This window comes from Cibotium barometz, chromosome 54, assembly GCF_041138505.1.
Source record: "Cibotium barometz isolate CiBa-2024 chromosome 54, ASM4113850v1, whole genome shotgun sequence".
In the NCBI taxonomy this organism is placed as follows: Eukaryota; Viridiplantae; Streptophyta; class Polypodiopsida; order Cyatheales; family Cibotiaceae; genus Cibotium; species Cibotium barometz.
In genome coordinates, this window is record NC_141099.1 from 5,989,329 (window position 1) to 6,245,000 (window position 255,672).

Here is a 255,672-nt window from a genome sequence, read left to right on the forward strand (position 1 = left end):
TTTTTACAACCAGGATAAGGTGCACTCCTAATGCCATTTCATCATGCATCCTTCAACAATGTTAAAGATGATCAGGGTGTGTGAAAAAGTATAAAATTCAAGTTAAATGATTGGGTGACTATGAAACCATCATGAAAAGGTCCTCATAGGATAAAAAGGCAAAGAAGAGGCTTACTACAATACCATTAGAAAGGGTGTGTCTTGGAATTCAAGATAGCAAAAGATGGGTGGAAAACAAAGGTGCAACATGTGTACACGACAAGAGACATGCACATGTATCCTTCTACTCTAGCATCTACATTGCAAACTTATTGTAAGATGTTTTTTGTAATTTTGTTTATGTTCTTTATGATTCTATGGTTTATTCACATGTGTTGTATATGTGATAGATGTTTATCCATCAACAAGCATTGAGTTGCAACATGTGGCATCATTCACTAAGACTTTCGAAGCTATGCGTGCTGATCTTTAGAAAGTATTATTTTTCAATCAACCATCTTCTTTTTTCATTAACAAGTAAATATTTTTATACAATGCTTAGTATATTGTCCCTGTAAGACCATAAGCTTATAGAAGACTTGAGAGTTTGCTTATACTACCTAGCCCAAATTCATTCAATTGAGACTTTCCACACAAGAGTACTCTATTAGCATTTAAATCCAAGATTGTCTTGGATATTCAGAAGTCTATGAAAGTAGGAAGGATTTCTAAAAGGATTAAGCTATCATGGTTTATATCTCTCCATGTATTTGTGGCATGTTTTTGAGAAGCAAACATGAAGAGGACAAAAGCAATGTGGCTGTCTACACATATATCTAAGTGTGACTTGGATAATGTAGTTGGAGCAAAATGAAAAGTGATTGAAGTTATCCATAGGGATAATTTTATAAAATATAATTATTGCATTGATTATGTGGTGATGGCATATAACATATCTCGACAAACCTTGTCCAAATCAGCTTAGAGTACAGATGATGGAAAAAGAGTATATGGACTTAGATTCCATTAGATTCAGAGGAAAAATTTATGTAGTATGACCTAACGATCAACTTGAGTGATAACAATATAGTTATCCCTATGATGAATGTAAAATGGACATTGAGGGATGTACGCACATCTTTAGAATTTCTATTAGATGCTATACCATCAAACTTCAAATTTAAGGTAGATGATGTTATGGCGGGAAGAAGATCCAAAAATACTTATAGTTGTATGAAATGTCAGTTCCCTGTAATCTTGAAGTTTTCTTAATACATCATTAGGTGAATTTTGGACTCAACTTTGGGCCTTTTTTCTCTAGAGAGAGAAAGGCTTTCGACCAATAGGAAGAGAGCCACCGTAACGGAACTTTTGATAATTAGACGTTTTTCATATATTCTTTATATGAATATATTGTTATTAAAGAAATACGAAATGCATTTGACCACACTTTATAATGTCATTTCTTTAATATCTATGAAAAATAGAGTGTTGTCAGCTCATTTAATAAATCTCAGCTCATTTAATGAATGGTTTTCAATCTAAAAATTTCCCTCATTCAGCTCATTTAATAAAAGTGCTTTTTTCCTCCAAAATTTTGAAATGTTCTCTTCGAAGTTCCTACGTCATTTAATGAATGGATTTCCTCTAAAAATTTCGCACGTTTTGGAGGTTATCTCTTCTGCCATCTCATCTTCATCCATCTTCTTACATCTGCTTTTATTTTCTATTTGCTTCCATGGAAACCAGATGTCTTAGGCGTCCTTGCTCCTCTACTAGAGCTATTATAGTATACAACAGTTTTGATATGGATAATCAAAGGTGGATTCCTACCACATCTCTATTGGTAGTTGGATTATGTTGCAGACTAGGAAGCAAAAAAAAAAAAACAAAGAATGAGTTCATCAACACTTACAAAGGTAGAGTTCAACACTTCCAACTCTCTAACACAGGTAGGAGCATTAAGGAAGTCCTTATACAACATGCCTACATGCACTTAGAACTGCGTCTGCAACGTTTGCCTGATGGAATCCCACTCCATAGACCAAACTGTAAGTAAATGTTTTTACAATATGTTTATGTAATGTGTTTCATTTCTATACTTATGCTTCTCTTGTATTCGTCTGTATAGATATATATCCTTCAAACTTGGTTGACTGGCAGCCTATAGATAGTATTGTGGGAATCTTCGATGTTTTTCATGCATCTATTGGTGAGCAGCTATACAAAGAAACATCCAACAGGTCTTTGACAGAGAGAGGAGTTTTCTTTTATAATGAATTTTACACGGCACCTCATAGTGTTATGGGTTATGGATCTTTGAAAGCATTACCACTGCCTTCATTCAATAGTCCACAATTGCCCATACCAATAGCAGAAACAAGTGAGTGCTTTAGATTAAAGATATAGCAAGACATGCAAAGGTGTATAAGACCAAATGTAGCAAATCATCAGGTGAAAATCGTTGTCGTTATGCCATTGCATGTTTTTGTCGACTTCTTTTATGAGACGAGGAGGTCAAAAAAACATTGTCAATGTTTATCTGTAAATCAGAGAAATGTTTGGATTTCTTAGGTCAAAATTGGGATGTGAAAGAATTAAATGGGGTTACCTGTAAAATCCATAGGAAATCTATTGTCTGTAAATATATGAGATGGCATTATGTCAATGGAAAACTTGTAGCAATTGATCAAGACTTGGAGGATGACATTGAAAATCCATTAATGTTATTAGAGGTATGGTTTGAACATGAACTCTTGAGACAGTACTCAATATAAGGTCAAAAATCTCACTGCATCAACAACTGAGAATAGACTTGGCAAATGAGGATGACCTACAAGTGCCTGATGATTATGTGTTCAAGTGCAACGGCCATAAGGTATGTTATTCAATCTAACCTCGAAAAAGTATTCATTCCAAAACTACGCCATAATCATTATTAGGTACCAAGGAGAAAAGAAAGGACCATTCAGTGTAAAGACATTACAAGGAAGCAAGTTTTCGTGGTGCAAACGACCATCACATAGAGATAAATGGAGATAAATGTATTTTTGACAACATATAGTTACATTGATCATGACAACATATAGTTACATTAATCATGACAACATTTTGTATTTCTTAGAGCAATAGGAACTAAGACAAATATTCTATATTTTCTTATTCAATGTTTAAAACATTGATAGCATGTTCTCATTTTTTCCTACGAAGCGTGCTATTGTGTGTGGGATGATTCTTGTTGTTGGGGCGGTGAGGCTTGTCATTGAGGGGGTGCTTGCTCTTCGGGATGCTCTTGGGTTGGTTGCTCTTTGGGACGCTCTTGGGGTAGTTACTCTTCCGGATGCTCTTGGGGTGGTTGCTCTTCTGGAACTGAAGCTTGTTGTCGTTGTTGCGAGGTTGAAGCTTCCAAATTGGCATCTTTAGATTCATCATATTCTAAAAGCTCGACAACAAACCTGTCAACTTGTGTTCGGGGGTACTGCCGTGGCAGTGGTCCTGGTCGCGACCGTGGTGGAGGGGGCACAAACGCAATAGGGATATTAGGCGGCATGCTATGAATGTTGACAATAATATGCTCAATGGCCTCTTCCCTCAACAGCCCTAAATCCACATCGGCGGAGTATTCTAATAATCATGGATTCTACAAAAAGCCAAAAAAAAAATAGACATGTGCCATCAAAGAATCAGGAAGGAAAGTAACATATCATTAAAAAAAAGGAGCATGCCTACATTTTCTGCGGGTAACAAGAGAACTAAATGTAGCAGCAACTTTGGCGTTGTAGCACACCCTCCAACCGCAACTATGGCCATCCCATTGCTGCGGGACTCTGCATCTCACAGTCCTTGTGTGTTCTAGTAGTGTGTCCTGGATTATGGCCTCGAGAGCAGTTATTAGCTTTCTAACCGATCTGCACGAAACAATACTATTGTCAATACTGAAAGTTCTCTAACTACTTCTCTCTCTCTCTCTCTCTCTCTCTCTCTCTCTCTCTCTCTCTCTCTCTCTCTCCAACTCGTTATTACGATATATAAATACTGAATGTACGGACTTACTGTCTCACGGTGCCATGGAATTCCTCACCTAAATTGGCCAAGTAACAAGTCTTGGATTCCATATCGTAAAGGATCAAACTCTAGTGTGAACTACAACATGCAATTAGGAGTATCAAAGAAGTAACATCAAAAATATATAGTAACTATAGGTCACAATACTAAGACTATAACTGAGATTGCATGTCACTTACTCTTCATTGTATGCCATTAGGATTATTTGAGCTACATCGAAACTTATCGAACTAAACCACGGACATACATCAACCAATGAAGTATGTTGTGAAGTAAGAACCGAGGAAAGAAGAGAATCTATAATATATACACGATTTTGAACAACGAATGGGAGATTTGATACAACCAAGCTGCACAAGATTACATTATATTAGTTACTTTGGACAAGCAACCCACTTTACAATCACGATGATGAAAAGGACGTAGCAAACCTTAGAACTATTATGATAATTCTATCGTTGACCTCCCTCAAAACATTGGACAAAACATCAATCTCCTCCACATCGAAAGGGAAAAATTGTGCGATGCTTGCACCAGAAGTCTAACGTGAAACGAGGGGACAAAATAACTCAAATCTCTGACATTCGACTTTGTTGGAATTAGGGTTGCACGAAAGCACACAAAGCTTGGAGAAGAAGAAGCAAGAATGCACACAACACACAATGTATTAGATTGTGTCAATGTACAAAAGATAAGTTAGCCCTAGAAGGATGGGCGTATATACAAGCCGGGGAAAAAAACCTCCTAAAGAGGGAAAAAGTTCCCCGGCGGTCCTAAGTGTGTTCACACACATCACTGCCTATATATATGGCAACAAATCCCCCTGGGAGTGATGGTGTGAACGAGAGCTGGCACTCATGTATAGGGAATTGCCATGCCCGAAGTAGATCAGTCCACAAAGGGGAGCAAGCCCAAAGCTTTGTGGAAGCTTCGAACTTCTCACGAGGAAGCGCCTTTGTGAAAAGATCGGCAAGGTTGTCCTATGTTGGCACACAGGCCAAGATGATCTCTCCTGCTGAGAGTCTCTCCCCCTGACATAGTGATAATGCACCTCAATGTGCTTTGTGCGAGCATGAAAAACTGGGTTTCTCGCAACCACCAATGCGTTCTGACTGTCAGTGTAGATAGAGGTGGCAGACTCCTGTCCAACACCCAAGTCAGCCACCATAAGCCGTCTGAGCCACACACACTCAATGTAGCTGTGAAAGCTGCCTTGTACTCAGCTTCACAACTAGAACTGGCCACAGTAGGTTGCTTCTTGCTCAACCAAGATATGCATGAGCTATCGAGCATGAAACAAAAACCACTTGTGGACACTCTTGTGTCATAGCAACCAGCCCAATCTGAGTCCGAAAAAGCATGTAAATTTGGCGGCAACGAAATCTGGTGACAACGATCTCCCCTTGGGATAAAACAACCCAAGATGTATGGTGCCACTCAAGTAGCGAAAGATGCGTTTAACTACCTTCCAATGCTGAGACCCTGGGCTACGCATAAACCTGCTCACCTGTGAGACTGCAAACTGAATGTCCGGCCTCATAATGCATACATAAATGAGGCAACCAACAGCTATCTGATAGAGTGTGACATCAAAGTGATCTCCAGCATCATGAAGACTTAACTTCAAACCTGTCTCCATTGGAGTAGCAATAGGCTTGCAGTCTTCAAGGCCAAATCTTTGCAACAATGTCTCAATATACTTTGTCTGACACAAAGCAATACCTCCATCACACTGCTTAAATTGTATCCCCAAATAATGATGCAAATGCCCCAAATCTGACATCTCAAAAGAAGCATTCAAATCAGTCTTAAAATCAGCAATATGACTCTCATTTGGTCCTGTGAGCAGCATGTCATCGACATAGAGAGCAATGATTAGATGTACATCATCCACACATTTAACATACAAAGTGCTTTCTATTGGACTATTCTGAAAACCATGTGCACTCAAATATGCATGTATCTTTTCATACCAAGCTCATGGAGCTTGCTTTAAACCATATAAAGCCTTTTTCAACTTGCACACTTTGTTTTCCTGCCCTCTTTGAACAAAACCATGAGGCTGCGATACATACACCTCCTCATGCAGTCTTTATGTCCAACTGATGTACATTCCAACCATTATGAGCTGCCAATGCACAAATGCTACGAATGGTAGTCATACGACAAGTGGGAGCAAAGGTCTCATCAAAATCAATGCCCTTTTCTTGAGCATAACCCTTTGCAACAAGTCTAGCTTTATAGTGATCAACACTGCCATCTAGCTTTTGTTTCAACTTACCCACTTACATCCAATGGCCTTTTTACCAATAGGCAAATCACACAAAAACCATATACCATTCTTCATTATAGCATCATATTCACTTTGCATTGCAGCCAACCAATTTTTTTATTTTTGTGCCTCATCAAATGAAAGAGGTTCTTCCTCTTCACACATACTAGACATAGCCAAAGCATAACAATCTGATGCATAAGAGGCATGGTGAAAACCTGAACGAGTACGACTAGACATAGGTGCATTACTATCACGCAAGGTTTCCACCAGCCATTTAGGCATACCTCTAGCCTGCTCATTTTCAGCCCTATCTTCATAAATTACATCCTATAAATCTGCATCAGAAATAGGCTGATCTATGATGTCGTTTGAAATCTGCATAGGCTGAATATTTGTCTCATTAGGACTTACATTTGAATTCCCACCTGTAAACAGAGGCAACAACGTATCAAATACATCCTATGAGCTCACACCTGTTTCTTTGGTACATGATAACAAAGGCTGCACAGCATCTTCCATAAAAACAACATCTCGACTAATCAAGATATGCTTTGACTGCGGATGATACAATCTGTAAACCTTGCTCTCAGTACTATAACCAACAAAAATGCATTTGACAGCCTTATCATTCAATTGTATGCGTTGTTGCATAGGCACTAAAGCATAGGCCAAGCAACCAAAGACACGCAAGTGACCAATAGAAGGCTTCCTGCCATGCCAAGCTTCGTATGGAGTAATAGACTACAAGGCCTTAGTGGGACACCTGTTGAGTACATATGCTACACACATGACAGCCTCAAGCCAAAACGCATGTGGCAAAGCTTGTCTCTTGACCATACATCGTGCCATCTCCATAAGTGACCTGTTTTTCCTCTCAGAAACACCATTTTGCTAAGGGGTATACGGCACTGTACATTGGTGTTTTATCCCACGACTAGCCAGAAATGCATCAAACTCTTTAGACATGTACTCTCCCCCTCGATCAGAACGGAGGGTGCCCACATTACAATTGGATACATTTTCAACCATAAGCAAAAACTGTTTGAAGCACAAAAACACTTCGGACTTTGCCTTCAGTGGATATACCCATGCATGCCTTGAGTAATCATCAATGAAAGTCACGAAGTACAAGTGTTTACCAAATGACGGAGTTTGCATAGGCCCACATACATCACTATGTACAAGTTGCAATTTGCGAGTGGCCTGCACAGAACCATCCTTTGGAAACGCAGAACACTGCATTTTGCCCAAAATACAGCCTTCACAAACATGTTTCAATGGTGCCTCAAGAGGGGGCAATGAAGCAACCATATCAAATTTCTGCAAACGCAACAAACTAGCAAAGTTCACATGACCAAAATGAGCATGCCATAGTTTTGCATCTGAAATTGCCTTTTCATCAGAAACTGCATTTGCTGAATCTTCTACACACTTGTCATAATAATTGAGCCTATGCAGCCCACAAAATAAGGTGTCAGATACAATAATCGTATCACCAGAAGTCAAATCATGAACAATACATCTGTCATCCACAAATTTGACTACAAGTCGAAGTCTAGCAAGTGCAGAGACAGACAATAGATTCTTCTTTATCCCTGGCACATACAAAGCATCTGAAAGTGTGAAAGCGCTGCCATTTGCAGCAGTAAGCATAATTTTACCAATGCTCTTCACTGGGTAAGAAGCATTATTGGCACATGTGACAGTATTCCCATTAGGGACAGCCTCAAGAGAAGTGAACATATCACGATGCGAGGTAATGTACTTTGTAGCGCCACTGTCAAAATACCATACATGAGAGTCAACAGAAACTGCCAAACATACATCATGTACAGATGGGTCATACTAGCAAATACACGCTAAACGCCCATTCTGTATCCTGCACAACATTTGTAGAATCTGCATTTGTAGAAGCATCCGCTATTGTGGCTGCATTTGACTCTTTCTTCTTTGCCTCTTTAGCCTTTAGCTTAGGGTAATTCTTAATGACATGATCAGTTGCCTTACAATAGTTACACCTAGTCTTTTTCTTGCCTTTATCAAGAGCCTTCTCAGACTTATTGTTGCTACCTGTGGGCTACCTGTGGAAGGAGAAGAAGTTGCAGACCTATTAATAGGAGAAGAAACAGTGGAAGGGGCTGCCTTACCACTTCTTCTCTGCTAGGTAGCAATAAATGCCTGATCAACTGCATGCTGCCTAGCCCTGTTTTGCCTGGACTGCGCTTCTTGCAAGAGCTTGTTGACTAAATTATCATACTTGACAACATCAGGTCTGTCCTCAGTAACAAGTCTCCACGTGGAAGCAAAAGTCTGATATGACTCAGGTAAAGCATCAAGAACAGTCTGCACAAGAGAATGATCAGGAATAATCTCACCTGCAGAAATCAACTGTTCCTTGAGATCTTTAATCTCAGCAAGAAAGACATTCATGTCATCATCTTCCTGCATAATCTTAGATTCGAGCTCTTTGCGCAGGTAAGAGATTTTTGTCTCATTACGACCTGCATACAAACCAGCCAGAATATCCCAAGCCTATTTTGCTATTTTAGCTGAACGAATATGTGGGATGATGTTACGTTTGACAGAAAGTGCAATCAAGGCAGCATGAGCCTGTGCATCTTTACCATCCCAAAACGAGCTTGTTCAGCAGTGGATAAAATAGTAGCAATAGTAGAGCTGCTAGAGCCTGCAACATCCTCAACAGATCCTACATCCACAGAACCTGAACGTACATCCATACCCTACACAATGTTCCACACTCCTTTTGCAACCAAAACATGCTGCATCATGTATGCCCAAAGTGGGTAGTTGCTGTCTCCATCCAGTTTGTCATCAGCAGACAACATGCGAAATACATCATTGCTGTTATCAGCCATGGCCACTGACTGAAACTGATATAAAAGCTACCTGTAATGAAGCAAAGACTGAACAGAGAACAACTTGTGCTATGTAGCACGGTCCATAGAATACGTATGCCCGTTTTGCGAAAAACTGCACTGTCGAAATTTATGCAGAAAATGACGAAAACACCTGTGCAGAACTTGCAATGCAAAAACGGAGCTCGAAACGACCTCAGATGCAATTTTTGAGAACGCTAACGCTAAGCGCTCGTGAAAGCTCATGTCAATCGAGCTTATTTGCAGAGTATAGGGACCAGCAAGCGCTCGTGAAAGCTCACCTCAATCGGAGAACGTGAGTCGGAGGGTGCTGGCGGTGTAGCCCTGGGAGCCGATGCCTGCTCTGATACCAATTGTTGGAATTAGGGTTGCAAGAAAGCATACAAAGCTTGGAGAAGAAGAAGCAAGAATGCACACAACACACAATGTATTAGATTGTGTCAATGTACAAAAGATAAGTTAGCCCTAGAAGGACAGGCGTATATACAAGCCGGGGGAAAAAACCTCTTAAAGAGGGAAAAAGTGCCCCGGCGATCCTAAGTGTGTTCACACACATCACTGCCTATATATAATGGCAACAGACTTATGCATTTCCCGAATAGCTGATTTCTTTAACCGTAATTCTTGGAGCTCCTGCATCTTGGCTTGGTCGCCAATCTTTTGTGTGTTGAGCCTTGTGTCACGTGAATGACTAGCCTCTGTCACTTCTGTGATCTTAACTTTCTTCGTCAAAGGCGGGATTTTCAAAATTCCCTTCATTCTCTTGTCACTAAGTAGGGCGGGCTCCTGTCTAGGAAATATTTGAATGAGCAAGGCAAAGAGGACAAAACCCGACAACCTCCCCAGATATCCAACAAGAATAATGCTACACTCTCCCAACACCCCAATGAAGAAGGCACTAGTAGATAGGAATGTATGCTATGGATTTTTGTGACAAATGCGACGCTACAATGATGGAGTGGTGATGATGTATACGCACACAAATGTTAAATAAGCCTTGTACTAAATGACAAAAGAGCGGGATGACACCACGACAAAGCAAAATGTAGCGTGAAATGTGCTTTGTTTATTGAATTTCACGTGCATGGTGCTTGATTTACAAGACAAATTATGTAGCTCTTTATGATGAGAAAAAGAGAGAGAAGAAATCTTATCTAGCCACTTTTTGCTTGATGTTGATGAAGCTTTTGTGCGCTTGCCGATGATGCCCTCCTCCATGAGAAACAATGCCCTAAGGATTGAATTTTACAATGCTTTCAATTTTTGAATACAAACAACTTACGAGGCTTTCTAACACGTGACTATGTGAGTGGGTGAGTGCGAAGCTAGGTTATTGTTTGCCGTCGAGAATTGCACTTGCTTCTTTATTGCAAATATCTTCTCTTCTTCTGCTTCCCTCTCCACATGCAAGGAAAAGAGACAATGTGGTTATGCTTTTTCTTTTTATTTTTTTACCCCTTTTTCCCCTTGGCCAAATGAAAGTGGTGATAGCTTCTTTTCAATGATACTTTTTTTTTAATATAAAGAAAAGCTTTAAAAAAAACGTATGATACGAAGGTCCTTTCCCTGCAACGCAGATCGTTTCCCTGCGATGGATCCGGGATGAATCGTTTTCCTTCTTTCTCCTTCGCTCTGTGCTCTTCCGGACACCAGAATACGCACATCACTTTCTCTTTTTACGAACGCGCGTGTGAGGGAGTGTGCTGGTGACGCTCCTTCTTCACAACCTCTCGCGCGACTGCTGGCAACTGTGACTAGCGAAGCTTGTTTCCCTTTCACTTCTCTTGCTCGCAGCACAACGGCCGGCAATAGGAAATGGCCGCATCTCTCTCTCTTCAAGCGGACGCGTACGGTCCGTGCTGACGACGCTTCGCTTCAGGCTGCATGGCATTGTTTCATTTCCAACTGCATGGCGATGATTTCCAGCCCCACTAAGGTTTAGAGCTTTAAATTTTCCACTAAGGTTTAAAGCTTTTTAATTCCATTAAGGTTTAAAGATTTAACATTTTAAATGGGCCAAGCCCTTAGTCCCACACATGCTTAAGTGCGGCTCCTTGATGCTAGCTTTGCCTACAAAAAAAATTGCTTGTGTGCCAAAACCAAGTGAGGGTACGAAGTGAAGGCAGGGTGGAAAAAAAATGCAAGCCACGCATATGCTCATGCATCAAAACATAGTGGAAGGGCGAAAAAATGCAACAGTGGCATCCTGCGGGGAAAGCTAGCTGGCTAGTGTGAACCCAGAATCTCCGGTTAGACTAGTGCTGCCTTCTCCTTTGGGCTATAGGACCATGAGCAAATGGCTAGGATCTATAGTGAGAAAGGTAACATCTGACAAGTGAATCAATCGACCGGTCATGGATAGAATGAGAGAAGCAAAAGTGGAAGGATGGGATGACTTGAAAACCCTTAGAAGACTACCCAACTCCTCAACTCCCAAACACTTACGGTCTTGCACTTTTTCCCAAGGATCAATGTCAAAGGAATGGGTATCCACCGAGGCACGATCAAAATTTTGGGTAAAGGAACTAGAAAGGGCCATCAAAGCTAAGGAATCTGTAACACGATTTCCATGATGAGGCAAAAAGGTCAAGGAAGAAGAGGTGAAATGGGTGAAGAGGTCACGGGCTAAAAGACTATAGTAGTGCATCAAAGGGTGGAGGGTGCAGGCTTGGCCATGAAACTGGTGGACCACGAGTTGTGAATCTCCATAGATATGAACATGAGATGCTCCCAAAAGAAGTAGTGCTCTCAAACCAATCAAAAGTTCTTGGTAATGAAACTGGTGGACCACGAGTTGTGAATCTCCATAGATATGAACATGAGATGCACCCAAAAGAAGTAGTGCTCTCAAACCAATCAAAAATGCTTGGTAATGTTGTTGCTCAAATGATCTCCCCACAATGACGGATTCTTCGGATTTATTTCTTCTTCTTTTTTAATGTGTTGAATTTCTTCAAGAGCCAAAATCCAATATCAAATGGAAAGGGTCAAACAATTTAACCCAAATCACTATATTTATAATGCGAAGCGATCACCTTTCACTAGGTCATGGTCACTAGGTTACCATTCTATTTACTCAATTTCCCCATAAAGGTTCGAGTCCCGGATGGTCATTTCGATTGGGCAAAGTCAACAAGGAGTCAAGATTGCCTGCCGCAACTACCAAGTTTTTCCTTGCCCCTACATGCTCCATCAAAGTATAGACTCCAAAAAGACGTGGAAGATTCAACATCATCTGCAACTCATAACGGAAAAGTCAATGCAATCACATCCAATAGGGCTTAATTTTATCAAAATTGGTTTTGGTAGAGAACCATGTCCCATCCATTTCTGCAAGCTAGACTTTATTTTGCGAGGATAAACTTCAACAAAGCGATAAGGACCCAACCATAAATGGCTCAACTTCCCAGGGAAAAGCTCATGACGTGCATCATAGAGAAGAACCAATTGCCCTTTCTCAAAAGAATAGGTTTTAGCTTTCTTATCACGGTGCTTGGTTTGACATTTCTTAGCAACCTCTTGATGTAGATAGGCTCTCAATCTCCACTCATCTAGATTCTCCAAAGTGCCCAATCTCTCTTGCAAACTCTCCTCCAAAGGTAGTGTGCGCTCATGCAAAAACCTCAAACTCGCCAACTCATGCTCAATAGGTAACACACATTCTTGCCCATAAACTAAAGAGAAAGGAGTGAACCCTGTGGCTTCCTTGAAAGTAGTGTTATAAGCCCAAACAGCTGCTGGCAACTTCTCATCCCAATCCCTTTTATGAGTGTCCACAGTTTTTCTAAGGATAGTGACCAAAGTTTTGTTTGTGCTCTCAACTTGCCCATTACTAGAAGGTTCAGGGGGTGGTTTTATCATGACGGATATTGAAATAAGCAGTGAGTTCCTCAATGACATCATTAAGAAAATGGGTCCCCCTATCAAAAACTAACTCAGCAGGTGCCCCAAAACGACAAATGATATGCTCAGTCAAAAATGAAGCAGTAGTGCGTGCATCATCTTTCCTCACAGCTCTAACCTCACTCCACTTAGTTAAGTAATCCGTAGCAACAATGATATAAGATTTCCCATGCCTGGAAGTAGGTGTATAGGGCCCACATAGTCAATTCCCCACTTCTCACGAAAAGAAGGACAGCTAGAATAGGAGTATTAGGGCGCAAACGATTCTCAAGGCGGGTGGCTCTCTGGCAAACATCACATCTTTTACACCACTCAAATGAATCTTTAAAAACAGATGGCCACCAATACCCAGCCCTCAAAATTTTCAATACAGTGAGTTTCCCAGCGAAATGACCTCCACATGCACTATCATGACACTCTTTCAAAATGTGTGGAATTTCCTCTCATGCAACACATCGGCGATAAATACCCTCAAACCCCTTGTGATACAAAGACCCATCAATGATAGTGAATTTCTGAGCATGTGTAACTAATCTCTTCTTCGTGGCTTTGCTCATGTCAAAAGAGGAAACTCAAGTGTGGACAAATAATGAGCAATTTGGTCATACCACTCACATGCATACTCAATGCAAAACAACTCAGGTGCAGGTGCAATAGGCTCATCTTTGCATGGGATTACATCAGCTAAGCAATCCACTAACTTTTGCAATGCAGGAGGTTTAGATTTAAGCTCATAGTCAAAGGCCTACAACTCAACAATCCATCGTATAATACGCTCAGGGGGCTCTAACTTATTCAATAAAAGGCGCAATGAATCTTTAGAGACATCGATGATGGTGTGCTGGGTAGCCATATATGTGCGAAACTTCCTAGCACTCTCAGCAATAGCTAGACAAGCTCTCTCAACCCATGTGTAGCGCGTTTCATCATCTTTAAGCTTGTGGCGGCTGTAATATGCAATGGGGTGCATTTTTTTATCATAAAGTTGTGCAATGCAAGCGAATATTACCAAATGAGAACAAGAAGAAAATAAATGATAAGGCTTGGAAGCATCAGGTGGTTTGAGGATAGGGGTGGTAGTGAATGCACTTTTAAGAGAAGAGAAAGAATTTTGTTGAGGTTCCCCCCAAATGAACTTGTGCTCAAGTCGCAGAAGTGTATTCAGTGGTAAAATAAGATGTGCCATATCTTTAATGAAGCGGCTATAGTGTTTAGCGGCTCTCCAAGAAAACCCCTTACTTGACACACGGTAGTGGGTGGCAAAAATGCAAGAATAGCCTCAACTTTTTGGGGATCCATAGGAATGCCGTGCTTGCTAATGAGGTGACCCAACAAAATGCCACAAGTGACCCCAAACACACACTTTTTTGCATTCAAAGCTATTGATTTTTCACGGCACTTGTGAAAGACATACCTAAGGGCTGCAACAAGTTTATCATGCATGGTCCCAATCCCCAAATCATCCATGAAGATCTTTAAGAAATCGGTCAAATCATCACAAAAGGATTCATGCTTATAGCGCTGATATGAAGCACCCGCGTTGCAAAGCCCAAACGGCATGACATGATATGCATATGTGCCAAATATAGTGGTGAAAGTGGTTTTGAGCTTATCCTCATTAGCGATAGCCATTTGATTGTACCCAAAAAAGCAATCCAAGAAAGCATATATCTCCCTTCCCGCCAAAGAGTCAAGGATTTGGTCAATAAAAGGCAAAGGATAGTAGTCCTTAATGGTAGCTTTGTTAAGCTGCTTATAATCAACACATATGCGAAGCTGCTTATTCTTTTTAGGGACTACAACAATAGGAGACACCCATTCAGTGTTATCGACAGGAAAAATCAAACCAGCTTCTAAAAGCTTTTTAATTTTCGTGTAAACCCCCTCTCTATAATGCTCAAGCAATTTGCGCTGATGTTGGCGCACAGGTGTAGTGTCGGGTTTAAGAGGAATACGGTGCACAACAAGCTCGGGTGGAAAACCTCTCAACTCGGCGTAATCCCATGCAAAGATGTCCTGATACTCCCGACATAGAGCAATAATCTCCTCCCTCAACGATGGTGGATCTAAAGAAGTTCCCAAAAGCACAACTTTCTCATCTCCCTTTATAGGAACTCTCATAGTATCCTCCTCTCTGGCCAAAGGTGGAGTCTCCTCATCATCATAAAGGGTAATCTCAACAGAATCAGGGTAAATGCAATAGGAACTCGATGTACATGAAGAAGTAGAACTCTGGTCGTTATCTCCATCACTCTCAACATCAATAGTAACCCCAGGGCTCACAATAGAAGAAGGGTAAGCAGGAAGAACTGCCCGGGAAGATCCTCTACCAAGAAGCAACCGCCCTCTAGGAATGTCAATAACACAATCAGTCTTCCATATCTAAGGTCGCCCTAAAAGAAGCTGGTACTGGCCAGGTCCTGGACTAAGCCGCAAAACATAACAATCAATCTCCACCATACGCCAGTGACGACAGTGATTGGCAAACCCTTGGATGAAACCCTCAGCTCTCACTGGTGGATGATCACCCATACTATGCAAACTAGTAGTAATAGGAACTCCATTGGAAGATAACCCTAGCTTGGAAAAGGTAGAATAACTCAAAACATTGACACCTGATCCTCCATCAACAATAGCATGTGGAATCACTAGCTGGTGGATCATGCACTCCACTCGAGGACACTCATGCTCAGCAAGAAGGGAATCCACTTTCTGAACAACAGGAAGATTAGGACCCACTCCCTGGGAAGAACTCAAAGCTCTGCAGTACCTCCTCAAAAGGGCTCGGCTAGAAGGAGAAGTGAGAAGGTATTATGGAAGGGACATGGTGAGCTCTACTCGATTAAGAGCAGAAACAAGGTCAAAAGAAAGAATGGGGGAAAACAACTTACTTGGAGTAGGGCGTGGACGAGTGTGATGAGGTCGAGGTAAAGGGTCGGCAATAGGAATAGCGACATGGATGGGTGGGTGGGTAGCAACAACAGGTTCGGAATCTCCCTCCTCATCAACAACCTTCTCTTTCCCCTTCCGTGTGATGGATCGCACGGGTGATGAATCTAACTCAATCATATTAATCGAAGGGTTCTCAGTGGTGGTAGGTGGTGCACTAGACGAAGCAACTGCTGGAGAACTAGGAGACCCCCTTTGAAGAAGTGTCCAACTAGGGCCCGGGGGTTTCTCGGCACCAATACGATGATCAATGGGGCCGGGGCATGGTAAAGTGGTGCTCCTATTCATCAAATGGCACATCTTCATGTAACACATATCCTCTGTGTGCCCCCTACCCAAACATTTCTCATAAGTGCAAACAACAGTGGGGCAATCTTTGGAAAGATGGCCGGGTACATGACAAGCTCGACACACTATGTTGGTGGGATTAGGCTCAGTGCGACGTGGACAACAAGTTTTGTTGGCGCTTTAGAAAATTCACATCAAGAGTCACAGCCTTCACATTTTCATTAAGTTGGTTCATGTAATTTGTCATCATGTTTTTTAAATCCCCAATACTAGACGCGGTGCTTTCATGCCCATCCCCCCCTTGTGATGTGCTGGTGGTGGAGTGGTAGAAGTAGAATCAGGGTAAGTCACATACGGTGATGGAGCATGAGGGGAAGGAACATGATTTTGTGAAGAGGTTAGGTGAGCCACGACACTAGAAGAAGGTGGGGGTGCTAAAGGCAAAAGAGGTGGTGAGGTCACTTGAAGGTGAGGTGGTACAACGGGTGGGAATTGGAATGGTTGAGTTGGTTGAAGTTGAGGCACATATGTTGAGGTTGGCCAAGGTTGTTGCGAGGAGGGCAAAACAGCACATACGAGGGAGATGGAGTCGTGGCCTGTTGTGGCTCGTAAACACATCGGTAAGAGCTCTCCACATTAATGGCAAAAGTGATGGCCGTATTCAAGTCATTTGGGGCTTGAGCTCTAACCAAAATTTGGATGCTAGGGTGTATGCCTCGTAGAAATGAGTCCATGATGGTGAGCGGGTCGATGTTAAAAACAGGAGTGTAATGATCAACAAAGTTCCTAAACCTCATGGCCGCTTGTTCCACAGTCTCATGCGGGTGATTTTGCTTGAATGAGCGTAATTGCTCAAAAAATGCAAAGAAGTTTGGAGGTTTGCGAAATTCAGCCAAGAATTTTTGCTCAAAATAGGCAAAGTTTGGGATGGAGTTTGATTGTTGCTTGGCAAACCAATTACCCTTGAGTGTAGTGCTAAAATAATTCATCACATGCCCTTCCTCGACGATGTGTGAGGTCAAACAAGCAATTTTGAAATTGTTTAGATGAGCGATGGGATCCTCCAATGGTGTCCCATAGAATGTGGGGAATGGAATGAGGGGTGCATCGGGACGGGCCAAATTTGGTGGCAAAACCAAAGGTGATTGAATGGCGAATGGAGGAGGAAGTGGTGATTGAGCCATAATTGGAATTGGTATAGAAATTACGATTCCAGGTAAACTCCCCCCTGATGATGGCGAAGGAGGTGAACTTTGTAATATGGAAAAGGGCTAGTGGGGCTAGAGTGAAGTAGGTGTTGCTTGGCTTTCTCCCTTTTATGGTATCTCTTAGCTCGGTCACTCTCTCTCAAGCTATCTTGCCAATCTTTGGCACTTTGCATAAGTCCCCTTTCCAAGTAGGTTTGTGTCGTGGGACCAAGACCAAGTCAAGGTCCCACCTGGCGTGCCACTGTCTGGGAAATATCTGGATGAGCAAGGCAAAGAGGACAAAACCCGACAACCCCCCCAGATATCCAACAAGAACAATGCTACACTCTCCCAACACCCCAATGAAGAAGGCACTAGTAGATAGGAATGTATGCTATGGATTTTTCTGACAAATGCGGCACTACAATGATGGAGTGGTGATGATGTATATGCACACAAATGTTAAATAAGCCTTGTACTAAATGACAAAAGAGCGAGATGACACCTCGACAACCAAGTGAAGCAAAATGTAGCATGAAATGTGCTTTGTTTATTGAATTTCACGTGCACGGTGCTTGATTTACAAGACGAATTATGTAGCTCTTTATGATGAGAAAAAGAGAGAGAAGAAATCTTATCTAGCCACTTTTTGCTTGATGTTGATGAAGCTTTTGCGCGCTTGTCGATGATGCCCTCCACGAGAAACAATGCCCTCACGGCCCTCAAGGATTGAATTTTACAACGCCTTCAATTTTTGAATACAAACAACTTACGAGGCTTTCTAACACGTGACTATGTGAGTGGATGAGTGTGCGAAGCTAGGTTATTGTTTGCCGCCGAGAATTGCACTTTGCAAATATCTTCTCTTCTTCCACTTCCCTCTCCATATGCAAGGAAAAGAGACAATGTGGTTATGCTTTTTCTTTTTGTTGGAATTAGGGTTGTAGGAAAGCACACCAAGCTTGGAGAAGAAGAAGCGAGAATGCACACAACACACAATGTATTAGATTGTGTCAATGTACAAAAGATAAGTTAGCCCTAGAATGATGGGCGTATTTATAAGCTGAGGGAAAAAACCTCCTAAAGAGGGAAAAAGTGCCCCGGCGGTCCTAAGTGTGTTCACACACATCACTGCCTATATATATGGCAACAAATGAACGAGAGCTAGCACTCATGTATAGGGAACTGCCATGCCCAAAGTAGATCAGTCCACAAAGGGGAGCAAGCCCAAAGCTTTGCGGAAAGCTTCGAACTTCTCACGAGGAAGCGCCTTTGTGAAAAGATCGGCGAGGTTGTTCTCTGTTGGCACATAGGCCAAGCTGATCTCTCCTGTTGAGAGTCTCTCCCTCACATAGTGATAATGCACCTTAATGTGCTTTGTGCGAGCATGAAAAACTCGGTTTCTCGCAGCTGCCAATGCGCTCTGACTGTCAGTGTAGATACAGGTGGCAGACTCCTGTCCAACACCCAAGTCAGCCACCATAAGCCGTCTGAGCCACACACACTCAATCGTAGCTGTGAAAGCTGCCCTGTACTCAGCTTCACAACTAGAACTGGCCACAATAGGTTGCTTCTTGCCCAACCAAGATATGCATGAGCTACCGAGCATGAAACAAAAACCACTTGTGGACACTCTTGTGTCATAGCAACCAGCCCAATCTGAGTCCGAAAAAGCATGTAAATCTGGTGACAATGATCCCCCCTTGGGATAAAACAACCCAAGATGTATGGTGCCACTCAAGTAGCGAAAGATGCATTTAACTGCCTTCCAATGCTGAGACCCTAGGCTATGCATAAACTTGCTCACCTGTGAGACTGCAAACTGAATGTCCGGCCTCGTAATGCATACATAAATGAGGCAACCAACAGCTATCTGATAGAGTGTGACATCAAAGTGATCTCCAGCATCATGAAGACTTAACTTCAAACCTGTCTCCATTGGAGTAGCAATAGGCTTGCAGTCTTCAAGGCCAAATCTTTGCAACAATGTCTCAATATACTTTGTCTGACACAAAGCAATACCTCCATCACACTGCTTAAATTGTATCCCCAAATAATGATGCAAATGCCCCAAATCTGACATCTCAAAAGAAGCATTCAAATCAGTCTTAAAATCAGCAATATGACTCTCATTTGGTCCTGTGAGCAGCATGTCATCGACATAGAGAGCAATGATTAGATGTACATCATCCACACATTTAACATACAAAGTGCTTTCTATTGGACTATTCTGAAAACCATGTGCACTCAAATATGCATGTATCTTTTCATACCAAGCTCGTGGAGCTTGCTTTAAACCATATAAAGCCTTTTTCAACCTGCACACTTTGTTTTCCTGCCCTCTTTGAGCAAGACCACGAGGCTACGATACATACACCTCCTCATGCAAATCTCCATTCAAGAACGCAGTCTTTATGTCCAACTGATGTACATTCCAACCATTATGAGCTGCCAATGCACAAATGCTACGAATGGTAGTCATACGACAAGTGGGAGAAAAGGTCTCATCAAAATCAATGCCCTTTTCTTGAGCATAACCCTTTGCAACAAGTCTAGCCTTATAGCGATCAACACTTCCATCTGGCTTTCGTTTCAACTTAAAAACCCACTTACATCCAATGGCCTTCTTACCAATAGGCAAATCACACAAAGACCATGTACCATTCTTCATTATAGCATCATATTCACTTTGCATTACAGCCAACCAATTTTTTGATTTTTGTGCCTCATCAAATGAAAGAGGTTCTTCCTCTTCACACATACTAGACACAGGCAAAGCATAACAATCTGATGCATAAGAGGCATGCTGAAAACCTGAACGAGTACGACTAGACATAGGTGCATCTATTTTACTATCACACAAGGTTTGCACCAACCATTTAGGCATACCTCTAGCCTGCTCATTTTCAGCCCTATCCTCATGAATTACATCCTATAAATCTGCATCAGAAATAGGCTGATCTATGATGTCGTTTGAAATCTGCATAGGCTAAATATTTGCCTCATTAGGACTTACATTGGAATTCCCACCTGTAAATAGAGGCAACAACGTATCAAATACATCCCGTGAGCTCACACCTGTCTCTTTGGTACATGATAACAAAGGCTGCACAGCATCTTCCACAAAAACAACATCTCGAATAATCAAGATACGCTTTGACTGTGGATGATACAATCTGTAACCCTTACTCTCAGCACCGTAACCAACAAAAATGCATTTGACAGCCTTATCATCCAATTTTCTACGTTGTTGCACAAGCACTAAAGCATAGGCCAAGCAACCAAAGACACGTAAGTGACCAATAGAAGGCTTCCTGCCATGCCAAGCTTCGTATGGAGTAATAGACTGCAAGGCCTTAGTGGGACACCTGTTGAGTACATATGCAGCACACATGACAGCCTCAAGCCAAAACGCATGTGGCAAAGCTTGGCTCTTGACCATACATCGTGCCATCTCCATAAGTGACCTGTTTTTCCTCTCAGCAACACCATTTTGCTGAGGGGTATACGGCACTGTACATTGGTGTTTTATCCCACGACTAGCCAGAAATGCATCAAACTCTTTAGACGTACCCCCACCCTCGATCAGAACGGAGGGTACCCACAGTAAAATTGGATACATTTTCAACCATAAGCATAAACTATTTGAAGCACAAAAACACTTCGGACTTTGCCTTCAGTGGATATACCCATGCATGCCTTGAGTAATCATCAATGAAAGTCACGAAGTACAAGTGTTTACCAAATGACGCAGTTTGCATAGGCCCACATACATCACTATGTACAAGTTGCAATTTGCGAGTGGCCCGCAGAGAACCATCCTTTGGAAATGCAGAAGGCTGCATTTTGCCCAAAATATAGCCTTCACAAACATGTTTTGATGGTGCCTCAAGAGGGGACAATGAAGCGACCATATCAAATTTCTGCAAACGCAACAAACTAGCAAAGTTCAGATGACCAAAACGAGCATGCCATAGTTTTGCATCAGAAACTACCTTTTCATCAGAAACTGCATTTGCTGAATCTTCCACACACTTGTCATAAGAATTGAGCCTATACAGCCCACGAAACAAGGTGCCAAATGCAATAATCGTATCACCAGAAGTCAAATCATGAACAGTACATCTGTCATCCACAAATTTGACTACAAATCCAAGTCTAGCAAGCGCAGAGACAGACAATAGATTCTTCTTTATCCCTGGCACATACAAAGCATCTGAAAGTGTGAAAGCACTGCCATTTGCTGCAATAAGCATAATTTTACCAATGCGCGGGTAAGAAGCATTATTGGCACATGTGAAACAGCAAAACAACGAGCTTGTCCAGTAGTGGGTAAAACAGCAACAACAGTAGAGCTGCTAGAACCTGCAACATCCTCAACAGATCCTACATCCACAGAACCTAGACGTATATCCATACCCTGCACAATGTTACAAACTCCTTTTGCAACCAAAACATGCTGCATCATGTGTGCCCAAAGTGGGTAGTTACTGTCTCCATCCAATTTGTCATCAGCATACAACATGCGAAATACATCATTGTTGTTACCAGTCATGGTGGCCACTAACCGAAACTGATGCAAAAGCTACCTGTAATGAAGCAAAGACTGAATAGAGAACAACTCGTGCTATGTAGCACGGTCCACAATAGAATACGTATGCCTGTTTTGCAGAAAACTGCACTGTCAAAATTTATGCAAAAAATGACGAAAACACATGTGCAGAACTTGCAATGCAAAAACGGAGCCCGAAAAGACCTCAGATGCGATTTTTGAGAACGCCAAGGCCTTTAGGCTTATTTGCAGAGTATAGGGACCTGCAAGCGTGTTATCATATTATAGTAGTGATGTGTGTGAACACACTTAGGACCGCCGGGGCACTTTTTCCCTCACTAGGAGGTTTTTTCCCCCGTGCATTGTATATACGCCCATTATCTTCTAGGGCTTGTTATCTTTCATTTTTGGCACTCATAATACACTACTGTGTTGTGCTCAAGCTTCCTCATCTTCTTGAAGTTGTGTGTGCATTCCTGCAACCCTAATTCCAACAATTGGTATCAGAGCAGGCTTCCTCCTCCCGGGCAGCATCACCGGCACCTGCCGCTTCATCTCCTCCGATTGCGACGAGGTTTCACGAGCGTCTGCAGGTTAGTATATGCCGTGGGCGAGCCCGTAGGGCTCGGTCATTTCAGAATTTTGATCAGAGGTCATTTCGCCCTCCGTTTTTGCATTCCAAGTACTGCGCAGGCAAAATCGTCCTACTGTGCAGATTTTCTGTCAAGATTAAAATCTGCAGGACAGGTGCCCATTCGTCTGTTTTGGGCTGTGCTACATAGCACAGGTCGATTTTATACAGGTTTACCTCTTACAGACAGCATTTACATCTAGTAGTACAGTCATTGGCCATGGCTGACAACAATGATGTATTCCGCATGTTGGCTGCTGAGGATAAGTTGGATGGCACCAACTATCCATTGTGGGCATATATGATGCGACATGTATTGGTAGCAAAGGGGTTATGGAACATTGTGCAGGGTATTGATGCACGTCCTATTGTGGCTGGGAATGCTGCAAACACATCAGAAACAGGTACTGTTGATGATGGTGCAGGCACAAGTGCTGTAGCAGCTGTTCGAGAACCACCACTTTCAGCAGAGCAGATTCGTTGGGATGGTAGAGATGCGCAGGCTCATGCCTTGATTGCGCTGTCTGTCAAACGTACCATTATCCCACATATTCGCTCTTGCAGGACTTCTAAGGATGCTTGGGATGTACTTGCCACATTGTATCAGGCAAGAAATGAGGCTCGTGTTGCTTATCTCCGAAAACAGTTGGAGAGTGAGCATATGAATGAAGGTGATTCTATGGATAGCTTTTTGACAAAGATCAAGGATTTCAAAGAGCAGCTCATTTCTGCAGATGAAATCCTGTCAGACAGTTCACTTGTGCAGACTGTTTTGAATGGTCTACCAGATTCTTATCAGGGTTTTGCTTCCACTCTTCGCTTGATGATGAAAGGCAATCCCAATGCCTTATCATTTGAGGAGTTAGTTTCTGTTTTGCTGCAAGAAGACCAGTCAAGGCAAAACAGGAATATTATGCGTGTCGCAGATCAAGCTTTCGTTGCTGGTCAGAGAAGCGGGAAAGGTAAAGCTAGCTTTTCTTCTAGTAAGCAGAAATCTGCAAATGCTGCGCAACCAAAGAAGGAAGACAAAGATGAGAAGAAGGGTGACAAACAGAAAACATTTTGCAAGTACTGTAAGGGAAATGATCATGTCATCAAAGCGTGTCCTAAGCTGGCTGCGAAAGAGGCTAAGAAGAAAGAGGCTGGTATGGCTGTTGCAGATGCCTCTCCTTCTAACAATGAATCTGCTAATGTTGTGCTAGATACAGAATGGGCATTCAATGCGCAGTGCAGTTATGACCCATCTTTGCATGACACATGTATGTCTGCAGTAGATTCAGATGTATGGTACTTTGACAGTGGTGCCACTAAGCATATCACCTCGCAGCGCAGTTTATTCACTTTCCTTGAGTCTGCTCCCACAGGGAATACTGTCACTTGTGCCAATAACTCCTCTTATCCCGTTAAAGGAGTTGGACAGATTGTGCTGAATGTTGCAAATGGCAACACCTTTACACTTTTTGATGCATTGTATGTGCCAGGGATCAAAAAGAATCTGCTGTCAGTCTCCGCATTTGCCAAAACAGGTTTGGTTGTAAAATTTGTGGATGACAGATGTACTGTTCATGATCTCTCTTGTGGTGACATCATTGTAGCATCTGGTTCACTATGTCGAGGGCTGTATAAGCTCAATATGGATGGCAAATGTGTAGAGGATTCAGCATGTGCTATTATGGATACGCAGGCTATTTCAAATGCAAAACTGTGGCATGCACGTTTTGGTCATCTGAATTTTGCAAGTTTGCTGCGCCTGCAGAAATCTGAAATGGTGTCTTCTTTGCCTAAGCTTGAGGCACCTGTCAAGCATGTTTGTGAGGGCTGCATATTGGGTAAAATGCAGCGTGCTTCCTTTCCCAAAGATGGATCAGTGAGAGCTGAACGCAGATTGCAGCTTGTTCACAGTGATGTTTGTGGTCCCATGCAAACTCCATCATTTGGAAACTACCTTTACTTCGTGACTTTCATTGATGATTTTACCAGGCATGCATGGGTATATCCTTTGAAGGCAAAGTCCAAAGTGTTTTTGTGCTTCAAACAGTTTTTGGTTATGGCTGAAAATGTGTCAGAAAGTAAGATGGGCACCCTCCGTTCAGATCGAGGGGGGGAGTATATGTCTTCAGAATTTAATGCATTTCTGGCTGAGCGTGGGATAAAACACCAATGTACAGTGCCGTATACACCACAGCAAAATGGTGTGGCTGAGAGAAAAAACAGGTCTCTCATGGAAATGGCAAGATGTATGGTTAAGAGTCAAAGTCTACCACATGGTTTTTGGCTTGAGGCTGTCATGTGTGCCACTTATGTACTAAACAGGTGTCCCACCAAAGCATTACAGGTTGTCACTCCATATGAGGCTTGGCATGGCCGCAAGCCATCTGTTGGCCATTTACGTGTTTTTGGTTGCCTGGCATATGCATTAGTGCCTGTGCAACATCGCAGAAAATTGGATGACAAAGCTGTCAAATGTATTTTTGTTGGATATAGTGCTGAGAGCAAAGGCTATCGTTTGTATCATCCACAGACAAAGCGCATTTTGGTTAGCCGTGATGTTGTATTTGTGGAAGATGCAGTTCAGCCCTTGGTTTCATGTACTAAGGAGACAGATATCAGCTCACGTGATGTCTATGATACATTGTTGCCTCTTTTCAGTGGTGCACAGTCAAGTGCAATACCTCATGAGGCAGTTTTTCAGCCTATGCAGGTTTTAAATGATGGCACAGATCAGCCTATATCTGATGCAGATGTGCATGATGCACTTGAGGATGAGAGACAAGAGATTGAGGGCTCTAGGAACATGCCTAGATGGCTGGTGCAGACTTTGCGTGACAGCAAGTTGGATGCCCCTTTGTCTAGTCGCACTCGTTCTGGCTCTCATGGTGCCTCTTATGCGTCAGATTGTTATGCATTGGCTGTTTCTAGTATGTGCGATGAAAGTGAGCCTGTTTCATTTGATGAGGCACAAAGTTCAGAAAATTGGATGGCTGCTATGCAAGCAGAATACGATGCTATTATGAAGAATAGTACATGGTCTTTATGTGACTTGCCCCCTGGCAAGAAGGCCATTGGCACTAAGTGGGTATACAAATTGAAGCGTAAGCCTGATGGCACAGTGGATCGCCATAAGGCTAGGCTTGTTGCAAAAGGTTATGCTCAAGAAAAGGGCATTGATTTTGATGAGACTTTTGCTCCCACATGTCGTATGACCACTGTTCGTAGCATCTGTGCATTAGCAGCTCATAATGGTTGGAATGTACATCAGCTGGACATAAAGACTGCGTTCTTAAATGGAGATTTGCATGAGGAGGTGTATGTATCGCAGCCTCGTGGTTTTGTTCAAAGAGGGCAGGAAAACAAAGTGTGCAGGTTAAAAAAGGCTTTATATGGTTTAAAGCAAGCTCCACGAGCTTGGTATGAAAAAATACATGCATATTTGACTGCACATGGGTTTCAGAATAGTCCAACAGAAAGCACTTTGTATGCTAAACGTGTGGATGGTGTACATCTAATCATTGCTCTCTATGTCGATGACATGCTGCTCACAGGACCAAATGAGAGTCATATTGCTGATTTTAAGGCTGATTTGAATGCCTCTTTTGAGATGTCAGATTTGGGGCATTTGCATCATTATTTGGGGATACAATTTAAGCAGTGTGATGGAGGTATTGCTTTGTGTCAGACAAAGTATATTGAAACATTGTTGCGGAGATTTGGCCTTGAAGACTGCAAGCCTATTGCTACTCCAATGGAGACAGGTTTGAAGTTGAGTCTTCATGATGCTGGAGATCACTTTGATGTCACACTCTATCAGACAGCTGTTGGTTGCCTCATTTATGTATGCATTACGAGGCCAGACATTCAGTTTGCAGTCTCACAGGTGAGCAGATTTATGCATAGCCCAGGCATTAAGCATTGGCAGGCAGTGAAGCGTATCTTTCGCTATTTGAGTGGTACTCGGCATCTTGGGTTGTTTTATCCCAAGGGGGGATCATTGTCGCCAGATTTACATGCTTTTTCAGATTCTGACTGGGCTGGTTGTTATGACACACGCGTGTCCACGAGTGGTTTTTGCTTCATGCTTGGAAGCTCATGCATATCATGGTTGAGCAAGAAGCAGCCTACTGTGGCCACTTCTAGTTGTGAAGCTGAGTACAGGGCAGCTTTCACAGCTACGGTTGAGTGTGTGTGGCTCAGACGCCTTATGGCTGATTTGGGTGTTGGGCAGCCATCTGCCACCACCATCTTCACTGACAGTCAGAGCGCATTGGCAGTTGCGCGGAACCCAGTGTTCCATGCTCGTACGAAGCACATTGAAGTGCACTACCATTATGTCAGGGAGAGACTCTCTGCAGGAGAGATCAGTTTGGCTTATGTGCCAACACAGGATAACCTTGCAGACCTTTTCACAAAGGCTCTGCCTCGTGAGAAGTTCGAAGCTTTTCGCAAAGCTTTGGGCTTACTCCCTTTTGTGGATTCGTCCACATAGCTAGACACTTCCCTATACATGAGTGCTAGCTCTTGTTCACCGCATCACTCCAGGGGGGATTTGTTATCATATTATAGTAGTGATGTGTGTGAACACACTTAGGACCGCCGGGGCACTTTTTCCCTCACTAGGAGGTTTTTTCCCCCGTGCATTGTATATACGCCCATTATCTTCTAGGGCTTGTTATCTTTCATTTTTGGCACTCATAATACACTACTGTGTTGTGCTCAAGCTTCCTCATCTTCTTGAAGTTGTGTGTGCATTCCTGCAACCCTAATTCCAACAAAGCGCTCGTGAAAGCTCACCTCAATCAAAGAACGTGAGTCGGAGGGTGCTGGCGGCATAGCCCTAGGAGCCGATGCCTGCTCTGATACCAATTGTTGGATTTAGGGTTGCAGGAAAGCACACCAAGCTGGAGAAGAAGAAGCAAGAATGCACACAACACACAATGTATTAGATTGTGTCAATGTACAAAAGATAAGTTAGCCCTAGAATGATGGGCGTATTTACAAGCCGGGGGAAAAAACCTCCTAAAGAGGGAAAAAGTGCCCCGACGATCCTAAGTGATACGAAGGTCCTTTCCCTACAATGCAGATCGTTTCCCTGCGATGGAGCCGGGATGAATCGTTTTCCTTCTCTCTCCTTCGCTCTTCGCTTCCGGACACCAGAATATGCACATCACTTTCTCTTTTTGCAAACGCGCGTGTGAGGGAGTGTACTGGCGTTGCTCCTTCTTCTTCACAACCTCTCGCGACGACTGCTCGCAACTACGACTAGCAAAGCTTGTTTCCCTTTCACTTCTCTTGCTCGCAGCACAACGGCCGGCAACAGGAAATGGTCGCATCTCTCTCTCTCTTCAAGCGGACGCGTACGGTCCTCCGTGCTAGCGACGCTTCGCTTCAGGTTACATGGCGTTGTTTCGTTTCCAACTGCATGGCGACGATTTCCAGCCACTAAGGTTTAGAGCTTTAAATTTTCCACTAAGGTTTAAAGCTTTTTAATTCCATTAAGGTTTAAAGCTTTTTAATTCCATTAAGGTTTAAAGCTTTAAAATTTTAAATGGGCCAAGCCCTTAGTCCCACACATGCTTAAGTGCAGCTCCTTGATGCTAGCTCTGCCTGCAAAAAAAATTGCTTGTGTGCCAAAACCAAGTGAGGGTACGAGAAGTGAAGGTAGGGTGGAAAAAAAAATGCAAGCCACGCATATGCTCATGCATCAAAACATAGTGGAAGGGCGGCAAAAAATGCAACAGCTCTAGCGTACGGTCATATCTGAACCTCAGCAAACAAAGCGAGTTCATGTCTTTCGGCATCACAGTGACTCTGTGTGCATGCGCGACAAGGACATAGCTATGCTGAAAAAACTCGACAAGCCAGTCTTCTGCAGCCTCTTGCAAAAATCCTAGGGCAGAGGCCTGCCAATGCATATTAATGCCAAAATTCTCGCATATAGACCGGACTACATGCTAGAATGGCAACTTCAAAACCGCACAATGCATATGTTTCTCCACCTTCCTTAGTTCAAGAAGGACAGATCTATGTTGGTCGTATCTGCGTCTCCTCATTGAGCGCAGTGCATAAACTTCCTTTCTCGAACTAGCTTCTCTACCTAATTGAGGATCATCTGTAGATGAGAGCCTTGCAGTCTTCTTCGTATATGCGCCATCTGAAAATAGTCATAATGTTACATGATAAGCTTCTCAATAAATACATAGGACAATAATACAAAAACTATTGAAAAATGTAAGGCTCTCATCTGTAGATGAGAGCCTTGCAGTCTTCTTCGTATATGCGCCATCTGAAAATAGTCATAATGTTACATGATAAGCTTCTCAATAAATACATAGGACAATAATACAAAAACTATTGAAAAAGTTAACTTGGATAACGAATTAGCTTCAAATCACTACTACAATGCGATGATATGGGTACTTCAGACAAAATCTACATCAACTCCTCGCGTTGTATTGATTTCTCAAAGAGACCCTTCATTTGACAAAATAACACAAGAACAATACACTCAACAACACCTATGATGATAAAATAGGTCCAAATCACTACATCGCGATAGAGGCATATTAGACCTAATCGTCATACCCTTAACCCGCTGTAGTGATTTCTTGCACAGAGCGTTTCATTTCACAAAGTAGGTCATGGAAATAAGTAATAGATAACATACACAACATAGAACAATGTATAGGACAAGAAAGTATGTCCAAAACACTATAACGTGATATGGCTACATCAGAAAAAATCATAATTCATTCTTCGCATCATTGTGACTTGTCAGACATTGCCTTTCGTTTGACCCAATATCTAATGAACATAGGTAAAACATGATATATATAATTGAATATAACATTTAAGACATTGCCTTTCGTTTGACCCAATATAACCTAACAACACCTATGACGATAAAATAGGTCCAAATCACTATATCGCGATAGAGGCATATCAGACCTAATCATCATACCCTCAATGCGCTGTATTGATTTCTTGCACAGAGCGTTTCATTTCACAAAGTAGGTCATGGAAATAAGTAATAGATAACATACACGACATAGAACAATGTATAGGACAAGAAAGTATGTCCAAAACACTATAACGCGATATGGCTACATGAGAAAAAAATCGTAATTCATTCTTCGCGTCGTGGTGACTTATCACAGCAGACATTCCCTTTCGTTTGACCCAATATCTAATGAACGTAGGTAAAACATGATATATATGATTGAATATAACATTTAAGACCAGGGGTGATTGCTTGATAACTTACCAAAGAATTACGCAGGGAAAATGTTGAAGTGATGGACGCTTGCTTGATAAATCACAGAGATGGTGTAGATGAGGCACGGCGGAGGAATACACGCAGCTGAAGGAGGCAAAACGAAACAACGGCAAAAGACAAGGACACTTGACATTTACCGAGGATGAGTACCACATTTACCGAGGACAAGCACGACACAAATGTGCTAAAGAGCATGTCCACACGTGCCAAGGAGGACGTGGGGACATACTCATGATGATTACGATCAATCAAATTTTGACACGTGTCATCATATGTGCGCAAAGCACGTGGTGTGCCATCATGCATGTCTGCCATGTGTATAGACTGTTAGGGGATAAAGGTGACTAACATTCATTATTCATTGCTTCTTGCTCTCGTGCAATTTTTCTCGCAGTCATCTCGTGTAATTTTTCTCGTAGTCCACCTTCACCCTGCTTCTTGCTCTCCTACAGTCAACTTCGTTGGTTGCTTCTTGCTCTCCTAGTGAATTTTGCTATATGTTTTCGAATATTTTCGTGTTTCAATTTGGCCGAAGTTGTATAATTATTTTATAAATATTCCATCAAAGATTGCTGCTTTTAGATTTTTAAGAATTTAATTTATTTTCCCCAAATATGTCATCAAATCACTATAATGCGAAGAGGGATCTCGGTGAGAACTAACGTACCCATATCGCGTTGTAGTGATTTTGCCCACAATGGTTATTTGCTTGCATAAATTTCTTGAAAGGACTACAATGCAAGAAGAGGTCTTGGTGCGAACTCTCTCTCAAGCATATCGCGTGTTATAGTGATTTGTCCTACTGTCGTTCTTTTTTTACTTTTTCAAAGATTTCATCGTTTAGATTTTTAAGAAATTAATTTTTTCCTTACAAAGTTGAACAGGGATGTTTTAAAGGTGCCAAATGATAAGAAGAAGACACACAGTAAGTGCCCCATTCACAATCACAAGTGTCGTCTCGTTGCTTACCACTATTAATTTATCTGCTACCTGCATGTGCTGCTTGAGGATGAAGAAGTTGCAAATGAAAAAATTGAGGAGAAGCCAGAGGAACCTCCAAGAGCAGAAGATGAAGTTCAAGAGATTGCGGAGGAGATAAACTTGGTTGTACAGAGAGGAACTTGAGCAGTTGGATATTGATGCGCTCAGAAGAGAAGACACCTTAGTGGTTACAGCAGGTGACGAGCATCCCTCTATGATAGAGGAAGCAGGGGACATTCCAACCCCACTACTCCCCACATTTCCTATTGGTAACAAAGAATATTTATTAATTACAGATATTCAAGCTCTCTTTGACATAAGGGAAGACTACTGTCTGGCCATCATTGCACAGAATCTTGAGAAAGATGAAGATTTTGTGGATCTAGATTTGGATAAGTATCTCTAATTGGATTCAAATGTCAAGGACAGTGAGTTCCATTTTGCTGCGACACATTATCCATGATGTACAAGGATGCAAAAAGCTATGAATCCAACCTTCCCACTAAAGGGAAACTTTTAGGCTATTTAGCAAAGACTTAATATTTCACACATGGGCATGGAAGGGGCGTCCTCATCGACGGTCCAAGACACTAACTCAACAATCAATATATGGACAAATGATTTACTTGTTAATGATAAAAATCAGGTGTGTTTACTTGTTAATTACTTTTTATCGTGCTGAGTAGCTTATTCTATTTATTGTGTTGGCTCATCCACAATATTGTTTTGCAGCTGGTTGTGTTTGAGGATGAGTTTCTCGATCGTGGAGCAGGCAAATGCATGGGAGGACTCAGAATAGGGACTCAGCACTGGGAGAGTACATAAACCGATTGAAGTTTCCACAATTTATTATATTCCACAAGAAATTCTCGAAAGACAATGCAAAATTTCCTTTGTTTGCAATCAAGACATTATCTTGATACCTTGGGGCATATCCCGTCAGCTGGAATGCAGACAAAGTCATGCTTTTGGAGAAGCAATTAGCATTGCGAATCTTTGGGCAGGGCCCTGGAGTCTATGCACTAAGGAGTAAATATTACTTAGCCTATATTGCTTATGGATTGGCGTGTGGGATTAAGGATCCCAATATGCTAAGTGATTATGGCAAAAGGGAGCTTCTAAGATTCACAAAATCGAGGGTTCCTCCAGTTTGCCAGTTACACGATGTTGTAGAGCCATCTTCAAAAAGGGCAAGGCTTCATGCACCCGAGGATGTTAGTGAGCAGGTTAAGGAGTAGTAGTATATTCCTATCTCTTGTAATAATATTCTCTCTCGTGTAATGTCATGACAATTTCGCATATGATCATTTCTGAATTTGAAATGTTAATCATGGATCTATGGGTATCCAAATCTTCCCATTTCTTTGTTTTGTTACTCGGCATTCTACATGCTTAATACTTGCATTAGATCTCCTCCATATATCTTGTTTTCTTTCTTTATTCACAAGTTTTACTGCTTGATACTTTGAACTGCTACTTCTTTTTGCCTTTGTGTACAAGCTTCCTATATGTCCACTGATGTAATTCCTCTAAACTGTTAGCTTTTTCTGCTACTCCACCATGTCTTCTATGATTGAAATACCCGGAGCGTGCTTGATAATGTATTTTCTCCATTCCCTGGGTTGACCATATTGATAAACTACCATACTTCTTTGCAAACCAAGGGGTATGATGGTATATAATATCTTCAAAAGAATAAAAGAATACATTAATTAGTATATTTTTTAATATACAGTATAAAAACTAGTTCAATGCATAATCAATCTAATACCATATAGTGGGTGATGTGTTGATCCATCCATGCATCAATCATTGATCTCTTGAACTCATCTAGCACTGTTTGAAATATCTCATGGTCCTCCTTCGTCCGCACTTTCTTGATCCATCCATGCATCAATCATTGATCTCTTGAACTCATCTAGCACTGTTTGAAATATCTCATGGTCCTCCTTCGTCCAAACTTTCTTGTCACAGAACTTAAACATAGTAGTGTCTAAAGATTTTCACACCTTGGCTTTCCGTGTTCTTGCTTGACCATTGTCTGCATGGTCTACTACTGCATTGTGAACGCACTTCCATCTGTTGTATTTTACAATCTGCACTGATCGTCTTCTTCTACGACCTTCTGGTGTTGGTTCAAATAGAAACCTTCTTGCTTAACACTCCCAATGGAAGGTTTCTTAGGTACATTCTTCCCATCCTTAGACCTTTTTTCATCTTGTTCAATTTTTGCATGTCCACCATGCAAACCAATGTCTGATAGAACTTTCTCTAGTGCTTTGATGGATGTAACCTTTGCTGTATATTGGGCTATAGAGTCCATGCAAAACATATGTATAAAAACAAGAGTTTTTCAATGATTTTGCAAAGAGCATGCATTGTACAAATGTGGACACTTGACAATGGAATATCGAGAATTGGCTTGAAGTTTGGGTCTTTCAAGTGCCTATATGGTGCCTTCTTCCAATACCTCTTATCAAACACCTTTGTACTGCACATGAAATATAAGCAGGGACTTTTTGAATTGGCACCCTTTGACACATTGTGCATACATTTCAGAGTTTTAAGATCACCCGCCATATGCCACTCCACCTTATATTGTCCCATGCCTTCCACATCCAAGATTTTACCATTTCTCTGCTCCGCTGATGATCTCAGGTATCGATGTCTTATGAAAGACCCAATGCAGAACATCAAAATTCTCTTATTCTACCTGCAATAGATAAGAAACATAGGAATGCAACACCCATTAGTGTTTTTTATATGTAATTCTTTTTTCACAAACATATCCGAGTCTAATAAATTTTACCTCAAACGATCCCAACAACAATATATTGTTTTTAGATTGAACACTAAACCATCTACGATCATCTTTTAGAATAGATGTATCAAGTGCCATGTTCATCAGTGTGATGGTAACCCTTTCTAACTTTCTCTCCTTCACAATTTGACACTCATCAAGCTTTAGCACAAATTTGAGGACACCATCACATTCTTCAGAAGTAACTTCAAACAACTGAACGACATATGATTGTAAGGCCTCCAAGTCATAGAAAATATTATTGTATCTATTGTAGACCACATCTCCTGTTGGTGCAGCATAGGTGTCTTCAATATGAAATGGGGTTCCTAGTGCTTGCAGTACCTCTTCGTTTACTTGTTTACGCTTTTTTTTTTACCAAAGAAGGATTTTGCAATAATGATCCTTTCATACTAGAATCCTTCTTCTTTTCCTGCAAAGTCTTATAAATGGCTGAGCACCCTCTGTGTGATATACCAGCCTCATCAAGTATTGCCTGGATGTCTTGTGGATTGAATTGATTATCTTTGAAAAAGTCGTCTATTTACTTTTCTGAGACCTTCTTATATTTCTTCTCATTCATTCAGTGCTTCTATATATTGGCGATCTAAAAGAAGACTTAAATGTGTGCCAGAAGGTTCTGTCGTTGATTTTTTATCAGGGTGCAATAATGATCTCATATCATATTGAAATGCAGAAATTGATATACATGAAAATATGCAATAATGATTGCTATTCATAAAATATCACAATACAAACAATAAACCAGTTAATAGAAAGGAGCTTACTTGATTGCATGTATTCTCTTCTTGATGCCACCACCTCCTAGCTTCATTTGCTCAATATCCCTTAGTTCTTTTTGTCATTTACGGAGACCTAATGAGGTCTGCTTATGTCTTAATTCAGACATTTGTTTTTCAAGCCCTGAAATGGTTTCCTTATTGCTTAATAACTTCTACACACAATGCTGCATGGTTTTCTTTAAATGAATGTTCTCCTTCTCAAACAAATCTCTTTCTAATTTAAGAACATTTCTTGTTGCTTCCAAATGATGTGTATATCCTAGGAGCCCATTATAGCCATCTCCAATAAAGTTAAGCAGAGATGTCGTATTCCTAAATGGGGGGTGGAGTTTCTAAAAGGGTCTTTTGGATATAACCTCCCATCAATCCATAAATCTATGTTTTTCTTCCCTTGCATCCTCAACATTTCTTTAGAAGCAGTACACAAAGTATTAGGTTTATTTCTCTTACTTAGAGGTTCATATTCATGTTCAAGCTCGATGTGCAGGTTGTAAATGTCTCTTTTCTCTGTATTCCTCCTTGCTCTTGATCCCTTTGCCATCCTCTTGATTCTCTCTGTGTTCCTCCTTGCTCTTGATTAGTAGAAAAATCTGAATGGAAAGAGAAAGGTGCCAAAATAGTAAAAAGAAGTAAAGAGTCCAACTAATTTGCAAGAAAAACCTTGATTTTAAAGGTACCAATACCTGCAAACTTTGATATGTAATAACTTCGAAATTTGAGGTAAAGTTTCTTGTAGGGAGGGAAGTCGAAAACCTTCAAAATTGCAGGTGAAATTTCTTGTAGGGAGGGAACTCGAACTATTTTTGGATTATCCTTGGTTCAAATTTCAAGAAATATTCTATTTCGGCTTGTACGTAGAGATTTTGAGATATAAGCCATTAAACTTGGAGAATTGACCGATTCATTGTTCACTTAGTACATATAGTACATGAACAGATTGAAGACTTCGAGAACTGGCAATATTCTATCATTTTTATGTACATTTAAGAATAGAAATATATCTTCTGGAGGATTTTTGGGCCCGACTCTGGGCTAGTCGACAGGCCCGCAGGATCTCGACTTTCCAGTGGTGGTGGCTAGTCGCCCACAGGGGCTCAGCAGTTGGCACCTGGCTTGTTTTCAGCGGTCTTCCGGCGGCCTGCGTCTGATGCGGCCACCCTATGGAGACACAGAGACATTGCCTATGGGATTGCCCTCAGGCGCAACAGATTTGGTAGCGACGGATGCTGCGTATTCTGGCCCCCCTCTCTCCAGAGGGTATGTTTAAGTGGGGTGCCGCTGCTTGGTCGACTTCGTCAGGGCTTGCTATGGGCTATGAGATGGAGCAGGACAGTCAGGTCATCAGATTCATTAGGGGCCAGCCTCGCCTTGTTCCGTCACCGGATTTCTCGTCCGCCAGCTGGACACAGGAGAGGAATTTACAATGGGAGCTCCTTATCAGCAGCCTCACCATCTGGTTCACCTGGAGGGCCCGGTGTTTCAGGGCCTTTGAGGGGAGACTGGAGCCACCAGCAAAGACTGTACGGGGGATTTGGCAGGAGTTGATCCACACCCTGCGAGGACAGTATGATTGCATCCGAGGCGACTCGAATTAAGCGATTTTGTGGCGCCAGGCCTTCCACACCACCTGGCACAGCAGCCCCTTCTATACCCTACATGCGGGATCCCCCCGTTGGCATTACAGGCCACCTGTTTGGCTTTTCCCCCCTCCTATTGTATGATTTAGCCCCTCAATTCTTTGTACTGATGCTTGTATTTTGCAGCACCTAGGGAGAGTCTCTCGGGCTGCCTTGCTTTGTTCACTGCTCTGTTTTTCTTGTGTGAGTAGGAGAGGATCTTTTGTAGCCCTACGGGCGTTTTTATAGAACTAATGAAAGGATCTTTTCTCGAAAAAAAAAAGAAATATATCTTCTATATCTCAAGAATAGAAATATATCTTCTATATCATTTTTATGTACATTTAAGAATAGAAATATATCTTCTATATCTCAAGAAAATGCCAAGAGAAAATACGCCAAAATCAATTTCACCTTATTTTTTAGGCTTTTTGGATTATCTCTCTCTAAGATTAGTTGGCACTTCTTAGAGGGCCCAAAGTTGAGTCCAAAATTCTCCTAATGTGATAATTTTACACCCATTTATCTTGTCTTGTAGATTCATTTTGTAAAATAGTTATTCACCGTTATTAATAGTATTTAGGATATATAAGACAAGATAACCAATGTTGAATGAGAAATTGAACTCAATATTAATTTCATATATAGATTTATTTATTGCAATGGTATCTATACAAATTGGTTGGTAGAAAGAGTGAGAATAATAACACTTTCTACTCTTATGGCTCTTGCTTTGGCCGGTCGGTGTCCATAGACACTTTGGCCTTTTTTGATTCCTTGGTCAGATGGTACTTTGACTTCTTGGACTTAGTTTTCTTTGACAGCCTCTTTTCCCTTAGACTCTTTTTGTTTTCCAGAAGCCTCTCCCTTCTTCGTACCTGTCGTTTTCTTCTTTGAAGATGACATGAATTTCGATGGAGACACTATGGAGTGTCCTTTCTTTTTCAATGGCTTCTTTGTCGTCTTAGGTGGGATTGATAGTGGTGGTGAATCTGGATCTGTGGGAATATATACACGATTGTCTAGCATTAATCTAATTGCCTTTGCTCTCACCCACCATATGTATGTGTCTGTGTATCATGAAGTTGTAAATTGTAAAGAATTATGATATAATTCTTTGCAATTCTTAGTATATAATTATGACATAATTCTTAGTATATATTAGTATGATATGAAGGTTTAAAATATATATATATATATATATATATATATATATATATATAATATTTTTTACTAATCTCTTTGATGTGTCTGTTGAAAATATTGATTGCATGTATACTTATAGCTACTCTTTTAAATATGTCTATTGAAAATTTTAACTGCATGTATCTCCATGTATTTGCAACCACTCTCCAACCACACGAGCTTGCATCAGTTTATAATGGAACCTGTAGCAATGATCTTGTTAGAACTCTCAAAAAAATCTAGATCTATTACAAACTTTAAAGTTGTCATTGATACTTTGATAACATATAGGAAAAATGAAAAACTAATGTGGAGTTTTATTGTCGAAGAGTGGAGGATGAATAATTTCTAATGTGCTTATTATCTGCTTAGATGCCCTTAAAAATAATATACCACATAGATTATTCAACCTAATATGATTTGAATAATTAAACACAACCACCATATTAATTAAAACTTTACAATTTTGCTTCTCCATGCATACCAAGCATGGAATTCAAGAAATAGGTCTTTCCTTTCTTGAGATCAAGCTCCTACACAACAAAAAAATAAGCAAATGATCATTGATGGAGAAAAATAATAAGTTTTATTTAAAATAAAATAAAACATATTACACCTTTTCAAAGTTGCATCTCCTCAACCAATCTTCGAGCTTGTTAAAATTAGTGTTTGATTCTCTTACATAAATAGAGACTATAGAGTCTGACAAGAAAAGAGGATAGTAGACCTCTAGGGGTAGGGTGGCCAGGAGTAGCCTACAAAAAACAAATCATCGAATAAATTATCTTTTTATCTTCAAAAAAGACTACAATAATAAAATTTTCAAAAAGGTAGCTTGCATACTTGAGAGAGATCAGAATCACAACATCATTTATTTGTCGATTTCTCTCTGCTGCCAGCATATATGTATTTAATGGTGCTATATCAAGATCCTCTGAGCCACCAACAAAATCTTTCACTTGAATAATAAGTTACCTATGTACATTCTTTAAATCTTCAAGGTTCTTCTTCTCAAGATCCAAAAGCTCATCTTCCATTATTATTTCTTCCTCAATTCTCCTTTCTTCCTCAGAAGATATATTTTCTTTGCACTTCTCAGCATTTGCTTGATTTACAGTCCTAGTATTCCTCTCATGTGTAACATCTTCAATCTTAATACCTGCATCCTTTGGTTTTCTACTTGGTGACACATTCAAGATATTAAATGCCCTATAGTCACTCAAAGGTATATGATGTAATACCTTTTCAAATTTGTATCTTATAATCTTGCAAATTGTGCATGTCCTTATCCATAAGAGTGGCCCTATGCATGAGTAGAAAAAATGTAGCTGTCAATAAAAAAATCTATAATAAAATCTTCTGCGGCCTCTTGAATGATATATATGGCATTAGAGCCCCATCTCATTCCAAGCTTCCAGGTCGCAAATCTGTCTCACAATTCTCATGAATGTAAGCTTGGGTATGAGAAGATCAACATGTTTTTGAACCCTCCTTATCTCTTAGAGGGCATTCATATGTTGGTTGATCCTCTTCTTTAGCTTCTACCCTGATACTTTACTTTCATTTGCTCCATTTCTACCAAACCTAGACCTGGTGTCCAACCCTCCTTGCTATTTTTTTTGCTCTAGCTATCTATGACCTGTAAATAAGACACAAGAAAACAAATCAAACATAACAAAAGTTGATGCTAATGTATATTCTAAGCCATAGAAGAATCACGCGAATTGGGAAATTCAAAAAGATAAATTTACTTTATTCGAGCCATTCTTCCCAGTGTGCGTAATGTGCAAGCAAGAAAGAAATACAATGTTAAATATTGAACCAATATATTGAACAAAACATGAATTAGATACCCAACTAGAAAAATATGTGAGAAATATAAGAAATGTGCCTGAGATGGAAGAACGACGTGAATATGTCGTTCCCATATCCATAACTCAATGATATCGCACCATGTTTCTAGTGTCTGTATGAGATATCAAAATTAGTGATTGAAGTGTTTCTATCTTAGGATATTGAAAAGATGTAAAATAGTAAATAGTAAGATGTTAAAATTAGTAATTCAACTGTTTCTACTAAAAACTGAGAGGGACCTGCTGGCAATTGTGAGAAGCTGAAAGCCAAAATGATGCTTAGATTTGGAGAGTACGAAATATTTAGGATACCACATTCGCGTCGTGTTTCTATATCAAAAAAGTGAAAAATGCGTCCACGTATTTATAGATCACAAACAAAGAGCCACGTGGCAGTACGGGCCACACGTGTGGTCGTACTTGTATGTGTGGTTTCGTGCACCACACGTGTGGCGGTATGGCCATGTGGCACCCATATGGCTACCACGTGCATCCATACACTCTTCATGATTATATATAAATGTGTTGAGTCCTTTTTTTTCATTGGCGCGCTTATTTTTTCACTGCTTCTCTAGAGCCCCACAGATTATGAGGAGCCTCTACACCCTAGCCCTAGCACCCACACATTCTGCACTCATTTGGCTAGATTGTCCCAACGCCCCACACAGATTCTATAGTCATTCCATGCAGTTTTTATGTGATAGAAATACGATGCATATTAAGACGTCAAAGAAGATCCAAGGACCATATTTGCATTGTTCTTTCACAATAGATTCTAGAGATTTGGAGCATCGGAGCAAGTATGCGATTTTGTTGCCAATTAATTGTGTTGGAAAGACGATGTGAATTTAGGCAGTAGGTGCCCTCGGATTCACTTTATCGTGCCATCCTTCCCATATAGCTATTTTTGGTGTCTTTCATCCTAGTCTGTTTTGCAATGGGTTCAGGTGATAAAGGTATACCTGTGGTAGAGGAAACACCTATAGAGAAGCTCTTTGACTTTCTAAAAGACGCAAGTGCACAGGATATATTTGTGTCATATAGGTAGTGCTTCAATGTTAATCATTTTAAAGAGTACTACCAAGAAGGAATCGAAGCTTTCATTGCCTTGATATGTGATGGTGTTATAGATATTGAAGGTATAAGGTTTGATCATCTCAGTAGTTTGGCAAAGACTTCTTTAGAAAAGGCCAGGTTGCATAAGAAGTATGATGCACTTCCTAAGCATGTGAAATCACTATGGATCAATGCAAGTTACATAATAGAAAATGCAAGCTCCTTTAGCATCATGTAGCCTTGCTTTTCTATCTGCATGCATAAGCATGCATTGATGATGCTGGAAAGAGCAGTGCTAACAATTTTGATATGCAGTCTATAACATTTTTAGGGGATATTGAAAATCAAGAAGAAATAAACTTATGTAGAAATGGTCTTGGATAAGGACCAAGAAAAACTAATGAGCAAAGATTTTGATACTGTTGATTTTAAGACAAGATTAATTTTGTCAGAGAAAAAGGATGTTTTTATAGAGTTTTGTGAAAAGGAAATCATTCTTTCATGCCTACCATCCTTCTCACTCAAGGACAATAAGAATTTTATACTCATTATTTACAAATATTTAGAAGCTCTTGAATTTAAGAGAAGACTATTGCCTTGGATTAATAGTAGATGCATGTCAAGTCACTTCAGACTTTATAGATCCCAATAAGGTTGATGAATTTTCAGTACTTGTATAGAAGCAGGGAGCAATTTTATTGATGCATCTAGGTCTTTAAAAGTGTGCTTAAAAAGATTGAATAATAGAAAAGGAATCTCCCCACATAAGAAGAATTTATTGCTATTCAAGAAAGCATGGAAATGTCTAATATGAAAAGAGAGCACCATGCTAAGGAGAGATTCCTCCACAAGGTTCAATTGACTTGTGGGAGGATAGGCGACTTGTTGACGATGAGAACAAAAAAGTATTTATAAGAATAATTTCATAATCTATTTTTTAAGATTCTATTTTTGTGAAGTAAATTATATTTTCTATGTTTGTAGCTTGAGATAGTAGATGAAGATGGATTCCTCGGTCGAGGTGGAGGTACACGTACTTTTGTTGGCAGAGCCTTAGCCCTCAACCAATACCTCTAGACATATTGATTATTTACCATTCAAAATATTCATATGATCCACGCATTCCATTAAAGGCTTTGTCAGCATACTTAGGATATTCCAAGATACAGCATAACGCAAAAAAGATAATGTTGATGGAGAAGCAAAAAGCTATACGTATATTTGGATATGGACCGGGATTGTGAGAATCAAGGGTAAGGTATTTTCTATGTTATGCTTCTACTAAGACGATCCCTTATTTGAATACCCATTCTCTTAGAGGCTATCAACGCCAAAATTTATTAAGGTATAGAGAGAGGCAAACTACCTGAAGAAGATGAGGATTACCCTGAAAAGAGGATAAATAACTACCCAAAGAAAACCCCAAAAAGGAGGGCAATCTCTTCGTTGAGAAATAGAAATAGAGGAAGAAAAAAAAGAAGAAGACTTTTTTAAATAAGACTTTCTCTACTTGTATTGAAAACAATTTATGTTACATTGTATTTATCTTTATGCAAAGTAATTTTTAGTAAATATTGTGGGCTACTCAGTTAAAAGAGAACACTTTCTTCAAAATTTTGTAAGATTTACATCACCGTGAACTTTTCTCCATCTTAATCTCCATCCTGCAAGCATAAAGATACGCTTTTTTGAGCATGATGAGTGTTTATAATATATTGATGTTAATAATAGTGGCTATAAACTAGCTTTTAAGAATTACATTCTATCGTTATATTTATCTTCGGTAGAATGTGTTGAAAAGATGCCATAATGCATTTGTTTTGGTTTTCTACCACCGTGTCGAGTTGTACGAAAATAGTTGATACGTGCGACATAGTGCAATTTTTCCATGCCATGAGTACTCCATTCAATGTACGAATTACATGAAACAAAAACTCTTACTAGGTAGAAGGTTATGTCCTTGTTCCCTCAGGCATCTACAATTGTTTTCACAAGCGTCTTGATTGTGCTGTTTCAAAATGACTTGCGTACTTGCCTTCAGTTATTTGCTTACGTAAGAGTGCTATAAAATTATCAAGCTCTATCCAGACTCTCATACAAAGATTTCTCATCCTTGGATCACTAGCTTGGTTAGTTGTGTGCTCATATAGAGCTTTCCAACATTTCCATACTGCTGTAAGTTGTTTGTTCTCATAGTTTAACAAGAACCTCCTAGCTTTGCCTCCTTCCATTGACACATCTACCACAATATCACCAGTGGTACTACCTGATTGATTGACATCCTTTTTAAGTTGCACATGTCCACCATGAAAGCCTATGTTAGATAGTAAAATCTCACATTGCTCTAAACATGCATCCGATAGCTCTAATGGCAAAATGGAATGAGCATCGTCAAGATGAAGCTTTAGTAGCTTATCCAGTATTCTAAGTTTTGCATGTAAAGTACAAATGTGAACTCTCTCTAGCTTTATAAGAAGTATAAGATCCCAATTGGGATCCTCATGCATAATAGATGGTTCACCCTTGACTTCTACTGTTTTGGTTGACTTTTCCTTGCTCCCGGTCTTTGATTTTCCTTTAGCCTTGGTTTAGTCTTCATCACCATTACTTTCTTTGTCTTGTCTCTGGATAGAGACTTTGTACAATTCATTGTAGAGTTATACCATTTCAAACTGTTCAAGCTTGCCATGTTAATAGAGGCATGGGTTTGCTGAAATAGGACCACCACACACCCCATACATGCACTTCAACGCTTTTTCAAGTCGACACTATGTGCCACTCAGCTGTAAAGTTTCCTACCCCATCCACCACAAGATTCTCACATTTATTCTGAGCATCAATGATACTTGAAATTTATGTGTGCAAGAATAACCATTTGAGAGTATCATGACTCATCATGCATTGCATCTGTCCCTAGGTACCATAGTTCCATCTCTGACTGTGCACTATATAACGGCTCGGCTCCCTTACCTTGGGAATAATTTAAAGCTTTTACATTAGTCCTATACTAATTCTTTTTATTTTTTGAGGTTTGAGGATTTGTGCCTCATCAAGCTTAATAACAAAAATAAGATTATCCTCACAATCCTCTATTGTACACTGATAGAACTTCACCATGGCTAATTGGACCCTTGTAACGTCTGTAAATATGTTATTATAGATGTACTTGAACCATGGAATAGCTAAATTCTGTTGGTGTCGTGCCATTGCTACAATATGTAGTCAAGATAAGCCGACGAACACATGAAGATGACACGGCTTCATAGTTTGAATGAGTAGCTTTGATATGGCTTTGTATCCCTTCCTGCTTATTGAAACCTTGTCACAAGCCTTCATCACCTCATCAAGCTTGACCAAGTCACGAAAGTTATTACAAACTTCGTTGACTACCTTCCTTCAAAGCCTTGCACAATCTGAGAGCTTGGGCATTTCAATCAGGTCATTTTTTATATATAACAAACTTGATTACAACAATTCTATCTAGAGAATTATCCAAGTAGAAACCTCCCACGCTATTCATGTAGCTTCAAGATTCTTCTTAGCACCCCCATGTATTACTAGATATGTAATACACTTAAACTGTCTAGTTCTCGCTCTTAACCCAAAAGAAGTGCTTTTTAGTTGAGTTTTTTGGTATGCATGTTCATTCAATTTTTGATTAGTTTATCTAAGCTCTGTTATCTCTTTTTGAGATACTTAAAGTAGTCTTTCTAACTCATATACACACTAAGTTTGTGAGATTATTATCTTCTAGCTCTTTAATAGATTGCTTGTACACACCAAGCATAGTTTCAATCATGTGTGTGTTGATAATAAAAAATTATAGCTTGATTATTCAATCTTAAGCAGTATCCAAATAAGCCTTCTCTACCATCCCCAATGAATCAAACAAGATCATGCAAAGTGTTAAATGATGGAGACTTACCAATTGATGGATCAAGAGGGTATAAACCTCCTAATCTATATGCTTCTTCCCTTCTGCACATAGTCTTTGAGCTTTAACCTTGTCATGTCAAGGTGTGCAATAGTCTTTGTCAAGCACCAAGTTAATACGGTGTCTATTCTTTGAGTGTGGATTAATTTTTGGAATCACCATAACAATAAGAATGATTCAAAGAAAAAGCAAGAGATGACGGAGAAAAAAAAAAGATATTGAAAAGAAAAGAGAGGAAAAAACTTGTAGTGCCCTATGGAAAAGAGAAGTATGTTATGGATTCAAATATTTAAAATAAGTTTATTTTAAAAAACATGTACTAAAGTAGATAAGACGACCACCAAGGGTAGGTGAATTAAAGATACTATAGAGACTCATTCTACACACACCATAAACCCCTTCCATATCCAATGTATTTACTTAAACATGCAATACATAATATGCTCATCTTAAGATCTTAACATGAATTTACCGCATGCTAGGCCAACTTACGATCCATGGCCAAAGAAAAAATTCCTCTTCCTATTGCTGGAGACAAAACCATCTCCTTTTGACAATTGTCAACACACAAGTCGAGAGAGGTTTATAAGAATTCTCTACATTAGTACTTGGTAATGCTCGTTTGGAAAAATTCTCCTTTTTTCCAAATGTGCTGCTGTTTTTTTTATAGTGTTTACCTTAGTCTCATTCTAAAAATCCAAGCTTTTAAATGGATTAAATCTTTTCACACATCCACCAACCATAACAATGGAAACATGTAAATCTATTCATTTATTTTTTTTAACACAAAACTCATCGAGGCTTTAGTTAAGCCTTTTACAAGGTTATTATAGAGCCTTAAAATTCTTGCAGAAGAAAGTTGAACTAGAAGAGAGCAGTCAACGAATTGAGTTTAGTGGTTTGTAATCCCAATTTGGCAATCTGCAAGTGTTATTTTATTTCAGCAAATTGACTTCAAAGCTTTATAATGTGCGGATTCCACTTTTTCTAGTAAACAAACTGTTAACATATGACTGTAGACATATAAATATATACATTTATATATATGATATAACCACAATTTCATGTGGTGCACACAATGTTTAGCATAGATACAAGACACACGCAGGTAGTCTAATATGCAAAAGGAGTACAACAGGCGAGTGCACAATATGGTACATCAAGAAAGTGAACAAGGGTACACGTGAGGATGCAAGATCATGATATACGCATTGGTCGATAGACGATTAGCTAGTTATGCATCTAGAAGAAGTGCAAGCGTACTTTGGAAGTGTGCCAACCCACCTTGACACATTTAGCATGTGATCAGTTACCAAGCATAAATGAGACTTGCCCACAACATTTCCTAGACATCCCAAAGAGACATCATCCATAAAATCCTCAAACACGGGCTAATTTTGTTCATTTGGACCAGCCATGCACGTTAGTTGCTTTCTGGTTCTTCTCACTCTACATCCACCAGCTATGGCATTTACATTAAGCCAGCATCAAGGGTTCACAGGTTTAAGACCATTTCCATACATGAGGGAAAAGCCAAAGCGATGATACCATTGTAGTGCGCGCATTCCCCAAGAGACCTTAATTTCCACTTAATCATGCACTTAACCAATCATCCTAGAATTCACAAATGATAATGAAAACATTTGCAAGATGTACTGTGTGTGTTGTGCTCGTGCATGTGTACAAAGCATTGGGGGCTGAAGATTTTATTTGCCATTAAGGTGTTTACCCGTGGATTTTTCTACTCAGTATCGGATTGTTAAGAAGTATCATACAAGACCCAACCTCTACCAAGCAACCTGCCAAGTAGGTAGTTCTTCCGATGCTCTTGCTACCAGTAATCTGCCAGTAGGAAACACTGCCTTCAAGGGAGCTCTCTCTAATCAGTGTGGACAATTACCACACTGCATAAAAAGGGCTTCAAAGTTCTTGCAATGCCTTCAAAACCCTTCAAATGTCTTCACATCGCTATCCAAGAGCCCACAGGGAAGTTCATAAGCCCAATGTTGATTTGCATGCCTAAAACCAGTACCTCCTTATGGTGCATGTCCAGCTGGCGGCGACAAGTGCTGATGTAGGTCCGCATCCTCCCTAGTGGATGTTATCTTACACTATCCTAATTTTTGAAGGTTATCCTCACTAATAAAGCCAGCATAGCTATGCACATAACACAGAATAGAGATCAAAAAAGTGAAGAGAGCAAAATATACTATAAACTAAAGCACTACGCTGCTCAAGCGGTAAAAGTACTCCCAACCCTAACTACCAGACCTACAAATCCAATCTCCTCTACATACTCTAAAAGAAAAAATGAAACCCCATTCAATGAGGGACATAAGATTGTGACCAAATACTAGAGCTTCCCATGCTTTCTCGATATTAACAATGAGCCTCAAGCAATTCTCTATGCTAACGGCAAACTTGTTAAAGCACAAAAAAAAAAGAGAGAGCTTTTTAACCACCTAAATGAAAGCTTGGAGGTGTATATCACCTTCTATAACCACCGTATGAAGCATGAGTCTCTTTATGGAACCCCTGCTCGGTATGACTGTGGAGCAGCTCTAAGACAGCATTCACTACTCCCTTGCCTTGGTCATGGATGTTCAGCTGAGGCTGCTCTATTTTACGCAGCAGAAGGTTATCAAGCTCCCTCCGGAGGTCCTGAAAAAGCAAGAGGCTTTCTTCTCTTCATTCCAACTGAATACAGCAGAGTATTGAAAAGATAAGTGACTACTTACTTGCACTAACTGCGCAACTTTCTTCGTTGCTGAGAACTGCAAATAATCCCCTAGCATCTCCACACCATTTCCTGTCTTATTAGAAATCAGGCTGCCTCCAAACATGAGTACTGCATAGTCTGAGATATTGGTGGAGTCTCTTATGTAAATCCCTGTGGTCTTCACCTTCTCACTGTAGATAAGCCAGGGATAGGGAAAGGTGCTCACACGTGAATTCACAGAAGCTGGGTGAGGGTCTACTTTCCCATCCTCTTTGGTAAAACATGCTGTCCGTTTTCCCCTTTTACACTGCACAACACTAGGAAATAATCCGGCACAAAGGACTGCACGAACCATTTCCAAGTTTGCAGAGAAGTTATTGTATACCTGTGGTTATTCAATCACCCAAGAGAAGCAAATCAGAGCCAAGACCATAGTCTGAGCCGAGCACCACAAGTGTATTTCCCTTTTTCTTTTCTTTTCTTTTCCTTTATTTGTTTTTGGAGGGGCGGGATCTTTCTTACCTGTACACCCCTAGATCGATCATAAAAACCTATGTCAGATAAAAGGTCCAAGAACTGACGCCGCATGTCTTCCATCATGTTGAGGGTAGGTGAAGACAAGTAGTTTTGCCAGCAAAATTGACAGTCTCTTCCCTCACGTTTGGCCATCTGCCAACCTTCAAAAGCTCGCAAGAGTGCAATGTGGTCACTGCAAATCAAGTAGAAGATCAATTTAGATCAAACAGCTCATCTTCCAATCATTCCAGGAACAACTCTGATGACTCAGACCAGCAGGCAGACCTGTAGGACTCTCCTGCAAATCTTCTCCTTGCTTTGTCAGCTTCTTCTTTCCTGTCAATTGGAAGAACAAAAGGATCTCTATGACTGAGAGCTGCCGCAATGGTTAGTGCAGGTCCTAGGCACTGGAAGATAGCTCCCATTAGAAGCATTTTAGCAATCCTTGGGTCCATGGGAAGGGTTGCAAGATGACAACCTGAGATCTTTTAAATAATTAGAGATTGCATCCTGAAAAATATTCCCAGACAGGCAAACAATTTTACTGGAACAGACAAGAAGCTTACCCAATGGTGTGAGCTCTTCCACCTCATTCAAAGCACCAATTGTCACAAGTAGCTCAACTGCATTCTGCACAGCAAGAGGCTCTGGAGGTTGAAGAGCTTTTGAAAGAAACTCACCAATGCGACCCAATTGCAAACTCTTGATTTGCAGACATAGTTCCTGTAATGGAGTGCGAAGGATCTCGGGCAGCTGATACTGAGGCATAGCTTCAAAGATAATCTTAGGATAAAGATGGTAGCATACACCAGGCTGCACACGCCCTGCTCGACCCTTTCTCTGAATCATGCATCATGCATCAAGCAAGGCTTAACGGGTACATAGTACCCAAAAAGTAAGATTTGCACAAAAAACTGCCTGATCCAAGGCTGCAATAATAGATGTGATCCTCCTGCACCTGAAGAGCAGAGGCTTTTGATATCCAGGAAGGAAGTAAGCAAGCCAGCTTGTTCAATGCATCATAGCTTGTTTCCTTGGCTTTCCCGCAATCCAATACATACACAACATCATCAATGGTAATACTCGTTTCTGCAATATTTGTAGCCAGCACGATCTTCCTGGAACCACCAAGTAAAACAAACTCAATACTACAAATAACAAGGTGGTGTGTCATAAAGCACTCCAGAACAAGTGCTCTGAAACACCATGTTCTTCCTCTCACACTTAAGCTCTGTCAGGAGATCATCACAACAAAAGCAGTTTTTGTAGGGTAACTGAACATCTGCCACAGCTCACAGCTTTAATGAGCAATCCCCACCTCAGCAGTGGCTGAGCACAATCTTGGGAAAACAAGAAAAGCCTCAAGGCCTATACCTAGATGAATCCAAGAACATGCCCAAATTCACCGTATAAGTTCGTTCTTGGGAAAACAAGAAAAGCCTCAACGCATATACCTAGATGAATCCAAGAACATGCCCAAATTCACCATATAAGAAAGTGCAATTTATAACCTCATTGGTAGTCATCCACCAGACAACAAACAATCAACTCCATCATGCATAGTATGGACTAGATACTACAACATCCCCACTAATGTCATCACTGCCCAATAGTGGGTGTAGAACTTGGTATCAATATATGCTCCCACACACACACACATAAGAGCATACATTCATATACAAAGATTTGTGTACTGAGTTTCTGAATGGTGAGCATCACTCAAGGCCTCAAGGAAGCTTCATGAATGGTGAGCATCACTCAAACCTATAATAGAGATGAAGGCACAAGAACTAGATGAAAGGAAAAATCAAGAAGGTGTGTGTAAGGTCTCCATAGACCGATGTTGGGATAAATCGGAGCTTCTATGTGTGTAACAGTGTGTGAACAGCCCTTAAAAGGCTGGTACTGTGTATGTGAGTCTGTCTGTGAACCACCTCTTAGGAGGGTGGATAAGCATACATTAAATAAGGGTCAAATGGTTTGGTGTAAGAAAGGCCCATATAACAAGGGCTTGTACTTCATTTTATCAATCAATTCAATCACCACATTGAGTCATGCAATCTTTCTTTCATGACTTGAGCTTGTCTCACTTGTCTCACTATCTCTCTCTCTCTCTCATTGCCTGTCTGTCATCTCCACCATGGTGGTCTTCCACCTGCCATAGCCTAGGCCCTAGCCCTCGCCCTACACTCTTCAATTGGTATTAGAGCCGCTCATCTCTGCTTTGCCCACCATCCGCCCTGGATTCGCCTTCGCACCACCGTCTCAGCCGCCTTCAGTCCATTTCCGCCTCCAACCCGGTGGACCCCATGATAGGGTGGCGGGGCTGAGCTGAGCGCCGCCATTGCCACCACATCTGCCGGCTGGGCAACAAGCTCAGCTGAGCCACTCGTCTGCCAGGCGTAGCTAGCCATCTCAGGCCCCTACTGTGCCAACACTTGTTTTTGGCTCCCACCTCTGCATTTTTTCCCCGCTATCACCTGCGCTGCACCGTCCGCTTGCACCCCTTCCCGCCTCACGTCTCCTTACCGTTCTCCTCTGCCTCTGCCTCCCTGTCCACCTCCCTCGTCGGCGTCCTCTGTCGTCTGCTTCAAGGCAAACTGTCCTGACTTCTCTCGCAGCAGTCCCTTCCCAACATTAACTATGACACCAGAACCATCTTATTTGCTGCCCCTCAACTTCTCTGACCTACTATATAACCCTAGACAGTACGCTCTCCCCTTGGTGTACTCATTAACAACCTGCCTCTACTTCAACATCATGGCCCTGTCAATGCCAACAATAGACAGATTCTCTGGTGCCGGGTTCCCTACCTTGCAGACCAAAATGGAGCTTTTGCTTATGCGAGAGGGAGTCTAGGAGAGTCTCTGGCAACGACGAAGATCCAAGAGACATTACACCAGAAAAGCACAAGATATAGTGACAACGTAATGAGCGAGCCATCGCCTTAATCGGCCTAAACCTTTTAGATGCTTTGGTACATCAAATTGAGTTCAAATCAGCAACACAACAAATCTGGGCAAAGCTGGAAAGCATCTTCAGTAACAAAATCACTAACTCAAAAGCTTTTTTAAAGCTCAAATTCTATGATCTCAAAATGCATAAAAGTGAGGAGTTCAGTGATTATTTAGCCAAGTTTGGGTCATTAGTCTAGCAATTAGCCGGTCTTAAATGTGAGCCAGAAGATGAAGACAAAGTGGTTGTGCTCATCGAGAGCATGTGATGGTTTGAGCAGACCTTGGAGATCCTCCATGTAACAATGCTAAAGTTTGAAGATCTAGTTGCCTTGCTTCTTGAGAAGGATAGAAGAACAAAGAAGACCAACAAGCCAACAACAAAGCCTTTGCAGGAGTGCAGAATTGGAAGACCAATAAGAAAATACAGTGCAAGTACTACAAACGCATGGGTCACAAAGAGGCCAATTGCTTCTACAAGATGGCAAAAGAGCCTTGTTGCAAAGGACCAAGAGGAACCAGCTAAAATGGAGAAAGTAGAAGAAATCTATACAACAACAGCCCAGGTCTCCCTTGACGAGGTAGACCAAGAGTGGGCATTTTATTCCTTTACCCTGTGTGTTTGAGTCAATAAGGATTCTTTGCCCCCGGACAGTCCCTCGAAAACCTGATTGTATCTATGTTCTTTTGTGTGCCTATGCTATGGTGGGAGAAGCCTAACCACGCTCAAATACCATGTTGGATTTGTTGGTACCTGGAGAGCTAGCTGAGAGAGAGAGAGAGAAAGAGAGAGAGAGAGAGAGAGAGAAGAAGAAGAAGAAAATAGCGAGCTGGTGAGAGAGAAGTGTGCACAACTCAAAATGATTTCTTTTTTTTTTTGTTCACTCAAGTACAATGCTTTTTGTAGACCTTAAGCCTCATCTTTTGACCCATGATAGTAACACACACTAATAACCTGAAGACACATGGCACACTTATCCTATCCACACCTAAGGAGGTGTTCAATGTGCACAACTCAAAATGATTACATTTTTTTAATTCACTCAAGTACAATGTTTTTTGTAGACCTTAAGCCTTATTTTTTGACCCATGATAATCACACAAACTAATAAGCTGAAGACACATGGCACACTTTTATCCTATCCATATCTAAGGAGGTGTTCACATGCACAAAGCACCCATAAGTCACTTATATATTGACTATTATAGCTATAAATAACCATCCAATCATGAATAACCAATAACCATGGATTATCAATAATAATGAACCCTAGCTACCTATAACCTTCTTGCAATCTTCCCTTTAATCTTAGGGCTCTCCAACCCTACCCAGATTAGGACCTAATCCTAGGATTAGTGTTAGATAATAACATACTTCCCCTCCTAAGACCTTTCCTCTCTAGGAAACAAAGTCAAGGAATCTCTGCTCTATGTCTCCCAAGTCGAATCCTCCACCGCCATGTCTTTCCACTTGATCTTATACTCGAGGATCAAATTATTCCTAAGCTTCCTTTCCCTGAAATCCAATAGAAGCTCCGCCTCATGCGGAAGAAAGAACAAGTCCTCAACCTCTACTTGTTCCTGAGGTGTAACAACGTTATTCTCACCTCCCAATTTCTCCTTGAGTCTACCCACATGAAAAATCGAATGACCTTTTACATTAGGTATCATGTGAATCCGTTAATCCCGATGCTCATGGACATGATTGTCTTTTCTAGCAAGTATATGGACAGATTTAGACCTGATTTTAAGGCCCTACAAGCGCCCAGAACATGCGCCCATGGATGGGACACCTTTTGGACATAGTTTGGAGGCCAAATTTGACTTTTTGGACATTATTACGTAGGTCAAAAAGGTAAAACCGACCTGAACACGACTTTCTATCCTATCCCTATATAAAGGAGGTCAAAGGGCTTGGAAAGATAGCACTCAGATAAATCTCTCATGCATCTCACAGATGTTGGCAAGAACCCTCGCATAGAGGCAACGCGAGGCAGCTCTAGGCAAGAAGGCAAGCAACTAGAGAGCATGACCAAGTTGTGGAAGCAACAAGCCTTTTTATGCACGTAGATCAACATGCACAATTAATTGGATCTAGATCAATTATTCATGACTGGAATATACAATAGATTAGGTCTACCTTGTCTTCTATGTGTTTGTCAAACATAGAATTAGCATTACTGTCTTTTTCTTAGCGTTAATCATAGACACGCTTCCGCAATGCATGTCACATTGGTATCAAAGCTTAGGTCATCCTAGGGAAATCCTTAGCTTGTGTTTTCTCCATGCTAAATTAGGGTTTCTGAAATAAGGGTTTGCTTTTAGGCTTTGCATGCCAAAGTTAAGGTTTTTGTATTTTGCATGAGTTTAATCCTAGCAACAGTGTTTCCAATCCTAGATACACTATGGAAAGTGGAAGACCAAATTAGGGTTTCCTTTTTTAGGGTTTCAGCCATTTCTACATGCACGAGTCTTAGCCTAGGTCTAACCTAGGTAGGAAAGAACTTATTTCTAACACTCCCTCCATCAGAACCTCACCTCAATGGAGAGCAATGATGCTTGGAAAAAAGAGTTACGGCGTCAGTATGAGACTATGCAAAGGCGTTGGTGCAGTATGCGAAATCTTAAAGACAGGATTATACTTTGATAATGAATGTTCAGCACCTTGGTTCTTGATGATTGCACAATGTAGCAGAGATAAGAGTGCGAGAGAGAGAGAGAGAGAGAGAGAGAGAGAGAGAGAGAGAGAGGACGAACAACAAAGACAAGGTACAGCCGATTGGCTCCCAAATGCCCTCTGAAGGGCCCCCACCAAGGACAAGTGTATTTGCTTTATTGAATGATGAGAAAAGACTGACTTCTGTAGGTACACCTTGGCTGTAAATCTGCAACCTGTAGTGCCTGACTCTTGACATTCAAGTTCACCATTTGCTTAGGCTTCCTTTGGCTGTCCTCGCCCTTGAAATACTTCAGCACTTTCTGAATAAGAGATGGTTAAGAATCTAGAGTAGCCTATGCTTTTATAGTCCTCCATAATGCTGGTCAGTGGGCTTCGGGAGCCATCGGCCTATATATAGATGCTTCACGACCTGTTTTATTCAGCCTTTAAATAGGCACCTTTTCATAGGCTAATTGGCTGGCGGCCTTGCTACAGGGCTGCCTAGATGCTGGCCCTTTATGACCTAGCCGACTGGCTGCCCAGGCCTGGTAGGGCTGGCCAACTGGCAGCCCCAAGCCTTCAAGGCCTGGCTGAAAGCCTGCCCTTGTCCCTAAGGGCTGGCCGACTAGGCATACCCTATAAGAGCTGCCCCACATGGTCCAACTATAGGGCAGCATGGGTAAACCCATGGCCCTGTACTCAATGCAATTCTACATGCATCTACATGCTTCCTAGGTGTGCCTTGCATCTGGCTGCAAGCCTATCAATGCCCGGAACACCTATCACCATTCCATAGGTTGACTCACAATACAGACTAGCATTGCTTCATGTGCGGGACTTGCACACTTGACCAGGACCATGTACGGGACTCGTACACCTGACCTTGGACGCTTCGAGTGGAACCCTGACTGACTCGTCCCAGACTAGGCCTCATAAGGGACCACTTATCACTCCAGTCCTGCACCTAGAGTACAGATATGTCCACGTGGCATCATCCAAGGGCGGGATGCATGTGACATCCCCTTCAGCGTAACTTGACGAAAGTTGCAAGGCCTCCAAGTAGTCCGTCAATAATGCCGGATAATTTTCGAAGTTCTTTGTCAAGCCACACCACTTCACGTGTCCCTCGGTCTTGAAAGAAACTATCTTTCTTTTCGGCCAATGTCCATATATAGTGCTGCAAATGGTGTGGTAAACGCGTATACAACGCGGACGGTTACACAGTATAGACGCGGTCACCGCCCGTGTATCAAGAACACGGCCAACCATCCACCGCCCGTGTATCAAGAACACAGCCAACCATCCACCGCCCACTAATAATAAACTTAGCTATCCTAGAGAATATTCCAAGAATATTCTCCATTAACACTTGCACCCCTAAAAGCCAAGATTCCTACCAAAGATATGTGTACCAATGGCTTCTCCTCATAATGGAGGCCTTTACGAATGTGCACAAAACATAGATGTGAGATACATGCTGATGTTAACAGTCATCTCCTGTCTGTACATATTACTCAGTGAGGACCTTTGTTGTGGACCTGCCTAGGAGCTTTTTCCATTTTTCCCCATTTTTTCCATGTTTCTTCCTATTTTTCTAGTCGTGGGGATTGTCTTGTGCTGGCCGACTCTTCTATGCTGACCGACTGGTGATTTTGTCCTGGACGACTGAGTTTGTCCTGGCCGACTAGTTATTAGCTAGCCGACTAGCTATTTCCCCAGTCGTGGACACATGAGGCTACTGTCGGCTGTTTTAGGGCTGGCCGACCAGCACTGGAGGGTGGTATAAATACCACCCTTGCCCCCCACACTCTTTTTGTATCGAATCTTCAAGTATATAGCAGAGTTTATACAGCTTCTCTCTCTCTACACTTCTACATTTTGTTTCTCACAACAGTTGTTCTCATTTTCCGCTGTGCATTCCGACATGGTATCAGAGCCCCAGGTGGCTTGAAGCTTGGAGACAGTGGGAGCTTGAGGGTTTGCTGTTTTTTTGGTGCTGACTGGAGATTTCTTGGGCTGTTCGGGACTTGGAGATCCGGTAGAAGGGGGCCATCACCGTTGGACAGCCACCTTGCATAGTATTTGCAGCCTCTTCTTCATTTTTTTTCCCACCCACATTCCCTTCACAAGACCTTGTGAACCCTTGAGATGGCTGATTTGCTTGAGATGGCTCAAAAGCACGTGAAGATCCCCACAATCCCGGTGGATCGTCAATTGGACGGGACCAACTATGGCATCTGGAAGGTAATGATGGAGTCTATATTGGAGTCTTATGACTTGCCTGATTTCATTGTGATTGGTGTTCCACCGCCAGAGTTGGAGGACGGGGAGCTTTTACTCTCTACTAGGAAGGAACGGGAGGTTCAAGTATGGTTATGGGATCGTGTCAATGCCCATGTGAGTTCTTTCATCTTCCTTAACTGCACACCCCATGTGATTAATCATATCAAACATATGACGTTGGCCAGAGGGATTTGGTAGCACTTGGCTTCTCTGTGTGACAGGGCATCACCCATAAAGCAGATTTCCTTGGAAGTGCAGATGCGGGTGATGAATCCTACAAAGTCTTCGATGATGCGGGAGCACATCAACAAGCTGCAAGCTCTTCAGTAAGAGGTCCTTCAAGCTGGGAAGTAGATATCCTCAGAGAACATGGCCATCACTTTGTTGTCTCATCTGACCTCTCAGTATTCAGCTTTCTACTCTTCTTTGATCACCAGTGGGAAGCTCAGCACCATCACATGGGAGAAGCTTGTGCCTATGGTCTTGGACCAAGACGAGCGTTTTACGAACCCTCCACAAGGCGAAGATTCTGAGGCCTTGACTGGCCAATAATCGAAAAGCCGTAACAACAACAACAATAAGGACAAAGGGAAGTCTTCATCAAAGAAGTCTTCTGAGAAGAAGCCCAATTCAGAGCGTGATGCTTTGAAGGCCGAGTGGACCGGTAACCAAGGAGAAGTACCGAGAAGAGTGTTGATTCTTCAGCTACAGCTACCAAGACTCCAGCTTTTGTGCACTTGGAGATTATGGACACAGATGCTTCATCTTCTTAAAGCAGGGAGGCCATTGGTTTCACCACCAAGGATACTCGAGAGTGGATTCTCGATAGGATCTTCCAGGCACACGACTCCTTCCCAAGAGTTATTAAAGGATCTTCATCGGCAGTCAAGTTGCATTTCCACTATCCCAATTCACAGTGAGAACAAGATGGAGATTATTCCCGATGGCAAAGAGGGGAAGCATTCCTCTCATGTTCTTTATGTCCCAACACTTGGTTTTCATCTTTTGTCAGTGCATGAGATTTGCAAGACTGGCATCCGGGTGGAGTTTGATGAGCATTTTGTTGCTCTACGGGACAAAGCAACAAGCCAGGTTGTATGGGAAGGTGGAGTGGAGAATGGGATCTACAACTCTCAACACTCTCTTCTCTTATAGGCACTCAGATCGGCGATTTATGGCATTTCCATTTTGGCCACTTGAATGTGGATGCGTTGCGGCAAGCTTTCCGGGACCAGATGGTGGATGACTTGCCAGATGTTGGCAGCAGGCAGGGACACTCTAGTTCTTGCATTCGTGGTATGCAACACAAGGAATCTTTTCCGAAGCAAGCTACTAGGCAGGCTTCGAAACCTTTGGAGTTGGTACACACTGACTTGCGTGGACCTATGCAGACCCCATCCTTGGGAGGTTCTTTGTACTTTATGCTGTTGCTTGATGATTGTCGCAGATTTACCTAGGTTTATTTTCTTTCCCACAAGGACCATGCCTTTGCTCAGTTCAAGGAGTGGCATGTTATGGTGGAGAAGGAGTTTGGATTGCAAGTGAAGACTCTTCGGGCTGACAAAGGAGGGGAGTTCTCTTCTAATGCTTTTGTGCGATTTTGTGCAGAACATGGCATCAAGCGGGAGCTAGCCAATACAGGTTCACCTTCAGAGAATGGAGTAGTTGAGCGTAAGAACCGGACTGTGGTGGAGATGGTGAGGACAACGCTAGAGCATTGTGATCTTCCTCGTCAACTTTGGAGAGAGGCTGTGGCTATAGCTGTCCATATTCTCAACCGATCTCCGACGACTCTAGTACCAAAGATGACTCCATTTGAGGCTTATTTTGGCTCGAAACCAGATGTCTCCCATTTCCGTGTGTTTGGGAGTGATGCCTATGTTCACATTCCAAAGAAGCAAAGGGGGCTTGACTCGAAGTCCCATATTTGTGGGATATAACTCTCTTTCCAAAGGCTATAGGTTATATGACCCACAGTGGAACAAGGTTGTTGTCAACACGGATGTTGTCTTTGATGAGCATGTTCTAGCTTCCACTGCTGAGGAGCCACCACTGCTTGGAACACCAAATGAGTATGAGGATGATTCCCAATCTATTGTTCCAGCTAGACAGCCTCAGTCAGTTAGAGAGGTTGAGCCCGAGGCTGGAGATGAGCCCCAGCAGCATCAGGAGGCTCTGTGTTTTGTTCGAGTACCAAGGTGGTTGTTAGACACCATTCGGGAGTCGGGTGTTACAGAGCTTTCCTCCGAGTGGACCTCACAAGATGGACCTCGAAGATCGCACAGAGTTCGTGACAAAAGTCAAACAGAGGAGCTGGTACAAGCAAACTATGCTTTGATGTCTCGTATCATTCGAGACAAAGAGCCCACTTCCGTTAAGGAAGCTCTTTCCCATGAGACATGGAGGAAAGCCATGCAAGTGGAACTGGATGCCATAGAGAGGAATAACACTTGGGAGTTGGTTTTGAGGCCGCCAAAACGGTCAGTCATTGGTGTCAAGTGGGTCTTTAAGACCAAGTATACGTCTGATGGGTCGACAGAGGCACAAGGCCAAACTTGTGGCAAAGGGCTATGCTCAGCGGCCTGGCATCGACTATGAGGATACCTTTGCACCAACAACGAGGATGACCACGATTCGGACAGTTCTTGCCCTTGCCTCTTCTCAACGATGGCCCGTATATCAGATGGATGTCAAATATGTGTTCCTTAATGGTGACTTGCAGGAAGAGATGTATGTTGAGTAGCCTCCAGGCTTTGAGGTTCCGGGATCAAAGGAGATGGTTTACACATTGCGGAAGGCCTTGTATGGTCTTAAGCAGGCTCCCAGGGCTTGGAATCAGAAGATTGATTCCTTCTTTCTACGGACAGGTTTTCAGAGATCAGTTGCAACTTGCAAATCCTAACTTGTATCTCTTTCGGAAACGCGGTTGGTCACATTGATTATCCTTTATATGGATAATCTCATTCTCATTAGCGGTCATGTGGAGCACATAGCAGTGACGAAGCCTGCCTTGTCAAAGGAGTTTGAGATGACAGACTTAGGCTTACTCCATTTCTTCTTGGGATTGGAGATTTGGCAGACCCAAAGGGGGTTCTTTGTTTCTTAGCAGTGATATGTTCATGAGTTACTGAAGACCTTTGGGATGGAGAATTGCAAGCCTATTACTTCACCGATGGACCCGAACACCAAACTTACAGTGAATGATCCTTGTGAGTAGGTTGATGCCTCCTTGTATCGGAAGCTTGTTCGTTTATTGATTTGGTTATTGAACACCAAATTGGACTTGAGCTTTCCAGTGGGGCTGTTGAGCTCATTCATGTAGACACCTTTGAAGACTCGTTGGAACGGAGGATTGCGGATCTTGCGGTATCTGCACGGTACATAGGATCTTGGACTCTTCTATGACACTAGAGGGGGAACGACGGAACAAGTCAAACTTCAAGGTTGGAGAGACTCAGATTAGGGAGGAGATCCAAACACGAGGAGATCTACATCAGGCTACGGATTTACCCTTGGCTCAAGAGCTATTTCATGGAGCAGCAAGAGGCAACCAACTATTGCCCTATCTTCTACACATAGGCGGAGTATCAGGCTGCTTGTGGTGCTACTTGCAATGTTGTGTGGTTGCAGAGGTTACTTGGCGAGATTGGGTTTTTCCCTATTGTTCTAGTCTTTTTTGCTATCTTGTGCTGGCCGACTGGTGATTTTGTCCTGGCCGACTAGTTATTAGCTGGCCGATTGGCTATTTCCCCAATCGTGGACATATGAGGCTGTTGTCGGCTGTTTTAGGGCTGGCTGACCAGCACTGGAGGGTGGTATAAATACCACCCTTGCCCCCCACACTCTTTTTGTATTGGATCTTCGTGTATATAGCAGAGTTTATACAGCTTCTCTCTCTACACTTCTGCGTTTTGTTTCTCACAGCAGTTCTCATTTTTCGTTGTGCATTCCATCAGCTGAGAGGCTGGCATTGAATATATACTAACCACCCATGACTAGTTAGTAGTACACATGACCCACTTGCCATGCTTAACAATAAAAAGAAGGAACTATGATGGAGGATTCAAGAGTCCTTGCATGCCCTTCTCTGCCATGCACAAAGTCTGATATTTCCGAACTGCAATGAGATCTGGACTGTCAATCTCATCTCGATTCCTCATAAGAACCTTGGACAATGCCAAACTGCTCCACGAATCAAGACCTGAGAATTCCAAGCCTGAAAAACAAGCCAATAGGCTGCTTGGAACTTTGGGTGCCTGTCAAGGGTACCTATCAATTAATTTTTTTGCCCCAACACTGATTCATTTTTGTGCCGTGTATGGTCGCCAGGACAACACTAGATGTGCAAGACCATTCCCCAGTCGGAAATGGTGGCATCATGCATGCCATTCCCTGCTTCTTGAAAGACACGTAGCCACAGGTACTTATAAACCAGCAGTCACGTGAATATCACAAATGCACATCACTGCAATAATTAATGACTTTGAGATATATGTGGACGCACATGATAAGGGTTTGCGTGTGCGAATGACATGAGTTGGGATATGGGACAATCATCTGTGAAAGATATGGTGAATGCGTTTGGATGGGAAAGGTGGCTTCACATCGTAGCATCGACTCATGCCTGGGATGTTCTACAAATGGAATATGGACTATTGATTGGTGTATAGGAAGCTACTTATGAGTGATTAGTGTATGTGCATAACAAGGGCCTTCACAGATCATTCCCAATGCATGAGACAGGCGGGGAATTAAACAAGGAAGAGTGCGCGTACAGCTTCGACCTTTTGCTGGGATGGGCCTCACATGCAGTTAGGTATATGGCCATCGACATGAAGGAAAGAAAAAACAAAATGATGAGAGAGGATTGTTAACAACAAGATGACCTACATCTGCACGGATTTGTTTCAGCTTTTCTGCTCGCCATTCTGGATCCCACCATCTCTGCTGGCCACCACCTCCTCTCCCTCTTCCCCCACCACGGCCACCTCCACCACCGCCTCTGCCCCGTCCACGATGGCGATTTCGACCTCCTCCTCCTCGCATGTCTGTGGAGAATGCTTTTCACAGCTTACGGTTCTGTGACACCCCAACGATGGGACTGGAGGTGCAAAGAGACACCAGGTGTACTCAATCAAGCTCTCGCCTTGGACTCCAGCTTCCACTACTGCTTCCACTGTATAATGCAAACCATGATATTTTTGAATGCCAATTGTTTCAATGCCTTCTTGTTAGTTTCTAATACAAACCAAATTGGCTATATAGCCTATTGGGAAAATAAATTGTGCATGTATGCATATTCACAACTTTTTGTAGGTGTATTAATTAATACAACCTTAGTCCCCCACTCCTCCTCCTCCTCCAAGACTATGGTTTGGACTGCAACATGGCCTTCCATTTGTAATGAATGTAGTAAAAAAACAATACTAGTAAGTTGGGTCTGCACTTTCTTCACTGTCCACTGGTATATCCAGCGCACATGTGCTACCCTTGGGGAAGGTCCTAACAAAGATGGTTTGTAATGAAGATTTGAACTGTCTCTCAGCAAGATCACTGTAACTTTTACATGTACTTGAGTTTTGTTCACTATAGGGGTGATGCTTAATTGTGTTGGTTGTCTGACCTCTGACGGTGTAGCAGTAAAAAAAGAATATTCGTGGTCTTTCTCTCCCTCCCTCTACTCGTAGAATTAACCCTTTAAGGCTTTTTATAGAGAATTATGAGACTTTAAATAGAAAGGATATGGGTAAACGCATGCAAATAGAAAGGGCAAGGATGGGTCATCGTTTCATTAACTTTTTCAAGCATTAATCATTACATACTTAATAAATTGTGAGACTTTAAATGGAAAGGATGTGGGTGAATGCATGCAAATAGAAAGAACAAGGACGGTCATCATTTCATTGACTTTTTTAAGCATTAATCATTACATACTAAAATAATACCTTAGAAAAACACTCATATTCTTGAAAAACTCACATAATATATTTAATAGAAATGCAAAACAACATTTCCGTGCCCTATTGAGAATACATTGTGAGTATGCATTATCACCCCCCGTTATAATTAATGCTAAGATTAAACTTTGGGTTAACTAAGGTTGAGCCTCCCACCACCTTAAACTCATCTACACAGCTTCCTCCCCTAATAACCCCCTCCTCCCGATTTCCAGCGAACTGATCCGTAGAGACCACACGACAAAGGACAACAAAAGTTTGGTCCACCAATATCATGGCTTCCTTCCCCTCCTCCTCTACAGCATGGCTTCCTCCTCAGATCCCACCTCCTTAACTCCTCCTCGTCTCCTCGCCTCACCTCGCATTGGCCAGCAAAACAGAAGAGAGACCCCCCACCCGGCTACAATGGTTCTCCCCACCTCTTGGCTAGCTAAAGAAGAGGTACGTTTTTCCCTCAAATGGTGACACCAACGACATACACAAAGAGGAGTGGTGACACCACACACACACACACACATGTACACATGCATACACACACACACATAGGAAGCGTCTACTAAAGACCCATGAGACCAAAGTGATACAATAAAATAGAGCAAATTAAAAACTCTCGCAGTAGAGTGATACAAAACTATCAATGGAAATCTCATCATGGAATACCACGAACATGAAACATGAGAGGAGTATTCAGCCCCCAATAGATGACATACCACTCTCCCAAATATTAAGCATGGGGCTTATGAGTATGGCCAAGAGGTCTCCCTTAGCTATGTCACATGTGGGAAGGTAGCTTGATGGCGATGGAGCATGTCCAAGATCTGGAGCTAATGAGGGGACCGACATCCAGGGGGCCAGGGGCATTAGGCGTGCTGGAATGAGGAGGCCCAGGCCGAAGTAACTCTTCTCAGGCTAGACGGGTCCATGGGGTCCATTGGTGTAGAGGCTAAGAAGATCTAAACAAATAACACAGTTGGTGTCCTCATGACAGAGTTGGGAGTCCAAACTGTACTGAAGAGGTGGGAGGCAGGGTCCATGCAGGGCCCTATCTTGAGAACCAAGTGAAAACTCAAGCATACCATACTCCAGGGTGGCCCTCGAGTGCTAGTTACCTCGAGGATTTGACAGCAAACCTTGGATCTCAATGGGAATCCATGTGACTGATGCAATGGAGGTATGTGATTATCTAGAAAAGTGCATCCATGTGACTGATGCAATGGAGGTATCTGATTATCTAGGGGTTCTACCATACTATGAGTGACTTTTTTTAAGCGAATCAAAAAAATGAGAAATGGGATCCCAAAAAGAAAGCCAATTTAGAAATGGATCCTTGTTGTCCCCTTGAAGATTCCCTGCCTATCTCCTTTGTTTCGTGAACAAATTTCCAAAATTTTATCATCCATTCATGGATGCATACTATATGAAGAGGGTATGAAAAAATAGACATACACCTTAAGGTCTTTAAGTTATATTATCATGTAGTTTTCACTACACAAATTTGTGACAAATGGTCAAACCAAAGATAATGCCTCATTCTAGCATTAAGCATAGATTTGCAAGCAACATTGCCAATACTACCTCTCTCCGGAAGCCACCACACTCATAGTGACCATACGAAGAGTGATGCATGACAACAATCTGCCACCAGATCTCCAGATCTGATATACGGCAGTACCAATCTACCCAACCAATAGTCTTCCCTATGACCCAATACAAAAACAATCATTAATTTATTGCATAACAACCATTTACAAATTAAAAAATCCAAAGCAAGCTGGGAGAATGTTCAGGGAGTACTTCCCATGGATGCCATGATTAACAACCAGCCTAAATCAGAGAGTGTTGATACAGCCAAAGAAACTCCATATCGCACATGGTCCTCTGTGATAATGTCTCAAGGAGGTCTAGAGATGGCGTCATGTAGAGCACCTCCAAAGGGTAGGTCCAAAAACACAAAATATGATGCCTAAGACATGAACCTCCCCTTCCTGACCTTGCGCTTTACACCTCGAGGCATATGCTCATGAATGTTAGTGTATGCTGGATTTTTCACTCCTCCTGAAAAATCCCTCCCAATATTGATGTAGTCACCAACAACAACTAGACAGTTGGGATCGTCCCCCAAAAAATCCTCGCTAAGTATATATTCTGATAGGACCCTCTCTATATTAACACCACTCGCTTCTTCGACATAAAATATCACATGAATATTCCAAATAAGATATTTAAGCAAACAAATTAAACAAGATGTGGAAGAGCCATAGATGACACTTACCATGTCTAAATGTTGTATCATCACACACCCCAGCATCATCATCCCTATAGAATGTCTATGTCCACATCCGCATACCTGGCCACTACCACCTTAGGACAACAAAGAAAGAGATATTTCTTGCAAGCAATATCCATAAAGTATCAACATCATAAGAGGTAAGCAAGCTTTTCTTACCTTCCTTTTATGAAACATTTGCCTTCTTCACCACCCTTGGACTGCTCTTGTGAACCCTGTGTGCCCATATGGAGCTCCTTCTTCCTCTCTAACACCTAATCCTTCTCCAAGTCTATCCACCATTGACAATTTTCTCACTCCTACTTCAAGCATCCATGCATGGGTGGAGGATACATACTGGTGGTGGCCTCATTTGCAATCACGAACCACTGCTTTGCTCTTATCGGTATAGTGTGCAAATGACCCTTATCTTTCAAGTAAACAAAGTATCTATATGTATATACATACCTAAATATCGCATAAATTTTTCTTTTAGTAATAGCAATAAACTAAGAATTAGATAAGATCGCAAGTGCTGTACTCTTCAAAAAGTAAATATTCACACAGATGATACCTGTCACCATCTAGATCAAATCAAGCTTTATTGCCTTGGCATCACCCTTTTTCTCCTTTGACTCTCCATGAGTCTCCAAAGGAAATAAGTGATTCCTCTTCTCAACCTTCACCTCTTCATAGTAGTTGTACATTAAGGAATCTTTGGGGACCATAACTATACCAAGAAAATCTATAAAATCTCTATGTAGATCCTGAAATCTATACAATATTTTTTCTAAAATCACTTCTCTCTGAAGCTAGCTACAAAACAAAAACATAGTTGTGCAGCCCATAGTAGCCCACATGTCAAAACAAGAATGCATGGATAGCATATGCAAGAGACCAATACAATAAGGTGCCATGTGTGAAGCCAAATTGCCAATAGAAGGCTACAGCTTACTGTCTGTATATATGGTCTCCTCGAGCAAGGTCAAACATAGAGTTTTTCTGGTCTTTTTTGCCTCTAGCAAAGACAATCAATAGATTTTAGATTCGATGAGGACATCACATAGGGCAAGCAAGTTTAACTTCTCCAAAGTTGCATAGCTATCTGCTCCCTATTTCATAGACTAAAATTTGGACTGCCAGTCATCTCACCATGCTATATTGAGAATCTAACACTACAACAGAATGAGGGTGTAGCAATGAAAATAGGAGCGCTTTTATAACTAGAAGGGTAGGGAGATGTCAGGCTATTTCCACTGCAAAAAATGCAGCTATTTTTGTTGCAAAAGGGTTCACTAGGTTCGCCTTGCTCAGTAGCAAAATTTCGTTGTTTAGCATCGAAATAGCGCTGCTCAACAACGAAATTTCGCTGTTCAACAAAAACGAAATATAGTGCTATTGAGTAGTGATATTTCACTGCTATTTTTACTACTCAGTGACGAAAGTATTACGCAGTAAAAAAAAGTTGGGGCAGACTGGGGAGTCTGCACACAGGACTCCCTAGTCTACCCCATCTCTTTAAAAAAAAATAAAACAGAGTCAGTTTTATGACACAAATATAAACATGAAAAACACATAGATTGGGAAGAATGCAATTGACCTAAATTTTATTTTATTTTACAAAGTGTCGGGCCTTTGGCCATATATACAAAAAATATATCAATGAAGAGGTGGCTAATCGGAATCCTCATCGGATTCCGAGTGCTCATCATCATCATCTTCGTCCTCCTCTTCACTTCCTTGCACCGCTTCATGCTCGTAATTAGGATCCTCCTCTTCCTCTTCCCCTTCATCCTACATACATGCCATCAAGCACACAAGGTAAGCATAGGGAAATAAAATATAATTAGATGTAGATAAGAGAAGGGTTATTTCACTCCTTGAGTCCCCAAAACGGACTCGTCCAAGTGTATGCCTCGCATACGCATCCACGCTCACAATTACGGACGGGGAGGCTTTGTAGCCATAGTCGTACTCCTTATTTGTTGGGTCACTCCCAACAACCTCCCTCTATAAAAAACAATTAACAAAATATACAATTAGTTAAAGAAAACAATATAGTACAAAACAAAATGAAAGAGGAAAAGAAATGATGGGTAAAATAGGTACTAATGAAACGAGCAATAAAGGAGGACTTTCCTCTCGAGCTGAAGTGTGAAGCCCCTCGCTTCCATAGTCGGGAAGCACTTGCTGCTGCTGCTTGTTGTTGAAAAGCATGTGGGTGCTTTCTCATGAAGCTACGGCGTGCCTCCACTCCTCGTGCATGCAAATGCTTGGTTTCTCCAAATTATTCTTTATTGCTCTCTTGATATTTACTCTTCTATTAGAGAGCAAAAGCCTGATTCTTCTCTTCATCCACTTCTCTTAGAAGCAAAGACCTACATGTGGCACTGGGAACTCCGACTCAAGCACATTAATGATGTATTGCTTTGAAAGCTTATCTTGTGCTTTCCACTTTTTGAAGGAGTTCATGAACTCCAGGTTAGCAAGTACATGCATGCGATTCATGAATTGCTTTCCTCGTGCATCCATCACATGAGGTCACCATAGACATCCACGTTGTATGGTAGGGTGCGTGGATCGAATGGTGGAATAATGGGTCTCCTAGGGGCTGGCTCATAATGAGCAGATGAAGAGCCCCCCTGCTAGGGAGACACATCAAGAGACCTAGTACTACTTTTGCCAAAGCAAAAGTAGCCTACTCCCCCCATCCCCGCTAGCACATCTACTAGCTCCCCCAGACTCCCTACTACATCGTCGTTGTTGGTGAAGACGGACATGAGGGAGCGGGGGTGGGTCTAGTCGAGGTAGGTGGTGTAAGCTCATCACAGCCATACCGTGATGGGCCTGGACCACTCGGCCTTACGCCTATCAAAGGCGTGGTCTGTCCCAACTGGCCAAGTGGTGTAGATTTCCCCCATGGCATCGACTGGCCCGATGGTAATCCCGCCTGCATATAAGATTAAACAATAAGTCTATAAGATGTATAAAATATTTACCTTTGTGTATGTGAAAAGGTTTGATGGAACCATACCTGTGTCTGAGAGTAAATTGAGACCAAGCTTGCTGCTGCCCATATCGTTCGTTTATAATAGATAAGCAGATTTGCCACATCTGGGTCTTGCGATGGATCAATCGATATTACCTATACATACATGTAGAAGAGTCAATTGCTTGAAGCATAAAACATAAATGCCTTATGTATAGAGCTACGCATATAGCCTTATGCATAAAGCTCTACGCATAGAGCCTTATACATAGAGCCATATGCATAGAACTAAGTATATAGCCTTATGCATAGAGCTCTACTCATAGAGTCTTATGCAGAAAGCTCTACGCATAGAGCCTACACATAGAAGATTTATGCATAGAGCTTGCAAGAGCTATGTATAAGGCTTACCTAAGCACCTAAACCCAGCACCCAAGGGTGCAATAAAGGAAAAACATGCTATAAGCAATCAAAAGAAGAAGATAGCTTACCGCTCTTATATGAAGCCAAAAGAGAGGATTAGTACAAGAGTTGCAAAACAAAAGAGGCAACAACACAAGATTTCTCTAACTGAAGAATGCATAAGGGTTTATACAAAAAAGGCAACATGTGATATTAGAACATTGTTGAGACCTTCAAAAATACTGCTTAGACAAGCAGGGTGGACAGTGCCCCTTTTAAATGATAGCTTCTGAGGACTTTCCACATTCTCCCCACTATTAAAGCCAAAGGTAACTTATCTTTTACAAAATAAGGATAGTGAAAAGATCAAGGGCTTCCCCTCCACTATAACCAGCTACTCGTTGGATATTCACTCCTAACTTGACTTAAACAGCATTCTAGATGGCCTACAGTGCAACCTAAACCCTAAACCTGACATGAGGTTGGAATCAACATGAGCTGTAAAACAAAAGAGGTAACAACACAAGATTGCTCTAACATAAGAATGCATAAGGGCTTATACCAAAAATGCAATATGTGATATTAGAACATTGTTGAGACCTTCTACAATACTGCTTAGACAAGCAAGGTAAACAGTGCCCCTTTTGGGTGATAGCTTCTGAGGACTTTCCACATGCTCCCCACTATTAAATCCAAGTCTCTTTTACAAGAGGAGGTTAGTGAGAAGATTGAGGGATCCCCCTCCACTATAACCACCTACTCATGGATAACCACTCCTAACTTGATTTAACCAGTATTCTAAATGGCCTACAATAATGCCCCATATCTTTATGCTGCATGATGAGGTTGCAATAAATATGAGATTACATGAATAAGCAAGCTTACCTTGGCAATGTCAGCCAAAGGAGAGGACAACAATGCAAGACATACAAAACATAACATGAGAAAAAGTGATTAGTTACACATTTAAACTTCATGCATGCATAGTCTATGCATAAGCCTTGTGCATAAGGCTTATGTATAAAGTATATACATAAGGGCTTATGCATAAGGGATATTGCATAATCCCATGCATAAGGACTATTTCATAAGCCTATGTATAAGGCTTATGCATAAGCCTATGCATAAGGCTATTGCATAAGCCTATTGCGTAAGGCTTATGCATAAGCCTATTGCATAAGGCTTATTGCATAGGTCTATGCATAAGGGCCTGTGCATAAGTCTATATTATATAAACCCTTATGCAATATGCTTATGCATAAGCCTATTGCATAAGGTCTTATGCATAAGCCTGTTGACCTAACCCTAATCCCTGGCACCCAAGGGTGTAAAAACAGAAAAGAGAAGAAGCATAAACAAAGAATGAAAAAAGAGGGCTTATGCATAAGCCTATTGTATATAACCTATGTATAAGGGCCTATGCATAAGCCTTATGCATAGGCTTATACACAAGCCCTTATGCAATAGTCTTATGCATAAGCCTTATGCATATGCTCATGTATAAGACTATTGCATAAGGGCTTGTGCATAAGGCTTATACATAAGACTATTTCATAAGGGCTTATGCATAGAGCTATTGCATAAGGCTATTGACCTAACCCTAATCCACGGCACCTAAGGGTGCAAAAACACAAAGAGAAGAAGCATAAACAAAGAATGGAAAAAGATGGCTTACCTCTAATGTTGAGAAGCCGTATGAGAGGATTGGCCTAAACCCTTGTTAGTTGTTCACTTTAATAAACCTACAAAAAAGAAACATAATAACTCAAAAAGTTAGTTTATTTTAACATATTAGCAATCAAGGAGAAGAAGAGGAAAAAGAGGTGAGTAGCCTAAACCCTATTCCTAATGTATAAGTGATTGAAAGAAATTGGTTTATGTTGCCCTAACCCTAGCTCTATGCATAGAATGCTTAATAGATAGATTTGAATCAAAGATCTCTATTAGAGCTCTATGCATAGGGCTAGGATTAAAGCAAGGGAGAGGAAAGAGAGGGGGAGGGAGAAAGGGAAAGGAAAGAGAGGGAGAGGAAAGAGAGGGGGAGGGAGAAAGGGAAAGGAAAGAGAGGGAAAGGAAAAGAAAAGCTCACATAGAGCTATGTAGAAGCTTTCCATGAAAGCTTAGAAAGCATTGAAGCTTTTCATGAAAGCTTTGGAGAAAGCAAGAAAGGAAAGGGGCACTTACTTTGGAGAGGAAGAGAGGCTTGATGGAATAGGCTTGAGAGAAGAGGTGTGGTGGGAGGAATAGATGATGTGCAAGCGTCCTCTCCGCATGGGCAGCCTAGTAGGTGGAAAGATTGACTCCCATCGGCGGCGATTTAGGCGGGAGTCCCAGTTTCTAGGTCGCTACTACTCCAGCAAGTGAAATTTTGCTATGCTAACTTAGTTGTTGGGTAGCAACGATATTTCGTTTGCTGAGCAACAAAATAATGTTGTTGTAGTTGTTGCCTCTAGTAGCGAAATCCTTGGCAATTTTATGTCATAAGTTCTGGATAGCTCAAGTGTTATGTATTAACCCTAAATCAGTTTTGGCCAAGTTTCAGATGTCTGACAGTGATCATCAAAATCGAAAGTTAGTTCCGAGGTATGGTCGAGAGAAAAAATTCATTGTGTGTGCGATCGATGCAAGGACCAATATATACGACAACGTCGTATAACAATTGAGCATACCCAGACGTATGGTCTTTATGAGGCATTGGCATGACTAAGTGCAGATGATGACATGGAGGAGAAACATAAGAGAGTGCTAGGTAACATGCCATACTAGTCGGTGACATCAGGTAGAGTGTGGAAGGTGGCAAGGTTTCATATGGAAAGCATGGCTAAGACTCATCTTCGCCAACCAATGAATGAGATGCCTCCACCATTGCCACATGAGAAGGAAGAGAATCTCATCATGGCCGACATGGTGAATGAATTCTTTGGACGGGAAGTTATAGATGATAGTGAGAAAGCTCCAATGTCACAAGAGGAGGAAACCTTGCATAGAGAGGCGAGCCTTTGATTGAGGAGCTTGAGACACTATAGCAAGGTATCAAAGTGCATGGCCAATAAATAGGCGTAAGACAGAGGTGAAAGGAGTTTTTCTTTAGACGATATATGACTATCCCGGGTTCTCGGAGTACTCGGTACATACTTGAACTCGATAACTTTAAGCTTTAACCTTTAAACTTTAAGTTTATGTCTCTACCTCTCAATCATCTCATTTTTAAAATAGGTTTGGCAACCTCCGGACGTCATGCATGTCCAATTTGTGGACCATCACGTGTTTCAGAAAGACCATCTACACTTAAGAAGGTGGTGTATGATAAACATCATCAATTTCTCCTTCCATATCCCAAGTATGTGCCACATGATGTCTTACCACTTGTGATAAGAGGTAGAGATTGGTTTGAGGCATGGAGAAGCACCCCCAATCCACCCGATGGGATGTCTAGACACTCAATCTTCTTTTGACTTCCATATTGGTGTGACATGAAGATTAATCATCTCTGAGATTCCATGCATAACTTCAAGAATGTGGCAACAAATATTTGGGACCATTTAATTGGTAAAAGAGATACAAAGGGTACAAGGGATGACTTACAAAACATTGGAAGTCTTCAAAGTGCATGGCTAATTGAAAGTGAGAGTGGTAACATGGTCTTACCAAAGGCACCATGGGTATTAAACCAAGAAAGATCTTAATAAGGTGAAAAGTGTGATTGCCTCTTTTCTTCGTACACTAATGGGAGCAATGCATTCATTGAAGGGTGCCTTCATAAAGACCAAAAAGAAAGGAGAGGTACAATTATATGCCTCAAGACACATGATTGGCACAAGATATTACAGGTATATAAATATTTGCTTATTCATTTTCTCTTTACGGTACATAATTTGTAAGCTCATATACTAACTTCCATTTTTTTTTAAATGCATAGTTTATTCTTCCGATTGCTATAGTTGGTTGTGGAGACAAGAAGGTAAGAGAGGCTATTTACAAAATGGGAAGCTTGGTGAGGTATGAATCTTCTCTTCAATTCACTAGCTAAGTTATATTGTATATTTGGTATTCTCATGTGCTCACAAGTTATGTATTGGTAAATAGTATACATGATTGCTATGTATGTAGATACATATCCTTAAAGGAGATAGATCCTACATCCATTGAGATGGCTTATCTCAATATGCTATTGAGGCGGTGTGTATGATTGAGAACAACTTTCCTAACTAGCCAATTGCATCTTGTGGTACATTTGGTTGATGAAGTGGCACTTTGTGGTGTTGTTCATGTTCGATGGATGTTTTTCCTTGAAAGGTTCATGAAAACCTTAAAGGCATTTATGAGACAAAGAGCAAGGCAAGAAGCAAGCATGGCAAAGGGATGGTTGTTTGCAAAAGTCTCTTGTGTATATTTCAAAACATCTATCTCACATAGATCCTTTCATGCCACGATTGTGGAGCAATGAGGAGGATGATTGACTAATCACTAATGTGCCACAAGGTGAATACATTCTACATTCTACATTCTCCACAAGGTGAAAAGGAAGGCAGCGAAGACTGGATGAAGCATTATGCCACAAGGTGAATACATTCTACATTCTAAATAGTCCCATCATGGAGAAGTGGATTGGGAGATACAAGGATGCAATCAATAGACCAAAGGATGAGAGAAGAGCTTTTAGAAGAGCAAATAGACACTTGCCATTCCCACCTGGCTTGGAAAATCTACCAAATGTGATCAATATAGAATGGCTTCGTATGGCAATATTGATGGCATCCCAAAATAGAGAGATAATCACAAGAGAAGAGCATAAGTATGCAAGAGGATGTGACCCTCAAGTAAGTACATTCTTCATCTCTGTCTCATGTATATACCTTGTTTAATACACTATACTAAATGTCATGCTTTTGTTTAATGTTAGTACAAACTATATAATGCAATATGGTTAGAGGGAAGCACTTTTGCATAGAGCATGGTTAGTACAAACTATATAATGCAATATGGTTAGAGGGAAGGCACTTTTGCAATATGATTAGAGGGAAGGCACTTTTGCATAGAGCATGCTCGCGGGCGGCACTTCCGTCTCCAGTTGGCGCCCGTTCCTACAGGCCCGCCACAGCAGCCGCCGATCGACGACGACTCCCGTCGCTCGCCGTTCAGGCTGTCGCCCAACGTCGCTCGCCGTTCCGACCGCCCAGCGACTCGCTCGCTCGTCGTTCCGTTTCGGCCGACAGCGTCCGGCGTCTCCTCTCCGCCCCGTTGAGCCCGTCGTCGACGTTCCGTTCCGTTCGCTCCCGCCAGCGCCATGCCCGCTTCTGCTTCCGACCTGAGCGCTGCACCTTCCGACCTGAGCACCTGAGCGCTCGTTACCTGCAGCTCCTTGACACTCTACTGCCGCTGGGCCCTTGTGCAGCTAGCCTACAGCTGCCGCCACCGTCTATCCCATCAGCTTCGTAAGCTCGAGTCCCAGCTCCCCGTTGGCCCACAACCAACCGCCGCCCTGCAACACTCCCTCCAACGCTTTTTTTTAACTATAATCATTTTCTGTGTGTATGTGACATGTATAACTTTAATTCAGCATCCAACAACTCTCTGGAATTTTATGCACGACGAATTTTCACTGCTTAGCAGCAAAATTACAGTATAGCAGCAAAATTTTGTTATTATACGTGCTGTTGAGCAGCGATATTTTGCTTCGAGGCAGTGACTGAAATCCCCGACATCCCGACAAAATAAATGTTGCTATGCCCCCGACGTATTGCAGTGAAAACTAAACAAAAAACACGATAAAGATACAATGAATAAAATAACACCTATTTAGAACTTGACATATTTTGTTCAAGGCTTGGAAGTTGACATCTCCAACTACACATTAACCATGCGATGCTTTGAAACTTTCAAAAAAAGATAGAGACAACTTCTTTTTACCTTCCCAATTCTATCACTATATTAAGTGGCCAATTCCTTGATCTCCATCTCCTCCAATTTTCAGATCTCTTCAAGAGAATGGCTAAGTTGAAAGTACAAACAAGATGTTCTGCACTATTCTCAACAAAGACGGTAGAGGCATTAAGGAGTGACCGAGAGCATGAGTTATACTCTACTCTATTGGCCTACTTGTATGAAAAATCACTCTTGAGTTGCCAGGAATTATATTTCTTATTTTATATTGGGGACGTCCATGTGTGTCGTGCCAGTGGGTACGTGTGATTTGATATTATGGTTGCCTATTTCTCATGATACCATTGGGATTGATCGATGTGTCCAATTGATTGTTTAACTAACATGGATAATGTCTATGAGTATAGGTAGTAAGATATACAAGGATACCGATTGAGGTGTGGCACTATACGAGGGTACCGATTGAGATGTCGTATGGATGGTGGACCGAGCAGTGGTATGAAGACGAAGATCATATGCTAATCATGATATTTTTTTGATCATTTGTAGCCTATCATATGGCTAGAGTTTATATGTATATGTGCATAAGGTTATTTTATGTGTACAAGGTTATCTAATGTGCATATGTGTACAAGGCTATTTTATATGCGACTATACACAAAATTATAAATAATGTGTGTGTGTGTGCACAAATAGTTGTGTATATATAAGTCTACTAGATTTATTATTTGACAAAGGTTTTAGCATATGTAAACCTTTGAGATTTTGGACAAGGCTATTTATACATAAAGCAAAAGTCTAAAAGTGGAAAAGATACTAACTTTTGTTGGCTCCAAGGGCTAAAAATATAAATATGACATAAATATCGCATGTGGGCGAAGGAGCCACACACGTAAGGGTGGAGATTTTACCCAATGCTCTTGTTCATGTGTTGATAAGTGTTTTCTTCTTCTTATGCTATGTTATGGTGTGTTAGTTCCAATGTGTACACGCTTACTTATTTGAATTTCAAGCTAAATAAATACTTGTAGAAAGATCCATATAACAGTGGTATCAGAGCAACACCAAGTACAAGAGATTTTAATATTCTTTAGAAAAAGGAAATCAAAATTTTGTGGAATTACTTTACCAAGGCAAGGTAAGCCTCTTTTGGTAATAAGTTTTGTTAAGTTGAATTTATAAAAGCATATAAAATACTCTTCAAACTACAAAGAGTGCAATTCTTTTCAACCATGCATGCACAAATAGATTTGTCTCTTTCGTGTTCTATTGGACAAAGAAAAAGAAAGCTTAAAAAAGCCTGAGTAAAGGGGAAAGAATATTACACAAGATTTAAAGCTTATGGAGGCTCATACGCTTCTCCAAAATGGAACAACCCTTTAACAAAACAGCGCTTCTTTCCAAATAAAGAGAATTGTATCTCTTGATCTTTTCCTGATCTATCTTTACAAATGTATCTTGTATGAATTAAAGAATTTTTTTCTCCATTTATAGAATCAAGTTTGGTAGCAGGTTAAGCTTTTTATAATGAACGGTTATGGTTTTCTTTTGCTTTCCTTCTTCATGGTGGCAGTGGTGTTCAAAAGGTGTTTTCTTTTGCTTTCCTTCTTCATGGTGGCAGTGGTGTTCAAAAGGTGTTTGGACACCATGAATATTCGGACATGGTGGAAGTGGTGTTCAAAAGAGGTGTTTGGGTGGTATTCGGACACCATGAATATGACAATATAATAGCTCCAAGGGCTAAAGATATAAATATGACATAAATACCACATGTTCTGGAAAGATAGGTATACAAACACCACCGAGAGTGTAATAGCGCTTCAAACCTTCAGACCGAACACAAAGAGCATTGAAAATGCCACAATCTACCACCAGAGCCGAACGCACGGCTTGCTGGCATTTTTACTTTTATCTTGCGATGGTTTTTGCTTTTTATTATTGGCTTATCCTTTAACGTAAAAAAGCAAACTCCATAAAAATGGCAGCGGGCGCACGTGCAGTGTAGTAATATATATTGCCCGTTTCATAGACGCAAGCAAGAGTTGAAAGATCTCCACCGCCAAGAAAAAAGCCAATGACGTGAGCCTCTTAGAAGAAGAGGATCCGTTCCTAAGGTTTACAAATCTTTGCAAATCCGTAGGTGTAATAGCTTCAATCTAAGTAGACATTAAAGCTTATTATTAGGTAACATTTATAGCCTTGTCATAGGGAGTTCTCCTACACAAGATCAAGAATAAATCATCCTGAGTTAGACGGTTTCAAGATATCAAGTCATTGAGAAAGTTAATTACAAACTAATCAACATTTCTATCACTCTACGGGTTAGAGAAGTAGGATAGAACACAAATTTTAAGTAACAATACAAAAAATCAGAGAATTACAAGGATACCAAGACTAATAACAAAGATTAGGAAAATAATTTTATGCCAATTATAATTGTAAGATCAAGATCTACCATAAATCGTAATTAATAAGAAGCTAGAAATGTTAAGTTATTCTTCTATTTAAGAAAATTATTAGGTGACCTTTGATTCATCAAGTTTTTTTATAACAACCATTTGTAGCTTTGATTTGATTTTTGACTAAGAAGTTTAATTTATATTTGTTTATTTTGTTTAGAGATAAAGAAAAGTTGTGTTAGAATATAAGTTTCAAATGCAACTAGCCACTCCGTCTCAAACTTTCATTCTTAAAAGGAGTTAGTCTAGTGGTATGGGACACTGATTAATTTCATATGAATATACCACACATTTATGTCTTCTATCTTGTATCATATTACATCCGTATATGGAATGCGCTTCTGTGTTATGGAACACTTAGACTCATTTCACATATGTTCATTTGATTGGATTATTACATATCTGCATCATGTGTTGATTGAGTTTTCCACACCAATCATAAAGTCGTCCTCTCACCGATTTACGCAATTGAGGTTAGTTGCAATCCAAGCAAGAGGGAATGTTACAAAAAATCACTTTTGATTGTTGGGAATTATATTTCTTATTTTGTATCAAGGCCGCCCATGTGTGCCAATGCTAGTGTGTGATTTGATACTATAGTTGCCTATTTCTCATGATATCATTGTGGGACTGATTGATGTATTCAATTGATTGTTTAACTAATGTGGATTATGTCATGAGTATAAGTAGTGAGATGTGCAAGGGTATCGATTGAGGTGTCACATAGTACGAGGATACTGATTCACGTGTCATACAGATGGTGGATTGAGGAGTGGTATGAAGACGAAGAGCATGTGCTAATCATTATATTTTTGTATTAGCATTTAATTGATCATTTGTAGCCTATCATGTGGCTAGATTTTATGTGCGTGTGCACAAGGTTATTTTATGTGTATGTGCACAAGCTTATTTTATGTGCATATATGCACAAGGGTATCTTATGTGCAAATGTGCACAAGGTTATTTAATGTGCATGGGTGCGCAAATAGTTGTGTATTTATAAGTCTAATAGATTTATTATTGGACAAAGGTTTTAGCATGTGTAACCTTTGAAATTTTGGACAAGGTTGTTTATATGTAAAGAAAAAGCCCAAAAGTGTAAAAGGTGCTATTATTAGCGTCGAGGGATAAAAATATGAATATAACATAAATACATGTGGGAGAAGGAGCCACACGTCTTGTTCATGTGTTGATAAGTATTTTCTTCTTCTTATGCTATGCTATGGTGTGTTAATTCAATGTGTACACCCTTGTTTATTTGAATTGTAAGCTACGTAAATACTTGGAGAAAAGATCCTTGTAAATGGTGGTATCAGGCCAAGTACAAGAGATTCCTATAATGGTGATATCATAGCAAGGCCAAGTACAAGAGATTTTGATATTCTTTGGAGAAAGGAAATCAAAATTTTCGAATTACTTAACCAAGGCAAGGTAAGCCTCGTAGGGTAATAAGTTTTGTTATGTTAAATTTATAAAAGCATGTAAAATGCATGAATGTGCACCCATGCTTGCACATTGGGTCCCCACATGCACTCGTGCATAACACACACTCATGTATATGCGTGCAGGTGTACACTCTCTTTACACACACATATACATGTGCATATCCATAATCACCTACATCTTGTCTACACAGCACACCCCTATATGTACGTTCATGCACATATGTGTAAAATCATCGAACAGCATGCATGTGTGCACACTCCATGCACATGTATACACCTTGAAAATATCAAAACCCTTGCGTGCACATATCCCCCGCAAGTGCACATGCACCTGCGTGTGCCCTCGTAAGCACGCACATGCCTACACAAAAAATAAACCCTCCCCTCCACCCTTTAGACCCCCTCACATAACCCCCCCCCCTTTCTTTTTTATTTTTTAACCATAAAAATCCCCCTTTCTTTGTTTTCTTCTCTCTCTCTCTCTCTCTCTCTCTCTCTCTCTCTCTCTCTCTCTCTCTCTCTCTCTCTCTCTCTCTCTCTCTCACTTTTCAACTCTAAGAACCCCCCTCCATTTGTTTTCTTCTTTCCCTTACCCCTTTTCTTTTTTTTCTTTTTTCTTTTATTTTTTTACTTTTTTAGGTGTAATTTATTTTTTTATTAACATGTAAATATTTTTTTAAAGCCTACCTATTTTTAATTTTCATTAATTAAATAAAAATTGCTTGCATGGCCATGTGACCGCCTAAGGCCACATGACCAAGGCACCCCAGCCACGCACACGGCCAAGGGAGGGGGCACTTTGTGGCCCCTCCAAGGTCAACCTCCCTACACACTCTGCTTTACCCACTTGCTCAAGCTGCATGCTGCCACCTTATTTCATAGTGGACCAATTAAAGCACCACAAACATGGCTACGCTGCCAAGAACATCCGAGCACCCAAGACGCCAATACAAAGGCATTCAAACACAAACCTGGAACCAAGAAGGTAGTAACATCAACTTGCCAGCACAAAGCAATGCAACACTCGGAAACCAAACATGATGCCACCCAATAAACCCAGCAAAGAAAGCACACCCAAAAACCACTAGCATTCTAACAACTGCAACGCTCGATGTAACACCCATGTCCTTCCTTCTTCCCTGACAACCAAATAAGTGAGGTAAAACATTTTTCACCCCTCCCTTTACTACTTATTATGGATTCCCAACAAAGGGTAGAGCTGGTGTACAATTGATTTTACTTCAGGTATCCTCCTGGAAACTCCAATAGCACACCCAAAAAGTCCAAGAGCTTCCACCCAGCAAGTCCAAACCCTAATAGCTCATCCAATAGCACACCTAAAAAGTCCAAGAGCTTCCATGTGGTAAGTCCAAACCTTATTTTGAACCTAACCAACTTACCAACACCTTATTTTGAACCTAACCAACTTACCAACACCATTTCAAACACAAACTCAGCACTTCCCACATAATGACTATACACTTACTCAAACTAAGGATTTAATCCCTTGCACAAGGAACATTCATGCACACACCATGGTTGAAGCCACATCCACATCATCACCCTTGCAAGTTTCAGGAGCCTAGAAAGTGACATTTGGATCTCCTGGATCCATTGGTTGAAATGTCACTCACTATTAGGGACGATTCATGCTCCCTAGATCCCTATATGCTCCCTAGATCCCTATATGCTCCGCAAAGTCCGAGCAAAGTTCGAGGAACCTTTATTCATGCCCAAGTCAAAAACCCCCTCGTCATCTTTAGGGTCACCTATCCATTGGTAGAGTGCCATGCCGTTTTGAAGTAGTGATGGCGTCATCCAAGCGTCGGCGACCGCCGCCTAGCCTTGTTGCCAGCCTCGCCGCCCAATATATCCGTTGGGCAACAAACTCTCAAGACATGAATCTTCTTTCTTGTAACAACCTTGTAATCGAATCTTGCTAATGGGAAGTACCCAGGTAGATGTAAAGGGGAAAAGGGGAATTATCCATGGATGAGATACACATGATAGAGGAGAGAGGACAACTGAGAGTGTGATACGGCATTATACTTTGGGCTAAGCCTCTGATCTAGTGATATGGCATTGTACTTTGGGCTAAGCCTATGATCTAGTGTGATACAACATTCTACTTTGGGCTAAGCCTCTGATCTAGTGATACAAGTGATTTATCTGTTCAATTCTCTATTTTTTGTTCTGTGTAAGTCTATTTGATTCCTCATTTATGTTAAGTGCTTTCTTGTTTTATGATATGCCTTCTCACTGGGATTTGTACTTAGAGCCATTCCTATCTAGAAACAGGATCAGGAGCCACATCAAGAATACCGACAAGTAGGAACCAACCTCTATGTTCGCATGTCTGACTCTCTTAGCCTAGGCAGATCGGCGACACAATGCATTAACGTTAGCTTATCGCATTGGGCACAATTGTATTAGTCACATCTCCTCTCGACTAGGTGGTCTGGAACCATGCTAGTGCCGGGGGTCTAGACTAGACATCGACACTTTTGATGATCCTAATGGGAAATGGTATGCCAAGTAGGGGAGTAGAGAGATAGAGGCCAGTATAGGTTAAGTCCTACACAGTTAATAGAGTAAGCTAGTTTTAAAAGAAGCCCCGAAAGAAAGCACACACTAACTAGTGTCAGGAATGCTAAATAGAGAGTCACAAGAGCACACTAGAGCAGGCATGGAGAACAAAGGAAGCTCAAATAGGGCAATGCAGTACCGCCGCCATAGATAGGCTAAAGCTGAAGCACCACTGCACTGTCCACTACACCATCCAAGAAGAAAGTAGACGAGATTCCACAGCAGTTGGAAAGACTGATTCCGAAACAACTAAGAAATCAAGAAGAAGATCACCAGGAACCACCAAACAAGAGGCAAGAAGCTCAGTAAGGAGAACTGGCACTTGCGGGTAGGATGTCCCTCAAGTAGCCGAAATTCAAAGGCAAGAGTGAGGAGAATCCAGATGCCCACATCTTCGCCTTTTGAAACCACATTCTAGGCAAACAGAGCTCCATTGGTGCACAAGACGCAGCATTTTGCTACAATGTTGGGTGGCAAAGCCACCACGTAGTATGCCCATATGGTCTAGAGCACTTTCAGACATTCAAAGAATTGAAGAAGGCTTTCTTGAATAGATTTAGGAAAGACAAGACCATAACAGAGGTGCTAGAAAAGCTGCAAAGGATGATACTGAAAAAGAGGCGAACAGAAGACTACACAACTGAATTTAGAGCATGGGCTAGCCCAATCGTCCCACTCTAGCCACGCTGAGCCAGTGGTTTGTGAGAGGAATGAGGAAAAAGTTCCAGAGGGGACGGCAATAGCCTCATACGACTTGGAAGCCCTGACTTTCAAACAAGTGGTAGAGCAGGAGCTACCAGAGCTGAAGGAGTCCTAAAGCAAACAAACAAAGACTCCAAGAAGAAGAAGAAGGACACAAGAGGAAGAAACTTGAGAATCCAATTCCGAAGAAGATACCTCAGAGTGAAAATCCAGTCAAGAGTCCGATGCCGAAGAGCGGAAGCCTAAAAAAAAGAAAGGCAGAAAGCAGGTAGAGAAAGTTCAGGAAGAACTAAGGGCCACCCTAGCAAAGATTGCAAGAGGACATGCAGGATCCAAACTCAAACTAGATGTTTGGTGCATGAGGTGCAAAAATCAAGGACACACGAAAGAGGAGTGCTAGTTAAGAGGCACACAACAAGTATGCACTATTTGTGGAAGGGACAATCGCTCTACAGAGACGTATTACTATAACACTCGAAACATGAACCCAAGGGTGGTGAGCAGTAGCAGCAAGCCCCAGTCGTCAACCAGGCCGCCAAATAACTCAAATCAACAAACCACATGGAAGATGAGGTGGAAGATTTGGTCCAAGGGGAGCTTGCTTCTACTGTAATGGTCTAGGGCACAGACAGAATGATTGCCCCATATTTCAACACCAACTCTAGGAGGCAAGGCCACAAAGGGAGCCAAACCCAACAAGAAATTATGTAGCTTTGCTAATATGGTAAAAATGGACCATGAGGCAATTAAAGAACAAGAGGAACCATCAGAAGTTATGGAAAGGACTTGTCAAAATGCAGACAAGCAAGAATGCTGAGCGGGAACTGGAAAGGAAACCAGAACAGTGGACAGGGCAGCAAACGGTCTGAGAACATATCACTAAGTTAGTACTATTTAAAGTGGACATAGAAAGGATTGTGCAAAGGTATGATCCATAGGTTCTAGTAGCTCATCTAGAAGTGATATTGAATGAAGCAAGCACTCATGAAGAGGAAGGGGACACTCTGGATAACATGGAAGAATTACAGGCGGAACAGGAAAAAGTGATGGTAGTCCCAAAGTAGGAGGAAGCTATGCTCAAGAAAAGGAATTTCAGATTTCAAGAAGATAAGCTCAAAGAGGTGAATCTAGGGGATAATCAGCAGCCCAAGACAATCAAAATTAGTACCAAGCTGAATTAGGAATTCAGAGGGAGACTCTTGGAATTGCTTAATTCCTACAAGGATGTATTTGCTTGGAACTATTCTGACATGAGGGATGGTACAAACCAGCCTACTATGCAAGCATGAGGTTGTCCAGAAATCATGTCATGAAATCTTGACAGATGCACGAATCGACCTCTCTGCTGGCATGTCTAACTCTTTTAGCTTAGGCAGATTAGAGGCGCAACGCATTAGCATTAGCTTATCACATTGGGCACAGTTACATTAGTTGCATCTCCTCTGGAGCCAACTAGGTGGTTTGGAACCAAGCAAGTCTCGAGTCTTGATCGGACATCAACAAGTAGCCACTTATCTTGACAAGATCGACCTAATAGCCCTCTCACCCTACACTACATTAAGTCCTACCACAATACGTATAATTTAGAGGAGGTTGGGGCTTTAGTTCTCAATGAGGTGTTGCATCATAAGTTGGGAAAATAGATTGGGTGAGGCACAAGGGGTGGAAATATTTACCAATGGCATGACAAAGGATCTTTGTGTGCATATGGACATATACCTTACGTGTTGAGTTCTTGCATGAGCTTTGGAGTTGAGTGCTAAAGGTTTCAACCCAATTTGCCACTAGTGGCTGGAAAAAGCATCTTAGATAGCATGTTAAGGGACACCCTGTTGTATCGATCCTTGGCCTTTTGGTGGCTGAAGAAGGTGAGCACACGGGCTAGGGCACCCATTCAAGGACTATGATGTCCTTAAATTCAACCCCATTAGAATTGAGACAATCTTTGGTGATTGTTGGTAATGAACCTCGCGTATGGCTCCCTTCCCATCGCGAAATTTGGATATGGTGGTGGCCGGGAGAGGTGTTACAAGATCCTCGATGAGAGGGACGCGGTAGTGTGACCCATCCGACATCATGTGAAGAGGTACAAAAAAGAGACATCCCATAATCCATTCATTTCTTCCCCGTGGTGGCTAGGCATGGAGGAAGCTTTGACCACCCACATGTCGTAGCACCAACCCAATCGCAACCATAACCTCTTGCTAGCCACAATTCTGATCCCCCAATCCACTCAAGAGGAAGCTCCTCCCGGCTCTGCAAGTGATATGTTTGAGCCTCACGACTTCTTTGCACCAGTCCCACATCTGGATGAGGTGCGTGGAGCCCAACCCAAAGAGGCACCAAGTGACCCATGAGCAAGCTCCCCCCACACCCTTCCTAAATCTGTCATCCACTCCTACATCATTCCAACCTCTACCACATCTACTTCGATCAGCCTTCCACCCTTGGGAACATCCCATACTCACCTCCACAAAACACTCAAGGATGCCATAGATCGGCCTCTCACATATCACCTCATTCTACCACCTGACCCATGACTTTTCACCTTCCCTTTAAAAGTTGACACTCACTAGTGGGTTGAGCTTATCAGCCATTTGGCCAAGACTTCCAAGCACCGCATCCTTCAGCAAACAATGAGAGCTCAAGTGTCGAGATGAACTATCCAGGAAGGGCATTATGTGAAAGATTTTAATAACCAGTAGCGCTTGGCAAGGGAAACAAAGTTGGTAGAATGTTTATGTATTGGATGTAAGCATGCTTGAAGTGAAGGCATCAATATTTGCACATGGTACAAGTGTGATTGTAGACATTGATATTTAGGAGAATTTTTACATTGGATGTAAGCATGCCTGAAGTGAAGGCTGTAATATTTGCACATGGTACAAGTGTAATTTTAGACATTTATATCTCGCATTGTACATATCAATATTCAGCGCGGCTGAAGAATATATAAGCCCAGAGTTTTATTATAGGTTTGCCAAAATTTAAAGTGGATAGAATGCACAGAGATGTAAAGGATTGGACAAACAAGCTAAGCATTCATTTGTTTGTGATAAGCACGTAGGTTAAAGAGCTTTGGATGTGGTGTGTTTTGATGTTTGGGAACCAATAAAGATGACATCAATTATGTATCTTTCATTGATGACAAAACTAGGAAAGTGTGGGTGTATTTCATAAAGTAGAAAAGTGAAGTGTTTATTCACTTTCTGAGTTGAAAGCTGTAACATGATATTTTCTCTATGCATTTACATGTAAGTCTTCTCACTTAAGTAAAAACATGAAAACTAAATCAATATTATCACTTCACCAAAGTTAGAACAAAGAAGAGAAATAAACAACACCAAGGACAAAAGCATTGGGTGCAATCTCCCCTCATGATATGTATGGCGCTTCTCCCACATGCAATATTTAAATTATATTCATATTTTTTACCCATAGAGCCATAAATAGTACCGATTCCACTTTTGGGCTTTTGCTTTACAATAAATAACATTGTCTAAGGTTATAATATTTACACATGATAAAACCAAAACCATGGCCCAACAACATATACAAATGGACCAATGCTTACAAATTCACTTGTGCTTATATACACATTAAACTATCCTATGCACACTTAAACTCTAGCCACATAATAAGCTAAGTAATAATCAATATCATAATTAACACATGATCTTCGTCTTCACACCACCGCTCAATCTACCATCCGTACAATATCTAAATCGGTATATCCTCATATAATGCGACACCTCAATTGGTACCCTTGCACATCTCACTACCTAAACTCATAGACATAATCCATGATAGTTAAAAAATTAATTAAATTCGCATCAATTAATCCCAACACTATCAAGAGAAATAGACAACCATAGTATTAAACTACACGTACCACTGGCACTGTATACACGGGTGTCCCGATATAAAATAAGAAATAATTCCCAATAACACGAGTGATTCTCATAACATTCCCTCTCACTTGGGTTACAATTGTCCTCAGTGGCATAAATCTATGAGTGATTAAACTGCACGAGTGATTCTCATAACATTCCCTCTCACTTGGGTTACAATTGTCCTCAGTGGCATAAATCTATGAGTGATTAAACTGCATGAGTGATTCTCATAACATTCCCTCTTGCTTGGGTTACAATTATCCTCAATGGCATAAATCTATGAGAGAATGGCTTCATGATTAGGGTGGAAAACTCGATCAACACATAATAGTAACATGGAATAATCAACATATAATAGAAACATAAAATAATCTAATCAAATGAGCATATGTGAAACATGGAATAATCAACATATAATAGAAACATAAAATAATCTAATCAAATGAGCATATGTGAAACAGGTCTAAGTGTCTCATACCATTGAGGCACATTCCACACACACATAAGATTATATAAGATAAAAGACATAAATGTGTCTGGATTATATATATGAAATGAATTTGGTGCCCTACACCACCATATTAACTCTACATAGCACTCCTTAACTCTACATAACATTCCTTAAGAATAGAAGTTTGAGGCAAAAGGGCTAGTTCCCTAAAACTTTCATCTCGACATAAATTTTTATCATCTTAAGACTAATTAACATAATAGTAATAATACTTGAAACATCTTAAATAAATATTAATGCTGTAAAAAGATATAATTAATGTTATCGAGAATTTACAAAACATGTTAACTCGAAAGTCAATATCATGTCAGTGAAATATTCTAAACAATGAGTGATACACTCGTGGTGGTTACCGAGTTTATCATTGATTGTAAATCTTTTTTTTTTGGTAAATGTTGAGATGGTCTTGTCAGTTCTTGAATTCAAAAATTGTAATTTCTTTTTGATTTTTTATAATTCTTAAATTACTAATGCCTCGACATAGTCACAAGAATAAAAGTATAAATGTCATAATTTTACACTTAAGCTTAAATAATTTTTAATTACTTATAGTAATTATTTGATACCTTTAGCAAACATTAGACTATACTCTTAAATTAATTGATTTGTAATAATTCTAAGTAAATCTTTGATAATATGCAAATGGTCCTAAATTTATGGTAAGTTTTGTAAACTTAGAAGGTTGAATATTTTACTAGGGTCAATTAGTATTTATTAGAGCCTAATAATTTAATAATTTAATTATTATTTTTGGTCATACAATTTATTCTTGATTTTAGCTTAACTTGATAATTAACTAATTCTTTCCTATTGTAAATTAGCTCATGGTGTTAGATGATGTCATAGTCTTCCTATTATCTCAGGCCTACTAAAGTTATTATCAAAAACTATTGTCCACTATGGCTTTCTATCTCAATCTTATAGGAATTAGACGAGACTATATAATACAATACAAACAGTACAATAGCAAAAATAAAACTATTTGCAATTATGAATTTATACGAACCTCCACCTTTAAATAGTGTATTGGTTACATTACCCTCTTCCTTAAGATGTTTACCATAAATGAAAAGAAATAAGTTTCATTGAAATACAAATTTTATTTTTTTAACAAAATAGATTAATACTCTAAAAGCATATTTCACAAGCATGAATCTATGTACTATGTATAAAAATGATATAGAAGCTTTATGTTAGAATCAAATGTTTGTAAAGAAGAAGAATAACATCTACGTTTAAATTATTTTAATAATTTCAATTTCAATAGATTTAAATAGCAAATGTTCAAATAAAACTTAGCATCACAAAGTAGTGTTAAAAGTAGCTTTTGATACTGGAGTAAGAGAATCTCACCTTAAAATTGATGATTTGTTTACCACAAAATAAATTTGAAAATGGTTATAATAATAACTGATGCATTTTATAGTCCTCTAATAATATTATGATTTGATACAAATATCTTTTCATTTGGTAACTTAGGTTTAAGATAATCGAAAAGAATAAGAAAATCTTAATTGGTCACTATTGGGCCATCTTCAATTCTATATCCCCGAATGATTTCATGTCATTCCATGAGTTAGCAAAAACAAATGTTCGGAGTAAAAAACTTGAGTGTTGCCAATAGGATTCATGACAAAACACTCTTCGTGATCTCATGTCTAGATTTTTGACCATTTACCCTCTGGTTTGTTATTGAAGATTTGTAACAATGTTTGGAAGAAATTTAAATTTTGTTCTGATATTCAAGCTAGTCGGATACACTTTGCCATAAGTCTTCGTACTTCTAACGATTGATAAGGATCATGAGGCATTTTGATTTGAAAAAGATACACTGATAATAGAAACTTTCAAGTGTTTTAGGATTAAGAATCAATAAGTAATTCTCCTATTGGTGTGGCCTTTTGGAAAAGCTTTTGGTCTCGAATGAGAGCTTAATGAAGAGCTCACTTGGTTTAAGTTTGAATATACAATTTAAAAAAATAAATGTAATAACTTTTGTAGTCATCTTAGCTCTCATCTAGCTATCAAAATTCTGAATTCCTAAACATAGATTGGTCAGGTCCAAAGACATTTCTGGAAAAAAATTAGCTTGGTAGAATAAAATAAAAAACGATCATGGAAATGGTTTCTAACTTTGTTGGGCATCAGAATTTTCACAATAGCCTTTGAATAAAAGAGGTCTGGCAATAAATTTTAAAATACCAAAATTCTATGGGGATCTAGCCTTGTGAATATAAAGGGGGTCATGTGAAAGGTCTCTTACAACTATTGTTGGTCTCAATTGGGAAAATCAGAGTGATATCTTTTGATTAGCTCTTTTGTAAATAAAATATAATTGAGAATAAAATTTTAAAGAAACATTTCAAATAAATTTTTGGATTTATTTGGGATTTTCTGGCTATTTTTAGCCTTCTTATGCTTAAAATAAGCTAAAATTTGAGTTTTGGACCAAAAGATTTTCCAAAAAAATACAAAAAAAATCTTGAAATTTTTGAAATTGTCAGCTAAATCTCTAATTAGTCACCAAAAATTTACAACAATCCATTTGACTTAGAAAACTCCAAAATTTGAGCCTTTTAAAGCTTTTTTAGGCTTCTTAGATTATGTAGGCTTAATGGTAATTAAGCTTTTAGCTTCTTAATAGAAGGTGCTTTTTTTTTTAAAAAATGAAGGAGAAATAGAAGTAACCTAGAGCCCTTCGATTGATGGAGAGGATGAAATAGCATATTTTGATGAGATTGAAGCGGTTTGAAGCCTCCTTTGCTTACTAATCACATCCATGGCTTCTGATCAAGAAGAGGATTAGTGTAGAGAAAAACAGTTTTTGTGGCTAGAGGTGGTTTTGAGAATTGGAAAGTGGTTTTTCACCTCGTTTTGCCTTATGGTTTTTTACCCAATGGTTAAAAACAACCTTGGTCTTAAAATTTAAGACTAAGCTATGGTTTTATTCTTTTTTCTTTGCTTAAGAGTCCATAGTCCTTAAGATTTGAGTCATACTCTTTTACGGAAGAATTTGCAAGCCTTATGAAGGCTACCAAATCAACTTTTCAAGCTTGGAAAGCTTACCTTGTTTTTTGTGACTTATTCCAAAAAAACCTTTGAATTATACCCTTCTTATTGTACTTGGCCAAAGCTCTAATACCACTATAAGAGGATCTTTTCTCTGAGAATTTACGTAAGCTTTCTCGCTTAAATATAAACATTAAAACTACATAATCAATATTATCACTTCACCAAAGTTAGAACAAAGAAGAGAAATACTCAACAACGCCAACAAGAACAAAAGCATTGGGTGGAATCTCTCCCTTGATGCGTGTGGCTCTCCTCCCACACATGGCATTTAAATCATATTCATATTTTTAGCCCATAGAGCCATAAATAGCACCTATTCCACTTTTGGGATTTTTCTTTACAATAAATAACTTTATCTAAGGTTCTATTGTTTACATATCACAAAACCATAGCCCAACAACATATACAAATGGACCAATGCTTATAATTTCACTTATGCTTGTACACACATTAAACTATCATGTGCACGTGCGTACACATGAACTCTAGCCACATAATAGGCTATGAAATAATCAATATTATAATTAACACCACTGCTCAATCCACCATTTGCACGACACCTTAGTTGGTACCCTTCATACAGTGCGACACCTCAATCAGTATCCTCGTACAGTAAGTCACATCGATCAATCCCAACACTGTCTATAGATATAGATAACCATTCCCACTATCCCTAATTGGTCTATTGACACATGGATATGGGCAAGGAGTATATAGACATTTTGCTATCTTGTGGATCAGATTTTACCATGTGGCTCTATTGTAATGTGTGTGCTTTTCGGTCATTTGGAAAATGGAAATTTGTTAAGTCGAGGATATCTTTTCCATTCTTCATTGAGGTAAAGTTTTCAAGTTATATTTATCTTTTGCATTCTTCATCAAGACAAAGTTTTCAAGCTATATTTACTATACTTTTATCGTTTATCTAAGTATGCATTGGAGTATCATAACAAGGTTAGGGGGATTGGAAAGAAATGCACTGGATTATCATAATAAGGTTAGGGGGATTGGAAAGAAATATATAAAACATACTCCACCAGTACTTACAGGTGTAAAAATGTAAAATTTATATGTCTTCCACTCGTGTTACTATTGCAAGTGGATAATTGTGTCAAAGAATAAGATTATGTATCTCTTTGCATACCTTCTTTTAGTTGCACATGTTATTTTCTAAATGGTTCGACTTTGATTTCTAATGATTGCCCATACCCATGAGTATATTGATGCAGTGTTTAGCAGATTCTGAAAGAAATTACGAAACACAAACGGACTCTACACTTTGTCGCATTTGTTTCAAGAGTTTAATCTCTATGAATCACTAAAACCAATGCCATTCTTGATTGAAGAGGTGCCAAATTTAAAGAATTTGAGAAAGGATTCTTATGTGATGCAAAAGATAAGCTAGTGAGACATTCAAAGCCCTTGCAATTTTGTTTTTTTTCCATTCTCAAAAATTAATAAGCTCCTTGTTTCTCAACTAGAGAGTTGGAACATCCCAAAACTTTATAGGCAAAGAATGTTTCCTTCAATGCATCACATGACCTAATTACCTTTGGCAAAGTCTATATAATCGCTAGTAGGTATGTTGATTAGTTACATAAGGAATTCCCCTTGCTAACACTCAACTTTTGTTGAGAAATGTGATCTAGCATCCATTTATGGGAGTGTGTACACATTAGACCTTAGTGGTAGCTTAACACCTTTGTGGGGGTTCAAAGGCCTAAGGTTACTTGGGCATTGTTAAAGTAATTATAGGTGGAATCTCCTAAAGGTAGGAGAGGTGGAGAGATTGATGGAAAGTAGGCATGGTGTACTTGGGAGTTATTTGCCGACTATTGAGATGTACCATTGGTGGTTGGTTAGAGTAGACTGGTGGTATTTCTAACCCACTAGCTCACCTGTGGGTCAAAAATACCATCGATGGTGTTTGTGAGCTGGCAAGAGCCGAGCCAATAGCATTCGCTATTGCTTTTCTGGATAAATAGGCTTTGGCAACAATTAAAAGAAAGTGTGTGTAGAAACTGAATCATCACTTCTATTTCACCAGGTGTCCACCAATTGACCTCTCTGAGAGTGGCGAGATGAGAACAACACCTTGGGAGTCTATTTAGTTATATTATCTCATTCTTTGTGTCAAGCTCATTATGCGTGCTAACTTCTAAGGCCGTGTTAGAGCTTGGCTTGAAAAACAAAAGAAACCTAGCATTTTGAATTTCAAAAACATTGCGAGGGAAAACTCAAACTTATGAGAAAAGGCGTTCGATGGAAAGAGATCGGACGGCTCGCTGCTGATGAGCTGGCGATCTGTGCGCAACGACGCAATTGGCTGAAGGCAAGGGGCTTCTATATATGATACACGGCAGAGAACGAACTAAAGCCGCGTTTTTTTCATCGTCTCCTTCCTTACGCCCTTGTAGCGTCCTAATCTTCATCGTCTCCGATGGCGCCCAAGTCCAAGGAAGCACCTGCTGCAGCGGAGGCGGAGCAGAAGGCCCTCAAAACCACCAAGGCCGTCAAGAAGCCCGCTGGTAAGAAGCCTAAGGCCGAGAAGAAGCCTGCCGGTGCCGCCAAGGAGGGCGGCGAGAAGAAGAAGAAGAAGGCCAAGAAGAACGTCGAGACGTATAAGATCTACATTTTCAAGGTTCTCAAGCAGGTCCACCCTGAAACCGGCATCTCTTCCAAGGCTATGGGCATCATGAACTCCTTCATCAACGACATCTTCGAGAAGCTCGCTCAGGAGGCTGCCCGTCTCGCTCGCTACAACAAGAAGCCCACCATCACCAGCCGGGAGATTCAGACTGCTGTCCGCCTCATCCTTCCTGGCGAGCTTGCTAAGCATGCTGTGTCGGAGGGCACCAAGGCCGTTACCAAGTTCACCAGTGCTTGAAGTGGTGCAGGTCTCTCTGTCACCCCCACCTTTTTTAATATCTTACGGTGTTTTTGAACACCACCATCATGTTGATTTGACTGCTTGCTCCCTGTAAATAAATTCACAGTTTGCGTTTCAAAGGGGTATCTGAAATAGTTCTCTATTGTGCATCTGTTTGGAAAGATGTGCTACATCTTTCAACCAAGCCCTTGTTCTCATCACTCAACACAAAGCTTGCCTGACAGTGTATAGAAAATGGGGAGCTGTGGCATCAGAAATTCTATGCAACGACAGCTCAAATGAGCGACACTGACAGTCTTGGTAGCATTTTGTCCAAGTGTTGAAGATGGGTCTTAGATTACCTTTCTGTGTAGGTACTGGTAGGCTTGTTCGAAGAAAATATCTGTTTTAGGTAAAGATTGGTTTGAGATCGATTAAGAGTTGTCTATTTTATAATTTGTTAAAGATAACATCTACCACAATTCTTTGAAATGAAGTTGAGTGTTTAGTTATCTGTTAAGGATAACAAATAAAGTGCTTTGAAATATGTCAAGAATAACGAATACCTTGTTTTATGGTGCATAACTTTTCATTTTTTGTTTTCAATAATGTCTTAGGCTTAGAGTTTGATTAATATATATCTCAAGGACATCACCTTTGAGGGTGTTTATGGCTTTTTGGCTAAGCCCATAACCAAGGTGCTAAAAAAGCTAAATGGAACACATAATAAGGGATTGTCATTGATAAACACACAAAGGGAAAATAGCAAAAGCACTGTATGCATTCCATTCCATCCATTCTGTTCAAAAAGGGGCTTTAAATATTCATTTTACTTACACTTTGCATGTGGTTGATTTACTTGCTTGACATCCCATTTACATTGGTTTAGTTGACCATGGCTAAATTAGAATTAATAGATTGTTCATGTCAATTACTATTGACATGAGCTCTATTTTGTGCCCTAACTAGCTATGGTTGGTTATGAAGAAGGGATGATTTGGGACAAAGCTTTCATTATTGCTATTCGTGGCATTGGCTTTTCCACCCCTATAAGTATGGCAATTGGTAAGTGCTGTCACTCACTTAGCTTGTGTAATTTGTATGTGCACCATGTCCATAATGCTTGCTATAGTCGGGGTGCCTCCTCTTAGGTAAATCATAGCAAAACATTGTTCCTTATTATAAGCATACATGATGTGATTTTAATTTGCATACGAATATGGGTTAATGATGTGATAGGAGCCCATAGTATGCTTTCAATTTGATTTTTGTAGTGTAAATAGTGTAGATATTGAACATCTCTCAATTTATATAAGATTAATGATAGATGGTTCTATATGTTCTCTATTTAGTATTGCATGTTGTATTTGGCACATGAGTTTTGCTTTGGAAAACACATGCATTGTAGGATAATCTTGGCTTCGCATGGCTCATACCTCTTAAGGTAATGTATTGATGATTCACCTCTAGGTAATGAATATATGTTGAATGGTCGCTTTTACTTCAAACTCGTATGTGGTAAGTCTATTGTCAATATTGTAAAATCTCTTATTAATGTGATGGATTAGTTAGGCAATGTGATTGAGCTTAACTAAAAATAGAATGAGATACTTTGATTATGTTGAATTGCTATGACAAGATAGCTTGTTGTTTCTCTCGAGATAAAATGGTTCTCATTTGGGATTAATGGTAGATGTTTCAATATGTTTATTCATTATTACATGTGGCATTCTACACACGAGTTTATGCTTTGTACTTGAGGAAAAAGCATGCATGATATGTATGTTATTTTGGTTATATCAAGCTTTGCATATTAACTTAATGACTATATGTTGTATGGTCTCTTCTTAGTTGCATGTGGCAATCTTATGGTTAGCATTTTTTACTTTGATGGTTGCCCTAAAATCTCTCATATATATAGTTGATTAGTTAGGATGCGTGACTGCGCCTAATCGGAAATGGAATAAGATGATTTGGTTGGGTTGACTTGGTATGATAAGCTATCTTGCTATCTCTGTTGAGATAATCCATGTGGCCGAATTATTGATGGTTATCATGAGACCCCTGATAGGTCTGGTTGGGTTGACTTTGGTATGATATGCTATCTTGCTATTTATGTTGAGATAATCCATGTGGTCGAATTATTGATGGTTATCATAAGATCCTTGATGGGTGGAAATAGGAATCGAGTTTTAATATAAAAATGTTGATTTCTTAGATAAAGGATTACATGCACATTACCTCGGAAACCGATACATAAAGTCTAGGATTATTCCTCGAGGGTAATTGATGTTTCATTCTCATTCGGTTTTTTGTGAATAATTGCATAAATGTTGTTATGAAATGTTTTGAACTTGTATACATCTTTTGAAAGATGTACATGACTTCATTATGTTTTCTTTCTTATAATAAGATACTAATAAGACAATAGAAATTCATTGGTTTATGATTAGGGTAACTTTTTATACAAAAGTACGATACAAATACATGATTATTTTCTATGTGATAGAAGACAAATTGAATATATTAGGGTATTCTAATTGTCATGAGTATTTTATAGACAACTCTCTTCTATACATATAAACCAAGATAATGTATGATTCCTTGACTCTTGAAGGATACTAGGATAATAAACCTAAGTTATATCAAGGGTTAACTATCCCTCTACCGCATAAATCATAAGATAGTTTGGGTGACATCTATAACACATGGTAGATCTTATGACACCTGCCAGCCACACAGGCTAACTTTTTGGATGGATGCAGGTAATAGGATCTAATCTCTCAAAGTATTTTCGTGGTTTATGCTCAGAGGCTCAAAATTCTCTTTCACCTAATGGAGTCATTGGCTCCAAGTATTTGTAACATGGTTATTATTGTAAACAATTTGTTATATAATCATGTTTAATGTTTTCACACTAGTAAAGTTGGATAAGGTTCTTGGAGTCTCTATGACCATAGATATAAAAGATTGAAAACACACACAGAGCTTGAGGTCTTGCAAGCACATACACAATAATGCATAAGACAGACACACATAGATGGAGGCTGAACTCTTCTTCTACTTGTTGCTCTTAAAAGAGGTCTACAAAAGATAAGTGAAAACCAATATAAGCACTAGAGTACTATGTACAAGCGGTCCATACTGTGAACATGCTAAGTAGGTAAGCTAGCAAGATAAGCATTCCATAACTTGGTTAGACTAGGTAGGTGTAGTCTAGCTGTAGAATCATTGGCAAAGATTTGTCATGTCAGCTTACCAAATGCACCAATGGTGTAAAGGTGGAGGAATAGTCACCCAGACATGGCATGAGTGTCAGCTCGTGTTGAGCTAGATATCTCAACACTCCCCCTCAAGCTCAACTCCATCTCCAAGACGGTAAGCATAGTGCATAATCTACGAAGTAGCTTCTCTACTCCTAAGGCCTTTGTGAAAATGTCAACTATCTACTCCTCTGTGCTAACATACATGAGATCAACATCTCCAACCAAGACCTTCTATTTGATGAAGTGATAATGAACCTTTATGTGTTTGGTTTGCACATGAAACATTGGGTTCCTGGCCAACTATATGTTTCTAAGGTTGTCATAAAGAGATGAAAACTTGTGTCGACATGTAGCTCCAAATCTCCAAGTAGCTTATGTAACGAAGCTACCTCACATGCTACCATCGCCTCTCACAGCACCCATCTCTGTACTCGACAAGGTAACTGTGGAGTTGCTTCTTGTTGCTCCATGTAATAGCACCACTCCCAAAGGTAAATATAAACCTACTAGTAGATCTTATGTCCAAGATACTACTAGGCTAATTTGCATTAGTGTATCCATATACTTGCAAACTGTACATACCAGTCTCATAGAAGAGGCCATAATCCATTGTGGACCTCACATAGCGTAGTGTGCACCTCATACTATCCAATGCGGATTTTGAGGAACTGAATAAATTAGCTTTCAAACCCAACTCTGTAGTTCATGTCTGGCATGGCGTCATGTAGATTAAGCTACCCACTATCTTCCTATACATAGTGGCATTCTCTAAAATCTCACCTGCGTTTGCACTCAACTTGCCATTTTGATCCAATGGTACAGAAATGGGATTACATCCATCCATACCATACTTAGGCATGTCCAATGCATACTTTCTCTGTGAAAGCAACCAGGTGTCCTGGTGGTGACCTTAATGCCAAGAAAGTATCTTAGCTCATGTAAATCCTTCATGTCAAATTTCTTCTTGAGAGAAGACCCTTTACATTCTTAACTTCCTCTTCATTGTTGTCATCCCCAACAATCAAGTCATCCACATAGGCATTGATGACCACAATTGCTTTATCACTGTTTTATATATAGAGTGAATGATCAGCCATATGAAAGTCAACGATGATAAGATATTGTGAAATCTTATCATGTATGCTCTTGATGCCTTCTTTAAGCCATACAAGGCTTTACATAGCCTGCACACATAATTTGGGTGACTCAAATCTTCATAACCAGGTGGCTATTTCAAATATACTTCTTCTTGTAACTCACCATACAAGAACACATTCTTTACATCCATTTGATGTAAAAACCAACCTTTTGATGTAGCCACTACAATAATAGCTCTCACAGTTTGCCATCTTGGCAACAGTGCTGAATGTTTCCTCATTGTCTCCCTCAACATAATCTCAAGATCCTTTTTCCATGTTATTCTAAAATTTCATGCATGGAAGTTTTTCTTGTCAAGCTTCTCACCGACAATTTGGTTGATGTTGTCAGACATCTTACTTGCAATCTACATTTCTATATGTAACCTGAAACATAGTAGTAACTCCTCTAGTGGTACTTCTGCATAATCTGTATGTCTCACAGCATGTGACCAGAGTACACGTACATACACCCACAATCAACAATGCATGAAAAGATTGGGAGAGGAGAGAGAGCTTGAGCTCTTGCACACACACACATACACTCACACAACAATGGATAAGACACACACACACACACACACACACACACAAAGATGGAAGGTTGAAATCTTCTTCTACTTGTTGCTCTCAAAAGAGTTCTATAAAAGATAGTGAAAACCAAAATAAGTACTAGAGTACTATAATAGAGAATAAAATTTTAAAGAAACATTTCAAGTAAATTTTTGGATTCATTTGGGATTTTCTGGCTATTTTTAGCCTTCTTATGCTTAAAATAAGCTAAAATTTGAGTTTTGGACCAAAAGATTTTCCAAAAAAATACAAAAAAATATTAAAATTTTTGAAATTGTTAACTAAATCTCTAAGTAGTCACCAAAAATTTACAACAATCCATTTGACTTAGAAAACTCCAAAATTTGAGCGTTTTAAAGCTTTTCTTAGATTATGTAGGCTTAATGGTAATTCAGCTTTTAGCTTCTTGATAGAAGGTGCTTTTTTTAAAAAAATTTGAAGGAGAAATAGAAGTCACCTAGAGCCCTTCAATTGATGGAGAGGATGAAATAACATATTTTGATGGGATTGAAGCGGTTTTGAAGCCTCCTTTGTTTACTAATCACATCCATGGCTTCTTATCAAGAAGAGGATTAGTGTAGAGAAAAGTAGTTTTTGTGGCTAGAGGTGGTTTTGAGAATTGGAAAGTGGGTTTTCACCTCGTTTTGCCTTATGGTTTTTTACCCAATGGTAAAAAACAACCTTGGTCTTAAAATTTAAGACTAAGCTATGGTTTTATTCTTTTTCTTTGCGCTTAAGAGTCCATAGTCCTTAAGATTTGAGTCATATTTTTACGAAAGAATTTGCAGGCCTTTTGAAGGCTACCAAATCAACTTTTCAAGCTTGGAAAGCTGACCTTGTTTTTTGTGACTTATTCCAAAAAAACCTTTGAATTATACCCTTCTTATTGTACTTGGCCAAAGCTCTAATACCACTATAAGAGGATCTTTTCTCTGAGAATTTACGTAAGCTTTCTCGCTTAAATATAAACATTAAAACTACATAATCAATATTATCACTTCACCAAAGTTAGAACAAAGAAGATAAATACTCAACAACGCCAACAAGAACAAAAGCATTGGGTGGAATCTCTCCCTTGATGCGTGTGGCTCTCCTTCCACACATGGCATTTAAATCATATTCATATTTTTAGCCCATAGAGCCATAAATAGCACCTATTCCACTTTTGGGATTTTTCTTTACAATAAATAAGTTTATCTAAGGTTCTAATGTTTACATATCACAAAACCATAGCCCAACAACATATACAAATGGACCAATGCTTATAATTTCACTTATGCTCGTACACACATTAAACTATCAAGTGCACGTGCGTACACATAAACTCTTAATAGGCTATAAAATAATCAATATTATAATTAACACCACTGCTCAATCCACCATCTGCACGACACCTTAGTTGTTGGTACCCTTGTACAGTGTGCGACACCTCAATCAGTACCCTCGTACAGTGCGACACCTCAATCAATATCCTTGCACATCTCACAACTTGTACTCATAGATATAATCCATGTTATTTAAACAATCATTTGAAGTCACATCAATTAATCCCAACACACTGTCTATAGAAATAGATAACCATAGTATCAAACTACACATACCCCTGTTACCAAAATGTGATGGATTAGTTAGGCAATGTGATTGAGCTTAACTAAAAATGGCATGAGATACTTTGATTGTGTTGAATTGCTATGATAAGATAGCTTGTTGTTTCTCTCGAGATAATATGGTTCTCATTTGGGATTAATGGCAGATGTTTCAATATGTTTATTCATTATTGCATGTGGCATTCTACACACGAGTTTATGCTTTGTACTTGAGGAAAACGCATGCATGATATGTATGTTATTTTGGTTATATCAAGCTTTGCATATTAACTTAATGACTATATGTTGTATGGTCTCTTCTTAGTTGCATGTGGCAATCTTATGGTTAGCATTTTTTACTTTGATGGTTGCCCTAAAATCTCTCATATATATGGTTGATTAGTTAGGATGCGTGACTGCGCCTAACCAGGAATGGAATAAGATGATTTGGTTGGGTTGACTTGGTATGATAAGCTATCTTGCTATCTCTGTTGAGATAATCCATGTGGCCGAATTATTGACGGTTATCATGAGACCCCTGATGGGTCTGGTTGGGTTGACTTTGGTATGATAAGCTATCTTGCTATCTATGTTGAGATAATCCATGTGGCCGAATTATTGATGATTATCATAAGACCCCTGATGGGTGGAAATAGGAATCGAGTTTTAATATATAAATGTTGATTTCTTAGATAAAGGATTACATGCACATTACCTCGGAAACCGATACATGAAGTCTAGGATTATTGCTTGAGGGTAATTGATGTTTCATTCTCATTCGGTTTTTTGTGAATAATTGCATAAATGTTGTTATGAAATGTTTTGAAATTGTATACATCTTTTGAAAGATGTACATGACTCATTATGTTTCCTTTCTTATAATAAGATATAATAAGACAATAGAAATTCATTGGTTTATGATTAGGGTAACTTTTTATACAAAAGTATGATACAAATACATGATTATTTTCTATGTGATAGAAGACAAATTGAATATATTAGGGTATTCTAATTGTCATGAGTATTTTATAGACAATTCTCTTCTATACATATAAACCAAGATAATGTATGATTCCTTGACTCTTGAAGGATACTAGGATAATAAACCTAAGTTATATCAAGGGTTAACTATCCCTCTACCGCATAAATCATAAGATAGTTTGGGTGACATCTATAACACATGGTAGATCTTATGACACCTGCAAACCACACAGGCTAACTTTTTGGATGGATGCAGGTAATAGGATCTAATCTCTCAAAGTATTTTCGTGGTTTATGCTCAGAGGCTCAAAATTCTCTTTCACCTATTGGAGTCACTGGCTCCAAGTATTTGTAACATGGTTATTGTTGTAAACAATTTGTTATATAATCATGTTTAATGTTTTCACACTAGTAAAGTTGGATAAGGTTCTTGGAGTCTCTATGACCATAGATATAAAAGATTGAAAACACACACAAAGCTTGAGGTCTTGCAAGCACATACACAATAATGCATAAGACAGACACACATAGATGGAGGCTGAACTCTTCTTCTACTTGTTGCTCTTAAAAGAGGTCTACAAAAGATAAGTGAAAACCAATATAAGCACTAGAGTACTATGTACAAGCGGTCCATACTGTGAACATGCTAAGTAGGTAAGCTAGCAAGATAAGCATTCCATAACTTGGTTAGACTAGGTAGGTGTAGTCTAGCTGTAGAATCATTGGCAAAGATTTGTCATGTCAGCTTACCAAGTGCACCAATGGTGTAAAGGTGGAGGAATAGTCACCCAGACATGGCATGAGTGTCAGCTCGTGTTGACCTAGATATCTCAACACTCCCCCTCAAGCTCAACTCCATCTCCAAGACGGTAAGCATAGTGCATAATCTACGAAGTAGCTTCTCTACTCCTAAGGCCTTTGTGAAAATGTCAACTATCTACTCCTCTGTGCTAACATACATGAGATCAACATCTCCAACCAAGACCTTCTATCTGATGAAGTGATAATGAACCTTTATGTGTTTGGTTTGCACATGAAACATTGGGTTCCTGGCCAACTATATGTTTCTAAGGTTGTCATAAAGAGATGAAAACTTGTGTCAACATGTAGCTCCAAATCTCCAAGTAGCTTATGTAACGAAGCTACCTCACATGCTACCATCGCCTCTCACAGCACCCATCTCTGTACTCGACAAGGTAACTGTGGAGTTGCTTCTTGTTGCTCCATGTAATAGCACCACTCCCAAAGGTAAATATAAACCTACTAGTAGATCTTATGTCCAAGATACTACTAGGCTAATTTGCATTAGTGTATCCATATACCTGCAAACTGTACATACCAGTCTCATAGAAGAGGCCATAATCCATTGTGGACCTCACATAGCGTAGTGTGCACCTCATACTATCCAATGCGGATTTTGAGGAACTGAATAAATTAGCTTTCAAACCCAACTCTGTAGTTCATGTCTGGCATGGCGTCATGTAGATTAAGCTACCCACTATCTTCCTATACATAGTGGCATTCTCTAAAATCTCACCTGCGTTTGCACTCAACTTGCCATTTTGATCCAATGGTACAGAAATGGGATTACATCCATCCATACCATACTTAGGCATGTCCAATGCATACTTTCTCTGTGAAAGCAACCAGGTGTCCTGTGGTGACCTTAATATGCCAAGAAAGTATCTCAGCTCATGTAAATCCTTCATGTCAAATTTCTTCTTGAGAGAAGACCCTTTACATTCTTAACTTCCTCTTCATTGTTGTCATCCCCAACAATCAAGTCATCCACATAGGCATTGATGACCACAATTGCCTTATCACTGTTTTATAGATAGAGTGAATGATCAGCTATATGAAAGTCAACGATGATAAGATATTGTGAAATCTTATCATGTATGCTCTTGATGCCTTCTTTAAGCCATACAAGGGTTTACATAGCCTGCACACATAATTTGGGTGACTCAAATCTTCATAACCAGGTGGCTATTTCAAATATACTTCTTCTTGTAACTCACCATACAAGAACACATTCTTTACATCCATTTGATGTAAAAACCAACCTTTTGATGTAGCCACTACAATAATAGCTCTCACAGTTTGCCATCTTGGCAACAGTGCTGAATGTTTCCTCATTGTCTCCCTCAACATAATCTCAAGATCCTTTTTCCATGTCATTCTAAAATTTCATGCATGGAAGTTTTTCTTGTCAAGCTTCTCACCGACAATTTGGTTGATGTTGTCAGACATCTTACTTGCAATCTACATTTCTATATGTAACCTGAAACATAGTAGTAACTCCTCTAGTGGTACTTCTGCATAATCTGTATGTCTCACAGCATGTGACCAGAGTACACGTACATACACCCACAATCAACAATGCATGAAAAGATTGGGAGAGGAGAGAGAGCTTGAGCTCTTGCACACACACACATACACTCACACAACAATGGATAAGACACACACACACACACACACACACACACACAAAGATGGAAGGTTGAAATCTTCTTCTACTTGTTGCTCTCAAAAGAGTTCTATAAAAGATAGTGAAAACCAAAATAAGTACTAGAGTACTATGTACAAGCAGTCCATAATGTGAACACGATAAGTAGGTGAGCTGGCAAGATAAGTGTGTCATAACTCGGTTAGACAACGTAGGTATAGTCTAGCTATAGAATCACTGGTGAAGATCCATCCTGTCAATTATCAAATGCATCAGTGTGGTAATGGTAACCTAGGCACGTTCATGAGTGTCAGCAGCTTGTGTTGAGCTTGACATCTCAACAAATGGGAGCCTCCATAGCCAAAACATTTGACTATGACATGCTACATCCATATGGATAAGAGTATACATCATCATGTGGTTGCTCATCATTGGGAGCCTCCAAACCTACATCATCAGCCAAAACATCCAATTGTGGCATGTTATCATCCATATAGGCATCATATACCATAGCATCATCATAAAACAAGGTGGTATCATCAACTTTATCACTATGTATCGAAGTCATAATCAATGTCACATGAAGCATCCTCTTCATAAAAATAAGGAACCATGGCATTATATGCATCATCATAAATCATGTCACTACATGTGATCACATGAATACCACACATAACATCATCGAAAATCATATCACTTACATCCGTTTTGATTGGATCCTCAACTTGCAAAACTTGCCAGTTCATTACTGTTGACAAGTTTAAGGAGGGGGATCTCCTCCTTGCACTTTAATCATAGAATGAGTGAGTCTTGTTGCGATGGTTATCACTTGTATGTACTATATATATTGTGTCTTTTCTCATGCACAATGATGATGTTTGCTCTATAGATTGGCTCGTTCACATGTGGCTCCTATAATCTCGCACGAGATCTTTCTCTTCTAGAAGTTTGGATTAGCTAACAAGTGCTCAATAATTGATCAATTGAGTGACGATGTCAAGAAGTGGGTGGAAATGGAAATGGCACCTGAGAAGAGAATGATAAATGCTTGGTATACTGCACCAGCAACCGTGTTGTCCAACTTGTTTGGAAAGTAATGTTCTTTCAAATACTTGCATCGTTGATCTTCACATTTCTTACATTCATTCTATGAAACTAATTAATGTGTTTACTTTGTGCGTTGTCAATCTTCACATTGCTTACATTCATTCTATGATATTGTGTTTACTTTGTGGATGTAGGATGAATATTCTACGGCTACAAATAATGTTATAGAGTCATTGGAAAGGCAATCCATGACATTTCAGGAATATACTGAGAAGTATGAGAAGGCCGTGAGGGGAGTGGAGACAACCTTTAGGGATAGATCATGCAAAATGATTGTGATTGCAAATCTAGCAAATGGGGATGGTTTCTTTCATATGATCTACAATTATGATTGGTCAAAGAAGGGGCTTCTCAATTTTGACAAAGGATAAGCTGTATACTCTAGTAAGAACCCGTCTCAGTCCCAGAAAGGTAATTAGGACCCTTTTAGACTACATTTTAGAGTAAATATTTACATGTTTTTATATAAACCCTAAACTTGTGGATGTAGAAAAAAAGAGGTCCTCCACATGCTCATGACAACAAAAGTGAAGGATCCTGCAGCCTTCGACAAGTTTGGGGATGCTACGAAGCTCATCAACTATGTAAACAAGGAAGTATATTAGGAATACTTGCTCCAACGAGGTAAGATCATCATCAAGGAACTTCTTGCCCTTGGACAAGTTTGGGGATGCTACGAAGCTCATCAACTATGTAAACAAGGAAGTATATTAGGAATACTTGCTCCAACGAGGTAAGATCATCATCAAGGAACTTCTTGCCCCGTGAGGAAGTGCCTCAAGGGTTCGAGGCCTTCTAGAAATGGCAAAGGGCATCGCATCTTTTTTGTTCTTTCCCTAATCTTTGGAAATATATGAGTGGGAAAAAGGATTTGGAGAAGTAGCCCCCCAAATGGAAGAGAGCTCAAAGCGCTTGGTTTAGAGGTACGAAATGTAACTCTTAAACATGTCTATCTATTATATTTAGTTTGCCATTTGTTCTTGATGAGAACTTTGTTTAAACTTGATATCCAATTGTGCAAATGGATAAGGGCCATGTACAGGGGTGGTAATTTGGAGAACCTCCTAGACCCTCTACGCACATGGATAGATGTGAATAGTGTGGATTCCCTATACCTAGCATCATGGAAAGACAAGGAACTTAGCCAGTGGGAAATTTAGGAATATGCATGGTGGCTTGACTACCCACTAGGTTTAATCCATGAGTTCGAGTATGGTTTGTGGACAGGTTACTATTCCACTTGCTACTTCAAAACCACACAGATACATATATGCTATTGTAAAACGTAGTGCTAACGTCGTGTTTCTTACTATTCTCATGTTGTAGAATTTGAGCAATATAACGAATAGGAAGGGAATGCAGTAGGAAGAGATTCCCGTGTTGTTGAAGGAGAACAAGAACATGACATTGAACCTAATGTAGTACCTCCAACGGAGCAAGCCTAGGCATCAAAGCAACAAAGACCTCAAGGAGACACAATAGAGACCTCTCAAGAGATACATAACAAGAGAGGACTTGACTTTCACAGTCATGACCATTCTGGGGGAACAAAAAGAAAAAGTGTGTATGGAGTCTTTACATGTGTTAATGTCAATGTATGTGATAGCTATAAACAAAAAATGCATTTGCAATGTTTCTTATATTCTTCCCATCATATAGTGGTAGATTATTTCACTCGAGCAACGATTATACCAATTGATGTCGCCGCTATATTGGAGAACCAAAAATTATACATTCCTTTTTTCCTTCGCACTATCCATTTTCCTCCTACACATCTACATGTTAATGGGTTACATGCATACTTTGTTGAATGTTAGATGAGTTTCTGGAGAGAGTGAATGCACTAAACCTCTCATACGATGCCATGTGTCATAGTTGCAAAGCTAGTTTGGGCTGACTTTCCAAGTGGATTGAAAGTGGAGCGATGGATGCCCAGAGTGGAATCAGTACTCATGAAAGCTAGCTTGGGCGGTAGCATAATTTGCCGATATTTACGTGGTCAACAAGGGGTGGTTTGTGAGTTGTGGTGTGGCAAAACATTTCCCAACCATATATTAAAATGCAAAGAGATTAGGGTTGACTCTATATTGCATTCTTACACTCCTCTCTCTTGGATCTAACTAAATTAATAAGGTAGCCAAACTGGTCCAAATCCTGTCCATATTGAGTCAAACTTGGTTATGTACACGACAATGGAGAGTAGTTTCAACCACTATTTAGTCATACTAATCCCCCTACATTGATTAATTTTATTTAATCATAGTACTCTCATGTCAATTGATTTTGTTAATAGGTTAAGGCCTTGTGAATTGGGTTGTTTTGGCACGGAAAGTATGTACTCCCAAAGATAAACAGAGAAGCAGGGCAATGGATCTCACTTGCACTATTTAATGCCAAATCCAATTTGATAGGGAAATCCAATCAACGATGTTCATTTGAGAGAACAAAAGTGGTTGGTATATACATGTAGGGAGGTGTAGAGAAATTTATGCATCTTTGCAAGTAAGTATCTCAATCTTGTTCCAAATTTTAGGATTTTTGATGGTTAACATCTTAATGAAATGTTATTTATTGTAGGTGTTTGCTTAGCACTTTCACAGAGATGAGAGCAACACAGTCACACTGACATCTTTGCTAGATGTGGGGAGTTGGGATGTCAAAGCAAAGAGATGCATCGGTATTATGTTGGCATTGAGAAGGAAAATTACATTGTTGAAACCCTTCTCTTAGAAATTCCTTAACTTGATGGGTCATCTTCATAGTTTTACTTCTAGTGGTGTATGTCATGCTCTAAGGAAAACATGAACTTGATATTTTATTTTGTTATATATAGCATTGTGGAAGAGAGAGAATGCTTTAAATAATGTCTTTGTCCTTCGTTCAATTTGTAAAAAAAGCTGGCTTGTTGCTTTCACTTTGTCTTGTTTATGATTATATGCATGTGCTTTCACTTTCTTTTTGCTCATATGCATGTTTGGCGGGAAGAGTCTGGGCATCATAGGTATGCATGTTCTCTTGGAATGCATTAATTGCATGATATTACCAACAACTGTTTTGAATAGATGCAATGCCCGCGCCTCTATTTTGTTAGAGTGGGTGTCCTCACCAATAGTGGTGTCACTTAACATATTGGTGGATATGTATGCTAAGTGTGGCTTACTTACAGAAGCACATACCCTTTTTGTTAGCTCAAAAAATCCAAACAAAGATATAGGATGCCAAAGCATTCTAGATGTTCTTAATTCATATATTTGTAAAAAAGCTCACTATTTTATTCTATTTGTAAAAAACTCACCTAATGACGCTCGCCAAAAAATCACACCCTTAAGACAAGACCAAACAACACTTGATTCAACAAAGGCTAAGGTAAGCTCTTGAATTCAATAGAAGGCTTTTGAGTAAATGAAAACCCTAATCTCATTTTGGATAAATGTAAACCCTGATTTAAAGGGAAGGCAAGCTGAAAAGTTTATAATTGTTTCCTTTTCATTAAGGATAAAGCTAAACCCTATTTAAATGTTTTAGCAATGGTTTGGTAAGATTACATAAAAGTGTCATCGGACGCTTTTATGTCTAGTTAAGTGTCTACCTTTGGATAAATTTGGCACTTAAAAATGTTATGGGACACTTGTATATCATGTTAAGTGTCTACCTTTCTTTACAAGCCATCTATCAATTTTCACATGTTATCTTTTTAATTTTCTTTCTTATGACTTGAAAGTTATAAAAATACTGTATGGTTAGAACTGATTACTAATAAGATAAATCTTAGAAACTCCATCCATGTTTGTGGTAATAAAAATAAGACGCTAAAAATGAAAATTAGCTTTGGAGAAAGATGAAGAGGTGGGAATCTAACTCGTAAAAATTTTGAGACATTGTGTTGTGAAGAATTGCATGAACCCACCTTTTCCTCTCGTGTACTATTTGATTTAATAAATAATGCCCTACATTCCAATAAACTTCCTTACTACCAACACCCTAAATTTGAGCTTTATTTGTTTAAATAGAAAACATAACATGTTCAAGATAAATTATAAATATTAAAAAAACATAAGATATTCCACCTTAAAACTAAAGCATGTGAAAAGTAGAACACCACTTGCAAAGGAGATTTTGTAAATAATGTGCATGTAATTTGGATCTAGAAATGTTAGTGGATTCTCTCTCTATACATTAAAAATTTGATGGAGATTTTGTAGCCGCATAAGGACCACCGTTGGTTTTCCTATTTATTCACTTGATTTCAAAATAAGTAGCCTTAGAAACGAACTTGAAATGAAATTAATCTTATATAGTCCACAACTCAAGGAAATTAGTTCATGTAAGACCATGACTTCATTATTCACCAAACCCCAAAGAGCTAAAGATTAGAAAGCAAATTTCCTAAGCTAATTGTGGAGATGGTGGTCATTCCAAAATTTTGATATTGACCTTTGCGATCACTTTTTTTAGGATTTACCAATTTGAGATATTGAAAAGTGATCCATGCATGCTTACATCCCACACATTGGGTTGACAAGCGAGTTGGTGTTCATGGACTAGTAAGGACACCCTTAGATCTTTCCCATCATTTTCGCTAGCGTCTTTCTATATGTGTTCAAGGTCAGCCTCTCATGGAATGTTCTGATGATTGGGGGCTCATTGATCTAGTTATTAATGAAAGAAGGAAGCTTGAAAATAGGGGGTTCAAATGAGTATGAAGTTGGCAACCCCATGGATGATGATGCATGATGACTGTGGAAGGGTTTTTGGGTGGGGTATTAGTTTGGACAAGGTAGAGTGGTTGGTGGGGGCTAGCTTTGAGATCACTCAAAATGCCGGTGGGTTTGGGTTTTGTTCCTTGGGATCTACTTTGTCACCCAAATTGCTAAAAGAGAGTGTTGTGGATCTTCTCCTCTTGAAGGTTAGGCCCCACTTCCATTACTAAGGGGGTGAAGATAGAGCTAGATGGAAGTGAAAAGGAGATAGCCTTCATCGTGATTCTCTCTCATAAGAGGTGGTAGAGATCCTCCCCTTAGATATATAGAGAGAGAGGGGGAGGGGGAGAAGGAGGAGCAAGAAGAAGGCTCTTTTAATACTCCGAACTGCTATTTAGCATATCAAATGGTTAGTAGGTTTTGAATTTAGGCAGGTCCGCAACTAGAAAGAGGACTCATGCGCTAACCAAGCTTCCCAACATTGGGTGGCAAAGGTTGCTTGATGAGCCCTCTTTAAACTTACACACACCACTTGAGAATATAATATTTTAATCCCAACCACTATTTAATATATTAGGTTTCTAATTTAGGCGGGTACGCAACTAGGAAGAAGAGGACTAATCGATCTGTCCCATATTGGATGGAAGAAAGGTATCCGATGAGCCCTCTTTAAACTCACATATACCCTTTAAAAAAGGTTATCCTCTTTTAACCGATCTACCCCACATTGGGTGGTAGAAAGGTTGTTTGATGAGCTCTCTTTCATCTCACATCTTGTGGGCTGACATTGGCTCATGTCTCACGTCTCATGTCTAGTTGGGTTCACGCCTAGCTGGGCTCACTGATATTTTTTTGAAAAAGGCTCATGGATTTTGACTTTTATGAAATAGGCCTACCTTGACATGGATTCCAAGTAGTGTATGGGGCTTGGGGCCTATGCCACGGTTGGTGAGCAATTAATGCTCCAATAATTGTAAAGAACAAGTTTTTTTTTTGGAATTTATTGCTAGTACAAACAGTATAATAGGAAAATCATCATAGGACATGAGTAGGTATGTCCTTACAAGTCTTCAAGGCAGTTTTAATTGGATGGTAAGATGTTAGGTTCACCTATGTAAACTTATGGCTCACATTTCTAGGCTCATGACTCACATCTCCAAGCTCACGGTCCATGTCTACAACAGACTCTAACTTGTAACTCATGGCTCACATACGCTAGACTCACTTCTTTTTTACATGGGACTATGGGCTCACATCTCTGAATTTGAGAGATGGTTTGGTCTCGTTTTTAGAGTTTTTGTGGGTTTTTTTTTCAAACTTAAATGGGGTGGATCTTTTAATTTTCCACCCTTAGTATATTTAATAGGTTGTAGAATATACTAGCTTGGATCTCATACCATTGAGACGTCTCACAACACACACATCTATGCAAAGGAAAAGAGAAGGTAGACCACTAAATCAGCATGGGATTTGAGTAAGAAGCTTCCCCTTGCATAAGAAAGATGGGCTATGGATGATAAGGTCAAGCTTGGTGGCACAACCTCCAATGCTTATAGATTTCCTTAAAGAAGGGACATGAAACATGAGGAGCAACTTTCTCTTGCACATGAAATATGGGCTATGGATGATAAGGACAAGCTTGGCACTGCCTCCACAACGCTTATAGATTTTTTTTCGAGAAGGGACATCCAATAAGTGATATTGGTGCACATGTAGGCCATATTAGTGTTTAACCATGCATGACTTATTTGATTGACACATTATTTTTTTCATCTCCATAGGCATGGAGTCATAAGATCATTGCTTTGTTTGTTCCAAATTTTGGATAGTGACACCAAGTGCAATCTTTGGGGCAATGATCTATAGTTGGCTTGTTTAATCATCCATAGGCCTCATTTGATGGGCACATTTTTATGTATCTCCATAGGCATTGAATAATAGGATGAATTACAACGTCACTACTTTGGATAGTGACACCAAGTGATAGTGATTAAATTTATCTACGTTTGGCTTGTTTCTCAAATGGTAAGGCCTTCATTTGTGTTTAGGAGTATGCATTACATTAAATTAGAAGGCTCCTGCACTATCATCAATGTCAAGAACTAATCCCTCTACCATAGGAAAACCCCCAATGAGAGCACAACTTAAAGAGAGAATTAGCTTTATTTATTTACTTTAAGTAATTGGAAAGAAAGAATTAGCTTACATATTATTAATAGAATGAACTAAGCATAGTTCTTGAAGTATTTTGAAATAGCATATATCATAGTTGCTAATTTAGCTTTAGCAATAGTTTATGTTTTGTGCCATTGCAAACACATGCTATACTCTTTATAAATCCCATTCCTAATAAATTTAATGTGAACTCTCATTTCAAGATTCCAATTGTTGGCTTTCTCATGAATCTTCGATGCTTTCATGTTCATTTGTTCAAGAGAGGTGGTGGAGAAGAGCCAGTTTTGGTGGTCATTGTAGGGAGAGCTAGAATGCAGTAGTAGAATGCTCTCTAGCTTGATGTTCCTATAGGAAATGCCCCTCTTGTGAGGAGACACTATGGCGATGACAACCACCTTGAAAGTTAAGTGGAAACTTGTGCCACCTTCCTACTGTACCTTGTGTACGGTCTTTTTAAAAAAAATACACATGCACAAAAAAGTCTAATTACCTTAATTAAAAAGATTAACTTCGTCAACAATTGATGTTGACATGATGTCCATGGATTGTTTGAGGTACATCTTCTATATTCAACGATTGGAGCAAAAAAATTACACATTATCAAATAAAGATTGAAGATCTTCTTAGTGGCTATGTAATGGACTCTACCAAATCTCTTTAGTTTCTTGCTTGATTGTACATCATTGCCATATATGTTGCCATGCATCTACATGCATACAAATATTGCATATCATGTATGTATACCATGTATGTTTACTTGCACCACTATATGTAACGAGCATGTATCTTACTTGGTTTCTTTATCCAATCTAGCTCTTTGTAATCTCATTAGTCTCTTGTTCTACATATATATTGTGAGCTACATGTATAGTATGTATAACCATGCATGTTTACTTGTATGTTTATATTTCGTATAACAACCTCCATATATATTGTGGTTCTGGACTCAATTTGTATATCGTGTAAATCTAGCTTGTTTTGAGACATCTTTCTATAATATTGTATCTATCTTGCTTGATTTGATCTTTGCGTGTTTGCTATGTATTTACATGTTGACCCATCATTGTCCTATAAAATTTTCTTGTTATTTTGTACATTAACGTTATCCAAATGTACTGACTCATTAGAGTTTATATGTTGTTTAAAGGCGTACGTGTGATTTTTGTGATGCAAGGAGTTTACATGACAATAAAAATTGCAACCCAAAATAGAGAAGAACCTGAAACGTAGAGAATGAACACTCTATACATAGCATTTTAACTTTGAGAGTTGGTATTCTAAATTGCAAAAACAAGAATGCATACTAGGTGTCTAGCAATTGCAGTGAAAGGTTTCCACAAGACTATGCATTCCTTTCGTGCTATTGTTACATGGCAACCTACTATGTAAGTGTACTAGTCTTTTGCATTGTTTTCTGTGTGCACTATATTTCTAATTTGGTTAACTTAGCTTCAAATTGCCGTACAAAAAAACCGCTACCCAAGCAAGCACTATAGTTTATTATCCTTAATTGACACAAAGGATTGTTGTTTAATGCAAAAATAACTTACCATCTTAAGATAAAATCCCCCTAAGAGGTTCACACTTACACTTATGAATGGTGGCACATGAAAGGTTATACTTAGATCTTACGGATTTCTACGAAGTGACTGTCAAAACCATGTATTAGTTTGAGATTAGAACGAGCCATATAAAACCAGGCATTAACATAGGACCAACTCAAATCTTTTGGGGATTTGTCTTGTCCACATACACTTGCTGATTGAGTCAGAAGCAAACACACATGATGTGCTTCCATGAGTCATGAGCCACGAGCCAGAGTATGTTTACTACAACATCATACCATAGTGTATTATTATCAATGGAGAGGTGCTTTAGATCACATTGATTAAAAAGGGTAGTCCTAAATGCCCTCACGCTTGGTTCCTTTGACTTCACTTCACACTCCAGAGCACACACATTAGCGTTTTTGCCAGCTTGCCCTCGTCCACGTTAATAAGTGCATGTACCTGGGGGAAGTAATCCTTACAGAAAGCACTAACCTGATACATAGATTCCGTCGCACTCTCCTATCAGAACCTTGATATGAAGAAATTATTTACAAGCTCGTTCTACAATCTATGAATGTAACAGTACAAAAAACTCCACTCTCTGGTACCACATCAAACCTTTGATTTCCTTCAGATGCACAGACATCCTCCATATTGACCAAGCATACCACCCGTGTCTGGATTGACTTGGTTCAACTCTGTCTCTTCAAGGAGTAAAAGCTCCAAAACAGTAAAATCGACTTTTCCACTTTGAGAGCCTGCCTTTTCTGGATGGTATGCTGGAGTTCTGTCATGATGGGAGCCAGTTATAGATGTAAAAAAAAAAGCGGCCATGATGCTTTGGTCATTCATGCCCATCAGCTTATGAGGCCTTCCCATGTTCAGGAAAATTGTTTCGCAGCGACTCTCTTTAGACTTTCTTTCCTCAAGTCTGTATCTGAAAATACAGCCTTTATGAGTTTTTGCACCTGCAAGACAAAAAATGCTCAATCTTCTGTTTTGTAAGGTCTGACATAGGCTAGTAACATACAAAAAATGGATCACTGTTGCAAATCTCTCTCTCTCTCTCTCTCTCTCTCTCTCTCTCTCTCTCTCACACACACACACACACACACACACACACACACACACACACATAGAGGGAGCAGTTTATGCATCGGGCTTCTAATTGAGAGATCGCAGGTTCAAGTTGCATTCCCTTTGGTCTCACAGCAGGTGATGCATCACAAAGATAAGAGATGCTTGGTTATGCACTTACTAGAGCTACACTGTCACAGAGAGACCTTGATCTGTCTAAATTCAGGGAGCTGGATTCTACTTAGACTTCCATTACAGATTTCCTTTAGCTCTTACTAGACAGCCATAACAGACATGTGGTGGTGGCACCAGAGGGAGCTGACACAATGCATCAGATCCCACTAGGGCACTGGCTTTTCACCTAGTGATACCACCAGTCAGTAGAGGTATCACCAAAGAGAGGGCACAGTTCTCCTGAGAGCCAAGCGGCCTCACCCCCAGAAATCCAGACCCTCACCCATGTCAGCTCCATAGTCCAGTGACACAGAGATGCACCGATCGTGTCTTTTTCTCTTTGTTCCAAGTTTTAGCCTATTCATGGCACACGTGCACTACTGCTTGGTCTCAAAGACCCTTTGGTTCTTTTGTATATGTTAAATCTCTCTCTTTCTCTCACGCCACATTCCCACTGCTGGTGGTCTCTTCACACAACACTCTCCTGCCCGCTGCCTGCGCTTCTCTGTTCTCCCTCTTTTTCTGTCTTCATGTGACGCTCTCCCACCTGCTGCCTCCCACTGCCCACCTGCTAGATATACTGTGCTTCCCTAACCTGGACAAATGGTTGAACCATCAGCCAGAAGCCACTCCTACCCTTACTTCATCATGCATTGGGCCGGCTCATGTCTTCACCTGTGTCCTTGAGCCTAACTTGAGAAAGGCAAGAAGTAATTCCCAAGCCAAAATGACCTGATCGAGCAAGTGGGATGGATTGTAAGGGGAATTGAAAAAAGTGCTTGACAAGATTGATGCCCAAGTCAATGCAAGTACATAACCAGCTCGATGTGGTGTGCTTACTAGATACTGCCTATGGCTGTTGAACGACTATCCACGAATATCACCGCAAATGCTAGATGGCAAAAATACAAGAGGAGACGGCTAAGATGAAGGAAGTGATCACGTGTATCCTTTGAACCTGGTGGCGGGACATGGACAGATCTCGGACATGCCTGTGTCTCAGTGACCGATATCTATTCAAAGTTATATAGAGTCCCTAGATTTCTTGATTATGAATCTAGATAGGGTCGATGTTATACTAGGAAAAGAATGGTTTTATAGCCATGACGTCCATGTACATTGGAAGGGTCATATTTTGTCCTTTGTAATGGAAGATGCTCCAGTATGTTTGAAGGACATGCAAAGAGCAAGGCAACTCATTTGACTGAAGTAACAGGTAACTCAAATTTCTTTTGTGGATACTATTGTTTTAGGTCAGCCTGGTTGCATGGAATGTGTTTTCAGCACGACAGTCTTTGGTCCTAATGACTTGATACATATGTTGTCATGTGCACCCATGCACTGTTGTACACGGTGACAAATTGGCTGGGTTAAGAGGACTGACCTGACACTCTAAGGCTGGGAGACTGACCTACGTAGTTCGTGCCTGACATGTCCCGGACCGGGCTCACAAAGGGGTCATGGCATACGACAAATAAATCCTAAAAGGTACTACTTTTGTACATGATTCTTGCGTTGTTGATGACTGTGGAGAATTCAGCAAGTATTCATCATTCAGATGCATGTAGATGTCAGCCATAGCAGTAGATGCATTATAGGCATTTAGTTACATAGCATGTAGATGGGGCCAACTCTAAGGCCAGCCCCCAAAGCATGGGCTAGCCTTGCAAGGGCTAGACAACCCCTAGCCTTGCATATACGGACAGGTGACAGCCTGTTGGAGGTCATTGAGTAGTTGGCCAGGTCATGGTAGGCCTGGACAGCAGTTGGCCAGCTTGGGTGGCAGTCGGCTAGAAGATGCAGCAACCCGACCTCAGATCTCAGATGACTAAGCATTGTTTGCTAGTCGTGATTCGGTTGCTACAGCCAACTAACATTTAATGTCAGTCGTGAGCATTTTCTGCCAGTCGACCAGCATAAGAGGCAACCGACTGGCTTCATGTGGTCATATAAAAGGACAGGACCCCATAAATCAGAGATTATCATCAGAATTCAAGCATGTATGCTTAGGTTCTTGCCTGTGAATACTTACAGCCCTACTTGTGCTCTCAGCCCAAGGCAAAGAAGCTAGGTCTCTTTAGGAGTATTCAGCACACCTTCCCTCAGTCTCGGGCCGGTGTATTTCTCTCGAAAGCTATGCACAGTTCTGTCCAACGTTTGGTCGCTTTGTCCTTGCGTTTGGCGGTCAGTCAGCCAGCTTGTCCGCTTAGTCTTGTGGACACAATTCAGCTTGTATAAGGTTCTCTAGAAGAAGAAATAAAGCAAATATTCTTGCTTTGGGGGGGGAGAGCCTTCAGTGGGTAATTCATGACCCCATTTGGTGTCGTCTCTACTACATCTATTTCAGATTCATGTATGATGTTTTAAAGGATTGCTAAAGACTCACTAAACTCAGGTTTAAAGAAAGGCTTCATTGTTTCACATGGTCCTAGCTCGGCACATGCTACATAGGTATTAGAGCTTGGAACGTGATTCAACCAGGCAAACCTAGCGTGAGGGCATCCTGTGGATGGTAAAGCTGAGATCAAGAAAAACCACTCGCCCATCCACAATGGCATCAAGCTGCAAAGACATCACTAAAGAAGAACAACCATTCGAAAAAACGCTTCCGCAAAAAGAAGACGAAGACAACCAAAAGCTAAAGGAGCATATACGGCAACTCCAGATTCAACTCGAAAGAATGCAGATGGAAAAAAAACTGACAGAATTACAGGTAACCTTGGCCCAGCAAGAGACACCTAAAGAACAAAGTTCCTCAATGGAACAATGGTGTCGATGGATGATTGAAAAGAAAGAGTGAGACCGTGAAGCAAGACTGGCCGAACAACTGGCAGAGAAAGCCAAACGCAAGGCCAAAGAGAAGCGATTGAGGGTGGAGCTCAAAGCGAAGGCAAACCATGAGCGATAGGCCCAAGAAGACTGGCGGGGCCGGTTCCAACAGACACTCCGGACTATGGTAACTTCTTTCCACCATGTTCAATCCTCCATAGCCTCGACAACAGTTCTCCGTGCCTCACCGAACTTCACCAAGTACGACAATAAGTGCGACCATTCAGTTGTGCCTTAGTTTATTCACCAGTTTGTTGCCCACTTTCCTCTTTCAAAAATCAACCCACGACAAAGTCCATCTGGTGACTCCACACCTCACGGATGATGCAGTTACTTGGTGGCAACATTGCTCCCGTTTGCACACAGATTCCTACACGGACTTAGCAGACTATGATTGGGACACTTTTGTGTCAGATTTGAAGACCAGGTTTCTACCTCCACAGTGCATGACAAATCTTGAAGATGAGTTCTACAAACTCACCGAGAATGGTTTCCATGTGCTCACCTACTCCAACAAGGTGATCACATCACCCCAACAATTGGAAAAATCCAAGGAGGAGAAGCTCAAGCAGTTCATTCGGGAATTGGATTCAAATCTTCGATTCCTCATTTAAAATTTTGAACCTTAGACACATATAGGGCTTTGACTCTTGCACAGAATCATGAGATGATACTCAATGGAGGCAAGCCCAAGACCGCTCCAGTCACCCCCAAACCTCAGAAGCAGTAGACGCAAACCAATCAACAGAACCAGGCGTCTAGCTAGTAAGCATGTAAGGGAGCTCCCAATTGTTATGGCTCACCCTAACCCTCCTTGAAACACATCCAACAAGAGATTACCTGGTGAACCGCAATTGTCATGAGGATCTTTCCGATGGCCGAGCTCGTAACCCTCGAGGTCTTCAAGCTCTACAACTCCTTGAGAAGCAATTCCACTACGTCTCCCGCGAGCGTTGTCACACCGCCGCGTTGCACTGCAAGTACTCGTTCCTCCTCTCACCTCACTTCACTCACACACACTCACCAGTATGCATTAGGGAGAGAGATTAGCAAGAGGATTAGCAATAGTAAGACTCTATTGCACAATGGGAGAGTATCCTTGTATTATGAGAGATATTCACTTATATACATGGCCATAAGTGTTCATACTCGCTTAAACTATGGCCGACTAGGCACTTTAGGCTCATAAGAGGCCTAATGCTATTACAATGACTACTCTCATAATATATTCATGAAGTACCACTTGGAACTTCATCCTAACTTGCTACCACACGCTCTTGAAGCCGGAATCGCCATTGATATTCCGTCCAACCATTACCGGCGCTTATCCAAGTTGTAGATTTGGACACCATTTCTTCATATCTTGAATGCATGACCTTTTGGTGTATCTACCTTGACTCCTTCATGTAAGATAATGGCGGTAGCTCTTGTTAACCCTAAGAATGGGTTAACATTCTCTCCTTCCTGATGTTGATCACGTCCTTGTGATCGTGTTGAAGACCTTTGTGTGGGGAGAATTGACAAGCTTGTAGATGGCTTTGATGTTGAGTGACTTTCAATAGTCGTTGTTCCTTCAGAAGGAATAAGAAGGGCAAATGAAAAGGTTAGCAGTTTATTGGGAATTCCTAACAGGGTGGGAGGGTGGAGTTTTTTGCGAATGATTGTATTCTTATATTTTAATGAGCACATATATATATATATATATATTTTGGCTCACTTTGTTTTTGGCAATCATAAGCAAGGTTAAATGTGATTTGTGTTAGTGGGGAAGCTAAGATATGTTAATAATGAGAGAGAAGAGAAGGAAGGATCCGGAGAAACGTAGACATAAGCATCATAACGAGATTGTGTTTCTCAGTTCCTCATTTGATTCATTGAAGCGATATTTATCATTTGAATATGCCTTCGATGAAGTCCTTTTTCGAGGCAGGATTCTTGTTAAATATTGTTGAGGACGACTTGTTCCTGCATGCTTCTTCCCATGTGTTTTTTATGCTTCTATGTATATTTAAGTGCTCTAATCAAGCAGATATATATGAAGTACAAGAATTGAGTCAAATAGACTCTTATTAAGCTGCTTCTTTTTGTTAAAGTAACCACTCATTAGCGAAACTTCAAAGAATTACGTCAACTTGCAAGGCTAAGATTTCTTCACTAAGGATTTGAGACTTATGCGTTGTGAAGACTTGTGTTTAGAGAGATTTGCAATTTGAAGGAAAGTTTCAAGTGATGGATTATACCATTGACTAGGCTTTCGCCCACTATGGCCCCCCCATCCAGAGATATACCTGAAAAGTTATCGATGATAAGGCCTTGGTGTAAATATCCTCCAACGCATGAGTATGGATATGTACTTATGGAGCAGCTGCTACATTAACTTAGCTAAAAGAATAGTGAGCTATAAGCTTAACAAAGATGTAATGGCTATTGAAGATCATTGGGAGTGGGAGTTGCTTCTGATATTCTACCTTTTTTAGGTAGGCCATATGTGTGACTCCCTAGTGTGTGTCATTTTTTTTTTCCCTCCTCTTTTTTTTTTAAAAAAAAATGGTCCCACCTTGCAATCAACAGTTCTTGTGTCTATTCTCTATTTTAGAGAATAGGTGCTTATGTTTACCGCGTAGCTTCTACACTTATGCTTCACATCCAGAGGGGTGAAAAGAGCATTGTGAGTTTGTCTTTGATGCGCTCAGAAGTCTCCGTTGCATATCTATATTTGCTAACCTTGCTATATCCTATCCTTATGGGGATAGTTACCCTACGGTAGACAAAGTTTATGCAAGACTTGAAAAGAAAATTCACAAGGGTAATTTGGATAGGGTTGCTAGGATTGGGAGGGTGAATCTTTGACCCAATTTAGTGTTGACTTATATGATTCCTTGAGAGAGCTATGTCGGACCAATTCGGTATTGGCAGTAGGCCTAGGCCAAGAGCTCCATTGATTTAGACCAAGACTCATGGAGCATTCCACCTGTTAGGGTGGAAGGTAGTCAATACCTTTTATTCAAAACCCATTGTTGTTCTGTGATGATGCAGTTTGTGTGCCAGATTGTGCTGAGATTAGGAGAGAGATCTCATATGATTGTTGCATTTGATGGACTTATGTTTTTTTTATCATCCTCAATCGGATGGGCGGACAGAGACGGTGGAATGAGATTTTGGAGGTTATGCTTTGTGCATATGGCTCCAAGCAACCCATCATCTTCACTAGCTTCTTCTTGATACTACTGAGCATATAATAGTGCACTAAGCGGACAACCTTGCCGAACAAATTTCCCAAGATACCATGAGGCTAAAAGTTCTCCACCCAAAATAAATTTAGTTGATCCCTCTTGATAAAGCCAAAAGATAACATTTTTCATTCTAGGTCCAAAGCCCATCTTGGGCTATAAATTCCCAGTGTACCGTATCGAAGGCCTTAGCTATGTCCACTTGCATGATGAGAACATCTTGCTCTGTATACTTGGCATATTCAATGCCAATACATACATTTGCTATATTGTTAGTGATTTGTCTTCAAGGGACAATCCAGGATGCAGACCTGCATGTAGGACACCTTTTATTCTCTTGGCAAGCATCTTGGTGACCAATTTATATATAACTTATATATAACTGGCATTAAAGAGATAGGATGCCAATGGCTTCACATAGCCATTTTTTGGGCAGTAATTTCAGCAAGCCTTCTTTCCATGAGCATGGCAACTATCCAACATTCCAGCAGTGATTCACCATAAGCAAAATTGGCGATCTCAAAATATCCCAAAACATATGAAAGAACTCCATAGTCAATCCATCCCAACCTAGAGACTTCCATTTGTCTAGGCCTTTTAAAGCATCATCCAATTCTGCAACCGTGAAAGGCTCATCCATATTGTTAGCCTTTTGGTGTGTAATGACAGGCATAACCTGTTGCAAGAAGAGTTCTCGCACATCAAAAGCCTCCCTCAAAAGTGGAAGAGGAGCAGCAAACATGTGAGAAAAGTAATCATGGCAAGCATTTGCAAGCTGTGTTTTTGTGCAAGGCCAAGCACCATCTGTCCTTTTGACTCTTGCAATGCATTGTTTTTGTCTAGAGGCATGCAGGCCTTTAAAAAAAGATTTTGACGAGTAGCCTTTATCAAGTAATGGCTTCTACCTCGCCCTAGTTTGCTATTTATTAAGCTTATGTTCATCATTATGGCGAAGAGAATTTTGAGCTTGTGTTAACAGCTGATGTTCATCATTATTTAACTCTCTAGAAAGGCTGACTTTAGTGTATTCTTGTATTACAATTTTTTCTTGTTCGATTTGTCTTCTATTCTCTTCCATTACCACTTGCCATAGTCTTGTATCACAGCTTGCATTCGTTGTACAAAGCTGAACCAAGCGAAGTCTATATCCTCTTGCATGTGCATGAGAAGAGGATGCAGAGCTGTACATACCAAATCATCAAAAAGAGCATGTGACAAATAATTGTTATTAATCATCATAAGTAACCTTTTATGAGGTAAGGGAGAGTTATTGTCAACTATGCCAAAGTACAGACCAAGTCATACCGGCAACTGATCAAAGAGGCGCAATGTATGATCAATCCATATCTTACATGTGTATGCATCATATTGAGCAGCATTTAGAAGGTACCATCTATCTTAATGTGCCTAGTAATGCAAAACAACATTATGATGAAAAGTATAACCCTTTGAATGTGACATGATCTGTGTCCACAAATCACATGCATCCAAAGAAGTCATTGTCTGCATCCAATCTTGCCTTTCAAAGGACATCATATGAAAGCGGTGAGAGGTGTTATCATTAAAGTCAAGTGAGTTATTGAAATCCCCTATAATGAAAGCATTTGAAATCTATGGGTATGTGCGTAAGGAGTGCCACATCTCAGCTCTATGTGCTGAAGTCTACGATGCATAAACACTTGTGAATTCATATAGCTCTCTTGCAATCATACATTGTACCACAAGCCAACGGCCATTCAGATCATTGTAGGCTAATGTAGGCTGTAAAACATGCTTAACAATTATGAGGGCGCCAGAAAAACCATGATTTCCTGCATATAAGATTTGATATCCAGAGAAGACTCCTTGTCTTCCAGCAAAATTATGCTGATTATGCTCTCATGGGATGCATAGTATTTACATATGACCAAAACAACATCCATTTATTTACATCACAGAGGCCTTGTATATTGTAAGTGAAGCACCTGATTGGTATAGACATATTTACAAAGTAATGTAGAGGCTACACCTCAACTTGCATGGAAACCCGACTGGTTAAGTCACCATGCAAAGAAAGTTCTGCATTTTGAACATCAACCATTATATATATATATGTATATATATGTATATATGTATATATATGTATATATGTATATATATGTATATATGTATATATATGTATATATGTATATATATATATATATTTTTTCAACTGGCCTTTGGCCCAAGATCCTCCCATAGTTACCAATTTTCACCATCCGTAGGCGCTTATTTATCCACCTGTAGGCAATGCTGCTGCGGAAGCACCAAGGGGGGTTTTGAACCCAGGACCTCTTAGTCCTAGGCAAACACCTTCACCGCTTGAGCTATCACTCATTAGCTCATCAACCATATTTTTGTGCATTGAATTTTTTGCATCATGTGAGAACAAAGAATAACCTCTGACTACGGCCGCCCACATCCTTCCTACTCTTGTAATATTGCCTGAAGTCTCGACTTACACCGAGGTAGTTGAAGCAGATGTAGAAGCTCCCTCTGTCTAGGAGGTATTGTTTTTTTGGGAGCCTCCCATGCATCACAATCAGGTTTGTCTTTGTCTTTCACATTCATTGCATGAGAACTTGTCGAGGCAACTTTTGCTTTTCCTTTATTGAGACCTACATGCTATAAATGATTTACATTCTTCCCCTTTTGAGTTTGTAATGATGGCATAGGAGTAGCTTGAGGAGAGGTCCTCGCTGCAACAGGTGGCCGCAATGAAAGCGACGAACATTCTAATTGCATATGTCCAAACTTTTTACAAGTAAAGCACGAACTGGCAAAATTTTCCCATTTAAGCTTGAAGAAAACTTCTTGTGTCGGAATGCCTTGCATTTCAACATCCATTGCTACCCTATCAGGGATTTGTTTGTCTGTATCCAAAAGGATATAGAATCTGTTCACACTACCAAAAGATCTAGGACGGCATACAACCTTACCAAGCGATTCAGCCAAAAAAGCGCATATAAACCGAGAGATCTACCACCTCTACCCATACAGGGCACCTGTGTTTAATAAAATTCTGATAGTCCTTGGTGGGTGACCGAGGGTAAACATGCACCATTTGTTGTCCAAAGAACAAGGGTGACTTTTCTAGCAGCATTTGTTTATACTTGAATTCAGTGAGAATCACCTCATAAAAACCTCTTGTTGTAGAGTAAACCCCTTCCACAAAACATTCGCCAAGCATGGCTTTTATCCATTGACTAATATTTGCCGCAACAGGTATTTTACCAAGGAAAAAAAGAATTCCACCTTTTTGAGATAGTCTTGTTTCAGGGTCAAAGAGAACATGACTAGGAATTTTCAAACGAAAATCCGGTACAGGCACATCCCATGCTTGTCGGTTATCCACAACACCTTCCTTAAGAGTGTCGCAAAACTACTGCAGTTCACGATTGTCCCAACGGAAAGGCTACAAATAAGAATGCAATTGTCTGCGTTTGGGATCAACAGACAATTCCCTTCTATGGTAAGTAGCTACAGATTGGGCCATGAAGAGAGGGAAAAAACACACGCAAAACATACTTGAAACACAAAAGATAAGAAGACACAAACATAACAGAACTAAAAGAGAAGATGAGGGCAAAAGCAAAGAGGAAGAGGTAAGGGGTGAAGCAAAGAGAAAAAAAGAAGTAAAGGAGAGAGAAAACGATTGAATACAATGAAAGAAGCAGGCGCGCGCGCGCACACATGTGCACAATCACATCCGGAAGAAAGGAGATCACAACACAAGAGGGCCGACAAAAGGTGCTTGAACAATGAAGAGAAATGAGAGGCTGGATAGGTGAACAGCAAGGCAACAAGGGCAGGCGACAGGCAACCGACGCTGCAGAGGCAGCATCAGGTGGCAGGATGCGAGCAGCCAGCATTGCAAAGGCAACGAGGGGCAATAGACGGTTGGCACTGTAGATGCAGTGGCATGCAATGTTGCATAGGAGACACTCAGACGCGGGCCTCACACACACACCGTGGGTTCTCACACACACACACTTTTGTTTTAGTGAAACCACTGCTTCATTAATAAAAGTAATGTGCATTCATAGTTGTCCCAAAGTGGGACAGCTATAACTTAGATCAGAAACAGTGCGAAAACACCTCGAACTGCGGGAAAGATAGCTCTCCAAGATCAAAAGAATCTTTGAGAGACTGGTAAAGTGATCTATGGAAGAAGAAAAAAGGGTCGACATGAACAACAAAAAAAAGCAGCTAATTCCAAACATGGTAAATAGTCTAGAGTGCCCAAAATCTCGTCCAATCTAGAAAGACTGCATAAGCTAGCAATGGTGGAGAGAGTTGACAAAAAACCAAATTGCCTCCCAAAAAGTCTACCTGGAAATCGTGCCCGCAGGTGCCCTGACAATCTGTCTAGGAGGGCTCAAGAGTGGGAGCAGTACCACAGATGATGGGGCACTGTCTCACGTGGGTGAGAGCATTGCCTACATGAGACTGAAGCAATGTGTCTACATGCCAAAAGAATCCCCACCGGAAAAACACCCATAATAGATATCCATAGAAACAATCGTTGCTTCAAGGGCAATTTGCTCTTCCATATTTGTCCCAATGCCCAAGTCAAGGATTTAGACATCGTCCATCTCTTTCTCTCTCTCACACACACACAGAGAAGGCTCCGAATCCCAACAAACCCCCCTTCACAGCAAAGGTAGAGATGCTTGCGAAAACCTTCAATAGTCATAGTGAGTTGGCCTCCAGACTTTACCACATACGCCACTACAACAAGAAAAGGGCATGTTCTCCGCTCCAAATTTAGAGGCTCGGGTATGAGCATGGCTAAGGGACTTCACTAGAACATGGTCTTTGTGAAACTATCGGAGACCAAGGTTTGATTTCATGGAGACAATGGCACCAACATCCATACTCTCATGTTGGGCTTGATATAGGAACTTGACCAACAAATGGTAGCCTACATCAACTCACCAAGACAACCCCTGTAGACCGAAGTAGGGGTAAGACAAGAATGATGGAGCCTTTTATAACAATTAGACAAGAATGATGGAGCCTTTTATAACAATTAGGCATTACATAGAGAACACACACACACAAGGATCATTTGATCGAAGTGCTGACTGATGGATGGAGGGTGCAGAAGGAATAAGGTGATATGTATGAAGCTCTGATACCACTGTAGGGTTTAGTGGCAGCGATATGGTAGTGAGGGAAAGAAAGAGATAGTCATGGGGGGAGAAAGAAAGAAAGAAAGAAAGAAAGCTGTATTAACGTCTACTAGAGGCCGAAAGAGAGAGAGAGAGAGAGAGAGAGAGAGAGAGAGAGAGAAATGAAAGAAAGAAAGATATATTAAGTGTCTACTAAAGACCCAATGGGCCTCTGAGACCAAAGTGATACGAGAATGTCCATGGCATATCTCATCATGGAATGGAAAATAAAACAGAAAGAAAACATGAACATAGCTATCTCACTGGGGTGATACAAAACTGTCCATGGAAACTCATCATGGAATACTAAGAACATAGAAACATGAGAGCAACATCAGCTCCGAGAGAGAGTGAAGATTTGCATGACTCACAAAGCTTCAATATTACTGATGTGATGGTTACATTATATGGGGCAACAGGCCATCTACCTCTTTGACCTTACATTAAATGCACACTTATCCACTCTCCTAAGAGTGGGTTCACGACATAGGGGTACACCTACACATAAGACTCCAAATCCCAACAGGCATAACCCACGGAAGGTTTTACAACTTGAGGCAACACAATGTATAACTTAGGTAATACCTCCAAGGACGAAAAGCCACAGACAGCCAAGTTGCCACTCTCCCATGCCTGTGTAATAGATAGCAGAGACATGTCCAAAAGCTCTGCAAGAATGTGACAGAAACATTGTCAGCAGATTGGAAAGAGACCCAACATCCAAGGTCCTCACAACCAACAAAGCACCCAAGTAGTCTAGAAGATGTGAAAAAAGGTAGATGATGATTGCCTGCCAATCGCAGAAGCTTACACCAGGTTGGCACCAATCTTCCTATTTGGTTCAATGAACCAAGAGACCCTGCAAGTGCCGTGTTTTGATTCTCGAGCCCATCACCAACTAAGCTTTGCAACATCGGCAACAACCGATCCTCTAAAGAAAAAATCAATCTACGAAGCTGCAGAAGAAAACATCAAGCAGAGGCCAAAAATTTCAGTGGGAATTCCAGAGAATTGAACAGCATTAAAGCAGGCAACTCAACCTGTTCAGTCTCTCTCACATCCATGTCATCATGGTTGAGAATCTCAGATGTCAACCGTCCAAATGCTGATGTCATCAAAAACCCCATGGACTTCACGTAAATGCTGTGTATCATCACTGGTTGCCAAATCATGCGTACTTTCTCCAAGAGAAAAACTACCTAAATTCCAGCCATCAAGTCATTGTCATTACATATATTAGCCACTGGGTAGAATTCAATAAAAAACCCTGCCTAACATGTTCTATCTATGAAGTCCTGAAGATTTCACCCTGCTTACCACTGAATTAAAGATAACCTCATAAATGGCTGGTGTGTGAACCGCTCATTGCAACAAGGTCCCCCTTATTCAAAGCTCATCTGGTTTGTGATATCTAGAATAACAAGGCTGCTCACTAAGCGCAATGGTTTACTTCTTTAGGTATGTTGCTTTCCCTTGGCTGATTTGCAGGCACTAACACAGAGATGGTCTACAGCTCAGTGGGTTTGGAGATCAGCGCCTATTTTCACATATGGGCAGGAGACAGTGGAGTATGTTGACTCATACACGTATCTTGGAGTGGTGTTCACTGGGCCCACATTTTCCATGAGGGTGAGGGGGGCAGCAGAGGCCAGATTGACTAGAGGATATGCAGCACTAGGAGGTCTAGAGAGGATGTGCTCACAGGTATAGTTTCAGGAGCCACGCACTAAGCTGTGGCTTTTTGACACGCTGGTCACATCGGCTATGCTATATGGAGTACAGATCTGGGGGCCTAGCCTAGATCGTCCCAGTCGATCAGGACGCACATACGATGGATGGAGATCGATGGAGAGACCACTTGTGTCCATGATCTCCAAGATGATTCGGGCTAAGGCCTCGGTACCCCATGAGATTATTAGAGCCGAGATGGGAGCACCACCGATCGTAGTCGAGGCTCTTGCCAGATCAGTGTCCTTCATTCATAGCACCTGGGAGCTTCCCCGACACCGGTATGCATGACTTGCTTTAGAGTCCTCTCATCAGCTAGCCATGGAGGGAGACACTTCATGTTGGTATGCGCACATAGCATCCTAGTTTGACCTCCACGGGTTCAGTTTAGACAGACTTCCACCCTTCCAGTACTCTCTGGAGGCACCCTCTCTCACCTTGACACATTCTGAGATTAGTAGAGTCATCAGACAGGACCTCATTCAGTTGGACAATAGGAGGACATGGCTAGAGCCCTCATAGGAGTTGGGGACGAAGATGGCTTTCTATAGAGACCATCTTCTCCGCACCACTGAGGATGGCTTTATACTTAGACCGAGCTACATGGATACCCATCTGTCTCATGGATTGAGGTGCGCCATTGGGCAGATCCGCACCTCTTCACATCAGTTAGAGATAGAGATAGGCAGATTTAGAGGCATACCTCCAGGGGACAGGATTTGTCAGATTTGTTGGATAGAGCCAGAGACGGAGGAGCACTACATCTGCCGCTGCACAGCATATTATGAGATTCGAGGGCGCTACCATTGCCTTTTCAGAGAGGGATTTGGACCACTGGCTTGCGTTTTTATCTCTTGGAGATCCGCAGGCTCAGAGAGTCCATTATCAGGAGCAGACACCCGACTGGCAGGGAGTCCACACAGAGACAGATTACTGACTTCTTTAGAGGGACTACTCGGGAGGACACAGCCGATAGCCCAGCAGTGGGCACCCCGTGGGATTCTAGCTGAGAGAGCTATCCAGTTGGGCAGATCTAGACGCCCGAGGGTTCGCGGATCCTCACATCGGAGACGGTGCCTACACCGGAGGATTCAGAGCATCATTGCGAGGCATCGGGCTCGTCCGACCAGGCATCTCACTATGGCAGATATCCAGGCCATCCGGCAGAGACCCATGCTAGAGCTCCTAGGATGATTACGACTCCAGCCATATACTGTTGTACCCATTGTCACTTTTGTACTCCCCCATATTCATGTATTCAGGTATCCATGTACTCATGTACCCCATTTAGACTAGTAGCATTAGCTTCCCCCCTACTGATGTATTGTGGGGCTCTCTGTTTTCTTTTCCAGACAGTGTATCAGATGTCACATGGTTGTAACTTTGGTCTCATAGGTCACTTTGGCCTTTTTGAAGACGTTAATATAACATTTCATTTCATTTCATTTTCATTTCTCTCTCTCTACATACATACATACATACATATGTATGTATGTATGTATGTATATTCATAGATGTTGAGGACCCCAGAGCTAGATTATGAGCAACTGGAGCTCTCCCATTCCCCCCCCCCCCCCCCGGAGTTTTGTACTGCTTGTCCATGCCCCCTCGCCCCTGCCTTTCGGCGCTGCCCTCATTCACCTGGTTTGCAGCGCCACCGTCTGCCGCTCTCCCATCTCCCCTGTCCCTTGGATGCCTTCCACTTCTCCCCTCCCGTCGCCCTGTTGCTGCCCCCACCCTGTGCGCCAGCCACCCTTGCCTTCCCCCACCGCCTTTGCCCTCCTTGCTACCCCTCCTCTCGATCACCGCATCTCCTTTCCTTTGTGCCCCTCGCAGTTTCGAGCTTCCTCCTCTGCTTGCCCCCCCCTCAGCCCTAGCCCTCTCTTCCCAATCATCCTTGTCTTCTCAGCACACATGTTCGCCCAGGTTGTTCTCCTTTCGGCATGAGTTGGCTTCTCTGGTCCTTACAGTTTACTTTCCTAGCCTCAAGAAGGAGTATCTTCCCCTATGGTAGAGTTATCGGGAGAGTGATGGAATCCCCCCTTCCCTCCCCGCCTCCCCGTGGGGCGCGCGCGCTGCTTCAGTTCTAGCTTAGATGGTGGGGATTCCCTCCCTTCACATCTCATTGCCTCTCCGGAGTCTATTCCTCATGTTATTTCTCTTCATGCCTCCGGGAAAATCCTATCATGCAGAGAGTTGCCTACTCTCCCCTCCCTAGACAGTGCTTCGTTTGCCGTCAAACGGGGGACCTTGCTAGAGCGTGCCCCTGCTGTCAATCCAGGAGTGCCCCTGTCTTCTCAGCACACATGTTTGCCCGGGTTGTTCTCTTCTCGGCACGAGTTGGCTTCTCTGGTCCTTAGAGTTTGCTTTCCTAGCCTCAAGAAGGAGTATCTTCCCCTATGGTAGAGTTATCGGGAGAGAGATGGAATCCCCCCCCCCCCCTCCCTTTCCTGGGGCGCGCACGCTGCTTCAGTTCTAGCTTGGACGGTAGGGATTCCCTCCCTTCACATCTCATTACCTCTCCAGAGTCTATTCCTCATGTTATTTCTCTTCATGCCTCCGGGGAGATCCTATCATGCAGAGAGTTGCCTACTCTCCCCTCCCTGGACAGTGCTTTGTTTGCCGTCAAACGGGGCACCCTGCTAGAGCGTGCCCCTGCCGTCAATCCAGGCGCACCACTACCAATCCCTCCCCTCGGTCCCAACACATTTCCTCATTAGGCCGGGGGGGGGGGGGGGGGATCCAGCCCTTAGGATCCAAAGCACCAGGCCCCAGTGCCCTGAGGATCTTGGGGTAGGAGAATGGCAGGCCGCCAGTCCCAAGCGGAACCACCGCCATGTCTCTAGGGCGGAAGCACGATAGCCTGGCGGGTCCTAGGAGGATACGGTTATGTCATAGAACTGCTTTGAGCATTTATCTCAACAGCCCCCCAGACGATGATGGGACCCCCTGGGTCACGTCTCAGGACCCGGCGCCAGTCCCCCCTTTCTGGAGACAGTTACCTTGTTGTGATCCTCTCCCTGATGTCTAGATGCCTCTTGAGATCGATCTTCTAGCCCTTCTACACCCCTAGTGGACTGGGCCCCATAGTCGCCGCCCCCTCTTCTTCCAACCAGGTCCCCCCCAGGGGCTTCACTGATTCCACCCGCCTCTGCTTTGTTGGACCTCCCTCATACCCCCCTTATCTACTTCTCTTGAGCATGCTCGCCCTCCACCGGCCGCATCCGATCCAGAGAGGAGGCAGTAGACCAGTTCATGCGGCGATTGATTCGCCATTTTCTATAATGCACGGGAATGCTATGTTAACTCCTCAAGGGAGATAGCCGAAGCATGGATCTCGGAAGGGTTCTTAGTGATGACTGGCAAAGGAGAGAGGGGGGGAATGTGTGTCGAGGTTTCTTGAAGAGGTATCTGTTTTTGCAACCCCTTTATAGAAGCCATACATGCCTCCATCTATTCCCCTTGTCGTGCTATGATGCACATAAGTTCCCAGAACATGGTGTTCATGTCATCAGTGATAACCTAGCTTCTGGAAGCAGTCGCTGTCAAGGAACTGCGATCTGGTGTTCTCTCTCATCGTCAGAATTTGCCATAGTGGGCGTGGTCAGGATTTTTCTAGACCGCAACAATACCATCCACTATGCATGTGGGAGACGTTCCCGGTCGCTTCCGGAGGCTATAAACCAACCATCCTTCGAGGGATAGGAGTCACATCAGAATGGAAGTGCAACCCATGTCTGAAAACCAACCAGCTTACAGATAGGATTATACTTTGGATAACGAATATTCAGCCCCTTGTTTCCCGACGATTTGCACAATGTAGCAGAAGTAAGAGTGCAAGAGAGAGGGACACAGAGAGAGAGAGAGAAAGAGAGAGAGAGAGAGAGAGAGAGAGAGAGAGAGAGAATCACAATAAAGACAGTACACCTAATTGAATCCCAAACACCCTCTGTAGGGCCCCCACCAAGGATGGTGTATTTGCTTTATTGAACGATGAGAAAAGACTCAAATCTGTAGATGGCACCATGGCTGTAAAACTTCAGCCTGTGGTAGATCTGTTCTTGACCTTCAAGCTTCAACTTTGCTTTAGGCTCCCTTTGGCTGTCCTTGCCCTCGGAGTTCTTCAGCACTTTGTGAATCATGAGATGCCAAAAAGACTAACTAGGCAATGCTTATATAGTCTCTTAGATGCTGGTCAGTGGATGCTCTAGGAGGCTGTCGCCCTGTAGAAAATACCTACAGGACCTGGTTTATGTGCCTATTAAATAGACGCCTTTCACACCGATTATGCTGGCTGCCTTTTGCTGCCTACAGTCTGGCAGCCATTGTGCCCTGGCCACCTACTGGATTGGCTGCCCATGGGCTAGCTGACTGGCTGCCCAGGCCATTGGGCTGGCCGACAGGCTTCCCAGGCCATTGGGGCTGGCCGACCTGGCCCCTAGCCGTTCTAGGCCTGGCGCCCCAAGCCTTCCAGGCCTGGCCAACAGCATGCCCAGCCAAGTGTTGGCTGTTGGGCTTGGCCATGGGCCTCTTTGGGCCTTAGGATGGCCTACAAGGCCTAACCCCTTTGTGGGCAAGGGTTTTAACCCTTTTCTCGGGTGGCCCATAGGGCTGCCCCCTCTATCTATATGCAACTACATGCTCTACGCCTCAGATGCCTAGTATATCTGGCCACAAGCCGAACACGGTACACCCAAGACACCTGACATCATTCCATAGGGTGATCTACAGTACGGATTGGCATTGCTTCATGTGCACCTGACCAAGACCATGTACATGACTTATACACCTAACCTTGGACGATTAGAGTGGAACCCTGGTGGACTCATCCCGGACTGGGGCTTACAAGGGACCAGTTTCCACTCCAGGTCCTGCACCTTCTTGTACAAATATGTCCAGATGGCATTCAAGTGCGGGATGCACGTGACAAGTACCCTGCCAACTTGTCATGATCCATGGGGGTTCTTTTTTGGTGTTCTCCAATGCCCTGCTCATGCCCTAACTGGTTTGTTTATCTGCTACAAATCAGGGATTAGCCTTGGGATGAGCATGCCCATGTGCATGCACATGACAACAATAAAGGTATAAATAAGGTCTTGCTGTGCATTACACGATCTAGCTAACTGCATGTTACATTTGTGGTCCTATGAGGACACCATCGATTGGGGGATATCTCTACTTTGTGACTTTTATTGATGACTACTCCATGCACACTTGGGTGTATCGATTGAAAGCAAAGTCATAGGTTTTTACATGCTTCAAACACTTTGTTCGTATGGTTGAAATGTGTCTACATAAAAATTGGTATCCTTCGTACAGATCGAGGGAGGGAGTATATGTGAAAGGAGTTTCATGTATATCTGGCTGAATGAGACATGAAACATCAATGTGCAGTGCCTTAAGCACCTCAGCAAAATGGTATGCCAGAGAGGAGTAACAGATTTCTCATCAAGATGGCACGTTGCATAGTTAAAGGCTAGGATTTGCCTCGTGTTTTTTGGTTGGAGCCAGTTATGTGTGCCACTTATGTGCTAAACAAATGCCCCTCCAAGGCCTTGCAAACACTTACCCCTTATGAAGCTTGGAATAGCAAGAATCTCTCTGTGGCTCTCGTTTTTGGTTGTCTTGCTTATGCTCTTGTGCCTGAGCAACAACGCAATAAGCTGGATGATAAGCCGGTATATTGTATTTTTGTGGGATACAAGATCATTGCATTGGCAACACATCATATACCTAGATGAATCCAGGAACATGCCCAAATTCATCTTTTTATACTCATGGTAGGCAACCCACAAGACTATATAACTATCAACTCCATTATGCATAGTATGGACTAGATGTTGGGTAGAAGGGAAGCTAGCCTGCACACACACACACACACACACACACACAACCTCAAGCACAGAGAAACGTGAGAGTGCTAGAAAAGATGTACTCAATAATGATATGAAATGAAAGTACAAGTGATTACTAAAAGGCCTAGGGCAAAGTGCCCAACACACATAAGTGTGTTCACATAGGGAAAAAAACTGTCCAGTCACAGGGAAAAAGTGCCCGCCGTCAGTAAGCTGGGTTCACACCTGAACTAGCCGGGAGTGGACATGACCAACAAACCCCCCTCAAGTGAATGGTGTGAACGGGTAGCAACAGGGTGATAAAGTTGTGAATGCTGCCCTGCACTATGCTCCACAGTAAGAGTGAACTGCAGTGCCAATGGAAAAAGCAAGCACTATATGACGAGAAAAAGGAGAATCCCTAATGTCATAGTGCTAATGCTAGAGCACAATAGTACATAAATGCATCACCAAAAACGCATGGCAAAGATCATGTGGACATCAACTGCATCAAATCAAGAGGCATCGCATAATACACCCCTGAAGGCAAGTACCAAATGCCAAGCTAAACTGCATGTAATCCACATCAATGCTCTGTAACTGCACCAGTGATAAGCATAAGAAGAGGTAGCAGATATAAGCATGTGTAAAGGCAACACGATCCAGAAGTCATGCCTGTGAGACATACAGTGTAAGCTGTAGAAGTGATACTCATCAATGGAGGATCCGATGAGGAAAAAATCAGCAATGGGAGCAATCAATGCATGGGCTTGAGCATCCCTAGCATCCCAAGTACGCTGTTGCTGAGTAGGAGGAAGACGAGGAGGTGGACTTGTAGGAGGATGAGCGGGAATCACTTCACCTTCCGCTGGAGCAGGTGCAAGAGGACGCTCCTCAGTGCCATCCACATACAACCATACATTTTTGGCAACCAAAACATGACGCATCATATAAGCCCACATAGGGTAGTTGTTCCCATTGAGCTTGTCCTCTTGAGATAGCATTCCAAAGAGGTCATTATTACTGTTGGCCATGATAGTACAACAAATCTGTCACACGTCACCACGAGTATGCAATGCCCAGCAAAGCCGTAAGAATGCGCGAGATAAATAGCAAGATAACCAATGGACTGAAAGGTAACTCCTTCACCATGAGAAATACATATGCATGTCCCAAAACTACAAGTGTACTGCACGATGATGCAAATCTGTCAAAGTGTCCACAATGGCGTACATATACTGCAGCAAACCACAAATGTATACATGTGCCGTGAAAAACACAATCAGCTGACAACTGTAAGAGCTGCAAGTGCTCAAATCCTGGCAGATCAAATGTAAATTGGTCGAATGCTCCAAAAATGGGCTCAATGTAGAAAAGCCCTAATTTTTAGGCAAACAATTAGACCACATCTGAACCGGATCTGCACCTGTAAATCTGCTAATGCGTTTGTCACCTATACCAAGTGCTGCAATGCCCAAAAATTGGGAGAAATGTCCCAATGCCAACCAAATGTGCCTGTAATATCCAAAAACTAGGGGAAATGCCCCTATGCCAACCAAATCTGCCTATAATACCCAAAAATTTGGGGGAAATATTCCAATGCCAACCAAATGTGCCTGTAATACCCAAAAATTTGGGGGAAATGCTCCAATGCCAACCAAATGTGCCTGTAATACCCAAAAATTTGGGAAAAATGCTCCAATGCCAACCAAATGTGCCTGCAATACCCAAAATTTGGGGGAAATGCTCCAATGCCACCCAAATGTGCTTGCAATACCCAAAATTGCTTGCAAATAGTACCAATTTCTGCAAAATCCCCAAATTTCTAGTGTAATTATGCACCAAATCTGCTGAAATCAATGCAAATGTGTGCCAATGTTGCAATTCCAGGGTCAATGGTGAAAACCCCCAATTTTTTACAGACAAAATGTGCAATTTCAGGTCAAAAAATTGCAAATCTCTCAAACCTTGCCAATTTTGGGTAGATCTGAAGGCGAATCTGAAGTTGCTTTGAGCAATGTAGAGCAGGTACACATGTACAGTTGTACGGTACAGGTGCAGGGAGGCTGTACGGGGCACGGTACACGGCGGCAATGGTGGCACCTGCCCGTGAGGGCGACGGCAGAGGCGGCGGCGCTCAAGGCGGTAGGCGCAGGTGGCGGCGGTGGCAAGTACGGGCGTAGACGGCGGCGGCACTGGGCAGATGACGGGCGGCACAGATTTGAGGGCAGCAATGACAGATCTGGCGATCCCAGATTTGGCAGTTGTGAAGCCGGCGGCACACGGATCTGGCAACTACAATCGATGGCGGCACACGCAGGTACGATGGGCATAGGTGACAGCAGCGGTATAGGTCAACGCCGTAGATATGATAGGCGGCGAACGACGGCGGCGGCGGTGGTGGCGCACACAGATCTACCAGGCGACGACGACGGCTGTCGTACAGGGCAGTGCTGTGCACAAGTACGATCGGCGCACAGGGACGGCGGCGATGGCAGGGCGGTACAGTACGGCGTACGGACAGAGCAACAGCGGCATGCAGAGGCGGCTGAGGGCGGCGACAGGGTGGCTGCAGGGCTAAACCCTAACCCTAGCCCTAATGCAGCAAAACGCTAATGCCCTGATGTGTGCAATAGGCTCAAGCTCTGACGGGCAGCAGGGGGCAAACCCTAATGCTAACCCTAACCATGCTCTGATACCAATGTTGGGTAGGAGGGAAGCTAGCCTGCGCACACACACACACACACACAACCTCAAGCACAAAGAAACGTGAGAGTGCTGGAAAAGATGTACTCAATAATGATATGAAATGAAAGGGAAAAAGTGTCCGTCAATAAGCTAGGTTCACACTTGAACTAGCTGGGAGTGGACATGACCAACACTAGATATTACGACATCCCCACTAACGTCATCAGTGCCCAATAGTAGGTGTAGAACTTTATATCAAGATATGCTCTCACAAACGCACTCCACACACACACACATAAGAGCATATATTCACACAAAGCCCTTTGTACTGAGTTTCTGTCAAACCTCCGGAGATGCAGGGCAAACTCAGCCATAATGAAGCCTAGCACTAAGGGAAGTAGCAAATAGAAAGAATTCGTTCAGCAAATAAGTAGTTGATAGGGCAAATACACCGCTAAAGATAGAAAGAATAAGCACAATATCAACTGGCTGCAACTTGGATGAAAACTTCACAATGTGAAATCTGCATGTCTTCTAATAACGGCTGAATTATATACCTAGATGAATCTAGGAATATGCCCAAATTTACCTTTTAGGAACGCATCATGGTTGGAATGTACATTAGTTAGATATTAAGACTGCCTTCTTGAATGGTGATTTGCATGAGGAGATGTCTCAACCTCGTGGTTTTGTTGAGAAGGGATGGGAGTCCAAAGTATGTAGGTTAAGAAAAGCTTTATATGGCCTTCGCATGCTTCCAAAGCATGCTATGAGCATGGTTTGAGAAGATAAAGACATACTTGGTTGCAAGTCCAAAGTATGCACATTAAGAAAAGCTTTATATGGACTTAAGTAGACTTCTAGAGCATGGTATGAGAAGATAAACGCATACTTGGTCACAAGTCCAAAGTATGCAGGTTAAGAAAAGCTTTATATAGCTTTAAGCAGGCTCCCAAAGCATGGTATGAGAAGATAAACACATACTTGGTGGCAAATGGCTTTTGCAATTGCCCAACTGAGAGTATCCTCTATGTAAAGAGGAGTAAAGAGTGTTTTTTGGTCATCGTTTTATGACAGATTTGAACTCGTTGCATTATTATTTGAACATACAGTTTATGTAGATAATGATATTGTGATGTTATAGTCAAAGTACATACAAAGACTGCTTACACAGTTTGGTCTTGAAGATTATAAGTTTGTTGCTACACCAATAGAGATAGGTGTGTCATGTGCACAGTGTGTATCTACCGTGTGCTACACGCACACAAGACTAGCTTCGAGGTTTGGGGAAGCTTAGAGCTAGGCAGGCTGATTGGCGAGCTGAGTTAGGGATAGACTAACGGGCGGGCACCCAAGTATGGACGGGCGGGCGCCCAAGTGTGGACGCCCGATGACCGGCCAAGAGCCTATAAAAGGGTGGCCAAGGTTAGTCATTAGTCATATAGAGAGTCTCGAAAGTTTGTGAGAGCTCTATGGTCTTGGAGCCTGGATCTAGTGCAGACGTGCACCTGCTTTATGCAGCCGAGGCCGGCAGCAGTCTCGAGGCCCACGAGGGTAGCTTCGTGGCGGTACGGGACGTCGCGAGGTGGAGATTGGTCGGTACGTCAACCTAGTTAGCTCAGCTCGTGGCTCGGTGGGGACAGCCAAGACTGTGGGCTTGCCGACGGCTGTCATGGTTGGGAGGTGAGTCGGGCCTGCACCCCCTTGCTTGTTTGTTTGTTTGTTTGCAAGTTTCGAGTCTCGTACCAGGAACGATCACGAGGATATCCGATGGGGATTTGACAGTGGTATCAGAGCATGCCTCGTGAACGAGCAAGTCGGTAGGTAGAGAAGATGAGGTCGATGAAAGGTATGTGTTCAAAAAGCTTGCTGTTTTTCTGTGCATACTGCTGTTTTCAGATTTAGTATGCGTTTTTTTTCATCAAAGAAACCCATGATGATGGAGATTGTGGTCTAGAAGGGTCGATTTGTTTGCAAGAAGTAGGCTGAAGATTCGTTTGTGCAGTTGCATGAACCGTTGGGAGAAAACAGAAAAAAGAAAAAGCACGTAGCTTTTTGTTGAACGTAAGTGAGATTGAGAGAAGAGAGATGCATTTGTGTTGGAACTGCTGGTTGTGACGTGTTACTGGCGGGCAGACAAACGGGCGCCTAGGGCTGTGTAACCAGGCGGCCAGGCCTGCGTAACTAGGCGGCCAGGCCTGCCAAGCCAGGCGACAGGCGCCTAGGCCAAGCCAGCAGGCGCCCAAGCCTACGTGGCTTGTGGCCACGCCTACCCAGGCGGCCAGCAGGTTGGCGGGTGCCTAGGCCTTCGTAGCCAGGTCTACGCAGCCTAGCGCAGGCGCCTAGGCCAGGCGGGCAGGCGCCAAGGCCCACGCGGCCTTGTGGCCAGGCCTACGCGAGGGTGGCGCAGGCCAGTGCAGGCCACCTGTGCGAACACAGGCGCCGACAGGAAAGCAAGCACCGGCAGCATCAACCGACGGCACTAATCCGGGAGGGAAGTAGAAAAAAAAAAACAAAAAGCATTCAGCGCTTTTGTTTTTTTTAGATTAATTTAAAAAAAAAGTTTAAAAGCCCCTCCAACGTTCAAAGGTGTTTTCTTTTTTTTAAAGAAAACAGAATGTATATATCCATATATATATATATATATATATATATATAAAATAAAAAACACAAAAGCAAAAGCTCAAGAAGCTTTTGGGACAAGCTATATAAACCCCTTGAGTGGGCTTCTTGCCACACATCTCTCAAGTTTTCAAGCTCTCAAGCTCTCAAGTTCACTTGCACTTTTATTGTGCAAAGATCGAATTTTCTCTCCACTTGTCATCTTCACGATGTCGACCCAAGAATCGGAGTTGGAGCCCCTTGTGGAACGCGAAGGCTTGCCAGCTACGGAAGATATCGATGTCGATCTTTTTGACGATTATGTGTCAAAATCAGATTTCCAAGAGTTCAAAGTAGCTCTCGAAGCTTCTTCGTCGGAACGTCAGGCACAAATCGCAACTCAGATGCAAGATTTGCAAAACTCCATCGCTCTATTGACCACTACCCTCTCTACTCTTTCGGGTATGGATACCTTGGCCTCTGCTTTAGGCCCCAACATTATTCCGGAACCGTTCGGGGGCGAGTAAAAGCAGCGTACCAAGGAGATTGTGGACACTTGGCTACATAAGTGGCAGGTCCATTTTCAGTTTCATCCATATGATGATGGAAAAAAGATCCAGTTAGCAGCAGGTTTCCTCTCATCAAAGCTTTGCTTAGGTGGAAGGAACTCAACCCTAAGCCAACAACTTGGGCACAATTCGAAGACGTCTTCAAGAAGGAATTCCTCAAGAAAGAGCATGATTATGATGTCGTTGCCCGGTTTTTAGCTTTAACCATGACCTCGCCGCACCTCACTTATGAGGTCTACCTTCAGAAGTTTAGGAACTTGCAAATGAAAGCTACAAAGATGGATCCCACTACTCTTTTGGGGTTCTTCATAGCTGGTTTACCAGACTCATATCGTTTACAAGTTAAAAATAACAAATGCAAAACATTGGACGAAGCCATTCATTCAGCTCGTATCTATGATGATACAATGGTTTCTTCCAAGTCTAAACCCGCTACCGAGCAGGGGAACAAGCATAAAAGAAAGTTCTCCGCACCTATGGCTAACATGACTGAAGGAAAGTCTTCAGACCAACCTTCGAAGGATTCTAGTTCGACTCCAACGAAGAAGAAACGACTCCTTGGGGCTTTAAAGCTCAAGAAGGAAGGACGTTGTTTTATCTGCGAAGAAAAAGGACACATGCGTAACGAGTGCCCAAAGCAAAAGGGTGCAAAGACCAACGCAGGACCCAAGCCAAAGGCAGCTAATCAGCTGTCTTTGACAGGTACGTCAATTACTGTACTTTCTCGCCCTAGTACATGTTCAGATTGTCTGTTCAACTCTAAAGTATTTGGCTTGCATGATCTTCTCCGAGTTTATGGAGAAGTGAATGGCCATAAAATTCACATTCTTCTAGACCCTGGCAGCTCACACAACTTTGTTAACTATAAACTTGTGCAGAAATTGAGTCTTGATACGACACCCAGTGATCATACCTATGAGGTACGCCTACCTGCGGGAAGGCAAGTATGGGATCGAAAGGTGAAGATGCTTCCAATCCAGATTCAGGACTACAAAGATACTCTGGAATGCTATGTTATGCACCTAGAAAATGTAGACTTGTTATTAGGGATTGAGAGGTTTAAGACTCTTCAAGTTCAGATAGATTGGTCTAGTCATATTTTTTCTTTTCAGCATAAGGACATTCAGTATAGTATTTTAGGTGATTGTGTACATTCATCTCAGGGACCTCTTGTAAATACAGTTGATTTTGGAAATATAATGGATTCTTCTTTGTATACCGCTTTCCATTGTGTATTGATTCCACTTTCTTCATTTCTCATACCTTCCATGGATGTAAATGAATTAAGTGTGTTTGAAAGCAAAGAATTACAGAAGATACTTGATTCGTTTAGCTACTTTCCAGCAAATGATGATGAACGATCTTTTTCGTCAACATTTGGGAAAATTTGTGGTGGTGTTCCTGGATGATATTTTGATATATAGTCGTACTCTTGAGGATCATGTTAGTCACCTCACGATTGTCTTATCTATTTTAAGACAAAATCGACTATATGCAAAGTTAAGTAAATGTGAGTTTTTTATGACAGACATCATTTACTTGGGACACAAGATCACTAGAGATGGATTGAGCATTGACTATGACCGAGTTCAGAAGGTTCTGGACTGGCCTATACCGCAAACAGTGAAACAATTTCGTTCTTTTCTTGTTTTGTTGTTTTTCTTCGGAAATCTGTGCGAGAGTACTCTCAGCTCACACTACCGATGAGACCAACTTATTGAAAGGTCATGGACGTAAGTCAAATCAGCCTATCACTTGGAATAACGATTTGGATATGGCCTTCAGACTTTTGAAAGATAAAGTCAAGGAAGCACCTATCTTAGCATTACCCGATCCTAGTCGGCCTTATGTTCTTGAAACTGGTGCCAGTGACTATGCTATTGGGGCTGCTCTATTTCAAGATGATAGATCGGTTGCTTTTGAAAGTAAAAAGCTAGATGACACTCAATCTTGTTAGCCAACCCTTGAGAAGGAGCTTTATGCTGTGATTCATGCTCTCAAGGTTTGGAGACATTATTTATATGGCTCCAAGTTTCTGGTATTGACTGATCATCAGTCAATCAAGTATGTATGTGATGCGGATGATTTGAGAGGAAGGAAAGCTCGTTGGGCTGAGTTAATGCAAGATTTTGATTTTGAGATCCGTTATCAGAAAGGGTCCATGAATAGTGTTGCAGATGCGCTTAGTCGAATTCGAGAGGTGAATACTTTGTCGTTCACTGAGATTTCTACTGACTTATTTCAGTCATTGAGAGGGCTTTGCAGGATTGATAGTTATTTTGGTCCATTCTGGCAGAAGATCCAGGACGGGAGCTCATTGATTGACCAAGACTCGATGACTGAACAGCCTATCATTCAAGCTGCAGGAGGCCAGTGGATGATTCGAAATGGTTTACTATTCCGTAATGACAAAATTTGTGTACCACAGATTCCAGACCTTAGGTCCAAGATTCTTAAGGAGTGTCACGATGCTCCTTCTACTGGACACCCTGGGGTACACAGGACACTATCGTTAGTGAAACACACTTTTTATTGGCGAAAGATGAAAGGGTATGTAGAAGATTATGTTCTCAAGTGTCAAATTTGTCAGGCAAATAAAGCTGAACGCTTTCAACAGGCTGGGTTGTTACATCCTTTGCAAATCCCAAGTAATAAATGGGAAAGTATTTCCATGGATTTTATTACCGGATTGCCAAGAACACATCAAGGCCACGATTCTATTTGGGTTGTGGTAGATCACTTGACAAAAATGGCTAGATTTTTACTCACCCGGAAGACTATTACAGCTACGCAATTAGCACGGCAGTGTATCGAGCAATTGTTTAGACTGTACGGGTTACCGTAGGACATAGTCAGTGATAGGGACTCTAAGTTTACGAGTGATTTTTGGAAACTTGTTTTTGAGAAGTTGGAAACCACTTTGAATTTGAGTTCCTCAGATCATCCTCAATCTGATGGCCAGACTGAAAGAGTGAATTAGATTTTGGAGGATATGCTTCGAGCATATGTATCCAAAAGACAGAGTTCATGGGAGGATTATCTTTCTATGTTAGAATTTGCATATAACAGTACTAAGCATACGAGTACAGGGTTTAGTCCTTTCATGCTTATGTATGGTTTTCAACCTAAATCACCTGTTACAGTAGGATTCTCAGAACTTCAGCATGATGCAGCACGTAATTTTTTGCAAGATATGCAGGAAATGTTACAAGTTGCGAAGGAATCTATTAGAAGTGCTCAAGACCGAAACAGATTTTATTCTAATAGACATCGTTCACCCAGAGAGTTCTCTGAAGGAACGATGGTGTATTTGAGAGTTCCAAAAGATCCCGAGACTTTACGGACAAGTCGATCTTCGAAATTATCCCCTAGATACTGTGGACCATTTCGTATTACACGAAGGATTGGTTCAGTTGCATATGAATTGGATTTGCCTTCTCATGTGAAAGTTCATCCTGTATTTCATGTCAGTAGACTTAAGGAAGTACTGGATGGAACAGACCAGTTAGTTACTCCTCAAGAAATCATAGATGTCGAGGACATGACATTTGTTCCACACGAACCTGAAAAGATTCTTGGATTTCGTGAAAGAAGATTGCGTAATACGCTTATCACGGAATACAAGATCAAGTGGAAGGTACTCTTCAGAGAGATTACCCTGGCTTTTTAGTGAGCTCAGGAGTGAGCTCTTAGGGAAAGGGGAGTATGTCATGTGCACAGTGTGTATCTACCGTGTGCTACACGCACACAAGACTAGCTTCGAGGTTTGGGGAAGCTTGGAGCTAGGCACGCTGATTGGCGAGCTGAGTTAGGGATAGACTAACGGGCGGGCACCCAAGTATGGACGGGTGGGCGTCCAAGTGTGGACGCCCAATGACCAGCCAAGAGCCTATAAAAGGGTGGCCAAGGTTAGTCATTAGTCATATAGAGAGTCTCGCGAGTTTGTGAGAGCTCTATGGTCTTGGAGCTTGGATCTAGTGCAGACGTGCACCTGCTTTATGTAGCCGAGGCCGGCAGCAAACTCGAGGCCCGCGAGGGTAGCTTCGTGGCGGTATGCATAGAAACATGGGACGGGGACGGGGAACGGGACGGGGACGGGGCAAAAGGCCGTCCCGGGGACGGTGAAAAAAACGGCAATCTGAAAATAATTGTTTTTTTGCAATTTTTTTTAACACACTTGATTTACACTTAGAAACCAAGACATTAAGCACAAAATTGCACCAAAAAGAGGAGAAATGCATAGACTATAATGGGGCGCCGATGGCGTGATAAACAAAAGTGAGTGTACAATCTAAACAAAAATGCCAAATGGCATGATGAAAGGCCCAAGGAGGGTGTACACTCAAGGCAAAATGACTAAGTGCCAAGATACAAGATTGCTAGCAAAAAAGTGGGGCAAGAGTCGAGACTCGAGACTCTAGACTCAAGAGACTAGGCAAGAGGTTGAAAAGGGTGAAGATCAATCGTGACCTCCTCAGTGAAGTCCTCCATAGGCTGGTCCTCAAGTGGAGGGGGAGGGGGAGGTGGGGGGGACAATGCCTCGGGCACAACCTCAAGCTCCTCTAAAATCTCGGCCCTCTGCTGATCAGAGAGATGTGGGTCCTGCTGTGCCTACTCCCATTCGGTGAAAGGATCTGCCTTCTTTGTCAAGCCCTTGCAAAGCATTCGCAAGTTGGCACTGACAAATACCAAATCATTTGCACGCTGTACACCAAGGCGGTTCCTCTTCTTAGAGGCAATGTGGCTATAAACTGACCAGAGTTGCTCTAGGCAATTGCTACTGCAAGCCTGCGAGAGTACGCGCACAGCAAATTCCTGCAACTTTGGAGTTTCCGCACCATAATCCTCCCACCAAAGTGCAGACCCTATCTTGAAGCGGTTCGCCTGTGCATCTGCCAAACCAAAAGCCGCCCGCTTCTCTCTATAAATCTGCAATTGGTCCTTGATTGTGCGGCGATCCTCCTCACTAGTGTAAAGGTGATCCAAGGTTTGTCGAAGGTCTTTGCTCACCTCTTTGTCCTTGTGTTGCCCTTTGCCTTGAAACTCAGGATCAACAATGTAGGCAGCAGCATGGAGGGGAGAGTGGTAGGCTTGCCACCTTTTCAAACATAGGGATTTGACCTGTTTATAGTGAGGCTTGACTTTGAACATTGCTTTTAGCTTCTCTGTCATGCGATCCATTGCCTCGTACACTTTGCCAATGCATGGTTGAGTGAAATCCACTACCCTAAGGAGATCAATAATCGGTTGCACCATCTCCACAAGCGCCTTGGCCTCCTCCCACCATGCCGCATCGTCCGCCCTTTCCCTGCAAAATTTGCCGACCGTCGTGGAAGCCTCTGAAGTGCGTGCAAACTCATCACTGAGGAAGAGTCCCCTCAATGCCCCGCGACATGTACACAAGCGGCCTAGCATGAGAAAGTTGAATGCAAACCTCGTCTCGGAATACTTAAGAGGAGAGAGGCTTGACTTCTTGGAAAACTCGTGCTGCACCCTTTGATGGTTGAGGACAAAGGTCACTACTTTGTTGGCACCCTCAATGACAGGTGCAACCCAATCCAAGGCCCCTATGTCTTTGATAAGGTTGTTGAGGCAATGGGCCATGCAAAAGCACACGGTGATGCGAGGATAAGTTGCTTGGAGAATTGTCCCCGCCGCCCTATTTGCCGGTTCTCCGTCCGCACATCTGGCAATGACATTCTCCGCCCCCACCGTCTCTAGTGTTGTTGCCCACTCCGCAGCAAGTATCTCGGCACTCTTCCCCGTCCCGGAAGCATCATGGGAGTCGACAAAGTATGTCTCCCCTCGTGAGTAGGCAACAACTCCATGGATGGAGCGCTTTCTAGTGTCACTCCACCCATCAATGACGAGGGTAACACCATTTTCAGCCCATTGCTCTTTCATGTGGTTGGCCGCCACCTCCACGCTTGCCTTCTCCTTCTCAAGGAAAGAGGTGCGGATGGTCTCCGAAGAGGGGGGAACATAAGAGGGTCCATACTCCGCTATCAATTTGCACATGGCCCGAAAGTATGGAGATCTATCCAAAACACCATATGCAAAACACAAACAAAATTCAGATTTTTACCATCATTTAGTCTTTTAGTCTTTAGAGCATGATATTTGAATAGTACATGAGCATAGTGCCAAGGACTTACCGTGCCACTCGAAATGCTATGTGGTCATGAAAGAAGAATCGTGCCACCGCCATGTCCACCTCCTCTTTCAATTGAGGGTTCCAATTCTCATCAAGAGTACTTTGGCGTCCCCGGGAAGCGGATGCCTCTCTTGATGAACGAGGTACATGCGGCGTTGATGTCCTCACAAAGGATGTGGGGTCGACGGCCACTTGAGGATTCCGTTTTGCCAACTCGGCCGCCTCATAAACCACAAGCTTTTCAAGGAGCTCCTTCTTCTTCTCGGCCGAAACCTCCTTGCAAAATTGCACTTCGTTGCTGGGCTCATGCAAGAAGTGAGCACGCACTTTGTGGGCACCGCCGGTTCGCTTGTAGCCGCAAAGCTTACATACCCATGGTCTTGAACCACCCCCTTGACCGTATTGCGAGCACTCTACCTCATCCCACCAACTCCATCGATGTACGGCGGGCCTCCTCCTTCGTGATGGAGCGGGTGTTGAAGTGGTGGAGGCGGCGGCGGACCCGGGTTGAGGAGAGGAAGGGGTTTGAGAAGAGGATGCCATAGTGATAGAGTAGAGCTTGAGAAAGAGTCAAGACGGAGAATCGGGATGGAGATGTTGGAGAAGGAGAGCTTGGACAATGGAGAGGGTGAGCTTGGAGAGGGAGAGCTTGGATGTTGGAGAAGGAGAGCTTGGAGAGGGAGAGCTTGGATGTTGGAGAAGGAGAGCTTGGAGAGGGTGAGCTTGGAGAAGGAGAGCTTGGAGAGGGAGAGCTTGAGCCTTGGGTCTTGGAGAGGGAGAGCTTGGAGAGGAGAGGGCTTGAGGAGAGCATGGAGGTAGAGGTCTCTTATATAGAAGAAGAGGGGAGCCATGTGGGAGAGAGAGACTCAAGAGAGAAGCTTTGGAGCCTTGGAGGAGTGGCACAAGGGAAACGGTCATGACAGATAGCCGTTGGCGCCCCGCCAACGGTCAAAAACTGCTGCAACGGTCTGTTTGACCGTCCCCGTACGGACAGGGAACGACGTTCCCAGAACGTTCCCGGAACGCATTCCTGGCGTCCCCACATCGCCGTCAGGTATCCGTCCCGCTGTCCCGCCCCCGTCCCACGACTCCCCGTCCCTAGGGTCCGTTCCCCCTGTCCCATGTCACTATGGCGGTATGGGACGTCGCGAGGTGGAGATTGGTCGGTACGTCAACCTAGTTAGCTCAGCTCGTGGCTCGGTAGGGACAGCCAAGACTATGGGCTAGTTGGATCTAAAGTCGGATTTGAATTATAAATAAAGTGGTCTTTTCACCTAAGCATCATGGTTAATTTGGAAAAAAGAAACTTAACAAGAATTTTCGTATTGATAGGATGATGGATCGAGGTCGTCATGGTAGGAATGCTAACCCCCAACTCATTTAGGAAGAGCTCGATCCGGATGTTTGTAAAACTCTTCATAGATCGTAGCCTGGACCTTTCAAGGGTGAAGGGAAAAACTTGGGTGAGGCTATGGAGAAGTGGATCAAAGCAATGGAAGAATACTTCGATGTCACCGGATACAACGAGAAGAGTAAAATGGCTCTTGCAAGGCTGCAGATAGTAGATACAATCAGGGTAGCATGGAGAAACCACTGCGAGACAAACCGCATGGAATAATGATCTCAAGATTTATCTAAGGAAGAGATTCTGTCCTCCCGGCTTTTTGGAAACCAAGATGAGCGAATTCTTAGAGTTAACCCAGGGGAGCAGAACTATTGAAGTGTATCACCAAGCGTTCACTCTCCTCCTCAAGTACTCGCCACCGCTGGATGAAGAACAGCTGATGGCCAGCCATGGCTGTCATGGTTGGGAGGTGAGTAAGGCCTGCACCCCCTTGCTTGTTTGTTTGTTTGTTTGCAGGTTTCGAGTCTCGTACCAAGAACGATCACGAGGAGATCCGATGGGGATTTGACAAGATGCAAGGTTTAGTCTCCCGGATACACATGAATCATTTGATGCATCACTTTATCACCAGGTTGTTGGGTGCCTTATCTATCTATGTAATACGGGGCCAGACATTTAGTTTGGGGTCTCCCAGTTAAGCAGGTTTATGCACAATCCCGAAAATAAGCATTGGTAGCAGGCTGCCAAGCGAGTATTCAGATACTTACAAGGCACTCAATTCCTTGGCTTATTCTATGCTAAGAGGGATAATATTTAGTTGCATGCTTTCAATCAATGATTATGATTAGGTTGGATGCTATGGCACGCGAGTATCCACTTGTGGCTTTTGCTTTCATCTTGGTGATTCACGTATACCATGGCTCATCAAGACGAAGTCAACAGTGGCCACTTCTTTGAGCTGTGAAGTGTTAGAAATTGCGCATCTTAGTGTATTTGGGATATTGCCTATTTATGAGGTTTTATCTATTTATCTTCTTTTTAGTAGGTTGTGGACAGTTGGCCAGCTCTTAGGGGCAATTGGCCAGCTTCACTAGCATCACTATAAAAGGGGCCCTTCCATATTCACTTGTTCATCCATCTAGTCCCTTAGGTGACCGGCACTCTCTCTCCTTTGCTCTCCCTCTCTCCTATGTTTTGCTTCCGCATTGTGCAACTTTATCATGAAGTTGAGTACTTTATCATGAAGTTGAGTACAAGGCATCTTTTACAGCCACTAGAGTGTGTGTGGCTCACATGCCTTTTGGCATATCTTGGTGTTGGATAACAATCCTCCACTTCCTTCTTCACTGACAGCTAGAGTGCATTAGCCGTTGTGAGAAATCCAATGTTTCATGCTTGCATAAAGCACATTGAGATGCATTATCATTATATCAGGGAGAGGTTCATTGCACGAGAGATTAACCTGGTTTATGTCTCTACACACGACAATGTGGCAGATATGTTCACGAAGAAGGCTCTCTCATAAGAGAAGTTTGAAGCTTTTTGCAAAGCTTTGGGCTTATTGCTATTTGGATTGATTAGCCACATAATCCTTGTACATATTCACATCATCACTATAGGGGGAATTTGTAGCCATTTATATGGTAGTGATGTGTGGATGTAGACTAATAATGGGCTAGGATATTTCTTCTCTCTTTAGGAGGTTTTTTCTCTCCTTGGGATTGATTAGCCACATGATCCCTATACATGTTCACATCATCACTATAGGAGGGATTTGTAGCCATTTATATGGTACTAATGTATGGACGTAGGCTAATAATGGGATGGGACACTTTTTCCTCTTTTGGAGGTATTCCCCCAAGTGTACATACTCTTATGAGTGTGTGCAAGTGACCTTATCATGTCACTTCTCTTGTACTTCACTCATTCTCATCAATCTACTTTTGAGTGTTATGCTTCCATCTCTCTCTCTCCTTGCTTGCTGCATCTATGGTACTAATGTATGGACGTAGGCTAATAATGGGATGGGACACTTTTTCCTCTTTTGGAGGTATTTCCCCCAAGTGTACATACTCTTATGAGTGTGTGTAAGTGACCTTATCATGTCACTTCTCTTGTACTTCACTCATTCTCATCAATCTACTTTTGAGTGTTATACTTCCATCTCTCTCTCCTTGCTTGCTGCATCTATGTGTGTGTTGCTACTTTGATCTCCACTCCAACATCCACTTTGTACTCATTGTTGTAGCAATACAAGCAAGTGCTCTTTAGTGGGTAAATGGGACCCCATCTAGTGTACCGTGCAACAATCTACCTATCTCTATCTTCTTCTGTATTCTCTCCCGTTTCTTTTTTTTCCCCCCTGAAAAAAGATCCTTCCATTAGTTACTGAACAAAACAACCATGATGGCCAAGTACAAACTCAGCTCCATAGAGGAGGGCGAGAATCAAGAAAACTGAAAAATCCCCTAGCTAGTTGCTCTAGGAGGAGAAGGCTACCTCATACATAGGGGGGGGGGGGGGGGAAGGGAAGCGGGGAAAAACAAATAGGTGGTCTATAATGCCAAGTGGGCTCACCACCACTCTCAGTAAGAAAAGGACCGTGACGCCAAATCCTCAAGAAGGCTTCTTGGCGCTTCTGCATGTGGTCAGAGAGATCCTAAAGCTTCCCCCACTATCCACAGAGGGTATAATGATATCAAGGCAGATGCTCTAAATGGCTGGGTGAGGGTGCCCTCAATAGTCTCACTACAACGAGCTCTTCAAATAGGCCACGCCGCAATACTGTTGCAAATGTCCCATATGTGGCAGGAAATGGGAGTCCAATGACCACTAGATGGAGCTGAAACTCAAATTGCACAGATACGAAGATGAGAGACCTGTAAAGCGAGGCTCCCACCAACCTCCTCATATTCCATGGTGAAAGAAACACAGAAGAGCCGCCTAGGAGAACTGCCAGCAACGTGGAGAGGAAGGAGGCGTAGCTTGGCCAAAGATGGTCTCCCCACCCTCAATCCCATTGTCCACCATAAGTGGGAGATGAGGGAGATCCCATCTGTAAGGTGCATCCCCTAAAATTCTCCAAATGGGGCTCTGCTCCATCAAGCCTGGAAAGGTGAGTAAGGCGGAGCTCTCATCAGTACCATGGACGGCCAAGGGAATGCCATGTCTCCCGAACACTCCCAACCACTACGCGCAAGGAGGGGAGGGAGGGATCTAGGATCGAAACTACCATCCATCCACAAAGCGGATTTTGGTAGGTAGAGATGTTGTCTTTGTTGAGAACTCAATTCAGCCCATGCTTTTATGCAAAAAACAGCAAAATGTATACTCACAAGATATCTTTGATACACTCCTACCTTTGTACATTACTGGACAGCCATATGTTGAGCAAATGAATGCTCAACAAGGTACTGCAAATCAACCCATACTAGCTGAAAATCAGCTCGAATTTCAGTCTATTGATGAAGCAATTGTGGATGATGCAATGGATGAGGAAAGGACAGCCATACGGGTGTCCAAGAGTATGTCAAAATGACTAGTGTAGACCAATGCGAGATAGCAAATTGGCTACTCCTTCACCTAGTAGGACACATGTAGGTTCTCATCATGCATCTGTTCTTTTCTGGATCATGTTGTCATTGCCAGTATATGCAATAAAGAGAAATCTGTTTCCTTTGAGAAAGCACAAGAAAATGATCAATGGATGTAGGCCATGTACGACGAGTATAACTCAATCCTCAAAAATGACACTTGGTATTTGGTAGATTTACCTTATAGTAAAAAGACCATTGGTATGATTGGGTTTATTAGCTGATGGTAACGTTGATCATTACAAGGCAAGGCTTGTTGCAAAGGGTTATACTCAAGAGAAGGGTATAGATTATGATGAGACCTTTGCACCTACCTCTCATATAACTAAGACAATCTCCAAGTGACTAAGCTGGACCCATACTTAAAGCTCCCCCGACCGAGTGAGAAAGAGAAAATCTATTACCTCTAGCTCCCTGAATGAAAACCTGGCTGTATGATGCCGAATAAAGCCAAGAAATCTCTCCCATTTCTTGCAAGTTAACACACCTACTTGTCTATTGTATTCACAAGTCAAAAGTTCCCCGAAGCTTCCGCATGTTAAGCAAGTCCACTTACACCTTATTTTCAACAACACTTTTTCTCAACTAATAATTAAAGAGCCATAGGCTAGAAGTCTTGTATTTATGTTGTGCAAAACAAACTAGACCATATACTGATGAGCTCACCTGGTCAATGGCAAGGCTTGCCATCTCATAAGACTGGTTTTTGTTAGTATTCCGGAATCCATTCCCCTGATCAAGGGCCTGCATTCTCAGACAAAACCAAAAAAAAGAAGAACCAAGATTTCCCTTGGTAAAGAGCAGTTCAAAAAGTGCTATCTTTGGCAAAGAAGAGCACATGCACATAGCAAAAATACCTGATCAAGGCAACACCCAATCAACTGAAGCTGCTGACTAAGAACATCATCTGCCATCTCTTGGAAAAGAGGGAACAGATCAACAAACATGCATGTTTCCTTCAGTTCTAGGGGGAACGCCTCGCGATACTGCACATAACCATCACTAGAGAAACTTCCATTGCAGTCCAAACAAAAATAACAGAAGCTTTTTGGATGCAAAGTATTTTAATTTGAAAGATTATGCATGTTCATGTGCGTTAGAAGCCTTAAAGAAAGATTTCCTGCTGGTGGGAGGTGAGATCTCCCCTCTTCACCGGCAAGGGTTATGTCCGTAAAGAGAACAAGAGCAAACACACAACCAAAACAAGACACATTGGTATCATTGTAAATCACAATAAAAGGTCCCACTGCCATCTTGCAAACTGCTTGCTTTTGTACCAAGCCCTGGCTCACACATTACATCTTGCTCCACTCACCTGCTTACCCACACACCTGCACTTGCTGCCTTATGTCCTGCTCCCTCAGCTGAACAGCGATCCCCACCTTGCTGCAGGATCTCCTCCCCTTCCAAGGCTTTGCCTTGCAAGAAGGGATCACAGCAACTGATGCAGGAATTGACACCGTAGGTTGGCATAACTTCCCAGGGGCATAATGCCACCTATTATTACCATTGTCATTTGGGGTGGACAACACCCCACCTAAAAGTCTACATGATCTGCAGCACAAAGAGTTTGATACAGATACTACAGTTTCGTTTGACTTGCAAAATTCACAAGTTATTGGCAGTCTTTAAATTCTCATAATTCACACATGTTCCACTACTCAGAAGCTTTGCCTCTTACCAAAAAGAGCACTAGGATCCAGCATGTTACTAATGATTAGTGGAAGCTCTCTTGGGGCAGCCTTTGGAGGTTCTACAGGGGACGAAAGATCATGTTTTATATCTACTTAGCACAGAATGGAGAGATTTTGGTTGACCAGTGCTAACACTAAAGTAGATCAAATCAACAGACAGCAAAGTTTAAAGTTTGCACCCATCATAACCATGAAAGCTTAGCAACTGCATGCACAACACTGTCTTCACTAATAAGAAGAAGCACAATGAGCATGGTTCATAAGTTTGCAGGAGACAGAGAGAGTCCTGCACCTGATACAAGAGACCGAGACTCTCATGGGCAAGGTAAAGGCAGTCATTGTGGTGAATTATCGCTTCCAGACTTATGCTCTTCAACTCCTTAGCAAGCTGCAAATATGATAAAACTATTGACCAAGGGAAAAATTCTCCACAGTCACAGGCTTAGTCTGAAACGAGCTGAGCCCACGATAGACAAAAGGGCCAAATGGGCCTCATTGTGACCAAAAGAGTTATATCACTCAACATACATGTTGCTAACCTTTATAGGTACAATGGCAGAATAGAGCAGAAAAGCATCTCGGGCAGCATGATAGAGCTCCACTGACATTGTTGAGGCAGCTACACATGTATCCTTCATTACAAGGCATCTTCTGTTAGTAGGCTGTAATGACTACACAGAAGTCTGTTTACTTTCACTTCATCACTACCTCTAAAACTCCAAGCACAATCTCCATTAGTTGCTTGGCTGCATGAGAAATCACACAACTCTCCAATTGGAATAGCAATTGAATCCTGTTCTCCCCAGAGCTCTTCCGAGTATCTTCAGAAACACGTTCCAGGTTTTTCCTCTGGTTCAAACCCATTGATTAGACCACATTGTTCTCTCTCTCTCTCTCTCTCTCTCTCTCTCTCTCTCTCTCACACACACACACACACACACACACACACACACACGTGTGTGTGTGTGTGTGAGAGAGAGAGAGAGAATTAGAAACTTACAGAGAAAACATTAAAATCAGAGCGGACTAGCAGTCGTCGAGTTCTTGCCATAACTCGGCCTCTCTTTTTAGAAGCAAAGTGCAACTCAACATCAGATGCAAATTTTCCCAACTTATCACCACCAGAAATCAGCTTCGGAATGAAATTGAGTTTGCTAAGAGCTTTCTCAAAATCATTTGTCAGAGTGGCTGATTCCTGAAAACGAGCCACTTCTGATACCTCATTAGGTACAGCCTGAAACAAAGCATAAAGCATGTTGTTCAGTTCCAAGCAGGTGTTCCAGGCCTTGCCACATGGAACAACTTGAAAGAAAGAAAGGAAGAAAGTAATATTAACGTCTTCAAAAAACCCACAAATAGTACAATAAGTTCATGGAGTACTGAACCATGGAAAAGACTAAAAGACGAGAGAAAGAGTTATATTTATGTCTTCAAAAACCCAAACAATCATGAAGTGACCAACTCATGGGGGAAAAAAATTTATAATTAGACTAGATACCTATAAAGATGACCATGTGAATACTGAGTTACAAGTGTAGCTGGAACATGCGATGTGGTTATCCATCCTATGTGTCTCAGATACAAATGCCCATACAAAATATGAGAAGAGGATTCACTCATCCAGGCCCCGGGGCTACATCTAATATGACCTCACATAGGCTATCTACATGCACTGCCCAAAGGGGGGCCTCCCTCTCTCTCTCTCAAATCTCAGACCTGGAGCTGTCACATGGAGGGCCATCTAGATCTGATGTCACCATTTGGCCACCTAAATGGTTCACTCTTGCTTTCACACTATGTACATATTGGATTGGTGTCCATGGCTTATGGAATGTGCCTATGCATGTGATTGACACGTGTCATGCTGTATAGTTGGATATGATATTCCGCTGGGACTTGATGTTATCATGCCCGGAATATCTGGAGGACTTGGCTTTCCGTTGGGACTTGTGCCTTTGTGTACATGCCCGGAAACGCCTGGAGGACTTGGCTTTCCACTAGGACTTGTGCCTTTGTGTACATGCCCGGAAACGCCTAGAGGATTGGCTTTCCACTGGGTCTGGTATCGCATATACTTGCCTGGAAACGCCTGGTCTTATATGGTTTCATGAACGGAAATTGCTCATGCCAATGCTGCATTGTATAGCATCTTTATGTGCCTGCTTGCAATTGAAATTGCATGCTGTTTTCATGCTTGCTTGACCAATGTGTAGTTCCGGGTAAGGGGATGCCCGCCCGTGAACCGTGCGTGTGAAATTGTCTGCTGAAATGGTTGTGTGGCATGTGAACAGGTGGTAAGTATTACCCAATCTAGGCTCAAATAGCCCTTAGGACTTAGCCAATAATTATAAGTGAGTGCGTTCCCATTTCATTAAAGTTTGGACGCCCAAAAGTCACTTATAAATTATGACCGCTTCCAAGTTCACACTCACTGAAGTCCCGAGGCAGACAAGACTCATTGTCCAGGACCTGATCCTCCCTTTTTACTCATAAATGGGCATCTCCCCATGTCCCTTCACCTGATTGGACCCCAATTCACTTACTTATTAAGAGAAATTCGTGTTTTCTCTTCATGAGGATTTTTGGAGGCTGAAAACTCTGTTTTTCCACCATTTTTCTCCAATTCCAAGCTCTCCATAGCCATACCCAACTTGCTAGGGTGTTTTCCAAGCTTCCAAGAGTGTTTCCAAGTGCTAATCACTCTCCTACTCACTCCCAATGACTGAAATTCAGCAAAACAGCTCTCATTTTTGCTGTAATTTCTGGTCTTTTTGCTGAAAACCCTAATTTCAGCCTTCCTTTCTCAAGTTGAACCATAGGGGAAGCTTTCCCAGGGTTCCCTTCATCCTCTTGAAGACTTTTGTCGCGAAGGATTGCGGCAAATCGAAGATATCAACACTTCTAAAGCTTCCAACACGAAGGCTTCCGCTTGCAACAACTTCTATGAAGACTGGTAAGCTAATTGGACAATGTGTTGTCATTACTTACCAGTAGAAGGGCAGGACTCCTTGTTTAGCCGCCCTGTGTAGTATTTCTCTTATCCTATGTGCTCTTGAAGATGTTGCTACCTTGCTTGGTAGAACATAGAGCCAATGGTAGAGAATATGGGCACTGAAGTCGGGCCGGGCATCAAGGCAGCTCCTTGGTGATCTACATCGACATACCAGTATGGAGGATTTGGCAATGGATGCCCGTGAAGCTATGTATTGAATTTCTCCAATAGTAATACAATTTACTCAAGGGAGGGGTCGGCCGTTCCGGCTCATTGTGTGTCTCTTATCAATTCAGCAATTTACTTCTTGTATTTGAGCAAGTGTCCTTCAAATCTTAGTGTATTTAAGTGTATTGATTAGCATTGTGTTCAACCAAGTTACATTGGTATCAGAGCATACGGTTCTCTTTCACTTCTATCGTGAGAGACGATCACTGCCGTGAACACTAGCTATCTCTACACTTAGAACATTATGGACAGCTATACAATGAATGTTGGAGATGCTAATACAAGAGGCAGGGACAATGAAATGCATGCCTCCAATGCTTTACAGGATGAGCAAACTCATGTGGTGCACAATAGGGAACATGAATATGTGGGACAGGCGTCCCGTGGCAAAGAGAAGATGCAAGAAGAAGAGTCCATAGTCTTGAGGGCTGAACTTACTCGTATGCACGCTCTTCTCCATGCACAACAAGAAGAATTGAATCTCTATCGCCGCGAGGATCCATTGGTACATGACCGTTTGAAGGCCAAGAAAGCTGAATCTTATATGGATCATGCAATGGCAATGATTGCTCAAGAGTTGCACATGCAACCGAGGGATGCAGCACGTGCATACTTGGCTCGTACCGAGGATGCCTATGCAAAAAAGGCAACCATCCCACATGTCTTGGAATCCCCACAAGTACTCGAACAAGAACTTATGTCTAAGAGGATGAACCTCCATGCGATGGGAGAGGAACAATTAGTGACTTCACGCCATGCAGGAATACCTCATGTAGCCCGTGAAGGATACAATGTTTATGGCAGTGGTCAAAATGTATGTCAAATGCCATTGCCGGCTGAAAATGTGCATGCACAACACATGCAACATGGGTTTCAATTTTCTGTTGGTGCAGGTATTCCGCGTCTCTCTCATGTCACTCATGCCTTCGAGTGTGCTCGTGAGGGAGAAGTTATGGCTGAAAATGTATCAATGCATGTTGCGGGGCCAGCCATGCCTCATGCTTACAGGGCACATGTATCTATGCCTTATGCATCACCTTTTAGTCCAAAAATGATGCCAGTCACAAGGGCTGTCCCAATGGACAAACATGAGGGAAAACATGTTGAGATGCACACACATGCATCAAAGTCTCGTGACTTCAAAGCCGGAGACAAATCTGTGAAGTTTGACACATATCATGGGAAATATGATGCATCAAAGGCACTTGCTTTTATTGCCCAGTTTGATATTGCTTTCAGTGATGAGGATTTCACTCAGAAATCCATGATCCGGCATGTAAGCATGTTCATGAAAGGCACTGCTGCCCATTGGTGGCTCACGGAGAAGCTCTCACCGAATCCTGTTAGATCATGGGAAGAGTTCAAGGAGAGGTTCTATGCTCAATTCTTGCCTCCCAATGCATTGAATGAGATAACAATGAAGTGGGATTGGGTAAAGCAAAATGAGGGGGAATCGGTAAATGCATATGTACAAAAGTTTTGGAAAGTGCTCTTGGAGGTGTCTCCATTTATGCATGTCACCGAGGCGGAAAGGAAGAGAAGGTTTCAATCGGGATTGCAACCCGTGTACAAAGCGGGATTACAAATGTATCCTGGTCATACCTTTGCCGCCATCGCCACCGAGCAATTGAAACTCAAATTGAGTCAATCCAATAAGGCTAAACCCTCATTTCAAGGCAAAGAGAGGGCTATCCAAAACCTGCAAAATGATGGACAGCCACCTAAAAGGGACCAAAAACAAGTCAAATTAGGTCCAAAAGTTGAAAATAAGTTTGCTAAAAAGCGCCCTTATAAGCCGGCAAACTTTGGTCTTAGTGCTGAGAGGAATGAGCAATATATGCGTGAAGGCAAATGCTTTACTTGTGGCAGCACTGAGCACATGGCAAGAGCATGCCCAAATAAGAAGAACAAAGCTGAAAATGCTAATGTACCGAAGCCTAATGTGCATATGGTTCCGGATGTGCACGGCATCACTTCACATGATAGCAAAGATAGGGTTGTATGTAAAGCTTGGAGACAGGTTAAAAATCAGCCCGCTTTGTTCATGTTTGATGATTGTGCATCTGAAAATTTCATATCTACTCAGATGGCAGCTGCTTTGGGTATTGAAGTGGAGGACATGGGTCCTCAAATTGAAGCAGGGGCTGCCTTTGTTGGTAGAGAAGTGCAGGTCATGCCTATTTTTGGCAAGTTGTGCACACACATTCAAGGCTATGTGGATCATGAGGATTTTCTTGTGGCGCCTTTGAATGGCTGTGATGTATTGCTTGGAAAGCCTTGGCATACACGTATTGATCCGTGCAAGGCTTACAAGACTAACAGGATTACCTTCATGCATAAAGGCCGAGAACATGTAATTGATGCTGGTGAAGAGGGTGATACCATTCCCCTTGTATCTCATGTACAAATTAAGAAAGTAATGAAAAAGAGTATTTTTGCGTACTTGATTTTTGTACGAGATCCGGTTGAGAAAAATGATGCACATGTAAACACTCTTTGTAATGATAGGCTGAAATTTTTGCAAGAGCACAATGATTGTTTTGCTGATGAGTTACCAAATGAGTTACCACCTGTACGATCGGAAGATCATCGCATTGATCTTGTGCCGGGTAGCTCACCACCTAATAGGCCAGCCTATCGTGTAAGTGCATCCCAAAAAGAGGAGATCATGAAGCGTACAGGAAATTTACAGATGTCTTCTTTGATGACATCCTAGTCTTCTCGAAGACCGAAGAAGAGCATAAAGCTCGTTTGGCTATTGTTTTTGAAAAGCTCCATAAGCATAAACTCTTCATAAATGCAAAGAAGAGTGAGTTCTTCTTGTTAGCGATACATTATCTTGGGCATATTGTGTCCAAAGATGGAGTGCGGATGGATCCTGCAAAGATTGATGCAATTCGGAATTGGCCCGAATTGAGTTCGGTGCATGAGATCCGTAGTTTTCTTGGATTATGCTCTTACTACCGCAGGTTCATTCGGCACTTTGCATGGATTGCTTCTCCTTTGCATGATTTGACAAAGAAGAAGGCCGTGTTCAAATGGACTAATGTAGAGAGAGATGCATTCCTTAAATTGAAAGATGCAACTACTCATGGTCCAGTGTTGATCGTTCCGGATTTGCAAAAGCCTTTTTGTGTGGAATGTGATGCATCTGGAAATTGCATAGGGGCTGTCCTTAATCAAGAGGGACATGCCGTGGCTTATGAGAGTCGTAGATTGCATGATGCAGAGTTGTCTCTTGGCATTTATGAGAAAGAGCTCTTGGTTGTAATTCATGCACTTACTATATGGAAACATTACCTTCTTGGGGCTGATTTCACTGTGAAGACAGATCACCAGAGTTTGAGGTATTTTCTTACTCAAACTAAGTTATCAGAGAAGCATATGAGGATGGCCAATTTTCTCTCTATGTTTCATTTTCAGATCTTGCACACCCCGGGAAAGAAGAATGTAGTGGCCGATGCATTGTCACGAAAGCCGTATGTAGCAGCTATCTCGGTTGCCTCTCATGGGGACTTGTCTACCATGTGTGATTTGTATCATACGGATGCTGATTTTGCCACTATTTGGGCTGATTTGATGGCTGGTCATGCACATGCCTCATATGTGATCAAAGAGAGTTATCTCATGAAAGATAATTGCCTATGTGTGGTGTCTGACATAAGGCAAAAGGTTTTGGATGAGTGCCACGCTCTTCCATATGCTGGTCATAGAGGCATAATGCCTACTACGCACATGATTGAGCGGTATTTCTTTTGGCCAGGTATGCGGAAGGACATAGAGGCACATGTACGTGCATGTATCACTTGTCAAAAGGTCAAATTTGATAGGCAAAAGGCACCAGGTTTGCTTCAACCATTGCCTATTCCCACGCAGCCATGGGAAAGTATTGCAATGGATTTCATTATGGACTTGCCACGTACCCAACAGGGTAATGATGCAATTTGGACAATTGTGAACAGGTTTAGCAAGCAAGCTCATTTCTTGCCGGTCAAAAAGACCATCAAAGCTGAGCATATGGTTAAAATATATCTTGCACAAGTGTTCAAACATCATGGAATGCCGAAGTCCATTGTGGGGGATAGAGATCCTAGGACTACAAATCTCTTTTGGCGGGCCTTATTTGATAATATGGACACCAAATTGGACTTCTCATCAGCTTATCACTCTCAAACGGATGGGCAAAGTGAGGCTGCAAATTCAGCTCTGTTGAATCTCTTGAAATGTTATGTGGCGGATCAGAAGTCTTCTTGGGAGAAGTACTTAGCGCTTGTGGAATTTGCATACAACAACACAGTGCATGCATCTACGGGAAAGGCCCCGTTTGAGATTGTTTATGGTAAGGTGGTTTTGCCACCCATCCTTCGCACAAAGGATGAGATATTTGCAGCTGATGAGTATGTAAGAGACTTGCTCACGTGCGGACAGCCATTGCAAGGTCACAAGACAAGCATAAAAAGGCTGCCGACAAGCATAGAAGGCAATTGGATGTTAAAGAGAATGATTGGGTATTGCTGAAATTTGAGAAAGCAAACTTGCAAAGAGGCCTGGCAAAGAGGGTGCATATCCTAAGCTTGCAACCAGGTACTATGGGCCTTTTCGAGTGATCGAGAAGATCAATGAAGTGGCTTTCACATTGGCACATACACAATGCTTTTCATGTGAGTCTCCTTCGCAAGTATGTAGAGCCGGAGCCCAGTGAAATGGTCATTGAGGATCCACCAGAAGTGGATGAGCTTGAGGAGACCTTGCAGCCAGAGCAGATTGTGTATCACAAGGAACGCAAGCTTACTGCAGGCAAAGTTGTGAGACGTTACCTTGTGAAGTTTAAGAACTATCTTCCCATTGATGCTAAATGGGTAGATGAAGAGTTCTTTGGAGATTGCCCGCAGTTACTACAGTCATATTTGGATGCATTTCAGTTGCGGACAACTGTTTAGAAGCGGGCGGGGGGGGGGGGGAGGGGATGTCACCATTTGGCCACCCGAATGGTTCACTCTTGCTTTCACACTATGTACATATTGGATTAGTGTCCATGGCTTATGGAATGTGCCTATGCATGTGATTGACACGTGTCATGCTGTATAGTTGGATATGATATTCCGCTGGACTTGATGTTATCATGCCCGGAATATCTGGAGAACTTGGCTTTCCGCTGGGACTTGTGCCTTTGTGTACATGCCCGGAAACGCCTGGAGGACTTGGCTTTCCACTAGGACTTGTGCCTTTGTGTACATGCCCGGAAATGCCTGGAGGATTGGCTTTCCACTGGGTCTAGTATTGCATATACTTGCCTGGAAACGCCTGATCTTATATGGTTTCATGAACAGAAATTGCTCATGCCAATGCTGCATTGCATAGCATCTTTATGTGCCTGCTTGCAATTGAAATTGCATGCTGTTTTCATGCTTGCTTGACCAATGTGTAGTTCCGGGTAAGGGGACGCCCGCCCGTGAACCGTGCGTGTGAAATTGTCTGCTGACATGGTTGTGTGGCATGTGAACAGGTGGTAAGTATTACCCAATCTAGGCTCAAATAGCCCTTAGGACTTAGCCAATAATTATAAGTGAGTGCGTTCCCATTTCATTAAAGTTTGGGCGCCCAAAAGTCACTTATAAATTATGACTGCTTCCAAGTTCACACTCACTGAAGTCCCGAGGCAGACAAGACTCATTGTCCAGGACCTGATCCTCCCTTTTTACTCATAAATGGGCATCTCCCCATCTCCCTTCACCTGATTGGATCCCAATTCACTTACTTATTAAGAGAAATTCGTGTTTTCTCTTCATGAGGATTTTTGGAGGCTGAAAACTCTGTTTTTCCACCATTTTTCTCCAATTCCAAGCTCTCCATAGCCATACCCAACTTGCTAGGGTGTTTTCCAAGCTTCCAAGAGTGTTTCCAAGTGCTAATCACTCTCCTACTCACTCCCAATGACTGAAATTCAGCAAAACAGCTCTCATTTTTGCTGTAATTTCTGGTCTTTTTGCTGAAAACCCTAATTTCAGCCTTCCTTTCTCAAGTTGAACCATAGGGGAAGCTTTCCCAGGGTTCCCTTCATCCTCTTGAAGACTTTTGTCGCGGAGGATTGCGGCAAATCGAAGATATCAACACTTCTAAAGCTTCCAACGCGAAGGCTTCCGCTTGCAACAACTTCTATGAAGACTGATAAGCTAATTGGACAATGTGTTGTCATTACTTACCAGTAGAAGGGCAGGACTCCCTGTTTAGCCGCCTTGTATAGTATTTCTCTTGTCCTATGTGCTCTTGAAGATGTTGCTACCTTGCTTGGTAGAACATAGAGCCAATGGTAGAGAATATGGGCACTGAAGTCGGGCCGGGCATCAAGGCAGCTCCTTGGTGATCTACATCGACATACCATTGTTTTCTAAATGCTGAATTTCATATGCATTGGCATGGAGGATTTGGCAATGGATGCCCGTGAAGCTATGTATTGAATTTCTCCAATCGTAATACAATTTACTCAAGGGAGGGGTCGGCCGTTCCCGCTCATTGTGTGTCTCTTGTCAATTCAGCAATTTACTTCTTGTATTTGAGCAAGTGTCCTTCAAATCTTAGTGTATTTAAGTGTATTGATTAGCATTGTGTTCAACCAAGTTACATCTGATGGGCCTCGGACATCTGGCAAGCTGTAGTTGGAGTGCTCTAATCAATGTAACTCTTGGAGGTCGCAGTGGCTCTGGCCCCATCTGTATGCATTGTCTAGTAGGGTCCTTGGAGTCTAGTCTCTGCGTGGTCAGCACCTAATGTCTCCCTTGAAAGAAGCTAGTGATAGGCAGCTGTGAAGTATCTCGAACCTGAGCTCTGGCCTGTAGATCTATATGTTTGCGTAGTTTGATCGGGTAAAAACATAGGCAATGCTAGTCCAGAAAACGTCTCTAAAGAGGCAATGGAGTCTCCCCCGTATCTTGTAGAACACCGGACATCTAGAGATATAGTGCTCCTCAGTCTCGACCTCTACATCTAATGTCCTGTGCAATACCCTCTGTCCTCCCTATCTCCACTCTCAAGCTGTATGATGAGACTTGGATCTGCCCGACACAATCCGCTTATGAAAGTACCTGAAGGTACCCACGCTTCTCAGTAAAGCTATATTCTGTTAACCATAGAAAATGGTCCCGATAAAACTGCATCTTTGAGGAAAGCTGTGGTGGCAAGCATGCAGTATGAGAGCGTAGATGGAGAAGGCCGAATCCCAATACAGATGAGCTTGTTAATACCAAATGGGTGAGAAGTAATATGGGTACATCCAAGCTATAATAGTGTCACATGCATCGCTACCACAAGTGCCTCGTCGACATGGTCCCAACTATCAGCCAGATTAAGGGGGAGAAAATGCACCTTTTGGGCAGCCAAAAAGGGGGCCAAGGCAGATGCCTAAGTGTGGAGCCAGTTGGCCAAATGGCACAAACGACCCTACAAATGCATATGAATAGGCGGCTATGGGAAAGATGAAGAGATAGAAGAATCTTAATGCAAGATCTGCAAAGTTCAAGTCAAGGAGCAACAAGGCAATGTTGTGTATTTTGGAGCTTCGTGTGTATGTACCATCCTATGTGTGTCCATCCTGTTTGTGTACCCGCTTGTGTCTGTGCATGAACAGCCCCTAAAAGGGTTGTGTGTGTGAGTAATCTTATTCACGTGTATGTGTGTGAACACCTACTTAGGCGTGAACACCCCCTTAAATCTCAATATGATAAGTTGCCGCATGTCATTAGGTTAGTGTGTGTATGACATGTGTCCTATGTATGTGTCGAAACTGTTGGAAAGTCATGGCCATCATACATAAATAATAGAAGACTAGGGCCATTATCATCCCACCTCCACCAATTTTCGTGGCTTGGAAGGGATTAGAGTGGTGGAGGTTATACGCGCAGTGGCGAGAACACTACTGGGATGGGTGACCTCCTAGGAAGTGGTCCCCAATTTATCAGAGCCAAGGAGGGCATATGGGGATGATGTTAGCGGAAATAGTCGACTTGCCGATTCCTCTTGGTGGAGCTGAACGAAGGCCATATGCGTGTACGACTAAGAAGGCTACGTCATGCTGGTATGCCCGGAGTATTCACTAGCAGGCAGGCATATGTTGGAATAGCCAGATGACATCTCTGTGAGGGCAGGTAGACCTCTAAGCCAAATGTCATTAGAGCCTCCGGGTACCCTACGTTCTGGTCATCAATGGAGGGTGTTGGAAAGTCATGGCCTAGCCGTCTACATACCACATGCATAGTGACAAGAAGAGGGCCATTATCATCCCTCCTCCACCAAATTTCGTGGCTTGGAAGTGATTAGAGTGGAGGTTAAGCGTGCAGTGACGTGATCACTACTGGGATGGGTGACCTCCCGAGAAGTGGCCCCCAATTTCCAACAAAAAGATAAGGCTACTTTTTGGCCTACAAAAGCATGTACTTGGTGTAAGCTTTAACACAATTAATCAAGATTTACTGAGTCGGGCAATTAGTTATTTCTCTCTTGCCACTGTCAACTCTCTTGTTGTGGTCGAATCCAGGAGGCTTTAGCGAGATTCTCACAGGCAGGGATGTCATTTTTTATACCGAGACTCATCAGAGCCCTAAGAGGGGCTTACCATACATAGCCGGGTATGAGTGGGAGTTAGCTTTTCGAGGCCAGACCCGCACATCAAGAGGTGTACGTGGCTTTGGAGGGGTAGCTGTCCTTTTTAGATCCCATCTTCAACAGATTCTCAGCATCGTCCGAGAGGACGAGGATGCACAGTATCTTTGGGTGCAGCTACAGCTTAACAGTGACAGAGTCATCCACATTGCTGTGTGTTATTTTGCACCACCCCACTCCCCTTACGCTGCACAACATGGCCAATCACCATACTTACCATTATACGGAGATATTATGGAGTTCTCACAGCTGGGGGAAGTCCTCCTGCTCATGGATTTCAACGCCAGGATGGGAAGTCAGCAAGTCCCACTACTCGATCTGGATGACCCTATCAAATTACAGGAGCTGGATATCACTGACACAGGGCTACAGAGATCACCACAGGACTGTGAGGAGGTCACGGCGGATGGGAGATATTTCTTAGAGCTGGGAGCTGCACATGGTCTCGTTATCTATAACAGGATGTCTCGATGGCCCTCCTCCCACGCCCTCACCTCCATTCCTCACTTAGGAGGTACTACAGTGGACTACCTTATGGGATCTCCGGCTTTGGCACACCTTCTCTCCGACTTCTGTCAGAATATGCAGCAGAGATGAAGACAAGATCTGAAAACACAAGAGCAAGTGCACTGCAGAAAAACACAGCAATAGAGAGGGAGAGAGAGAGAGGCATGTAACTCTGCTATATACACAAGAAAACCCGAAATCCAGAATACAATGTGTGTGGGGGCAAGGGGCCATTTTATATGGCCCCTACAGCCAGTCGGCCTGTTGTAAAGACAACCGACAACACTCAAAAGGTCCACGACCTACTCCTCCATCAGTCGGCCAGCACCTGTCAGTCGGCCAACACACAGAGAGAGTCGGGGAGCAATAGAACTAGTCGGCTTTCATCTGGATGAGTCAACAGCCACAGGACAGCCTCCCACACCTAAAGAAAAATAGGGAAAAATATGGACAGGGGGGAAAAATGAGAAAATACCTAAATCGGGCAGGCACACCCACAACAGAGGCCCTGGTGCAAATATACAGACAAGAGATGACTACTAACACCCCCTCTCAGCTCCTGGATGTGGAACCAACCCCAATGAGCTGCAGTGCCGCCGCAGCATAGCCTAAGGTAGAGACTTCATGAAGAGGTCCACCGCATTGTCCTCTGTCAAACAATAAAGAAGCAAGATGTCACCAGCCAAGATCTTCTCACAAACAAAGTGATATTGTCTCTCTATGTGCTTGGTCCGAGCATGGAAGACCGGGTTCCGAGCAATACCTATACACCTCTGGTTATCACACTGGATAATTGTGGGCTCCTTCTCTGGAAACCCAATCTCGCCAAGCAACCTCCGCAGCCACAACCTCGCAAGCAGCACCACAAGCAGCTCGGTACTCTCGCCTCTGTCGATGACAAGGCAATAGTTAGTTGCCTCTTACTGCTCCATGAAACCGCTCCTGAGCCGAGGGAAAAACTGTAGCCTGATGTGGATCTCCTCCCCAATCTGAGTCACTCCATCCTTGGAGTCTGACTCCATCTGAAACCGATCCCGTCAAGTGGGAATAGACTCCGTTGGACACCCACACGCGTAATAGCACAACTTAATATCACAATTTGAAATAGACAACTTATTAACAACTGAAAATTGAAATGAAATGAAATGTTGATAGATGGACACCAGCACTGGGGCCGGAACGGGCCGACCCGCCCCTCAATATATGATATATTATTGGAAGTATTTAACAAATACAATGCTCCATGGGTTCAATGAACCAGATGATGTCCATGTACAAATGAATACAGTACCAAACAAGAGGCTTGAAGTAGATGTTCGAAGGAGAGCGACCACTTGAGTGGTCCAGTCTCTATGGTCCTGTGCCTTCACTGGACTCCGCGGAGAGCGCCCCACTGGTGTTCGAGGACCACGCACAAACAGGCGCTCCCGTACTAACGCCTGGCTCTCCCGATCTCGGCACCTTTGGAGCGTGGTTCTCCAAAAGCTTGGACTACCCGGCACCGAACGGGTGTTAGCCGTAGAGAGAATTCTTTATCAGATTTACAACAAAGTTCTTTACTTAAATCTGAATTCACTTACTTGTAGCTCGCAAATGGAAGACAAATACCCGAGGTGTCTGTGTGCAGCTACTAGAAGTGGACACCAAGGCGCAGCAGCATGTCGAGAAGGAGGAGGAGCTGCCGCCTGTGTAGGAGGTGTAGCCATCTATAACCGCCTATGGAGGGAAGGTGTAACCGCCTGCTGCAGAGGAGCACCGCCGCCTGCTGTGCAGGATATAGCCACCTGCTGTGGAGGAGGAAGAGGTGTAGCCGCCTATGGAGAGGATGAGGAGGAGCCGCGTGGCTGTAGAGCACAGCCGCCTGTAAAGGAGATGGAGCGCAACCTGCTGGAGATGACAGCTGCCTGCAAGAGGTGGAGCATGCGCAGCCTGCTGGAGATGACAGCCTGCTGGAGGTGGAGCATGCGCAGCCTGCTGGAGATGACGGCCTGCTGGAGGTGGAGCCGCCTGTATGCAGAGCACAGCCGCCGGTAAAGTCGCCTGGCGAAGAGAAGGCAGCCTGCTGGAGAACCAACGCAGCCGCCAACTGTAGTTACAGCAGCCGTCTGGCTGCAGTGCACAGTCGCCTGGCTGCAGCCTGAAGAGGAAGAGGCGTGGAGGAGCATGCGCCGATGGAAGGAAACAGCCACCAGCTAGAGAGCATGCGCAGCCGACTGTAGAAGGGGTGAAGGTGGCGTAGCCTGAAGTGGAGGAGGCGCACCAAAACGTCTGAGAGAGAGAAAAGGGTGGTCGCCTCTTTGTAGGTGTTGGAGGGGAAGTTACACGACCACAGCTGGCCGGCTCCCCAAGGTTGCATGGGGGCGGCCAGTCCCATGGTGTGGTGTGGGTAGGTGGCCATGCACCCAAGTACAAAACATCTGTCGACACAAAAATGGCACGACATAAAACATAAATCCTATGGAGTGATAGTCCCATAGGTAAAACACAGTTCCAGGCACGAGCCTCCCTATGAAGTGACAGTCCCATAGGCAAGACACAGCACAAATACTGGCCCTTCCATGGCGTGACAATCCTATGGATAGAACACAGTCCACGTTGTGTGAAGTTTTTTGGGAACCTCAAACTCAACTTGTACATGTGTACATGAGTGATGTTTCGTGTTGTGGTAGAGTCATGGAGCACCCATTGACTCAGTGTGGGCATCGTGGATGCGGCAATCAAGCACAGGGCCTTGATGGAAGTGTATACGCAGGAAAAAAATGATCAGATCTTGGAAGCACAGCTTGTCCGGAGCGTAGTCTGCTGGAGATGGTGTCAGCCATTCAATTGCTTTGTATGTGTGCGTGTCCTCAAAAGTAAATGGGCACCAGATTGTATTTGAAGGTAAGCATGGAGGAGATTAATTGTTGGGATGCCCAATAAAATGTGTGTATCAGCTAAATCTTTAAGGTCCATATATGGAAGGTGATGTACGTGTGCATGGTTGGAGAGGTGGCGCAGGGCAAATCCTTCCAGAAAAAGGTAGAAGGCAGCTGGCGGGTTCTAGGAAAAGGAGCGTGCAGGCGACAAAACGAGGTGGCTCAGGAGCAGCGGCTAGAGGAGCCGTCACAGAGGACAGGAGTGGGGGCAGGGTCCCTAGTATTTGATGGGCTAGCAGTGGCTAGCGACATGGAAGCAGCTGTGGCTGTAGGTGTTGACAGCGATTGGAGGGATGCTTCTCTGGTGAGGTGTGGTTAGCGACCAGAGAGAGGGAGGTTTAGAAGGTGACCGGGTCTTTGCTTTGGGAACTCGCGGTGACTCGGGAACGTCCATAGAGAGAGGGGCCGATGTGTGAAGGTGGCCGCCTTTGAATGCAGAGAGTCGGAGGTGATCGAAGCGAAGACAGAGAGAGGGGGGCGGCACTGCAAGGAGGCGGGTCGTGAAAGAGCAGGAGGGTAGAGAGTGGCTTTGTGTTTTGCTGGGGCTGTTTGCAGGTGGTGACGACGCCTGGGGGACGTCAACAGCAGGCCAAGGATACAGAGGGACCTAAGAGGTGCTGCGGCGTGGCTGGGTACGTCAGCAACAGAGGGCGTCAACGAAAAAGGAGAGGGAGGGGTGGCGACTGGCGCAGAGCACCCGACGACAAGAGGCTGGATAAATTAACACAAGGTGGTGGGAGACGAGGTGAGGGAGCTGTCTGCAGAGAAAGAGGTAAACGGGTTGTGAAGGGGGTGTCGCTGGGTATGCAGTAGTAGCTGCAGTAGATGAGGCCGGTGGCGGCTGGTAGCGAAGGAAGGGAGCAGTGAAAGAGTGAAGGAGGTGAACGTCCAGCGAAGTGGAGTGGGGGGATTGAGAACGCCAACAGTGGGAGGCGAGAGACTGCAGCGAAGCAGAAGAGAAAGTCCACTGTGCGAGGAAGAGGAGATTCGTATAGAGAGGGCCGCCTTTGGTTGTGGAAAGAGAGAGGAGCCGCCTGGGAAGCAAGGCGCCAGAAGTTCGCAGTGTTGTGCTGGCGACAGAAAGGGAGTTGCTCTCGGTTTTCTGGTGGCTGGCAGTGGCAGATAGAGAAGACGAGGAGAGGGAGCCTGCGTAAGGATTGTTTTGGGCTGGCTGTTGTGCTGGCGACAGAGAGTGCCTTGCTTCGTATTGGACACGGCTGGTGGCTGGTGAGGACAAAGAGGTTGCTTTAGGTTTTTGCTTTGAGAACTGGCAGTGTGCTGGCAGGGGCTGGCAGCATGCGAGCAGGTTCTTTTGCTTGGGCTGGTTGTTGGGTTGGCGACAAAGATAGAAGGGTGATTCGGTTTTTTGCTTGAAGGACTGGAAGTGTACTGGTGGAGAGAGTGGTCTTCAACTGAGGTGCAGTGTAGAGAAGGAAAGAGGTCAGCTCTGCAGAGAAGCAAGAGTGAACGGATTGGGAGCGACCAGGAGCTGGAGTGGGCTGATTTTGCGAGTGGGTGCTAGATAAAGCTGGTTCTGAGGATATCTTGGATATCCAACTCTGTAAAGATGAAGGTCTGTTCTGAAATAAAAGTCTTGTTCATGCTCTTGGGTCTGGTGTTCTGGTGTGTTTGTATGCGTGTGTGGAAGTGTGGCACTCTATAAAGGCGTAAACAGCTTTACCGCTTCCGTGTTATCACTTTTTGGTGCCTCCACAGAGGAAGAAATTTCCTTCGGTTTGTGAAAGGGGACAAAGGTTTGTGTGAAGAAGGTTGGGAAGATGGCTCAGGATTTTTCGGAGTATGGGGGATTGCCACAGGAGAGTGCAATCAAGTTTCTGGAGAAGATGGAGTTTACAGCCTTGATGAAAGACAGGGCAGCCCCAGAGATCCTCTCTCGGATTTTGGCTTATTGCTTACAGGGTGATGCAAAAGTATGGCTACAGATGTTTGTAACTACACACAGGAATGTTCATCAACAGGATCCTGAGTACCGTGTAGTCAGAGCTGCATTTTTGGCACAGTTTGTCCATGTGAAGAGTCCGAATGAGGTGTGGAAGAAGTTGTGTAACATTCAGCAGAAGGATAGTCAGGATGTGGATCAGTATCTGATAGAGTTTGGTAGACTGTGGAGTCTATGGTGTGAGGCTTTGATTCCTGAAGTACCCCCTCAGATGATAAAGAGAGAGCGGTTTGTGGCTGGTTTGGAGCCAACCCTCTGTCTGAAGGTGGAGCTGAAGAACCTGGATAGCTTTGAGGAGGCTGTCAGAGTTGCTCGAGAGAAGGAGTGGAAGGTGAAGCATCTGAGGCAGATGGGAATGCAGGAAGAGCCGAAGAGGTTTGTGAAGGTGCCAGAGATTGAGAGTATGCATCCTGGAAGAAAAGCTGCTGTTGTTCCTAAACAGGAGGATTCTTTGAAGAGGGAGGTTCATGAAGCAGTGGAGCTCATGAAGTCTTTAAGCGTGAATTGGATAGAGTCTGCAGGAAGAGGAAGAGACATAGGTGTTATGGGAAGGAAGACTGATGCATCATCTGGTTCTGAAGGAAATTCAGCAGATATTGGAAGAGGGAGAGGGTATCCGAGTGATGTGCAATGTTGGAATTATGGTGAGTGGGGTCATATCAGTCCGCAATGTGAGAGACCAGCCAAAGCTAATGGTGGAATGTATCAATTGTCTTTGGGAATGAGTGATAGGGTGATTGACCCTAATATGCAGATGAAGGATGCAATTCAGCCCAATGTTTGTGAAGTTCATGAGGTCACATTTGCAGAGCAGGATATGGGACAGATTAACCTGTTGGAAATGGAGAAGGGTAAGGTTTCTGGAATCAGCCCTGAAGAGCTTTCGGAAGGTGAGGAGGAGAAGGATGAGGTTATTGATGGTGCTGTGGATTGTGAAAGTGATGCTAACGCTGAAGAATCTGATGTGTTTGAGTATGGATATGACTTGGATGATCTTTTTGATTCAGAAAAGAGTAATGACTTGCATGTGCCAGTACTTCAGCCAGTCAAGGTGGAGTGTGATGATCAAAATGTTACTAATGAAGATACTATGGATGAAGAACATATGGATGATCCAGGTGATGAGTTGGATATTGCAGCTTGTGAGAATGTGGATGGTGAGCTGGACAGTATTCTTGATAATGCATTGGATGATCTGTTGGAGTTGGCTTCCTTGGAGAAGGTAACAAATGCTTGCATACCAGTTGTGCACGAAGGGAGTGATGGTGTGACTGATGATGAGTTAGATGGTATTTTGGATGATGATGTGATAGATTCTGCATGTGCGGTTGCTGATCATAAGGTGTGTGTTCCTTGTCATGCCCAAGAGAATGAGTCGGTTGTGAGTAGTGAGAATGCATGTGAGGCTATTGTTGTTGGTCGAGGGGACCAAGATGCTTTGCCTGGGAGTTTGGGGAGCTTAGACTTGGTAGGGATGCCTGTGCAAGATGTGGAGAATCTTGAAGGATCACCAATGGTCTTGAAGCTGGAGAAACTACAGGGAAGTGACAATGATGAGTCTACAGTGCATGAAGTTGTTGTGTTTGATGTTGATGGGCTGAAGGGAAATGAGTTTATGGTGGACACACCACATGTTGATGATCAGCATATGGATGAGTGGTTTGGCTATAGTCTTGGTCTGGCAGTTGGTCCAGAGGGAGAGTTGGAAGCCAATGATATGGGTTGCAAATTGGATGATCATGAGATGGGAGTTGAAGAACAGATGTCTGTTATTTCAGTATATGATTATGAGTGGGGTTCAAATGTGTCAGAAGGGAGTAGAGGTGAGGAGTGGTTGTTTCCATCACAAGACTATGTGAGCTGGTATGGAGGAGGAAATACAATGGTATATATTGATGAGGCCATATATGAAGAGCCCAGGGGGTTGCTGAAGGTAGAAGATCATAACAGGGTGTATCAATGGTTGTTTGATAGAGGAAAATGCTTGAAGGATTGGAAGGTAGATGCACCGAGGTTTCTGTTTGATCCAGGGGGATAAATGGTTTCTGTTTGTACAGCTGCTGGACATAAATGTCTCAGTAGAAAAAAGGGGGTTGCTAAATATGTGTGAAGTTTTTTGGGAACCTCAAACTCAACTTGTACATGTGTACATGAGTGATGTTTCGTGTTGTGGTAGAGTCATGGAGCACCCATTGACTCAGTGTGGGCGTCGTGGATGCGGCAATCAAGCACAGGGCCTTGATGGAAGTGTATACGCAGGAAAAAAATGATCAGATCTTGGAAGCACAGCTTGTCCGGAGCGTAGTCTGCTGGAGATGGTGTCAGCCATTCAATTGCTTTGTATGTGTGCGTGTCCTCAAAAGTAAATGGGCACCAGATTGTATTTGAAGGTATGGAAGCATGGAGGAGATTAATTGTTGGGATGCCCAATAAAATGTGTGTATCAGCTAAATCTTTAAGGTCCATATATGGAAGGTGATGTACATGTGCATGGTTGGAGAGGTGGCGCAGGGCAAATCCTTCTAGAAAAAGGTAGAAGGCAGCTGGCGGGTTCTAGGAAAAGGAGCGTGCAGGCGACAAAACGAGGTGGATCAGGAGCAGCGGCTAGAGGAGCTGTCACAGAGGAGAGGAGTGGGGGCAGGGTCCCTAGTTTTTGATGGGCAAGCACTGGCTAGCGACATGGAAGCAGCTGTGGCTGCAGGTGTTGACAGCGATTGGAGGGATGCTTCTCTGGTGAGGTGTGGTTAGCGACCAGAGAGAGGGAGGTTTAGAAGGTGACCGGGTCTTTGCTTTGGGAACTCGCGGTGACTCGGGAACGTCCACAGAGAGAGGGGCCGATGTGTGAAGGTGGCCGCCTTTGAATGCAGAGAGTCCGAGGTGATCGAAGCGAAGACAGAGAGAGGGGGGCGGCACTGCAAGGAGGCGGGTCGTGAAAGAGCAGGAGGGTAGAGAGTGGCTTTGTGTTTTGCTGGGGCTGTCTGCAGGTGGTGACGACGCCTGGGGGACGTCAACAGCAGGCCAAGGATACAGAGGGACCTAAGAGGTGCTGCGGCGTGGCTGGGTACGTCAGCAACAGAGGGCGTCAACGAAAAAGGAGAGGGAGGGGTGGCGACTCTCGCAGAGCACCCGACGACAAGAAGGCTGGATAAATTAACACAAGGTGGTGGGAGACGAGGTGAGGGAGCTGTCTGCAGAGAAAGAGGTAAACGGGTTGTGAAGGGGGTGTCGCTGGGTATGCAGTAGTAGCTGCAGTAGATGAGGCCGGTGGCGGCTGGTAGCGAAGGAAGGGAGCAGTGAAAGAGTGAAGGAGGTGAACGTCCAGCGAAGTGGAGTGGGGGGATTGAGAACGCCAACAGTGGGAGGCAAGAGACTGCAGCGAAGCAGAAGAGAAAGTCCACTGTGCGAGGAAGAGGAGATTCGTATAGAGAGGGCCGCCTTTGGTTGTGGAAAGAGAGAGGAGCCGCCTGGGAAGCAAGGCGCCAGAAGTTCGCAGTGTTGTGCTGGCGACAGAAAGGGAGTTGCTCTCGGTTTTCTGGTGGCTGGCAGTGGCAGATAGAGAAGACGAGGAGAGGGAGCCTGCGTAAGGATTGTTTTGGGCTGGCTGTTGTGCTGGCGACAGAGAGTGCCTTGCTTCGTATTGGACACGGCTGGTGGCTGGTGAGGACAAAGAGGTTGCTTTAGGTTTTTGCTTTGAGAACTGGCAGTGTGCTGGCAAGGGCTGGCAGCATGCGTGCAGGTTCTTTTGCTTGGGCTGGTTGTTGGGTTGGCGACAAAGATAGAAGGGTGATTGGGTTTTTTGCTTGAAGGACTGGAAGTGTGCTGGTGGAGAGAGTGGTCTTCAACTGAGGTGCAGTGTAGAGAAGGAAAGAGGTCAGCTGCAGAGAAGCAAGAGTGAACGGATTGGGAGCGACCAGGAGCTGGAGTGGGCTGATTTTGCGAGTGGGTGCTAGATAAAGCTGGTTCTGAGGATATCTTGGATATCCAACTCTGTAAAGATGAAGGTCTGTTCTGAAATATAAGTCTTGTTCATGCTCTTGGGTCTGGTGTTCTGGTGTGTTTGTATGCGTGTGTGGAAGTGTGGCACTCTATAAAGGCGTAAACAGCTTTACCGCTTCCGTGTCATCAACGTCATACACGGGTGGCACCAGTCTGGCTCCCGTCCATGTTAAGCAAAATTACTGGCCTCTTCACATGAGACACCGGCCTGGCCTCAAGTGAACGAGACATAAAACTGGAGATGGACCAAATGGTCGGCCAATTGGTGACATTCCCCTCCGGGCTTCTAAAGAGTTGTCCTCAACTGAAAAGCCTCAAGATAGGCCTGCAACAACTGTGGGTAGTGAACAAAATAATCCTCATTTACCCACTTTTCATCAATAGGCAAATAATTTTTGAACTTCACAAGGTATCTCCTGGAAAGCTTTCCTGCAGGTAGCATTCGCTCCTTGTGAAAAACAATCTGTTCTGGCTGGAGGATCTCCTCAAGCTCATCAATCTCTGGTGGATCTTTTGTGACAGGCTCGTCACGATCTGGCCCCACATATTTCCGAAAAAGACTCACTTTTTTTTGTAAAGCTTAATGTCATTAATTACAGGTGGGAAACCTCAAAACGAGGAAAACCCACCAAAAAGATCACACTTTTTATTTACAAGTGGGAAACCTCTAAGCGAGGAAAACCCAGAAAAAGAGGAGTAACTATAGGCTTCACCACCTAGAAGCAATCAAAGTAAATCCTATAAGCATCAAGAGTGATGTCCCCAGCATCATAAGCAAAATGAAGCGCGTGACCAAGCGAGAACTTGAAGTAATGGAAGGGAACAATGTCATTGGCTTGGAACATGAGGTTGTTCCGAACATGCCATATGGTCCAAAAGACCCAGAATCGGACCCAGCTGAAAAATACTGCAAACTGAGACTGTGATGCTTGTAACACCCCAAAAAGCCAAAAGCATCTGTGAAAAATGCCCGAAGGGAAACGAAGGCGAAGAGCAGTCGAGACCCGGCGAATGAACGATCTGGAGCATACGCAGCCCCATAGTAAATGTGGGACAGTCTCCTCAGTAGCTTTACATCGGACACAACGTGAAGGCGCAATATGACGTGCATGTAACAAGCTACCAACAGGAAGAGCACCAACCAAACAGCGCCACAGGAACAGGCGTTCTTTAAGAGGCAGATGACTTTTCCAAATGCGAAACAATGTATGTTTCCACCACATTGAAGATTTGGAGAGAGACCATAGCTGATTACCATGTCTGACTATCCATGCATCCGATTGCAAGAGGGCATAAACTGTCCCAGCTGAAATACATTTCATAGGAGTGGTTCCAAGATTCCAATCAGATAGACGGGAATCCACATTCAAGCGAGGTAAAGGAGAAATATCAGCAATCATCCGCTGAATTTCTGTCCAAAGATGAGAATAATGGGATCCCAATTGAAAACGATCCGCCGCAACAGAGAAGGAAAGAACCTGACCAGTGTCATCCACCACCTGATGTATCTGACAAATTCCTTTTTGAGATAGAAAATATGCCTGACGAGGTGAACGGTCAACCAAAGTGGAAGAAAATACACGACTCCAATGCAAACTCTCTAGCCGCAGGGAATTGCCCATCAAAGATCGGGAACCATGCCATATCATATGTGAAGTAACTTCCTTCCAATCAATAATGAGAGAAGAAGTGAAAGGACATCCCGGAATGTGTCCTTCAAGTTTTCCACATATAAGATCCCAGTATGTGGGTTGCCAATGACCATAGAATGGCGTGACAATATGCCGACACAAATGGGACACCATGAGAGTCCAGGGTTGCTGCTGATCCAACAAAACCGGCAAAAGCATAGCTTTCCTAGCCAAAACATGACGTCTCAAATCCAAAATATTCAAGCCTCCAAGGCGCTTAGGAGAGCATAACTTGTCCATGGATAACAATCTGAGGCCCTTTCCACGAGATGAAGTGCGCCAGAAATGCGCCAATATACTTGACATAAGGGACTTCAAGCGGGATTGAGACCAATATAGCAAAGGTAGATAAAACTGCACATAAGCTACAAGAATGCATTGCACAATTCTAAGACGCACATGAAGCGGCCAAGTGGACAACTTCCAATAATGTAACTTGGAGTGCAAGCGCTCGGCTACCCAATCCAATTTCCGTGTAGCCGATACAGTCCAACCCAGCGGATAACCCAAATGACGAACTATAATGTTCGGAGGAACAAGTTCGCCTAGCCAAAGCAGCTTATGCCAATCATACTCAGTCACAGCCAATAGTTTGGATTTACGAAAATTCACTTTGAGGCCTGCTGCCAATCCAAACAAATGAAGAGTGTGCATAATTTGTTCCACATCATCTTGGTGATTGCGAGGCATAAAGAGAGAATCATCTGCATAAGCTTGCGCAATAAAATGTTTCCCAGAGGGTAATTTCAAGCCCTGCAATCTTCCAGACGAAGTCAAAGATTCCAAATACATAAGCAGGGGATGAGTAGCAATCGCATAAAGCAAAGCACTGAGAGGACAACCTTGCCTTACTGAACGTCCCAAATGCCAAGGATCTGTGAGAAAACCATCCAACAAACCGGCAGAGGTACTGTCAGCATACAAGAAATAAACCACAGAGGATAGCTTAGGCCCAAATCCCAGCCGAAGCATGGTATCTGCAATGTAATCCCAAAGAACAGTGTCAAATACCTTTTCAATGTCAACCTGCATGACCAATACATCTTGTCGAGTGTATTTCGCATACTCCATGCCAATGATGACATTTGCTAGATTATCAGTAATTTGCCTTCGTGGAATGAAGCCATACTGAGATGGATGCAAACCATCATGCAAAAACCCTTTAAGTCTATTGACAAGCATTTTAGCCAGCAATTTATAAACCACAGGCATGAGCGTAATCGGCCTCCATTGCGAGAACTCTTCACAAAGTGCTTGCTTTGGAATCAACTTGAGCAAGCCTTCTTTCCAAGATGAAGGCAAAACCTGTTGCTCCCATGCCCTGTTTATCATTAACAATAGTGGCTGATCCAGGTAGTGCCAAAACGACAAGAAAAATTCTACAGTAAGGCCATCCCAACCGGGAGATTTCCAACGGCCCAAATCACACAAACTGGCATACAATTCTGTCTCCGTGAAGGCGGCTTCCAAAAGTTGAGCCTGGTGCGCCGATAAAATCGGTGCAACTTGAGATAAAAACAAGCGACGAGCTTCTCGACCTTCCTGCGTGAGAGAAGAGGCCTCAAAAATCTTGCCATAATGAGATTCCATGGCCCGTGCAAGCCCCACACGAGAGGTAGTCCAATCACCAGTCGGGAGTTTAATCCTCTTAATAGTTTGAGACTGCCTAGAAAGATGTAAATGACGAAAGAATTGTTTAGAAGTGCATCCTTTATCCGCTATAGCCTTTTGGCGAGCTCTAGTCTGCCACTTTGCCAATTTTCTCTCATCATTACGATGCAACAAAGCACGAGCAGAAAGTAACTCTGTCATCTGGATTTCAGTAAGAGATGAAGTGTTAGCCAGATGCATCAAACTTTGACAAGTGCCTTTGGCCTGTTGAACTTGCTCTCTGAAATGCGATAAATAGTGTCTGCCATAATCCTGGATCACACATTGAACCCGCATAACAAAACGAAACCTGCTGTGTCCATATCAACATGCATTTGAGAGATCAATGGCGAGATAATATCCACAATCAGATTGCGAAAAACCTCATGCTTAAGATAAGCATTATTGACATGCAGAAGTCTCTTTCTAGTTAATGAATCATTGGCAGAACATGAACCAAATTGTATTTTCAAGCATATCGGAGCATGATCCGAGAGACACAAGGAGTAATCAATCCACATATCACATACAAAATCATCATACTGCTGCATCTGAAAGAGATACCATCGGTCCAGACGAGCACGATACATTGATCGAGCGTTATGTTGAAATGTGAATCCTGGATCATTGGCTTGCAACAGAGGCCACAAATCCAAGGCATTACATGTGTGCTGAAAGAGATCCCAAGCTTGTCGTTCCACATGAAGCATGTGAGAATGTCCAGTAGTATTATCCACATGATTTGGAGCATTATTAAAATCGCCACAAAGAAATGCATTAGAACGCCAACAATAAGAGGAGATGGCATGCCACAAACGAGCCCTGTCAGTAGAGGCTGTGTATGCATACACACCACCAAACTCAAAAACTTCCCCATTGATAATACATTGAACTACCATCCATCTGCCAGCTGGATCATTGAATACCAATATGGGAAATAATTCATGGCGAACAAGCATCAGCACTCCAGAGTATCCAGCGGATCCTGCATAAGCTATCCAATATCCCGCAAAATAGGAAGTTTGCCCGGCAAAATTATGCTGATTATGCTCTTGAAGAACAACAATATCTGCCTTGCAAGTATGTACATAGTGCCAGATTAGCCTCCATTTATCCTGATTGCATAATCCGCGCACATTATATGAAATGCAATGTATAGAACTATGCATCTTAAATGGTATATACAGTGGGCGAGAAAACCAACAGAAAGCTTAAGAACTCGTGCCCATGGGCACATCCGCATCTGTCGCGGAAACATCAGCTGCCAAATCAAAACTCGAATGTGGAGGAAACAAGTGATGGCCTTCCGACGTTGAAGCAGTGCCCCCTGTAACTACTTCCTTATAGGATCGAACAACTTTATCCTAGGCCTGAGCCAAGGAAGAGTTATCATTACAAGGCAATTTTTGCTGAACAACATTCTTCAAGGGGGGCACATAATTGCGAGAAGATGGTAGAGTACGTGCTTTGACAATTTTCTTGGGTACTATCCACGCCTGAGTAGCAGGAAGCTTCTCTTTGCCCTTGTCTTTGATGTTCGGGGAAGCAGGAACATTTGGCATTTGAGACTGCTTCCCTTTACCTTTATTTAGTCCAGTTGTTGATGTGGATGCAGAAGCACCTTTAGATTGTGCCTCAGGGGAAGATTTCACTGGAGGAGAAGTCTGAGGGGTAGGGACAGCCGAAGGAGGGGGTTGTAGATTTGGTTCAGAACATTCAGATTGCATATGACCAAATTTGCCACAGCGAAAACAGGAATTGGCAAATTTCCCCCATTTAAGCTTGAATGGTCGCTTTCCGACCACTGTGTCCCCAGAATCAACGGTAATGCCCATAGGAGCAGGAAGATCAGTGTCCCATAGAATACAAAAACGATTTGTATTGGCATCCAACTTCGGGGGGCAAATCACTTTGCCCAATTGAGCAGCCAACAAAGGAAGAAAATGACGCCAAGTACGAGGAAAATCCACCACTTCAATCCAAACCGGGCACTTATGTCGAATAAGGCTCTGATAATCTTTAGTAAGAGCCCAGGGAAGAACATGAGTCATTTGCGTATTGAAGAAGAGGGGAGACATTTCCAACAAAGCATCTCTAGCTTCCATGTCTGCTAACAAGACCTCATAGAATCCTCTTGCTCCAAAATAAACACCCCGGACTGCTTGACGCTTAAGCAAGAAATCAACCCATTGTCCCACATCCTGTGCACTAGGCATCTTGCCCGGGAAAAAGAGAATCACTGCATTCAATGCATACTGCGCAACCGGATCCATGAGCTCCTGCACCGGAATACGCACTTCTGTGACTGGAGCAGGTCCTTCCCAAGCACATTTAGCTTCTTCGAAATCCTCATGCAGGCATTCCTTAATCAAAGACATGGCATCCAAATTCGAGGTGTTCATTGCTTTCCGACGCTTATAAATGGCCAGCTCCGGCGATTCCATCATGCACACCTTAAATTTTCTATAATCCCCAGAACTGCACACACACACACACACAGAGCAGGGACGAAGTGGCAGAGGGTAACTGAAGATGACAACACACACATACACAGAAGATCTGAGGCTGGGCAAAACCAGAAGAGGCGACTAATTAACCTTCTATCAAAGGCAAGGCAGGGGAGGCCAGCCGGCAGCAAGAGCATTCAACGGCAGCAGGTTTAGGCGATGGCCAACAGGCGGGTAAAGATCAGCTGCAGAAGAAGTTGACGGCCAGGAGGAACAGGTGAATGGCCAGCAGGCGGGTAAGATTTAGCACCAGCAGGCAGGAAGGAATTAGCTAACACACACACACACACACATACACACACAGAGTAGGAGGAGGGAGAGACGAAATTGCTCCGAAAAAGACTCACATGAAATGCATTGTGAATCTTCTAATGACTAGGTAAAGCAAGCCTGTATGACACTTCAGTGATCTTTTGAATCACCTTGAAGGGTCCACAATAGCGAGGAGAAAGCTTAGGATATGATCCTTCTCGTCTTGGCCTCTTCCGAAGCCTAGCCTTCTCAAATTTCAACAAAACCCAATCACCTTCTTTGACTTGGATGTCCCTTCTATGCTTGTCAGCAGCCATTTTATGCTTATCTTGTGACCTTGCAATGGCTGTCCGCACCTGAGCAAAGGCTACATCCAAGTCACGAACATATTCATCAGCTGCAAAAATCTCATGCTTTGTACGAAGGATGGGCAGCAATACCAGTCTGCCATAAATAATCTCAAACGGAGCCTTTCCCGTGGAAGCATGGATCGTATTGTTATAGGCAAACTCAACAAGTGGAAGATACTTCTCCCATGCAATCTTAAGCTGATGAAAACTCAAGTTTAGTACCCATATTATCAAATAAAGTCCTCCAAAAGAGGCTCGTAGTCCTGGGATCTCTGTCCCCAACAATGGATTTAGGCATACCATGATGCTTGAAGATATTAGCAAGAAAAAGCTTTACCATATGATCAACTTTAATGGTTTTCTTGACGGGCAAGAAATGAGCTTGCTTGCTAAACCTATCCACAATGGTCCAAATGGCATCATTCCCATGCTGGGATTGAGGCAAGTACATAATAAAATCCATAGTAATACTTTCCTAAGGTTGCGAGGGAATAGGCAATGGCCGAAGCAAACCTGGAGGTTTTTGCTTGTCAAATTTCACCTTTTCGCAACTAATACATGCACGTACATAAGCCTCAATGTCTTTACACATGCTTGGCCAAAAGAAATATCTCTCAATCATGCGTGTAGTGGGCATGATACCTCTATGACCAGCATAAGGTGGAGCGTGACATTCCTCCATAAGCTTTGGACGCAAATCCTTCACCACACATAGGCAATTATCCTTCATAAGATAACCCTCGTTGATAACATAAGAGGCATGTGAGTGACCAGCCATCAAATGAGTCCATATATGGCAAAAATCAGCATCCAAATGATACAAATCTCGCGTAGCAAATAAGTCCCCATGAGAGGCCACTGAGACTGCAGCTACATAAGGCCTCCTGGATAATGCATCTGCCACCACATTTTTCTTTCCTAGAGTATGCACAATCTGAAAATGAAATATAGAAAGAAAGTTTGTCATTCTCATCTGCTTCTCCGAAAGCTTTGTTTGAGATAGAAAGTATCTCAAGCTTTGATGACCTGTCTTGACTACAAATTCAGCCCCAAGAAGATAATGTTTCCATATCTTTAAGGCATGAATTACAGCCAAGAGCTCTTTCTCATAGATATCCATATGAAGCTCGGCATCATGCAAACGACGGCTCTCGTATGCAACTGCATGCCCTTCTTGATTTAGGACAGCTCCTATACAATCGCCACAAGCATCACATTCTACCACGAATGATTTTTGCAAGTCAGGAACAATCAATACGGATCCACATGTGATAGCATGCTTGAGCTGCAAGAAAGCATCCTGTTCTTTTGAAGTCCATTTGAAAGAGGTTTTCTTCTTTGAGAGATCATGTAGAGGGGTGGCTATCATAGCAAAATGCCTTATGAAACGCCTATAATATGAACATAATCCCAGAAAACTACCTACTTGATGTACGTTTTGCAATTCTGGCCAATTCCGAATGGTCTCTATCTTTGCAGGATCCATTGTTACTCCATGCTTGGATACAATGTGTCCCAAATAATGTATCTCTGAAAGGAAGAACTCACTTTTCTTGGCATTAATGAAAAGTTTATGCTTCCGCAATTCTTCGAAAACTGTGACCAAATGACTTCTATGTTCCTGCTCATTCTTGGAGAAAACCAAGATATCATCAAAGAATACTCTCCTGTGAATTTGCGATGGGGTTGGAATATCCTATCCATCATACGATTAAACGTGGCAAGAGCATTGGTGAGACTAAAGGGCATCACCATAAATTCATATAATCCAAAGGCTGTCCTGAATGCAGTTTTATGGACATCTTGTGGCACCACTCGTATTTAGTGATAACCACTCTTCAAATCAAGACGGCTGAAACAAGCCGAACCATCAAGCTTATCCAAAATGTCATCAACACGCGGAATTGGGAATCTGTTCTTGATGGTAAGCTTGTTTAAAGCTCTATAGTCCACACACATGCAGAATGAGCCGTCTTTCTTTGAACAAGAAGTACGGGAGAGCAATAAGGTGAGAAACTAGGCTGAACCAAACCTTTCTCTAAAAGCTCATTTACCTGCTTCATGATCTCTTCTTGTTGTGCGGCACTCACACGGTATGCGGGTTTGTTAGGTGGAGAACTACCTGGCACAAGATCTATGCGATGATCTTCGGGTCTTTGGGGAGGTAATTCACCTGGCAATGCATCAACAAAATAGTCATTGAATGCATGAAGAAAATTCAGCCTATCATTAGTCATAGCATCCACATTTTGATGACTTCGTACAATGCTATCACGAACAAAAACCAAGTACGCAGAAAGACTCTTTTTCATTGCTTTATTAATTTGGATGTGAGATATAAGTGGGATGGAATCCCCTACTTTGCCATCATCAATGAAATGCATGCAGCCTTTATGCATAAAAGAAATCATGTTGGTCTTGTACTCTTTGCGGGGCTCAAGCCTATGATGCCATGGCTTGCCCAACAATACATCACATCCATTTAGTGGTGCAACTAAGAAATGTTCATTATCAAGGTAGCCCTGGATATGTATGCGCAACTTCCCTATCAATGGGGTAACTTACACCTCTTTACCAACAAAAGCAGCTTCAGCTTCAATCTGAGGTCCCATGTTCTCAACCTCAATACCCAAGGCAGTTGCCGTTTGTATAGAGATGAAGTTATCGGTTGCACAGTCATCAAACATGAATAAGGCGGGCTGATCCTTGATTTGACCCCAAGTCTTGCATACCATCCGCTCTTTTGCATCATGATTTGTGTTTCCCTACACATCGGAAACTGCATGTACATTAGCCTTGGTCTGCTTATCCTCGTGCTTTGGTTTGCGGTCAGGGCATTGTCGAAACATGTGCTCTTTGCTGCCACAAGAAAAACATTTTCCCTCCTTGGCATATTGCTCTCTTTGCTCCGGGGTCAAGCCAAATTTGTTCTTCTTTGGGCCTTGATCTTTAGTTGAGGTATTTTCAGCTCTACCTCCCTTGTGGATCTCCCAGAAGTTCTTTTTAGGTGGCTGTCCACCTTTTTGCAGATTTGGGACAGTCTTGTCTTTCCCCTTTGAACCGCCTTGATCTTGCTTAATTTTGAGCACCAATTGCTCCGTAGCAAGAGCAGAGGCTGTGAGGTGTTGCAAAGTATGTTTCGGGTGCAATTCAATGCCCGAACGATAAGCCGGTTGCAATCTGGAGCGAAACTTCCTCTTTCTTTCATCCTCAGTGATTTGCATAAAAGGAGTTACCTCAAGCACCACTTTCCAAAACTTAATGACATTGTTGCACACTTTCATTATCTCTTTGCTCAAGTCTATCCCACTTTTGGGTGAGAGTTTGCTCCGCATTTGGTGGCAAGAACTGAGCATATAATCTGCCCTTAAACTCCTTCCAAGTGCAAATGGGATCTTTGGTGATCTTTTCAGTGATCCACCAATGAGTAGCGGTTTCTTTCAAAAACATGCTAGCATGGCGTACTTTAGACTTCTCAGTGAAGTCCTCATCGCTAAAAGCAATGTCAAACTGTGCCACAAATGCTAACACTTTGGAAGCATCATGCTCTCCATGAAAAACATCAAACTTAACAGACTTGTCACCTGCTTTAAATTCCTTGAGCTTTCTCGCATGAGGCTCATGGTCCTCTCTTTTTCTTTTCTCCTTATCCAACGGGGCAGCCCTGTCTGCATGGGCTTCATGAGCCATCATGAAAGTTTCATGAAGCACGGTGGCATGTGCTCCACGAACTTGAGAATCAGATGCATGTGTCTTTCCTGCAAAAGGCAATGTCTCTCCATGAGACAACTCAGAAGGCAAAGCTCTTCTAGTGGCAGATCTATCACCCCTACCATGGGATACATGTCTTGAATGCATGTGACCATCATGCCCTCCATGAGCACTAGCATTCATATACCTGTCAGGCTTTGTGCCTTGTGGAGAAGATGCATATACCTGTCAGGCTTTGTGCCTTGTGGAGAAGATGCATGACGAGAGGTGACTGTCACCTCTTCCTTTTGCATAAATGACCTCAACCTTTGAGATGCGGGATCTCCATGCTTCAAGCGAGGTGGATTTCTGAATTTCAGCTCTCCGTCTTCCCCCTCTCTGATGTCACCTTTGCGGAGGAGGTAAGAAAGTGCCAACTCCCTTGGCTTCTTGCCCACTTCCCGTGCCATGGACTCAAAAGTCACATCTACCATTGCATCGGCTTTCCTTGCTTCAATGGCACTTTGCACATGGGGATCTTCATCCAAAAATTTTAGCTCTTGCTCTTGTGCCTGCAAAAGCTTTCTCATATGCTCCATTTCAGCCCTCATTGCATCAGGCTCTTCTTCTAGCATGACTCTCTTTCCTTGAGACAGTTGTCCCTTTGAATCACTATCATTTACCCTTTCAAGGGACTTGTGCCTTCCTCGTAGAGCATCAGAACCACGCGAGGCAATTGATGGGCCCCTCGAATTAGGCACTTCCAAAGGGTTGCCTTAGCTGTCCATTGTGTTAAGTGTGCTAGAAGCGGGGTGTCCAATACACAGGTTCGTTTCCCCACTAAGAAGAGGGAAACAACCGTGCTCTGATACCAATGAAACCGATCCCGTCAAGTGGAAATAGACTCCGTTGGACACCCACACGCGTAATAGCACAACTTAATATCACAATTTGAAATGGACAACTTATTAACAACTGAAAATTGAAATGAAATGAAATGTTGATAGATGGACACCAGCACTGGCGCCGGAACGGGCCGACCCGCCCCTCAATATATGATATATTATTGGGAGTATTTAACAAATACAATGCTCCATGGGTTCAATGAACCAGATGATGTCCATGTACAAATGAATACAGTACCAAACAAGAGGCTCGAAGTAGATGTTCGAAGGAGAGCGACCACTTGAGTGGTCCAGTCTCTACGGTCCTGTGCCTTCACTGGACTCCGCGGAGAGCGCCCCACTGGTGTTCCAGGACCACGCACAAACAGGCGCTCCCGTACTAACGCCTGGCTCTCCCGATCTCGGCACCTTTGGACCGTGGTTCTCCAAAAGCTTGGACTAGCCGGCACCGAACGGGTGTTAGCCGTAGAGAGAATTCTTTATCAGATTTACAACAAAGTTCTTTACTTAAATCTGAATTCACTTACTTGTAGCTTGCAAATGGAAGACAAATACCCGAGGTGTCTGTGTGCAGCTACTAGAAGTGGACACCATGGAGCAGCAGCCTCTCGAGAAGGAGGAGGAGGAGCTGCCTGTGTAGAAGGTGTAGCCACCTATAACCGCCTATGGAGGGAAGGTGTAACCGCCTGCAGAGGAGCACAGCCCCCTGCTGTGCAGAACACAGCCGCCTGCTGTGGAGGAGGAAGAGGCGTAGCCGCCTATGGAGAGGATGAGGAGGAGCCGCCTGGCTGCAGAGCACAGCCGCCGGTAAAGTCGCTTGGCGAAGAGAAGGCAGCCTGCTGGAGAACCAACGCAGCCGCCAACTGTAGTTACAGCAGCCGTCTGGCTGCAGTGCACAGCCGCCTGGCTCCAGCCTGAAGAGGAAGAGGCGTGGAGGAGCATGCGCCGATGGAAGGAAACAGCCACCAGCTAGAGAGCATGCGCAGCCGACTGTAGAAGGGGTGAAGGTGGCGTAGCCTGAAGTGGAGGAGGCGCACCAAAACGTCTGAGAGAGAGAGAAGGGTGGTTGCCTCTTTGTAGGTGTTGGAGGGGAAGTTACACGACCACAGCCGGCCGGCTCCCCAAGGTTGCATGGGGGCGGCCAGTTCCATGGTGTGGTGTGGGTAGGTGGCCATGCACCCACCCCCATACACTTAAGGGGTTAAGTGTGGGGTTTCCCTCCCCACCCTGGCCCACAAGTGCAATACACTTACGACCTGTTCACACGCAACAAAACTCGTCAAAAGACAGAGCAAACTTCACGACTCACTGGCAGGCGTCCCCGCTCAGTAAGTGACACGTCAAGCAAGCAAACACAAGAATACAAGTCATGCGAAAACAGTTTCAAACATGCAAAACATGAGTGCATGTGCAAATAGTATCATGGACATATCTCCCGTTCATGGAACAAGTACAAAACATCTGTCGACACAAAAATGGCACGACATAAAACATAAATCCTGGTCTTCCTATGGAGTGACAGTCCCATAGGTAAAACACAGTTCCAGGCACGAGCCTCCCTATGAAGTGACAGTCCCATAGGCAAGACACGGCACAAATACTGGCCCTTCCATGGCGTGACAATCCCATGGATAGAACACAGTCCAGGTCATACACGGGTGGCACCAGTCTGGCTCCCGTCCATTTGACACCATCCTGCTAACACACGGGTGGCACCAGTCTGGCTCCCGTCCATGTTAAGCAAAATTACTGGCCTCTTCACATGAGACACCGGCCTGGCCTCAAGTGAACGAGACATAAAACTGGAGATGGACCAAATGGTCGGCCAATTGGTGACACCATCCATCAATCCCCCTCCTGGGTAAAAGAGTCCAAGATCCTTCGTCCCCTGCATATACCGCAAGATCCGCAATCCTGTGTCCCAATGAGACTTCAACGGCGTTTGCATGAATGAGCTCAACAGCCCCATAGAAAAGCTCAAGTAAAATTTAGTGTTCAGCAACCAGATCAATGAACCAACAAGCTTCTGGTACAGAGAGGTATCAACTGGCAATCGGCGACGTAATAGGCTTGCAGTTCTCCATCCCAAAGGCCTCAAGCAACTCATAAACATACCGCAATTGAGAGACAAAAAACCCCCTCTGGGTTTGCCAAATCTCCAATCCCAAGAAGAAGTGGAGTAAGCCTAAGTCGGTTATCTTAAACTCCTTTGACAAGGCAGCCTTCATCACTCTAATGTGCTCCACATGACCGCCAGTGAGAATAAGATCATCCACATAAAGGATGATTAACGTAACCATGCCGCGTTCCTGAAAGAGATATAGGTTGGGATCTACAAACGATCTCTGAAATCCAGTTCGGAGAAAGAAGAAATCAATCTTCTGATTCCAAGCCTTGGGAGCCTCTTTCAGACCATACAAGGCCTTAACCTGTAAACCATCCCCTCTGATCCTGGAACCACAAAGCCTGAAGGCTGCTCAACATATATCTCCTCCTGCAAGTCACCATTAAGGAACGCAGATTTGACATCCATCTGATACACGGGCCACCACTGAGAAGAAGCCAGGGCAAGAACGGTCAGAATTGTGGTCATCCTTGCTGTCGGTGCAAAGGTATCCTCATAGTTCATGCATGGCCATTGAGCATAACCCTTAGCCACAAGTCTGGCTTTGTGTTTGCCCACCAACCCATCTGATGCATATTTGGTCTTAAAGACCCATTTGACACCAATGACTGACCGTTTTGACGGCCTCGGTACCAACTCCCAAGTGTTGTTCTTCTCGATGGCATCCAATTCCACCTGCATGGCTTTACTCTAAGTATGCAAGGGCTTCCTTGACGGAAGTGGGCTCTTTGTCCCGCATGATACGAGACATCAAAGCATAGTTTACCTGTAAGAGCTCCGCTAAATGACTTTATCACAGACTCTGTGCGATCTTCGAGGTCCGTCCTCTCTGGTCCATTCAGAGGGAAGCTCCGTGACACCTGTCTCTTGAAGGGTGTCCACTAACCACCTAGGTACTCGAACAGAACGCGGAGCCTCCTGCTACTGCGGGGGCTCAACTCCAACTGCAGGCTCAACCTCTTGAATTGACTGAGGTTGTCCAACTGCAACTTAGACTGGGAATCATCATCAGAATCCTCTGGGTCTCCAAGAAGTGGCGGCTCATTAACAATGGAAACCAGAACACGCTTATCAAAGACCACATCCCTGCTGAAAACAATTTTGTTCCTCTCTGGATCAAATAACCTGTATCCCTTGGAAAGAGAGTTATATCCCACAAATATAAGCTTTTGGGACTTTGAGTCAAGCTTCCCCCTCTGCTTCTTTGGAATGTGAACATACGCATCGCTCCCAAACACACGGAAATGGGAGACATCAGGTTAGCTGCCAAAATATGCCTCAAAGGGAGTCATGTTAGGTATTGAAGTCGTCAGAGACTAGTCGATGATATGGATAGTCGTAGCCACAGCCTCTCCCCAAAGTGGACGAGGAAGATCACGATGCTCCAACATCGTCCTCGCCATCTCCACCACAGTCCTGTCATTTCGTTCTACTACTCCATTCTCTGATGGCGAGCTTGTGTTGGCCAGTTCCCTCTTAATGCCATGTTCCGCACAAAATCTCACGAAAGCATTAGAAGAAAACTCACCTCCTTTGTCAGCCCAGAGAGTCTTCACCTGCAATCCAGACTCTTTCTCCACCATCACATGCCACTCCTTGAACCAAGCAAAAGCTTGGTCCTTCTGAAAAATGAAATAGACCCATGTGAATCTGGAACAATCATCAACAAGCAGCATGAAGTATAGAGAACCTCCCAAGGATGGTGTCTGCATAGGTCCACACAAGTCAGTGTGTACCAACTCCAACGGTTTCGAAGCCCGCCTGGAAGCCTGCTTCAGAAAGGATTCCCTGTGCGTGTGCTGCTTACCACGTATGCAAGAACTGCAGCGTCCTTGCCTATTGCCAACATCTAGCAAGCCAACCACCATTTGGTCCCGGAAAGCTCGCCGCAGTGCATCCACATTTAAGTGACCAAACCGAAAGTGCCACAAGTCACCAACCTGAGAACCTGTCAAAGAGGAGAGTGCGGAGAGTTTGTAGATACCATTCTCCACGCCACCTTCCCAAACAACCTAGCCAGTCTCGTGGTCCCATAGAGCAACAGAATGCTCCTCAAACTCCACCCGGAAGCCAGTCTTGCATACCTCATGCATTGACAATAGATGAAAACCAAGTGTTGGGACGTAAAGAACACGAGAGGAATGCTTACCCCCCTTGCCGTCGGGAATGATCTCCATCCGGCCCTCACTGTGTATTGGAACTGTGGTATTGTCGCCAATGAAAATGCGACCTGACTGCCGTTTCAGATCAAGAAAGAAGTCATGGGAAGGACTCATGTGCCTGAAAGCACCACTGTCGAGAATCCACTCCCGAGTATCCTTTGCGGTGAAGCCAACTGTCTCCTTGCTCGAAGAAGATGAAGCATCCGAGTCTATCATCTCTAAGTGCACAAAGGCTGGAGTCTTTGCAACTGAAGCTGAAGAATCAACACTCTTCCCAGTCCGCTTAGGACACTTCTTCCAATAGTGGCCTTTCTCGCCACAATCATTGCAGGTCCTCTTGGCCTTCGGTTTCTCTCGGTCTGTGCCGGGCTTCTTCTCAGAAGACTTCTCTGATGAAGCCTTCCCTTTGCCCTTGGTGTTGTTATTCCGGCCTTTCAATCATTGGCGAGTTAAGGCCTCAGAACCTCTGCCCTGTGGAGGGTTAGAACCTCCGCCTTGTGGAGGGTTCGTGAATCTTTCCTCCTGGTCCAAGACCATGCGCACAAGCTCCTCCCATGTGATGGTGCTGAGCCTACCACTCGTAATCAACGAAGAGTAAAATGCTGAGTACTGAGAGGGCAAATGTGACAGCAACGTTATGGCCATATCCTCCGATGATATCTCTTTCCCAGCCTGGAGAACTTCCTACTGAAGAGCCTGCCGCTTGTTGATGTGCTCCCGCATCGTCGACGACTTTGCAGGATTCATCACCCGTATCTGAACTTCCAAGGACATCCTCTTCATGGGCGATACCCTGTTGTAGAGAGAAGCCAAATGCTGCCATATACCTCTGGCCAGCGTCATATGCTGGATATGATTGATTACCTGTGGTGTACAATTGAGGAAAATGAAAGAATGGACTCTGGCATTGACACGATCCCATAACTGTGTCTGTGCCTCACGTTCCTTCCGAATAGAGGGTAGCTCCCCTTCCTCTAACTCCGGCCGTGGAACCCCAACAACAATGAAATCAGCAAGGTCGTAAGACTAAAAAGCAAATTCCATCATTACCTTCCATATGCCGTAGTTGTCCTCGTCCAATTGACGGTCCACTGGGAACGTGGGGAGTGTCGGGAGCTTCACATGCTTCTCAGCCATAGTTGTTTCTCGTACTGGTACGAATGGGTTCGTACCGTACGGTTTGTACGGTGCGATATCGTACGGTATGAGTCAACCCCCCCCCGGCCGTGGAACCCCAACAACAATGAAATCAGCAAGGTCGTAAGACTAAAAAGCAAATTCCATCATTACCTTCCATATGCCGTAGTTGTCCTCGTCCAATTGACGGTCCACTGGGAACGTGGGGAGTGTCGGGAGCTTCACATGCTTCTCAGCCATAGTTGTTTCTCGTACTGGTACGAATGGGTTCGTACCGTACGGTTTGTACGGTACGATATCGTACGGTATGAGTCACCCCCCCCCCCAAATTTTTTTCCTTGAAAAAAAAATTCCAAATGCTTTAAAAAATATAGAAACCCTGCTTAATGAAGATCCCAAATGCTCGCGATACTTTGCAACTTTCATGTCCACTTAGTATTCCATATGGGGTTGTTGAGAGACCTAAAAAATCTGGCAAAGTAGACTGGTAGTGTACACTTGATTGGTAGGATGAGAGAATCTTGCTACATCACTTGGAGATCCCTGGTATAGGTAGGCTAGACAGTTTGATTCTAAAGTTATGTACGAGGTAGAAGATTTGGACATGGCCATTTTGATCTAGAGAGGAGTCCCTAAACCTATCACCCTAGATGCACTGCTCGTATTTGTGCAAGGACAGTCCCTTAGTCATAAACACTACACTGGGAGACCTTTGGTATTGCATTACCCATCCAGGTTCTTTTTTGAAGACAATCGGGAGATCCAACTGGGAGAGACACATATCCATGTTCTGGTTCCTCAAGCACTGTAGACTCCTCCCCTCCCAACCTTCCCTCATTCAAGCTTGAAGCTCCATAGGTTTTAAGTGTAAAAAATAAAAAACCGTATTTTATCGTAGGGTATCCCAAAATTTCATATCGTACCAAAAATTCCCGTACGGTATCGTATTTTCGTACCGTGACAAACTATGTTCTCAGCCATCTCAAGTAAATCTGCCATTGCGGGGGTGTAACTCAAAAGGGAGGGTGGGTGGGAAAAAATGAAGAACTAAACCTACAAGTGGCTGTCCAGCAAGATCTGAAAACACAAGAGTAAGTGCACTGCAGAAAAACACAACAATAGAGATGGAGAAAGACGTTAATAAAATCTTTCTTTCTTTCTGGGTCCACCAACACCATCACCCCCATCCTCAAAGCCGTAGATCCACTTGATCCTAATAATTATAGGACGATAATGATTGGCCACACATTGGTCAAACTCTATGGATCAGTGCTAGAGGCAGAGCTCAGTTCATTTGCAAAGAGCCAGGGATGTAGAGCCTCAGGACAAGCTGGCTTTTGGAGTAGCTCCTCTACCCTTGACCACATCTTCACCCTCCGTGCCATCATCGAGGAGGGTAGAGCACAACATTAGAGGATTTACCACTGCTTTGTAGATTTCCGCAAAGCTTTTGATATTGTACCCCAAGCCCGCCTTCTACACCGTCTACAGGAGATAGGAGTCCCATCTGACATGGTTTGGAGTATCATCGCCCTCTATGAGTCTGTCACCAGATGAGTGAAAGCCCCAGGAGGTACATCACAAGAGATTTCCAGCACTACTGGGGTGAAACAGGGCTGCCCTCTGCCACCCACTCTTTTCGGCCTCTACAAGACAGTTGGATACCTTACAGGACTTTTGCACTCAACGGGACCTCTCTATTAACCTTGGTAAAACCAAGGTAATGGTCTTCAATACGTCTCGCCCCTTCACATCCAGATTGAGCAGTGAAACCTCCCACTGATCTTATAGTATACTGGGCAGCGACATATGTAATGCTCCTCTGTCTCAACCTCTATGTGGCATACTCGGCAGATCTTCTCCTCTCTGGGTCTCCGTATGAGCTTCCCGGTTTTGAAGATGCGCTTAGCTCTACCTGTCTCCACTCTGAGGCGATGGGATGAAACCCGTATCTGGTCAATCGCAATCCGCATGGCGTGGGACATGTGAACACTCAAGTGTAGCCCGACTGCTGGATGAATCCATCCTTAGTGAGTGTGAGGAAGTGATCTCTGGAGAAGTGCATCTTCGTGGGGAGCTCTGAAGGGGTGATCCATGTGCAATGGGTGTAGAGGCTGAGAAGATCTAACCGGATAACCCGGTTGGTATCCTCATGAGAGAGCCGGAGAAAAGGGGAGTCCAAACTGTACTGAAGGGGGGGTAGGCGGTCCATGCAGAGCCCATATACTAAGAACCAAGTGGAAACTAGTGCATACCATACTCTAGAGTGGCCCTCAAGTGCTATCTGTCTTGAGGACTCCAGGGCAAGCCTTAGGTACCTGTGGGGATCCATGTGACTAATGCGATGGAGGTACGTGACCGTCTAGAAGAGTGCATCCACTACCATCGCGGTTGCAGCAAACTCTGCCTGGATAATCTGGTGTGGGACTGATGGTTTGTTGTGGATCATATGGGAGAACATCATGACTTGGGGCCTCTCAACTCACTGCCAATCCTCATCGGATAAATTTGCCCCCTAGAAGGCTGCTCTATACATCAAGGCTGGTGTCAAAAAGCCAAGCCTTCGTCCTAGGCTCCTGGAAATGTGCCTGGAAGCATTGTCGCTCAAGTAAGCTCAAGGTTGCATAACCCCGTTTCACTCTGGCATGTGCTGTGGCCACTGAAAGTGACGCCAAGGTAGACATAGGATGAGACAATCTCCACACGATCCCCTCTATATGTGAATTTCGTGAGGGATTTGGTCCACTCTGCAGGATCATTGACTTCCAGGACCAGCATTGCCTAGGCCTCTTCCTGCTTGAGCTCCGTAGACACAAGGACACCTTCTTGAGAGAGCTTCGGCCCCAGTGACCCCGCTCCCCCCCTCTAATCACCTCGTAGAACGCTCCTGATACGAGACTCAAAACCTGCACAACAAAACCAAGCAACGTGAAGGGGGTGCAAGCCTGACTCACCTCCCAACCTTGACAACCGTGGGCAAAACCAACAAGTCTTGGCTGTCCCCACCGAGCCACGAGCTGAGCTAACTAGCAAGACGCACCGACCAATCTCTACCCCGTGATGTCCCATACCACCACGGAGCTACCCTCACAGGCCTCGAGACTATTGCCGGCCTCGGCTGCATGAAGCAGGTGCACATATGCACTAGATCCAAGCTCCTGACCGTACATCTCTCGCAAAGACTCGCGAGACTCTATGACCAACTGACTAACCTTGGCCCCTTTTATGGGCTCTTGGCCGGTCACCAGGCGCCCGCCCGTCCATACTTGGGTGCCCGCCCGTCAGTCTATCCCTAGCCCAACTCACCAATCAACTTGCCTAGCTCCAAGCTTCCCCAAGCCTCGAAGCTAGTTTTGTGTGCGTGTAGCATACGGTAGATACATACTGTGCACATGACATACTCCCCTTCCTCTAAGAGCTCACTAAAAACCCAGGGTAATCCCTCTAAAGGGTAGTCAATGTCTCCCATGTAGCGTCCTCCTCAACACGATCCTTCCACTTGATCTTGTATTCCGTGATAAGTGTATTATGCAATCGTCTTTCACGAAATCCAAGAATCTTTTCCGATTCGTGTGGAACTAATTGGTCTGTTCCACCCAGTACTTCCTTAAGTCTACTGACATCTATGATTTCTTGAGGAGGAATTAATTGGTCTGCTCCACCCAGTACTTCCTTAAGTCTACTGACATGAAATACGGGATGAACTTTCACATGAGAAGGCAAATCCAGTTCATATGCGACTGAATCAATCCGTCGTGTAATACGAAATGGTCCATAGTATCTAGGGGATAATTTCGGAGATCGACCTCTCCGTAAAGTCTCAGAATCTTTGGGAACTCGCAAAATACACCATCGTTCCTTCAGAGAACTCTCTGGGTGAACGATGTCTATTAGAATAAAATCTATCTCTGTCTTGAGCACTTCTAATAGATTCCTTCGCAACTTGTAACATTTCTTGCATATCTTGCAGAAAATTACGTGCTGCATCATGCTGAAGTCTTGAAAATCCCACGGTAACAGGTGATCTAGGTTGAAAACCATACATAAGCATAAAAGGACTAAAACCTGTACTCGTATGCTTAGTACTATTATATGCAAATTCTAACATAGAAAGATAATCCTCCCATGAACTCTGTCTTTTGGAGACATATGCACGAAGCATATCCTCGAAAATCTGATTCACTCTTTCAATCTGGCCATCAGATTGAGGATGATATGAGAAACTCAAATTCAAAGTTGTTTCCAACTTCTCAACAAAAACAAGCCTCCAAAAGTCACTTCTAAACTTCGAGTCTATATCATTGACTATGTCCTGCGGTAACCCATACAGTCTAAACAATTGCTCGATAAACTGCCTTGATAATTGAGTAGCTGTAATGGTCTTCTGTGTCGATAAAAACCTAGCTATTTTTGTCAAGCGATCCACCACAACCCAAATAGAATCGTAGCCTTGATGTGTTCTTGGCAATCCAGTAATAAAATCCATGGAAATACTTTCCCATTTATTACCCGAGATTTACAAAGAATGCAACATCCCAGCCTGTCTAAAGCGTTCAGCTTTATTTGCTTGACAAACTTGACACTTGAGGACATCATCTTCTACATACCCTTTCATCTTTGGCTAATAAAAAGTGTGTTTCACTAAAGCTAATGTCTTGTGCACCCCAGGGTGTCGAGCAGAAGGGACGTCGTGACACTTCTTAAGAATCTTGGACCTAACGTCCGGGATATGTGATACACAAATTTTGTCATTACGGAATAGTAAACCATTCCGAATCATCCACTGGCCTCCCGCAGCCTGAATGGTAGGCTGTTCAGTCATTGAGTCTTGGTGAATCAATGAGCTCCCGTCTTGGATCTTCTGCCAATATGGACCAAAATAACTATCAGTCTTGCAAAGCCCTCTCAATGACTGAAATAAGTCAGTAGAAATCTCGATGAACGACAAAGTATTCACCTCTCTAATTTGACTAAGCTGATCTGCGACACTATTCATGGACCCCTTTCGATAACGAATCTCAAAATCAAAATCTTGCATTAACACAGCCCATCGAGCTTTCCTTCCTCTCAAATCATCTGCATCACACACATACTTGCAATACCAATCATCAGTCAATACCACAAACTTGGAGCCATATAAATAATGTCTCCAAACCTTGAGAGCGTGAATGACAACATAAAGCTCTTTCTCAAGGGTTGGCCAACGAGATTGAGTGTCGTCTAGCTTTCTACTCTCGAAAGCAACAGGTCTATCATCTTGGAATAGAGCAACCTCAATTGCATAGTCACTGGCATCAGTCTCAAGAACATAAGGCCTACTAGGATCGGATAGTGCTAGGTGTTGTATCAAGATCCAATTTCAGCACAAGTTTGTAATTAACAAAGTTGTGTGAGCTGCCAGGGTCCATAAGAATGTGGATTCTATGGCCATTCACCTCTCCATAAACTCGGAGAAGATCATGCAAGCCAAAAACTTTAGAGTTGAACATACAATCAGAACATGAACTAGGACGAGAAAGTACAGTGACTGTGAAGTACCTGTTAAAGTCAACTGGTTAGCTGCCTTCGGCTTGGGTCCTGCATTGGTCTTTGCATCCTTTTTCTTCGGACACTCGTTATGCATATGTCCTTTTTCTTCGCAGATGAAGCAACGTCTCTCCTTCTTGAGCTTCAAAGCCTTAAGGAGACGATTTTTCTTTGCTGGGGTCGACGTGGAATTCTTCGAAGGTTGGTCCAAAGACTTTCCTTCGATCGTGCTAGCCATCAGTGCAGAGAACTTCCTTGTGCTTGTTCCCCTGCTCGGTCCTCACGGGTTTAGATTTGGAAGAGACCATTGTATCGTCATAAATACGAGCGAAATAAATGGCCTCATCCAAAGTTTTGCATTTGTTGTTTTTAACCTGTAAACGGTACGAGTCGAGTAAACCGGCTACGAAGAAACCCAAAAGAGTAGTAGAATCCATCTTCGTAGCTTTCATCTGCAAGTCTCTAAATTTCTGGATAAAAGTCCTTTGGTATTAGAGGACACTACTTAAAATCAACCATGATAATGTGGTGATATGAGTAGAAGAACACTACTTAAAAATTCTTTGATATTAGGGGGCACTACTTAAATCCACCCTCAACCATGTGGTGGAAAATCAACCATGACAATGTGGTGATATGAGTAGACGAACACTACTTAAAAATCCTTTGGAATTAAAGTCAATTTGAAATCCCATACTAATTTAACTTTGGAAATGGAAGAGGACATAAAAGGAGTGCAAAAGAAGATTGTGTACACACAGCTGGTGTTAGTTAACAATCCCATAAAAGTAAGGTTATTGATAGGGTTGTTGGCATCCACTAAATCACCTCATAAGTGAGGTTCTGCGAGGTCATGGTCAAACTAGCAAACTGAGCAACGATATCGTAGTCATCCTCCTTCTTGAGGAATTCTTTTTTGAAGACTTCTTCAAACTGTGCCCAAGTTGTTGGTTTAGGTTTGAGTTCTTTCCACCAAAGCAAAGCTTTGCCTGAGAGGAAACCTACTGCTAACTGAATCTTTTTGCCATCGTCATATGGATGAAACTGGAAATGGACCTACCACTTATGTAGCCATGTGTCCACTATCTCCTTGGTACGCTGCTTTTGCTTGCCATCGTCATATGGATGAAACTGAAAATGGACCTACCACTTATGTAGCCATGTGTCCACTATCTCCTTGGTACGCTGCTTTTGCTTGCCCCCAAACTGTTCCATAGTAATGTTGGGGCCTAAAGCAAATGCCAAGGTATCCATACCCAAGAGAGTCCTTTGGTTTGTCTCAGCGAGATGGCTCTGGCAGGTGTATCAATGGTGCTCCTGTCCCCTCCGTCTATGAAGAAGTTGGTGATAGTCACCTGTCAAGAAAGGGGTGGCGCCTGAGGCTTGGGGTCTCTAGAGAGGATTCTCTGGTGTCAGCCCATCTCAAGTAGAAACATACCAAGGCATATCTCTCTTCTAGGAAGTCCATAATCCTAGAGAGTGGAACAAAGCCCTCTAGGAAGAGGCAATGAATAGTATATTGGGCATCAACAGATGTAAGCTCCTCTGTCTCTACCTTTGTGTAGCATAATTTGCAAATCATGAGCTCTCCCTTCACTCTTATGGCTCTCCCAGTCTCTATGTGTAGGTGATGGGATAAGACTCTGATCTGGCCTATGGCAATCCTCATGGCATGTGACATGTGGATGTCCATATAGGTCGCTCGCCTGATGAAGCCATCTTTGGTGAGTCGGCGGAGATGGTCTTGGTAGAGGGCCATCCTCAAACCAAGCTCAGCTGCAGGTGTACCCAAGGGCCCCGAATATGTTGTCTGAAGAGGTCCAACCGGGTGAGCCGGTTGATCTCTCCGTGTGTGATCTGTAGGAGAGGGGAGGCGAGGTCATACTATATTGGTGGGGGCAGTCCATCTGTATACCATGTGATGAACCATACGGAGACTTTCACAAACCAATTTTTCTGCTAGTAGCCGCTGTGAAGACTCCATGAGAGAGAAAGAAAGAAAGAAAGATATATTAACGTCTACGAGAGGCCAAAGTCGGCCTATGAGAGAGAGAGAGAGAGAGAGCTATATTAAACGTCTTCAAAAGACCCAATGGGTCTATGAGACCAAAAGTGATACAATAGTGTTCATGTAATCTCACCATGAGAGAGAGAGAGAGAGAGAGAGAATAGTGTAAGCCAGTGCCGGTGCCGGGGCCCAAATTGGCCCATGAGTCCAGGAATACATGATGACGCATCTCAAAATCCTACTAGAAACATCTAAAGAAACTCTAGAATCATCTCCTGCGAGATAAGGGAATCTATCATCCATCTAAGATTGATAGGGTTACATACTTGTCTGACAATCTCCTCTAGAGATATAATGAGATCAAACAAGGTCCCCTGGGTCAGTGGGTGTGTCTCACTTGATCAGGATGCCTTAACATGGGTCTTTCAAGAGATTTTCTCTCTCAAGTCTTAGATCTATGCTGGCCACCTGTGTGTGTGTGTGTGTGTGTGTGTGTGTGCGCGTGCGTGCTGGGGGGGGGAGAGAGAGAGAGAGAGAGAGAGACCTTGGAAAGGTAGCCCGAGATGATTGCATCAGCCATCCGAGGCCATATGAATCGCCCTAATTCTTTCATCCAAGAATCATAACCACAGCATACATAAAGCTGGAGAAAGTTCACTACTTTCAAAAGCTTTGCGTACAGCAAGGCCAACACCATACCATCCTGCTCCAATCAAGCACCGCCAATAATATCATAAACAGTACCATTCAAAAAACTTGTTCTTGAAAGGATTGCTTTGCTTACCTCCATGGTCGACCTTGAAGCCCATCCTAGGACAGCTTCTCCTGTTCTGGATGATTCTTCACACAAATCAACTTTTAGAGGATCTTGTAGAATAAAGCTTAACACGGTCTTCAGCAATGTATCTGCAAACCTTGCAAATGCTGTCTCTAGCAATCCAATCTTCTGTTAACACACGATACATCTCTATGAGTCTCAGCGTCATATCTATTTCAAACTATATAAGCACAACAAAATGAGGAAATCAATGTAGATTTTTTTCAGATGTTGGAACTTCCAGCCGATTGCACTTTAATCCCCTCTACAAAAAAGAATATTGCGTGAGAATGTGACATGTCTACAATCTAAGGAGTCAACAAGGTAAAACATTGTCATTTTGCACAAGAAAGTTGTTATCAAAAGCGTGTATTGTGACTAAAATTTGAGCAAAGGAGAATCGGAGCTAGGGAGCAAAGCGTGTATTGTGACTAAAATTTGAGCAAAGGAGAATTGGAGCTAGGGAGAAAATAAAAACTAAGTCACACCCCTCCTGCCCCCCAACTCAGCATCACACTGCACCAGCCCCTCCTGCCTTTTCTTTGCGTGGCTGTCTGTACAGTCAGGCTGCACGAGACAGTTCATAGGATTCTAGCCTGCAAACATTAAACATGTGGTGGCATTTCTAGACATTCGAAACCTGCCACTTTATTATTTTACAGCACAGCATATCTCAGTGCCAATGTCACTTATTACAGGCACAAGAGTACTCATGGTATTACCTAGACTCACCTCATAATAGCCGAGTAATTGCCCTGGTTTATTTTCCTGCCGTCAGTTTTCCTTATAGCTTATTGCTAAGGAGTCCTATGATATTAGATATCTACAGGATACTCCCTCTCAGAAACCCTGTAGGACCTCTCCCTGGTGGCGGTATCTTCTCCTGCACCTCAATGCTTTCATGTTGAGTATGCCCCACCAACCAACAAGCCTTATAACTTTGACATGTAGATTTTCGAAGTTTCTACTATCAGGGAGCATCTAAGTGTAAGATCCCTCCTACCCATGCAAGAAGAAAATATTAAATAAAATAATTTTGGCCCAAAAACAGTAAAGTGTTGTATTGTTGGAGAAGGAAAAAGTGTGTAATGAAATGTGCACGTGGGAAATCTGCTCAAAATTAAGTAAAAACCTTTGAAAATTTAAATTTTGGTGGGAACCTTGAATTATTATAAGGTTCACATGCCCATAAAAATTATTAAGGTGCACTTGTGTACATGAGCACACGTGTGTGTGTGTGTGTGTGTGTGTGTGTGTGTGTCCCTGTGAGAAAGAACTTAAATCCCAAAAGAATTTGAAAAATATGAGTCTGTAATTAAATCCGGAATGTGGGATTTACCCTAGAAGCAAAAGCTTGTACCACATTGGAGAGAATAAAATTAAATAGGACTAGCCTAAGTGTGTGTACCCTTGGAAAAATAATTTAATTAATCTAAGGTCCTAAGGTTTGGGTGAAAACCATGGTTTGAGGAAACCAAATGGAATTGTGGAGGTGGTAAGTGAAAAATGGTAAGCGGTAATATGGACATGGTTTTTTTTTTGCTAGGTGGTATCGGTAAACCATGGGATGGCTAGTGGTTTCTTGCGTAAGTGGTGTCAGGCTCCTCCCTCAACTCTAGTTGCATTAATGCATGGTGGGCTCTTGTTTTAGTAAGTCTTAGTCTAGTCCCTTTTTTCTTCAGTTAACTCACCTAAATTGATATGCATGGTGATTGAGACTCATGCATGCCAATTTAGGTGAAATCCATGCATATGAAGGGACCATCACCTATTTAAAGGCAACCTCTCTCTCATTTTTACCACACGCCTCATTATTAGCTTTGAAAATACTCTTTTATATATATGAATAGATGAATCCAAGAACATGCCCAAATCCACCTTTTAGGAATGTGCATGTTATATACTCATGGTAGTCAACCCACAAGACTATATAACTATCAACTCCATTATGCATAGTATGGACTAGATACTACGACATCCCCACTAACGTCATTAGCGCCCAATAGTGGGTGTAGAACTCTGTATCAAGATATGCTCTCACACACGCACTCCATGGACACACACACACACACACACACACACATAAGAGCATATATTCACACAAAGGCCTTCGTACTGAGTTTCTGTCAAACCTCCAGAGATGCAGGACAGACTCGGCCATAATGAATCCTAGCACTAAGGGAAGTAGCAAATAGAAAGAATTAGTACAGCAAATAAGTAGTTATAGGGCAAATGCACCGCTAAAGATAGAAGGAATTAGCACAATATCAACTGGCCAATACTCTTTAATACTTTTCTAGTACTTTTATGACATCTTACACCTAGAAGTACTAACTAAACTAGTCAAAAAGGACATTTAAGCCATCTTGGAGAGTAAAAGGGCACTGAAACCCATGCTTGAAAGAGGCGTGGATTCTTGAAGGATTGAGAGTGCTTTTTCTTCATCTTGCAACACAAAAATATCAAGCTAAAGCTATTATACAAGTAGGTCTACCTTTCATATTTCAAAATTTTGAACATAGGCAAGTATATGTCTCTTTCTTGATGTTTTAAATCAATGTATTTGTGAATTATCATTTATTTAAATCTCTAGTTCACCGAGATAGAAAATTGAATTTTTAATCAAAACCCATTCACCCTTAAAACTGACTATATTTCTTTACTATAGTAAGTAAATAGCCTTTGAAAAATGGAAGATGGCCTTGATGCAATAAACCCTTACAATGGCATATAATCATAGCTAACCTTAATCAAGGTTACGAAAATTCATAGAAGTGATAACCCTTGAGACCATAAATGATTAAATTAAATTAGCATTAAAAATAGAGAAATTTATGTGCACACTTATTTGTGAAAATTATGCACTTAGTTGTAGATTAAGTCGTAAGCATTGCATAGAAAACCTACTTTTTAAATCAGAAGAAAATAAATTAGGTCTAAAAAATATACATGGTAAGTCCTTGTCTAGCATTTAAGGACAATGAATAGAATTGAGGAGTTGAAGTGTACATTTGTGTGCACATATGTGCCAATAGTATAATGTAATGGATACCTTATAAGTTAAGGGTCTTTCTTTTTGAAACCCTTAGAAGTGCTGGTAAAATAACAGGTCAAATTCCCATAGACTCTCCAATAAATATGATTCTAACCCTAGAGAAGACTAGTAAATTGTAGAGAGAGAATGCCACTTCTAGTGGGGATTTTCACCATATAGACTAGAATTATGAAGAAAATTAAGGATAGAAGTGTCATTGAGGGTCTAAATTTAACAGAAAATATCGATCAAAGGAATGTGAAAGAAACGCAGAAGAGCCGCCCAAGAGAACCGCCAACAACGCAGAGATAACGGAGGCCTAGCCTGGCCAAAGATGGTCTCCCCACCCCTGATCCCGTTGTCCACCATAAGTGGGGGATGAGCGAGACCACGGGGCGCACTGCCCCATATAGGAGGGCTTTGAAGGCCGAAACCCACTATGTGGGATATAGCTACGATAGCAACTGCTAACGTGGCAGCGAGGAGAGAGGCAGGCGACGAAATCCAACGCCAACACCCCCCCAAATGAGACACGTACGATGCCGGGCAAGAGCGAATCCGAGATGGAGCCCAAGAGCCGAATAGGCTCTGATACCATGAAAGAAACGCCCAAGAGAACCGCTACCAACGCGGAGAGGACGGAGACCTAGCCTGGCCAAAGATGGTCTCCCCACCCCCGATCCCGTTGTCCACCATAAGTGGGGGATGAGGGAGACCATGGGACACACTGCCCCATATAGGAGGGCTGTGAAGGCCGAAACCCACTATGTAGGATATAGCTGAGATAGCAACTACTGACATGGTAGCGAGGAGAGAGAGACAGTGAAATCCAATGCCAACACAAAGGCTCCAATGAAATCCTAGAAGAAAGTCAACAACTAGAGAGACATAAGAAAAAAATTTAGAGAGAAGTAATCAGATGTCAACCACTAGGGGCCCAACAAACTAAGGCCAAGAAGGTCTAAAATTAAAATAGTAGCTTGACTAAATCAAATCAAGAAAGAGATGGAGTTTAAATTAAGAACTGATAAAGGCTCAAAACGTACACGAGATGATTCAAGAAAAAGTACTTAGTTGAAACATGAATAGGACCTATCTCAAATTTAGATGAATCTCTTATATGGCTAAGAGTAACCTTACAGAAAAGGAAAGAAGAGGCATTAGAGAAGAAGGAACCTTGAAGTCTTATCTTGGAAAAACTACTTAAGGTAGTAAGTTTTATCTGACACATTCAGAATGATCATCGAATAGTTGTGCTATGACCAAAACCTTAATACAAGGCTAGGTACATGACTTAAAGTTTAGTTCTGACCCGAAAAAAATGTGTGAAGCTGCAAAGCCTTGACCTTAAGAGAAGTGTTTTTAGTCTAAATTCGAAGTATGGTTCCTTCAAAAAACTAATATCATCGGTCTAACTAAAGGATAGGCCTTGAAAGTGAGAAATCGAGAATCGAATAAATTGTCCCTTAGAGATCCTATGGCTTAAGGGAAGGATGGTTTCAACTATTTGCTCAAAGAACCATGAAGGTTTGGAACAAGATTATTGGATCGGAAAACGTGTTTGGAGATTCGATGAAGAATCAAGATTGTCTCATCAGAACTTGCGATTGTTTATCTTGTTTTGCAATGCATGCGTGATGCATGGTTGCTTGATCATGTTTGAAAATTATTTGAATATTGTTTGTAATATACTTAGTGGAATTATTGAAATACTTAGTGAAACTTGTGAAGGTACCTCACAAGTTGATATGATATGGGCGGATGTCATCTGAGTGGTGAGTCCCATCAAGAAGACGATCATTCAAGAACTTGACCTATCTCGACAGACGTGGGTGTGCTCCCGACACATCTAGTGTGAAGACAGAGGCAGCTCCGATGTGTACTATGCCATGTAGGTCTAGGCTGGACCTACGTGTTGGTCACAAAACTTTGATGCGAGCATGACCTAGAGCGCTTATGCCTTGGAAAGGCCGTCAGAAGTAGCTCTTACCCATCTGCGATGCGAGACTTGTGGGCTCCTCACAAGACAGTAGCACAAGTTGGATAGCTCGGACTCAATGGTGGTATCTTCCTGGTTCAAGGAGCAGAGGCATGGTGCAAGGAGATAATCGTGATATTACTTTTATTTACTAGTTGGATGATATTCCAAAGTTTACAAGGTGATTTTTGATATGTTTGTTTTTAGTACTTTTTAATGTATAAAAGCTGTAAGTTAAAATGTCAAAAGAAATGTCTACCGTTGTAACATGCGGAAGCTCTGGGAGTCATCTTTCAGCCCTAAACACCATCTGAGAGGCAACAGACCAACGCATACTAGGGAGATTCATTCTAGACATACAGCGTCACAGAGAGACATCATTACAGACTCAGACAGCTCGAGAGGGGAGACGACAGACACAGATTACTACATTTTTTCAGAGATCCACCCCACTCCCAATCCCTACACAGCAGGGAATTACTCTCCAGAGAGCAGAGACACTCAAAGCCCGCAGGAGACAGAGGACACCTGGCTTTCGGACACCACGCCTATACCAGAGAGAGATGACAGAGATCAGAGCTCAGTTTCACAGAGAGGGTGCGGAGCGACTAGCTCGCTTCATAGCAGACCCAGGCATGTTCTTCAGGGAGCTGTGGACACCCCCTTTCATTGATGTATACCATTCTATACCCCCAGTATGGTACAGGATGGAGCTAGCTAGGTTGCATATCATGATTGTATACTCCATGCATATAGCTTTGCATTCTCCTAGAGTCATCACAGCTGGTATCAGAGCATAGGTTGTTTTTCAAGAGATCACAGTGTGGATGTTTTAGCTCACCTTCATCCACAGTGTGGATGTTTTAGCTCACCTTCATCCACCTATGTACTGACCGGTTCTTCCGGTCTCAAGAAGACTAACAATGGTACTCATGTGGCTCATGAGCTAGTATTGTCCTCCATCCTTACTCCGGATCATAGCATAGGTTTTTTTTCGAGAGATCACAGTGTGGATGTTTTAGCTCACCTTGATCCGCCTATGTACTGGCCGGTTCTTCCCGTCGGTACTCATGTGGCTTGCAGTCATTCCTGAGCTAGTATTGTACTCTATCCTTACTCCGGATCGCGTCCTTCAACGAGGATTGTATAGATTGCTTAGGGAACGGAGAAGATGCAGATTTTGTACCAGCAGATTGAGTCTATAGCTGACTTCGCGTTGTATATGAATAATTTTGATACACATATATACAATGATTTTCTGGTTGCAAAAATTGTCTTCATTCTGTCCTCTACCTTGTTTTCAAATTGCCTTGTTAAATAAAGTTAAGTAAATAATAACTGCAAAATGGCGCAACGGATGTATGATACACCGGGATTGTCCCGAGAAGATGACATGATAGTATTTTTTTCCTCCTTTTTTTCCCAAAAAAAAGATCCTTCGTTTAGTTACCAAGAGAAACAACCATAATGACTAAGTACAACCTCGGCTCCACATGGGGAGCGAGAGTCAAGAAACATAAAAGAGGGGAGGATGCTCTCGTCCTCCGATTGGCCACTCTAGGAGGAGAAGGCTATCTCATACAATGGGGGGAGGGGAAAACAACCACAGGTGATCTATAGTACCAAGTGGGCTCACCACCACTATGAGTGAGAAAGGGACCGTGACGCCAGATCCTTGGAAAGGCCTCCCGGCACTTCCATGTGCGGTTTAAACCACCCTGAAGCTTTCCCCACTGGCCACAGAGGGTATGAATGATATCGAGCCAGATTCTCCATATGGACTTTGTTGGTGGAGTGAGGGTGCCTTCAATGGCTTCATTGCATCGAGCTCGCTACGAATCTTCCATCTCCTACAAGAATAGTGTATACGATGGAGCTTCTGGAGATCATTATTATAAAGATCCAGGTGCCATCCCTTTTTGCATCTGCAAAGATTCCATAGTCACAAGGGACGGGGGACGGGGACGGGGACGGCCATATGTAGGGAACGGGGACGGGGGTAGGAACGGCACTTAAAAATTACTTTGTCAGTACCACCCACTCGCCTATACGGGCAAAGCTTGCATGTCCATGGCTGTGCACCACCTCCATGAGGGGATGGGGTGTGATTGATCTCATCCCACCATGTCCATCCCGTCGTCCTTCTACGGGTAGTTGGAACTTGAAGAGCCACTGCCACGAGGAGGATGCCATGGATGATGGATGCCTCCTTGTCACTTGATAGCTTACGAGAGAGAGTGAGTGAGGCTTGAGCCTTGAAAGTTGAGGGAGAACTTGAGTGTGAGGATGGGTGTGTGTGTGTGTGTGTGTGTGTGTGTGTGAAGCTTGAGAGAGAGTGTGTGTCTTGAGAGGCTACACCTTGCTTGTGTGAGAACTTGAAACTTGAGACCTTGGTCCTTGAGGCTTGCCGCTTGAGGGGGAGAGAGAGTGTGTGTGAGTGAAGCTAAAGCTTGAAGTGTGAGAGGAAGTGTGTGTGTGTGTCTTCTTATAGGGAGGGAGGCAAGAGAGAGGCCAAGGCCCAAAGCCTCAAAGGCTCAAGGCCTATGGGCCAAGGCTAAGGGCCCATGAAAAGCCCCTCCAAAACGGCCAAAAAAAAAGGTCAAAAATGTGACCATTGTCCAAACAGTAACCTGCAGGCATTCCCATGCAGCCGTCCCCTCCTAGATCCGACCCTAGAACGCCGTCCCTTGTGAGGGACGCCCAGGTGGGGACGTCCGTCCGTCCCCGTCCCACAGTGTTACCGGGATGGCGTCCCCCCGTTCCAAGGGTCCGTCCCCTCCGTCCCCTGTGACTACGAAAGATTCACATATAGTGGGCATGCTATGAATTATTCATATATAATATCTATGGTTAAGCATGTGGAGCCTTCTTGTTTTGATGAGGCTATTGGCAAAGAGGCATGGGACAAAGCTATGGATGCAGAGATGGATGCTTTGGTACATAATGATACATGGGATTTGGTTGATTACCAAAAAGAAAGAAGGTGATTGGATGTAAGTGGGTTTACAAAGTCAAATGCAAGTCAGATGGATCATTGAAAAGGTATAAGGCAAGGCTAGTCGCCAAAGGTTATGCACAAACACATGGACTTGATTATGATGACACATTTAGCCCAGTGGCTAAAATGGCTACAATAAAATCTATGATTTCATTGGCTATGTCCAAAGGTTGGGAATTGCATCAATTGAATGTCAAGAACGCATTCTTAAATGAAGAGTTGCAAGAAGAAATGTTTATCGAATAGCCAGAGGAGGCTATGTACACCCAGACTTTCCCACACATGTATGTATATTGAAGAAAGTATTATATCGGCTGAAACAAGCACCATGAGCATGGAGTGATAGGATTAGCAGCAGGTATCTCATAAGCATTGGTTTTCATGTTGGAAATTTAGATTGTTGACTCGAAATCCCATCCTGCCCATCATCTCCTCTAGAAAGCTCCAATCTACTATGTCATAGGCTCTCTCGAAATCAAGAAGGAGAACAATAAGATCCTGCTAGCGCATCCTAGCCGAAGTAGTCACCTCCCAGAAAGTAAAGATGTTGTCCAGAATGCTTCAATCCTAAACGAAACCAGTCTCTGTACCAGGCATCAAGTCGGGGAGGAAAGGTTGCAGTCGCTGGTTGATGGCCTTGGCCATAATTTTCTAGGCGGACTCTAGGAGGGCGATGGGTCTTCCCTGTCAAATCTCCAATCTGTCACAACCCTCCTTGGGAATCAAATAGTTTCTTTATCCTCGAAACCCATATCCTTCTCTCTCCTAATTTTAATAATCACAGACAACATCATACAAGTGCCCAAAGGATTTGCGGATATGATGTTGATGCAACAGCTTTGAGAAGCTCTAAGTTTGCATTTGATTCTTGCATCAAGAGGCATATATGGGTGTCACGTAGCGTGTAATATGCTTACGGCTCGACCACTAACGGAGTCCGAGCTGGAGCATAGCAGATGGGAGCTAGTGGGGTTCATGGGTGAGATGCCTAGCGATCAGAGTGCCACAACCACCGTAAAGCAGGATGGTTGGGTGACCGGGTGGTCGTATGGCCGACGCCTACACATAACTTGGTGAGTGTGAGTGGACATACACACATTATCTCTAAGGTTGGGTGGTAAATCAGGGCCAAGACTTCTTCCTCTCCTCTCTCCCATGGCTATGGTGAGGTTGCAATGTAACATTGATATCAGAGAGGCGCGTGTGATCGGGCTTCGAAAGAGAGAAGGCTTATCTTAATTTTTTTAAGGTTATCTTTCTCTCGTTTTTCTCTTTGCTCCGCAACAAGTATCTCTCTGTGAGCTTAGAGGAAGAGTAATTTTGGGGAGAAGAAGTCACCAACCTCTTGCAGGGAAAAATGTGAAGCCACATACAGTAAAATGTTGGGTTACAGTGCGGCTTAACACTTGCCATCATCTTCGCCATCTTGACATTGCCCAATTGTTGCTTCTCGCCACCCATTTCCTACCACCAGCTGGCTTACTGTACATTGTATGGCAGCCTATCAAGAAAAATGTCCTCCCTTTGACTGTTTTGTGCACTGATTTTGGTGCCTATTCAATGCCCGTGGTGCTTGCTCAGTGCCTTGTTGGTGTTGGACTCACACACTCACACACACAAACCTGCACATTAGGGTTAGGTGCAGGATAGAGAAGCTCACACACAGAAAATGAGAGGGAGAGAGAGAGAGAGCCAAAAGTGTGGTAGCCACAAAATGCAAGTCAACCCTTGCATGTGTGCCACATCCATATAATACTGGTACGTGCATGAAATACTGGATTTCGTGCCACGGCCATAGCACTCTGGCTATCAGTGAGAATGGTGGTGGGTGTCTGCTGACACTCACGAAGATCAGCCAATAGTCTCCTCAACCATACACAATCTACTGTAGCTGTGAAGACTGCCCTGTACTCAGCCTCACAAGTAGATGTGGCAACAGTGGGTTGCTTTTTACTCAACCAAGATATGCATGAACTGCCAAGAAAAAAACAATTCCCACTGGTGGATTGCCTGGTATCATAATCACCAGCCCAATCTGAATCACTATATGCATAAAGCTGCAAGCTGCACCCCTGCGATAGAACAAACCAAGATCCAAGGTACCCTTAAGATAACGAAAAATGCGTTTGACTGCTTGCCAATGCTTTGTGCCTTGGCTGTGCATGAATTTGCTCAACAAAGACACCCCAAAAGATATGTCTGGCCTCGTGTTACACAAGTAAATGAGACATCCCACTGCCTAGCTGTAAATGCCGGCCTCAAAAGGCTCTCCAATATCATGCATAGTAAGCCGTACACCTGGTTCTACTGGAGTAGAAATGGGCTTACATTCATCCATGTGAAACCTTTTTAGCAAACTTTTTATGTACTTAGTTTGCTGCATAACAATGCCATCATCTGTATGCATCAACTCTATGCCGAGATAGTAGTGTAAAGGCCCCAAATCTGACATATCAAATTCAGCTTTGAAATCTAAAATTTGTACTTTGCTAGTACCTGTAATAAGCATGTCATCTACATACAAGATGACTATGAGAATATCGGCATCGGTTTTCTTCACATACAATGTGCTTTCAGCTGGACTATTCACATAACCTTGGCTGATTAGATGAGCATGTATTTTATCATACCAAGCTCTTGGAGCTTGCTTTAACCCATACAATGCTTTGTGTAATCTGCATACTTTATGTTCCTCACCAGGAACTACAAAACCAATGGGCTGATTTACATATACTTCCTCCTGTAAATCCCCATTTAAGAATGCAGTTTTGATGTCCAATTGATGCACTTTCCATCCTTTATGTGCAGCCAATGCAATCACTGATCTTATTGTGGTCATTCTCGAAGTAGGAGCAAAAGTCTCTTCATAATCTATTCCCTTTTTCTGAGAGTAGCCTTTAGCCACAAGTCTTGCTTTGTACCTGTCAATAGTACCATCAGACTTTCTTTTGACTTTGTACACCCACTTTGTTCCAATGACATGCTTGCCTTTAGGCAATTCCACAAGATCCCAAGTATTGTTTTTCATGATAGAAAAGATTTCAGCTTGCATAGCTTGCACCCAATGCTCATTCTCATGTGCTTCTTCATAAGAAGAAGGCTCTTCTGAATCAAAGAGACCACCCATTGCTAATGCAAACTCCCCACGATGTATATTCAAAGCACTGGAACTAGCCCTTGTTCTACCTGTGAGTGGAGCTGCAAGTTTGCTTTCTTGCAAAGTTTTCAGCAACCATCTTGGCACTGACTTGGCTGTGTCTATGGCTGTTTGCTCTTCCCTGACAAGATCTTCCACTTCTTCCATAGAAGGGGACTGAATTCCACATGTTCTACATGAGGATTTTCTTGTGTAGGGGCTGGCTGATCTGAATCCCCCCTTATTGCAATGGGTAATAGTCCATCAAACATGTCCTGTATGCCTGTATCATTACTTTTATACAAGCTGTACATGGGCTGTTCTGAATTTTCAGCAAATACCACATCTCTACTGACAAAAATCCTTCGTGTAGTTGGATTATAAAGACGGTATCCTTTGCTCTCATTGCTGTAGCCCACAAAAATGCATTTCATTGCTTTGTCATCTAGCTTTGTTCAGAGTTGTTCTGGCACATGTGCATATGCCAAACACCCAAATGTACGCATATAATCCACTGTTGGCTTTCGGCTATACCAAGCCTCAAATGGTGTTATGGTTTTCAAAGCTTTTGTTGGACACCTGTTCAACACATGAGTTGCATACATTATAGCTTCCATCCAAAATTTGTGAGGCAACTTTTGTGCTTTCACCATGCATCTTGCCATCACCATGAGAGATCTATTTTTCCTTTCAGCTACACCATTCTGCTGCGGTGTATAAGGCACAGTACATTGGTGTTTGATGCCCTTTTTAAGCATATAATCCTTGAATGCATTTGACATGTATTCTCCACCTCTATCTGAGCAGAGTGTTTGGACTTTACATTCACACATATTTTCAGCCATTGCTACAAAGTGTCGAAAGCATGTAAACACATCTGCTTTCGCTTTCAAGGGGTAAGCCCAAGCAAACCTGGAGTAGTCATCAATGAATGTGACGAAGTAAAGATGCCTCCCTATGGATGGTGTCCGCATTGGACCACATACATCACTATGTATAAGCTGTAATTTACTTTCAGCTCTAACAGCTCCATCTTTGGGGAATGGTTTTCGTTGCATCTTTCCCAAAATACACCCCTCACATACATGTCTTGGTGGAGACTCGAGGCGGCATATTATCAACCATATGATGCTTTTGCATAAGCATCAAACTCCGAAAATTTACGTGCCCAAAACGAGCATGCCATAGCTCTGCATCATGCATAGCAACATACAATATATTTTTCATATATATTGGCACCATTGGCTGCAATAAGTATGACATTGCCAATTCCCTTTACTGGATATGTGGTATGATCTGCACATGATATAGTGCGGCCATTTGAAGCATAAACCAAGTGCTGAAATACATCTTTGCATGAAGTGATGTGGCTCGAAGCACCACTATCAAAATACCATGATACATTTTGTCTGTCAGATGCAATGCAAGACATATCATTGTCTGAAGCACTTGGTTTGCCACTAGTGCATGTGACCAAAAAAGTGTACTCTTCCTGGATTACATTAGCTGATTGTTGTGCTTTGTATCAGAAGAGTCTGCTACTACATTGCCTGCTTCTTTCCTTTTCTCTTTTGCAATCCGCTTACTACATTCACTGATGTAGTGTCCAGGCTTATGGCAGTAGTGACATTTGCCCTTCTTTTTGGGCTTGTTTGCATCCCCTTTGTAAGACTTTTCACCACCAGAAGAGGGCTGTCCATGACCAGCCTTGCTAGACTGTTATCCCCCATGCTTAAAGCTCTTTGCTTTACCCTTATCCTTGGCTGTAAATGCCTTGTCTCCACCACGGTTGCTCGATAAGTTTGCTCTTGTTTGCTCTTCCTGCAAGAGTAAACCTACTAGCTCTTCAAAAGTGACGGGATCACCGCCTCCTCTCATTGAGAGGTTGAGAGAGGTGTGAAAGCCCAAGTAGGAAGGTGGTAAAGAATGAAGAGTATTGGTGACCATCTGTCTGTCTCGGATAACCTCATCAATGTTAAGCAATTGTTCCTGCAAATCTTTCACTTTGGTGAGATGATCTGCCATGGAGTCACCCTCATCCATAGAAAGAAGATCCAATTGCCTCTTCAAGTAGGCAACTCTTGCCTCGTTGCATACCTGATACATTGCTTCCAATGTGTCCCATGCAAGCTTCGATGTCTTGCAAGAACGAATGTGCGGAATAATAGTCCTTTTCACTGAAAGGGCTATCAATGACATGGCATGTGCATCTCTAGAGTCCCATCTCTTCAGCTCTTGTGTGGGAGCAGGTTCTACATCAGGAGCTCTTTGAGCACCTCCCCTTTGAGGCGTGGCTAGCTATATGGTAAGTGGGCGTGTGTCATCACCACACACGATGCCCCAAAGCCCTTTGGCTACCAACAAATTACGGATCATGAAACTCCAGAGGGAGTAGTTAGATCCATCCAACTTGTTCTCCTGGGTGAGCACACCAAATACATCTGTAGCATTTTGAGCCATGTCAACAAAATATACCTACAAGCAAACCAAGCACCAATGTGCACTGCCAGGCAACGAAATGTCCTGTGCAAATGTTTGCCTACAAACTGAAGCAAGTGTAAACCTGCACCAAATTGTCCAATTACACACAATGTGTATACATACGCGACAAATCACAGCTGTAATGCCCAATTACATGCTCCAATCTGAAAAGCCCCAATTTTTATGCACTCCAATTGCTTCAATGTGCATTTAATTGGCCAATTTTCACAAAAGCCCCAATTTTTTGCAACTCAAAGAGGCTCAATTTGCTAATTTTGACCTCAATTTGGAAAACCCCCAAATTGCAAGCAAAGCAACATGTCCAATTTTTCAATTTGGCCTCAAATTGAGAAATCCCCCAAATTGCCTGAACCTTGTACCACCTGCAACCTTTCTTTGAATCTGACTTGCACTGTAGTGTCTGCAAAATTTGTATATTTTTATGTGAATAGAATCTTGTCAAAAGAGTACCTGCAATACGGATGGCACCGACGTGTAATGCAGGTGTCAGCCGGGGGCGTTGCTGGCCACGTGAACCGATGGATGGAGGCACTGGGCGCTGACCTCGATGGCTCTGGGCTGGTTCCAGCAGACGGCGAGTGACAAAGAGCAAGGACGAGGGGCGGAGGTGGAGACACGCGCAGGAGCGCCGGCCAGAGGTGGCTCCCGGCTGGGAGCGGCGGCGGCGGTTGTGCGCCGCTAAAGGAGCCAGGCGGAACGGGCTGCGGCGGGCCTGCGAGCACTAACGCCGTCTGCCGGAGCCGCTTGAGACGGGAGGCGCCGCCCGTGGGCTGAGCGGCGGTGGTTCGCTATCCACTAGTGCCGCCGTTCCGGGCGGCACGGGCGGCCAAGCTCGGCGGACGGAAGGTGGACCGCCGACGGACAGAAACGACGGAAATTCGCAACGACGGAAGCTGAGTTTGCTGCAAATTTTCCAGGGGCAGAATTCCAGAGGCAGCTCCCTGCTCTGATACCAATTGTTGGTGTTGGACTCACACACTCACACACACAAACCTGCACATTAGGGTTAGGTGCAGGATAGAGAAGCTCACACACAGAAAATGAGAGGGAGAGAGAGAGAGAGAGCCAAAAGTGTGGTAGCCACAAAATGCAAGTCAACCCTTGCATGTGTGCCACATCCATATAATATAGAAGTACAAAATATTATATGTAAGAGTGTCCTTTCACACTTGATATCCAAAGGGAAAAACCACATGGGAAAAAGTGCCCTTGGTTAAGCCCTGTTCACACATAGCACTACCATAAGTGAGCATATGCCTACATGCCCATGGTGCCTGCTCAGTGCCCATGGGCACCACCATGGAGTGTAGCTGTTGTTGGCGCTTCTCGAAGTCGACATTACAACCTTATTCGTGCCCGAGAGTGACCTCTGGTGCTTGTTCTAAGAAGAACCAGCTTTTCTTTCATCGTGGTTCATAGAGCTAGGCGCACTTATATGCCAACACAAGTGTCATGGGTGGTCTCGGAACACTAGGGACGTGTTCTCTCATCCACATGGAGGGTTATGGCTTGACAGAGTCAGCAACCGCTGGAGCCCACACTACAAGTGTTAAGCAATCTCAACAATATAGCTCAACAGGTTTGCTTGCTCCGAATACAGAAGCAGAAATCATGGATATCGACTTTAGACAGCCTTTGCCTCCAAATCATCAAGTGACTGCAGCGTGGATACCCTTGCTAATACTATTGCAGCAACAGTGACTTCGGGTCAGCTGTTCTGCCAACTTCCGACGTAAAATATCGTTACTATACAAATGACTTCATAGATTAGCTTGATTACCGATTTATGTAGTGGGCCATTGAGACCTTATTGCCGATCGGATTGGTCTCACAAATACTCTAGATTGAATATTTGAGGCTGTGGAACTTGATCTAGTTCTTAAAATTATAGCCATCTTGAACTTTGGACAAACTGTGCATCATATACGATGTTGCATAGTTCGTCGAGTTGGAAATACCCATAGGCTTGGACGCATAGTCACCCATATGCTTAAGATTTTGTAGCTATTTCTCAAGGAGAGAGAAAGAGTCTACTTTTGTGTCACAGTGAGCTTCATGCTCATTTGATGGTATGGGACGTCAAGTGTTCATGAAGGTCATTGTGGTCGTGGTGGTATGGGATACCAAGGCTCATACACAAAGGTCGGAACCTTTGGTTGGTTGTTTGCTTGTTCCGTAGTGATCAAGTGTTTTTACGCTTGTTCTATAGTGATCAAGTATTTGAGGCAAGATTTGAGCTTTGAGACTCACTTGATAGCCTTTTGTTGGGAAGAAATCCAACGACAGAGTTTGAAGAAGCTCTGTGTAGCATAGCCATGATCATATGCTAGTGCTGACAAAGTGGTTTCTAGTTTGAGAGTGTTATAGAACCATTTGTGAGCAATGAGACTAGTATTATTGGATGGTTGTTATATGTGGGGGATGCCCTACAACATTTAGGGAGTGTAGACTCGCCTATATCCAACACTTGTGTTCATTTTTGAGTGCATGTTTGGTTGCACCGTACAAATTATGAAAGTACGGAATGACTTTCATGAATAAGAAAGTAAATTCTTATTTTTTAGTTTTGCAAAGTTCATGTCCTTGTAGAACCTACCAGTTGTAAGGCACTGGGAAATGAGTGGAGCATTACCAGTATGAGATGGGGTTACTAAACAGTTAAAGTGACAAATACTTCACTCCAGACGAGCATGGTTATTTACTATCATTGGATCCATCGTAGTTTTAATGAACCATGACTATATTTGTTAGAAAGGAATACTAAACCGGAGAGCTTAGCAGAGTATCCTAACATGTCTAGCGAGTTTAGGGCTGAAACAGAAGTAAACTCAAGGTTCGAAGCTGGTCTAGAAAGATCAAAGATAAACCACAACAGAGTGGTGTTAATCCAGAGTGAGAACATGCAAATCTTGATCTTGGTGCTGGTAGTACAAAGTGCCCAACAGTTATCTTGATCGTTCGATTGTCAAGCATGGCTTGTTGTACACGCGCACACTTTCCAACAATCATCGCCTCATCAAAAAGGAGTGCCCAATAGTTATCTTGATCATTCTATTGTCGGCTTGTTGTATAAGAGCACACTTTCCAACGGTCATCATCTTCCTTGTCAGAAAGGAGTGCGCGATTAGCTGAGGTTTCTGTAAGAAGAAGAGTGAGTGTTGATCCGGAGTGATCAGACGAGTCTCTTGGGTTATGTACTAAGACGGAGTGCTCAAGGGTGAACTCTTCATGTCCAGTTAACCTTGTGTCAAATGGAGGTGATAAATTTATCGAAGTAAAAGAGGTAGTTTATTCTAGCCGATATTGGGTGTTGGCTTCCAACGAGCTTAAATTTTATGAAAAGTCACAAACCTTGGGTGCTTGATATTCTAGATGAAGCCCTAAACTTGTCAATTTGGTGTAGCCAAATTGCCAAGAGTGTTCAATGTGTGTACTTGGGTAGGTGTGGAAGTGTTTTCACACAATGCTCAATCATGGTAGATAACAATGAGATGGATCCACAAAGTATTTGCGCACACTCTTGAAGGACTTTGCTATTTTTATTCACACTGAAATTAAGTCTAAGGCTACTATCACGGCCTAGCAAGACTCATATTTTGATGCTAAACCATAGAGTTTAGAGATTGACATAGTTGTTGACTAGATATCATTTGATTAGCAATGATTTGGTGCTGGGATGTCCTAAACTTTGTGTTAAGTTTAAGGTCAATCTAATGAGCATTTCATAGTAAGTGGCTCGAGCATCTTGTAAGAGATGACTCCGTCGAATATTCCAACTCGAAAAGAGTTTATCCATGAGTACGGAGCTACTCAACCAGATCAACGGAAAGATTTGGCGTTTTAGATAGACAGGGTAAAGTGAACACAGTTCAACTTTACCAAGCAAACACCACCAAAAAAAAAACGAACTTATACTAATTTGTGTTTTGGAAATCTTTATGAAGTTTATATGAGGACCTAGTATTCCTTGTTTGTCCCACCTAAGGGTAGGTAGTGCATTGCCACTGTAATGAGGAGGCAACAAGGAAACATTATACGTCAGACTTCATATTGGAGTGTATTGCCACCTACGAGTAGGTAGTGCATTGCCATTGTAATGAGGAAGCAACCAGGAAATGTTATATGTCAGACTTCATATTGGTGCTAAACACAAATTGGATGAGTGATGTTCTGGTCATAGCAATCTCGAAGTGTAGAGATTGAGTTTGTTTGTCTATCTAAGGAAGGTGTGTTGGATGCATACCTAAATCACATATCTTAGCATGTGTACATTGTATATACAAATTGGTTAAACAAGAAAGGAATTCTCAGTTCTTGCTTTGTAGTAAACCATTGTTCGTGGTTGAAAATGGTTTCCGGATTGTTGTTTGTAGTTGAAAATGATTTACGCCTGGTTTGTCTATTGTTTGACTTAGTAGAGGTGTCCAGTGAGCCCACACTTGTACAGGTGTGTCGCGACGATACTACTAACATTTACATGTTAGTATGGTGGCCCAAAGACATGTCTGTAGAGACATAGCTGGCCGTTGAGTCACTAGATCACATAGACGATGTCTGTGTGGACATCATCTTCGTTGCCAAATGTGTACATTGTTCTTGGAAGAACACGAGAACTTTTTGAGAGAGAAAAGTGTAGCTATATCCCTAGACTATGTGTAATGTCAACTGAATTTTACCACATTATATAAAACTTTGCTAAAGACTTGTAATAGTTGCACAAACTTGTTGCCATGTGGTTTCTAACCACAAAAGAGAAATATCTTTGATGTCGTAGTGTCAAGGAAATCCCTTTGAGGTCAAAGAACATTCGTTAGGAAGGTTTTGAAGATTCGAAGTAGTTTGTGTTTCATTGACATCTTTCATAGTTGCAAGTGGCAATTATGGTGTAGTGTTTCTGAATGAAACAGTGTTGTATGTTTCCTTGATCGTAGTACTTTAGGAAAAACATGACCTGTGTCCTGTTTTTCTTGTCGTAGTACTTAGGAAAGTTATAGGCACAGATGATCGTATGGTCTACACAGATACACTTGTTTAGAGCTTTTTTGACTCTTTTGCGCACAAAACTCTTCTTAAAAAGAGGGGTAACATTGACCAAGATAGCCAAATTTATTCCAATTAAAAAGATGTGAAAACATCTGAGCTTGCTAAGCTCTTTATAGAACATCTCTACAAACTATATGGCCTCCCTGCAGATATAGTGTTTAATAGAGATAAGAAAGTACGGCCGACCATCCGTAGCTTGATGGTCAGGCAAAGAGAGTCAACCAGGTGCTAGAGGATATGCGTGCGTATGTTAGCAAACAAGCAACCCAAAGGAGTTTCTACCATATTTGAAATTTGCTTAGAATAATTTGAAACATTCAACGACTAGATTTACTCCATTGTTTTCTTGGAGCCACAGTCACTTCCACATGAACCAAAGACGATTCTTGGGTTCAAAGATTGGAACACAAGATATATTGTGTATTGACAGGCACTTGTCAAGTGGAGGGATAGACCGATCACCGGAGGAAGCCTCAACATGAAACCAACTAAGAAAGTATAGCAAATCTTTCCCGGGAAGCGCGGGAGTGGGTGTGCTTCGCTTGACTATAAGCACAATTAAACATTTCGGCATTAAATCACAACCATTAAACAATCCACAAAGCTGAAAATAAAAGTTGCACATATAACACCACATAGAGGCCGGAATGGACCAACCCCCCTCCCCCTTGGAGTATTTCATTATCCTAGGAGAAATATAACATGTATAACTTTGAAGGCCTTCCTCTCCCCATGGGAGATGCCGGATTATCCATATACAACCATAAACATATCCTTCATCCAATAAGGCTATCCAGCATGTCCTTCCATAGGCACACAAACATGTATAACATTCTTCCATACGCGCATAAGCTTGTATGACAACCCACATGGCTCTTCCACAAGCACATAAACATGTGAACCAGCCCATGTGGCTCATTCATAAGCTCATAAACCTATAAACCAATCCATGTGGCTCATCCATGAGCACATAACTAGTATAACAGCCTGTATGTCGCATCCATGAGCGCCAAAACCTGTAAACCAGCCCATGTGGCTCACCCATGAGGGCATAAACTAAAATAGCAACTTGCGGGATTTTCCAAGGCCTCTCGAGCACTAGGAGACTTGAAAAATGCACAAGGCACTACTTGACTAAATCAAACATTGTCTGAGAGTGACCAAACTTTACAAGCATGTGGGAGAAGCGTCCCCCCCACATGCTTGTAAAGTTTGGACATGATCAGATGTCACATCCATGATAGCCAAAACCTAAAAAAAACAGCCTATATATCACATAAAACTAGAAATTTCAGCAAGCTTTAGGACTATTTTGCTGAAATCCAGCCATCCAGGAGCAAGATGGTTATAGTAGTGAAAATCATCTTCCCCAAGTTGGATATGGCTATGGTGGGATTAGATATAAAGAGAAATGCTGAAAAATCAAAGTTTTCAGCCTCCAAAAACTTGCTTGAAGCTCAAACTCGCCCAAGAGATGACTTTCTCACGTTCAAATAAGCAAGAAAATGCTACAATGCCATGTGTAGAGCTGAATTGACAAGTGTGAGAACTCTCACACTTGTCTCACTTTTGTCCTCTTTTCCGCCACATGTCCCAAATCCAAAGGCCAAAAATTCCACAATCTTCAGCTCTAAAAATATCCCAAATGATAGCTAATTTCACAATGGCGCTTTGGCAATCCTCGATCTTTGCTGAATTCTAGAGGTAATGACACGAACGGAAATTCCATTGAAGATTGCCAAAAATAGCAACTTTTCCTAAAATTTAGGAGATGCTCTCTTTGTGTTCCACCACATGAGAAATACATGTAAGCACCATGTAGAAACCTGTTTTATTGCTCGATCTCTCCCAAATCCTCAAGAGTTCGCCATTCATACTTTCCACTTGCCACTGCTCCAAAGCTCATTTCTATGTCCATGAAGCCGTCTCGAGTGCCTAGACCATGCTACGAACACTTGGTCCTCTATATTGGATAATCCTCCATTCCCAAAGCTTGTACATTCTTAATCTTTTGGGCATCCAAAGCCCATCCACACACATGAATTCTAGAGATGCCCAAAATGGTGACAGTTTTCACGGACGAAAACTATTCTTAAGGAGGGGATAATGTCACATAGCGTGTAATACGCTTACGGCTCGATCACTAGCGGAGTCCGGGCCTCGGAGCATGGCTGGCAAGAGCTAGTGGGGCTCAAGGGTGAGATGCCTGCGGTCAGAGTGCCACAACCACCGTAGAGCGGGTGGTCACGTGACCACGCGGATGGATGGCCAACAAGTGTGTACAGGCAAGCCTACACATAACTAGGTTAGTGTGTGTGGACATACACACATTATCTCTAAGGTTGGGTGCCCCGTGCGGCTTGAATCCTGCGCACCCCCCCTCCCTCTTCGCGTTGTTCGCCCCCCCTACCCCCCCCCCCCCGGGCGCGGGTTGCCTCTGTTCATCTCCCCTGCATCCGCCTACCCTACCCGCTTTCCCCCTCCCCCTTCGCTGGTCTGCGCCCACCTCCTGCCCTTCGTCTCCAAAGCTTGAAGTGTAGTAAAGGTGTCTCTATGCCCCATGTATAGAGAAGTATGGCACTCTTTCATTACTTTGGCCTCAATTCCTTGTGTTACACATGACCTAGGTTTGTATCATAAGAAAACCCTTCTTGATGACATAAAAGTCGCCAAATTTCTATTCTGCAATCTGTTCCAAAACATCTTTGAAATCCTCTTTGGTATCATAAAGATCCTTCATCAAAGTGAAATCCATATGGTAACCCATAAAAACCTCATAGCTCAAGGATCTTTGAGATAATGCATCTGCTACCTTATTATCTTTGACGTTCATAGGCCATAGCATGGTTTTTTTGGTGCAAGGCTGCTCCAATGCAAGCTCATCATGTTAAACCACAAAAAAGGTCTAGAATAACCAACACTGGTCCTTTGCTAGCATAAGGTCTCAATGCTTCAAAAGGGTTTTGTTTCAGCTTTGGTCCACAAAGATTCCATGGCTTTATTCATCGAAATATGCAATGGGCTAAACACCACTACACAAACTGTCACGTGCACACCAGTCAGGTGTACAGTGACATGGCATCATTTTAGCATCATCAGAAGTCAACAGGTATTTTACAGGCATTTATGCAATTTTATAGGCATTTTACAGGCATTTATGGGGCAGCCGACAGCAGTTGTGGACATTGCATCTGGCCGACAGCACTTATGCTGGCCGACCAGCAGCATGCTTGCATATATATACAGGCGCCTCTCCATTCAGCATTCCAAGCTCATCATAGCAGCATTCAGCAGTGTGTTCTCCAAAGCATCTCCTCCAGGAAGCTTTGGGAGTAGCATATCCAGCCAACGCATCAGCATAATCAGCAACGTATCATCATCAGCATCATCTTCAGCAAACGCATTCAGTTCAGCCCTCAGATCTGCAAACGCATGGAGCATCCACCTTCCCGTGTTGGTGAGCATCTGCGTTTCATCATCAGGTCAGCATAGCATCTGTTCCAAAGCATCCCTTCAGTGTTTCCTTCCCAGGAGACAAGGGAAAGATAGTGGACAGCACTTCATTCAGTATATTCAGCATATAGGCAGCATATTCAGCAGTATAGATCCATTTGGATGTCATTGTAACCGCATTCATTCATCTAATATAGCTGCATTGCATTGACACATATTTGTCTATCTCTTAAACATCATTAAGTGCAGTTTAGTCAGACTAAGGTTGTGATTACTACGGTCATAAGCTCTCACAAGTCACATTGGTATCAGAGCGTTACAGGGTAACCAACCTTAGAGCATGTTCATTCTATCAGTCATTCAGACAGACATCATTTTTATCGCTTCCGCACAGTTAAACCCAGTTCTCAAAATTTTGCAAGCCATCCTTAGGGATTTCCTTAGGTCTGCGTCAGTAACCCATCCATCTGCATTCTTGCACAGCATATAGGGTTGCACATGGCTTGCATAGCAGTCATCTTAGCAGTCAGTCTTGCATACATGTTACCCATGAACTCTCAGGGAAGAATGACATCCATCATCAAAGGAGGACATAAGTTTTGGACTTCAACTGGCAACAGCAGGGGGTTTCTCTTCCACAGAAGACGGAAGTTTGCTCCAACATCGCCTCAGGAGGTTCAGAGCTTCAGGAACGACGGAGATGGTAGGTGGAAGGTTTCCAGAGGCAAGTCAGGGGTGACTCAGGTATTTGCCATTCAGTTCCCGCAGTACATAGAGTCTTGGCTCGAAGGATTTCACTCCTGCAGACGGCCTCAGTCTCGGCAGCAGAAGACAGAAGGGGGCAGTGGTTCAGAGGAGAAGGATCACAGAGGAGTCGAAGGTTGCCAGGTATACCACCCAGCAACAGTTTAGCAGCGGGGAATGTCACGTGCACACCAGTCAGGTGTACAGTGACATGGCATCATTTTAGCATCATCAGAAGTCAACAGGTATTTTACAGGCATTTATGCAATTTTATAGGCATTTTACAGGCATTTATGGGGCAGCCGACAACAGTTGTGGACATTGCATCTGGCCGACAGCACTTATGCTGGCCGACCAGCAGCATGCTTGCATATATATACAGGCGCCTCTCCATTCAGCATTCCAAGCTCATCATAGCAGCATTCAGCAGTGTGTTCTCCAACGCATCTCCTCCAGGAAGCTTTGGGAGCAACATATCCAGCCAACGCATCAGCACAATCAGCAACGCATCATCATCAGCATCATCTTCAGCAAACGCATTCAGTTCAGCCCTCAGATCTGCAAACGCATGGAGCATCCACCTTCCCGTGTTGGTGAGCATCTGCGTTTCATCATCAGGTCAGCATAGCATCTGTTCCAAAGCATCCCTTCAGTGTTTCCTTCCCAGGAGATAAGGGAAAGATAGTGGACAGCAGTTCATTCAGTATATTCAGCATATAGGCAGCATATTCAGCAGTATAGATCCATTTGGATCTCATTGTAACCGCATTCATTCATCTAATATAGCTGCATTGCATTGACACATATTTGTCTATCTCTTAAACATCATTAAGTGCAGTTTAGTCAGACTAAGGTTGTGATTACTACGGTCATAAGCTCTCACATGTCACACAAACCACTCGTCGAGAACTTCGTGGCATGATGTCAATATGATGATCTTCAGATCTCTCTGGTGTCTTTGCCTTCCTTTCCCTTACTTGTCCTGAGGAAGCTACATGTGAAAGAGTAGGCCGAGGAGTAGCTTCCTTGTCTCCTCCATGATAAATAGAGTGGGTAGCTCTAGATTCTCCTGCAATGGTGACTCCTTTGGCCCGAAAATAGGCTTTAGCAACTTCAACTCCTTTGGCTTTGGTGGCTCGATCATTGATGAAATCTTCGAACATTTGAGCCCTTCTTTGGTCCTGTTCCCTCTTAGTTCTCCAAGCAAGGACTACTTCGTCTCTAAGAAATCTCCTGAACTGCTGAAAGTCATGATACTCTTCTGATGATCTTGGTTCCCATCCTGAAGTCCTGGATCGGCCTTATAGTTGTTCCCTTCATCAGGCCCTTGGTCTGTCAGAATACGCAGCGGAGATGATGACCAGATCTGGGAACACGAGCAAAAAAACGCATGCAGAAAAACAGCACAAGAGAGAGAGAGAGATGTAGGCGTGTAACTCTGCTCTGATATACACAAGAAAATCCCCGGTATGATACAATGAGTGGTATGGGGGTGGGGGCCTATTTATATGCCCCCACGTGCAGTCGGCCTGCTGAAAAAGGCCCCACGACTACATCTACAGTCGGCCAGCAGCATGCAACCCCCTCTCAGCTCCTGGCTGTGAAACCAACAACAGGGAGCTGAGGTGCCGCCTGAGCAAATCCTGAGATAGCGACTTCGTGAAGAGGTCCACAGTACTGTCCTCCGTCGAACAGAACTCTAGCAAGATGTCACCAACAACGATCTGTTCTCACGAACAAAGTGCCTCTGGATGACCATGGGTTCCTCCAGTGGAAGCCCAAACCTGCAATGCAACCTCTGCATCCTCACCACCTCACAAGCAGCATCACAAACAGCCCGGTACTCTGCCTCTGTGCTCGACAAGGCAAAAGATGACTGTCTCGTACTGCTCCGAAAAACTGCTCCTGGGCCTGAAGTAGATCTCCTCGTGTCCGTATCTCCTCCCCAAACCGAGTCACTCCAACCGTGGAGTCGGACTCCATCCAACAATCCCCCTCCTGTGTACAAGAGTCCATGATCCTTCGCATGCCGCAGAAACCACAGGAAACGCAATCCTGCCTCCAAAAGAGTCATCCGCAACCATGAGCTCAACTGCCTCATCAAGAAGCTCCCGTCCAATCTGGTGTCCATCAACCAGATCCATGAACCATACAGCTTCTGAGTCAAAAAGGCATTACACTACTCACAAGGATCAACACCTGTTATGGTGCACAAGCAAGTCTTGGAAACCGGATGAAACCTGTCAACCACCCCCTCTGAATCCGGAACCACAAAGCCTGGAGAAACCACCTCCTTCTGCAAGTAAGCACCTGCCACCTGCCTAGCTTTCCGAAAGGTCCTCGTGGAAAGAACATCCTCAACTACTGGAGGTTCTTTGTCCCGAATACTACGAGACATCAGAGCATAAGTGACCTCTTCAGCTTCCTCTGACTCACAAACACAAGAACTACCAACATCAGTACTGGAAAGTTCCTGTCAACTGCTGCCATCTACTGGCAAGCTATCCACCACCTGGTCTCGGAGAGCCCGCATCTGCAGCGTACCCACACTTAAGTGGCCATTACCAGACTGCCACTCATCACAAACCTAAGGACCTGGGAGAGAGAGTGCTGAAAGCCTGTAAACTCCATTCTCCACTCCGCCTTCCCAAACCACTTGGCCTGTTGCTTTGTCCCGGAGAGCAACAAAATGCTCATCAAACTCCACCCGTACGCCAGTCTTGCAAACCTGATGCACTGATAACAGATGAAAACCAAGTGCCGGAACATACAACACCTGGGAGGAATGCTGCCCCCCTCTACCATCGGGAATGATCTCCATCTTGCCCTCACTGTGAACTGGGATAGTGGATGTATCACCAGTAAGAATATGACCAGAAAGCCTGCAGAGATCCTGTAAACCAGAACGGGAAGGAGTCATGTGCCTGGAAGCACCACTATCAAGAATCCAATCCCAAGTATCCGTTGCGAAGAATCCTCCAATCTCCTCCCTGCCTGAAGAAAATGAAACATCGGTGTCCATCACCTCCAGGTGCACAAAAGCCGGAGTCTTCATGATTGCTACTAAGGAGTCTTCACCCTTCTCGGTCTTTTGCTTGGGACACTGCCTCCAATAGTGGCCTTTCCCGCCACAATCATTACAGGTCCTCTCTGCCTTTAGTTTCTCGCGGTCAGTAACGGACTTCTTCTCAGAAGACTTCTCCGACGAAGCCTTCCCTTTGCCCATGTTACGGCCTTTCGACCGTTGGCCAGTTAAGGCCTCCGAACCTCCAGCCTGAGGAGGGTTCGTGAATCGTTCCTCCTGGTCCAGGACCATGGGCACAAGCTCCTCCCACGTGATGGTGCTGAGCCTGCCACTGGTAATCAACGACGAGTAAAATGCTGAGTACGAAGAGGGCAAGTGCGACAGCAACGTTATGGCCATGTCCTCTGACGATATCTCCTTCCCAGCCTGAAGAACTTCCTGCTGAAGAGCCTGCAGCTTGTTAATATGCTCCCGCATTGTCGACGACTTTGCAGGGTTCATAATCCGCTTCTGTACTTCCAAGGAAATCCTCTTCATGGGCGATACCCTGTTGTAAAGTGAGGCCAAATGCTGCCATATACCTCTGGCCAGCGTCATATGCTTTACATGATTGATTACCTGTGCTGTGCAATTGAGAAAGATAAACGAACGGACCCTGGCGTTGACACGATCCCACATCTGTGTCTGAGCCTCCTGGTCCTTTCGGATTGACGGTAACTCCCCTTCCTCAACTTCCGGCCGTGGAACCCCAACAACGACGAAATCAGCGAGGTCGTAAGACTCCAGAACAGATTCCATCATAACCTTCCATATGCCGTAGTTGCTCCCGTCCAACTGACGGTCCACCGGAAACGTGGGGAGTGTCGGGATCTTCACATGCCTCTCAGCCATCTCATACAGATCCGCCATTGCGGGGATGTACTCTGAAAAGGGTGGGTGGGTGAGAACAAAGAAGAACTAAAATCTGCAAGTGACTGTCCAGCAAATCAGCCCACCTTCCTCTTGCTTCTCCTCTTCCCGAACAGTTCAAAACAGTCCACCAATCAGCCACAAAACAGTCCCTCTCTTGCTCACACAAATCCCAAGAACTATCTAGAGCCTAGGGCTCTGATACCATGTCAGAATACGCAGCAGAGATGATGACCAGATCTGGGAACACGAGAGCAAAAAAACGCATGCAGAAAAACAGCACAAGAGAGAGAGAGAGATGTAGGCATGTAACTCTGCTCTGATATACACAAGAAAATCCCGGGTATGATACAATGAGTGGTATGGGGGTGGGGGCCTATTTATATGCCCCAACATGTGCAGTCGGCCTGCTGAAAAAGGCCCGTGATCTTGCACAGTACACCACATTGAGCGGGGAACAGGCCCCGCCTCCTTTCAAGAATTTATTCAGGAAAAAACCACGAGCACACTGGCGAGGATCAATACAATCAATGAATACAAAACAAATAGATATGCCGATGCAGGATATCTAAGTCGATGTCGATGTCGAGGCACAAGATCTCTGATGCCGAGCACACCACGGGGATGATCCACAAGTATCTCTTACCAGGCTAGTATCAAATCCAATCTCCAATATCCAAATCCAATGAATCCAAGTCCAAATCAAATCCAAAACCAAGTCCAAATCAAGTCCATGTCCAAGCTATATGTCTAAGTTCCATGTTCATGTCCAAGCTTCATGCCCAGGCTATATGTCCAAGTTCCATGTTTTGTCCAAGCTTCATGCCCAAGCTATATATGTCCAAGTTCCATGTTTATGTCCAAGTTCATATCCAAGTCCAAGTTCTCCATGAGTAATCTCCACAACTTCTACAACCTCTTCGATGAAGAAAACTCTTTCTGGCAGGAAAACTGATATAAAACCTGTTTTAATGGTTTTTGGGCAGTAAAAACCTCCAAAAAGTAGTTTAAGGGTTTCTGAAATTTTTGTCTGTACAACTCCATACACATCCGTACGGCTCTGTAAACACGTCTGTATCGCCCATACATATGCCCATACAAGTCTAGGGCTGGCCATACATCTAAAAAGTAAGTTGGAGAAGGTGTTGATGGCGAAGAGGAAGCTCTCCATGATCATAATGATGTCGACACACACTCCACGATCTCCTTCATTCTTCAAACATAGGCGCCTGGGGCTGCAGCCTATGTGGGTATTCGCAGCCTGTGCAACTCAGCTACGCCTGGCTGCAACTTGCGCAGCCCACCTGTGGGAGGGGAGATGGTGTAGGCGCAGCCACTTGCAACAAGTACAGCCACCTGTACTGGAGACTCAGCAGCATGTGGAGAAGCAGTCGCCTGAGAGAGAAGAAGCAGAGGTAGCCGCCTGGTTGCTGTAGGAGCAGAAGCGTAGGAGATGGTCGCCGGTTCTTGATCTTCACGAAGATGGTGGAAGCGGGTGATGATCACGCTTGAAGGAGAAGGTTTTTTTTTTATAAAATTAAAGTGGGGTTACACTATAGTGATTTCCACGCTTGCATGTGGGTGACCAGTGTGGGTAGGTGACCATGCCCACCCCCACACTCACTTAAGTGGGGCTCCCCACCTTGGCCCCTAAGTGGGTGCCCAAAGGAGGTGCCCACTTTTAAGTGGGTGTGAACCTGTAACCTTATAAATCAAAAGGCTAGAAATAAAGTATTAAAACAACATGTGCGATATACTTACCACTTGTTCACAAGCACCAAAACTCGTCAGAATACAGAGCAGACTTCACGACTCACTGGCAGGCGTCCCCGCTCAGTAAGTAACACGTCAAGCAGGCAAACACAAAAATACAAGTCATGCGAAAACAGTTTCAAACATGCAAATCATGTGTGCATGTGCAAATAGTAACATGGACATATCTCCCGTTCATGGAACAAGTACAAAATATCTGTCGACACAAAACTGGCACGACGTAAAACATAAAAACCTGGTCTTCCTATGGAGTGACAGTCCCATAGGTAAAACACACTTCCAGGCACGAGTCTCCCTATGGTGTGACAGTCCCATAGGCAAAACACGGCACGAATACTGGCTCTTCCATGGCGTGACAATCCCATGGGTCGAACACAGTCCAGGTCATACACGGGTGGCACCAATCTGGCTCCCGTCCATACAACACCATCCTGCTAACACACGGGTGGCACCAGTCTGGCTCCCGTCCATGTCAGCAAAATATTGGCCTCTTCACATGAGACACCGGCCTGGCCTCAAGTGAACAAGACGCAAAAACTAGAGATGGACCAAATGGTCGGCCAATTGGTGACACGTGGTGGGGGCCCTACAAAGGGTATTTGGGACCCAATACTGTGTCCTCTCCATCTCTCTCTCCCTCTCTCTATTTTCTGCACATCTCCTTTCAGTTTGTGCGTTAATTTCCGTCGCGAAAAGAGTGCTGATTTCTGAGTATCGAAGTTACCAATTCTTCTCCGAAGCTTCCGCACGTTACAGAGAGACTCCAGCCTTTCCTCCCTGATTTCATTCATGACACTCCAACTGGCTTTGTTCAGGATTGGAGCATCCTAGATAACATCTTCACCTTCTGGGAGGCGATTGCGTCGGCCAAGATGCGGCAACAGGACCTCATAGTGCTACTACTAGATTTTGAGAAAGCTTATGATAGAGTGGATTGGAGCTTTTTGGAGGGCACGATGAGCCAGATGGGATTCCCCGTGGAGTGGATTCGTGGGGTTTCATGACTCTACTCAACCTCGCACAGCCAGGTCCTCATTCAGGGAAGCCCGTGGCGACAGATTTCCCCTTTCTCGCTCGGTACGACAAGGCTCTGGCACCTTACCTCTTCCTATTTGTCGCCGAGACCATGAGCAGTTTTCTCTCAGCCCAAGAGACCGGACGTCAAGGTTTGTCTCTCCCCCTCCGCCCTTAGGAGGAGCTACTTGACTCAGAGTTTGCAAATGATAAAACAGCTTACCTTGCAGGAGATGTGGGGAATCTCCAAAGATTCGCGGATGCAATCGAGATCTTTTGTCGTGCATCAGGAGCATTGATCAACTGGCACCAGTAGTGTGGTTTTTGGGTAGGCTCTGCACCCGCCCCGACTTGGTGCCTAGTTGAGGCTTTCCAATGGATCCCAAGGGCCACTCCAGCCCGCTATCTTGGATGCCCATTGATATTTCTCCTGAGCAGCAGCTCGCCCCTCTTCTTCTGAGTATTCGGAAGAAGCGTTTATACTGGAGTTCTCGAAGACTCTCCCTAGCAAGTAGAGTGGTGGTGGCGAACCAGGTTCTTCTTGCTACTATGTGGTACATCACTTCGTGCTGGGCCTTCTCTCGAGCTTGCATTGGCCACTTCTTATGGGCTGACAGTGATGGGAGGCCTATCAAGACCAAGCTGGCATGGAGAGTGATCATTCCGCCACGACATAAAGGGGGGCTAGGCCTCATTGACCTTGCTATTCAAAGCCGTGCCCTGCTGGGCAGGCTGATTGTTCAAGGACTCCTTCCTGGTGGTGAGCCTTGGAAGGATTTCCTCTTGGCCCGGATTTCAGCCCACACCCTGAGTCTAGGGGGGCCTTGGCCGCAGATTTCAGAGTACCAAATGGATCTTCACAAAGATGCGGGCCCGCGGTTTTAGTCTAGCTTTTGAGGACAGATTCGCAACTAGTTTACTTCGAGCTTGGGATCACCTTAGGCCGGCCCTTAGCCGGTTAGCCCCGGTAGCTTCAAAGGAGCGGCTTCGACAGCCGTTAGTCTGGAACCCCTTAATCCGTTTACCCAATGGCCACATGTTAAGGGCCCGACCTCATGTATCATGGGGAGCGGTGAGCATAGGACCTACCAGGTCCCTTGGAGACTGGGTCGCACACAGACAATTACCCCCGAAGGTGCAGGAGAGAAACCTAACAGGGATGAAGGGTAGAGACAGGCTCAGCATCAACATTGACTCAGCTATCCCTCAAGAGTGGCTGACTTCTATGCCAGACCTGACTCCCCCTGTGTGGCTAGGCGTGTTTACCAGGCATGATATTCTTGTGGCAGGGATCAGGGGTAGTGACAGGCTCAGCATCGACATCAACATCGACTCACCTATCCCTCAGGAGTGGCTAACTCCTATCCCAGAACTGACTCCCCTGTGTGGCTAGGCATGTTTACCAGGAGGTAAGCCAACAGCTTGCTCGAGGTGTGGCCACCCCCAGGAGTCTCAACAACACTGTCTTTGGGATTGCCCGAAGGCTCAGCAAGTTTGGCGGCAGATTCTTCGCATCTTCACTATGGATAGGGCATCGACCCGGATCATTACATGGGGCACTATCACTTGGGCCACAGAGGCTGAGGTGGTCAGGGCTTACAAGGAGGATGGGGGACGGCTAGTCCTTCAAGTCTCTCACCACCGTATTTCGGTAGTACCAATCAGATCACTGGTGACTAGGCTCATCGCAGCCTGGCACATATGGCAAGCTAGATGCAACGAAGCCATTGAGGGTGTTGGAAGGTTGGCGATTTCGAGCGTGTGATCCATGGCTAGAAGGTGCCTTGGATTATCCCATAAGTGGAAACATGGGAAGTTGAAGAGCCATATATAGGCTAGAGTGGCACCTTGTCATAATCATCTCCTCCGGTCAGTGTTTTGGGAGGCAGCTCACCGGGAGATGGGAGCTCGGTGGAGGGAGGCTACAGTGCCCGTTGGGGGTGTTCGTGGAGATCGATGGTGATGCGTCTCCTACGTGCGTTAGTCTTCCGCTGCGCATTCTGACATGGTATCAGAGCCCGGGCATGTGTGTTGGAAGGTTGGCGATTTCGAGCGTGTGATCTATGGCTAAAAGGCGCCTTGGATTATCCCATAAGTGGAAGCATGGGAAGTTGAAGAGCCATATATAGGCTAGAGTGGCCTTGTCATAATCATCTCCTCCAGTCGGTGTTTTGGGAGGCAGCTCACCGGGAGATGGGAGCTCAGTGGAGGGATGCTGCAGTGCCCATTGGGGGTGTTCGTGGAGCTCGATGGTGATGCGTCTCCTACGTGCGTTAGTCTTCCGCTGCGCATTCTAACAGAGGGTACCCACACTCCACCAGCTGCGTCTATTAGGAGCATTTGGCTCAATATCATACATACTCTCCGTAGCCAGTGGGGGAAGTTGCAGGGAGGCTCTAACCGCATGAGGAAACGGCGGGAAGCTTTCTTGAGGCTCTAGTGGCCTGGCCCTTTTCTCACTAATAGAGGTGGTGACCCCACTTGGCATTACAAACCACTTGTGTGGTTGTTCCCCCCCTTCCCCCTGTATGAAATAGCTTCTCCTCACAAAGCGGCCAGCCGGAGGAGAAGTGTGTCTTTCCCCTCTTTTGATTATCTGATCCCCGACCTGTACATGAGGCGAGTTTGTATTTAGCCCCTCGTGGTATTTGGCCCTTTGTGGTTGTTTCTCATTGACTAATAGAAGGATCTTTTCCCCCCCTTTTTTTTTTTAAAGAATCACGGCCAAGTCTTCTTCCTATCCAGTCTCCCACGGCTATGGTGAGGCTGCGATGTAACAGTGGGTCTTTGGGAAGCCAAAAGGGGGCATTTCATAGTTTTGATTGAAAGTGCTCTGTAGGAGGTTGTCTTACCAGATCTTGTGCAAGGGGATGCTCTACAAGAGGCAGCACCGGTGTTCAATCAGGTGGTGCTTGAACAAGATAATCAACAAGGAGTTGCTTTGCAGATTTGTGTGTTAATGAGGCACGGTAGGAATGTTGGCATGAGCATTTTGGGTTGCATTTGGACAGCCGGTTTTTGGGCAGATTTGGGGCCGGTCTAGCAGCACAAGGGCTGAGGGGGGTTCCTTCATGTCATGCCCCGGTCGCAGAAAAAAACAAAAGGTTCAAGAACACTGATTGGTGACAAGTTTCAACGCGAGCTGATTGTCACAACGTCTGAGGCACAACCATTACATAGTAGAACCGGTGTCTGACGTATGGCCAGGATCTGCTGAAATCTAGAACGAGGTACTCTAGGGGCATGATGGTCATTAAACATAATAAAAGACCTTGATTGGGAGAATAAGGACTCAGTGGCTGAAGTTGAAACTGCTGCTGATCATTTAAAAGATTCGATGTACAAGCTGATCAAATCTCATAAAAGGGAGAATGTTTTGAGGACAAGGCAAAGAAGTTGCGGTTCATGGATGCAAATTTCTTCAGTGACAAAAGCAAGGATATTGGGTGAGATGCTGATAGAGACCGATAACAAAGGCCAGATGGAGGATTGGCAGACACCCACAGCTGATGACCAGCACCACAGACATCCGTACAGGTACCACCATAACCAAAAAACAAAAAAGAATTTGTGGGTCCTCCTACTTCACTCCCTGGTCTCTCTACAACCTACTGAATTAAGGAGGGAAAGGGAAACCATGCCCATAGAACAAAACTAGCCCTGTGTAACTACTCCAAAAAAAAAAGGGTAAAAAAAGCATCGACTTAGAAGACCTCAGGAAGATGATTATTACTCACATCCATAGCTGTCAACAATGTGGATATTTGTGCTTGATTTTGAATGTACAGCTTCGAATTGTTTGTGTCCAAAACAATTTCTTTGCGAAAAAGCTCTCCTAGGTGGACTGACATCTATATACACAGAAAGTCTTCGTTTATAACAAGGCATAGTCCTGGGCGAAGTGGATAAATAGCCACTTGGGCTAGAGACCACCAGCATCTATAATATGTACACACACACACACACACACACACAAAATCCATAGTTCTTCTCAATGCAGCTGAACTAATAGCTCCATCAAGTTACCTGTGAAAAGCTGCTAGACCAACGCTGTCTCAGAAAGGTATAGGGTCTGATCCCCTCCTCTTCCATGGCAGCATCATCTTCCTCCACGAGATGGTTGGAGAGGCCAAGCTCATTTCTTGCATCCAGCAAACCCTGTGCAGCTTTCACTAGCTCCCCCTGGGAACGTTGCTCTGCAACATTGTTGAGTTTCTCGTGCAAATTGGAGATTCGCCCTACAACCAGAATAGCCTTTCTCTTCTCGGCCGCTTCCCTGTTCGCCCGGCGCGTCTGGTCGACAAGATCCGACAGTTCAAAGCAGAGAGACAAGGGGTCGGGAGCCGCAGCAGAACCGTCGGATTGGCTGCGAGCAGCGAGGAGGGGTTCGAGGTCGTCTGCGATGTGTGAGAAGTGGTCCAGGGATGTGGTGGCGCGGGCGATGGCCCGGCCGAACTCGTGACGCTGCGAAGCGATGCAGTGGCGCACGCGGCCTTTGACGTGTTCCGAGCGCACCTGCATTCGGTTCATGAGGGCGCGCAGATCCGAGGCTGAGAGAGGCGTCGATCCATCCAACGCCTCCGTACCTGGGAGGCCCAGCAGTTGCACCAGCTCCGTGGAAAGCTCTGCAGCGCCATCGTCTCGCTCTGCGTGGTCCATCGCAATCTCTGAAACGAGAGTTCTGTAAGGAATTTAAATGTTGTGTTTGTTTTTTACAGCTTGGGTAGCGTAACAATGGACGAAATCTCAGAGGTCGTGGGTTCGATCCGCAGGCTAACTACGATATGTGTCTCGGTGTACAAATTGCCGTTGGTGGTGGTGTGTAAAAGTTGTACAAAATTATCGTGGGTGGTGTGTATAGCTTGCAGACACAAGTCGGGTGTAAATATCCAATTTTTTGGTTAATTTTAAATTTTTTTAAAAAATCATGGCTTCTAACTCTCCACTTGTGAAGGAAAAAAAACACTTGTAAAGTGAAAAAAGCAAAAAGCTTGGAAAAGGCTAGATACGTTGAATAAGCTAACATAGGCTCCATGTTCAGCCCCTGCTTAGCTCAATGCATATTAACTCTCCTCTCGTTGCAACTCTTCTTGGGTCGTCGATATATAGCAATAGCTCTTCTCTAGCTGCAGCTCTCCTTTGGTTGAAACAAAAAGCAAGTACATCCTCAACGAGTATTCATTGTTTTATTTAATCACCCTTCTCTGTCATATAAAAATTTCCATTTGTTGTGTGCTTTTTTGTTATGTGTTTTTCGTAAGCTTTTGGCCTTACGTTCTACTCTTTTTGTGTTTGGCATGTTGAAAAAGCATTTGCTCAATGCTCCACCCTCAAGTTGTTACTCTAGGTGACAGATGTGCTCTATTTTGTAAGGCCTCTTATATGAGGAGTAGCCATTATGATAAGCATCCGAACACCCGACAATTCCCAATTCAAACACTGGATGGTGGCCAAATGTGGCCAGATAGTTAGGAGACGACTTATATAGACTTCTCACTTTGCGAAGAGTTCCGCATACTTGTGTGGGCTATGTGACCACATTAGTGAGTGCTAGATAGCAAACCGAGAACACATTGTTCTCCATTTCTCGGGCTGCGTGGTCCATTTGAGGGTCCAGACGGTCTCAGGTGACTGTGGGAGCTATCTTAAGTTGTTAAGGGATATTGTTATAGTATAACATTGTCCTAATAAGATGATATGTTTGGCTCGTCATTTTGGACCAAGTTATAGGTTGGCCGATGTGACCGACCCATGTTCATGCCGACCTTAGGTACTATATATAAACTATTTTGGAAGCCTTAATTCATCATCGAGTTCATTGTGTTCAAGTACTCTTGTAAGCAAGACATCTTCCGTCGAGAGTTCTGTTTGGATTGCCCACCATCAAAGCTCCTTACCCAAAATACGTCAGTGGATATACATCATCAATTTGTAATCAAAGTTTGCAAGCATTAATAGTGTTTATGCTGCACTTCTTTTTGCAATTAAGGGCTTTGTAGTGTGTTGATCTTGCTTATGCTATTGTGTTTTCTTTATCTTGGTCATTCTCCAAGTCATGGTCATTCTCGAGCTTCTCCATCATCAGAAGTTCATTGCCCTCTTCATGCAAATTTAGGGGCAGTTCCATACGTGACATGGAGTTGGGGACGGACACCACATGACAAGTGGTGGCTGCGTGTAGGCGTGTAGGGCATTGGGCAGGAGGAGGGTCTTGAGCGAACAGCAGTTGTTGTACGCAATACTCACTTCTCGTCGCTTTTAACCGACTGCGTGGAGGTCACTTAAGGGTCTTGCAGAGGTAGCAGTGTGCACAAAGGCAGCGAGCTTCTTTCTTCTCTAATGTAAGGGTCTGAGGGTCTATGCCATGGCTGTGCTGCGGCTCTTCTGCTCCCAAGTCATGACTGGTAGCGGCGCTAGCTTGTGAATTTTGGCCCTGCACCAACACCACCACCTCCACCTTGTTCAGCCTCAGAAACTTCACTAACTTCCGAGCTATGCTCTCCTTAGGCTTAGGCTATGGCGGAAACCCACCCTTTAACGCGCTCTCTCTCTCTCACACACAGTTCCCAAGGTTTACTACTTGTTACCGGTAACCGTATATGCCTTGCAGTTGTGTATCAAGAGAGAATTCTAGTTTTAGAACTCGAGTTTTCTTTGCATTTAAAGGCCAACAATGTGTTAGGATCGGGCACACCATTGTAGACTAAGTCGGGCACACCATTGCAGACAAGGAGTGCCATAAAAGCCAACAGTGTGTTAGGATTGGCACAAGTTGGCAAGGAGTGCCATAAAAGCCAACAGTGTGTTAGGATTGGCACACCATTGCAGACTAACTTGGCAAGGAGTGGCAAGTATAACTTGGCAGGGACTTGCCAGCCTATAGAGTTGTTCTATCTATGACTCGGACTTGAGATTAAGCATTGTAATTTTTTTTCCATAGTAATTTATTGGTTATTACCCACCATAGAGAGTGATTCGTAGTAGCCAAGATATAATTTATTGTTTTTTCATACTCAAATTCCTTATGTTTTTACAGTTTTTAATAAACTCCTACATGCATGAAAAAAAAATTGTGCTTCTACTTTTGCAATAAGGTTCATGCTCGAATTCTTTATGTTTTTATAGTTTTCAATAAATGCCTACATGCACGAAAAGAAATTGTGCTTTTACTTGTGCAATAAGGTTATGTTACTTTCCGATAAGAAAATGAGGTTGTCAAAGCATGAACTTGTTACTTTCCGATAAGAAAATAAGGTTGTCAAAGCATGAACTTGTCTATGCACAAACATCCTTACACTATACTCCATTGAATGGCTATTCGAAAAGATAAATTTAAGCAACAATACTATAAATGAAGGTAATTCGAGATTCAATTAACCAGCATTGTAATGATCAAATAGGTGTTAAGTGTGGTTGTCATCGACCTAAGTGTTTTGTGCCCAAAGGTCTCAAACGAGTTCCGTGCCTTATTACTGATTGAACATACAATTTGGTAGGAAAGAAATCAACCACGGGTAAGCTCAAATTCATTCCAAGCATTCGAAGTATAAGTGCTTTCATACTTAGCACAAGACTGTATATGAACTTCTCTATGACTCCATTCTCCATTTTGAAAGTACTCTATTGCAAACAAGGGAAAGGCACGTTACCCTATGATTATCTATTTTAGGGGAGGACTATGTCACCTCTCTGCCATAACGTGTGTATGGGCTTTTTTTTTCAAACACACACGTATACACACGCGCACACACATGTGCATAAACTATTGTATGAACAAGTTTTGGAATGTAATTCATACACATTGCTAGCTCATAACAAGTGTATTATTTTGCAAGATGTAAAGAATTGCAAGAATATTGAACGTTTTCTAGTGGTCACTACATTCTTATCATACAAGGAACAATACATAGACATTATTCACTACCACAAGTACCTCTTAATTGTTGTTGTAATACATAGACATTATTCACTACCACAAGTACCTGTTAATTGTTTTTGTAATACATAGACATTATTCATACCATAAGTACCTACAGAGAGGTTGCAACATGTTAGGAGTAGAGGGCAGTTGAAATTGAGGTGGGTGTTATAGGTCATTGCACGAGAAAAAAAAAACAATGATGATGATGAGGAAACACAAGTACTTGTGATAATAGCAGTAGCATGTTGGTGGTGGTCAATCCGACGAACAAAACACTCGCTTACTAGTTGAAAGAAGTTACATTAATGCCTAAGCCTAATGGGTTTGAAACTCACATGCTCCAGATTGATCAGAGAATACACACAAAAAAACACAAGAGCTCCAATCACTCAAACAATACACAATGAATAATGTCAAACACTCACTATTATTGTTCTCTTCAAACTCGTATAATGCTGCTTTGTCAAAAAACTCTCTCTACTCTGTCTATTCTCTCTATATCTCTATCTCCTAACTGCTTCCTACTTTACTATCTTGGAAGGACCCTTCTTCTTGTCCCGTTGTTAGACTTTTTGTTATAAGAACATTTTGCTACAAAGCTACTACAATAGCATATGATTACAATGTGCGTTTCCGCCGTCCACCATCGGCCTATGTTTGTCAGCAATTTCTTCAGGTCCCACCAGTCTGCAACGTTTGTTAGACGGTTAACACCTGGCACGCATGGTGGCTCTGCACCAGCTGCTTCAGAGGTTGTTCGAAATGATTGATGGATGGGTGGGGATGGCCTAGTGTTGTTTGACTAAAGCCTCCCTTTGTTATTTTGACAGTGCCTTTCTTCTACTTGGGGATCACATTCTAAACCTTCCCTATTATCATAGGGCTGTATTATATCAAAAACTCTACTTGCATCAGCATGTGCAGCTTGATACTTTAAAGAATGAAAGAATAATTTGGCAAATATGTGTATCTGCTTGTTGCATTCGAGCTGCTACCATGCATCTCTATCTTCATTGTGGATGTTTAGTTCAGCTTTGAATTCATCCTGCCTTGCAACAATTACGCACCATCATTTGGGATCCACTGATGAAGATCCGAGGGTTTGGGATTTGGATTTTACCTCTGGTTTATATTTGCTGAAAAATTCATTTAGCTTGGAGGGGTTTATTGGTGGGTCCCATTCCTCTTCATCATATTACGATTTGAACTTAGAAAGTGGGTAGACAGCATACTCCAGATTTTGTGCTCTGGCTTTAGTTGCTTTGTTGCATGTGCTTGTTGTCTCTGCTTGGCCTCTTATAGATTTACGAGTTGCTGATGGAGAATGTTTCCTTGATTGGTTGTAGTAGTAGTTGGCCGAGTTGATGACTTCATCTACTGCTTGGCTGTTTAACAGCTCTTCTTGCAGCTTCTGTTGTTTGCTTTGCTCCTTGATGAGCTATGTTTGTAAGCATTCCAGCTCCAATTCTGCTTGATTTGCTTTGGCTAGGCTTGTATCCCTTAGCTGAATTTCTCTGTGTAACTCTACCAGTTTCTTCTTGACTGACTCTGTCAGTTGTTCTGGTTTTTCTTGTTACCGGCTTCTTCCTTGATGGCTTTCAACTCCTGTTGGGTTTTTTGTAAAACTGGAAGGTCAGCTTGGAGTTTTCTTCTTTTAAACTGTGCAACTAATGCAACTTCTTTGCACTAATGGTTTCCTGTTGTTGCGCTACTGACTTTCATTGGGACCTTGTCTTGGGGGAGGTTTTCTTCTTCGTGGCTTGTTCTTCTAGTTGAATTAGCTTGGCTTTTTACTTGTCTAGCTTTGCATAATCCTGCATGAGTGCCTTGTCTGTGTTTTTGAATGCTTCCTTAAGCTCCAACATGGCAGTCTGTTTGGCTTTGTTCTCATCTTGTTGTACAGTCATTTATTTCTCTAAGATAATGATTTGCTCTTTCAATTGGGTTGGTGACATTTGATCTATGACATGCATAGTCCAAACTGTTATTTTCTTTATGGGATCTAACTGCTGTACTGGTTCTTTCCCCTTGGCCAGTGCCAGCTTTGTTTTTTGCTGCTTATTTTCCAACTGCCTTTTGAGTGTTGCTATCTGCTTTTGTTGGTCCAACAGTAGTGCTAATCTACTAAGCCTTCTCGTGCAGCGCCTTTGTGGTTGACATGTGTTTCTGTAGTAGTTCGAGCTTGATCTCTAGTTCCTTTTTCTCATTCAGCTACTTTGTCAGCTTTTGTACTTTGTTCGGTAGCTCCTTTACTTGTTAACCTATTTGTGCATTTCCTCCAGTGCTGGTGGTGACTATCAAGGTGGTGGTGGTTGCTACCTGAGCTTTGTTTGTGGCTGTGCAGACGATGTTGACCCTCCAGCTCCAGCTCCAGCTCCAGCTCCATTGTTGTGAGGCGAAATCGGTGGTAGTAGCAACAGATGGCATATGGGGGTTGGTAGTACCATGTATTCTTTTAATAGCTGTAAGTTGTCCTTCCAACATGCTTTCTGAGCGGCTGTCGGTTCCTCTTCGCACTATTCCATCATTTTCACCAACATTTGGACCATCGAGAGTTCTTCATTAGCCTCCATGGCCTCTTGTATCCGCAGCTTGCCCTTTGCAAGGAGTAATTCCTTGCAATATTTTTCCACTACCAGCTCCACATTGTAGATCACCTAGGTGGCATGGTCTACAAAGCATGCTACTTTATTAGCTGATGTTGTTGCTGATTGAGTTGCATGTTCCACCTGATGTAGCTTGCTTTGGATCTCGTTGTTTGGCGAGCTTGGAGACCACCATTTCCAACTCATCTCCTCTCCTCCGTAGTCTTGTTGCTTCTTCTTGCAGTCTTCAAATGGTGTCTTGCATGTTGTTGCCATAGCATCTCCTTAGCAACGGCTTGTTGATTATGTTACTAGACTTGATCTGGCATCTGATGAACTTGCTCTACAAATGGTGTCTTGCATGTTGTTGCCATAGCATCTCCTTAGCAACGGCTTGTTGATTATGTTACTAGACTTGATCTGGCATCTGATGAACTTGCTCTTCCACTTGATCTACCCTGGCCAGTCTCTCTTCATTCTCTAGCTTGTCCATGACAAATTTGCTATGTTTTCTAATGCTGTAAGAATATTTTGAGTGGATGGGTAAGTTCTCTACATCATTCTATTCTGCCTATCACTCAGTTTTAATGATAATGGTGATTGTTGGACTTCCTCCTATGTCATCTCTTTTGTTGGTTCTTCTCTGTGATAGGGGACAATCCTCTTATTACCAGATTTTTACCTACGTCTTCAAGTTGTTGTTGCTTTTAATGTTCCTTGTTTGCTTGGGCCTCCTTTTGCTTCTTTGCCTTGAGAGTGGTGATGTGATGAGACCAATTAAACTTTCTTTTGTGAGGATATGTTTTGCTGGAGACAGTTTCCTGAGTCTTCTTTTCAACTCCACTCAAGGGCGCTTTTGCTTTGCCCTGTTTTCTTTCTCACGTTTGGTAGATTCTGCTTCAAGGCATTTTCTCTTTGCCTCCTCTGCCAGCTTTTTCCTCTTTGACTCCTCCTCTTGTTCTTCCTGGCTACTTCCTCTTCCTACTGCTTGTTCAATATCTCTTGTTTCGTATAGCTAAGTCATCCTTCTCAAAAACACCTAGTTGTTGTGCCAAAGCTCTTAAGTGACCAACCATCTTTGTGTGACCTTTTGATAGTGTAAGCTTTTAAGCTTGCTATTGCATGTTCCTGGTCACCATTACTGTCCAATTCATCTTATGTCCATTTTTTGCTGCTACCAGTAGCCTGTAGTTGGTTTTTCTTATGTTAGTGTTCTTGGCGAGCAAATAGATCATATCTAGATAAAATGTGAATTGCTTTTTGCATCAGAATAGGTGGCAATAGAGTATTCCTTACCGACTTTGGAGAGCTCCTTTGCTGTCAACATCATAAGAGTCGGGGTTGGTGATGCCTTCACAAAGCAGGAAGGTTGAATGCTTTGGCAATAGAGTATTCCTTACCGACTTTGGAGAGCTCCTTTGATGTCAACATCATAAGAGTCGGGGTTGGTGATGCCTTCACAAAGCAGGAAGGTTGAATGCTTTGGCAAAATTTTCTGGTGTGACTGACACTACCTTGCATCCTTCCATCTTTACTACGTTGTTCTTTGTCAAATCTACTAGCTGCACCTCTGCTTCTAGGTAGACTTGTCCAGTTCTTTACAGCAAAACCATACAATCTAACCTTTTGCAGCCACTCGTGCTGAAACATAAGGTCCAACATGGTGTTGCACGGGTCAAACTCTACTTGTTGTCTGCTGCTAGCCATGGGTGATTCTAATTGCTGAGGTTTGCAAGAAGATGGAAAGACAAGAGATAGCGGAAGAATGAAAGATAGCGAGAGAGCAAGTCACGAATAATTCCATGAGATTGAGGGAAGTTTGTGTGGGGTCTAGCTATTGTAGGATTTCTTGATTAGGGCTGCATTTTTGGGGCTCTTACTCCTTTCCATGATTATTTCTCCAAAAGCGAGGCAACCGCCTAAAAATGTCACGATTCCCACATGTGTGCATTTTTTTTGCGTGCTGCATTTACACCTCTTTGCTCCATGTGTGCACCCCTTTGCTCCTCATCATGCATTTTCTCTCCACCTCTTGGCTCCACGTTTACATCCCTTTGCTTTTCATCATGCCTTCTCTCTCCACCTCTTGATGTTAGTTGGAGTGCTCCACACGTGTCTTCATCTTGTTGCACTATGTAGATGCTGCATTTACACCTCTTTGCTCCACATGTACACCCCTTTGCTCCTCATCATGCATTTTCTCTGCACCTCTTGGTTCCATGTTTACATCCCTTTGCTTTTCATCATGCCTTCTCTCTCCACCTCTTGATGTTAGTTGGAGTGCTCCACACGTGTCTTCATCTAGTTACACTATGTAGATGGGGATTGTTATTACCATGCACTGTTCCACTATTTATGTCGTTGTGTCTGCTAGACCTGTTGGTTGCTGCTCTTTATCATTCCCCTTCTCTATAGGGCATGAGTTGGAATCCGTTTACAGGCTTGGGGAGTGTTTCACCACTTAGTGTCTGCAACTTGAATGTGCCTGAGCTTAATTGTTCTGCTATTTGATGGGGAGTGTTTCACCACTTAGTGTCTGTAACTTGAATGTGCTTGAGCTTAATTGTTCTGCTATTTGATGGGGACCCATCCAGTAGATTTTGAGCTTGCCTGGGTGTAGTCCGAGATTTTAGTTGAAGAGCAGTACTTTGCCTCCTTCCATAAAGATATTATGTTTGATGTTCCTGTCAACCCATTGCTTTCTTCTTTTCTAAGTGATTTTTGCCATCCATGCACTGTGTAGTCTACTTTCTTCCAGCTACATGAGATGCTACATCTGTTGGTTGATTGATTCGTCTGGGCTAAGCCTTTCAATCAGGGCTATTCTAAGGCTAGGGACAACATATTCCATTGGTACTACTGCTTCTAAACCATAGACTAAAGAGAATGGGGTGAACCCCTTGTGTGCTGTGCGCGAAACACCCAGAGTGCGGAATGTAGCTTTTCATCACAGTCTGTTCTGTTCTGATCGACTGCTATCTTGAGGATAATCCACTTTAGCACGTAATTAGTAGATTTTACTTGACCATTTGCCCACGGATAGTAGACAGTGGATTTCTTGTGCAAGATCATCTGCCTGTTGAGTCAGCTTCTAAATCACTTCATTGATGATGTGTCCTCCTCCTTAATCACTTCCTAGCTCCACTGGACATCAAAACCTTGTCATGATATTCTCATACAAGAATTTGGCTCTAATGTGCGGGCCGAATTTTCCCTAGGGTCTTTTGCCTCCACCCATTTAGTATAGGGTTGTTACAAGGATGTATTTGTTATCAGTCCTCCTTGCTGGCAGTTTAAATGGTCCAACAAAGTCTAATCCCCACTTTTGAAAGGGTTCTAGTGTTAGAATTGGCTGATGAGGCATACGATCACAGCGGATGGTTGTCCAATCCTCTAACATACATCACACTACTTGATATGATTCCATTCATCTTTAAGTATCGTGGGCCACCATAAGCCGGCCTGCAAACTTTCTTGCTTGTTGTTTCACCATAGTAGTGTCCGCTTGACACTCCTTAATGTGCTTTTGTCAGCAAAGCAAGTGTTGTTTATTCATGGTCTGACACACTCGACGAACAACTTGGTCTATGCCTTCTATGTATAGCGCTTCTGTAATCTCAAGGTAACTCTTGCTTCTAAGAGCTAGTTTCTTCCTTTGATCTCTCCACATGTTAGCAAGTAATGTTCCTTTTGTGATGAACTATAGCATGTCAAAGTACCAATTTCTTTCCATGGGTATAAACATGCTTGCATCTGGAAACTAATCAGCTACCCCGTAGGCTTTTCTCTTGTGTCTATTGAGGAAATCCGCTACTGCATTCTGATTACCAGGAGTGTGCACAATGGTGAACTAAAATTCTTGCAATAAAAGCATCCAAATATAGTAGTGCTTGATTTACCAAATATAGTAGTGCTTGATGATCTACATGAAACACAAATGGATTGCCCAGCAAATAATGACAAAATTTATTGACCGAGTAAATCAATCCTAGAGCTTCCCTTTTACTGGTGTTGTAGTTCTCAACATCTGACTAGCATAATATATAGGCTTGTACCACCCTTCTTCTGTCTACTGCATCAACACACTTTCAATTGATGTGTTCGAATGCATCCACGAACACATGGAACATCTTGTCCCATTTCGGTGGTTGAATCATTGGTGCACTAGCAAGCATTTTCTTAAAGATTTTGGAATGCCCCCTTGCGCTCTTTTGACTAGAAGAATTTTGCCCCCTTCTTTGTGAGGCTATGTTATGCCACATCAACAAGGTCCCTGAGAAATCTATTGTGACATTTAAATGGGCCGAGAATCTTGCTGAGCTCCTTTAGGTTTTGAGGTGGACCCAGCTTGCCCATGTTCCTGACCTTTTTTAGATCAACAACAATTCCATCTTTCAACACTATATGTCCAAGCAGTGTTCTGGTCCTCAGCAAATGCACATTTCATTCGGTTTAGGCTCAGCTTAGTTTGCTTACATCTTTCTAAGCAAATGCACATTTCATTAGGTTCAGGTTCAGCTTAGTTTGCTTGCATCTTTCTAAGCATAGGCGTAGCTAATGTAGATGCTCCACGCACTTCCCAAAGACATTATTGTTGAGATATCGAGCTCATCTAGTGAGGCGATGGACACTGATGACCCGCCTGGGGGATAGGCCCCACACTTACACCACTGGCATGGTTGGTGAGATCATGGGAGATATGCGGCCAGTGGGATGACAGGCTGTGTGACAGCCATCCTAGAGACTGGCATAGTTATAGCGCCAGCTCATTCAGTCGGGTTCACACTATAGAGAACCCGTGTATGTATTGGTTGAGTACCTTTCATATTATGTGTACTCTTATTCTTGTATATGGTGTGTTGAGTGTTGAGTAGAGAAGAAGAAGATTTCAGCCTCTCACCTTGTGTGTTCTCTATTAGGGTTTTGTGAGTGTGTGTGCTTGCAAGAGCTCAAGCTCTCTTCCCCACTGCATCTTTTCATGGTATCAGAGCCTGGTTCGTGCTAAGGGCTGAGCTGCAAGCAAGAGAACCACAGGAAGCGGTACGAGGGTAAGAGCTTCAACTCTTCCCTATTGTGTTGGTGACTACACCCTTGTCGGGAGCTCTACGGGAGGCACCGGCAAACGGTCTCTGATTGAGGAGCTTTCTTCGCGGGAGTAAAGCTATAGGGCAACTATACAGTCCTATTGGACTGAATTAGTCCTATCGGACTGAATTTTTGGGCCGAAAACGCATTTCGGACGCGTTTGGACCTCCGTTTTTCAGAAAGCAGGCGATTTCGAGCACTGCGGGTAAGTCATCGATTCTCTGCAGAACTCTGTTTTAAGAACTGCAGGAAGACAGATTGATTGTGCAGACACTGTGGGTGCAGCAAAGAGGTCTACAGTTGCCATTGGGTGTATGTATGCACATTGAAGTCACTAGTTGTGACATTTGAGAGTACTACAGTACCGCTGTGCAGAAAATACAGCATTTGTGCAGAAAAACCAGAGTGCAGTTTCTGGTAAAATTGTGTGTTTGGCAAGATGTCTAATGATGGCATAACACAGATTGTGGCTGAGAAGCTGGATAAGAATAACTTCCATGCTTGGAGGTTCAGGTTGACGAATTTCCTGATGGGAAAAGGCTATTGGGACTACATAGAAGGTGAGCATGAAGAGGCACCGGAGATACCGGATATAAATCCGACTGCTGCAGATGTGAAAGAGTTTAAAGACTGGAACCAAGGAGCCAGGAAGGTTATGTATTGGCTTTCCATTAGTATACAGGACACCATGATTGGGCACATTCAGGATGCCAAGTCCCCCAAGGAGGCGTGGGACACTTTGGTAAAGCTCTATGAAACAAATACCAAGGCACGTAAGATACAGTTAAAGAATGAACTTCATACTGTGGAGAAAAAGAGCATGTCTGTGAATGAGTATGCGTTGAAGATAAAGGGTATTGTGGAATCCCTTGCATCTATTGGTGTGTCAGTAGATGATGATGACAAGGTGGAAGTCTGTCTACGTGGTCTCGGGCCACAATACAAGGCGTTCAAGACGTCCATTCAGACTCGGGAAAACATTCCCAACTTTACAGATTTGGTGTCTATGCTGATTATCGAAGAGAAGAACTTGGGTGAAGATCAACAGTCTTCACAAAGTAAAAATAGTTCAGAGCAATAGGCCTTCTACACGAGTTCAAGAAGAGGACGAGGTAGAGGAGGCCGTGGACCGCTCAAGGAGGTGGCCGAACAGGTAATCAGAATTATGGCCAGCAGAGCAGCAGCAACAACAACAGTCCCAGAATCAACAACAACAACAACACGCAGGTGGAAGAGGCAAATTCAGAGGCAGGGGGAGTCAAAGAGGCCGTGGAAATTGGCAAAGGCAATATAATGATGCACGTGAATGCTATTATTGTGGTAAACCTAGACATGTGCAGTCAGAATGTTATAAGAAGCAGGCTGACATGCAAAATGGGAAAGTGCAGCAAAACAACTATGCATCCTCAAGCAGAAATAATGAGGATAATGAAAGGTTGTTTGTTATGCAGCATGTTGTGAATGCCATGTCTGAAAATGTTGATGCAGCACAAAAAGATAATGTATGGTATGTGGATTCAGGCGCTTCGAACCACATGATGAGTCATGGGGAGTGGTTCAAGGAGATGAAGAACCCGGAAAGACCAGGTTTTGTGGAAACAGGGGATGACACTGCTCATCCAATTGCCCACGTTGGAGATGTGCCATTGTCTATGCAAGATGGCAAAGTGAAGTACCTTGTAGATGTACTTCATGTACCGAACATAACAAAGAATCTGGTTTCAGTTGGCCAGATGATTGAGCAGGGTTTGCAGGTTCGGATGGATGTTATGTCGAAGACTTCAAAGACAAGTGCAGGTTGGTTACAAAAGGCAACAGAGTGGGCAGAATGTTTACGTTGGATGTAGACATGCCTGAAATGAGTGCTGCGATGTTTGCAAATGGTTCAAGAATTGTTGCAGACACAGACATATGGCATAAAAGAATTGGACATGTAAATGTGCAGAGATTGAAGTCTATGCAGACAAAAGGAATTGTGACAGGGCTGCCAAAATTTAAAGTGGAAGGTATGCAGAAAATATGTGAAGCATGCCAATTTGGGAAGCAAACAAAGCATGTGTTTCCACGTAACAAATATGTGAGCAGAAATGCACTAGATGTTGTGCATTCAGATGTATGGGGTCCTACGAAGACCGTGTCTATAGGAGGTTGCAGGTACTATGTCACTTTTATTGATGACCACACAAGGAAAGTGTGGATATATTTCATGAAGGAGAAGAGTGAGGTGTTCACTCACTTTCAGAATTTCAGAGTTTTGGTTGAAAAGCAAACAGGGAAATATGTAAAGTGCCTAAGGTCAGATGGAGGGGGAGAATACTTCTCCAATGAGTTCTCTGAATTTTTGAAGAAGAATGGTATTCGGAGACAGTTCACATGCAGATACACTCCGCAGCAAAATGGAGTTGCTGAATGGAAAAACATGCACATTGCTGAGATTGCGCGAGCATTGATGGAAGAGAAGAATATGCCGCATTGCTATTGGGCTGAGGCTGTTTCTACAGCAGTATACATCATGAACAGGACTCCAACTGCAGCCATACATGATGTAACTCCAGAGGAGACGTTTACTGGCAGAAAACCAGATTTGTCTCATCTGAAAATCTTTGGATGCATTGCATATGTGCATGTGCCAGATGAGCTGAGAACTAAGCTGGATCCGAAAGCTGAAAAATGTGTGTTTATTGGATATTCCCTTGAGCAAAAGGGATACAGGTGTTATAACCCTGCTACACGTGAGTTGAGGGTAAGCAAGGATGTTGTCTTTGATGAGATGAGCAGCTGGTATGCTGCTGAAAAAGAAGCTGTTGGGGCTGATGTGAGTGGAAGTGTGGTTGCACAGAATGCAGGTCAGCAATCACAATCTTTGAGTGGACCAAGAGAGTCCTCATCTAGTGGGTCTGTTGATAGACCATGGAGTGGCAGGCTGCGTCATAATACCAGTCCTGCAAATGTGATTAGTACATCACGTAAAGGAAAAGAGAAAGTGGTTGAGCCCCTTGGTATGCCTGACATTTCTGCAGGGCATTCTCATGTTGATGGAGAGTCTAGTGGCTCAGATATGAGCCTTGATGAGGAGCTTGGGATCCCAGCTATGAGAACACCTGGTGTAAAGAAGGCTATGGAAGCCATGAATGAGAAGCTGCGAAGATCTGGGAGAGTGAAAAATCTTGTGCACAGATTTACCTATGATGGTTATGTGGCACATCACTATTCATATATGGCAAAGGTTGTGCAGGTTGTAGAGCCCACATGCATTGATGAGGCTATTGGAAATGTGTGTTGGGAGAAAGCTATGGATGAGGAGATGGATGCACTATATGGAAATGAAACTTGGGATTTAGTGCAATTGCCTGAAGGCAAGAAAGCCATTGGTTGCAAGAAGAGGTGTATATGTTGCAGTCACCTGGTTATGAGGATGTGAGTCACCCCAAGCATGTTTGCAGGTTGAAGAAAGCCTTGTATGGCTTAAAGCAAGCACCAAGAGCATGGTCTGACAAGATTTCTGAATATCTTGTCACTATTGGCTTTCATGTAGCCAATGCAGATTTCTCATTGTATGTGAGACATGGTGATAGAGGGGTTGTGCTTGTTGTCATCTATGTAGATGACTTGATCATTACGGGGGACCATGATGCAGAGATCTTTGATGTAAAGATCTTGCTAAGACAGAAGTTGAGATGAAGGATCTGGGGGAGCTCAGATATTTCTTGGGCATTGAGGTGATTAGGTCACCACATGGCATTGGATTACTGCAGAGACAGTATGGCTTGGACATGTTGTCCAAGTATGGTATGACAGGCTGTAAGCCTATTTCTGTGCCATTGGATCAGAATGGCAAGTTGAGTGCAGATTCAGGAGAGATCTTGGAGGATCCTACTATGTACAGGAGCATAGTAGGAAGTTTGATCTACATGACGATCACCAGACCAGATTTGAGCTATGCTGTTGGGTTGGTGAGTCAGTTTATGCAGGTTCCACGAAAACTGCATTTGGATGCAGTGAGACGCATACTGAGGTATGTGAAGTCTACTTTGCATTGTGGACTATTCTATGAGACTGGGACAGAGATATGTGTACATGGGTACACAGATGCTGATTAGGCTGGTAGTATCTCAGATAGAAGATCTACCAGTGGCTTCATGTTTTCTTTGGGGAGTGCTGCTGTGACTTGGAGCAGCAAGAAGCAGCCTACGGTTGCTCTATCGAGTACGGAGGCCGAGTACAGAGAAGCTACTATGGCAGCATGTGAGGTAGCTTGGTAGAGAAAGCTACTTGCAGATTTGGGTCTATCAGTGGATAGACAAGTTGTCATTTTCTGTGACAAAATTAGCAGTATACAGTTGGCCAGGAACCCAGTCTTCCATGCTCGTACAAAGCACATAGAGGTCCACTACCACTTTGTCAGAGAGAAGGTCTTGGCAGGAGATCTTGACCTTGTTTATGTCAGCACAGAGGATCAGGTAGCTGACATCTTCACCAAAGCATTGGGTATAGAGAAGCTCCGCAGATTCAGGGCTTCGCTTGGTGTACATGAGATGGAGTTGAGCTCGAGGGGGAGTGTTGAGATATCGAGCTCGTCTAGTGAGGCGGTGGACACTGATGACCCGCCTGGGGGATAGGCCCCACACTTACACCACCGGCATGGTTGGTGAGATCATGGGAGATATGCGGCCAGTGGGATGACAGGCTGTATGACAGCCATCCTAGAGACTGGCATAGTTATAGCGCCAGCTCATTTAGTCGGGTTCACACTATAGAGAACCCGTGTATGTATTGGTTGAGTACCTTTCATATTATGTGTACTCTTATTCTTGTATATGGTGTGTTGAGTGTTGAGTAGAGAAGAAGAAGATTTCAGCCTCTCACCTTGTGTGTTCTCTATTAGGGTTTTGTGAGTGTGTGTGTGTGCTTGCAAGAGCTCAAGCTCTCTTCCCCACTGCATCTTTTCAATTATATGTGTAATTGGATATCAGGTGTGTGATGGTTTGACAAATGGCATAGGTTGGCTGCATCTTGCATTCCTCTTTCAGATGTCCCTCATTTTCGTAGATTGGGCATAAGATGCCTAGTCTATACTCAGATGAGCTAGAGGTCTTTTTAGACCCCACAACAAGCTTCTCTGCAACCTTCTTGGCTACTTCTTGGCTAGGACATCTACCTCGTCCTTCTTGCCCTTGTGTTTTCTCTTCTTGCTGCTGCGCATGTTCTCCTCCTTAACGTCCGACTCAGATTTTGAGTCTTCTGATTCTGAATCACTTCTAGAGTCATTGTCTAAAGAGTTGTACTTCTTGTTTTATTTTTCTTAGACTTCTTCTCCAAGCCCATGTTCGGTTCTGCTTGTTTAACTATCACCATAAGTGTGTCAAGCCCTTCATGGTCAATGTTGGTGGATGTCACCGTCGGCTTCAGTTTCTTTGTTGAGACCATGTAGGAACTAGTCTAGTCTGCAAGAACTGCGTACTGGTTCTTGCGGACTGGTTCAGTTTCTTGTTAAGACCATGTAGGAACCATACCGCAAGAACTAATTCTAATGGTCTATGTGCTAGAGATAGCCTTGCATGTAAAGTGCGAAACTTGGCAGCATAGTCTTCCACTGATAACATCTTCTATTTCAGACTTTTTATTTTGTCTTGTAGTTCAAAAATAGTTTTGGCAGTTTGGAACCTTATGAGGAATGCCGCTTTCAGCGCATAGAAGGTGGGGAAGTGATCCGGGTCATATTGGGATGCCCATTCAGTTGGTATATCTCCAAATGTGGCCTGGAACTATATCCCTCTTTCTTTTATGCAGAACATTTGCACGAGTGTGTGATTCACCTTCCACATAGCCTCAAATTTCATGACGTGTGCCAGGGTCTTTAGGCTTCTTACCCTTGTAGGTGGGGTACTTGTCATTTCCTCCTTGGTTAGCCATTTAGTTATGATTGATGTTGGGTAGAGGGGAAGCATTTGCCAAGCCTAGCAATGCATGTTGCTAATGCAATTGTTTTTGCATTGAGTTGGCAAGAAGTTGCCTTGCTATAGCTTCTACGAAGTGCTTCTCCCCTTTTGGAGTGTTGCACTAGAATGTTGCCTTGGTGAGAGAAATGGTGAGAGTGAACCCATCAGGATCGCCAAAGTGTCGGTGGTCAATCTGACGGACAAGACAGTCGTTTATTGGTTGAAAGCAGATCTGTCAATGCCTATGCCCAATGGGTTTGGAACTCATAGGCTCACAAACTGATCACAGAATACATACAAAAAACATAGGAGCTCACTCTCTCACTCGCTCACTCAGATAGTTCACAATGGATAATGTCACACACTCTCTATTACTGTGCTCTTCAAATGCTTAGAATGCTTCTCTGTCAAAAAACTCTCTCTACTATGTCTATTCACTCTATCTCTCTATATCTCTATCTCCTAATAAATGCTTCCTACTTTACTATCTTGGAAGGACCCTTCTTCTTGTCCCACCATCAGCCTTTCTATTACAAGAACATTCTTTTACAAAAATGTTACAATAGCCTACATATGATTACAATGTGAGTGCATGTGTGCTGCTGTCTACTGTCGGCCTATGTTTGCTGGCCATAGTTCTTCAGATCTCACCAGTTTGCGATGTTTGTCGAACGGTCAACACATCATCATGAAAAACGTAGCCTTGATGATGATGATAATGATGATTTTTGAAAGTTTAAGGTCTCAAACCTTTGTACATAAAAATACTATTTGTACTTTTGGTATGCCCAAGACTTAATATTTTTGAGCTTTTAGGCTGAAAAACTCAAAACCTCTTATACTTTATTTTTTGAGGTGTGCTGAACCTAAACTTGATATTCAATGTACCATCAAGGAGACTTTCTAAGAGCATGAGCAACAAAAAGTAAAGAAAAATTATTGCAAAGCTTTTACATTCTAGAATTTTGATGGTAAGAAAGATGTAACATGACAATGTTGTCTTGGATTAGCCAACTCAATGATGATTTTTATGGGGAATAATTTTTTGAAAAATATAAGGTTAAGTGTGCTGCAAATCATTTGGTTGAAAGTGCATCATTATGGTGGAATGCAATTAAGCAAGGACGAGAAAGGCCAAAAACTTGGAAGGAGTTCCAAAAGGTCATCAAAAGAAATTTCTTGCCACCTCAGTACAAAGGTAAAGCACGTCAACAATGGGACATGCTTCATCAGCTTGACAAAGAGACTATATAGGTATATGTAAACAAGTTTTGGTAAATTCTCATCCAAGCCATCGAAAGAGATCGAAGGAACAAAAGCATAAATTTATTGAAGAATTAAAGCCTACTCCTAAAGTGAAGGTTAATATGTTTCAACCTCATTCTGTATCCACAACAATCTCTTTGGCTTACAATTGTGACTAAAAGAATGGATTTCTAAGGGACAACAAACCACCTCAGGATTCTCATACTAACAAATTTAAAAAGTTTTCTCTTTTTCATAACTTTGACAAGTACACCAATGAAACGAAAGGTATTATGTCCAACAATAATAATAATCATGATGCTAACAACACCAATAACAAGAAGGGTGATGACCACACAGAAAAATTTCGTACCTAGAAATGTGACATACTACAACTGTTGTCTGACAAAAAGAACATACTGCACCTGATTTCCCAGAGAAGAAGCAACCAACTACATGAGAGGGTAATTCCAAACATGAGAATATTTCCGATCATCCAAGTATACCCAAGCCTATTAAGGAAAGGAGACTTAAGTCCATAGAGACCAACACTGTAGTAAAGTAAGCTACTAGATTTTATAGACTTTTCTATATTATTACCAAGATAAATAATAATGTATTTAAGTTAGAGCTACCCTCCAATTAGCATATTCATAATTCTTTTCACATTAGTCTTTTTTTGAGACCTTTTAAGGGAGCTCTACCATCCTACTCTATATTAGAAGAACCTCTTAAGTTCGTAGATGAAGAAGAACATCTTGTGCCTGAGTGTATCATTGACCATGAGACCACCACTACATGCACATGTAACACTTATGTTAGGTATCTTGTGACTTTTAAGAATCATGCTATTAAAGATACAAATGGATGCTAGAAAAGTTCTTCTGTTCTATTCAAAATCTCATCCATGTATACTATCCATGCAATTGAGGTCAATTGCAACCTGAGGAAGAGGGAATGTTAGTCATAACCTCTATGGGGATGCCCATTATTTTATTGAGAATATTTTGGAGATATTTTATTTTGGATGCGTCTTATATTTATATCATTTTCCAAGATTAATGTGTTTAATCAAGTATGTGTGTTGACTAATATTATTTTGGATGTAGACAATGATTGAGTGGTGAACTATTTTGTTAATTGCGGGTGGAATGTTTGTTGGACTACAATGAGATATTTTTGAAAACATATGAATACTTATTATGGTTATATATTTTGGCATTAATATTTTTGGAAGGTTAAGGCCTCAAACCTTTATACATACCACATAGTATTTCTACTTTTGGTAGGCCCAAGACTTGATATTTGTAGCTGGTTATATTTTTGGAAGAGCTTTTATGGTCAAAAACTCAAAAGCTCTTATGCTTTGTTTTTAGAGTTGTCTTTTTGAAAAGCAAGCTCTTAATACATATAAATATCGATGAGTGGTACGACCGGCCACACTCATCCATGGGAGATTCAATCCAATCTTGTGTTGACGTTGACCTCTTTCTTATTTTTAAGCTCTCTTATTTATTTTATTTTGTTTATGTAAGGTTAATTCTTTTAATTTATTCTAAGTCTATGGTTTGCTCTAATTTTTGTGTTTGAGAAATAGAATTCTTCTCCAAGTGTCATAAAAGTCCTGATAAACTTCATAAAATAAATCCTTTCTACACTACTTCCATAAGGTTCTTTCTTCATGGAAGGTCCCAAGCTCCACATGACAACTTGACTTCTATCTCTTTGACCCCTCATTTAGCCGTTATGACATCTTGTGGTCAAGCTACCAGATCTTAATCTATATTTAGACATAAAAATACAAAAAGAAAAAAGAAAAGATATGAAACACTACATAAATTGCAAAAGCAAGCAAATTCAATGGCAATGCCTACCTAGTCAAAGAGTGCTAACAAAAGAGCAGCAACAATCTTCAACCATAAATTGTGTGAGGAATGAAAACTCCCATTCTTTTTCATATGGTTTTGCCAAAATCTCTCCTCATCATCTGCTTCACCAACTTTTAATCCCTTAGTTAACATCACCAAGACTAACTATTTCACCAAATAACACTAGAGAGTTAGTGATGGATTGCTCCAAAAAATAATATCTATGATACTCTAAGCCTAGGAAAATGTAAAACCAAAAAAAAAGGAAAAAGGAAAGAAAAAGAAAACTTTAAAAAATATTATAGAAGAGAAAAAAAATCTTCTTATAAAAAGATGAGAATTAAGAAGGTAAAATCATCAGTGTTTACATTTATGTCTATCCTTAAGTAGATTAATCTATGAGCAATCACTCACTTGTACTCACTAACATTCATTATATTAACATCTTCCCTTCACCATTGACCTCTCTTTTTCGGAGGGACATAGACTATCATCAATTGCTACTGCAACTTCTTCATCCACTGTCATCCGTACTTCCAAACAATAACAAGGGCATAATCAAGTTTACAAAGGGGGTTATGTTCTGATTAACATGGAGTCCTTCACCAACATGAATGTCTAGCTCGACTCGACCAAAGACGTCTTTGTCACATCAGCGTTACATTGATAAAGCATCTTTGCCGTGTTCTAATTATCTAAAGGATGTCTATACATCTTGGGTGCCATGCTTGTACCATAAGGAAACCAGCATGTTGAGACCATACACATGTAGCTGAGCTAGAACTAGGAAATGGGCGCCCTCAGGATGACTTACTTCTTGGTTGCCTAGTGAGATATGCCTTATGAAGTTATATAATTCAATTTCCTCTTCTTTATAAAGGACTTTCCATTTGTGTAATAGATTGAATGTGTTCTCTCTACCTATTCTCCCTTGCAACTCTAAGCTAGTATGTGTGGATATGTTGATGTTTAGGGTTTGGGAATTGCCTTGGTGTGACAACGTGCATGGGAAGATACTTCAAGAGTGAGCTCTCGCCAATATGAGAGTTGAACAGTAGGTTTGGCTTTATGGTAAGTTTCCCAATAACCCTTGCTCTCTGACAAGGCTAAACAGTGAGTATAGATCTAGACTAGCCCTTGAGGTGACTCCCATCATCTGAGATGCTAGTTTCTAGCTTGTTCACATCCTCGAGGTGACTCCCATCATCTGAGATGCTAGTTTCTAGCTTGTTCACATCCTCGATTTGGCATTGCTGAGACTTTAGAGCAACTTAAGATGCATAGAGAAGGCAATGCCGATTTCCACCATAAGTCCTTCAGAATGATTGGTATACAAAAGAGATATATAGAGAAGGCAATGCCTTAGAGAAATTTCCATCAGTCCTACAGAAAAGAACTCAATGCATTGGCTGCATACCATGAAACTTGATGGGTGGTTTGAATCACGGCAGAAAAGAACTCAATGCAGTCGGCTGCATACCATGAATCACCCTGCAGAAAAGAGCTCAATGCATTGGCTGCATAGCATGAAACTTGCAAGCACACAACATGATATGGGTTGTAAACAATGTATGTGAAGAACCCAGGTTTAAGATCTAATGTATTTTGTAGGTTGACATTTGAAAAAAATACCTACAAATTTTACACATCTAAAGGCTTCAAAATTCTTAGAGTTTGAGAGCTTTAAGTTATTCAAATCATACAAATTTTACACAACTAAAGGTTTCAAAATTCTTAGAGTTTCAATACCTTCAAAACCATTTAAAATGAGTAAGAAGTACCTCCGATTTTGAGAAGAATTTTGTCACCATTTGGAAAGGGCAAAACACAAATTTTTTTTTTGAGGATTTTAGGTTTTCCAGGTTTTTCTGGATGTTTTTTTTGGCATGGGGTGGTGATGCTTAGCAACACGCTAATGCCATGATTATCAACTCAATGCATTGCTTCAGATAGAAGAAGACTGTGAGATAGGAGCTGACACAGATCAAGCCAAGGGCAGATGGTGTGTGATGCTCATGTGATCAGAAGCTAAATCTGCTGCTTAGGCTTTCAACCCAGGAGGAAGATTGAAAGACAATGTTATGCATGCGTGCCTCGTCATCTTCGAGCAAGCGGCGCCTCTTGTGGCGCAGGTCCTCTTTCTTCTTCTCCAGCTCCCTGATGGCTTCTTGTAGAGTCAGCTCCAAAGAGAGCAAAGACTGCTCTTCATCCTCCATGTTGGAATCTGGTGATAAGCTCTTCCCCCCTGTGGCATGGCTGCTCGCCTCCACCAGAAACCTTTGCAGCACTGCATCCAGGCTCTTCTTGCTATGAGCTGTTGCCGCGGCTGCTTGTGCCACTTGGTCTGAAACCGGCCTGCCCACCATCAGAAGGCCCTCTGGACTGTCCCTCCTCAATCCATTGACATATGAAGGAGACCTTGAGCTGCTGCTCCTCTGAAATTCAGTCGAGGGCACTCTTGAAGCTCCCACAGTTGCAGTTGCATTATATGGACGGAAAGGACTACTCACTGGAGCACAATATAAGTTGAGAAAACAGTATAGTTATTCAAAGCAACTATACATCATAACATAAATTTCAGATAATGTTCACAATCGCATGCATCAAATCAACACACAGGGTTGAAGTTTTTAGTTTTGGCTTACACTGGCTGCCTGGATGAGGGGCGGAAACGGGCCTTTCTGTTGTTGCTGTGGCAGCAGTGATGGGAGAGTGCTGTGAAAAAGCATCAGCGTGCTCCATGCTACCATCTGATGTGAGGATGCCAGAGATGGGGCTGGTCGACTCTGAGCGAGATGCCAATGGGTCAGGCGAAAACCGCCCGTTGATGAGCACATCCACTTTGCTCAATCTGCCAGTGGTATCCATGTAGCAGCCACTGCCATGATGCACATGGATCAATGGGTCCTTCCTGGTTGAGAAACCCTCATGATGATGATGATGATGATGGTGGTGGGCAGTGTCTGCATGGATGGATGTGTTGGAGAAACCCTCATGGTGGGCACTTTCTGTGTGGATCAATGGATCCTTTCTGCTAGAGAAACCCTCATTATGGGCACCCTCTATACTGATAAAGGGGTCCTTTCTGACGTAGAAACCCTCGTGATGGGCGCTGTGATAGGGGTCACCGTATATGGCATCCGGGCGCAGCAGAAGCTGAGCCTCCTGCTTGTAGCTGTTGCTGGCGATGTAGCGCAGGCTGCCGCTATCCGAGGCCGCATTGCTGCCATTGTGGCAGTCGTTGGGCTTCTCATCTTCTTCACTGCTAGATGTGGCAGAGCTTACTTTGAAGAACTTCTCCACCTCCTCGCTGGCGGCGCTGTCCAGAGACTTGATCTTAGGAGGGGGGCTAAATATGGTGGCGGGCTGCTGCAGGATGTGATGAGAAATCGAAGTGGGCAGTGCAGCGGAGGAGGATCGTTTGCGAGAAATGCTGCGAATGGGCTTAGAATAGCAGGGCTCGCAGAGAGGGAGGCAATGATCGGATGTGGGGGAGGCGCCGCTGAATTGGGGGGTGAAGCAAATGCAGAAAAGGCGGTTATCATACTTAGAGGAGAGGAGGGATAAGGCGAGCTTGAAGGAGGCTTTGCCTGCAACAAGGCGAGTTGGGCGGTCATGGGAGGGGTACTCCACACCATTAAATGTGGTGAGGAGAGGGGGTTCTGCTAAGAACAGGTTCTCATCCTGCACAATGGGGCTCCTGTCATGGGCATAGGCCACAGTCGCCACTATGGAGAACTCCTCATTTACTATGTTCTCCTCTTCATCCAGCAGATGCACGTTGATCACAAACTTCCTCCTGCATGATGCCTTCCCCCCCAACACAGTTAAAATCTCATCGTCTGGATGAATTGTGGATTTGGGCGCTTCCGCCCCAACCGAGGCTACCAGACCGTACATTTTGTAGTGTTTGGATTAGTGTAACTTCTGCACTAATCCAAGCTGCTAATCAGCGATCACCATAGCCCATTTCCCATGGTTTAGGTGCAAAAATGTGGATTGCCAAAACATCCGTTTATGATCAATTCTTGCTCTGCTGCTTCTCCTTATTGATCAATCGTATTGATTACCTGCAGACAAAAGGGTAGCACTTCCTCAATTAGAGCATACTCACACACCATTAATCCAACTCAGCTTAATTAAGCTTCCGGTCGATGTGATTAACTCGGCTGCATCCAATGCAAATTCACAGAAACTTACTGCTATTAGTTTGAATTGATGCTTTCTCCTTTTACCGCAGATTTTCTTCCTTCGCTATTGCTCTCAGTGTGTAAGTATGTTTGCGGGAAGGCGGTGAGAGTGTGGATTGATGATGGTGTTCTGTCACAAGACAGTTAGACGATGCAAGACGCCACGGATCCGTTATGTAACTTATCCACCCTTCATTCACTACATATTATCAGCCCATAAATAATAATTGGCCCGGCTTGTAATCCTACCCTTCTCTCTCTCTCTCTCTCTCTCTCTCTCTCACACGCACACACGCACATGTGAATCTATTCTTAACATAGGTGAGAGGTGTATATAAGGCATCTAAAAATTTTATTTGTTTTCTCTCTCTCTCTCTCTCTCTCTCTCTCTCTCTCTCTCTCTCTCTCTGTGGATTTGTGACAACGAAGACCACAGCAAGTGCATTAGATGAGATAAATAACTTCCTTTTTTCTCTTACAAAACTGTTATAAATATCAAGAATAGACCTTGTGTTGGCTTTGTCAGCACAAGTCCGTCGACGAAATTGACCTTCACTTCTTGACATGAATTTCAAAAAAATAATTGTTCTTATAATTTTCACGTCTCTTCTTGGCTGTACTCCTTAATTATTCTTCTTTTCTCTAAGATTGCTCCGTCCTCTGTTGCATGGTGCACTAGCAAGGACGAAGGGGAATGCTGCATGCAAGAGGATGACAACAATGAGGAACTTGCATCGGCCCACTAGGACTTGGAGAACCATTATACGGTTTTCTAGGATATCTCGAATTTATGCTTCACCCTCTCTCATTAGTGAAGACGATGTTGTTCGTCACCCGCCGATGTGTTCCTTCATGAAGGACACCTTGCTCTCGATTTTGGGGTATCTTACGGTAAATCGTTTAGGTCAAGCAACGTAGACTCGCCACTACCATAACCTAGGGTCATCCATTGCAATTATTACAGGGTGCATCACAGTCGTAAGCCTAGGAAAAGAAGATATTAGCTCATGGGAGGAAAGTCTATTTATTGCATAAATTTCTTTGAAATTCCAATTCAAAAATTGACGTGAGAGAGATCAATGGCGGAGTGGAGTAAATGGTCAACTCGTTGATCTCATGACCTGAAGACTGTAGGTTTGAACCCTGTCCCTGTATGTAATATTGTCATCAATAAAAAAGAAAACGAAGATTATCATATAATAATCCATGCTTAAGAATGAAAAATGTTCCTATCTTGCAATTCGATAGGAAAATAATAAAAAAGCAAACAAAGATTATTGTATAATAATCCATGCTTAAGAATGGGAAACAGAAGGAAAGTAACCTCACGAGGTGAACTAGGAACAATTGGTGAGAATAACCTTTTCCAAATGGAACACGATCGTAACCAACTGCTTATCAAGGTGGGGTTCAAGATTACTTGTCGGTCCTGACTGCATACTTATCAGTTTGGCTACATAATTTTTGGCCCCATCGAATGGCTTCTCACATACTTATCTAACATTGCAGGTGGTGGTGGTGGCCAATGTAGATCATTTGGAGTAACCTATTCTAGTATTTAGCAATTAACACGACTTATCAGGTCTTTCAGTACTTCATCCGAATCGTACTACTTATCTGGCGATTTGACGCTACTTATCTAGCATTGCAGGTGGTGGTGGTGGCCAATGTAGATCATTTGGAGTAACCTACTCTAGTCTTTAGCGATTAGCGCGACTTATATAGTCTTTTAGTACTCTGTTTGAATCGTACTACTTATCTAGTAGGTAAAGATCTCTTCTAGTGGCTTTTGTAGGTAGTGGCTACTTATCTAGTAGGTAAAGATCTCTTCTAGTGGCTTTTGTAGGTAGTGGCTAGTCTAAATGATTCATCTTATCTATTATCTAGTAGATAGTAAACCGGCTATCTATTATCTAGTAGATAGTAAACCGGATATCTATTACCTAGTAGATAGTAAACCGGCTATCTATTACCTAGTAGGTAAAGTAAGATGGCCCAGCCCGATGAAATTGGTGGGGGTTTCAGTTGTTGGTAGAGCAAAAGCTAGACAATTGCTAGCGGTGGGGTGGATTGACATGGCCACGGTCATTCGACCTCCCCATGCTATCTGAGTGGATGCACCTCACCCTACTACTACTGGGCTAACAGAGACTAAACCAATGCGATCTCACCTTGACATAGGCGGTCCGTCTTGTGGAGAAGAGACCAAGGCCTTCTCTAAACAAGAGTCACACATTCATGAAAATATTGCACTGCACTTGTTCTCGTTAGTGTATCGTGTTTCCAACTAATGTTCCTTATCATTGCAAATGACACCCTAATTCAATCAGGGTATGAATAAATCCTTGTGTTTGTGTGCTCATTTGGGCATGAAGTGAATTTGTTATTCGTACACTGATAGTTGTTTGCCTTGAAGTGTAATCTCAACACCGTAAACATTGATAGTTGGCTAAGCCTCGAAGGGAAGATGAGTCCCTCTCAGGATTATCCCAAAGGGCAGAGCGGGCGGTAGCCTACATCAAAATTCGTACAGTTCT

General features: G+C 42.9%; 4 protein-coding genes across 7 annotated transcripts; 1 reads left to right on the forward strand and 3 right to left on the reverse strand.

Annotated features, from left to right (window-relative positions):
* Positions 1 to 45,788: 45,788 nt before the first annotated feature.
* LOC147607806 (DExH-box ATP-dependent RNA helicase DExH1-like) lies at positions 45,789 to 60,360 on the reverse strand. The gene is made up of 8 exons (XM_086789663.1): positions 60,246 to 60,360; positions 48,418 to 48,577; positions 48,026 to 48,299; positions 47,745 to 47,937; positions 47,466 to 47,652; positions 46,963 to 47,328; positions 46,716 to 46,885; positions 45,789 to 46,381 (listed from the first exon to the last, which is right to left on the reverse strand). Coding segments are annotated over exons 1-8 (1,398 nt in total). The 5' UTR covers positions 60,248 to 60,360; the 3' UTR covers positions 45,789 to 46,335.
* A 29,541-nt stretch (positions 60,361 to 89,901) lies between these two features.
* Positions 89,902 to 90,873, forward strand: LOC147607807 (histone H2B.9-like). Its single transcript, XM_086789992.1, has one exon. The coding sequence runs from the start codon at positions 89,961 to 89,963 to the stop codon at positions 90,405 to 90,407; it is 447 nt and encodes a 148-aa protein (XP_086646118.1). The 5' UTR covers positions 89,902 to 89,960; the 3' UTR covers positions 90,408 to 90,873.
* Positions 90,874 to 110,211: 19,338 nt separating this feature from the next.
* Positions 110,212 to 229,161, reverse strand: ATZW10 (centromere/kinetochore protein, putative (ZW10)). 4 transcript variants are annotated; one of them, XM_086790067.1, is made up of 14 exons: positions 228,329 to 229,161; positions 228,040 to 228,153; positions 194,661 to 194,822; positions 194,421 to 194,579; positions 149,618 to 149,851; positions 149,326 to 149,466; positions 149,157 to 149,249; positions 148,910 to 149,005; positions 147,781 to 147,909; positions 147,590 to 147,667; positions 123,452 to 123,610; positions 123,202 to 123,367; positions 122,997 to 123,079; positions 110,212 to 110,877 (listed from the first exon to the last, which is right to left on the reverse strand). In XM_086790067.1, exons 1-14 carry the CDS (start codon positions 228,959 to 228,961, stop codon positions 110,791 to 110,793), a joined length of 2,334 nt encoding a protein of 777 aa, XP_086646193.1. In that variant the 5' UTR covers positions 228,962 to 229,161; the 3' UTR covers positions 110,212 to 110,790. The 4 variants fall into 4 exon arrangements, with proteins under 4 accessions (XP_086646193.1, XP_086646195.1, XP_086646194.1 ...); XM_086790069.1 differs by lacking the exon at positions 149,618 to 149,851; XM_086790068.1 differs by lacking the exon at positions 228,040 to 228,153 and having other exon boundaries at positions 228,329 to 229,092.
* A 21,675-nt stretch (positions 229,162 to 250,836) lies between these two features.
* On the reverse strand, positions 250,837 to 253,313 carry LOC147607809 (uncharacterized). The gene is made up of 3 exons (XM_086790039.1): positions 253,146 to 253,313; positions 251,591 to 253,015; positions 250,837 to 251,454 (listed from the first exon to the last, which is right to left on the reverse strand). The coding sequence occupies exons 2-3, from the start codon at positions 252,843 to 252,845 to the stop codon at positions 250,967 to 250,969; spliced, it is 1,743 nt and encodes a 580-aa protein (XP_086646165.1). The 5' UTR covers positions 252,846 to 253,015; positions 253,146 to 253,313; the 3' UTR covers positions 250,837 to 250,966.
* Between the last annotated feature and the right edge of the window lie 2,359 nt (positions 253,314 to 255,672).

What these genes read in the sequence shown, in the direction of transcription:
- LOC147607806 (XM_086789663.1), bottom strand. An exon ending in CAAAAGCCTCTGCTCTTCAG is followed by an intron (nt 48,300 to 48,417) that starts GTGCAGGAGGAT and finishes TGCATGATTCAG; the next exon opens with AGAAAGGGTCGAGCAGGGCG. An exon ending in AAGTTGCGCAGTTAGTGCAA is followed by an intron (nt 46,886 to 46,962) that starts GTAAGTAGTCAC and finishes TTGCTTTTTCAG; the next exon opens with GACCTCCGGAGGGAGCTTGA.
- LOC147607807 (XM_086789992.1), top strand. Translation starts at nt 89,961, where the DNA reads ATGGCGCCCAAGTCCAAGGAAGCACCTGCTGCAGCGGAGGCGGAGCAG.
- ATZW10 (XM_086790067.1), bottom strand. Translation starts at nt 228,961, where the DNA reads ATGGACCACGCAGAGCGAGACGATGGCGCTGCAGAGCTTTCCACGGAG. An exon ending in GGTCTAGCAGCTTTTCACAG is followed by an intron (nt 228,154 to 228,328) that starts GTAACTTGATGG and finishes CTGTGTATATAG; the next exon opens with ATGTCAGTCCACCTAGGAGA. An exon ending in CATTGTTGACAGCTATGGAT is followed by an intron (nt 194,823 to 228,039) that starts GTGAGTAATAAT and finishes GTGTGTTAACAG; the next exon opens with AAGATTGGATTGCTAGAGAC.
- LOC147607809 (XM_086790039.1), bottom strand. Translation starts at nt 252,845, where the DNA reads ATGTACGGTCTGGTAGCCTCGGTTGGGGCGGAAGCGCCCAAATCCACA. An exon ending in CCCTCATCCAGGCAGCCAGT is followed by an intron (nt 251,455 to 251,590) that starts GTAAGCCAAAAC and finishes ATTGTGCTCCAG; the next exon opens with TGAGTAGTCCTTTCCGTCCA.